The 284,541-nt window shown below is 48.6% G+C and overlaps 4 protein-coding genes across 6 annotated transcripts; 3 read left to right on the top strand and 1 right to left on the bottom strand.

The window, feature by feature from the left end:
* Positions 1-1,669: 1,669 nt before the first annotated feature.
* Positions 1,670-17,031, top strand: LOC144254455 (1-aminocyclopropane-1-carboxylate synthase-like protein 1). The gene is made up of 14 exons (XM_077797614.1): positions 1,670-1,960; positions 5,521-5,580; positions 7,350-7,420; positions 8,748-8,817; positions 9,647-9,713; positions 11,064-11,161; positions 11,661-11,738; positions 12,455-12,555; positions 13,556-13,645; positions 14,908-14,953; positions 15,064-15,205; positions 16,364-16,506; positions 16,609-16,762; positions 16,855-17,031. Exons 1-14 carry the CDS (start codon positions 1,670-1,672, stop codon positions 16,896-16,898), a joined length of 1,455 nt encoding a protein of 484 aa, XP_077653740.1. The 3' UTR covers positions 16,899-17,031.
* A 32,784-nt stretch (positions 17,032-49,815) lies between these two features.
* On the top strand, positions 49,816-65,423 carry LOC144254481 (1-aminocyclopropane-1-carboxylate synthase-like protein 1). Its single transcript, XM_077797692.1, has 14 exons — positions 49,816-50,106; positions 53,214-53,273; positions 55,044-55,114; positions 56,122-56,191; positions 57,017-57,083; positions 58,442-58,539; positions 58,994-59,071; positions 59,786-59,886; positions 60,886-60,975; positions 62,255-62,300; positions 62,411-62,552; positions 64,816-64,958; positions 65,061-65,214; positions 65,306-65,423. Exons 1-14 carry the CDS (start codon positions 49,816-49,818, stop codon positions 65,347-65,349), a joined length of 1,455 nt encoding a protein of 484 aa, XP_077653818.1. The 3' UTR covers positions 65,350-65,423.
* A 4,958-nt stretch (positions 65,424-70,381) lies between these two features.
* Ext2 (exostosin glycosyltransferase 2) lies at positions 70,382-254,847 on the top strand. 3 transcript variants are annotated; one of them, XM_077797465.1, is made up of 15 exons: positions 70,467-70,548; positions 79,838-80,403; positions 81,506-81,595; positions 86,492-86,608; positions 95,486-95,681; positions 97,360-97,499; positions 101,566-101,659; positions 144,421-144,552; positions 169,367-169,556; positions 177,971-178,137; positions 207,526-207,669; positions 208,426-208,554; positions 209,780-209,862; positions 252,542-252,678; positions 254,501-254,847. In XM_077797465.1, the coding sequence occupies exons 2-14, from the start codon at positions 79,868-79,870 to the stop codon at positions 252,651-252,653; spliced, it is 2,130 nt and encodes a 709-aa protein (XP_077653591.1). In that variant the 5' UTR covers positions 70,467-70,548; positions 79,838-79,867; the 3' UTR covers positions 252,654-252,678; positions 254,501-254,847. The 3 variants fall into 3 exon arrangements, with proteins under 3 accessions (XP_026254952.1, XP_077653591.1, XP_077653590.1); XM_026399167.2 differs by lacking the exons at positions 252,542-252,678; positions 254,501-254,847 and adding an exon at positions 216,209-216,873 and having other exon boundaries at positions 70,382-70,548; XM_077797464.1 differs by lacking the exon at positions 254,501-254,847 and having other exon boundaries at positions 252,542-252,799.
* Alx4 (ALX homeobox 4) lies at positions 235,422-272,854 on the bottom strand. The gene is made up of 4 exons (XM_026399180.2): positions 272,404-272,854; positions 242,996-243,306; positions 237,605-237,733; positions 235,422-235,751 (listed from the first exon to the last, which is right to left on the bottom strand). Exons 1-4 carry the CDS (start codon positions 272,852-272,854, stop codon positions 235,422-235,424), a joined length of 1,221 nt encoding a protein of 406 aa, XP_026254965.1.
* Positions 272,855-284,541: the final 11,687 nt, after the last annotated feature.

Genomic DNA, 284,541 nt, shown 5'->3' with positions numbered 1-284,541 from the left:
GTGTCCACCTGGACCTTTTGCCAAACATACAACACAGAACCAGAACCTGCAGGCAACCTGAGTACAGAAACTTACAGATCCGCAATGCCTTTACTTACCTGCTGGGTTTTCATCACCTCTCGATCGGGGTGTCTGGGTAGGCTTATTAGGGGGATCTCGGATGAGCCCCCATATGTTATGCTCGAATTTGGGACCCCCAAAAGACCACCAGAGACCTAGATCGATGTAAGCAGCAAAGAGGTGTTTATTGCGAGCTAGCTCAGTCTTCTGCACACACACACCAACTGGTGACGCTGAGAGGCCCTGAGCCCAGGGTTTGCAGCAGTTTTATACATTCTTTGGAGAAGGCAGGGACCTCCACATACATCATAGCATGTCTTAGCAAATCATCACACACCGAGGGAAAATCAAATAACAACTCTAAATCATGATTAGCGTGTCAAGTGGCGGGAAAGAATCTGGAAAGAATTATTGGTTAGTTCAAGGAGTTGACACAGTTAAAATTGATTGGTTTAAACCCTGAGCATGTCGCAAGGGAAGAATATGCCAAGCTGCAGGGCTTCTAGTTTAGATATTGGCCACCACACCTAGGTGGGGGCCATCTGGAATTTCAGATATTTGGATATTTTGGCCTATCGTCGTGATCACCATCTGCGGCTTTCCTGAGAACTGTTTCCACAGAGCTTTTCTGGGGTCTTTTCCTTGAGCCAGGATTTGGTCTAAGATCTTGATCCCCTGACATCCTCACTGGTGTCCAGTGAGGTGGCTGCTGGTACACCCACTGTGCAGATGAAACTGGCTCAGAGAAGTGGAGGCGCTCACCTCTGCTGGCAGGAGGACCCTTTCCTGGTGCCCCTTCCTGCTTGCAGCATGAAGACCTGGACCTGGGCCTCTGCCCTTGTTGGAGACTCCTACCCCTCCTTCCCTCAGTTCCCATCACCATCTGCTCCAGACACCAAGTAATCCCACCCCACCCTTTCCACCACAGGACATCTAGACTCCCTGGCAGTGATGTGTGTGGAGAATTTTAACCTGGATTTTTAAATTTAAATTTTTATTTTTTGGGGACAAGGGATTGAACTCAGGGGCTCTTCACCGCTGAGTCACATCCCCAGCTGTTTTCATTTTTTACTTTGGGACGGGGTCTCATTCAGTTCTGAGGGCCTCACTAAGATGCTGAGGCTGATTTTGAACCTGTGATCCTCCTGCGTCAGCTTCCTGGGCCACTGGGATGACAGGACTGTGCCACTGCACCCAGCTTAACCTGGAGTTTGGCGACCCCTTAGGCTGGACAAGGAAAAACTACAAAGAAATGAAATGAGCCAAAGCGGCAATCTGTTGAAATGACTCAGATGTAGCCAGCACAGGCCCTGGCTCACTACATGTCTTAACAGATTCTGCTCCTTGGAGTGGTGGCACATATGGTTGCAGCTAGTTAGGGGCACAGCAAGTGGAGAGTGCATGAACTTAAAGGAAGGGGCAGATGGCCAGTGGGTGGAGGCAGGAGGATCACTTGGGCCCAGGAGTTTGAGGCCAGCCTGGCAACACAGGGAAACCATGTTGCAAAATAAAGTGAGGTGGGGCGGGGATGGTGACTGACTGTTTTTCTGGGTGGTGCTCCCCAGGGCCTTGAGTAGCCCTGGGCACTGAGCGTTTCTGTCTTTTGCAGATGTTCCCCCTTCCTCAGAAGGAATGCAGGGAGCCTGCCACCTGTCTGGGCTCGGCCTCCCCACAGGACATGGGCCATTACTGTCGGGGTGACATGGAAGGAGAATGCTCCAGAAGAGCAGAGCTGAAGCTGCCGGAGCTCTGTGGAGTTGGTGATCCCATCGCCATGTTCTCCTCTGCCAGCTCCTGCCTGTCCTCCAGAGGCAGAGTCATCAAATGGTTCTGGGACTCGGCTGAGGATGACTATTGGACCTACCACAGGGATGAGTATGATGAGGACAAGAACCCCAATGTGAGCAAAGCCCCTTCCCGGCCCAAGAGGGAACTGCGGGGCGGGTACCTTCCTTGACCTGTAGGACAGGACCCAGCTGGCACCTGTAGGGGAAAATCACGGTCCTCTGCCTACAGGAGGGCTTCTGATGGAGCTCCTAGAGGCCCATAAGCAGGGGCCTTCTATCGTGTCCTCCTATTTATAATTAAGTGGACACGGACTTGTGAAGGAAGAGTTCAAGAGCTGTAGAGTGATCCTGTGTGGATAACCTGCCACTAGTCACCTTGATTTTGTTTTCTTTTTGTGGGGCTGGGGTTAGGATCAAGCTCTCCCTCATGCCAGGCAAGTGTTCTACCCCGGAGCTGTCCCCACCCCCAACCCTTCAACTCTGGAGCTAGGACAGAGCTGGGTTAAGTGCAAGATGGTTTTGTTTCTTTCAATCTCTGCTCGTCTCCAAAATGGGGTAATTATACCTGCTGCAGAAGAGTGGACATTAAATGGGATTTATGACGGGATTAGCTCAGGGCTTGCTCTGGGGTACAGGGAATAAATGTTGCTGCTATTATATTGATATTATCTGCCCAATTATTATGTTATTATTATTACTACTGTTAGTAATACCTTCACAGATCAGAGAGCTGCACAAATTATTCTTTAATAATCTTTATGTCTTCAGCAGCACCCAGGTACCAGCCGCTCTAGTAGGTGCTGGCATTTTTAACAGTGAGCAAGAACAAAGTTTTTCTCTTCTATGCATTTATGTTCTGGGTGGGAGACAGCGAACAGACAAAAGTATCTCTGTATAATATAAGGTTATAAGTGCTGTAGAGAAAAATAAAGCAGGTGAAGTGTCCACCATGTGGCCAGCACAATGGTTTCATTAATGAGGTTCTTGGCATAAAGTTAGCTAGATGAGATCGAAATAAAACACACAGACTCAGTTACCTTATTTCTATTGCCAGGTCCGTGATGGCTCCCCTCTCTGGTTCCCTCCTCTAACCGCCCAGCAGGGCAGCAAGGATTGTTCAGGGCTAGCAGGAGAGAGAAAGAGAGTTTGAACAGGCCTGGGAGTAGCCTTTTATTGGGGAACAAGAGATTCAGGGGAGAATTCCATCCAATGAAGGTTGAGGGGGGACCGCACTCCAAGGTCAGGGTCAGTGATTGAGCCCCCCCGGGGTCAGTGGTCAGGCACACCCCCACACGGATGGGCTCTCTCATCAGGAAAGGGCCAGGAAAGCTCCCACACAGCCAGAGCGCCTCAGACCCATAACAGGAGCCATCCAATCAAGTGTCAGAAATGGCTTCCCACAGAAGTGGATAGAGAATGGTAGTAATGTTGCTATTTTAAAAAAAGTGGTCATGGAAAGCTACTTTAATGAAGTGACATTTGGACAGAAACCAGAAAAACAAAGGGGGTGAGAGGTGGTATTAGCTATCAATTGCTGTAACAAATTCCTTCAAATCTCAATAATTCAGGTAGAAAGAGTTTCAGTTTCTGGAATCCTGGTGGGTGCCTCACAGTCAGGATCTTCTGTGGAGTTGCCCTGAATCTGGGGGCTGTGGTGACATCTCCCGGGGGAGGGACAGGGAGAGGGTGGGGAGGCGCCATTTGCAAGCTCACTCACCTGGTGACTGGAGGGCCTCATTTCCCTCCTCAGGGGCTTTCCCACCAGCCCACTTCCTACCTGGCAGCTGCTTTTCCAGGGCAAATGACCCGGGAGAATGAGGCCAGGTGTTCCCAAGATGAAGCCACAGCCTCTGTATTACCCAGTCTCAGAAGTGGCATCCCATCACGTCTGTATGTTTTATTTTGTTCATCAGAAATGAGTCGCTAGGTCCAGCCCACATTCGAGTGTTTGATTAGAGGGGGTGGGGATCCCTGGGAGCCACTGTAGAGGCTGCTCACCAAACGGGAGTGAGCCGTGTTGTACCTGGGGAAGAGCCCAGGGTGGAACCATGCTGGATGGTTCAAGGGACAGAAAAGGGACCATTGGTCTGCAATGAAGCTGTGAGGTTTGAAGGTCATGAGGTGGTGTGGTCATAGGTCCCATGGGTGTCACGGGCCACTGTGAGCCTTCTCATTTTGGATCAAGTGGGCGAGGTGTTGCAGAGAGATGCGATATGGCCTGATTTCTGTTTTTAAGAGATGCTTTGGACTGTGCATGAGGCTGGATGATAGGTGAGAGAGTGGGGAGTAGGACAGGAAGTGGAGAAGCTGGCGGGGAGATGGGGTTGGGCCAGGATCTCTGCAGTGGAGCTTGGCAGAGGGTGGACTGTGCATGTATTTGGAAGGCAGAGCTGTCAGGGTTTGCAGGTGCATTGGCTGTTTGTCCCCCAGGGAGAGATCACAGCCTCTTAGGTGTCTTCATCTCTGCTCATTCCAGGTCTATGTTGCATCTTTCCTTCTTCCTTTCCTCCCTTTCCTTCCCTTAATGCTGATATCAGTAGTCAGCTGGGGCGGGGGGAGGTGCACGGCAGGGCGGAGGGCGGCCCTGTGTCTCTGGGGACTCTAAGGGAGAGCTTGGGCTAGGCCTCCCATCATTTCTCTCGTATGAGAATAAAGGCCTTCTGGGGGGGATCAGGTGTTGTGTAAAGAACACCTGGGGGGGACACCTGGGGGGAGGCCACAAAGGACAGACACAGACACACAGGGAAGGTGCGGACAGACAGAAGGGTGGCAGACAAAGGAAGCCTACCCCCTCTGCTGTCATCTTTAGTTACCCCAAAAGTTACATATTACCCACCACCAATGACTACACTTTAGCCAGTGTTCCTTTTAATCCAAGTGCTGAGATAAGGTCCAGGTTAATGCGGACACAGAGCCTCTGTCCTCAGAGGATGTCACTGTGTAAACCAGGTGGTGCATCCGCATAAAATAGCTCAGTGGGGAATTACTGGGCATTGAGCTGAGAGGTGCTTAACCACTGAGCCACATCCCTGGCCCCTTTTGGTATTTTATTCAGAGACAGGGTCTCACTGAGTTGCTTAGGGCCTCTCTAAGTTGCTGAGGCAGGTTATGAACATGCGACCCACCTGCCTCCCATTCCCGAGGTGCTGGGATGACAGGTGTGTGCCACTGCATGTGTGGAGGGCTCATTCTTATTGACCTCCACCTGGTTTCTGATCCTGGAGAACATAGTTCTGTGTGTACATTCTTTCATCCTGTAAACATGTATGGATTCCTGCTAAGCGGCTGAGAGATACTGTAACGTCCTGGGTGTGCATCTGCCTTTAGGAGTTCGCCTGCAGCAGGGGAGTAGAGCATGGACTTCTGTCCCCATGGCCTGGAGCAAAAAGCCAGCAGTGCTCTAGAGGGTGACAGATCAAGAGCCATGGAACCCCAGAGAAGAAAAAGTCCTTCTAGGTGGGATTGGGGGGCAGGCTCCTGGAGGAGATGGCATTTGAGCAGAACTTTAGAAATGGGAAGAGAGAGCCTGAGGCCAAGGGGGGCAGGGCTGGAGTGAGACCAGGAGGGGTGGCGGGAGGGCAGGGTGGCAGAGCTCCCCGATTGCTGTCCCTGTGGGCTCCTTTCGCGGGCTCTCCTCTGCCATGCTCACGTGGCCCTGTTCCTCTGTCTCCAGGGCGTCGTTAACTTGGGCACCAGTGAGAACAAACTCTGCTGTGACCTGCTGTCCAGGCGGGTGAGTCCAGGGGAACCTTCTTTAGAATACTTCCCAAAAGAACCTGCTGTGGGCTCTTGGCCTGGCCAGGGGGTCAGGGGACCCAGGTTTCCTTGGGGACCACTTTCTGGGTGATCTAGGCCCATCTCTTCCCTGAGATCCTGATTCTTCATCAGTTCAGGCTCTGCCCCTTTGGTCCCTCCTGCTGTGTTGGGTCCCTCACTCCAGGGGACTCAGTGCCCTGCTTTTTTTTTGCTTTTTTTGTACCAGGGATGGAACCTGGGGTGCTTCACCACTGAGCCACATCCCCAGCCCTTTTTATATTTTATTTAGAGACAAGGTCTCCCTGAGTTGCTTAGGGCCTTGATGAGTTGCTGAGGCTGGCTTTGAATCTTGAGATCCTCACGCCTCAGCCTCCCGATTACAGGCATGTGCCACCATGCCTTTCTGGGGAAACCAAAGCCATATTTTGTGACTTTTCCAATTTCCATGATCAATTTCAAGCTCCTGTGTGCCATCCCAGCACAGCAGGGTTGGAAGAGAGACATGGTGGCCCAAGCTCATACATGTTCCCACCGTATGGACCATAGAAGTCACTTTGAAAGTGGGGTGGCGGCACAGTGCAGGAAAGCAGGAAGTGACAGTGTTCACATGCTCATTACCTTACTTATAGAATCCTTGACTAGGTTTTAAGCTTATATTAAATTAATTTTAAAAATGACTGATTCCAACATAGCTTACAGCATTCCTGGAAATCTGGCAAATTCCTGGATGTCATAATCCAGTTCCTTGAGCAGGGGGTCTCCAGTTGGGGCTGGGTTTGTAGAGGCAGCAATGCTTCCCCAGAGGACAGCTTTCCAAAGGAGAAAAATCCAAGCCCCAGGGTGTGGGTTGTAGGGAGGGTCTTCAAACCGGTTTTCCCTAAAGCCAGCTCTTCCTGAGACAGCTCAGCACTGAAAAAAAATTGAAGCTGAGTCACATATGTAATTTGAAATTTTCTATTAACAAGTTAAAAGAAAGCTTGGTAAAATGAATTTTAATAATTTATTTCATTTACATCGTGTAACTAAGACATGACCATTTCACCATGTAATCAATATAACGACTGTCAACATAGTCTACATACTTCCTCATAGTAAGTTTTCAAAATCCAGTGTCTCCATTTAGACTCACCACGTACCAAGAGTTCAGAAGCCACAGTGGGCCATGGGGACATGTGGGACCAGCTCTGAGGGATGCCAGGAGGAGGGAAATGGCTGGACACGTGGCTGATTCCCTTCCTCTGCTCCCACCACCCAAGGACCCTGGGTTATTAGTTCTTCTTTGACATTTGGCCTGTGATGCCCTAGAGGACTAACCCAGCACCTGGTCACAGAGGTGATGGTCCAGAAAATGCCACCTTTTCCACAGCGTGATACTAAGCCAAACCTGCCAGAGAAGAAGTGGTCTTGAGTCCTTCTAGAAGTTGGAGCCAAGACTGAGGTGACAGCACCCTGCTCCCTCTCCTGGCACTGTCTGTGCAAGCCACACATTTTTTTTTTTTTTTTGGTGGCAGTGTTGTATGAAGAGCACTCGACCAGAGTCCAGATTTCTGGGTTTGGGTCTCAGCTCTGCCACTAAATGGCTGTGGGACCTTGGCAGAGTCACCTCACTTTTTTGATCCTCAATCTCTTCATCTGCAAAATGGGCATGGGACATGCTGTCCCTCTGGAGTTTCTCTGGGACCCGCTGCTGTGTGGAAGCAGGAGGCAGTGGGTCCCTCAGCCCGTCCCTCTCCTCTTTGTCCCCAGCTGACTCAGAGTGACATGCTGCGGGTGGAGCCGCCCCTGCTGCAGTACCCTGACTGGAGGGGGCACCTGTTGTAAGTACTGCTGTGGGACAGTGGATCTCAACATGGGCGGTTTTGCTCCCCCAGGGATGTTGGGCAAGGCCTGGACACAGGTTGGAGGGTCATAACTTGGAGGTGGAGATGCTCCTGGCCTTCAGTGGGTAGAGGCCAGAGATGCTGTTAGACCTACTGTGCACAGGACAGCTTCCCCAACAAAGAATTGTCCAGCTCCAAATATCAGGGGTGGCAGGTGGAGAGAGCCTCCTGAAGGCCAAGGGCCGAGTCCTGGAGGCCTGGAGATCCTGGGGTTCCCTGCCTGTCCCCGCCTGACTCAGGAGCTCCCAGTTTGGTTTCCATGAACCTGGGTCTGACGTACTGGCAGGGCCTTTGGGTGAGGAGTCTGTTCTTCTTGTCAGTAGCTGATAGATGCCAGATCCCATGTCTCTGTGAGGTGACTCTGCCAAGGTCCCACAGCCATTCAGTGGCAGAGCTGAGACCAAACCCAGAAATGTGGACTCTGGTGGAGTGCCCTTCATACAACATTGCCACCAAAAAAAAGGGGGGCGGGTGTGTGGCTTGCATAGACAGTGCCAGGAGAGGGAGCAGAGTGCTGTCACCTCAGTCTTGATCCCATGTTGTGGGGGCTGGCTGGGCTATTCCTGGCCTTAAGAGAGGAAGTGACGGACAACACTGATGCTTGGTTCTACTGCCTGAGCAGACACCAAGGACCAGAGGAGAGGGCTTCAGTGGCCAAGGACTTGATTCTAAGACTGATTCCAAAGCTCATGTTCTTAAACAGTGATTAGGATGCTGAGCCCTACAGACAGGCCACTGGGCTTGGGCTTGTGTTCTGTACTTACCAGCAAGTGGTTTGATTTCTTCAGACCTGTTCTGCTTTGTGCTGGGGATTGAATCCAGAGACCCTTTATCATTGAGCTGCATCCCCAGTCCTTTTAGTATTTTATTCTGAGACAAGGTCTCACTAAATTTTTGAGGATCTCACTAAATTGCTGAAGCTGGCCTTGAATTTGAGATCCTCATGCCTCAGCCTCCTGAGTTTCTGGAATTACAGTGGCTAAACCTGTTTCTTTGTCTGTAAAATGGAAATATTAATAATTATAGTGTTGTGTTCTCAAAATAACATCTGGGTGTAGGATAAATGTAGAACTACAGGGAAAGAAAACTCAGCACATGTGGGAGGGCACCTGGGAGTGAGGACAGGTGCAGAGCATAATGCCCATGTGGGACATGAGGGGAGAATAATGGCAGGGGCCTGAGAATTCCCCAGAGGAGCTTTGGGGTGGCCAGTGGTTTGAGGACCTTCTGGAAAGCACAGCCTATCTGTCTGTCTGATCTCTAGCCTCCGGGAGGAAGTGGCTAAGTTCCTGTCTTACTACTGCAAGAGCCCAGCACCCCTCAAAGCAGAGAATGTGAGTAGCCCCCTCCTCTGTTCTTTCCTGCCCTTTTGCTCTGCTCCCACTCTTGGCTGGCCAAGGGCGAGGTGGGTTGGGATCAGCCTATTTTTAAAAAATATTTTTTTAGTAGTAGATGGACACAATACCTTTATATTTTTTGTTGTTTATTTATTTATTTATTTTTAGGTGGCAATGGGGATAGAACCCAGTGCCTCATTCATGCTAGGCAAGTGCTCTACCATTGAGCCCCAGCCCCAGCCCAGCTGTCAATCTTCATTTGGTTCAAAACAGAATGAGCAATGCCTGCTCCCTTCTTGACCCCTGACCCTAGATGCGTTTTAAAAATTTGTAGGTTTTGGTATTAGGGATGGAACCCATGGGTACTACATCCCCACCCTTTTTTATTTATTATTTTTATTTCGAGAAGGGATCTTGCTAAGTTGCTGAGGGTCTCACTGAATTGCTGAGGCTGGCCTCAACTTATGATCTTCCTGCCTCAGCCCCCCATGTGCTGGGATTGCAGACGTGCACCACTGCACTCAGCTGGCCCTAGATATTTAGAGTTGGGGTAGAATCTCTGCCCCACATTGTGCTGTGAGCCCTCTTGGCCTCCTCACCTTCAGGCAAGACCCTCTGAGTGACCGGCTCCTGGGTTCTTGCTCAGGTGATGAGAGCAGGGTCCCCTCAAATGACTTTGGCTGTAGGGGAGGAGGGTGTTTGTCTAGACAGAGCCCCAGGAAGCTGAGGGGGAACCTGACTCTCTTCTGTGATGAACTGGGACAGAGGTTATGGGTTTTCACTCCCTCTTGGAACTCCGTCATCCTGTCCCTCTATGTCACCCCAGGTGGTTGTTCTGAATGGCTGTGCCTCTGTCTTCTCTGCTCTGGCCACGGTGCTGTGCGAGGTGGGGGGTAAGTGAACTCAGGGTCTGCTCTGAACTGGGGTCTACACGGCAGGACCCCCAGTTGTCTGACCTCACGGGCTGCCCAATGTGCTTAGAATAGAATACAGGAGGCCACAGAGGTCTTACATCAATGGCTTGAGGAGACTCCCAGGGCGTGGCCATACCAGGGGAGGGTAGAGGAGCTGGCTCTGGGCTTTCTGCCTCCTCCTGTGACACCATGGCCCAGAGCAGGAGGAACAGGAGGAGGTTACCTGGTGCCATCTCTTTTACATCGGGGGAGGGGAGTGGGGGGAGAACTTCCCAGAAGGGTCTCCACAGAGCCCCTTTGTACTGACCTACAATGACTGAACCCATTCCCAGAGCAGTCCTGGGTCAAAGGGGAGGAGAGAGCCAAACTTAGTTTGTCCCCAACGGCTGGGGAAGGCCTGCCATCCCCTCGTGTCTTAGCAAGGAGGGACACTGGGATGGCCGTTGAGTAGGCAGCCAGCCAGGCCTGCTGCACAAGCCGTGCTCTTAAGACCTGGCCTTGGTCAGGGGTGTCTGTTGCCGGGGACAGAGGCCTGTTCACCATGGCTTAACCAATACTGGTAATGGCCGTGGGTCTATCGACCACGTTCTACATTCCAGGCCTTGGCATAAGGCTCCACACATCCATAATATCTCATTTAACCTCACAGTGTCCCAGGGAGGTTGGTTCTATGGCAAACCTATCCTATAGGAGAGGAGTCTGAGGCCCAGAGGTTAAGGAACTGTCACACAAAAAGAGTCACCAGGAAGATCCCTGGTCAGAATATAATAGGCAATTGCCAACCCTTTCTAGAATAATCAAAGAAAGGGACCTTCCCAACCAAAGTTCAGCACAGTCCCCAGCATAGTAAGTGCTCAGCAATGTTAGTCATTAATTGCAAAAGATCTTGACTTTTGGGTTTTCACCTTGACCATGGTGTGAAGGCGTGTACAGTCAGTGGGAACTGTACTTCAGATTTTGAACTGTATTCCTTGTCCTTGCTGTCGGTAAGTGCTACTATATTTTCTGCTACGCTGGGCAGTGGAGTGAGCCCAGCTCCCAGGCAGCCACGAGATCATCGACACCACCACCCATGGCTAAGCTGGGAGGTTTGGCAGGTCAGGTGGATTAAATGTACTTTTGACTTAACGATGTTTTGGACTTTCCTAGACTTATCCGAACAGAACCCTCATAAGTACAGGAGCACCTGTATTAGGAAGGGGACCAATGTCAGTGGCCTGAGCTTTAGAGTTTTGGGAATTGAGCTGGAACCTGTTCCAGATGATACTCCAGGATACCCAGGAATGTTCCAGCCAGAGGATGACAGGTCCTGCCTCTTCCTGTCCCCAGAGGCTTTCCTGATCCCCACCCCTTACTACGGAGCCATCACACAGCATATCTATCTCTATGGCAACGTCCGACTGGCCTATGTCTATCTGGACAGTGAGGTGAGAGCTCCTGGATCCCAGGTGGGCCTGGGCCTTCCCCTGGCCAGGGGTTTCCTGGGCCTGAATTCTGGGTGGGCATGGGAGGAAGTCCATGCCGAGGGCTCTGGAGCTGCTGTGGAAAGGGCTTGGAGCCCTCCATTGCCACATGGCTGCCTGTGCCTGGGTCCTGGAGGGTCCCCTGCTCTAGGCTATAAGATTCCTGGGGTCCACATAGAAGATAAGATCCAGCCACCAAAATAAGGGTGGTGGACAGGGGACAGAGACCTTCACATGGAAGCCCTGGGATCCCACCAGAGGACCCCTGCGGGTCTCTGCTGGAAACCTGAGAGCCATAAGAGGTGTCCCTGCTGGGACTTGTGGAGTGGAGGACAGGAAGAGGAAGTGGCCCCACCTGTTTTCCAGGGACTGATCTGAGGCAATGGGGGGGGTGAGGGACCTGAGAACTCAGGGTTGGGGGGTCCCTGAATTTGGCTGGAGACGTTGGTGGGTCTTCTTCCAGGTCACTGGGCAGGACACACGGCCCTTCCAGCTCACGGTGGAGAAGCTGGAGACGGCCCTGCAAGGAGCTAGATCTGAGGTCTGCAGATGGAGTCCAACCAGGGCTGGGAGTGGGTGGGTCTGGACACAGCCTGGACCCCTCTTCCCGTGGCTCATCTCCTGAGAGAGGGTTGGTGGCCATGATGGGGATACATGGTAGTGTGGTAGCACAGAACCTGGAGGTTCTGCCCATTGGAACAAGACCCTCATGCCTCTGTGCAGACAGTCAACCCGGGAGCTTCATGGAACGTGCCCCCCCTCTCCCCACTGCCTCTGACTCGGCTTCTAGGGGTCAAGTATGGAGCTGGGGGACTGTGGGTCAGTGAGTCTCCTGAGAGGTGGAGGGGGTGGTCCTGTTCACTTCGAGGGGATTGAAACGCAGAGGGCCCCTTCTCTGGTGGCTCTTTTTTGTCTGCTTTTCAACTGTCTGCCTACTTGGGTGATTTTATCTTGGACCTAAGAGTGGTCACGTGTTCACTGTAGGAGAGTTGAAAGTTGAAACCCGTGCCCTTGAGTTTTGCAACACAGGCCCTCTCCTGGCTCGTGGGCACATTCCCCTCTGTGCTCTGTGTTGGTTTTCTTTTCACAGTCAGCCCGATGCTGCAGATGTCATTCTGTGTCCCACTGTGCTTCATGTGGGTCCTGACCATGTTCCCAGGACACTCACTTCCCTGGGAGCCACCAGGGATCAGCCCCATCTAGTGGGTCTGCCTGCCTTGGGGAGGAGCTGAGGTCTCTGCCTGTGGATGGTTTCAGGGTGTCAAGGTCAAGGGCCTCATCCTCATCAACCCCCAGAATCCTCTGGGGGACATCTACTCCCTGGGAGAGCTGCAGGAGTTCCTGGGATTTGCCAAGAGGTGAGTCCCCCCCAGTAGGTCCTGGGCCCATCCAGGCTCTGAGGTGGCCTCTGCTGCAGACCCTGCACCCTCTCACCCCACCACGGGCTTCTACCTGCCTTGGCCTCTCCCTGGCAGCGTGGCAGTGACAGGGTAGGGCTTTGGTAGATGCCATTTCTCTCTGTTCCATGTTATTTCTAAAATTAAGCTCTTTGTTGTTGTGGTGGTGCTAGGGATTGAACCCAGGGCCTTACACGTGCTAGGCAAGTGCTCCACCACTGAGCTTCATTCCAGCCCTTTTCAAATCTTTATTTTGAGACAGGGTCTGGCCAAGTTCTCCAGGTGGACCTTGAACTTGCCTCTTCCTGTCTCAACCTCCTGGGTGCTGGGATTACAGGGGTTGCCCCTGCACCCAGCGTCTCTTCCATGTGATAGTAATGGCTTCCCTCACTGCACGGCCCAGCCCTTTGCTTACTGTTTCTTTTAACCTCAAAATGACCCCATAAGAAATAGACACTTGGGGCTGGGGTTGTGGCTCAGGGGTAGAGTGCTCGCCTCGCACATGAGAGACCCTGGGTTCGATCCTCAGCAGCATATAAAAATAAATAAACAAAATGAAGATATTATGTCCATGTATAAGTAAAACTGTATTAAGAAAAAAAGAAAAAGAAATAGACACTTCATGCTCCCAGCCCTGGGAGCCCTGGAGTGGACCCGTCAAGAGTCGGGCCAGATTTGAATGTGGGTCCGTCTGCCTTGAGCCTCCTCCTTAAATGTTCCTCTCCAGGGAGGACCCCGAGGTCCAGGCTCTCCCTGACAGGGCTTCAAGCTCCTCTCCCCTTTGCTTTGTAAGTGCTGCTTCCTGGTTGAGAAAATAGGCAAAAGGAGGGTGTTCCTGGAGAAAACGCATCTGGACACCCTGGGTAGGCGGGTCCCTCTGGGCTGTGACCTGCTGCTCCCTGGGAGCACATGTGGCTGTACCATGTGCCCCAGCTCTCCTCCCGCCCTCTGCTCGCGGCAGGCACTCGCTGCACGTGATCATGGATGAAATCTACATGCTGTCCGTGTTCCAGGAGTTGCTCGAGTTCCGCAGCGTCCTGAGCCTGGAGAGGTGAGGCTCCTGGGCTCCACTGACCGCCAGCCTCACTGGCCTCTCTTGGCTGGGCCCACAGGGTGTGACCTGGCCAGGGCCATGCTGCTCACACCTAGCTGACCCAAGGGGTCCACAGGCCCCAAGAAGGTGGTGCCTGGGCTGCATCCGTGGATTTGAGATTGTTCTGTGGAGACCCTGAGACCTCCAACCTGGGGCCCTCGGACTCCAGAGGGCAGATGGGTAACTGGCTGCTGGCCGTTCCTTCGTGTCCAGTGGAGCTATGGTTCCTGCCTCCATCCCTGCCTCCCTCCTTCTTCCTTCCTCTCATTCAAGGAGCAAATAAGCGCTTTGGGCTGTTTAAATTAGTGGCCTTATCCATTAGATTGCGTCTGAGCACAGAATTTATAACCAAGATACCTTGGACACACTTGGACCACATCGTCTGCGAAGTCTGTATTGTAACCCCGAGGCAGGATGACAGTTCCTGATGTTCCTACCGACTTTTCAGCCCTGCTGTGGCCTTTCTGTCACTTGTCTCTCAAAAGCTCTGTGAGGACGATGGCATGTGGAGTGTGACTCCCATTCATTTTATGCATTAGGAGAGTGAGACACAGAGAAAATAGAGACTTGCCCATGAGCCTTGGGTAGTCATGGGAACAATATCTATGGGGCATCTGCTCTGTGCCTGGCCCTGTGCTAGTGCTGGGGGACATCAGTGAACCACCAAGACCTTGGCCCTTCCCATGTCGAATCTTTGATAAACCCCAAACCCTAGCAGCACAACACCCAGGTAGTCATTTTGACCTCGGTGGTGGCAAGTGCTAAATGGAGAATTCCGGGGAGCTCTGGGATGACCTGGTGGGGTACCCCACTGGCTGGAGAGAGTCGGGAGGTCTTTGAGGAAGTGACACTAGAGCTGTATTCTAGATCATTAGTTGGCAAATTTCTCCTCTAAGGGGCCAGATGGTACATAAATTTAAGGCTTTACAGGCCTCAGGGCCTCTCCCTCAACTCTGCCATGCACATTCTGTAAGCCAGTGAGCGCAGCTCTGTTCTGATGAAATGTTATTTATGAAAACAGACCCCAGGTAGATTTTCCTGCAGGCTGTTGTTTGCTAACCCTGCTCTAAAGGATGCACAGGAATTGGTGGTTCTGAGAGATGGAAACAGGGTCAGGACCCAGGACCAGATCCGTCCATCCATCTCCTCATTTGTTCGTGGAAATGGGCCTGGGCGCCCTGGTTCTGGCTGCCTCTGTTCCCACACTGTGCCCTCTGCAGGCTGCCTGACCCCCAGAGGACCCACGTACTGTGGGGCATGAGCAAGGTGAGTGTCTGGCTGGCTGCGGGGAGTCAGAGGGATGGGAGGCAGACAGGTGGGTGGAATCAGCTCCCTCTGTGGAGAGTGGTCACGGCCTCGGCTGTCTCTTCTTGCAGGACTTCGGCATGTCCGGGCTTCGCTTTGGCACGCTGTACACAGAAAACCAGGACGTGGCCACCGCTGTGGCTTCCCTCTGTCACTATCATGGCCTCAGTGGCCTTGTCCAGTACCAGGTGGCACAGCTGCTCCGGGACCGAGGTGACTGCCTGGGTTTGGTGCCCTGAAAGGGGGAGGGGGAGGGTTATGGTCTGTCTGGGACCCACCAGGGATCAGTGGCTGTATCTTGCTTGCAGGTTCAGAAAGCCAGGTCAGATGGCAAAGGGAACTGCCATGGCCACCATTTACTGAGCCCGGCACGTGCTCTTGCTGTGTCTCATTTGTCCCTCCCCAGGATCCTAGGAAATTCAAAATCTTATATTTTCTTCATCATGAGGAAAAGACAGGCCACATACCCTACCTCCACAGTGACACCTAACATTGTGAAAAACACAGGTGACGTCACCGGCTGAGCAGGAGGCAGAGCAGCTGGAACTCTCATGCATTGCTGCTGGGGATTCAGGTGGTTCAGCCACTTTGACAGCCATTTGCCAGTTTCTCATGAAAACACTGACCACGCCACCCAGCCATCCCACCTCTAGATAGTGCACACACATGCATGCAAAAACCCACTTGGAAACTGAGCTGGAAACAATCTGGATGTTCTTCCCTGAGTGTTTAGGTACAGACACCACCACATGGACACATCCACGCCATGCAGTGCTTCTGCAGTAAGATCCCCGACAGCACAGATTTGTCCTGGAGGTATTAGGCTGGTGAAGGAAGCTAGTCTCAATGGATTACATACCATAATGTTCCACTTCCTGGGCATTTTGCAAAAGGCAACCTAGAATGATGGGAGCAGATCAGGTTGTGGGGCAGAGGCCAACGTGGCTGTAAGTGGCATGAGGGTGTTTTCTGGAGTGAGGGAACTGTTCCTAATCCTGCCTACGGTGGTAGGCACACAAATACATAGATGGGTGATCATCCATCAGTGCATGGCTGGGATCTAGCCCTTGGTCTGTGTGCCTCCAAAGCCTCACTTTGTAATCACGTACATTTTCGGTTTGCTCTGCATCTTGAGGGGCTTTGTGCTCTGGGCTCCTACTGGGCGTGTGGAGGCTGGAGCTGGAGGCCTCAGGGTTGAGGGGGGCCTTACAGGGACCCCTGAATTCCTGCCCCTCCTCATCCTCCGTCCTCCTCACCCCATCAGCCAGCCTGAGGGGCTCCATGGTCTCAGCAGCCGTGACCCTCTGCTCTTGAGTCTAGCAGGGAGAGAGGGCTGAGGGAACACCTCTCCTTGGTTGCCCTTTCACTCAGACTGGATCAACCGCGTGTACCTGCCTGAAAACCTTGCCCGGCTCAAGGCTGCCCACACCTACGTCTCAGAGGAGCTCAGGGCCCTGGGGGTCCCCTTCCTGAGTCGTGGGGCAGGTCTCTTCATCTGGGTTGACCTGAGGAAGGTGAGCTGGGGTGCAGGCTGGTGGGGCGCAAGCCTTCCTCCAGCAGGTGAGAGGCCTGGGGGGTCTCCTCTGTGTCCTGAGCCTCTACCCGCCCCTTTCCAGTACCTGCGCAAGGCCACCTTTGAGGAGGAGATGCTGCTGTGGCGCCGTTTTCTGGACAATAAGGTGCTGCTGTACTTTGGCAAGGCCTTTGGGTGTAAAGAGCCCGGCTGGTTCCGCGTGGTCTTCTCAGACAGGCCTCAGCGGCTTCGCCTGGGTGAGCAGCCGCCTCTCCCCGCCCCTCGCAAGGGTTTGCTGGTCCCCACCTGAGCAGCACCAGCGCTCACAGCCCTCACTTCTCCTTCTCAGGGATGCAGAGGGTCCGGCAGGTGCTTGAGAGCAACCCCAAGTGACAGAGGAAGCCCCTCCCTGGCAGGCCCAGGAGCCCAGGGACCAGGGCAGATGGGCTGCTCAGTGTCTGGTCAGCAGCCACTGCCTCCCACCTGGACCATCTGGATCTGGGGCTGCAAGACGGGCTGGACTTGCCCCGAGGACCTCTTTCCTGCCCGTCTGGGTGGCAGCAGGAGACTCCTTAAGCTGAGCTTCATCTTGGCCATTGCTGTCCCCTATTAAACAACCTGGGACCCCTAGACGTCTCTGTGTCTCTGTTGTGAGTCATTTGTGGAACAGGGAAGTGGAGAGGGCTCCTGGCCACCGCCCTCAGCTACAGGAGGAGGGCAGAGCCCAAAAGCCACCTGGACCTTCTTGGTGATGGCGTCTGCATGCTTCTTTGTTGCCAGGGAAACAAGCCAGAGGAGCAGGGCAAACAGAGTACGCCAAGAAGGAAAAGGAAGTGACAACCTGCTAGGGGGAAGGGGGCGAAGTCAGTCTGTTCAGATCTGAGCACATCAGGAACCTAGTAAGGTCTCAGCTGGGGACCAGAGGACAGGACCCCAAGGTGGGAGTCAGGACGGGCTTCTCTATGGGCATTAAAGTGGCCCCTCAGCATCGGAGACTCTCCTCCTACCTGGAAAGCAGCTGTCTTCTCTGACGTCCCCAAAGCAGAGTAGCCAGCAATGGCTATGGGGGAATTTTGGGACTGGAACCCAGAACCGAGGCTGCCATGGTACTGGGCTGACCAAGGATGACCTGCCTGGCTAAGTGGACCCGAGGTTGCCTGCCCCACCTGCATTTAGTTGAGAGCCTAAATGTGCTTTCTGATCCTCAAGCTGTGTGCTGAGGAGCTTCTCAGCTGCCCACACCCCTGCTTAGGAAAGCTGACTCAGCTGGGCACAGAGTGCTCCCCTGTCCTCCCTGCTACTCAGGATGCTGAGGCAGGAGGATCTCCTGAGCCATGAGTTCAAGGTCAGACTAGGAAACAATGCAAGAGGCCACTTCAAAAATAGAAAGAAGAAAACGTGGACTCTGACTCTTAACTTCTTCTTTAAGACAACAGAAGTGAAACCAGTACTTCTATTCTCTAATCCATGTTATTTTTTAGTTTGTTTTCTCTCTCTGTTTTGATCTGCCACTCATTCACTCACTCATTCTTCTCCCCTGTCTTTCACGGAATAATGAAGGTGTGTAGACCTGATGCTGGGGGAATCACATGCCTCATTTCTGACTCACACTCCTCAGGAGCTGACTCCATTGTCGTCCACTTTTACAAATGGGAGACTGAGTTAAATAGAGTGACCGATGGCTGAACTGTCCAGAGGTCCAGCCTCAGAGCCAGGTGCAGGCAGAGTTGGTTTGGTTGCACGCTGTGCTCCTTCCAGTATCAACCAACTCCCAGCATTGGTTTATTCTCTGTTCTCTCTTAGATATTTCCAGATTTTTAAATTATCTTCCTCTACTTTTTGGTAAATTATGTATCCTGTTTCTTTTCCTTCTGGTTGTTAGCCTATATACTATAACACATATGTATAACTTCTAGTCTAAAATTGGTACCTTTGCCCTTCTTCCAAAAACAAGAGCCTTAGAATACCAGTAATCTTTTGTAAAGTATGATCCCTGGATATTTTTGTTGTCTATTTTGTTTTAGTATTTTTTTTAGTTGTAGTTCGTCCATAATACCTTTATTTTATGTATTTATTTTTATGTGGTGCTGAGGATCTTACCTAGCGCCTCACATGTGCTGGGCAGTCACTCTACTGCTGAGCCACAACCCCAGTCTCTTTTGTTGTCTATTTTTAATTCTGCCTTTTAACTGAAAAATCTTGCTTTACATTGGCTTGGATTTGTCACATATTCATTTCATCCATCTAGGTCTTTTGTTTGGGGTCACTTTCCTTCTGTCTGGTGAATGACACTTGAATATCCTTTGGTGGGGCTCTTAGCTTTTGCTTCTCTGATATGTCTATACCTATTTTTTTTTTGCTTCATACTGGTAAAAGAACCAATCCAATAGGATAGAAATCATAAATATGTATGCTCTGCCAGGAGACCAGCACACTAACTTCATACTAGAGGTTCCAAACATAGAAGTTAACTAGTGGGATCAAAATAAAGACACATAAAACTCAATTTACCTTTTTCTTGCCCAGCTCAGAGACGGCTTCTCCTGGCTCCTGCCTCTAGGCACCTGGCGGTAGTGAGGTTTACACAAGAGACCAGCAGGAGAGAGGAAGAAGCACGCCAGAGAGTGGGCTTTTATTGGGAACAAAAAATTCAAGGGAAAATTCCATCCAATCAAGGGAGACAGCATTCCAAGGTCAGGGTCAGTGATTGGTTTCCAGGTCAAAGGTCAGTCACACCCCCACATGGACAAGCCCTCCCACCTGGAAAGGGTGGGGAAGGCTCTGACACAGCTGGTCTGAGCACCTCACACCCAGTCAGAGAGGTAGACCAATCACGTGCAAGAACAGCTTCCCACAATATGCCCCAAACATGGGTGTGTATAATTATATAAAAAGACACTACTCCAAAGGAAGCATCAGATAGACCTCAGTATAAAAATTTGGGTGATTACAACACATCTCTATCACCATCAGATAGACCATGCACACATAAACTCAGTAAAGACTCTTTAGACCTGAGAAATATTACAAATCAAATGGATTTCACAGACATCTATAGAATATTTCATCCAACAAGAATGGAATATACTTTATTTTCAGTGATTCATGGAACATTCTGCAATATAGACCATATTCTAGTTTACAAAAAAATAGCAAATATGAAAAAAATTCCTTGCATCTTATCATATCATAATGGAATGACATTAGAAATCAACAAAACAGCCAGATGGGATATGGCACGCCTGTAATCCCAGTGGTTAGAGCACTGAGGCAGAAGAATTGTGAGTTCAAAGCCAGCCTCAGCAAAAGAGAGTCCCTAAGCAACTCAATGAGACCCTGTCTCTAAATAAAATACAAAATAGGTAAGGCTTGGGATGTGTACCAAAAAAAAAAAAAAAAAAAAAAAAGAAAGAAAGAAATCAACAAAACAAAATCCTACGAAACTATATAAACACAATGGAGACTGAACAATATGCCTGTTGAATGATGATGGGTAATAGAATGAATGAAAGGAGAAATTTAAAAATTCTTAGACTCAAATGAGAATAATGACAGAATATATCAGAACCTTGGGGACACTATTAAGGCAATTGTAAGGGGAAAGTTCATCCTTTGAGTACCTACAGGAAAAATCAGAAAGATCCCTAATAAACAACCTAATGATGGAGCTCAAGTTCCTTGAAACAGAAGAATGAACCAATTCCAAAGCCAATTGAAGGAATGTTGCAATTAAGATCAGAGTTGAAATCAAAGAATGTAATAAAATATACAAAGGATCAATGAAACAAAGAATTGGTGTTTTGAAAGGTAAACATTATTAATAAATCCCTAGCCTAACTAAACAAAATAGAGAAGGCCCACATTTACAAAACTGTGATGTAAAAAGAGAAATCAATAAATTCTCACAGAAATCCAGCATATCATTCAGGAATATTTTGAAAACTTACACTCTTATACATTATAAAAACCTCAAACAAATTGTGACATTTCTGACAAATAAAATCTTCCAAAACTGAGTCCAGAGGACATGGAAAACAGAAAAAAAAAGACTTGTGATGCGATAGAAGGACCAATTAAAAAAGTCCTTCTAGCAAAGTTAAGAGAAGCCCTGATGGATTCTCAGTGAATTCTACATACATTTAAAGAATAACATCAATATTCCTTAAATTATTCCATGAAAGAGAAATAAGTGGAATACTTCCAAATTCATTCTATGAAACCAATATTCACATTCACACCAAAACCACATAATGATACATCAGGGAAAGAAAATTACAGAAAAATGCCCCTCATGGACTTAAAGCAAAAAATACTAATAAAATATTAGCAAATCATGTTCAACAATACTTTCCCTCATAAAGAATACTTTACCTCATAAAGAAGTTTATTTTGTTCCATAAACACAAGGATAGTTTAATATAAACCAATCAGTGAACATAATTCATCACATAAATAGACTGAAGGACTTAGTCATCTCAATAGAAGAAGAGAAGGCCTTGACAAAATTCTGCACCCATTTATGATAAAATCTAGGAAAAATTAGCAAGTGTAATAAACAAATTTAGTAAAGTAGCAAGTTCCTAAATTAACATACAAATAATGAATGGCCTTTCTGTATACCAATAACTATTCTGCTGAGAAAGAAATTAGAAAAACAATTTCGTTCACAATAGCCTCAAAAATTACTTAGAAATAAATCCAACCAAGGATGTGAACAATCTCTACAATGAAAACTATAGAACATTGAAGAAAGAAATTGAAGATGACTTCAGAAATGAAAAGACACCCCTTGTTCATGGGTAGATAGAATGAGTATCATAATTAAAGTAGGTATACTGCTAAAAGCAATATGTAGATTCAATTAAATCCTCCTTCAAAATACCTATGATATTCTTGACAGAAATAGAAAAAATAGGAAGAATAAAAGACCCAGAATAGACAAAGCAATCCAGGCCAAAAAGCAATGCTAGATGTCTTGTGATACTGGACTCAAATTATTGTATAGAGGTATAGTAATTAAAAAAAAATTGTATGGTATTGGGATAAAAACAGACACAGAGACCAGTGGTACAGAATTGTAGACACCAAGACAATCCCACACATCTACATTCATCTAATCCTTGACAAAGATACCAAAAACAGAGATTGGAGAAAAGATAGCCTTTTTAACAACTGATGCTGGGAAAAGAGTTACCCATATGTAGGAGAATGGAGTTGAGCCTTGTGTCTCACCTGGCACAGCAATCATCCTAAAATGGATTGAAAACCTGGTAGTTGGAACAGAAATTATGCAACTCCTAGAAGAAAATATAGGACTCACACTTCAGCGTACAGGCACAGAAGATGACTTTCTCAGTACATCCCTGAATCTCAAGAAATGATGCCAAGAACAAATAAATGGAATGGCATCAAATTTACAAACTTCTACACAACAAAGGAAACACTTAGGAATGTGGAAAGAGGACCTATATAATGGAGTAAAATCTTTGCTAGCTACGCTTCTGACAGAGGATTAATATCTAAAATATATAAAGAGCTCAAAAAACACCCCAAAGTCAAATAACACCATTAATGATTTGGTAGACAAATTAGATAGACACTTCTGGAAAGAAGAAATACAGATGGCCAACATAAAAAGGTAGAAAAATGTTCAACATCATTAGCAGTTAGGGAAATGCACATCCTTAGAGTCCGTCAAGATTCTCCTTTTTAATACTTGACATTGAAGCAATTAGCAAATGGTTAACTCTGTTGACTCTACCTTCAAACTCTATGGGAATCATTTTCTCCTCATTAAAGAAGTCTCTAGACCAAACCACGATCATTCTTGTTCCTGGAATAAGTTGTCTCATCCAGGCTTCTACACTGAGTTTTGGTCTCATGTATTGTTCAGTTCAGGAGGCTGAGGGGGGCTTCGAGGCCGCAAATGGGCTAGGAAAAGTTGTCCAGGATGAACGCTCAGCATGATGCCCTCACCATTTATGGCCATCTACACTTGACTCTGAAAAAGATCACCAACCACGAGCCTGTGCAGCCATCGGCCTCAGTGGCTGCCCGAGCTGGCCGCCCACTGCCCAGTGCTTCACCTATTTTTGAAAGATGGTTTCACTGAGTACAGAATCCTAGGTTGATTGTTACTTTATTTTCTTTTTTAAATTTATTTTTTTATTAAAAAAGAAATTTTTTGTTGTTGTAAATGGACAGAATGCCTTTATTTTATTCGTTCATTTTTATGTGGTGCTGAGGATTAAACCCAGTGTGCCACGAATACGCCAGGCAAGCGCTCTGCCCTTGAGCTACAGCCCCAGCCCTTAATTTATTTTTTATTCCAATTTATTCCATATGACAGCAGAATGTATTACAATTCATATTACACATGTAGAGCACAATTTTTCATATCTCTGGTTGTGTACAAAGTATACTCACACCATTCGCGTCTTCATACATGTACTTAGGGTAATGATGTCCATCTCATTTCATCATCTTTTTTTACCCCCATACCCCCTCCCTTACCCTCCTACCCCTTTGCCCTATGTAGAGTTTCTCTAACCCTCCCATGTTCCCCCTCCCAACCCCACTATGAATCAGCTTCCTTATATCAGAGAAAACACCTGGCATTTGATTTTGGGGGGATTGGCTAACTTTCCTTAGAACTATATTTTCCAACTCCATCCATTTTCTTGCAAATGCCGTGATTTTATTCTCTTTTATTGCTGAGTAATATTCCATTGTATATACATATATATATATACCACATTTTCTTTACCCATTAATCTACTGAAGGGCATCTAGGTTGGTTTCACAGTTTAGCTATTGTGAATTGTGCTGCTATAAACATTGAGGTGGCTGTATCTCTGTAGTATGTTTTTAATTTCTTTGGGTATAGCTGGAGGAGTATGGTAGCTGGGTCAAATGCTGGTTCTATTCCCAGTTTTCCAAGGATTCTCTATACGGCTTTCCAGATTGGCTGCACCAATTTGCATTCACACCAGCAATGTATGAGTGTGTCTTTTCCCCCACATCCTCACCAACACTTATTGTTGCTTGTATTCTTGATAGCTGCCATTCTGACTGGAGTGAGATGAAATCTTAGAGTAGTTTTGATTTGCATTTCTCTAATTGCTAGATGTTGAGAGCCACAGCAAAAGGGGCCCCAGCAAACTTCCAGCTGCCAGCTGATGATTGGCTCACAACGGCCCCAGCAAACTTCTAGCTGCCAGCTCATTGGCTCCTCTGTGGTGATGCTCACTGGGTTCGTTCCCCACCCTTTCAGACCACAGAGCTGCTCATTGGGGGACTTTTTTTGGCTCCGCCCACGTGACCAAGCAAATCGGCCTCAAGAGCAGGAGGAGTGGGGGGAGGGGTGTTGAGAGGCTTGTGGGAAGCCAGTGGTGGCCTTTGGGCTCTGAGGGAATTCCTGAAGACCTTGTGTGGTGTGGCGTGTGTGTTCTAAAAATAAATTTCATTTCTACTTGATAAGTGGCTCGTGAATTGTGCCCAGCCAGACTGTGGCATTTGGTGGCCCGTAAGGGGAACCACTGAGGGTAAGTGATAAGGTAAACTGCTCGCCCCTGAGGGCAGGTCGAGAGGATGGGTAGCCATTTTAAGATTCTTCTTTTGTTTTGTTTCGCTTTTGTTTTAAGTTGCCTGTCCCTGGAGATGTGTAAGATGGAAGAAAAACTGCTCACTTCTGAGGAAAAACTATTTGTGTCTAAGGAACAGATAGGGAGAAAGGATGGATGGACATTTCAGGAGGATAGAAAGGCTATTATAATGATGTTTTGTTGTTCCATTTTTGTTTTATTCTGTTTCGGTTGTGTGTGGCATCATCTTGTTGGGTTGTATTATAGTAGAAATATGAGATCAGAAATTAGTAAAAAAAACAAGCCAAAAGAGCGTTAAGTAAATTGTTAGAGGAAGGAGGCATCCCAGTAAAATCAAGAGCAGTCAGGGCATATGTTGATACAATACAAAAATGTAGCCCATGGCTTTTTAAGGAGGAGTTGTTAAATATATCATAATGGGACCATCATGGTGAATATTTAAGGGAAAAGGAAAAGAAAAACCCAGGAACTCTGTCAATTGGCTCATTGCCATTGTGGGCATTGGTATCTTGTTTTCTTAGTTCAAAGCCTTCAGTTCAGACAATGGTAAGAGGAAGGAGAAGACATATTGATTCAAGTAAAAGAGAAGGTCTCTCAAGTTAGTCAAACAGAGGAAAATATTCAAGTAAAAGAGAATGTCTCTCGAGCTAATCAGACAGAGGAAAAAATTCAAGTAAAAGAGAAGATCTCTCGAGCTAGTCAGACAGAGGAAGAAAGTTTAGAGCAGAAAAACCCATCAGGGGAAAAGTTAAAACAGGAGACTGCTACTAACACCTTTCGATCAACAGAGGGCATAAGTGTCCAACCAACAGAGCCACCTCTACAGGAGACTGCTGCTAACACCTTTCTATCACCAGAGGGCGTAAGTGTCCAACCAATAGCGCCACCTCCATATGCTGTGAGGCCCCCAACCCCCATAGTTGATAGATGGGATCCTGAAACAGGACCTCAAATATTAACATGCCCTGTATTTGAGCAGGCAGGAGGGCAGCGAATTCATCATGCTTTAGATTTCAAAACAGTGAAGCAGCTAAAAGAGGCTGTAACAACCTATGGTCCTCAAGCACCCTTCACTGTAAGCATGGTCGAATCCATTACCAACTTGAACATGACGTAAGCAGATTGGGCTAGTATGTGTAAAGCTGTGCTAAATAGAGGAAAATACCTGTTATGGAAGGTTGCCAATGAGGAATTTTGCAAGGAGATGGTTAGGCGAAATGCAGCAGCTGGTTATCCTCAGAGAAATCTAGATATGTTGTTAGGAAAGGGACCTTATGAGGATCAGCAGCAACAAATTGCATATGATCCTGGCGTATACGCACAAATTGTTGCAGATGCGGTTAGGGCATGGAAGACTTTACAAGGACATGGAGGTTTACAAGGTCAATTATCTAAGGTAATACAAAGAGCTAATGAATCTTACACTGAATTTGTAGATAGGCTTATTCAAACAGCTACCAGAGTTTTGGGGAATACAGAACAAGCAATGCCATTAATAAAACAACTGGCTTATGAATAAGCGAATCATTAGTCCAGAGAAGTCATTAGACCATGGAAACATGAAGATTTAAGAACATATATTAAATTATGTAGAGACATTAATGAACAAGGGCAAGTCGTGGCAGCTGCAGTACAACAGGTTTTAGATGCCAGGCCAAAAACATACTACAATTGTGAACAAACAGGACATTTTAAAAGGAATTGCCCCATAGAAGGAGGGTTTAACAAAAATAGGTATCAAAGGAGTAGAATACCGGGTAATTGCCCATGATGCCATAGAAGGAGACATTGGGCTACTGAATGCCATTCTCAAACCACCATAGAGGGTACTCCCTTATCAAAAAACGAACAAGGACCAGGTGTCTATCAATATCATTGAGAAAGGCATCCAGCTCCATTGCCAAAAAATGGACAGGGGGGCCCAAGACCACAAATATACGAAGCACTGGAGGAACCCAGCAACCCCATCAGGGTAGTGCCCAGGACACATTGTCCATTAAATCCCTCACTAGACAAACCAGAGGAGGTGCAGGATTGGACATCTGCGCCTCCACCAGAACAGTACTAACTCCAGAGATGAGAGTTCAAATCATTCCCACAGGGGTAAAAGGACCTCTTCCCAAAGGAACAGTAGGCTTATTATTGGAACGCAGTTCTTCTACTCTAAAAGGAGTTATGATAAGTCATGGGGTAATTGATCCCGATTATGAAGGTGAAATAAAAATTATAGCCAGTTCTCCAAAGTTTATATCAGTAATTTGACCAGGAGATACAATAGCACAGTAACTAATAATACCCAGCCTACATGATAAATGTTCCAGTCATACTGTAGAAAGAGGTTCCAAGGGATTAGGCTCCACAGGTGTAGATTGAGCTATGCTTTCTTTAAATTTAGATTCTCACCCCATGCTAAAACTAAATATTCAAGGACATGAATTTAATGGGCTACTGGATACAGGTGCAGACCTTAGCATCATCTCTCGTCAAGAATGGCCAAAACATTGGCCATTACAACAAGCCACTCAAGTGCTTCGAGGCCTAGGAGTGGTGACTAATCCCCATAGAAGTGCAATGGAATTAGATTGGAAGGATCCTGAAGGATGTGAAGGAACTATACAACCATATGTATTGGATCATCTTCCCGAAACTTTATGGGGACGAGATGTCCTAGATCAATTAGGTTTGATATTAACAAATAACATCAATCCAAATGCACCCACTATTATGGCTAGACAAGGTTTTAGGAAAGGAAAAAGATTAGAAAAACAAGAACAAGGTATAGCAGCACCAATACAAATAGATCAAGGAACAGAGAGACATGGGTTGGATTTTCAGAAGGGGCCACTGAGACAATAAAAATTACTTGGAAATCAGAAAGACCAGTATGGGTTCCTCAGTGGCCCCTGACTAAAGAAAAGATACAAGCAGCCCATGACCTGGTCAAACAACAATTAGCCGAAGGACATATACAACCTTCTGTATCTCCCCATATTACTCCCATTTTTGTCATCAAAAAGAAATCTGGTAAATGGAGATTATTGCAAGATTTAAGAGCCATTAATAATGAGATGGTTATTATGGGACCTGCTCAATTGGGGATTCCTCAATTGTCTGCTTTGCCAAAAACCTGGTATGTTTTAGTTATAGATATTAAAGATTGTTTTTTTTCAATTCCAATTCATCCTGAGGATAGTCCATGTTTTGCATTTACTATCCCTGCACTGAATCATGAAAATCCTGATCAGAGATATAAATGGAGAGTACTCCCTCAAGGGATGGCTAACAGCCCAACTATGTGTCAAATTTATGTTAACCAGGTAATCCAGCTACTTAGAAATCAAAATCCTGAACTACAAATATTTCACTATATGGATGATGTTATTATTAGCACACAAAGCTAAAAACACATTGGTAGAATGTTATGCCACACTTACAAACTTATTAAAAAATTATAATCTAGAGATAGCAATAGATAAAGTACAATTAAATTTTCCAATTAATTATTTAGGAGTTCTATTATCCTCAACCAGGGTCCATCCACCAAAAATTCTAATACGAGTAGATCAACTCAAATCACTTAACGACTTTCAAAAGTTATTAGGAGACATAATTTGGATAAGGCCTTATCTAGGTATACCAACAGGAGAGTTGGGACCTTTATTTGATATCCTAAAAAGTCCATCAGATCCAAATTCACCCCGAATGTTAAGGCCTGAAGCAAGAAAGGCATTAAAAATCATTGAAACATATATGGAAAATATGCATTTGGATAGAATTGATATAAGTTTGTCTTTATTATTTATTGTACTACCAACAAAAAATATTCCTACAGGAATATTTTGGCAAGAAGGTCCATTATTATGGATACATTTATCTTATTCTCCTAACACTATTCTTACTAGATATCCTGAGGCTGTAGGACAATTAATACTTAAAGGAATAAAAGCAGCAAAGGGAGTGTTTGGAATTTCTCCCAATAAAATTATTACTCCATATACTATGAATCAAATTGATGAGTTAGCTAATGAGTTAAATACTTGGGCAATAATCATGTGCAAATCTAATGTTTCATTTGATAACCACTTACCATCTAATCCTTTATTGTCTTTTTGGTCATTGCATCCTGTAATTTTTCCAAAAATGACAAGAAAAACACCTATCATGAATGCTCCAAATATATTCACTGATGGGTCAAATAATGGTACAGCAGCAATAGTTACACCTGATCAAACTTTTACATTTTTAGTACCCAAACAATCAGCTCAAAAGGTAGAGCTTAATGCAGTATTACAAGCTTTTGTGATGTTTAAAGATTCTGTATTTAATTTATTTTCCGATAGTCAGTGTACGGTTAATGCTATAGTATCCCTTGAAGATGCTGGTAGGATTTCCCCTTCCTCTACTGTTTTCTCTTTGCTTTCCACTATACAAAGTCTAATCTGGGACAGAAAAGATCCATTCTTTATAGGACATATCAGGGCACATACAGGATTGCCTGGAGCCCTTAGTTTGGGCAATGATTTAGCAGATAAAAGTACATAGGACATACATATTTTCTCTACATTAGAAGAAGCTACAAATTTTCATAAAAAGTTCCATGTCAATGCTAATACTTTAAAAAGGCAATTTAAAATAACTAAGGAACAAGCTAGACAAATAATAAAACAATGTCAAAATTGTGAGACCTTTTTACCACAAGTTAATCTTGGGGTCAATCCTAGAGTACTGATACCTAACCATATTTGGCAGATAGACGTCACACACTTGCCAGAATTTGGAAAATTAAAATATTTGCATGTTACAGTTGATACTTCTTCTGGATTTTTGATGGGATCCCTTCATGCCAGAGAAAAAATCTAAAGATATTATAGCTCATTGCTTACAAAAGTTTGCCACTGTGGGGCATTCCAAAACACTTAAAAACAGATAATGGTCCTGGTTATACTTCTACCTCTTTTAAACAATTTTGCTCATCATTTGGCATTACTCACATAACACGAATCCCATACATTCCACAGGGACAAGGCATAGTTGAAAGAGCTCATCAAACTATTAAAATGTACTTATTAAAGCAAAAAGAGGGAATTGGAAATGGGTATATATTCCCCAAAGATAAACTTAATATAACCCTTTTAACATTAAACTTTTTAAATTTGGATTCATCAGGGCTTAGTGCTGCAGAAAGGCATATGTGTCCAAAAAATGTACATAAGCCCAAGGTACTTTGGAAGGATATTCTAACAGGACAAGGGAAAGGTCCTGACCCAGTGATTGTCTGGAGTGGGGGGTCTGTCTGTGTGTTTCCACAGGGAGAACAGCAGCCGATTTGGATTCTAGAGAGATTAACTAAAGTGATTTCTACAGAGCAAAAAGAAGATGATTTGGCTCAAATCCATAACAGCTGATATCCAAAACTCCAGTTTGGCTATCCTTAAGTCTGCGACACAACCAGGATGCTTTTTTCAATATTTATTTTATTATTGCCCTTTCCCACATCATGAAGTTCTATTTTGTTTTTTGAGCTCATACAGACCTAGGTTAATGTTTTGCTGATCAGTTCTATTTTTTGACTATAGTGTTGTTAAACATTGCAATGGAGATTTCACCTGTAAAAAGGTATAAGGCCTTTACTATTATGTTATGTGTTGTATGTATTATATTATGTGTGCACACTTGTGTTTTGTGTTGTATGTTTGTATGTACGTATGTCCATACATCATACATGATGAGCGCTCATGAAAAAATGGATCCAAATATATTTTTTTATTCGCATGATTTAAATGGTTTAATTTAAATTGGGTAAACAGCTGTTGAGGATTGTTTTTATATGTGAACAAAAAGGGAGATTAACAGATCTGTTTGTTTACTTTCACCTTTCCTTTTCATTATATTTAATAATTCTGTTCAAGATAATGTAAATTGTTCAGAAAATTGTTTTCTTTTAGTGCCTTCTGGAATGTTACATAATTTTTTCTTTAGCCATTATTGCCAGAATTCCTATCTTCCTCCCAGTTCTGATGAAGACAAAGATAAAACCAATCTACAGCTTCTGCAATAGCCATCACTGAACTGTTTGCAGAATGTGCCTTGACTATCACTTGTATGCATTGTGAACTCACTTGTATGCATTGTGAACTATCTGTTGGTGCAGCGACTTGTGGTAATGTTGGGGTATTTATGCTGATGTTGTCATCGGTGGTACAATTTTTCCAAAAGGAGCCATCACTTAACTGCTTGCAAAACTTGCCTGGACTATGTATCACTTGTATGCATTGTGAACTCACCTGTATGCATTGTGAACTATCTGTTGGTGCAGCGACTTGTGGTAGTGTTGGGGTATTTTTGCTGATGGTGTCATCGGTGGTACAATTTTTCCAAAAGGAGTCATCAATTGGCTTGGTGTATCCTCCTCCGTTCTGCTTGTTATGGTCGTTCAGCTAAAATTTGGGGGCCAACAGAGGTGAGGCAAAGAACCTCACCCCCCCCCTTGCTGGTACAAAGACCTATCCACTAGTGTGGCTGTATGCTGGACCATGAGTCAATGACAGGTAAGATCCAATTGCAATTGTACCAACCTAAGACAGGAGGCTGACGCCTTGAGTTCAGCTCATGCAATGACAGGTAAGGACCATATGTACTATTGGACAACCTAAGGCAGGCACGGTCCCTAAGCCACATGCTTGTTGTTTAAACAGAGAGGGGGAGATGTTAAGAGCTGCAGCCGAAGGGGCCCCATCAAACTTCCAGCTGCCAGCTGATGATTGGCTCACAGCGACCCCAGCAAACTTCTAGCTGCCAGCTGATTGGCTCCTCTGTGGTGATGCTCATTGGGCTAATTTCCCCACACTTTCAGACCATGGAGCTGCTCATTGGGGGACTTTTTTTGGCTTTGCCCACACGACCAAGCCAGTCGGCCTCAAGAGCAGGAGGAGTGAGGGGGGCGTTTGAGAGGCTTGTGGGAAGCCGGTGGTGGCAGTTGGGATCTGAGGGAATTCCTGAAGAGCTCCTGTGGTGTGGCATGTGTGTTCTAAAAATAAATTTCGTTTCTGCGTGATAAGTGGCTCGTGAATTGTGCCCAGCCAGACTGAGGCAGCTAGAGATGTTGAACATTTTTTTTCACATATTTGTTGATTGCTTGCTTGTATATCATCTTCTGGGAGGTGTGTGTTCAGTTTGTTGGCCCATTTATAGATGGAGATATTAGTTTTTGGGGGGGTGTTTAACATGTGGAGTTCTTTATATACCATAGAGATCAGTGCTCTATCTGATGTGGTATTGGTAAAAATTTGCTCCCAAGATATACGCTCTCTATCACCTCACTAATTTCTTCTTTTGCTGAGAAGAAGCTTTTTAGTTTGAATCCATCCCATTTATTGATTCTTGATTTTAATTCTTGTGCTATAGGAGTCTTATTAAGGAACTTGGGGCCTAATGTGACATGATGGAGATTTGGGCCCCCTTTTTCTTCCAATAGGCACAGTGTCTCTGGTTTAATTCCTAGGTCCTTGAGTTGAGTTTTGTGCATGGTGAGACATAGGGGCTTCATCTCATTTTGTTGTATATGGATTTCCAGTTTTCCCAGCACCATTTGTCGAAGAGCCTATCTTTTCTCCAATGTATGTTTCTGGCACCTTTATCTATTATAAAAGACTGTAATTATGTGGGTTAGTATCTGTGTCCTCTATTCTGTACCACTGGTCTATCAGTCTATTTTGGTGCCAATACCATGCTGTTTTGTGACTATTGCTCTGTAGTATAGTTTAAGTTCTGATATAGTGATGCCACCTGCCTTACTCTTCTTCTAAGGAATGATTTAGCTATTCTGGGTCTCTTATTTTTCCAGATGAATTTCATGACTGCTTTTTTATTTCTATGAGGAATGTCATTGGTATTTTGATTGGAACTGTATCATATCTGCATAGTGCTTTTGGTAGTATGGTCATTTTGACAGTATTAATTCTGCCTATCCAAGAACAAGGGAGATATTTCCATCTTCTAAGATCTTCTTTAATTTCTTTCTTTAGTATTCTGTAGTTTTCATTGTAGAGGTCTTTCACCTCTTTCGTTAGGTAGATTCCCAAGTATTTTATTTGGTGGGAGGGTTATTGTAAATGGGGTAGTTCTCCTCATTCTCATTTCAGAGGAATTGTTACTGACATACATAAATTCGTTTGACTTATGGGTGTTGATTTTATATCCTGTTCCTTTGCTGAATTCATTTACTAGTTCTAGAAGTTTTCTGGTGGAATTTTTTGGGTCTTCTAGGTATAGGATCGTTTTGTCGGCAGATAGTGCTATATTGTGTTCTTCTTTTCCTATCCATATCACTTCGATTTCTTTTGTCTGTCTAGTTGCTGTGATCAGTGTTTCAAGAACTATGTTAAATAGAAATGGTGAAAGAGGGCATCCCAATCCTGTTCCAGTTTTTAGAGGGAATGCTTTCAATTTTTCTCCATTTGGAATGATGTTGGCCTGGGGCCTAGCATAGATAGCTTTTATGATGTTGGGATAGGTTCCTATTATCTCTAGTTTTTCTAGTGTTTTGAATATGAAGCAGTGCTGTATTTTTTCAAATGTTTTTTCTGCATCTATTGAGATGATCATATGATTCTTACCTTTAAGTATCTTGATGTAATGGATTATATTTATTGATCTCTGTATGCTGAACCAACCTTGCATCCATAGGATGAACCCCACTTGATCATGGTGCACTATCTTTTTGATATGTTTTTGTATTTGATATGCCAGAATTTTATGGAGAATTTTTGCATCTATGTTCATTAGAGATATTGTTCTGAAGTTTTCTTTCTTTAATGTATCTTTGCCTGGTTTGGGAATCAGGGTGATATTAGCCTTATAGAGTGAGTTTGGAAGTGTTTACTCTTTTTCTAGTTCACAAAATAATTTGAAGAGTATAGGTATTAGTTCTTCATAGGTCTTGTAGAACTCAGTTGTGTATCCATCCAGTCCTGGGCTTTTCTTGGTTAGTAGGTTTCTGATGGCATCCTCTATTTCATCACTTGAAATTAACCTGTTTAAATTGTGTATATCATTCTAATTGATTTTGGGAAAATCATATAAGTCTAAAAATTTGTGGATGCCTTCGATATTCTCTATTTTATTGGAGTACATGTTTCCAAAATAATTTCTAATTATTGTCTATATTTCTGTAGTGTCTATTGTGATATTTCCTTTTTCATCACGTATGTTAGTAATATGACTTTTCTGTCTCATTCTCTTTCTTAGCATGGCTAAGGGTCTGTCAATTTTATTTCTTTTTTCAAAGAACCAAATTTTGTTGTGTCAATTTTTTCAATTTCATTGATTTCCGCTCTGATTTTAATTATTTCCTGCCTTCTACTGCTTTTGGTGTTGATCTTTTTCTAGACTTTGCAATGTAATGTTAGGTCATTTATTTGTGGACTTTTTCTTCTTTTAAGGAATGAACTCCATGCAATGAACTTTCCTCTTAGAACTGCCCTCATAGTGTCCAAGATATTTCGATATGTTTTATCTGTGATCTCATTTGAGCCTAAGAATGTTTTAATCTTCTTGATATCTTTTGGAACCCATTATTCATTCAGTAGCATATTATTTAGTCTCCAAGTGTGGAGTAGTTTTTATTTTTTATTTTATCATTGATTTCTAATTTTATTCCATTGTGATCTGATAGAATGCAGGGTAGTATCTCTACTTTTTTGTTTTTGTTAAGTGTTGCTTTGTGGCATAATATATGGTCTATTTTAGAGAAGTATCTGAAAAAACGATGAAGGCTTGTCGTCAGAGAAAATGCCCATTTATTGAAGAACAGTTCTGCTTATTTTTAGAGCTGGGGGTGGTTTTACAGTTATGACAGTTTAACAGTTTAATGGTTTGACAGTTGGCATGGGGTGCTTTCTGTCTGGTGGGTAAAGATCATGTGAGCCAGGAGGGATAGTCTGATTGGTGGGTAAGATTCATGTGAGCCAGCAGGGCTAGTCTGATTGGTGGGTAGGATCATGTGAGCCTGCAAGGCTAGTTGGATTGGTGGGTAAGGATCATGTGAGCCAACAGGGCTCACCATTGGATGGCTCTTCTCAGGGGATGGGGAAGTTAGTCTTTGTAGCCCAGGCGACTCCCAACAGGATCCATGTGCTGCTAAGAAGAAAGTGTATTCACTCACTGAAGGATGAAATATTCTATATATGTAAGTTCAGTGTAAGTTATCAATTGTATTATTGAGTTCTATGTTTTCTCTGTTTAGCTTTTGTTTGGAAGATCAATCCAGTCCTGAAAGAGGTGTGTTAATATCACCCAGAATTATTGTGTTGTGGTCAGTTTGACTCTTGAACTTGAGAAGAGTTTTCTGATGAACATAGATGCTCCATTGTTTGGGACATATATATTTATAATTGTTATGTCTTGTGGCTGTATGGTTCCCTTAAGCAGTATGAAATGTCCTTCTTTATCTTTTTTGATTAACTTTAGCTTAAAGTCTACTTTATTTGATACGAGGATGGAAACCCTGCTTGCTTCCACAGTCCATGTGAGTGGTATAATTTTTCCCATTCTTTAACCTTTGTTCTACTTACGTCTTTTCCTATGAGATGAGTCTCTGGGAGGCAGCATAATGTTGGGTCTTTTTTTTTTTAATTCCATTCATCTAGCCTATGTCTTTTGATTGGTGAGTTTAAGCCATTAACATTTAGGGTTATTATTGACATGATTTGTATTCCCAGCCATTTTTGTTTATTTTTGTTTTCTAACTTGACTTGGTTTCTCCTTTGATTAGTTGTTCCTAAGTGTAATGCCTCTCTCTACTGATTTTCATTGTCGTTTTGTTGTAGGGACAGACAAGGCAAGGCATCAAAGATAGCAGGAAACAGTTTTATTTGGCTGCAGCCAGGTTCAGAGGGCACAGCTTTTGCTGTAATCAATCAATGCCCTGAACCCTGAGTTCAGGTAGTTTCAGAGTTTTATATCCAGCATGTAAGGGGAGGGGCTCAGAAGTTCACAGTCTGCTGAAGTCACATAAAGCAGCTTTATTCTTTCACTGTTCTGGGCAAGTTAACCCTTCAAGGACAGCACCTGAGAAGGGGAGAGCTTCTTCTCCCCATTCTTTCCTCCCCCTGACAGCTGTTACCATGGAGCTCAATTGGTAACTTCTCTTATCTTAGAAATGTAGACATCTCTGTGAAGCCCCAGCTCAAAGCCAGAAGCCTTCTATACACATTTCTACAAACTACTATACTGGATACGTGTTTGTGGAAAACTAGCAAGGGGGTGTCCAGCACCTGGAGTGATGATTTTTTTCCCACCAGTGGCCACGTAAGACAGAGCAACACGAAAATAGTGAGTTTATCTACATTGAACTCTTTTGCAGAGACTCTTTTCTTGACACTCCTAAAATCAGCCATGGTGAAGATTTCTGGAGAAGCCCATTTAAGACTTTTCTGTGGAGAAAGGGGGTGACACTATAGTTTTTCATTTCCTCTTCACAGAATTTTTCCAAGGATGTTCCATAGTGCAGGTTTTCTAGCTGTAAAGTTTTTAACTTTTGTTTATCATGAAAGGTGTTTTTCATCATCAAATCTAAAATTTAATTTTGCTGGATACAAGATTCTTGGTTGTCATCCATTTTCTTTCAAAGTTTGATATATGTTGTTCCAGAATCTTCTAGATTTCAGGGTCTGGGTTGAAAAATCTGCACATAACCTAATTGGTCTCTCCCTATATGTAATCTGATTCCTTTCTCTTGTGGCTTTTAATATTCTTTATGTATTCTGTATGTTGGACATTTTCAGTGTAATGTGCCTTGGTGTGGTTCTGTTTGCTTTTGTACATTTGGAGTCCTATAAGCCTCTTGAATTTGGTTTTCCACTTTATTCTTTATGTTTGGAAAATTTTGTGATATTGTTTCATTGAATAAGTTGTTCATTCCTTAGGTTTGGAATTCTATGACTTCCTCTCTCCCAATAACTCTTAAATTTGGTCTTTTTATGCTATCCCATATTTCTTGAATGTTCTGCTCATGGTTTCTTACCATTTTTACTGTGTGGACTATATTCTTTTCAAGGTTATATATTTTGCCTTTATTGTCTGAGATCCTGTCTTCCAAGTGGTATAATCTGTTGGTGATGGTTTCCATTGAATTATTAATTTGGTTTATTGTTTTTTCATTTTGAGGATTTCTGTTTGATTTTTCTTTAGAACCTCTATCTCCTTCTTGAAGTAATCGTTGGCTTCCTATATTTGTTTAGGTAGCTCTTTTTCAAAGTGATCTTTTGCTGCCTGCATTTGCTCTCTATTATCATCCTTTAATTCACAGACCATTTTAATTATGTTCATCCTGAACAGCATCTCTGTCATTCTATCTGTGGTGCTGGTCATGGATTCTAATAATGTTGTTTCTTGGCTTGTTTTGGGACTTTCTTCCCTGTCTGTTCATGTTGCTCATGTGTCTTCCCTTCTAGCTCTGTGGATTCAAGGCATTACCATTTTTACCCTATAGGCTTATAGTGCCCCTGTAGGGTTCCAAAGCCTCTCCTTTAAGGGGAAGGACAATGTTAACAGATCCCAATACAAACAATATGCCACCTAAAAACAAGTAGTTGGTAATAGATGTTTACAGTTTGATCACAATGTACCGAAATGGTGAATTCAATTATCTTCTATAATAAAATCAATAAGTTTGTAAAAGATTTACAGTTTCTGATGGTGGACAAAGAATCAGGGGTGAGGTGCAGGACGATATGCTGAGGAGGCAGAAGGTGAGGATATAGAGTTATTATATCTTAGGAAGTATGAAAGGGAAATCTAAGTAAGAAGGGAAGTAACAGGTGAGAGGAGAAGAAATAATTTTAGGTAGACAAGTAACTGGGAAGACAGTAGAGGACATGAAACAAACACCCATATGTATTAAGAAAAATAAATACGTGAAAATAGTAAAAATTGGAGAAAAAACAAAAAGAAAGAAAGAAAAGAAATGAATGTACAACACAACCGTAATATACTACTCAGTCATCTCAGGCCTCAGTATCCTAATCCATGCAAAGTACTTGGTTTCACATAATTTGGGGATGTGAGGGCAGAAGAATAGGGAGGGAGAAGAAAGAAAAAAAGAAAAAAAATCTCAAAGGAAGAAACAGGGATTGTTTTGGTTGGAGATGAGTATCCTTCCTGCTTCCCTTCTCATCTGGTAGGTGTGTTGCCTGTTGTTAGCTGGTGTCCTCTGCCCTCAGGATGGTGGATGGAGGTAACCAGGGAGGGAGGGTTGGTTCTGGGTGAAGGGCACCTGGAAGTGGGGTGTGGTACCCGCTGGTCCCTGATGGGAGACTGCACCTCAGGGATCTCTTTTGGCTTGCTCCTGTGATGTGAGCACCTGGTCTTATCTCCTTATCTCACCAGAAGACCTCCAGCTGTTAGTCTCTAAATGGTATGGCAGGCGACCTCTCCCTTACCTTTCTCTCCGGGGGTCTTGTGTGGCACTTTGGGCCTGCTGTGCATCTACCCTGCTGAGAGCTGTTGTGTGTTGGGCAGTCCCTGTGCCAGGTTAGCAGCTGCTGGGAGAGGGGGAGGTAGAAACTGGGTACCTGGCCAGCTGGAGTTCAGAAGGGGGAGTTGCCCCCACTAAAGATGGTGATGAAGGTGACCCAAGATGGAGGCCTTTGCTTTCAGCAATGGGTTGTTGGGTGGGGTGGGGGTACCAGGCGATGGCATTGGACGATGAGTTCAGAGTCTGGGTCTGTGGCATGCAGCCTGTGGCTGTGGCTTTCTTCAGAGCCTGTGTGAAGTTCCCCTTGCAGGCAGGAGGTGACCCAGGGAGCCCCTGTGGGTTGATGGGCGTCCACACAAGAGTGGCAGCTGGAGATCCAGTGTGTGGGTGTCTGTCGGGTGTCCTATGTGGGAGCTGCATCCAGGAGTTCTGCCTAGGTGGGTGGCCAAAAGTTCTGCACTTTTGCTGATGCTAATGGTCCTGCTTGGCCCCTGTAGTCCTGCAAGGGCGAGTAGTTGGGAGATTGACTCTGAGCTGAGTCAGAGCCCTGCATGGGCATGGTGGCCGTGATTCCTGTGCAGAAGCAGGAGTATCACTTACAGAGAAGCAGTATTGTCACTTCTTGAGTCCCAGGTCAGGGAGTGACACACAGTGCCCCCTCCCCTGGCCCACCATCCTGGATCCCATAGTTACTTTCTGATTTCTGAGATCCCTATGGGGTCTGTCAGACTGTGGCTCCTTCAAAGGCCATCTGTTCCCTGTCTCCCAGTGCCTTTAGAAAATATGCCCCATCACTGATTCTGTACAGTATCACTATTGCATGTTGAGATAGATTTATTTTGGTTTATCTTATCTGGATACCCTCGGATGCTTGCCTTTGTAGCTTTCTTGAGCTCTGCAAGCTCCCCAGCCTTTACTGTCTCACCAGATATCGCTTCTTTCCTCCTCTTCCACTTTTCTCCCTCTGGACCTGCTCTGGTACATAGGAGAGACTGGCCTGCTGCCTGTATGCCTGTTTTATTTGTTTCTTTATTTATTTTTCTTATTTTCTTCTTCCTAGCTTTGTATGCTACATTCTGGGTAACTTCTTTTGGTCTTTCTTTCTGTTATTTCAGAATACCTTTTTAGCTATACCTAACTTGCTTTGATTTATTTGAGTTTTAAATTTTAACATATATATATATCTGTTAAAATATATTTAATTATTTATTAAATATATTTATTTATTTATGGAGGTTCTAAACATTATTCTTTTTAGCACAAACTTTTTTATTTTAAGACAGAATAAATTTAATTGTTTTTTATTTTATAGAGAGCCATCTCTCTGTATCTGCAGAGACTAATTCCAGGTCCCACTGTGGATAGGAAAATCTGCAGATGCTCAAATCCCTTACAAAAATGGCAGAGCCTTTGCATATAACTTACACAGACCTCCCTCTGTACTTCAAATAGTCTCTATGTTCCTTATAAAACCCAGTGCGATGAAAATGCCACCTAAATAGTGGTTATACTGCATTGTTGGAGAATAATGCTCAGGAGATAATAATAATATCCAGGGACAAGTCTGTTCCTGTAGCTTCCAATAGCCCAGCTTCTACTCCTTCTCCCTGAGAGTCACCTGCCTGGTTTGTAGTCCTAAAATGTCGCTCTGCTGTTCTCACCTCGCTGGGTTGTAGAAGGCTTGCTGTTTCTGACTGCTTCTCCATGAGACATGCCCCTTTTTTGTGATTTTTTTTTTTTTCTTCTTGGAATGCCCTTTTCACCTCTTGACTTGGCAGAATCCTAAATGTGTCTGAGACAAGCAAAGATACCCCTTCTCACTGAAATCATTTCAGATCTTTCTAGTTGGATGCGTTCTCCTTCTGTTCAACCCTGTGGCATTGGTTTCTGTTCTTGCTGCGCCCCTCCCCTGACTCAGGCAATGGCAAGGCCCTACTGAGATGGATGGCGCAAGGCGTCCATCCTCTGGAGGAGCAAAGTATGTTTCTGGGAATGGGTTGGTTTGTTTTTGTATTCCTTTAATAAGTATAGTTGCGATTTCTCATATGACCATTAAGTATGAAGGAAAAAACATGACTTTCCCAATTAATGCAACTACTTCTAAAGAATAGATCTGTTTGCTCTAAATGCAATGATTCAGCTCTGGAGCATAAATTGTTAATGTCTGATGAAAAACTCCCTGTATTCCTGTCAGGGAAGTTTTTGAGAAATTAAATTAAAATCTAGAGAATAAAAATTAATGTTAAGAAGACAGATTCGTGCTTAGTACTGGGCAACTTGTTCTTGTTCCTGTGTACAATGGTTTGTGCTCTTAGTCTTGTTTCATTAAAATTAATAACAAGTCAACCACTTGCCGTAACCATGGCACCGGTTCCAGTCAGTAAGTCAAGAAAGAACAGTGAAGGTATAGGCCAATAGTTTGGGACATTTGTAACTATTATTAAAAGTTAACTAAGCAGAAAAGGCTCAAAGCAAAACGCAAACTGAAAGTACAAATGCTTGCTTATGCATAAGCCAAGATACATTCTTCTATTCTAATTGTAGCTATGTAATATTTTGTTTCTTTGAATAATGATTCCTGTTTTGTCACCACAAAGTACTGTGAGCCTGCCAAAATGAAAAGTATATATGATCAACTTCACAAGTAAAGTTTGGGATCAGCACCTTCACTTTGGTGTCTGTGTTGTTTCTCTACTCCCTTTTCGCTGACTCCTCACCATCCGTTCGTCTCCTGAGACCCACTGTTGGAGCTGGTCTCTAATGTTGTCTTATGCCACTTTCCACTCTCTGCTCTGAGTAATCTCCCTTGTGTGTTTGTCTCATTTCTAGTTGGCTCCTCCCAGCACCTGGCACCCTTTATTCATTCAACAAACAATGAGCACTTAATGTGTGCCAGGCATTATGCAAGTTTAGGGTTATTAAAAGCCAGTAGAACAGGCAGGGTTCCTCAGAGTGCGTGTGTAACACAGTTATTGGTCACAGCATGTTCTCCTTTAATGAAAGAACAGATGATTGATTGCAAACATGTATGTTTTGAAATACAGATAGATACAAAGAAGATCACGATGAAGAGCCCACAATCTCCCAGCCAAAATAACTAGTGTTGAACTATTATAAAAAGAAAAGCCAGTGTTCCCTGGGATAATGGGAATGTATACCACTGGTGGTGGGTACTGCTCCCCACCCTTTCAGTTCTCCCAGGGTTGTATGTGTGCTACCTTTCCTATCATGGGGGCGGGGGTGTTGGGGGTATGGATTTGGAGATCAGAGCCATCAGATGTGGGAAAGGAGGGTGTGGTGTGGGCTTCCCAGCTCTCCCATGCTGTCATTCCAGTCTCTAGATCTGTGACAAGCAGGCATTAAGTCCACACTATTCCTGAAGTCACTTCTCCATCTAGAAGCCTCAAATAGAGCTCCAGGTCTCTCAATGAATAAGAGCAAGCTGTCAGTGACAACTTCCACCAGACGGCGGTAAGGTGCAGCTGGAACCTAAGGATTTGGCTCCTGCCGCCAGAACCAGAACTCCCACCAGGCAGCAAACAGGCCCAGTGGTGCTGTTTCATGCATCTCTCAATAACATCACTCTGTGTTTTGATTTGAGGTTTTAGACTCTGTTGACTCCCTAATGACAGGTTTTACTGTGCATTTATAAGGCTGGGTCATGTGAATAATCCAGAAACAAAATGAAATCGCCTCCATTTCTGCCTCCACAGTTGCTGAAACTGCTCAGTTGGTTCTTAAATTTTTGGAAAAAAATTATTATTCCAATGTCTGTACATAAGCACCCACTTACATATTTTATCTCTGCTGCTTTTGCATATACATATTTAACGTAAAAATGATCATGCTGTTGTGTCAAAATGTATCCAGGCTGTTTCCTTACCCACATACTATCACATTATTTCATCTGATTCAAGTCCTATAGGTTATTTTGGTGGTTTCCAATATTTTGCCATTGATACTATTGAGCATAGGGTATAGGATCTTTGATATTTGCAGGATAGCGCCAAATTTCCCTCCAGGAAATTGTGCACACTCCACAGCACTGATCATACTCAAACATTTTCATCTTTGACGGTTTCACAGATGGAGCATGCTGTCTAGTTCTTTGCGTGTGCATCTTCTCCAGCTGAGAACCTGGCTCAGAGATCTCTGCACCTGTGGGGAAAAAGTCCCAGTGGTGCCCTGACTCTTCCTGTCCAGCAGAGGGCGTGGCAGACTTGAAGTGAGAAGCAGGTGAAGTTCCTTGTTCCTGAATATGACTATGTGGTACTAGGATTGAATTTGGGACCTTGTGCATGGGAGGCGAGCACTCTACCAACTGATCTATATCCCCAGCCCCTGTGATATCACTGCAGCCTCCTTTGCAGAGTTTTAAAGTGGATGCCACACTTGTATGAATAAGTCACGGCTACCTTCAGGTGTCACTGGCCATCCTGTGTATATGGTGAGTGTCCATTTTCAAAGACAGGGGCACGAGTTGCCCCATGTTAGTTTAAACTCTACCTATTTCCAAGAGCTTCTTAGGCCATTCCATATTTTCTGTTGATTCACTTGTATTCCATCCCCTCAAGCTTCAAATTTGGGTTCCTTAAAATACCCAGTTACTCCAAGTTGCACTAAGTGAGGTTTGAAAATTCTATGTAGATTCTTTTTTTGGATAATTATCCTTTATATCACTGTTAAGACTATCAGCATTTTCCAAACTCATCTATCACCATGCAAAACCAATGAATATTTAGCAGCCCTAATATTTGTGATACTTGGTACTTAAGTGTAGGGATGTTGTGTTGATGAAAACAGAGAATGCATGTAATTTTTAATGTATAAAACATAGTCAGGGCTCAATTAACATAGAGTGATTGTTATGATGCCTGGCTAAAAGTCCTGGTGTATCCTGAGCAATGCTCACAAATTAAGACTACAACTGGATGTGCCAGCTGGTCTTTGGTGATACCCTGGGAGTGCCGATGGTTTTCACATCCTTTTTCTTTTACATGGTCATTCATTTGGGGCCAGTGGATGAGGTGATGTGAATCTAGGTAAGTACAAGTTTGCTGGCCACAGCTGGCAGCCTACAGAACATCAGGCACATTCTTTTCAGGCAGGGTGGGCAAGATGCACCTCCTTTGACACCCAAGTCCTAGTAGTGTACACCAGCGGAACCAGGACACCCCTCTGGTTCTTGGGGTTCACTCTGAGTTGCTTTGATGTCTTGCTGGACAGGATATAGGGTGTCATCAGAGTCCTGGCATTCGAAATGGTGACATCTTAAACTCCCTGGTGACAGTGAGTTTCAATTCCCACAATCTTTGGGTCCTGAGCTAAGGTCCTGGCACCCACACACCTTATTTTCTAAGGTGCGTGGGTGCCAGGACCTTATTTCACCCTGATGAGGCTGAGGAAGAATCTCTCACAGGAGTCCTTTAGCCCCAAACAACATATCTATCTCAATTTGAATCCAAAGGAAACAGCTGCTGTTTCCTGTCTCTGAGTCTTTCCAGAAAACTGCTGCTCTCTGAAAGAAGCATTAGAGCTAGTGGGCAGGATCCTAAGGAGAAGGAGTGCTATGGAGTAGCTGGGAGTTTGGAGTGGGTCCAGGATTTGTGAGCACTTGCCCAGTTGCAGCCTGATATTCTGGGCCCAACTGCTTTACCCTGAACAGAGTGTGGGTTCTGTCCAAGTTCAGGACATTAGGAAGCTTTTCAGCCACTGGTGTAGCCAGTGCCAAGGGTTCCTCTCAAACTGGCATGACCCATGATAGGCAAGGCATTCAGGAAAGGAGGTAGAGTTCTCTTGCCTCCATGTTGCCAGCACATTCTAGGCATGATGGGCAGGCTAGAGAGCTGATTTCTCACAAAAAGGGAATGATATACATCAATGAAAATGAGGCCCAAGGGGTGATGAAATGAATTAAGATAAGACTGTCTTCCATAGGATTCTAGGCTTTGGGTTCTAACAGTTAAGGGTGAAGGGTTCCAAAAATGGCTGTTAAATTCTTGTACATGCCTCTCATCAAGGTGTGAGGTTCATGTCACCTGCCTGGATAGACTGGGAACCACTTCACACAATACAATAGGATGAAGCTGATACTAGGTGACCACCAAGGCTGTGGGTAACAGGCACTGGGGCCTCTGCCTTGCCCCCTGGAACCTGTGCCCTGTGAGCCACAAGCTGCCAAGTTCTATGTCCAACTCTCCTGAGGCTGCCACGCTGGGGAAGCACAGCTGCATGGAGAGGACTCATCCAGGCACCTGATTGCCAGTCCTGCTGAGCTCAGTGTGCAAGGCATCCCGGCCCAGGTGCCAGACATGTGAATGAGACACTCAGTGATTCTAGTCCCCTGCAGTCAAGCCCCCCTCATGTCTCCAGTCTTCCTAGATGAGAAATCATAGAACAAGAAACAGAGACAAGTCACCTCCCCCGTCCCCCACGGGATGCTGTCCTGTAACCATAATTCAATCAAAAATTTTTGCTACTAAGCTTTGAGGCAGTTTGTTATTGGGCAATCACATCCAAACCAGATTGTGATGGTGGTGGAAGCCCCTCCCACTCCATACCTGAAAAGCTAATGTCCTTGAGGAAAAAGCATGTCTGTTTATTCCATTTTATGCCAAATAACTGTTTAGTTTTTGAAGGATTAACACATGGCAGTGTAACACAAGGTGGCAGGTTTTATGCAGAGTGCATTTGTAGTTGGGTTCTCTGCAAAATGTGATCCAATGTGTCTCCTTTTTCTATCAGGAGAAGAAGGGTATTCCATGTACAGTGTTGAGATGGTTTAAAATAGTGGAAAATTTTAGACACAAATGTTCAGTAGATGAAAATAAGGTATTTGTATGCTCTGAGACAACAGAAATACAGAGTTGCAATTTATTACTCATATCAGGCTCTGCTCTAGACACTTTACATCCTCCCATCCATTCATCCAACCAGCCTGCCAACCACTGAGAGCAGGGCAAAGGACAGGTAGGTGAGTATCAGAAACCAGGAAATAGCAGATAGCTCCTCCCCATCAACTGGGTGCTAAGACCTCCAGAGGCTGGGAAGGACTGCGCTTTCCAACACAAGCCATCACTCCCTGGATGACTCTTCCTGCCTTTGGTTGCATCCTCCAGAGAGAAAGGAAACGTAAAATCTACAAATGGGCAAAACACCCCCGTTCAGATGGGCACTGGCTATGGGCCCCCTCCTTCCAGGGGACTCTCTCTCTCTGTTCTGTCTCTTAAATAAAATTTACTTTTTACTCTTGCCTCAGTGATCCTCGGTGTTTACTCTTCGAAACTGGGGGGCCGAGGACACATCCTAATTTTCAAGACAGGTACCAGCTGGGGGCTCAGCCGGGATCTTCAGGAAGGAAGCTCCTCTGCACCCCATATCTTCCTGGGTGCTCCTTTCATTGTGGGAGGCCATCCTCGAATGTGATTTGAGTTTCTCCCTGGCTGGGTGAGAGGCACTTAGACACAGCTGTGTCAGAGCTTTCCCAGGTCCCAGGGCTTGTCCATGCAGAGGCGTGTCTGGCCACTGCCCCTAAAACCCAATCATAGTCCCTGACTTTAGGATGCTGCCCCCCTTAATCTTCACTGAATGGGATTTTCCCTGGAATTTTTTGTTCCCCAATAAAAGCCCTCTCCCTGGCTTGTTCTCTCTCTCTAGCCTCTTCTGTAAACCTCGATTCCGCATTAGGTGGCTGGAGGCAGGAGTAGGAGAAGCCTCCTAGAGCTGGTATTAAAGGTAATGCGAGTCTTGTCTCTTTAATTTAAAACTCCCTAGCATTTACTCATGAATGGAACCTTCTAAATGAAGCCAGCACTGATCTTGTGGCAGAAGTAGCGCTGTGAAGTGAGGCTCTTGAGTTAAATTGACTAGGTTGAGTTAGGAAATGCGCTGTAGAAATACAAAATTTGTGACATTTTTAGGGTCACGGAAGTACCAGGCAGTTTTTGGAGCGAAGGAACTTTAAAAAAATTTTAATAAAGGGGAATTCAACTTCTACTGATAAAGACATGTATTTGATTATTTTAGAGACAATAATTATTCAGAAGGGAAAGCAAGTTAAAAAGACTCAGTTGCTACAATTCTTAAAGGTTGTAGGTGAATTTCGCCCTTGGTTTTGTGACCAAGATTCACCAAATTTACATACATGGGACAAATTAGGAAGGAAATTACATAAAATTTACCTTCCTAATGAATTACCTGGAAACTTTGAGAATGTTCAAAAGGTTTGCACTGCATTAGAGATCTGTCTTTTTGATTGGGGGGGGGGCATAGTCTGTGGCCCCCTGAAATCTACTGAAAGGTATTCAGAGAGCCATTAAGTCTATTCAAGTGGAAAATTGCCTGAGGCTAAGGAAACCTCTTCCTCTAAGCCAGCTAAAATAAAAAATGTTCCAGGGAAAATCCCATCCAATGAAGGTTAAGGGGGGCAGCATCCCAAGGTCAGGGACTACAATTGGGTCTTCCAGGCAGTGGCCAGACACACCTCTGCATGGACAAGCCCTAGGACCTGGAAAAGGGTGGGGAAAGCTCTGACACAGCTGTGACTAAGCACCTCTCACCCAGCCAGGGAGGAACTCAAATCACTGCGAGGATGGCCTCCCACATTTCATGCTGAGAGCCATAGCCCAGTCCGAATGAGGCATGGCATTTTTGCCAGAAGTAGTGGTTGAGAGGTGATGCCAGCGAGTTATCGCGGAGTTCCCCTTGAGTTCCAGTTGAGCTCTCCAGGGGATTCCTGAAGAGTTCCCAATGGTTGGAGAAGTGCGGGAGGAGGGATTTCCTGGAGAGGGATTCCTGATAGTTTGTTCCTGGAGGAGCCTCCTGGCGTTCTGGAGAGTTCCCTGGGAGCCTGTGTGGAGTGTGCTGGTGGAGTTCAGAAATAAAGTTTGTTCCTGCTTCAGTGGCTCCTGATTTGTGCCCAGCCAGACTATGGCAATTTCAGTCTCTTTTTTTTTTTTTTTCCCTGAAGGACAGTAATGTGCACCCATCACCTAATTCCACAGTTATTGCTAGCCACCCTTCTGCAGGACTGGGTTGAGAGGTCTCACAGCCCAGGTGTCTTAATCACCAGTCCTGCAGGTCAGGAATGTTGGGTTCTGCCCAAGCTGTTCCCACTGCCTTTTCTAGGCTGACGAAGTCACATGGTGTTAGATATCTTAGTTAAGATATATCTTAGGGACATCTGTGATATTATAAAAACTGGAAACTCTGACATTTACAAGCCAAACAGAGGCCAAGTCCTCCCAGGCTGGGGATTGTGGCTCAGGGGTTAAGTATCCCTGGCCTTATCTATCTTGTTTTCCCCCCTTCCCAAAGTGCAGCATATAGAGACATAAAGGCTTTTCCTTTGTCTTGTCACATCTCTAAAAATCCGTTTCATTTTGAGGATGCTGTGTTTTTCTTGGGTGTCTCTGTTATGTTCGAATTTGGGACCCCCAAAAGACCACCAGAGACCAAGATTGATGTAAGCAGCAAAGAGGTGTTTATTGCGAGCTAGCTCGGTCCTCTGTGCACACACAACAACTGGTGATGCTGAGAGGCCCCGAACCCAGGGTTTGCAGCAGTTTTATACATTCTTTGGAGAAGGCAGGGACCTCCACATACATCATAGCATCTCTTAGCAAATCATCCCACACCACGGGAAAAATCAAATAACAACCCTAAAACATGATTAGCATGTCAAGTGGCGGGAAAGAATCTGGAAAGAATTATTGGTTAGTTCAAGGGGTTGACACAGTTAAAATTGATTGGTTTAAACCCTGAGCATGTAGCAAGAGTCGAACATGCCAAGCTGCAGGGCTTCTAATTTAGATATTGGCCACCACACCTAGGTGGGGGCCATCTGGAATTTCAGATATTTGGATATCTTGGCCTATCTTAGGCGATCACCATCTGGGGCTTTGCCAAGAACTCTCTCCACAGAGCTTTTCTGGGGTCTTTTCCTGACCTTAGGACTGGGGTTAAGTTTCAGAGCAAAATGAGGTCCCAAGTAGAATGAGGTTGCTTAGGTCTTTCAGCTCTCACGTGTGTATGAAGTATGATGTCAGGAACTTCGGTTGTTCTCTTGTGGGACACCCTTTTCTCCTTTCTCCCGTTTCTTCCTTCTTTTCCTCCCTCTCTTCCTTTCTTTCAGCAGGAGTCTGTTCCCACTAAGGACCTATGGGGGCTGAGGAAACCCCACACAGAGGACTGGCAGAGAGGTCAGTCACAAGCAGGTGGGACTCAAGAGCAAAGGTTTTCATGATGCGCAGGCCATAGTTTGGGAAGGACCTTTCGTGGGTCACAACATTTGCCAAGAAACTTCTGTGCTGCTAAAGGACTCTGAGAACCCGGGGACTAAGCCGGATGCAGCAGGTGGCGCCCCAGTGCCATGTGGATGGGTCTGCTCCAGTGTCCCTGTCCCTATCACTGAATAGAAGTGGTGAGAGAGGTGGAGTTGGCGGCCAGGCCCTTCCTGGAGTAGGTCTTGGCTGCTGTGTCCTGAAGTGCCCCCTTCCCGTGCGGGGGAGGCCTGGGCTCCGTGATGCGCCCACCTGTGCGGTCATCACAGCGCAGGTCACACCTAGGGTTCCTCCCGCTTGCGTCACGAGTGGGCGAGCTGCGAGATGATAAAACCCCAAAGCCCTGTCCAGGCACCCTGTCTTGGTCCCAGAGTCCCGCAGCCCTCTTCCCTGCGTGGAAAGCTGGGGACGGCGTTTTCCCTGCAAAGCAAAGGGACACTGATCGCCAGTCCGCCCTGCGCCAGCGCTGGTCTGCAAGTAGGTGCCACCCGCTGCTTTGCAGAGGAGGACAAGGTGGGGCTTTGATGCACTTTTCAGCCTCAGCGCTTGGCGCTGAAGCTCTGGGCACTGGCTTCCTCTGCCTGGAAAAGCCCCGGCTGCCCCCCGCCCTGCAGGGCGCCCCACCAGCGGAATTCCCAGGGCTGATCCCTCGCGGGTGACCACAGTCTGTCCTGGGACTCGCTGGACGCAGAGAATCGGCCCTGCGCTCCAGGACTGCTGGGACAGGCCCCAGGCTGTGCAGAGGATCCAGCCTCCATCCTCCACCCACAGCCATGCCCTTCCTCAGACCTAGTTTTCTGGTCTAGGGAAGCTCCTCAGTGAGCCCCGCCAATTGGGAGAGAAGACCTCACAAAGCAAAATTAAACCACGGAGGGCACCCTGGTTTCTGGGTTGCCCACAGATCACCGTCATTTGGTGTTGGGAGGCTTATACTTTAGGACGGGAACATAGGTGAGGACTATTATATAAGGACCCATATTCTATAGAACTGTGGCCTCGAGCCAGGATTTGGTCTAAGATCTTGATCAGGTGACATCCTCACTGGTGTCCAGTGAGGTGGCTGCTGGTACACCCACTGTGCAGATGAAACTGGCTCAGAGAAGTGGAGGCGCTCACCTCTGCTGGCAGGAGGACCCTTTCCTGGTGCCCCTTCCTGCTTGCAGCATGAAGACCTGGACCTGGGCCTCTGCCCTTGTTGGAGACTCCTACCCCTCCTTCCCTCAATTCCCATCACCATCTGCTCCAGACACCAAGTAATCCCACCCTACCCTTTCCACCACAGGACATCTAGACTCCCTGGCAGTGATGTGTGTGGAGAATTTTAACCTGGATTTTTAAATTTAAATTTTTATTTTTGGGGGACGGGGGATTGAAGTCAGGGGCTCTTCACCGGTGAGTCACATCCCCAGCTCTTTTCATTTTTTACTTTGGGACAGGGTCTCATTCAGTTCTGAGGGCCTTACTAAGATGCTGAGGCTGATTTTGAACCTGTGATCCTCTTGCCTCAGCTTCCTGGGCCACTGGGATGACAGGACTGTGCCACTGCACCCAGCTTAACCTGGAGTTTGGCGACCCCTTAGGCTGGACAAGGAAAAACTACAAAGAAATGAAATGAGCCAAAGTGGCAATCTGTTGAAATGACTCAGATGTAGCCAGCACAGGCCCTGGCTCACTACATGTCTTAACAGATTCTGCTCCTTGGAGTGGTGGCACATAACAGCTAGTTAGGGACACAGAAAGTGATGAGTGCATGAACTTAAAAGAAGGGGCAGATGGCCAGGGGGTGGAGGCAGGAGGATCATTGAGGCCAGCCTGGGCAACACAGGGAAACCCTGTTGCAAAATAAAGTGCGGCGGGAGGGAAAGGGAACACTGGTGACTGACTGTATTTCTGGGTGGTGCTTCCCAGGGCCTTGAGCAGCCCTGGGCACTGACTGCTTCTGTCTTTTGCAGATGTTCCCCCTTCCTCAGAAGGAATGCAGGGAGCCTGCCACCTGTCTGGCCTCGGCCTCCACCCAGGACATGGGCCATTACTGTCGGGGTGACATGGAAGGAGAATGCTCCAGAAGAGCAGAGCTGAAGCTGCCGGAGCTCTGTGGAGTTGGTGATCCCATCGCCATGTTCTCCTCTGCCAGCTCCTGCCTGTCCTCCAGAGGCAGAGTCATCAAATGGTTCAGGGACTCGGCGGAGGAGGGCTACAGGACCTACCACATGGATGAGTATGATGAGGACAAGAACCCCAATGTGAGCAAAGCCCCTTCCCGGCCCAAGAGGGAACTGCGGGGCGGGTACCTTCCTTGACCTGTAGGACAGCACCCAGCTGGCACCTGTAGGGGAAAATCACAGTCCTCTGCCTCCAGGAGGGCTTCTGATGGAGCTCCTAGAGGCCCATAAGCAGGGGCCTTCTATAGTGTCCTCCTATTTATTTAAGGGGTATGGACTTGTGAAGGAAGAGTTCAAGAGCTGTAGAGTGATCCTGCCTGGCTAACCTGCCACTAGTCACCTTGATTTTGTTTTCTTTTTGTGGGGCTGGGGTTAGGATCAAGCTCTCCCTCATGCCAGGCAAGTGTTCAGCCCCGGAGCTGTTTCCACCCCCAACCCTTCAACTCTGGAGCTAGGACAGAGCTGGGTTCAGTGCAAGATGGTTTCATTTCTTTCAATCTCTGCTCGTCTCCAAAATGGGATAATTATACCTGCTGCAGAAGAGTGGAGACTAAATGGGATTTATGATGGGATTGGCCCAGGGCATGCTCTGGGGTACAGGGAATAAATGTTGCTGCTATTATAGTGATATTATCTGCCCAATTATTATGTTATTATTATTACTACTGTTAGTAATAGCCTCACAGATCAGAGAGCTGCACAAATTACCCTTTAATAATCTTTATTTCTTCAGCAGCACCCAGATACCAGCCGCTCTTGTAGGTGCTGGCATTTTTAACAGTGAGCAAGAACAACGTTTTTCTCTTCTATGCATTTATGTTCTGGGTGGGAGACAGCGAACAGACAAAAGCATCTCTATATAATATAAGGTTATAAGTGCTGTAGAGACAAATAAAGCAGGTGAAGTGGATAGAGAATGGTGCTAATGTTGCTATTCAATAAAAGTGGTCACAGAAAGCTATTTTAATGAGGTGACATTTGGACAGAAACCAGAAAAAAAAAAGGTGAGAGGTGGTATTAGCTATCAATTGCTATAACAAATTCCTTCAAATCTCAGAAATTCAGGTAGGAAGAGTTTCAGTTTCTGGAATCCTGGTGGGTGCCTCACAGTCAGGATCTTCTGTGGAGTTGCCCTGAATCTGGGGCTGTGGTGACATCTCCCGGGGGGGAGGGACAGGGAGAGGGTGGGGAGGCGCCATTTGCAAGCTCACTCACCTGGTGAGTGGAGGGCCTCATTTCCCTCCACAGGGGCTTTCCCACCAGCCCACTTCCTACCTGGCAGCTGCTTTTCCAGGGCAAATGACCCTGGAGAATGAGGCCAGGTGTTCCCAAGATGAAGCCACAGACTCTGTATTACCCAGTCTCAGAAGTGGCATCCCATCCCATCTGCATGTTTTCTTTTGTTCATCAGAAATGAGTGGCTAGGTCCAGCCTACATTCCAGGGTGTGAATAGCAGGAGGTAGGGATCCCTGGGAGCCACTGTAGAGGCTGCTCACCAATGGGAGTGAGCCATGTTGTACCTGGGGAAGAGCCCAGGGGGGAACCATGCTGGATGGTTCAAGGGACAGAAAAGGGACCATTGGTCTACTAAGAATCCAGACTGGAGGACTGTGAGATTTGACAGTCATTAGGTGGGTGTGGTCATAGGTCCCATGGGAGTCATGGGCCTCAGTGAGCCTTCTCATTTTGGATCAATGGGCGAGGAGGTGTTGCAGGGAGATGTGATATGGCCTGATTTCTGTTTTTAAGAGATGCCTTGGACTGTGCATGAGGCTGGACAACAGGTGAGGGAGTGGGGAGTAGGACAGGAAGTGGAGAAGCTGGTGGGGTGATGGGGTTGGGCCAGGATCTCCGCAGTGGAGCTTGGCAGAGGGTGGACTGTGCATGTATTTGGAAGGCAGAGCTGTCAGGGTTTGCAGGTGCATTGGCTGTTTGTCCCCCAGGGAGAGATCACAGCCTCTTAGGTGTCTTCATCTCTGCTCATTCCAGGTCTATGTTGCATCTTTCCTTCTTCCTTTACTCCCTTTCACTTCCCTTAATGCAGATATCAGTAGTCAGCTGGGGCGGGGGGAGGTGCACGGCAGGGCGGAGGGCGGCCCTGTGTCTCTGGGGACTCTAAGGGAGAGCTTGGGCTAGGCCTCCCATCATTTCTCTCCTATGAGAATAAAGGCCTTCTGGGGGGGGATCAGGTGTTGTGTAAAGGAACACCTGTGGGGAACACCTGGGGGGAGGCCACAAAGGACAGACACAGACACACAGGGAAGGTGCGGACAGACAGAAGGGTGGCAGACAAAGGGGTGCCTACCCTCTCTGCTGTCATCTTTAATTACCCCCAAAGTTACATATTACCCACCACCAATGACTACACTTTAGCCAGTGTTCCTTTTAATCCAAGTGCTGAGATAAGGTCCAGGTTAATGCGGACACAGAGCCTCTGTCCTCAGAGGATGTCACTGTGTAAACCTGGTGGTGCATCTGCATAAAATAGCTCAGTGGGGAATTACTGGGCTTGAGCTGAGAGGTGCTTAACCACTGAGCCACATCCCTGGCCCCTTTGGTATTTTATTCAGAGACAGGGTCTCACTGAGTTGCTTAGGGCCTCTCTAAGTTGCTGAGGCAGGTTATGAACATGCGATCCACCTGCCTCCAATTCCCGAGGTGCTGGGATGACAAGTGTGTGCCACTGCATGTGCCCAGGGCTCATTCTTATTGACCTCCACCTGGTTTCTGATCCTGGAGAACATAGTTCTGTGTGTACATTCTTTCATCCTGTAAACATGTATGGATTCCTGCTAAGCGGCTGAGAGATACTGTAACGTCCTGGGTGTGCATCTGCCTTTAGGAGTTTGCCTGCAGCAGGGGAGTAGAGCATGGACTTCTGTCCCCATGGCCTGGAGCAAAAAGCCAGCAGTGCTCTAGAGGGTGACAGATCAAGAGCCATGGAACCCCAGAGAAGAAAAAGTCCTTCTAGGTGGGATTGGGGGCAGGCTCCTGGAGGAGATGGCACTTGAGCAGAACTTTAGAAATGGGAAGAGAGAGCCTGAGGCCAAGGGGGGCAGGGCTGGAGTGAGACCAGGAGGGGTGGCGGGAGGGCAGGGTGGCAGAGCTCCCCGATTGCTGTCCCTGTGGGCTCCTTTCGCGGGCTCTCCTCTGCCATGCTCACGTGGCCCTGTTCCTCTGTCTCCAGGGAGTCGTTAACTTGGGCACCAGTGAGAACAAACTGTGCTGTGACCTGCTGTCCAGGCGGGTGAGTCCAGGGGAACCTTCTTTAGAATACTTCCCTAAAGGACCTGCTGTGGGCTCTTGGCCTGGCCAGGGGGTCAGGGGACCCGGGTTGCCTTGGGGACCACTTTCTGGGTGATCTAGGCCCATCTCTTCCCTGAGATCCTGATTCTTCATCAGTTCAGGCTCTGCCCCTTTGGTCCCTCCTGCTGTGTTGGGTCCCTCACTCCAGGGGACTCAGTGCCCTACTTTTTTTTTTCTTTTTTTGTACCAGGGATGGAACCTGGGGTGCTTCACCACTGAGCCACATCCCCAGCCCTTTTTATATTTTATTTAGAGACAAGGTCTCGCTGAGTTGCTTAGGGCCTTGATGAGTTGCTGAGGCTGGCCTTGAATCTCGAGATCCTCACGCCTCAGCCTCCCGATTACAGGCATGTGCCACCATGCCTTTCGGGGGAAACCAAAGCCCTAATTTGTGACTTTGCCAATTTCCATGATCAATTTCAAGCTCCTGTGTGCCATCCCAGCACAGGAGGGTTGGAATAGAGACATGGTGGCCCAAGCTCATACATGTTCCAACAGATGGACCATAGAAGTCACTTTGAAAGAGGGGTGGCAGCACAGTGCAGGAAAGCAGGAAGTGACAGTGTTCACATGCTCATTACCTTACTTATAGAATCCTTGACTAGGTTTTAAGCTTAAATTAAATTAATTTTAAAAAATGACTGATTCCAACATAGCTTACAGCATTCCTGGAAATCTGGAAAGTTCCTGGATGTCATAATCCAGTTCCTTGAGCAGGGGGTCTCCAGTTGGAGCTGGGTTTGTAGAGGCAGCAATGCTTCCCCAGAGGACAGCTTTCCAAAGGAGGAAAATCCAAGCCCCAGGGTGTGGGTTGTAGGGAGGGTCTTCAAACCAGTTTTCCCTAAAGCCAGCTCTTCCTGAGACAGCTCAGCACTGAAAAAAAATTGAAGCTGAGTCACATATGTAATTTGAAATTTTCTATTAACAAGTTAAAAGAAAGCTTGGTAAAATGAATTTAATAATTTATTTCATTTACATCGTGTAACTAAGTCATGACCATTTCACCATGTAGTCAATATAACAGCTGTCAACATAGTCTACACACTTCCTCATAGTAAGTTCTCAAAATCCAGTGTCTCATTTAGACTCACACGTACCAAGAGTTCAGAAGCCACAGTGGGCCATGGGGACATGTGGGACCAGCTCTGAGGGATGCCAGGAGGAGGGAAATGGCTGGACACGTGGCTGAGTCCCTTCCTCTGCTCCCACCACCCAAGGACCCTGGGTTATTAGTCCTTCTTTGACATTTGGCCTGTGATGCCCTAGAGGACTAACCCAGCACCTGGTCACAGAGGTGATGGTCCAGAAAATGCCACCTTTTCCACAGCGTGATACTAAGCCAAACCTGCCAGAGAGCAGTGGCCCCAGTCCTTCTAGAAGTTGGAGCCAAGACTGAGGTGACAGCACCCTGCTCCCTCTCCTGGCACTGTCTGTGCAAGCCACACCTTTTTTTTTTTTTTTTTTTTTTTTGGTGGCAGTGTTGTATGAAGAGCACTCGACCAGAGTCCAGATTTCTGGGTTTGGGTCTCAGCTCTGCCACTGAATGGCTGTGGGACCTTGGCAGAGTCACCTCACTTTTTTGATCCTCAGTCTCCATCTACAAAATGGGCATGGGACATGCTGTCCCTCTGGGGTTTCTCTGGGACTTGCTGCTGTGTGGAAGCAGGAGGCAGTGGGTCCTTCAGCCAGTCCCTCTCCTCTTTGTTCCCAGCTGACTCAGAGTGACATGCTGCGCGTGGAGCCGCCCCTGCTGCAGTACCCTGACTGGAGGGGGCACCTGTTGTAAGTACTGCTGTGGGACAGTGGATCTCCACATGGGCGGTTTTGCTCCCCCAGGGATGTTGGGCAAGGCCTGGACACAGGTTGGAGGGTCATAACTTGGAGGTGGAGATGCTCCTGGCCTTCAATGGGTAGAGGCCAGAGATGCTGTTAGACCTACTGTGCACAGGACTGCTTCCCCAACAAAGAATTGTCCAGCTCCAAATATCAGGGGTGGCAGGTAGAGAGAGCCTGCTGAAGGCCAAGGGCCAAGTCCTGGAGGCCTGGAGATCCTGGGGTTCCCTGCCTGTCCCCTTGCTACTCAGGAGCTTCCAGTTTGGTTTCCATGAACCTGGGTCTGATGTACAGGCAGGGCCTTTGGGTGAGGAGTCTGTTCTTCTTCTCACTGATGCTTGGCTCTACTGCCTGAGCAGACACCAGGGACCAGAGGAGAGGGGTTCAGTGGCTGAGGACTTGATCCCAAGACTGATTCCAAAGCACATGTTCTTAAACACAGTGGTTAGCATGCTGAGCCCTGGAGACAGGCTCTAGCAAATGCTGGTGATTGAACCCAGGGAACCTTTACCATTGAGCTGCATCCCCAGTCCTTTTTATGTTTTATTTTAGACAGGGTCTCACCGAATTGCTGAGGATCTCACTAAATTGCTGAAGCTGGCCTAGAATTTGAGATCCACCTGCCTCAGCCTCCTGAGTTCCTGGGATTACAGTGGCTAAACCCGTTTCTTTATCTGTAAAATGGAAATATTAATAGCAATAGTAATCACAGTGTAGCATTCTCAAAATAACATCTGTATAGGATAAATGTAGAACTACAGGGAAATAAGACTCAGTGGATGTGGAAGGGGTTAGAGGGACCTGGAAGTGGAGACACGGGCTGAGCATAATGCCCATGTGGGACATGAGGGGAGAATAATGGCAGGGGCCTGAGAATTCCCCAGAGGAGCTTTGGGGTGGCCAGTGGTTTGAGGACCTTCTGGAAAGCACGGCCTATCTGTCTGTCTGATCTCTAGCCTCCGGGAGGAAGTGGCTAAGTTCCTGTCTTACTACTGCAAGAGCCCAGCACCCCTCAAAGCAGAGAATGTGAGTAGCCCCCTCCTCTGCTCTTTCCTGCCCTTTTGCTCTGCTCCCACTTTTGGCTGGCCAAGGGCAAGGTGGGTTGGGATCAGCCTGTCAATCTTGATTTGTTTCACAGCAGAATGAGTGGGCTGGGATTGGGGCTCAGTGGTAGAACACTTGAGTAGCACGTGTGAGGTACTGGGTTTGATTATCAGCACCACATATAAGTAAATAAATGAAATAAGGTTCATCAACAGCAAAAAATGTTTAAAACAAAAAAGAGAATGAGCAATGCCTGCTCCCTTCTTGACACCTGCCCCTAGATGCATTTTTTAATTTTTATTTTTTGGTATTGGGTATTGAACCCACGGGTGTTTTATCAGAGAGCAACATCTCTAGCCTTCATTATTTATTATCTTTATTTTGAGACAGGATCTTGCAAAGTTGCTGAGGGTCTCACTGAATTGCTGAGGCTGGCCTCAACTTATGATCTTCCTGTCTCAGCCCCCCATGTGCTGGGATTGCAGACGTGCACCACTGCACTCAGCTGGCCCTAGATATTTAGAGTTGGGGTAGAATCTCTGCCCCACATTGTGCTGTGAGCCCTCTTGGCCTCCTCACCTTCAGGCAAGACCCTCTGAGTGACCGGCTCCTGGGTTCTTCCTCAGGTGATGAGAGCAGGGTCCCCTCAAATGACTTTGGCTGTAGGGGAGGAGGGTGTTTGTCTAGACAGAGCCTCAGGATGCTGAGGGGGAACCTGACTCTCTTCTGTGATGAACTGGGACAGAGGTTATGGGTTTTCACTCCCTCTTGGAACTCCGTCATCCTGTCCCTCTATGTCACCCCCAGGTGGTTGTTCTGAATGGCTGTGCCTCTGTCTTCTCTGCTCTGGCCACGGTGCTGTGCGAGGTGGGGGGTAAGTGAACTCAGGGTCTGCTCTGAACTGGGGTCTACACTGCAGGACCCCCAGTTGTCTGACCTCACGGGCTGCCCAATGTGCTTAGAATAGAATACAGGAGGCCACAGAGGTCTTACATCAATGGCTTGAGGAGACTCCCAGGGCATGGCCATACCAGGGGAGGGTAGAGGAGCTGGCTCTGGGCTTTCTGCCTCCTCCTGTGACACCATGGCCCAGAGCAGGAGGAACAGGAGGAGGTTACCTGGTGCCATCTCTTTTACATCGGGGGAGGGGAGTGGGGGGAGAACTTCCCAGAAGGGTCTCCACAGAGCCCCTTTGTACTGACCTACAATGACTGAACCCATTCCCAGAGCAGTCCTGGGGCAAAGGGGAGGAGAGAGCCAAACTTAGTTTGTCCCCGACGGCTGGGGAAGGCCTGCCATCCCCTCGTGTCTTAGCAAGGAGGGACACTGGGATGACCGTTGAGTAGGCAGCCAGCCAGGCCTGCTGCACAAGCCGTGCTCTTAAGACCTGGCCTTGGTCAGGGGTGTCTGTTGCCGGGGACAGAGGCCTGTTCACCATGGCTTAACCAATACTGGTAATGGCCGTGGGTCTATCGACCACGTTCTACATTCCAGGCCTTGGCATAAGGCTCCACACATCCATAATATCTCATTTAACCTCACAGTGTCCCAGGGAGGTTGGTTCTATGGCAAACCTATCCTATAGGAGAGGAGTCTGAGGCCCAGAGGTTAAGGAACTGTCACACAAAAAGAGTCACCAGGAAGATCCCTGGTCAGAATATAATAGGCAATTGCCAACCCTTTCTAGAATAATCAAAGAAAGGGACCTTCCCAACCAAAGTTCAGCACAGTCCCCAGCATAGTAAGTGCTCAGCAATGTTAGTCATTAATTGCAAAAGATCTTGACTTTCGGGTTTTCACCTTGACCATGGTGTGAAGGCGTGTACAGTCAGTGGGAACTGTACTTCAGATTTTGAACTGTATTCCTTGTCCTTGCTGTCGGTAAGTGCTACTATATTTTCTGCTACGCTGGGCAGTGGAGTGAGCCCAGCTCCCAGGCAGCCACGAGATCATCGACACCACCCCCCATGGCTAAGCTGGGAGGTTTGGCAGGTCAGGTGGATTAAATGTACTTTTGACTTAACGATGTTTTGGACTTACGTGGACTTATCCGAACAGAACCCCCATAAGCACAGGAGCACCTGTATTAGGAAGGGGACCAATGTCAGTGGCCTGAGCTTTAGAGTTTTGGGAATTGAGCTGGATCGTGTTCCAGATGATTCTCCAGGATGCCCAGGGGGTCAGGAGTGTTCCAGCCAGAGGATGACAGGTCCTGCCTGTTCCTGTCCCCAGAGGCTTTCCTGATCCCCACCCCTTACTATGAAGGCATCACGAGGCATGTGTATCTCTATGGCAACGTCCGACTGGCCTATGTCTATCTGGACAGTGAGGTGAGAGCTCCTGTGTCTCAGGTGGGCCTGGGCCTTCCCCTGGCCAGGGGTTCCCTGGGTCTGAATTCTGGGTGGGCACGGGAGGAAGTCCATGCCGAGGGCTCTGGAGCTGCTGTGGAAAGGGCTTGGAGCCCTCCATTGCCACATGGCTGCCTGTGCCTGGGTCCTGGAGGGTCCCCTGCTCTAGGCTCTAAGATTCCTGGGGTCCACATAGAAGATAAGATCCAGCCACCAAAATAAGGGTGGTGGACAAGGGACAGAGACCTTCACATGGAAGGTCATAAGAGTCATAAGAGGTATCCCTGCTGGGACTTGTGGAGTGGAGGACAGGAAGAGGAAGTGGCCCCACCTGTTTTCCAGGGACTGATCTGAGGCGATGGGGGGTGAGGGACCTGAGAACTCAGGGTTGGGGGTCCCTGAATTTGGCTGGAGATGTTGGTGGATCTTCTTCCAGGTCACTGGGCAGGACACACGCCCCTTCCAGCTCACGGTGGAGAAGCTGGAGACGGCCCTGCAGGGAGCTAGATCTGAGGTCTGCAGATGGAGTCCAACCAGGGCTGGGAGTGGGTGGGTCTGGACACAGCCTGGACCCCTCTTCCCGTGGCTCATCTCCTGAGAGAGGGTTGGTGGCCATGATGGGGACACATGGTAGTGTGGTAGCACAGAACCTGGAGGTTCTGCCCATTGGAACAAGACCCTCATGCCTCTGTGTAGAGTTGACCCGGGAGCTTCGTGGAACGTGCCCCCCTCTCCCCACTGCCTCTGACTCGGCTTCTAGGGGTCAAGTATGGAGCTGGGGGACTGTGGGTTAGTGAGTCTCCTGAGAGGTGGAGGGGGTGGTCCTGTTCACTTCGAGGGGATTGAAATGCAGAGGGCCCCTTCTCTGGGGGCTCCTTTTAATCTGCTTTTCAAACATCTGCCTACTTGGGTGATTTTACCTTGGACCTTAGAGCGGTCACGTGTTCACTGTAGGAAAGTTGAAAGTTGAAACCCGTGCCCTTGAGTTTTGCAACACAGGTGCTCTCCTGGCTCGTGGGCACGTTCCCCTCTGTGCTCTGTGTTGGTTTTCTTTTCACAGTCAGCCCGATGCTGCAGATGTCATTCTGTGTCCCACTATGCTTCATGTGGGTCCTGACCATGTCCCCAGGACACTCACTTCCCTGGGAGCCACCAGGGATCAGCCCCATCTAGTGGGTCTTCGTGGCCTTGGGGAGGAGCTGAGGTCTCTGCCTGTGGATGGTTTCAGGGTGTCAAGGTCAAGGGCCTCATCCTCATCAACCCCCAGAATCCTCTGGGGGACATCTACTCCCTGGGAGAGCTGCAGGAGTTCCTGGGATTTGCCAAGAGGTGAGTTCCCCCGAGTAGGTCCTGGGCCCATCCAGGCTCTGAGGTGGGCTCTGCTGCAGACCCTGCGCCCTCTCACCCCACCACGGGCTTCTACCTGCCTTGGCCTCTCCCTGGCAGCGCAGCAGAGAGAGGGTACGGCCTTTCTGGATGCCATTTCTCTCTGTTCCATGTTATTTCTAAAATTAAGCTCTTTGTTGTGGTGGTGGTGCCAGGGATTGAACCCAGGGCCTTACACGTGCTAGGCAAGTGCTGCACCACTGAGCTTCGTTCCAGCCCTTTTCAAATCTTTATTTTAAGACAGGGTCTGGCCAAGTTGCCCAGGTGGACCTTGAACTTGCCTCCTCCTGTCTCAGCCTCCTGGGTGCTGGGATTACAGGGGTTGCCCCTGCACCCAGCGTCTCTTCCACGTGATAGTAATGGCTTCCCTCACTGCACGGCCCAGCCCTTTGCTTACTGTTTCTTTTAACCTCAAAATGACCCCATAAGAAATAGACACTTGGGGCTGGGGTTGTGGCTCAGGGGTAGAGTGCTCGCCTCGCACATGAGAGACCCTGGGTTCGATCCTCAGCAGCACGTAAAAATAAATAAACAAAATAAAGATTTTGTGTCCATGTATAACTTGAAAAATATTAAAAAAAGAAAGAAAGAAATAGACACTTCATGCTCCCAGCCCTGGGAGCCCTGGAGTGGACCCGTCAAGAGTCGGGCCAGATTTGAATGTGGGTCCGTCTGCCTTGAGCCTCGTCCTTAAATGTTCCTCTCCAGGGAGGACCCCGAGGTCCAGGCTCTCCCTGACAGGGCTTCAAGCTCCTCTCCCCTTTGCTTTGTAAGTGCTGCTTCCTGGTTGAGAAAATAGGCAAAAGGAGGGTGTTCCTGGAGAAAACGCGTCTGGACACCCTGGGTAGGCGGGTCCCTCTGGGCTGTGACCTGCTGCTCCCTGGGAGCACATGTGGCTGTACCATGTGGCCCAGCTCTCCTCCCGCCCTCTGCTCGCGGCAGGCACTCGCTGCACGTGATCATGGATGAAATCTACATGCTGTCCGTGTTCCAGGAGTCGCTCGAGTTCCGCAGCGTCCTGAGCCTGGAGAGGTGAGGCTCCTGGGCTCCACTGACCGCCAGCCCCACTGGCCTCTCTGTGGCTGGGCCCACAGGGTGTGACCTGGCCAGGGCCATGCTGCTCACACCTAGCTGAACCAAGGGGTCCTCAGGCCCCAAGAAGGTGGTGGCTGGGCTGCATCCGTGGATTTGAGATTGTTCTGTGGAGACCCTGAGACCTCCAACCCGGGGCCCTCGGACTCCAGAGGGCAGATGGGAAACTGGCTGCTGGCCGTTCCTTCGTGTCCAGTGGAGCTGCGGTTCCTCCCCCCTCCCTCTTTCCCTCCTTCCCTGCCTCCCTCCTTCCTTCCTTCCTCTCATTCAAGGAGCAAATAAGCGCTTTGGGCTGTTTAAATTAGTGGCCTTATCCATTAGATTGCGTCTGAGCTCAGAATTTATAACCAAGATACCTTGGACACACTTGGACCACATCGTCTGCGAAGTCTGTATTGTGACCCCGAGGCAGGATGACAGTTCCTGATGTTCCTACCGACTTTTCAGCCCTGCTGTGGCCTTTCTGTCACTTGTCTCTCAAAAGCTCTGTGAGGACGATGGCATGTGGAGTGTGACTCCCATTCATTTTATGCATTAGGAGAGTGAGACACAGAGAAAATAGAGACTTGCCCATGAGCCTTGGGTAGTCATGGGAACAATATCTATGGGGCGTCTGCTCTGTGCCTGGCCCTGTGCTAGTGCTGGGGGACATCAGTGAACGACCAAGACCTTGGCCCTTCCCATGTCGAATCTTTGATAAACCCCAAACCCTAGCAGCACAACACCCAGGTAGTCATTTTGACCTCGGTGGTGGCAAGTGCTAAATGGAGAATTCTGGGGAGCTCTGGGATGACCTGCAGGGGTACCCCACTGGCTGGAGAGAGTTGGGAGGTCTTTGAGGAAGTGACACTTGAGCTGTATTCTAGATCAGAAGTTGGCAAATTTCTCCTCTAAGGGGCCAGATGGCACATAAATTTAAGGCTTTACAGGCCTCAGGGCCTCTCGCTCAACTCTGTCATGCACATTCTGTCAGCCAGTGAGCGCGGCTCTGTTCTGATGAAACCTTATTTATGAAAACAGACCCCAGGTAGATTTTCCTGCAGGCTGTTGTTTGCTAACCCTGCTCTAAAGGATGCACAGGAATTGGTGGTTCTGAGAGATGGAAACAGGGCCAGGACCCAGGACCAGATCCGTCCATCCATCTCCTCATTTGTTCGTGGAAATGGGCCTGGGCACCCTGGTTCTGGCTGCCTCTGTTCCCACACTGTGCCCTCTGCAGGCTGCCTGACCCCCAGAGGACCCACGTACTGTGGGGCATGAGCAAGGTGAGTGTCTGGCTGGCTGCGGGGAGTCAGAGAGATGGGAGGCAGACAGGTGGGTGGAATCAGCTCCCTCTGTGGAGGGTGGCCACTGTCTCGGCTGTCTCTTCTTGCAGGACTTCGGCATGTCCGGGCTTCGCTTTGGCACGCTGTATACAGAAAACCAGGACGTGGCCACTGCTGTGGCTTCCCTCTGTCGCTATCACGGCTTCAGTGGCCTGGTCCAGTACCAGGTGGCACAGCTGCTCCGGGACCGAGGTGACTGCCTGGGTTTGGTGCCCTGAAAGGGGATGGAGAGTTATGGTCTGTCTGGGATCAGCCCGGGATCAGGGGTGCTTTTCCAATGAGAAGATTTTAGGGTGGTGTTTAAGAGTGCCTGCTCTGGGTCTGCATTGGGCCCAGACTTTGCTCTGTCTCTTCCTGGCTGTGTGTCATATTATGTGATCTCCATGAGCCTCAGTTTCCTCATCTGTAGAGCAGGTATCATAATGGTGCCTATCTTGTAGGGTGAGTGTGGCACTTGGTCCAGGTGAACTTGTGGTGTGCACCTGTGGTCCTAGCTACTTGGGAGGCTAAGGCAGGAGGATTGCTGGAACCCTGCAGTTTGAGGCCAGGTAAATAGTGAGACTGTCTTAAGAAGAAAAAGAAAGAATGTAAAATGTGAACTCATTATTGTTAGCTCTGAGCACTTAAAAAGAGAGTGGAAACTACTAAGAAAAAGTTGTTAGTAGTGAAAATCCCTCTCCCTCTGTGGCTGTATCCTGCTTGCATGTTCAGAAAGCTAGGTCAGATGGCAAAGGGACCTGTCATGGCCACCATTTACTGAGCCCTGCAGGTGCTCTTGCTGTATCACATTTATCCCTCACCAGGACCCTAGGAAGCTCAAATTCTTATATTTTCCTCATCATTTTACAGAGGAGGAAAACAAGGACCAGATACCCCACCTCCACTGTAACATGTAACAGTTTTAAAAATGGAGGCAACGTCTCCTGCTGACCAGGGTCAGAGCAACTGGAATTCTCATGCATTGCTGCCTGGAATTCAGATTGAAGGTTCAGCCAGTTTGGAAAGCCCTTTCGCAGTTGCAGGTTGCTCATGACTAAAACACTCAGGGTCACTCATGAGAACTGGGCTAATTGGGCTGCGTGAAATAACCACACAAGAGACAGAAATACCTTTTTCTATTGGGGGTGCTGTGACGGCTCCTCTAATCTTAAGGAGAGAGAGAGAGAGAGAGAGAGAGAGAGAGAGAGAGAGAGAGATAGAGAGAGAGAGAGAACCCGAATGTGCTGACCCCTTTTATTGAGGAGAAGCTATTCAAATGAGGCAAGGGGTCAGGTTTCAGGGGCTGAGTCTAGCTTCATGATGTCCACTGTCAGCAGGTTGACTGACACCTGGGTAGCCACACCCAAGTGCAGAGTAAGAAAGGGACATACAAAGGGCGTTTCCATGGAACATTCTATCACAAACATGGCAAAGGGGTAATATCACAAAGGAACAGGTGAGCGTAGCTCGATCCATGGGGCTGTAGGAAGGCACGCCCATGCACGAAGACACATTTGCTTGACCCTGAAGATTGGGCTACCATCTATGGTTACCTAGGCAACCAGATCACAAGGTGACCCGCAATGCCTCCCCAATCAGAAGGGGAGAGAAATGCTGGTCATGTACTAGGTTGGCCTCTCACAGGCAGTTTCTCATAAAAACACTGACCAAGCCACCCAGCAATCCCACCTCTAGATAGTGCACACACATGCACGCAAAAACCCACGTGGAAATTGAGCTGGAAACAATCTGGATGTTCTTCCTGAATGAGTGGGTACAGATACCACCACATGGGCACATCCACCCATGAAGTGCTTCTGCAATAAGATCCCCGACAGCACAGATTCTTCCTGGAGGTATTAGGCTGGTGAAGGAAGCTAGTCTCAATGGATTACATACCATAACGCTCCACTTCCTGGACATTTTGCAAAAGGCAAACTGGGGTGATGGAAGCAGATCAGGGTTGTGGGGCAGAGGCCAATGAGGGTGTTCTCTGGAATTAAGGAACTATTCCTAATCCTGCCTAAGGTGGTAGGTACACAAATGCATAGATGGGTGATCATCCACAGAGCTGCACACTCCTCAAAAAGAGGTCAATAGAAATGTGAGGATCAGAGAGGTGAATTTGTCAAAGGTCCCCCCTCTTGTCATTGCCCAGATGGGATCTGGCCCTTGGTCTGTGTGGCTCCGAAGCCTCACTTTGTAACCAGGTACATCTTCGGTTTGCTCTGCATCCTGAGGGGCTTTGTGCTCTGGGCTCCTACTGGGCGTGTGGAGGCTGGAGCTGGAGGCCTCAGGGTTGAGGGGGGCCTTACAGGGACCCCTGAATTCCTGCCCCTCCTCATCCTCCGTCCTCCTCACCCCATCAGCCAGCCTGAGGGGCTCCATGGTCTCAGCAGCCGTGACCTTCTGCTCTTGAGTCTAGCAGGGAGAGAGGGCTGAGGGAAGACCTCTCTTTGGTTGCCCTTTCACTCAGACTGGATCAACCGCGTGTACCTGCCTGAAAACCTTGCCCGGCTCAAGGCTGCCCACACCTACGTCTCAGAGGAGCTCAGGGCCCTGGGGGTCCCCTTCCTGAGTCGTGGGGCAGGTCTCTTCATCTGGGTTGACCTGAGGAAGGTGAGCTGGGGTGCAGGCTGGCGGGGCTCAAGCCTCCTTCCAGCAGGTGAGAGGCCTGGGGGGTCTCCTCTGTGTCCTGAGCCTCTACCCGCCCCTTTCCAGTACCTGCGCAAGGCCACCTTTGAGGAGGAGTTGCTGCTGTGGCGCCGTTTTCTGGACAATAAGGTGCTGCTGTACTTTGGCAAGGCCTTTGGGTGTAAAGAGCCCGGCTGGTTCCGCGTGGTCTTCTCAGACAGGCCTCAGCGGCTTCGCCTGGGTGAGCAGCCGCCTGTCGCGCCCCTCGCAAGGGTTTGCTGGTCCCCACCTGAGCAGCACCAGCGCTCACAGCCCTCACTTCTCCTTCTCAGGGATGCAGAGGGTCCGGCAGGTGCTTGAGAGCAACCCCAAGTGACAGAGGAAGCCGCTCCCTGGCAGGCCCAGGAGCCCAGGGACCAGGGCAGATGGGCTGCTCAGTGTCTGGTCAGCAGCCACTGCCTCCCACCTGGACCATCTGGATCTGGGGCTGCAAGACGGGCTGGACTTGCCCCGGGGACCTCTTTCCTGCCCGTCTGGGTGGCAGCAGGAGACTCCTTAAGCTGAGCTTCATCTTGGCCATTGCTGTCCCCTATTAAAGAACCTAGGACCCCCTAGACGTCTCTGTGTCTCTGTCGTGAGTCATTTGTGGAACAGGGGAGTGGAGAGGGCTCCTGGCCACCGCCCTCAGCTCCAGGAGGAGGGCAGAGCCCACAAGCCACCTGGACCTTCTTGGTGATGGCGTCTGCATGCTTCTTTGTTGCCAGGAAAACAAGCCAGAGGAGCAGCGCACACAGAGTACGCCAAGAAGGAAAAGGAAGTGACAACCTGCTAGGGGGAAGGGGGCGAAGTCAGTCTGTTCAGATCTGAGCACATCAGGAACCTAGTAAGGTCTCAGCTGGGGACCAGAGGACAGGACCCCAAGGTGGGAGTCAGGACGGGCTTCTCTATGGGCATTGAAGTGGCCCCTCAGCATCGGAGACTCTCCTCCTACCTGGAAAGGAGCTCTCTTCTCTGATGTCCCCAAAGCAGAGTAGCCCAGCAATGGCTATGGGGGAATTTTGGGACTGGAACCCAGAACCAAGGCTGCCATGGCACTGGGCTGACCAAGGATGACCCGCCTGGCTTAGTGGACCAGAGGTTGCCTGCCCCACCTGCAGGTGTGCTTTAGTTGAGAGCCTAAATGTGCTTTCTGATCCTCAAGCTGTGTGCTGAGGAGCTTCTCAGCTGCCCACACCCCTGCTTAGGAAAGCTGACTCAGCTGGGCACAGAGTCCTCGCCTGTCCTCCCTGCTACTCAGGAGGCTGAGGCAGGAGGTTCTCCTGAGCCCATGAGTTCAAGGTCAGACTAGGAAACAATGCAAGAGGCCACTTCAAAAAGAGAAAGAAGAAAACGTGGACTCTGACTCTTAACTTCTTCTTTAAGACAACAGAAGTGAAACCAGTACTTCTATTCTCTAATCCATGTTATTTTTTAGTTTCTTTTCTCCCTCTGTTTTGATCTGCCACTCATTCACTCACTCATTCTTTTTCCTGTCTTTCATGGAATACTGAAGGTGTGCGGACCCGACACTGGGGGACGCTGGGGGAATCACATGCCTCATTTCTGACTCACAGTCCTCGGGAGCTGACCCCATTGTCCTCCATTTTCACAAATCGGAGATTGAGTTTAAAGAGAGTGACCGATGGCTGAACTGTCCAGAGGTCCAGCCTCAGAGCCAGGTGCAGGCAGAGTTGCTTTGGGTTGCACGCTGTGCTCCTTCCAGGTACCAAATCAACTCCCAGCATCAATTTTTTCTCTGTTCTCTCTTAGATATTTCCAGATTTTTAAATTATCTTCTTCTACTTTTTTTGTAAATTGTATACCCTGTTTTTTTTCCTTCTGGTTGTTATCCTATATATTATAACACATACGTATAACTCACTAGTCTAAAATTAGTCTCTTTACTTTTCTCCCAAAGATAAGAGCCTTAGGATACCAATAATCTCTTATAAACTATAATCCCTCTATTTTTGTTGTCTATTTTAATTCTGCCTTTTTTTACTGAACAATCTTGGTTTATATAGGTGATGTTTGTCACATATTCATTTCATACATGTAAGTCTTCCATCTGGGGTCACTTTCCTTCTGTCTGGAGTATAACACTTGAATGTCCTTTGGTGGGGCTCTTAGGATTTGCTTCTCTGACATGTCTATACTTTACCTCTTTTTGAGAGAGAGAGTTTTACTGGGTATAAAATCCTAGGTTGATAGTTACTTTCTGACTTCTGAGATTCCTATGGAATCTGTCAGACCGTGGCTCCTTGTTGAGGGCCACAGCCGAGTTGGGATGACGCATGGCATTTTTGCCAGAAGTAGTGGTTGAAAGGTGATGCCAGCGAGTTCTCTTGGAGTTCCCATTGAGTTCCAGTTGAGCTCTTGCGGGGATTCCCGGAGAGTTCCGATTGGTTGGGGAAGTGCCGGAGGAGGGATTTTTCAGGCTGCTTGTTCCTGGACAAGCCGCATGGCATTCCGGAGTATTCCTGGAGAGTGTGTGCGGAGTGTGCTGGTGGAGTTCAGAAATAAAGTTTGTTCCTGCTTCAGTGGCTCCTGATTTGTGCCCAGCCAGACTGCAGCAGCTCCTTCAAAGGACATCTGTCACCTGTCTCCCAGTGCCTTTAGAAGATATGCCCCATCACTGCTTCTATACAGTATCACTATTGCGTGTTGAGATGGATTTATTTTGATGTATCTTTTTTTTAAGAGAGGGAGAGAATTTTTTAATATTTATTTTTTAGTTTTCGGTGGACACAACATCTTTATTTTATTTTTATGTGGTGCTGAGGATAGAACCCAGCGCATGCCAGGCAAGCGCGCTACCACTTGAGCCACATCCCCAACTAAATGCCACCTAAATAGTAGCTACACCTTATTTTGATGTATCTTATTCTGGATACTCTCGGATGCTTGCCTTTGTAGCTTTCTGCAGCTTGCAAGCTCCCCAGCCTTTACTGTCTCACCAGATATCCCTTCTGCCCCCTCTCCCACTTTTCTCCCCCTGGACCTGCTCCTGTTCATAGGAGAGACTGGCCTGCTGCCTGCATGCCTGTTTATTTATTTATTTTTCTTCTTCCTAAGGTTCTGTGCTACATTCTGGGTAACTTCTTTTGGTCTTTCTTTCAGTTATTTCAGAATACCTTTTTAGCTATATCTAACTTGCTTTGATTTATTTGAGTTTTAAATTTTAACAGATATATAATTTTATTGAGGTTCTAAACATTATTCTATTTTTTATTTTTAAACTATTTTTTTTAATTTTAAGAAAGAATAAACATAATTGTTTTGTCTTTCATATAGAGCCATCTCTCTGTATCTGCAGAGACTAATTCCAGGTCCCACTGTGGATAGGAAAATCTGCAGATGCTCAAATCCCTTACAAAAATGGCAGAGTCTTTGCATGTAACTTACACAGACCTCCCTCTGTACTTCAAATAGTCTCTATGTTCCTTATCATACCCAATGCGATGAAGATGCCACCTAAATAGTAGCTATGCTGCATTGTTGGAGAATAATGCTCAGGAGATAATAATAATATCCAGGGATAAGTCTGTGCCTGTAGCTTCCAATATCCCAGCTTCTATTCCTTCTCCCCTCAAGTCACTTGCCTGGTTTGTGGTCCTAGAAATGTCACTCTGCTGTTCTCACCACGCTGGGCTGTAGAAGGCTTGCTGTTTCTGACTGCTTCTCCTTGAGACATGCCCCTTTTTCATGATTTTTTTTTTCTTCCTGGAATGCCCTTTTCACCTCTTGACTTGGCAGAATCCTAAATGTGTCTGAGACAAGCAAAGATACCCCTTTCTGACTGAAATCATTTCAGATCTTTCCAATTGGATGCACTCTCCTTCTGTTTTCAACCCTGTTGCATTTTGTTCTGTTCTCTTATGCCACTTTCCACTCTCTGCTCTGAGTAATCTCCCTTGTGTGTTTGTCTCATTTCTAGTTGCCTCCTCCCAGCACCTGGCACCCTTTATTCATTCAACAAACACTGAGTGCTTACTGTGTGCCAGGCATTATGCAAGTTCAGGGTTATTAAAAGCCAGTAGAACAGGCAGGGTTCCTCAGAGTGCGTGTGTAACACAGTTATTGGTCACAGCATGTTCTCCTTTAATGAAAGAACAGATGATTGATTGCAAACATGTATGTTTTGAAATACAGATAAATACAAAGAAGATCACGATGAAGAGCCCACAATCTCCCAGCCAAAATACCTAGTGTTGAACTATTATAAAAAGAAAAGCCAGTGTTCCCTGGGATAATGGGAATGTATACCACTGGTGGTGGGTACTGCTCCCCACCCTTTCAGTTCTCCTAGGGTTGTATGTGTGCTACCTTTCCTATCATGGGGGCGAGGGTGTTGGGGGTATGGATTTGGAGATCAGAGCCATCAGATGTGGGAAAGGAGGGTGTGGTGTGGGCTTCCCAGCTCTCCCATGCTGTCATTCCAGTCTCTAGATCTGCGACAAGCAGGCATTAAGTCCACACTATTCCTGAAGTCACTTCTGCAGCTGGAAGCCTCAAATAGAGCTCCAGATCTCTCAATAAGAGCAAGCTGTCAGTGACAACTTCCACCAGAGGGCGGTAAGGTGCAGCTGGAACCTAAGGTTTTGGCTTCTGCAGCTAGAACCAGAACTCCCACCAGGCAGCAAACAGGCCCAGTGGTGCTGTTTCATGCATCTCTCAATAACATCACTCTGTGTTTTGATTTGTGTTTTTAGACTCTATTGACTTCCTTGTAACAGCTTTTACTGTGCATTTATAAGGCTGGGTCATGTGAATAATTCAGAAACAAAATGAAAACGCCTGCATTTCTGCCTCCACAATTGCTGAAACTGCTCAGTTGTTTCTTAAATTCCTTGGAGAAAAAATTATTATTCAAATATCTGAACATAAGCAACTGATTACATATTTTATCTCTTCTATTTTTGCATATACATATTTAACCTAAAAATGATTATACCTGTTGTTTGGACCGTGCTGTTGTATTAAGACGTATCCTGGCTATATTTTCTTACCCACACACTATCACATTATTTCATCCAAAGCACGTCCTATTTTTGTTCCTTCCAATGTTTTGCTATTGATAAATATTGAGAATAGTGCCCAGGATATTTGATATTTGCAAGATAGTTTCCTCCAGGAAATTTTGCACACTCCACAGCACTGATTATACTCAAAGATTATCATCTTTGACGGTTTTTACAGATGGACTGTGGTGTCTAGTTCTTTGTGTGTGCATCTTCTCCAGCTGAGAATCAGGCTCAGAGATCTAGGAACCTGTGGGGAAGAAGCCCCGGCGGTGCCCTGACTCCTCCTGTCCAGCAGAGGGCGCGGCCCGGCCGCTCCCGCATGCGCAGTGAGCGGTGTGTCAGACGCCGGGGGGCCTCGCAGCCGGCGCGGTGTTCCCAGCTGGCTCGCGCAGACCTGGCCCAGGCGGCGGTCCCCACCTCCCCGCCTTTGGACCCGGGCGGCCGTGGCCCGCGCCCAGCGGCATGAGCCGGTGACCGAGCTCGAGGCCGAGCGGAAGGCAGCCGTGGCTGAGGTGAGCGCGGCGCGCAGGGGCCTGGCCCGGGGTGGGCGCGCGGGCTGCCAAGGCCCGGGGAAGGCCACCCCGAAACGACTTCCCTCAGTGGGGACGTTAGGATTCTGGCACCCGCTTCCGGGCTGCGCCTACGCCGCTGGCCTTCCCGCCGGTCCCCCTCGCGCGCTGCCCCCGCCCGGCCTCTCTTTGCTCCCGCACCCCTCGGACTCCTGGCTCCCGGCTGCCGCCCCTCCCATGCCGAGGCCTTGCGCCCCTGGGTGCGCCCGGCGCACTGCTGCGCTCCTGGGCAGGGCTCGCACCCCGCGGGGGGTGGCCAAGGGCGTGCTGGCCCTGGGCATCGCTTGGAAGCTCAGAGGCCTTTGGAGCTTTGTACCGGGGGTGGGAGCAGATCTCGGAATAGCGTGGAGACTCCAGTAGTTGCTTGGGAAAGCGCTCCTCCAGGAGGGTCCTGTGCTTGTTTGTCCTGAGATAGAAATATATCTAACTTTGCTTGTAAGTGAGTTAATTGTCTTAAATACGTCAACTGGCCTTGGTTTATATGTTTCAGAGCTCAAAGTCTATTCATGGTAATAAAATATATGATTCCATTTCTATCACTCTTCCCTTTCCCAGACGTAAGCCGCCTGGTTGCGAGCCTGTGCGGGTGGGAATGGACAGTGGGCTCTAGAGCTAGACACCTGCTGTGTTTGGAATTCTAACTTTGACATTTTCTAGTTTTGTCCTATTGGACAAGTACTTGCCTTTATGTACTTTCTCCATCTGTAAAATAAGGGCAGTATTAGTTTGTCACCCAGCAGTGTTATGAAGATTAAATAAATTAACACTAATAAAGTGCTTGAAACAGACCCTGGCGTGTAGTAAGTGCTCAGTATAGTTACTGGTTATTTAGTGGTATTCATTGTATTAATTACATTATCATTTCCACAATTAAAAGGCACAGTTCTTTTAAATTGGAAACCATTTTTAGAGGCAGTTAACCATAGTGTAATTGTAAAGAATCATCAGGCAAGGCAATGAATTGTGAATTTTCCTGCTTTTGCTCATATTTGGTTCCTTTGTTTTTTGGAGCAGATTGATTAATTTCTAGTGTGGCAGTGGTCCTGGAAGACTGTTTGGGCTTCTCTAAAAGGGTTAAAAAGACAAGAAATTGCGATTCAAAACACTGGACTCAGCTGGGTGTGGTGGTACATGGATATAATCCCAACAGCTCAGGAAGATTGCAAGTTCAAGGCCAACCTCAGCAATTTAGTGAGGCCCTAAGCAATTTAATGAGACCCTGTCTCAAAAATAAAAAAGGCTGGAGGAGGAGGGGATGTGGCTCAGTGGTAAAGTGCCCCTGGGTTAAATACCTGGTACCAAAATAAAATTAAATAAAAATAAAAATGGAGTAAAAGGATTGAATATGGTCTGAAGCACAGAAGAAATGCTATTCAGGCAAATTTTTGGAATAAATAATTCCAGGAACAGAAAATGCATCTCATCTTGACAGTAGCTTGGGGTTAAAAAACTTTTCCAGTGACTCAGTGCCCAGAAGACTCAGCTATCCAGAAGATTCCAGTGTTTTGCAGGGATGCATTTGATGTTTTTAAAGGAGGGTGAAGTTTGCAGAGCTTTGATTCGAGATTCCGTTTTTGATCCAGATTGCCGTTATATGGAACAAACATTCATTTGCAGAAGTTTCCTTTCTTTCTGTCCCCTCCTGTGACTTCTTGTTGGTTCTGAGCGTCCTCTTGGAATGGAAAGATGACAACTCATTTCCTTGGTGATGGTTTTAGAGATATCCGTCTTCCTGTACTTCAGCATGCAAAAACTCCTGTGAAAGTTGGTTCTGTATGTTATAGAGGTGCAGCTGGGATGCCCCGAGTCAGGAACATCATGGGTTCAATCTAGGCAGGAAGTTTTCCATAAGGGAGGCAGTTCAGCACAAGTTTGTGAGGGCAGGTGCAAGGAGCAGGGATGTTCTTTGGATGTGTTTATGTGTGGTGGGTAGTGGGAGAGGAGGTGTTTAGGGGTGGGTGCAGAAAATTCAGAGTCTGTGAAATAGCTAGCCTTTTTCTCCCTTTTGGAAACTTTTTCCAATTCAGCAAAGACAAAAATTAGAAGCCCTCACCATGTAATAACTCGAACCTGTGGATGCAGAACAGTGTGTGCCAATGGAACTAGGAGGAGAGATTTTTGTTCATGTAACGAGCATTTACATTCTGGACTTGTTATTAGCTGGGGGATACTGAGCAACACTCACTGCAAGAAAACCACAACCAGTAGAGGAGACAGACTTGCAAGTATGTAACTGAGGTAACACTGGAAGTGCTGTAATGGAGTGTGCAGAAGGTAGGTGGCTTCTCAGAGATGGTCTCCAGCTCCCCGGCTTCCATGTTTCACCCCCCATTTCTTTTATCACAAATGCTTACTCTGCCCCAGGTGTTTGCCATAGCCTCAGCTTTTATTCTTCAGAGGCTGATGCAGACTCTTGGGCATTTGCTTAACTGTGAAGGATACTCAGGAGCGGGGAGGAGTGTGCATCTAAGGCTGGGCTTTGGTGGGGAATGCCCTGGCTTCCAGTGCATCTGAGGTATGTTCTACTTCAATCTGCAGGGGTTCCTAGCCAGGCTCAGCTCTGTTTGCCTGGCTCAGTATGGTGACCAGCTCAGTCGGGTATCTTGAAGGCTTTCTGTTCTTCCCTGACACTCCTCCTTATTCCCTCACTCTGGCTGTCTGGATCCCCTACGTGGACAAGCCATCCAGGTCCAAGATGTTTTTCTTAGTTTGGCAGACCACAGACTAAGTCAGTGGCTCCAGAAAGCAGGCCCTGAGAAGAGTACTCTGAACCCTTCACCCTCAGGTGGCAGCAAGGACCCCTTTATCAGTGGCAGTGAGAGGCTGGAAGCCCCTGGTGCTCTCTAGTATCACAACTGTAAGACTCTCAGGATGGAAGTTGGGAGGAGATCCAGGTAGGAAGCAAAGCAGCGGCCAGCACCGTACTCTAGCACTGAGGGTGTGTGGCCAGCGGTGGTTGTGAGGATGGAGGGGTTGGCTGGCTCCTGTTGCATCCATTAGAAACCTTGGGTTAAGAGAATGCTGGGCTCAAGTCAGCCAGATGTCAACCCCGTGCAGCGTAAAAGACAGGAGTCTCTGCAGCCCTCTCTCCTGCAGCTGGAGGACAGACTGAGGTCAGGCCCAGAACTGAATTGTGATTGTGGCAGAACTGCAAAGGAGGCTGAAGGCGCAGCTCTCACTGGTCACCTCTCCTACAGCAGGGGTGTGAGAGGGGAGAAGCATCAGGATGGAGAGACTGGGTGGAGGCACTGAGATCGGTGAACTCCTGCTCTGCCTTAGACCCAGGGCCAGCAGAGCTCCTGCCCTCCGTGGCAGAGGAGAGCAGCCTCTCCTAGCTTGGCAAGGGCAGAACCCTCACTGAGGTACCCGCTTCAGGACCAATGCTTGTCCTCCTCAAGATCTCCCTCCATCTCATCTCAACGTGACCTTAACAGGGAGGCCTGCAGACCCTGGCTGGCCCTGGCTAATATGGACCAGTAGGTACCTGGGGAACATGTGGAGCAAATCTTCTACAAGTGGGGGGAGGAGAGAGAGTCTGTTACCATGGGAGCGTTGTCTCATGATCAGGGTTTAAGGACCTAGCAGGACAACTGCTTGAGGCCTGTACAAGACAGTGATGTGTACTAGTGGTTCCCACCTGGCGCGGTTTTGCCTCCTCTGGGAGGTTTGGCGGTGCCGTAATGGGCAGTGAGGCTGGACTCACAGCCTGGCAGGCTGTCTTGACCCATTGTGCTGTTAAGAGAGCATGGTGCTCCTGAGGGCAGTGTAGGTGGGCAGCCAGTTAGGGTATTGCCTGATTGTTTAGCCTGGCAGAAACAAGGGCTGACAAGTAGAAGCTCAGATAGAAAGATCACCATTCCTCACCTGGTGTTCTGCCATGAGCCAGAGCTCAGACCCATGTCCCAGGGACTAAGGGGGAGGCTAGGTCTCTCTGAAAAAGGACCTTGTAACATCCCTGCCAAGTGTAGACCAGCTCCCCCACCCTTCTGCAAGGGACAACTGTAGATGGGGGAAAGGATAATATCCAGACCTTTAGAGGGCTGTGCAGTACAGAGTCGGAGCTGATCCTAGGACCAGACAACCCCTAGCAAGAGTGGATGGGAGCTGCAGGTAAATGCTCTAGCTTCCCAGCCTCCTAAGGGCCAGCATGGAGCCCATGTGGTCGTCAGAAGGCCTTTAGCTACCTCTACCCACAGCAGTAACCAGCTACTGGCTTTCCATTGCTCCCCATCTCTCTCCTTGTTTCCTCATTCTGGCTTTCAGAGATCACTTTCCAAACAAATAACTACTTGCATGCCTTACCCTGGCTTTGTCTCTGCTGACCTTGAACTTGAGAACCTTCTGCCTCCATCTCCTGAGAAGTGCAGACTATAGGCATGCACCACATGCACCATTGTAGCCAGCTTTATTTTTTGAAAAAGCGTTTAAATAATAATAATAATAGCCGCAGTCTGGCTGGGCACAAAATCACGAGCCACTCACACCTTGTAGATTCAAACAGCAACTCTTTATTCTCGAACTGTCACCGGCACTCTACACGAGCGTTCTGGGGAAAATCCACCTCCACTCGGCTCTGTATCCCAAAATACTCTCTGAATCCCGCGAGACTCAACTGGAACTCAAGGAGCGGGCTCGCCTGAGGCAGCAGGATACACCCTATCCCCAGCAGGGTACACCTTAAACCTGAAACCGCCTTAAACCCAAGGAGCGCCCTAAACCTTGATCCGCCCCAAACCCAGATCCGCAAACCCAGATCCGCCCTGGTCCTTGAGCAAGGTCCTGGTCCTTGAGCAAGGTCACCTTTCATGCAATGTCATGCAAATGACCTGGGTCATGCCATGCGTCATTCTTATTTGGCAATGGCTTTCAGCAAATAATAATAATAATTATTATTATTATTATTATTATTATTTTGGGTTTGTTGTGATTATCTTTTTTATAGTTCATGAGAACTAGTAAAACTTGTGTGTGGATACTTTTTTTTTTTTTTTCCAGGTACCGGGGATTAGACTCATGAGCACTCAACCACTGAACCACATCCCCAGCCCTATTTTGTATTTTATTTAGAGACAGGGTCTCGCTGAGTTCCTTAGGTCCTTGCTAAGTTGCTGAGGTTGGCTTTGAACTTGCAATCTTCCTGCCTCAGCCTCCCAAGCTGCTGGGAATTTTTTTTTTCCTTTTTGGTGTTTTATTTCACAGTGAAACCAAATGATTTATTTGTGCTAAATGAATGGAAATACTTTCCTCTATTCCTCTATACTTATTTTCTTTTCCTCTAAGCAATACAGTATTTTGTGACTATTTTGCTAAGATAGTCCTATAATGTTCCTTTCAAATAGTATTTTCTAATAGTATTTTGCACTTTTAAGATACTTATTCAGGCTCTTAGGAAAGCACATTGAAAGGGAAACCACATTGGTTCTGTTACAATCCCATTGCCCCCTACAGCAAACATCAAAGAGCACATCAGCCATGGAAACCACTGGTTGGCTGGACACTTATGGGCTGGCTCATGTTAGAGGGGCCAGCTTCCGGAGATCAATATTAAGGATAAAGGAAAAGAATCACATCTTACAGGAAAGAATTATCCATCCCATGTATGTGGAGAAGATACAGCCTTCTGGTTACTTTAGGCTATCCAGTTTACAAGAGACATGGATGTGGATTCAGTTTGAAAATAGCTTATAAAAAGTGTATCTGTAGAAAGCTCTATTAAAGGATAGGATAATATCCAGACCTGTTGAGGCTGTTGAGTTAGGGTCTGAGCTGATGCTAGTACCAGGCAACCCCTAGCCAAGAGTGAATAGGAGTTGTAGGTAAATGCCCTAACTACTGTAAGGGACCGGCGAAACGTCGGAGGAAGAGACCACAAGAGACCAGCTTCATGCAACATGCATAAGGGATTTTTATTGAAGAGGATCCTAATTCAGTGCGCTGAGACTCTAGGCTCACTCAGGAAGGGAAAACAGCCCAGAGCCCAGAGCAGAGGTTGAACAATGCTTAAGTACAATTTTTGGGGAGGGCGGGGGGCTTTGCATACATCAGAACAAATCATCATGAGGCGCAGGAAAATTGAACAACTACTCTTAGTCGTGATTAGTACATTCATTGGCGGGAACAGGCTGGGCAGGGGTGATTGATCACTTCTAAGCGGGGTACACATTCAAACTGATTGGTTTTGGGGCCTGGATACCTACGTGCCGGGCTATACAGAGCCCTTAGTTATTAAACAGCCAGAGGACCAGGAGAAATATTTACTGGGCAGTTCAGGTATTGTCCTAACAGCTACAGGAATTTCAGATTTTAGAGGTAGCAGAGGAATTTAACAATACCTGGTCCTTTACTTTTTAACTCAGGCCTTGCAGCTTGGAAACTTTACAATGCCCGGTCTTTTACACTTCAATTTCTTTTACTCTTACACTACGTCTGGGGACACACACACACACACACCTGCTCTGTGTGTGGTAGACACTGATTCATCCAACTTCCTACTCTACACTGAAAGTTAGATTTTCAAAGGCCTGAGTTTTAGTGCTGAATTCTTGGTACGTTTGGTAAACAGCATTGTAATTGGAGGTAGGTTCATGGAAAAACAAAAAAGACATCCCTTTTTGTTTTATAAATCTAAAAACCAGGAAAATGAAACTCTGAGACTATCCGAAAGTTTCACACTTTTGCTGTATCACTGAGTACATACAGCGAATGCTCCAGCAGGGAACGAGTGTGCAGTAGATTCAAGGAGAACACTGATGGATGGTCATGGGGTTAGTGTGGTGAGCCACAACAGTGGCTGTGCTTCCAGCCAACATTTATAACAGGAGCTGGGAAGCCTAGATAATCTGTCAGATCCACATATGCCAGGGAAGCAAGCCTTTGGCATTGAATAGATTGGCTTTGATGGACATGATCCAGCTTGAAATTCAGACAAAGCATGTACACGAGGATCCTTTTACTGTTCCCTTAATCCAGTTTCACTATATGTAAAAATAGAATTTTTCAAACTGGGTGCTACAAGTGATCTTATATGTTAGGGCCCAGATTTATAAAAAAGCAATAGTATAGCAGAATAGGAAAGTAGAGGATTCATTGCATGTGTTTCCTGTGTGCTAGGGTTAAATGCCATTTTATGAAACTTATTACAATACACACATGTCTGTGTTGGGTGACAATATTCAATGTACTTCATGCTCCAGGTTTTAGGTAGAAAAAAAGATTGAAAACTACTGTGTTGTTGAATATTAGGAAAGGTTTCAGACATGATTGCACAAAATAAGCATCTGAGGAGTTTGCTGAGTGACTGATTGTATAACCCGATTTTAGACTATTAAGAATAAGTTCCAGTCGTGGGCCAAGGAATCTGCTTTAACATACTCCCTGTGATTCTCACCCTTGGGATGTTTGGGAGCCACTGATTGGTGTGTGAGTGGTCCTTGTGAGCTCCTTGGGAATTTTTGCATGAGGGCCAGTAGAGAGCAGCTCCTGGCATGCATTTGTCCCCACCTGTCAACACTTTCTCTAGGAGGGATACACAGAGTTGCAGGGAAGCCATATCATAGGGTAGGCCTGGAGGTGGTGGGGCCTAGGGACAGACTGGGAGTGTCCTGCTGGTTGTTAGAATGACAGATGTGAAATAGCTCTATGCTCATATTTCTATTATAGAATAAGTTAGCAAGTGGGGTGTAGTGGTGCATGCTTGTAACCCCAATGACGCTGGAGGCTCAGACAGAAGGATCACAAGTTTAAGGCCCACCTCAGCAATTTAGTGAGGCCCTAAGCAACTTTTGATACTCAACTCAAAATGAAAAATAAAAGGGGCTAGGGGTGTAGCTCAGTGATTAAGCACCTTTGGGTTCAATCCCCAGTACCCCCCTCCCCCCACTAATCAGCATATGTTGAATGGCTATTGCTTTTTCCCCAATTATGAGAATTGTTAATCTTAAAATTCATGAACACATGTACACTAGCCCATGACAAGCTAATTCCTTGATATGTTCCAAATCATGGTCTCAAGAGAGATCAAGTTGAAATCATTCATGACTTTCCAGCACCTTTTACTCAAAAAGCTAACGAGGATTACTCTCATCAAGACTGGGCTGTCCTTAGCCAGGGGCCATGAAGCAGTAGTGCTGTGTGGGCTGTGCGGGGAGAGCTCCATTTGTCCTGAGCGAAGTGAGAATCTGAGCCTCTCAGTGACTTCCTTTTACAGTCAGCTGTCTCATAGATCAGTGAGTGCAGTGGGACCCTTGTGTAGACTGGGCTTTGACACACGGAATGCCAAAGTGGCTTGTCCAAGTTAGTGGTAAGTCAGTGACATGATGTAGTCACTCTACAGGCTCTGCTCTCCACACAGCATCTAGGCATCTAGGCACCTAGGGAGTGGGCTTGGTGAGGAGCTTGGGTTGTGGTCTTCAGGGAGCTCCACATTTTCAGCTGAGGATGAAACGTCTTTCTTTATGTCTCAGCCCACGATGCTTGTTGGCTGTTCTGGTATTTACCTACTGCTGTGTAGGAAACTACCGCAAAACTTAGTGACTTAAAACATTCGCCACCAGCTCATGTCCCCTGCTTCCGCAGTCTGCACAGAGCTACCCAGCGGTGGCTGCTCTGCTCTGCAGGATTTCAGCTGGATCCTCCTGAGGGCACTTGGGAGCTCGGCTTCCTACTAGGCTTCCTCCTAGCGTGACTGCTGGAAGAGCTTAAGGGGACAGAAGCAGAGGGTGTGGGGTCTCTGAAGGCCTGGGCTCAAGTCTCAAGTGTCACTTCTGCCACCTTGTTATGCTCAGGGAAAATCATAATTAGCCCAGTTTCCGAGGGGAGGGGTGTAGGTTCTATCTTTTGATTGCAAAAGTGTCACACACATTTGTGGACAGGAGGAGTGTTCACTGTGCCTTTGGAGAGGGGTCCACTGCACTTTCCCCTCTCTCCTCCCTCTTCTTCTCCCTCCCAGGATCTTCCCTGGCCTGCTCCTTCATTCAGTCCTTCTTCCATCTAAATGTGCCCACTCTAACCTCCACTATCAAACATCAACATATATTTTGTTTAAAGACTAAAGATCTTCTCTGATACCCTTTGCGCTTTTCCAGTGCTTCCGATTGGTGTTTTCACATCTGTGTAGGAAACCACCCCAAAACTTAGTGACTTAAAACTATGTTACAGTTTTTTCCTCTTAAACAAGGACGCCATTTGCCACACTAAGTGTTTGATTTTTCTTGTTTCTCTCCCTGGTGACCAGGAGTGTGAGGAAGAGGCTGTCTGTGTCATTATGTGTGCGTCGGTCAAGTACAATATCCGGGGTCCTGCCCTCATCCCAAGAATGAAGACCAAGCACCGAATCTACTACATCACCCTCTTCTCCATTGTCCTCTTGGGCCTCATTGCCACGGGCATGTTTCAATTCTGGCCTCACTCCATCGAGTCCTCAAATGACTGGAGCGTGGAGAAGCGTAGTGTGCGTGATGTGCCAGTGGTCAGGCTGCCAGCCGAGAGTCCCATCCCTGAGCGAGGGGACCTCAGTTGCAGAATGCATACATGTTTTGATGTCTACCGCTGTGGCTTCAACCCAAAGAACAAAATCAAGGTGTATATCTACTCTCTGAAGAAGTATGTGGACGACCTTGGTGTCCCAGTCAGCAACACCATCTCTCGGGAGTATAATGAACTGCTCACGGCCATCTCAGACAGCGACTACTACACCGACGACATCAACCGGGCCTGCCTGTTTGTGCCCTCCATTGACGTGCTCAACCAGAACACACTCCGCATCAAGGAGACGGCGCAGGCACTGGCCCAGCTCTCCAGGTACCACACTTAGAGGGCCAGTGCCTGGGATAGGAGCGCTTCTCCTCCCGAGCTGGCCTCCCAGTGCTGTCTTCTCTAGGAGCGGGCAGTGGGCAGTGGGCCGGTGGCGGGAGGGTGAGGCAGTCCTCATCTCCAGGGCCACTGCCGTTGTTCCCAGCTTCGTAGAGTTTGCAAACCAAGGACGGTTCTTCTTCCCATGCTTTTCCTTAAAAAATGTAAATAAACTACCTCCGGCCTGTCCCAAGCACTGACAGAGCACACATTTATGTTAAATAGTCTGAAAATACAGATAAGCAAAAGAAGAATGTAGGATTAATTCTATAATTCTGCCTCTAAGAGGTAGTCATGATCAATATTTTGATGTTACTTTTCAGTCATTGTTTTGTATAAAAAATATACATGTGCATGTACATCTTTTAGTTTTTTTTGTCAAGATCCTATCACACAAGACATGTTTTTGTTTGCTTTATTTCCCTTAATATATCTAGTAAACATATTTCCAAATAATTTCATGTTCTTGTATTATATAATTTTAAATGTTGCATGATACTCCCTCTTATTTTTTATTTTGTTGGTATCAAGGATTGAACTCAGGGGCACTTAACCACTGAGCTACATCCCCAGCCTTTTTTAATATTTTATTTTGAGACAGTGTCTTGCTGAGTTGCTTAGGGCCTTGCAAAGTTGCTGAGGCTGGTTTTGAACTTGAGATCCTCTTGCTTCAGTCTCCCAGACCACTGGGATTACAGGCGTGCACCACCGTGCCTAGCTTACTTGTGCTAAGTGTAGATTTCCACAAATGACAATGCCAGCCTCTGACAAGTCGAGAACACAGCTGGCCTCAGGCTGTTCTCAGGCTCTTTAAATTTTAACAAAATGGTGCACGTTTTTAGTTTTTCATTGGGAGAAACGGTTCTTAAGTGGACACACTTGAAGTACACGTCCACGTGTTTTTCCTTCCACGGATTCAGACTTATGCCTTATGCACTGTTGGGACTTGTGGGAATCTGCTTTGCTCACTTGAGACATGCTGGCTCTCTGGTGGCTGCCTGTTTCTTCAGGATTGTCATGGAATTCTCTTCCACATTTCATTTCTAAACAGGTGGGATCGAGGTACAAATCACCTGTTGTTCAACATGCTGCCTGGAGGTCCCCCAGATTATAACACAGCCCTGGATGTCCCCAGAGACAGGTAGGCATGTTTGGGGCTGTCCCAGAGATGGGTTTCAAATGCAAGATCCTTTTATTCCTGTGAGATTGTGTTCCTGAGCCTGCTGGGACATTCTTTGTAATCGAAATTGTTTATTAAACTAGAAATTTATCCTATGCACTTTTCTCCTCAAGGCATAGAGGATGCTGGGGACAGCCAGTTAGAGCTCATATCTGAGCATTGCCTCTAAAAAGCTGTCTGTTCTTAGTTTGGGTCATGCTTTCTGACTGGAGCACCCCAACTCCCAAGGCAGGTTGAGGACTGAATGCGTCAGCTCTCCCTGAATTTGGCAAATGCTCCCTCCCAGCCTGGTGGGCGAGGAGGGTGTGGATGAATAAAGTGATGCTTGAGGCATGTGATGTGGGGTGATGTGGGGTCTCTGTCAGTAGATTTCTTCCCCTCTTTCCTTCCCTCCCTGCATTTATTTTCCTCTTTCTCCCCTACCACCTTCTTGTTTCCTTCTTTTCTTCCTTTCTGGTAAAACTCCCTAAACAGGCAGATGTCATGACTTAAGATTGTGACTTTGATCTCACTCATGATATTTGCCTGCCCTCTCATGCGCTGACTGAATCACTTTGGCCCGAGTTTTTTGGAAGGCTCCAGAAGGAGGTGCTGCGTACACCTTCTCCAGGGCTTTGAGGAGAGCAGCGAGCCTGGACCCCAGACGAGTGTGCTGGGCAGTGTTTGAGGTATAGATTGTTGAAGTTCACTGTCTTGTTGGGCTGATGTTGAGCAAGGCTGAGAATAGCCTGAGCCAGCCTTGTTCTTGGCTTGACAGAGGCTGACCTTGTCATTTGTGGAAATCTACATTTAGCACTACTTTGCCTCAGAAGATTGTTTTCTCTAAGTGAGTTTTTCAAGTCAGCTTTGAGTTTCTATCTGGAAATACAGATATCACTGGAAGAGACCATGCCCCAGACTCCCCCTTCACTTTGGTGTAGAAACCATTTTGGACGGCAGAGGGCAGTGTGGTCACACATAGGGCCTCCTGGTGGGCTCTGCCCAGTGAGATGCACTGGCTCCTGAGTGGATTTGGTTGTCCTGGGAAAGGGAGATAGATGCTTCTGAGGACAGAGAAGGGAAGGGAAAGAGCTGTGGGGAGTGCAGTGTCTTCCCCTCCTCCTCTGGCTTTCTTTCCTGAAGGTAAATTTCTATGTGGGACATTTCACATTTTGGTGTGCATCTGCATGGGAGGTGGATTTTATTTTTATGAAGTGCACATGTTAAATGGGGTTTCATTTCTCAGTGGAGAGTGTCAAGTAGACAGGAGAAATTTGTATTCCTGCTAGTACTAAGGTGTCAGGGATAGGGAAGGTCACGTTGTTTTCTCTGTGTGTGATTATGATTGTAGTGTAGCCAGCGACACGTCAGCATGGGGCCTGCTGTGCCCTGCAGTGGGGTATTTCATCCTGAAACTGGGGTGGCATCTGTGGGGCAAGGAATAGTAGATTTGTTTGTTAATTTTTCTTATCCTTTGTCTTTGCTCCTGGACTCAGAAGAGGCAAAAGCCATGAGTGTAGAATGGTTTTATCAGGGGCTGCATGTCAGTTGTTCATAAATTAGATGACACAGTAGATTGCTTTAAGATATACTAAAGTCTACTGTGGTGGTGTGACTTCTTAAAAGTCATTTTACTCAGGGAAATACAAGGACCGGGACTGAAGGGAAATATGTACTCAGCAAATATGTCTTTTGTGCTCTTTTTAAAAAAATATTTATTTATTTATTCTTATCAGTTTTACATGACAGCAGAATGCTCTTAGATTCACAATAGTCTCAAAAAAAAAAAAAAAAAAACAACAACCCCAAAACAAACTTGGAATCAATTTAACAAAAGAGGTGAAAGACCTCTACAAGGAAAACTACAGAACACTAAAGAAAGAAATTGAAAAGACCTTAGAAGATGGAAAGCTGTCCCATGCTCTTGGAAAGGCAGAATAAATATTGTCAGAATGGCCATACTGCCCAAAGCACTATTCAGATTCAATGCAATATCAATTATTTGGAAAAATAAAAGACCCAGAATAGCCAGAGCAATCCTTAGCAAGAAGAGTGAAACAGGAGGCATCACAATACCAGATCGTTTGTGCTTCTTAAATCTGTTTCTATTTCTCTTTTAATCTTTGAAAATCAGACACATGATACAAGTATACTTTCTCTGCACCAGAGTAGAGTGGTGTGCAGTGTATAAAGGGTAAAATATTTTCACTTTTGGAAGATACTCATTGTTAAATGTTGTGTATTTTTCTAGTCTTTTTCTATTAGACACAAATACATGCATACCCATTTTAACTTAGGTGGGACCTCCACTGATGTTAGTTTTGCTGAATACATTCTGTAATAGTGCTACTCCTTGGGTTTTTATTATCCTTTCTTTGCATGTATCCCTTACAAGTGTCTCTACTCTCATGTGGGTATATATGTATTTATTTGAACTTGTTCTGAAAACTTCCAAACCTGTACAAGAGAAGAGAGTAGGTCAGTGGACCCCACAGCCCACTGTCAGCCCCACCAGCTCTGTTGGAGGCCAGTTGCATCTGTGCTCTGCCCCTTCCTCCAGGGTATCCCAGGCAAATCCCAGACATTTCATCATTACCTCTGCAGATGTTTCTATATTAATCTATGTACGATGTGGGCTTTTAAAAAACAACTAAAATATGATTATTTTCCTATTATTAACAGTACTTCAGTATCATCAAGTAAACACCAAATATCTAGCCATTATTCAAATTCATTTGTCTCATAATATTTTTTTACAGTTTGACTCAATAAATAAATAAGAATGACCAAGGTTGGCCTTTGTGTTGCAAAACTGAAGCTTTGTATTTGAGCAGTTTGTGAGTCTGATTATGTGAGTGGCCTGAAGGCCAGCAGAGGATGACCCTGCAAGCTTGCTTTGTCGAGGTGAGGTGGACGCTCTGTAGAAGAACTATGAGGAGTTTGTGCCAGACCGCAGCTGGCCAGATGAGAGATGGAGGCTGTGGGAGAAAGGCTCAGTGACAGAGGAGATGTCCTAGAGTGGGGAGCCCAGGAAAGTGCGAAGACTCTTGGACCGACAGAGTGCTCAGCCTGCCATGAGCCTGATCATCACACTAAGACTTTTTCAACCGCAAGTCTTCTATTCGATCTCTTGTAGCTTTAGGCTGATCCAAGGCTTTTGAACTGATTTCTGATTTGGGAATCCGTAATGGGAAAACAGAAAGTGCTGCTCAGAATTCTAAGTCAATGTAAAACATGTGTTCTGTAAAGCAAGGGTGCTTACAATGTTTTCTCCATTATAACACCATGGAGAGCTCAGCGGAGGAGACTGTGTGACTTAGATCTCAGGCTTGTCAGTAGCAAGGCTGGGCAAGGCGAGTTGACTAACTACAGGCGGGCTTTCTGAGATCACAGAGATCGAATGTGTGTGATCCATGACAAAAGGCATGCTTCAGACTGCATGCTGTCCTGCTGCCACTGCATGACGCCTGCCTTATTCCCCCAGAACAGAGTAACAAGTTGGTGGTTGAGGGACAGAGTAACAGAGCTTCCTTTTCTACATGCACTCACAGCCAATTCGCCCACACACTGCCTTACCTGGGCCGCCTGGTGCCTGTCTCTCGGATCCCTGTCTGCTTCTCTGCACAGAGGCCATGGCCACGTGGAGTCTGCTTGCCATCATGGCCATGGAACCCACCCAAGTTCATGTTGGATGGATTCGAGGCTGCATGCTAATCAGGAAAAATCAGACCGTATGTTGGTACTCAGGGTAGTCATTACAGTTTAGAGAGTAGACTGGCAGCTGGAGAGGTTTTTATCCTGCACATTACCTCACTCACCAGTTCTTGGTTTCATAAAGCTTAAACAAACACAGTGGGATTTCTAGGGGTGGTTTGAAAATCTTTGAATTTAAACTGGTCATGTTAGAAGGGAATGTAGTTTGTCATCAGGGCAGGGCAGGGATTGGTAGCAATCAATATTGCAAAAAATGTGGTTTCTCGGTTCAGACATTTTGGCTTAGACGCTGTAGTATGTGCAACTGGCAAAACTGCCCCAGAAAGTGATTTCGATGGGTTTGGGGCCCCTGGGACAGAATAACAATAAAAGTTGGTGTGATATACACCTGTTTCCTTTCTCTGATGAAGTGTCATTGTACTACTTGCTGGTTTCAATTAAAAAAAATGTGGTCACTGTTTTCTAATTAAGGAGAATAATAGCTAGTGCAGGCCAACTGCAGGAGAAGCACTGAAGGCCTGATTCTGGATTCTGCTTCCTGAATGGGGAATTGGTTAATAAGACTGAGTGGCTGGAAGGGACAATGTGAGCTGGCAGAGGCTACATGATTGGCATGTGGCTCTGGAATGACAGAGGAAAGTGCTATGCAGGCCAAGGCTGGGGAGAGGCTGGGGTACATGTGATATGAGTCTTGAGACTTTCCAGCCACCTCTGCTTTCCTTGCCATTTTCTCCCATGATTCCAGGCAGAGGGGTGGGAAATGCCCCAGCCAGTCTTCCTGAGCAGACCTGCTGTTATTCCTGTTGCAGTAAATGTGTTTAAGAATAAAGTAGGACTTTGGGGAGGGAGAGGGGAGTAGGAACTGAATGAGGTGGCAGAGGGGTTATTCGTAGTGTCCCCTGGGGTATGATGTATTTTAAAAAATGGAAAGTAAGAAAGAGTTTCAGGCCTGGGGGAAGGTTGGTGATTCAGGAATAGGATGCAGCTGGAGTCCACGAGATTCGACATGAGTGTGGAACATTGAGCACAGTGTCTTAGAGAGCTGTGCCTCTGTCACTTCAGCTGCTGTTGAACATTAAGACTCAGTCATTGCTGTCCCTGTCACAGAGCTTATCGAATGAAGGCCTTCTTTCTTTCTCATTGTTCGATGAACCTTGCTTTCAGGGCGTTGTTGGCTGGCGGTGGCTTTTCTACGTGGACTTACCGGCAAGGCTATGATGTCAGCATTCCTGTCTACAGTCCCTTGTCAGCTGAGGTGGATCTTCCAGAGAAAGGACCAGGGTAAGTGCCTCACAGAGTCTGGGAGACGCTGCAGCTTAGCCTGGGGGTTTCCCAGCAATCGCGGCATTGCATTGAGGTCAAGTCTTGAGTGTGCCCTTGGCCCCAGCCACCCCAAGATTGTCCATCCTTGGTCTTTCACTATCTTGATCAACTCCCGGGCTGTCTTCCAGGTTTCCCAAACCAGGACTCTGCCACATCCCTAACTCCTTCCTTCCCTTTACTGATCCAAAATAACAACATGTCCTTTGACTTTGTATCCAAAACATGCCTCAGAGCTCTCTATCCCTCCTCCCCTCTGCCCACAGAAGGCTGCTGTCACCGCCCTGTGGGCTCCTGAATGGACCCTGTTGGGCATCCCTGACTCCAGCTTGCTGCACTGCGGCCTGGTCCTTGGCCCCACACTCCTGGAAGGACAGGGCCACCTCCCTGGCGTGTCTGTCAGGGTTCTCTGCCATCTGACCACTCCTTCTCGAGCCTTTTCTCTGAGAACATTTTTTTCCTTTTATGTTCTTAGTATGGGCTTTGCTCTCCCAAGTTTTTCTGGGCTGCAAGTACACTCAATTGCCTGGAAATCTTTTTCCTCATCAGTCTGATGTCCTGCTCGTGCTTTAGGTTTCACCTCGAAACCACTGGTCATGGGCCGGGTGGGTGCACTCTGTTCTCCTGGATGGCTCCTCTGCATTACGCCCCCATGGCAACTGGCCCTTCTCGAAGGTGCTTGGTGTGCTCTGGCATCTGACTTTCTCAAATCCTGTCTTCTCTAGACTTTGGATTGTGTCCGTGCAGTGGAACAGAGGCTGGGCCTGTGTTTCAGCTGCTGCAGGGTGCCTGGCACGTATAGCTGGCTCATACTTAATATGTGGAATCAGTGGAAGGGTCCGCAGCAGCGATGTGGCAGGCCTTTGTCTAACTTTTTAGCTGTGGTGTCTTTAAATGTTGTGTTATTGGGCTGCAGTTGTGGCTCAGCAGTAGTAGGGCACTTGCCTGCCTGGTGAGGTCCTGGGTTCGATCCTCAGCACCACATAAAAATAAATAATAAAACAAATGTTGTGTTATTGCATGATGAGAACTCCATGAGTTTTAAACAATGCTAATGAAAACTCCTTTTTAAGTGCCAACATACAAAGGTGACTGAAATTACAAACCTGAAGATATCATACCCATTCACAGAAGCTGAGTGTGATGGCACACACCTGTAATCCCAACTGTCTGAGAGGCTGAGGCAGAAGGATCATAAGTCGGAGGTCAGCTTAGTCAATTTACCGAGACCCTATCTCAGAATAAAATAAAAATGGCAGCTGGGGGGAGGTAGAGCTTAATGGTAGGTCATGTTGGGATCAACCCCCAGTACTGCAAAAAACAAACACAAAACTCATGCTTGGTGGTAGAAATGGGTCTTAAGGGAATAGTTTGCTTGGAAACCATTAGAACCATCCTCTGAGCATCCCCGGTTTCCCCTTATCAACCTTCATGGGTTGAGAAGTACAAGAAAGCTTCCCGGGAGAGAAAGTAGCTCTTCTCCATGTGTGTTTTACTGGGGGACCTGGAACCAAATTCTGAAACTTAGGGGGGGGCCAATGTTGTTATTTAGTCAGTGCACAAATCCCAGATCAGCTGGAGACCTTTTTTCCTTGTTCTTCAGCAAGTGCAAAGAGAGACTGAGTTGTTCATGAACTTGTCTCAGATCATCTTCCTGAATTTTTTTTCCTTGAAATAGACTCCTACAGTTGATGTAATTTGTTTTTATTATTTCTGAGTTGAGGTTAATTCATATAGTATAAATTCATTGTTTTAAAATTATAATTCAGTTATTTTTAATATACATACAAAGTTGTGCAACTGTTAGTACTACTATTTAATTTGAGAACATTTTCATTACTCCAGAAATAAAATAAAATAAAATCCATACCTGCTTGTAGTCACTTCTAATCCCTGCCCCAGGAATAACCATTCTTCTCTTCTGTCTCTGTGTCTGACTACCCTGGATATTTTCTTTAGATGTGATACAATATCACATGCAATATTGTCTTTTCTTCTTATCACAAAGTTTTCAGGGTTTATCCATATTGTAACATGGAATCAGCATGTCATTTCTTTTTTGGCAGAATAGTATTTCATCATTTAGATACATATACCACATTTTCTTTATCATTTGATGTATCATTTTGTATTAGTTTATGGAAATTGGAGTTATTTTCACGTTTTAGCTATTATGAGTAATGTTGCTATGAACATTTGTATATGGGTTTTTAGGTAAACCTGTTTTCAGTTCTGTCAGATATATACTTAGGAGTGGAATTGCTGGGCTTTGTGGTAACTTGACATTTTAACTTTTTGAGGAACTGCCGGACCATTTCCCATGGTGGCTGTACCATTTTACATCCAATTGACAGTGTATAAAGGTTCCAGTTTTCCACACCTGTGCCAACACTTGTTATTGTCTGCATTGATTCTAGCCATCCTACTGGATATGAAGTATTACCTCATTGTGGTTTTGATTTGCATCTACCTAATGATTAATAATGTCAAGCACCTTTTCATGTGCTTATTGGATGTTTATATAACTGCTTTGGAGAAATGTCTATTCAGATTATTTGCCATATATATCTCCTAATATATATGTATTGGTGGTACTGGGGATTGAACCCAGGGCCTCATGTGGGCTAAGCTGCATTCACATTCTACCACCAAGTACATCCAGCTCCAGTTACCAATTTTAAAATTCAGTAGTTGTCTTATAGAGCTCTGAGAGTTTTATATATTCCAGACACTAGACCCTTATCGGATCTGTGATTTGCAAATATTTTCTCCCATCCTGTAGGTTGCTTTTCACTTTGTTGATAGTGTCCTTTGAGGCACAAAAGTTCTTACTTTGATGGAGTCCCACTTATTTATTTCTCCTTTTGCTGCTCATACTTTTCGTGTAATATTAATGTTTAGGAAACTTGCCTGATCCAGGGTTGTAAAAATTTACACTTATATTTTCTTCTAAGAATTTTAATTTTTCAGCTCCTACATTTATGGTTGTGATTTCTTTCAAGTTAATTTTTGTATGTGGTGTGAGGTAGGAGCCTAACTCCATTATTTTGCATGTAAATAATCTTGTCATCTTAGCATCACTTGTTGAAAGGAGTGTTTTCTTATTGAATGGTCTTGGTATTCTTGTTGACAGTCAACTGTACGTAGATATATGCTTTATTTCTGGATTCTTGGTCTATATGTCAATTCTAATGCCAGTACCACACTGGCTTGATTACTGTAGCTTTGTATTTAGTTTTGAAATAGGTAAATGTGAGTCCTAATTTTTTTTTTTACTTTTTAAAGGTTTTTCTGGTCAAGGTCTCTTGCTTTTTAATTATTTTTGTTATACTGTAACTTGAATAAGAACAAACAAAAAATAATCTAAACTCCTTGTGCTTATACAACTATAAAACTAAGACAAAGTTACAAATTAAATATTAACATATTTACAAAACTTATAGCATTCACATTAACACAATTTAATGCAATAGATGAGTTTTTCTTTGAAATGAAGTTGCATCTTTGAAGGTGAATATGGCGTTGGCAGTGGTCTCATGGGGGTTAGCAAGCCTGTGCCATTGTATGCCGAGTGTCAGTGTACCTTTTACTGTATGCTTTTTATTTGAACCCCTAGGAAGCTTACCTTTATATAACTTATTGTTATATCTTGTGACATCATTTATCTTCATCTGATATGTGATATGTGATTCATATTTTTCACAACATTTTATTATGAACATTTTTGTGTGAACATAATGGTTACCCATCACCTAGATCCTACTATTTGCATTTGGCTATAATTGCTTTGTATGATTTACATTTTAAGTTTTTCCCTCTTCTCATTGGCTCACTAAATACAACAGTTTCTCTGTTGCTATAACTGAGTACCATACACAGAGTAGTTTATAAAGAATAAAACTTTATATGACTTATTGTTTTGATGGTTGGGAAATTCATCATTGGGCCTCTGTATCTGGTCGGGTTCTTGTTGCTCATGGGGACTGTTGAGTCCCAGGGTAGCGCAGGGCACCGCGTGGCAAGACAGAACATCCCTGCTCAGGCCTCTTCTCTACTTCTCAGGAAGCCACAGCCCCATTGGATTAGGGCCCCACCCTGGTGGCCTCAGCTAACCTAGTTACCCTCCAGAGGTCTCATCTCCAAATACCATGGTCAAATTAAGTCCCCATGCTCTTAACTCCACAGTAGGGATTAAATGTCAACATGAGTTTTGGTAGAAATATTTAAGCCATCATTAAATGTGAGCAAAAATATGCCTATTCTAAATTTTTGATTGCCATCAAAATGAAAATACTAAGATAATTCTTATGGGGAATTTATAGATTTGTAGACTAGAGAAACTGATACAGTTCAGTACTCTGTTTTGAAGCTTGATTTCTGTACATTGAGAAAGGGTGGTCTGTAGCTTTGTAGTTAGTTTTGAAATAGGTAAATGTGAGTCTTAAAACTTTTTTACTTTTTTAAGGTTTTTCTGGTCAAGGTCTCTTGCAAGTTTCTGACTTGTGCCAAGGATCTTAATTTGGCATGTTTTTATAGCACGAATATGAACAACTATTGTAAGTAGAAAGGTTACTCCTCTGATGCTTCTGTGAGCATTTACTAAATTAGTTATGTGATTAAACAACAAAAAAAATTACCCTTTTTCCCTTTTTTTCCTGGAGTTCTGGAAATTATTTAATTCAGTTCATGGCGAAGCTTTATGGAAGGCCTATTTGAACCAACTCTTGGGCTCAACAAGGTGAAGGAAGTTAGCTTGTTCCCCAGGGGACATTTGGCAGTGTATAGATAGTTTTGATTGTCACCACTGAGGAGCGTGTATGCCAAGGGACCCTGAGGCTCCCGTTTCCATGACTTGTTGGGGGACCCGGCGACTCGGTGTGTGGCTATGCCGGTGGCGTGGGTGCTCTCTGCTGCAGGGGTGGAACTCAGACCCCCAGCAGGAAGCAGGTGGTCAGCAGGAACCATCTGCTTTGCACGGTTTGCTCATCGAGAGCCTCTCACCAGTTCAGAGGATGATGGGGACCTTCCCCGAATCCAGGTTCCCAGAGGCCAGTCAAAGGGCCAGTCTTAGAAGCAAGTCTTTCAAAGGACAGAAACAAGAGCAAGTGAGTGCCAGCGTTGGTGTGGTACGGCTGAGAAACCCCGGAGAGGCAGTGGGCATGAGGATCCGTCTGTTGGGGGCTCGGCTGCCTCTGGCCTGCCTTAGGTACAGCCTTCTTGAGACCGCTTATTCTATTTGCTGCTGTAATCCAGCTCTGTTCTATTGGTTTAGGACTCTTAATTCCCTCCAGATTTAATCCAGGGAAGAAACGCTGAGAAGATTTAGTCAAAACAAAAAGGAGAACAGACCACTTGGAGCAATAAAGATCATTTTCAAATAATTAATGTCAGAGACTTAAACTGTTATATTGGTGGTATTTTCCTAGTAATTTGAACTCTAGTTTATATGTATAGATATACTGAATTTAAGATCTTTAACTAGATCACTGAAGGTTTCAGTTAGTGTGTAAAGTTCTGTGGTTCAGTCGCTGGGTAAGGAACCCGGTGCAGTGTCAGTGGAGGGCTGGGGGGGGGGGGGGCTCGTCGGCACCACCCTCCACTGTGGCCCAGGGCTGGGTCTCGGCAGCCTGGCTGGGCTCTGCTCTCTGGCCTGTGTCCAGTCTGGCAGCAGAGGCACTGCTTTCATAGAGAACCCCTGTCCCCCAAACAAAGGACAACCACAGTAGGTAAAGACACATCTTCCAGGAACCTGGGCCAGGGCAGGGTGGCTTTGCTGCCCTACGTGAGAGTTGCTTTCTGAGGGAATTCCCACACCTCCCGAGGTTACAGGAGGAGTGAGGGGAGGGAGGGCTGTTTTTGTTTTTATTTTAAATCTCTCCCAGTAGTTTTTCAATGGGAAGCCGAGGATTGTTGCTATTGATAGCTTCTTCTCACAGCTGTGTTGGCCCCAGCTGGAATTCTTGTCATTTTCCTTCTAAAAGCAACTGAATTGGGAGTTTACCTCCATTACTATTGAGGGCAACTTCAAGTTCTCAGCATGATTTTACTTAAATTTAGATATCAGGCTGCTGGGAGGAAACATGAAAGGCGTAGCTAGTAATTTTAGTCTTTGAAAGAAAAACAAATCCACCTTTAAATTTCGTTTGCTTAAAACCAAAATGAGCATACCCCCTCAAATGCCTGTCGGGTCAGGGAGGGCCAGCAGGCGGGCAGCAGGGGAACACGGTCAGCCTCTTGTTCACATTTGTATGTCCGTGTGGGAGACAGAGTCCCGTGGAGTGGGGATCCCGTGCTCCTGGTAACAGCGTCTGGAACGGAACTTTGTTTCTTAACAGTGAAATCTAACTCTGCGTCTGTCTCCTCAAGAGTTGCTTTGGGCAGTGCACACAGACATCTCTGTGTTCCGGAATCTATGTAGGTGGATCTTTGTGTCTGTGCATCTGAAAGTCGTGCATTCGTGTTGGCACCGCCAGTTCTGTCCAGCACTGCAAGGCCTTCTGGTCTTCTCTGTTTGCATATTGGTTGCTCCCTTCTCTGGCTCCCGTCATCCTCAGTGTCTTTATGGGGACTGATGGACCTTTCCATGTCTGTCTTTGCTGCCACCGCTCCATGCTGCACAAGTCCTCCTCACCTGCCCAGACTCTCTCCCATGCTGCACTTCACTGCTATCCCCCCACCCCAGTTCACCTTCCTCATGCTCCTCAGTTCTAGCTCTGGAGTGATGCTACCATTGCTGTCATCCTTCTGCCACCTGGGCACTTTTGCAGCCTGCCCAGGCTTTGGCACTGTCTGGGCTGCCCACCTGCCCTCCTAACCACAGCCCTTGCTGGCTGGCCACCACAGCTACCCCATTGCCAGTCCCCAGTGCAGAAGGCCTGCTCTCCCTTCTTGGGCTCTGATGCCCTGTGCCAGGCCATGCACTGGTCTCTAGTAAGTAGAAGCTCTTGCCTCACTCTGGCTTCAACATTCCAGGTGCACTGTCTCCTTCACCATCCCTGCCATGCAGAAAAGGGACCAGTCTGTACAACTAACATAAGCTGTCTCCCTGATGAGCCTTCCAGAGCTTTCTTCTCTCCACCTTATCCTCCAACCTCTGGATCTCAGCCCACCTAGGACAGCTCTGTCAAGTACAACTTTCTGTGAAGAAAGATGGCCTGCATTTGTGTTTTCAGTTCGCCACCAGCCACACATGGCTGTCAAGCACTGGAAATACAGCTAGAGTGCCTGAGGAACTGGATTTTAAATTTTATTTAATTTTCATTAAGCCTAATTGGCTGCCTATAGCTGATTTCTCCTAGACAGTGAAGTTCTAGCAAATCTGCTGGCCCTGTTCTGTCCTAACTGTAATGTGGGAAATGCCCTTTTGCTCTTAGTTCAGCTGAACAAAGAAATTGCCAAAAGAGAGAGTCTGAGGGGGGGTCACAGAGCTGGCTGTGGAGGATGCCATGCCCATCTCTGGGCTTATTTAGTGGCTCTGCCTGGTCGGCAGGTGTTCACCTTCCTTACCTATTGCTTGGTGCCCCCTGCCCTGGAGCTTCATGCTCTAGGAAGGAAACTGACCTCCTCAGCTGGAGAGGGTCTCTTCTTTGGCTGTGGGTTTCTATGGTAAGGCTCTCCTCAGCTGGAGGCTCCAAATAAATATAAGAAAGTAAGGGGAGAAAAGCAAGCAAGCAAAATGGAGATGAGTTTACAACCCGCAGGCTTTTGGTTCTTCCTGAAGCATGGTGTCATCCCGGCTTGCCTGATGGTGCTGCCCATGACACGCAGAGCCCTGGTATTTCTCTGGGCCTGAGCCGTTTGGACTAGATGTAAGCGATGCTGCTTGCGGGTCCCGTGGTGTTTCATTTCTTCCTGGACCTGCTGTATACGTGTCTTCTCTTTGGTGGTGATTTCTGGTAGTTCCCCTTCATGCCCTGGACTTTGGCACTGTCTGGGCTGCCCACCTACCTTCCAGGAAGTAATTACTTTCCATCTTCTCCCCAAAATCTTTCCCTTGACTTCAGACTTACTAATTTACTTTGTGTTCACTGTTATTTCTTTATTTGAGGTTCAGTCCTACCTGTTGCCCAGGCTGGCCTTGAGCTCCTGGTTTCAAGTCTCGGCCTCCTGATTAGCTGGAACAACAGTTGTGTGCCACTGTGCCTGGCTTTTATGTTCATATTTTTGTCTCTTATGGAGAACTACATAGAAATCCTTTTTGCCCTCCATTTTCTTTTAAGCATCGTTGGACACCCATGCTTTGGGAATATAGACTTTTCTGCTTCTAATTTTCAACTTCCATTACTGTCCTTGTGGCCTTGACATTGGGGATTCTTTCCTTGGAGCCTCTGCCTGGTGTAGGGATGCCGTTCCACTGTGCTGCCCATAGAGTAGAATCCCCCACCTCCCTGTTTGAAGAATGCAGCCAACTCTCAGTTTCTTTTCAGAGTCGAGAGTCAGATTTAACTAATTTTAACATTTTGATGTTCTTTCCAAATAACCAGTCAGTCAGCTTCTGTTCTCTGCACACAAATGTATTCATAGTGTGGGTTCCAGGCATGTACTCATAGGCTTGGCATATAATGAGCACTTCCTTACAGCACTGAGAACTTTCCCAAGTAAAACTTTTATGATTACATACTATTTCAGAATGTGAACAAATAATACCTTATCTTCTTCCAGTATGAAATATTTTAAATTTCAGTAATGCCACAGAGTATAATTTCCGAAAGACAAAAATCAGTGGATATCAAGACTGGTAAGCCAGCACTTGTTGCTGTGAGTTGAATATCAAAGTTTGTTTAACCTTGACTGACATACCAACTGCAGGTTTCCAGTCACCTTCTCTTCTCTTTGTAGTCCTCGGCGATACTTCCTCCTGTCCTCTCAGATGGCTGTCCATCCCGAGTACAGAGAGGACCTAGACGCTCTGCAGGCCAAACATGGAGGGTCGGTGTTGGTGCTGGATAAGTGCAGCAACCTCTCAGAGGGCGCCCTTTCTGTCCGCAAGCGCTGCCACAAGCACCAGGTCTTCGATTACCCGCAGGTGCTGCAGGTGAGTGTCGTTCATGACCTCTATTAGGCTCAGGAGAAGTCACTTCCTGGGGCTGCAGCTGATCCTAGCAAACAGAAGTTGTTTGTTTTCCACATGCAACTAGGAACATTACCCAAAGGGAGAAGAAAATGGAGTATTGCTCTTTGCCATGAACTTAGACCTCCAGGTGCCGCCGGAGTGTCTGGTGTACTGTGTTCATAGGAAGCTTGGTCTGTGACAGTTCAGGCTCCTTTCAGATACTCACTGTATTTCACCAGTGCAAATCTGGTAGATGTACAGGAAGCCACATGGACAAAGCAGGCAGGTGTGTTTGCTCTTACCTCTGTGCTCCTGGGCCATCTAGAGACATCCTTCTTTAAGGTGGCAACTTGCTTTGCCAGCCCTGCTAGCCCACAAGACTGTAGTCAGCTTTCCCTGGGAGTGCAGGGTTTTTGGGGTTGTTTTCATTTTGGTTTTGGTGTTTACTTCAATCTTGTGTACCTCCACAGACAAAGGCAAACCATCCCTTTAGGGGTGTCTTAGAGGTGAGTGTTTAGCATCCAAGGGCACAGGGGCTGGGGAAGGAGAATATGAGCCTCGTTCTTGTAAATATTCAAAATTCAGAATTGTTCAGGAGAAATATCAAGGAGCTAGTGTGATTTTTTTTTTTTTTAAATCTCCCGAGAGTGGGCCCATGCTGAGATTGTTAAAATATTTTCTCTCAAGAAACGTGGCCTCTGGAATGTCTGACTGATAACAGTGGTGATGTGAGCAGGAGTAGTTTAGTAACCCTGTCTAGACAGGAGAAGTGGTTATCACACTTGTGTCCACATGTGGGCGCCACTCGGGCGGCGAGCCTTCCACCTGCAGCTCCAGGTGCTGCGGTCTTGCTCCATCTCCCTCTCTCCTCTCTTCTTTCGTTTCTGAACTTTCCTTTTCTCTAGAGATTAGATGATGTTTTACTTTTCAACATTTTTTTTTTCTCTGAAGAGGTACAACCTGGGAGAAACTGAGTGTTCTGGAAGGAATTGTCCCTTATTCTGGTCCCCAGCTGTCTTTCCTCTGTTCCTCTCTCATTTTCCCAAGCACTCCCACATGTGGGGAGGCATTTAAGGGAGGGAGTGAAGAAGAGATTTTTTTCTGACATCTTTCTTTCGTTGGGTTCATTGTTTCTAGACAAAACGTGTCTGTCTTCATGTCTTTTCAAAGGCATTGCATTCCTAATTGAATGTCTTCTGCGTGCAGACACTGCTAGAAGCCCCGGGAGTAGGAAGATGAGTGGCGATTCCATCTCTCCCTTTAGGGGCTCCTCCAAAGGGCCCTGTGTTCCCCAGCAAGGGGGGTGTGGTAAGCGCTGTAAGCCGTGTCAGCAGTGGCCCTGGCATGCTCACGCAGTCCACCAGTGCTAAGGGAAGCTAGGCTGCAGGAGCTCATGAGGTGGCCTATGCCGAGGAAGACTCTGGTTGGCTTTGAACCCGTGCAGGACACCAGTTCAGACGTCATTTAAATGACACTGCAGAGTGGCAACATAAAGGCTCACATTAAGCTTGTAAGTGTTTGATGTGTGTGAACTATGGTCTTGGTCTTTTCTGAATCTAGGTGCCTCCGTGTCGCTTGGTTTTACGCCTTGAGGGGGCTCATGGTCCGAGGGATGGCAAGGCTGGTTGGTAATCCCTACCCTCTGCTTGTGTTCTTGCAGGAGGCTACTTTCTGTGTGGTCCTTCGTGGTGCTCGGCTGGGCCAGGCCGTGTTGAGTGACGTGCTCCAGGCTGGCTGTGTCCCCGTAGTCATTGCCGACTCCTATGTTCTGCCTTTCTCTGAAGTTCTGGACTGGAAGAGGTGGGTATTTCCGTCTCGTCAACTTTAGCTGGTAGGTCTGCAAGCAGTAGAAATCAGCAGCCCCTTGGTGACTGTAATGTGTACCTAGGCTGGAGAACGACAGGGCGAGCATCCGTAATCTGAAAATGCAAAATCAGATATGCTCCAAAATTGGAAATTTTCTGAGCACTGTCATGATGCCACCAGTGGAAAATTCCACCTCATATGATAGGTCCCGGTCAAAATGCAGGTGTACTGTGCAGTTACCTTCAGTTCACGAATGTAGGTTGTATATGAGGCCTAAATGAATTTCTTGTTCAGTCATGGGTCCTGTCCCCAAGATGTCTCATTGTGTATGCAAATATTCTAAAATCTGAAAACATTCAAAATCTTAAGTACCTGGTCTAGCTTTTTGAATAAGTGATGGCCCACCTATATTCCTTTGGTCTGTTCTGTTGTATTTTCCATCTGGAGACTTAGCACTGCCGCAGTCTGGCTGGGCACAAGATCACGAGCAACCACACACCTTGTAGATTCAAACAGCAATTCTTTATTCCGGAACTCACACCGGCCCTCTACAAACACATTCTGGGGGAATCCAAGTTCTGCCCGCCCAATTCACGTCCCAAATACTTTCTCAATTCCAAAAGAACTCAACGGGAACTCAGGCATCAGGATACGCCCTATTCCCAGCAGGAATAACCTTAAACCTGGAACTTCCCTAAATCCAGATTGTCTTAAACCGGGAACGCCCTAAACCCAAGGAGCGAGATACTTCCTAAAACCTGCAGGATACACCCTAAACCTGGATCCACCCTGGTCCTTGAGCAGGGTCACCTTTCCCAAACACACATGCAATGTCACAGCGAATTTCCAAGGCAAGTCCATTTAACATGGGGTACGCTGGCAAGGAAATTTCGATGCGTCATTCCTACTTGGCAATGGCCCTCAGCATAGCACATTGGCTTAGAGCAGTTCATGAAATTGAGGCCTCTGGCCCAAATTTGCAGGATGGCTATTTCTGTAAGTAAAATTTGATTGAAACTATTGTCATGTTACTTGAGTGATTGCACAGAGACTGTGCAGCTTACCAAACTATTTGGCCCTTTCCACAAAGCAGTTCCCAGCTCCTAGCCCAGAGCAGTAGTTTTCAGCTGATAGGGGAGTAGGCTCACCTGAGAGGAGGAGTTGTTGTTGTTGTTGTTATTTTATGGCACTGGGGGTTGAGCCCAGGACCTTATGCATGCTAAGCAGTCTCTCTTCCATGAACTACATCCTCCCTATTTGAGATAGGGTCTTGCTAAGTTGCCCAGGATGGCCTCAAACTTGTGATTCTCTAGCCTCAGCCTCCCAAGTCACTGGGATTACAGGTGTGTGCCACCACTTTTGGCCCTATCCTTGGGGATTCTGAATTTTAAAACCATCCTTAACCTGATTTGTAGCCTCCACAGACTGCCATGGCTACAGAATTTCTGTTGAATTTGTACAATGTACTGGTGGGTGTTGGAGAGCCTCTGCCTGAGGGTATACTTAGAAACATCCCCAGGGATAAGTACAACCGGGATCCTGCCTTGTGCTGTTCCTGGACTTGCCCACTGTTCTCAGCTTTATTTCCCTGAGACTTTGGTGGTTTGTGTTGCAAACTGATTCCTTAGTTGTGTCCCTCTCAGTCCTGCCCTTGCCTCAGATGCTTGACTGCTGTCTTTATCTCATGGCTTTTTTGATATTTATCCAAGTCTGATCTCCACGGGTATTTGAACAATTTAAATAGCACTATTTCATTCGTTTAGTTATTCATCCCATATTTATTGAAAGCCTATTGTGAATAACACAGTTTCTGCTTCTGAGGAGACAAGGACCTGGGGGTGGGGTGGGGTGGGAAGACAAACCATTGATTAAGGTTGAATATCCCTTGAGCATTCCTTATCCGAAATGCTGGGCCCCCAAAGTGTTTCAGGTTTTAGTACATTGGCATACACATAACAAGATATCTTGGGGAAGAGACCCAGATCTAAACATGAAATTCATTGAGTTTTTTGTTTGTTTGTTTGTTTTGGTATGGGGGATTGAGCTCAGGGGCACTTGATCACTGAGCCCCATCCCCAGCCCTATTTTGTATTTGATTTAGAGACAGGGGCTCACTGAGTTGCTTAGCGCCTTGCTTTTTTGCTTTGAACTTTCTATCCTCCTGCCTCAGCCTTCCGAGCTGCTGGGATCACAGGTGTGCTCCACTGCACCTGGCTCACTGATGTTTTATAATCTACCTTATGGCCTGAAGGAAATGTCATACATGATTTTGTGCATGAAACAGTTTCACAGTGTGGAATTTTCTACTTGTGGCATCATGTTGGCATTCCAGAGTTTTCAGATTTTGGAGCTTTTTGGATTTTGGACATTTGTATGAGGGATGCACAACCTGCCCAGCTTTCTGTGATGAATGCCATGGCAGATGTACGCACAGGGGCTGTGAAAACCCAGAAAAGGGAAGAATGTGAGGTTATTCACTATATTGTAGAGAAGCGATAAGCTACTTCTAGCATTTAACTGCCTATGAAAACATTTATTGAACACCTTTTATTTGCCAGGCATTGTTAGGAACATGGATACCAGAATGTGCAAGGTCAAACCTTTGCTCCCAGAAGCTCATGGTTTTTAGTAGTGGAAGACAAACAACTATGCCAGCAATTACCAAAACTGTGACATGACATAGCCCTGGTAGGACAGGATGCTAGAAAAGGAGGTAGCCATTGTTGGCGGTGGGTCAGTGAGGGCTTCTCAGAGCTGGTGATTTGAGCTGGGCATGAACGCCCATTTCTGTGAGAATAGACCTGTTTGGGTAGTTGTGATTATGGATAAGTGGTGGAAAGGCCCAGGTTTAAGTCAGATAACCGGCTCTGTTACTGGCTAGCATGTGACTGTGGTCAATTGTTTACTCGTTTTTGAGCCTCAGTTGTCCCATCTGTATAGTAGAAATGGTTGACCTGTTTGATAAATGCTTATCACACGGTTACTGCTAGGCAACCTGCCAGGTGCTTGGGCCATGCTGGTGAGTGGAGCAGGCAGCTTCCCTCCTCATGGACTAGCCCAGTGGGCAGAAATGGGTTAGATTTTAATTAACTTACACAAGCATAACTCTAGTCAACGTCCTGCAGGCGGTCGTAGAGTCCTCCCTTCCCCTGTCACCGTGACTCATCTGTGAGCACGGCCCTGCCCTTCTCTCACCAGCTCTCCCCTGTCCTCATACCTTGCCAGCTTCTGCAGGGGTCCTGGAGGTCTCCCTGCTCTTGAGCTTGCTTCCTGTAGTTTTTCTGACACTGTGGACCGCACAGTCCTGTGCGAGCATAATCACGCTTGCCAGGCCTTTGCTTAACACCTCCTGGTGGTTTCCATTTGACAGTACCCTGTCCTTATTTGCTTTGCTGACAGTACCCTGTCCTTATTTGCTTTGCTGTGACCTCCCTCTCGTCTCTCCTTGGCTCCTGGTGTTCTCCATCCTGTTTACTCTGCTCCAGCCATGGCGGCTTGCTTGCTTGCTTGCTGTTCTGGGAACATAACTGATGTGCTGCTTCCTGCTTAGTCCTTCCTGGAGCATTCTTCCCTTGGCATTCCCGTGGCTTGCTTACCACCTCTCCTTCCTTGACTGATTTGTCCTGTTGTGTTCCCAGTGTCCAGCACATAGTAGGTCCTCTATAAATAAATGCTGAATAAGTGAGTGGATTTTCATAGACAGCTTAAGGGGGAAGGCAATACAGTTAATGCAGGAAGCACAAAGGAGAGTGGAAAGTAGTGTGCCTGGGAGGTGGGATTCACATGCACAAGACCCGTGGTAGGGCAGAGTGTGGTGTGAAGTGACTGAGAGAATACCAGTGTGACCGGGGCCCATGGTGGGGTGGAGGGAGGAATGAGAGCTGCTGAGAGCTCCCTGGAGAAGGCTGGTCAGGAGGAGGGATGGAGAGAGGCCCTCCCTGTCCGGATGTGGCTGAAGCAGGCTCGGGTGTTGTTTCTGCTCATACGAATGAAACAAGACTCTCTGTAAGAGCTTTCCGTGGAGGGTGATGTGTGCACACTGCTTCTCTGTTGTGTCCAGAGCATCTGTGGTGGTTCCCGAAGAAAAGATGTCAGACGTGTACAGCATTCTGCAGAGCATCCCACAAAGACAGATTGAGGAAATGCAGAGACAGGTGAGAGGCCAAGGCCAACAGCCCCGTGGGGAGGAGGCAGGGTGGGGATGACATGCTGGACGCGGTTCTTGGACACAGGGACAGCAGTCAAATGCCAGAGTGGGGTTTGTCTCTTCCCTGTGTCAGCTCACCAAACCTAAATGATAGGAGAGCAGGGCTGGGCGAGTTGCGTCAAGTAAGGTTCAAAATGTTAACTGTCTGGAATGTTCAGGCTCCACTAGGGGAAGCCTGTTGTGGTTCAGGGACGCCAAGTCGAAGCCTTCGGGAAGAAGGTTCACAGTCGCAGCAGGTGATGCTGCTCATGACTGAGACAGGGAGTCTGGCCGCTCCAGGCAGTGCTTCTGCGTGCCTGTGACGTGACGGTGGTGCTGTGTACATGACCTCGATTCCTGGGTCAGCGGCCTTGGTGACAATGCTCCCTTCTGCCTGGCGGAGCATTTGCCCTTCTCCGCCTTTCGGCTCTGACTGCCTCAAGGACTCCTCTGGGCTGCCCGGTGAGTCCTCCTGGTCTTTCCTTCTCTTAGAGTAAATCTTACTGGGATTAGAAATTTAAAAGTCTATCCCCAAATTGGTAATATATTTGTTTTTTTCTGTTTACTTTTTTTTAAAAAAAAATCTAATTTTTTTGTATCTTTGTTTATTTTTATGTGGTGCTGAGGATCGAACCCAGTGCCTCACATGTGGGAGGCGGGCGCTGTACCACTGAGCTACAGCCCCAGCTCTGTTTCCTTTTTTAAAAATAGATTTTTAAAACCTTTTTATTGTTGTCACATCTCTGCAGGAGACGGGCAGGGGAAGAGCCCGGAGTGCTCTGGGCACGCATCCTTGGGTTCAGCTTGGCTCCCCCATCCCCTTGTTCAGCTCGGCTCCACTTCCTTGGGGGCCTGCAGTTACCCTGGCCAGAAAAGGGGCCTCAGGCTTCTTTCTGAGTGAGGGGGACAGTCACCTGGTGTGCCCTGAGGAGGCTCTGGATTGCGGTGCTGTTGGCAGGCTACCCTGCCCCCCTGGGCCTGGGTGTTAGTGACCACTCCTCCCTCCCTCAGCTCCCACACTTGTTGCTTTGGTCTCATCTCCCATTCTTTTACATAGGGCCACACAGCATGGAGGGAGAAGGTAGTGGAACAAATCCACTCATTTGATGGCTGGGAAGCCGGAGGTGGGGAGAGGGAGGGTGGGGGGGAAGGGACCAGGTCCCTTTATAGTACACCCAACAACCTGGAGACCTCTCACTAGGATCCGCCTCTTAAAGGTCCCACCACCCCTAGTATCACCATCTGGGAGTCGAGCCCTCTATACATGGGCCCTGGGACATTTATCCAAAGTACAGAAATACCAAACTTCCTATCACACAGTAATTAAGTCTGTAGGTTCTTAGATTGTCTGTGTTGAATGCCTGCTCTGCTGGATGCAAGCTGTGTGCCCTTGGGCAAGGATCTACCTACTCTGAGCCTCAGAAACCTCATCTGTGAAACATTTTGGCATTTTTTTTTTTTTTTTTTTTTTTTTTTTTTGTACCAAGGATTGAACTCAGAGACACTTGAGCATTGAGCCACATCCCCAGACCTATTTTGTATTTTATGTAGAGGTAGGATCTCACTGAGTTGCTTAGGGCCTTACTAAGGTGCCGAGGCTGGTGTGAACTCTCAGTCCTCCTGCCTCTGCCTCCTAAGCCTCTTGGATTACTGGTGATGCCACTGTGCGCAGCCAACATGTCGGCATGATTGGACTGGAAAACAATCCAATGATGAGCTTCCCTGCTGGCTGTGTCACAGTGTGCTCATGTTTACTTTAAGTTTGTGGGCTTCCCCCTGTTGCTTAACTACTCACCTCATTAGGATTATAAAATCACTTTTGAGATCTCTAGATTTTTATTCTGAACCTGTGGTTCTTAAAACTGATGTAGAGGAGAATACCCTTTGAAGCATCAGGGTGTTTGTACTCCTTGTGTTACGTTTTGTGGCATCTGTATTTATGAACAAAACTAATTATAGAATCACATGCTGAATCATATTCCATAAGAACAAACTGGGGAGGTAAAATTGAGCAGTTCCTATACATTCACCTCTCTTCCCCACCACCCTACCAGTCCTTCTGGTTGAGAAAGAGTCATTGATTTTCAGACCAGCTCACCGAATACAGTTGTTCTGCAGGAACTAGGGGCCTGAGGCCAGCCCCCGGTCATTTCAGTGGTGGGCTCAGAGTCATGAACTGTTGAGATGGAAAGAATGCAATCATTAAAAACAGGGTGCTGTACACTCTGTGGGTTCCAAGAGACACACTTGGAGTCAGAGGACTTGGGCTGGAGCCCTGGCTCTGTCCCTATTAATTGCATGACCATGGTAAATCACCCATGCTGCTAGGCTCTCATTTTCTTATTTATGAAATGAAGGGCTTGGCTAAATTATCCCTCATGTTCCTTGGAGCTATTTAAGAACTCCACGAAACTCCTGTCCCAGCAAGACCGTTGCTCTCCCTGAACAGCTCAGTAGTCATCTCTTCTCCCCCAAACACCTCTGTTAACAAGGGGTAGTTACTTCTCTGGTGGCGGACACCCTGCGCTATGCCATCTTACACAGGAGGGCTTCCCGGGCCCTCTTTCCTGGTGCTGCTATCTGACTGTCCACAGTTCTCCATTGGTGCCCTGTTGGTTTGCTTCCCTTTCTCTAGTATTCTGTGATCCCAGACTGACCTCTTTTCCCTTCCAACCCTACATTCCTAGACTGCACTGATAGCAGCTAGCTGTGAGATGATCTGGTTGAAGTAATTCCCAGTTAGGTATCAAGGATGACTGGGTTCAAGTGCTTCTAGATACCAACAGCATCTTCCCCTCTCCCAAGCTGTGACAGCTAAAAATGTCTCTAGACATTGCCAGAAGTCCCCCTTGGGGTGAGGGGAACAAAATTCCTTTAATTGAAAACCACTATACTATTGATAATGTGTCACCTGTAAGATCAGAGAGTGCATTAGTCAGCTTTGTGTCACTGCAGTGGAGTGCCTGAGCAATTAACTTATCAAGAGAAAGGGCTTATTTAGCTCACAGTTTGGAGGTTCAGATCCAAGATCTGGCAGCCCCCTGGTGTGGCCTCTGATGAGGGCAGTAGATGGCAATGGCAGAAGCATTTGGAGTGAGTGGTCACTCCACTAGTCAGGAAGCAGAGAAAGAGAGGATGGGTCAGGGCCTATGAGCCCCTTTGAGGGCACACTCCCAGTGATTTCCCTCCCATGAGGCTCCGCAGCATCTCCCGTGCTGCCTGCCCTGAGACCTTTCCCTGCGGACCTTTAGGGGACTACAGCAAAGAGAGTGAAGGTTCTTTTTGTTCTGTAACAAAATATGCTGTTTCTAAACTATGCTTATCATTTTGCCTTCTGTTTACCTTCCATGTGTTTAACTTGACCTTGGCAGGAGTAAGTAAAAAAATAGTCTCCACCTGATTCTGAAAAACTGCTGCATCTTAGTGAGTTCTCTTAAGGAAGGACAGATTTGGGCCGTCTTGTAAGACAGGCATGAACCTTTTGGGGCACCCGAGGCTGATAGCTTAATGCTCCTAGGTGATTGCCAGAATGAACTGAAGCCCTAAGGGAGCTGCATGGACAGCTGTCACCAGCAGAGGTCTCCATCCACTTTTAGGTGACTCATTTCAGTGTTTGAGTCTTTCCAAGAAGTCCCAAATGCCCTGAGCTGCTATTCTTCATAGGAGTGTCAACCTCTTTGCTGCTCAGTGAAGAAGAAACAGTGCTCAGCTCAGGGCTTTGTACTCCCTGGATGAGAGAGAGAATGAGTTTCTGAATTGATCCAGAATTGTGGGGTGGGATCTTGGTGAGAAAGGTATTGCAACAACAGTCTGCACCTTCAAGTTTGGGGTCAGAAAGGCTGTAGTCGCCTGGTGTATACATGGCCCAGGTCCTTACTGAGCTGGGGAGTTCAGTTGTTAAGGGAGAAGAACATTCGTCCTGACAAGGAAAAGAGTTAAATTTCCTCTTGACCTTAGCTGTGGTCGTGCAGCTCCCTGAGATTAAACGTGAGGCTGGAGCTTCGAGCTCAGCGAGTGCCATAGTTAGGTGAGCAGGTTGGAGGAAAGGGCAACATAGAAGAGTGTGTCTGGGAAACACTCCCGCAGGCCACCAGCCAGCAGTGTCCACACACAGGCACTGGACAGCCTTGGGGGGCTCACGAGGGTTTTGGGGTGAGTTAAACAGTTCCTTAAATCATTAGAGGATAGTAGTTATAACAATGTGAAGCTGACTTATTGGTTGCCCTTTATGAGCTAACTGGCTAGCCTAGCCAATTGATTTTTTGAAGGCCTAGGTGTTGTTTTCATGGGGAGTATGGGTGATGGTAAGGAATCTGTGATTCCACCCACAATGAGGACTAGTCATCTGGGGGATACGGTACGCGCTCAGAGAAGGTTGACAGGATGACATGAGCTTTCTGCAGCATGTCAGGGGCTGAAGTGGGAGGAGGAGTCAGCTAACATCAGGACAGATGGACTGGAAGTAGCATCTGAGCAGGCTTAGGATGAGGCACTTTCTTACTCTGGAAGGCAGGAGGAGGTGTGCAAATAAACATTTCTCTATAGTCAAATGGCACGTACTTATCCCAGGCCCCTTGATCTACCAGAAAAGGCAGACAAGTGAGGGTCTTGGCAGGCTGGAGGGACTCGGGCTGTATAGTTAGGAATGTCTGTGAGGTGGGAGGGAGGTGTAAGTGGATCCCCAGTTTATCTGTTGAGCAGAGTTTCCAAACATTCTTTTATTGGTCAGTGGCTCCACCAGCAGTGACCTCTCCCCTCAGCCACACTAGGAGGTGGAAGTCAGGAGCCTGCCTTGCCTTTGAACTCTTCTTTGTACTCAATTGGCTGGGAGCCTTTGAGGTGGCAGAAACATTCAGCATCTTCTCTCCTCTCCAGCCTTCACACACGGGTAAGTTAAAAGGCCAGTTTCCCTTCAGCCTGTGACCCTGCCCCATCCCGCAGACCTTCAGGTTTTCCTGCTAAGTGTACCAGCTATTTGTGCTGCAGAGATATCGTGGACTGCTTAGGAAAAAGTCAAAACACTCTTTTTAACAAAATAAATCCAGGTGTGTGGAGCCTTCCCTACCAATGCCTCTCCCAGTAGTGAGCTCTAGCTGTGATCTGGGCACCACATGCGGGTGCTTTGTTTGTAGAAGAGCCCTTACCTGGGGGCTCCCATTTTATCTTATTTACACACAATCTTAACGCATTGGATTATGATATTTGGTTTCCAGAGTCATCATAGTTTAGAAGCCACAAATCTGAAGGGGGAAAAAAGGGGGGACTACAAGCTAGGGTCTCTGCGATGCCAGTCTGGCAGCCTCCTGACGGAAGCCCAGGCAGTTTCTCAGGGTTCACTGTGTCCTGGGCGTATCGTCAGAAGATGGCAGAATCCCTGGATTCATAGGAGTGCACGTTTGTTTGGTTTTCATAGTTTGGCTTCTGACCTCCAAACAAGCCTTGACATCAATCTGAACATTGAAGTCTCTATTTATTCCTCCCACAGTTGTTGCTAATGGGCATCCTAATCTTTTAGCTAAGGTTTAATTTTGTTTAGCATATATATTTTTTGAATGTTGGATTTTATATAATGTGCTTTGTAAAATTTTCAGTATAGACTGTTGAAGTTTTTTTTTAAATTTTTTTTTCAAGTTGTCAGTGGGTCTTTATTTATACATATGTGGTGCTGAGAATCGAACCTTGTGCTTCACACATGCCAGGCAAGTGCTCTACCACTGAGCTACAACCCCAGCCCTGAAGTTTTTCTTTTTAAGAAGTGTTCTATGATTCGCTTCAAGGTATAAACCCTCCCGTGTCTGGAAACCTTGGCAGCCTAGACCCTGTATTGTCTGCCAGTTCCGGTACTGTGGGCTCAACTCTCCTGTCCCTGACAGTTACACAGCAGTCTGTGTCCATTTCTCCTTCATTCCCCTCCCCCAACACATGTGTAGTTTACAGAGCAGACTTTCAACAGAAGAGTGAGAAAGGCCGTTAGAAGAGTAATCGGAATTTTTTATGTGAAGACACTGAGGAAAAGAGACTTGAAGTAATCCTCCCAGGACCACACGCATGTGAGGACAGGCGGGAAGACACCCCGCTCTGCTGCCCACAGCTGTTTAGACTGCAGCGGAGCTGGACCTGGACTGCGGGTGAGGTTGGGCTGAACTCCCAATAATTCAAGCCGACTGCTTATTGACTAGTCTTCTCCCAAAAGCGGTTGCTTGAGACAGTTAAGGCTGGACACATCTCTGGAAATATATTCGGGGGAATGTGGGAAAGGTTTCACTTCTAATTTCTAGGATTATAATGTCTGTCATTCACCCCGCCCAGCTATGAAATCTAGAATTTTTTTTTAATATACATAAACTAGATTCTCAGGGCTTTAAAAAAATGCCAATGATTCCTTTTCCCTATGTGCCACTCTAAGCTGTGTTTCCCAGTCTCTTTCATCAGGCTGGGGTGTAGCTCAGTGGTAGCGCGTGTGCTTACCATGCCCGAGGCTGGGGTCAGCCCTGGCTTGCAAAAAAAAAAAAAAAAGAAGAGCTACTGCATTGCTTCTCCCTTAAACAGAGCTGGTGTTCTTCCTGTAAAGTGAACAGGCACTGTGGTTCCCACACAGAGCAAGGCCCTTTGGCCCCTGAGAGAGCCTAGGTGGATGGAACCATTTCTGGTGTCTCTCAGATTTCCTAAGGTTCTTTTCGGTAGCACTGAGAACTGTGTGTTTGGATTTTCCTGTGTGTATTATTTGGAACTCTTAAGGAAGAGCATTTTCACGTCTGTATGAGTTCAACTTTCTTTTTTCTAACTTTGGTATTAAGAACCTTGTTGGAAAAAGACTTTTCCCAAGTATCTGATGGGAAGCCAAGAAAAGCATTTTAATAGAACTGTCTCAAATTTATAGTGCACTGGGGCCCGTAAATAAATTTTCCTGTCTTTAAGGTTTGGACTGATTTGCAGTTGTTTTGTATAGCTTCTGAGATTTAAATCCTCACAGTCCAGATGGAGAGACCATAGAGCTGCCCTCCCTGGCAGCCTGGGTAGATCTTGTCTGTGGCAAATAGAAGGAAGTAGTGCGTGGGACTCCGTCTCTACTGGTGGCTTTTCTTGCTGTAACACCATTTTCAGTTGATCTGGTAACTTTTCCTAGAACAGCTCAACTTAAGCATTCTCTAAATTTACAAGAACAAGGATCCTTAATTTCATACTGCGAAGAAATCAAATAAATATGTTTTAAGCATCTGTTTTGTTCATAATATTGTATTGGCATATTGAGGAGATTAAAAGAAACCCAGGCGTGGATCCTGTCTTTAGAAAGGCCTGCAGGTCACAGGTGAGAGGGTGTTCGGCAGGGTGCAGATGACGAGTCCAGGAGTGCTGCGAGCTCAACTGTGCTGAGGGGTGTTAGGAGCGACCCTTGGATGAGGGGAGTTAGGAGGTTGGGGAGTCTCGAGGACTGAATAGTCTGTGGGAGGAAGGGAGGCTGATCTCTGAGGCTGCTGGCCTCCACCTGAGGACACCTCTGTGGCAGAGGTGAGTGGGTAAGAGGTGCTGGGTGGGGCAGACCTGGTATAGGGAGGACTGAGAATAACAGCAATAGGGAACTTTTAGAGAATTGGAAAGAAGTGAAGTAGCAAGTGGAGAAAAATGAAAAGATGTGTGAAGAAAGTAGGGAGGCTGTGTAATAGAAGAGATTTAGAAAAAAAGAAATCAAACCTTAGAAATTATGCAACCCATCCCTCCTTTATCACAAATGACCAGAAAGCCCTAGAGTCCCAGAGGTGTTGAGGACACATCGATCGCTAGGGCCGAGGCTGAGCTGGAACCTTGTCCTCCTGGTTCCAAGTCCAGTGGTTTTTTTGGTGGGTGAGGGGCATGGTGTACTGTCGGGTCTTCCACACTCCAGGTAATGATTCATTGATAGACCATGAGGGCGATTCAGTGCATCATGACTGGTGTTTTACTATCATGATAGGAAAACTGTCAGAAAGCAGTTTTACATAGTTAAGGGTAAATATTTCCTGAAACCTTTGTTTCAGGTTGAGTTGTCATAGAAAATGTATTTGTGTGTTTCTAACTGTGAGTCTCAGTCCAAAAAGTTGAGAAGGATGGTAGTAGAAGGCATGTGGGCCTTCGAGTTGGAGAGGCCTGAATTGGTCTCCACCGTCTGTTTGCCAGCTTTATCAGTAGGGCAAGCTTTCCCAGGCTCCATTTTTCCCATCTAAACTCATTGATTGGCCTGGTCCCTGGTCCAGGCCGGCAGGCAGGCATTTGGGAGAGCTCCCTGGGTCTGCATTTGAATTTTGGAGGAAGGCTCCTAGTAAGGAGTGTGGTCTTGAGGAACCACAGCAAGTTACCGATGTTTTATGCATTTGTTTTTGGGCTTGGAAACTTGAAACAAAATTTTGTCCTGTGAATTGGGGTGTTCTTTTTACATCTTGGCGTGGAAGGCGGTTCACCCCTATGTTTTTCTATTAGGATCAGAATGGCTTATGGGGGGGAAATCAGTGATTCCCCAGCTCGCCTTTTTGTTTCAATCCAGTGGTACCTTAGGATAAGGTATTACTACTCTTTTCCCGCTGTCCAGTGAAAAAATTTTATCCTTTGTCTTTTTTCCCTTCGTCTAATCTGTTCTTTGCCATATTATGATTTTATTCATCTTTTTTTTGAAATAAAAAATTAGAAACAAAATGAACTTGTAGAGGAAAATTTAAAAAAAAAAAAAAGAATTGATATCTGGTTGATGAACAGCTGAAGACCTAGAATCTAGTGAGCATGAACTATAAATAAGGGGACATTTTGTGGGGCTCTGAGAGGACTGCTCAGATACCTTAGAAACACAGCTGCTCACAGCCCGTTGGAAGGAGAAGGTTCTGGTGGGATTCTCAGGCTGTACTCTGTGTCTGCCCTTCTCTTCTCTTTGCTACTTCAGCTTCCCTTCCCCCAGCCTTTTCTCACCAGCTCCATCCCATATTTAAAGTCCCACCGGAGAGCAGATAGGAGCCCCAGCCCCCAGATGATTCAGGCCAGGGGCTAAAACACTCCCATAAATCTGTGGCTCATTTTAGTGCCACGTTAAAACAGTGTGAGCGGCTGGTTTCCGTGGCCCCTGCCCTCTTTCTTTATGAGCTTCTTTGGCTCTTCTCTATAAAGAGGCCCTGTGGAGTCATTTGAAAGTTCTTATCAGTTTGCTGACAGCTATATGGGCCTTTCTGCTGAGTTCAGGAGCTCAGGCGGGTGTGTGAAACTTCTGATATTAAAATTGAAGAAAAATGCCAGGCAGAAGGGACCTGGTGGTGGAGCAGCAGTCTGGAGGGGAAAGTCTAGCCAGGTAATTAACCTCTGTGGGTCCTGACCCTGCTGGCAGTGTTGGCAGGGCTGGCAGTCAGGGCTGGCCAGAGAGGGTTTCCATGGGCTTTGGTTCCCGTCCCACGATCAGAAAGTGCCACTCCCTTGTGGTCTGTGCTTCTGGGCCTCTGCGTGTGAGGTTGGCAACCCAGGGGGTTAGGGTGGCCAGGTTGGCAGTCTCATTGGCTAGATCTCTGGAGGCAGGTTCTTGCCAGCTCCGGCCTGTCTGTGTCCACAGCATCTCTCTTGTTGGATTTGAAGGGACTCATGCCGTCTGCCATGCTGCCCCTTTTAAAGCGGATTGGTAATCCTCCGCGGGTGCTTCCTGGAGACCGAGTCCCCTGCAAAGGTCATCCTGCCGTGCTGGGCCTCCTGCCTTCACCCTGCCAGGGAAGGGGCTGGAGGCCGCCCCTCCCTCTCCCCTGCCACTTTGCCTTTCTTTCTTAGCTGGAAAACTTTTGCAGCGGCAGCTGAGGGAAGGAAAAACCATTACCTGGACTGTGGCCAGCGGCTTGATGGGAGCTTCAAAATCTTTGGCATCTCCTGCCCAGAATGTTTTTCCAGGCATTTCACAAAGATCATCCTTACTCTCCACCTTCCAGCTCTCCAGCCTCGATTTCCAGAGAGAGAGGGGAGGGCGCACATGCCCTTAGAAAGTGCTTGGTGTCTTCCTGCTCCTCTTCTGACTAGCTTTAGGAAGGGGTTGGTAGTGATAAGCAAAGTCCTATGGACTTTTTTTTTTTTTAAAACTACTCCCATTCCTTTTTGGCATAAATATGTTATTTTCCCCTTTTCAAGTAGTTTTGGAAGTGAGCAATTTTCCAAGTGTGTTCAATTTAAAACAGTCGTTTAACTTGAGGTTGAGGTAAAAGCAAGGACTTTTGGTAGTATGTTAGTCAAACATAGAACTGTTAATCTAGGATTATCATTGAGCAATCAAAAAATAATTTTATTACTCACAGCAAACAATAAAAATACTGATTCATTTTATTACTCGCACAGCTCCTGTAGGGAGAGTAATTAGGCACAGAAACCAAATGAGCGGCAAAGCAAAACCAAGTGCCCCGAACTCCAAAGTGGGAGGGTTACTTTTTCATCCTTTCCTGTGATTAAATGGATACCCTGCAGTTAGTTCAGAAGTTTAATTTAGGGCCAGAGCTGGGTGTAATCACAGTATAATTTTAATGTGCTAAATAACTTAGATATGTGGGAAGTTGTCGTAAGTGGACAGCCACGGGCATTCTTCAGCACACAGCCCTCTCCAGGGGCTAGGGTGGATGGAATGGCCACCATTTCCTTCTTGGACATTGGTTAGAGAACTGTCCCTAATCAGTGGGTTAACCATGGTGGATCCCTTGTAATGACCCCCCAACATGGGGTCTGGCTTCAGGAAATGGCCTCTCTAATAAAGGTGTTAAATATTAATTTTCAGGGGCTGTGGCTGTGGCCTAGCATGTGTGAGGCACTGGGTTCGATTCTTAGCACCACATATAAATAAGTAAATAAAATTAAGATCCATCAACAACTAATTAAAATATTTTTTAAAAATGTTAATTTTCAGTCTGTATAAGAAATGTCTGGCTCTTTGGGGCTCATGTCCCACAGGGTGAGACTGTTTGCCAAGCAGTTCTGAGAAGCAGGGGTCATTGCAGGAAATGCCTCGTAGGTTTTGTATGTATCACATACCTACTTAGAAAAATATCTAGGTTTACAAATGACTTGTAAACGATCAGTGTTGATATGTTTGGTAGAGAATTCACTTTTTTCAAGCTGATTCATGAAATAATCCATTCTGTTTATTTGCATGACTTAGTACGCTGATGCTGTGACAGGCTGTGAGTATCAAAATTATTTTTGGCAGGGTGTAATTGTAGTTTGTAACAACAGAGTTCTCTCACTCTCTGCTGCTGGTCTTGGGAATGTGACAGCAGTCACATTTGTGTATTTCATTGTCTTCATTTGAGGTCTGTTAATGCTGAGTCAGGCCAGATTGCTAGAAATTAGCTCCATGTAACCATTTCTGGCAGTATAGTTCTCTCTCCTGAACACTTGGAGGCCAGTTTGTTATATTTAGATGTGTACTCACCGCCCTTTCTGATTAAGGCTTTAGTAGTAGGAAAACACTTTATCTTTCTGATTCTGTTGCTTTTTATGGGAAGGAGCAAGTGGTTTCTTTTCAAATGTTTGAAGTCTGTGTGTGTGTTGAAGGGATATTAAGTTTCAGGTTAATTTTGTCAGGCCTTCATGGTCTTAAATACGTATCACTTATACTTTAGAAAGACCTTCGAGGTTTTCCTTTTGGTTATAAGTTGCTGATGAAGGTTGGGTGCAGCAGTGTGGCACCCTGGCATTTGATGGAAATGAGAAGCCCACAGATGGTGACACACTGAAGGGGCTGAGGCACATCCTCCGGTTGCCATGCAGAGCGTGGGGGAACAGCAGCCAACCGCGCTCCCTTCAGCTTAGAATAGCCACGAATCTTCCCGACTCTGCCGCGTAACTGCAGGGGGTTTTGTAAGTGACATGGCTACAAGCACACTCTTTAGAAGGTTTTAGATTGGAAGCTATAGAAGAGGAAAATTGCCACTGTCTAATCAGCTCCTGAAGCGATTTCTGAGATGAGGGGGTGGGCTGGAGTGGGGTCGGGACCTGAGGGACCAACTCTGCTTCCCCCTCCCACTCCGCAGGGCTGCCTGTGCTGTGGTTGGGTGTGGCTCTCTGGAGGCCTGGCACAGTGGACCAGCCAGCCCTGCCAAAGGCACATGACATCTTCAGGTGGGAAGAGCAGGCATAGAAAGTGAGCAGCACGGACAGGGCTCAGCTGTCCCCATGTCTAGTCCAGGGAAGTGCTCCGCAGCCCTCAGTGAGAGCAGTCCTGGAGGACTCTCGTGCCTCTGGTCCAGTGGAGAAGTGGCACATGGCATTGGAGCCACATGAGTCTCAGATTTATTTTTTTCTGGGAGTGTATGGTGATGGCGGAAGGGCTGCCTGGCAGCCTAACTGCTGAGTTAGAATTTCATGCCAAAAAAAGAGAAGAAACTGCCAAAAGTGTCTCCTTGCCACACAGGAAGAGGAACTGAGTTGAGAACCTCGCCCGGACCTGGCTGTCACCATGGTAGCTTAGGGGACGAAGAGAGCTTTCGGGTTCTGCCCTGAGTTCCTTCTGGTGTTGGTGTGCGTCTGTTTTCGGTAGAAGGGACAGGCCTTTCAAGTGGGCCTGGTTGGAGTAAGGCTTGTTTTATATTCGCCTTTTCTAATCAAACAATCGCATGCTTGCTTTCTCCTGGTTTTAGCATAGCAAACATGGGAAGTCTCACCCCAGGCAGATTCCTTTACGGTTGGTGGACCCAAGAGGTGCTCTTATTTATTTGTTTTTGATGACACATCTTGATTAAAGGTTTCCAATCCACATTTCAGCTCTTCCATGGAAGCAGCCAGCAGAGAGAGCTGGTCATTTGCTAATCCCTTGAGAGGCTCCCTGATCTGGCCTAGGGAACAGTGGTATTTGGAGGTGGGATGACTCAGAAAACTGGGCACAGTGGAATGAGTCTCTAGTCTCTTTGCCGAGAAGGTTGGCCAAACAAATTTTATTGGTCAGTGGCTCCTGCTTTAGTAACCTTTCACCCCGTGGCTCTTGGAGGTGCGAGCAGAGGCCTCCTTGCCTTTGAACTCCTCACGGCTCCTGCCTCCTCAAAGGCTCCCAGGCAGGGGCTTGTGTTTTGCTTGGGACCTCGCCTCCCAGCAGGGTCTCAGTGGTTGGGAAAACTGATCCACCCTGAGAACACTGACATATTTGAAGGTGATACCCCTGAGACTTGCAACCTATGGCTTTCTATTTCAGGAGCTGTCTGTCACATGTCAAGAAACATGACTCAGGTTTCCCCGTTTTCCTCTCTGCCCTTTTTGTCTCCTCTAGGATGGGGGGTCACAGCACTGGGGCGTTTCCTGAGCATTCACAGTGCCCTCTTTTACCTCTCGTCCTTTCACCCTTCTTCTAACCTGCCCCAGGTGCCATTTATCTTGAAAGATTTTTTTTTAAGAGGGCAAAAGCATGCAAGTCCCGAGCCATCTTTTGTGTCTGGGAGCATAATTAATGGTGAGGATGCCCAGGGAAGGTGTTATGGGACGTCCATGTTCAGTCCCACTACCTTCAGATCAGACAGGCCTGGTGTCAGACAGCCCAGCTGCACTCTGCAGTGCCTCTGTTTCCATTCCAGTGCAGGGAAAACGGGCTCTTACAAGAGGACTTAGAAATAGCATGGATTACTCTCCCACATCTGCTGGGTTCTTGCCTGAGGAGCAGGAGCCAAAGCTCACCCAGGGACTGTGGACGTTAGATGACTTCAGCATAGCTTCTTTGGCAAGAAATCCACTTCTCATTCTGAAAACATTGACAGAAAATCCATCTTCTGCTCATGATGCCTTTAGCTTTGACAAGGAGCTAATGATCTCTATTGAGATCCTTTGCTTTTCTAGAATTCAAATATGATGCTCTTAGAGATAGCATGATCTTTGGTAGGAAGGGCTATCTAGCCGAGTCTTTTTCTGCCTCAGAGAAATGGTTAAATATGTTGCAGGTGCCCAGGTATCAAAAGAGCTAGGTCTGATTTTGCTGCTATCTTGTTCCATGTCATATTGACCTGTGTGTGGTCACGAGCTCACACCTCCCACTTAGCAGGGGCAGGGGATAATTAGTGTTTCTGTCCTCTACCCTGCAAGAACTGCAGTGGGCGCTCCCTTGGGAATCTGGTCAGGCACCTGCTGTTCTCCATCTTACAGAAGGGAAACATAACCTCAGAGGCTGAGTAGGTGGCCTGAGGGATTGGGAAAAGTTAGTGGCATGTGATTAAAAAGCATGAAGTTTATTTATGAAGCTCTATTTTTCTTTGTTTAAAGCACCTTTGAAACTATTATAATCATCTGAAATATTTATAAGATGCCTACTTTGGTAAGAGAACTACATTTTTCAGAGTTGTATGAGCTGTGGCCCTGGTTCTCAAGCAGTCTTAAAGGGGGCAAATATAATATTCGTTAATGTCTATATTTGTTTGCTAGGGCTGCTGTAAAAGAACATCACAAATACCAGAAATATATTTCTCAAGAGATGGCAGCCCAAGTCTAAGATCAAGGTGCTGGTGGGTTGGATTCTCTGAGGCTTCCTCCTGGCTCCCTGTTGGCTGCCTCCTGCTGCCTCTTCACGTGCTGTCCCTCTGAGCTCATGTACCTCTTTGTGTCTCAATTCCCTTTTCTCATAAGAACATGGATTGCACAGGGGTCACCTTAACAACCTCATTATAACTCAATCACCTCTTTAAAGGTCCTTTCTCCAATACAATCACATTTTAAGTCACTATGGGTTGAAGCTTCAACATTCAACTTTGGACACAGTCCAGCTCATGCTGATGTCTACGTCAGGTACAAGAGACAAAGCCAAAGTGGTTGATTAGTGGCACAGTTAAGAAAGGATTCATCCCTCACTTTGGAGTCTGCTCCTGAAGTGTGTTTTCCTACCCCTCCTTGGCTCCTTACTGGGGAGAAACTGTAGTAATAGTGTAAAGGCCAAAATGGGGACAGGAGCTGGGGAAGAGTCATGGTTTAAGCATCACACTGTTCATGAAAACACCAAAAACTGGCCTACTGGGCCAAAGTCAGAATTTGTGAGCCCACTCTGCCTGGATGTTACCCAGTTAGGTAGCACTTATGTCAAGGTCCCTAATCATAGCAGGATGGTGAGTCTATTATTAAAAAGTTTGTTAACTTTTACTGGTAAAAGTTCAGGTTTAGGTTTTCTTCTTTTTTTACACTATCAATGAAATGATTCTTGGAGGTAAGTTTTTTTTTTTTTTTTTTTTTTAATTAAAATTTTGGGGTTGTGGCTCAGTGGTAGAGCACTTGCCCAGCATGTGTGAGGCACTGGGTTTGATTCTCAGCACCAAATATAAATAAATCAATAAAATAAAGGCCCAACAACAACTAAAAATATATTTTAGAAAAGTTGACTATTACAGTTTATGTTCTAATTCCAGAAATGGAAGATTGGAGGCATAGTACGTATACTAGATTGAGAGTTTTAGGCCTTTTACAAATGGTTGAGAACTTAGAAAGACTTGATAACACAGAAAATCTTATAGTAGAAGTGATTCTTCATTCTTGAGTCTGTGTTGCTCAAGATGGTTGTTTGGCGGAGTGGGCAGGAGAGGAGTACCCCTATCCTGAGGAGACTGCTAATTACCCGGTGACACACTTGCCTCGCCCAGATGCATCAGCTGAATGACCCACCCCAACACATTCTTGCCCATCCCAGCCCTCGGAGTCAGCTGGTGTAGTGGTGAATTATAATAAAAAAGAAATCTTTGGGACAGTGTTATTTAATACTTTTCTTTTTTAGTGTCAGAAATCAGTGCCCCTTGGCCTAGCTAAGTCATGGCCTTTCCTGCCTCATCTGTATCTTTTTTAGAGTGTTGGATTCTACTTGGCTGATAGCCAGGGCACAGTTATTTAAAAGACTAAGGAGACAGTGGTTTCTAAGTTCCTCTTCTGTAAAACATGTAAATATCCCCTGCTGAAGTGTTGGCTGTCGACCCATTAATAAAGCTCACTAGCTGCCCTCTCTCAACAAGAAGGCATCAGATGCACTGAGTCCTGAGTTGGGGGTATCTGTTTTTTATTGACTTTTTAAAATTTCCCCTCTCATACTCTGCATTGTTTTTTCGGTAGCAAGTTTGTTGACATCATTGGGACATTTGACATTCTGGTTTTGGACCTGAGAGACAGGAGTTATCTTTAAGGAAGTAGTTTCTTTTATCTGAGTGTAACCCACTACTTTTCAGGTAATGTGGGTTCTCCCTGTCTCCCCTCCAAAGAAAGTCACTTTCAAGGGAATGACTTGTGCTTCACCAGGCTTGGAGAAGGCACGTCAGAACACCAGGGGTGGGCACGAGAGGCAGAGGGATGACAGTCAGTGTGTCTATCACCCTGTCCTCATCAAGCTTCTTAGGGTGTAACTTGGGTTCTTGGAGTAATAGGTCACTTGCCTTCAAATATCTCGATTTCATCATCTGTTTTTTTTTTTTTTTTTTTTTTGGTAAGGACTAGCTCCCACATGCACTAGAATAGCCATGGAAAAGAGACCAAGGGTGAAAGTGGATCTTATGTTGCTTAAATACTGAAGAAACTTCTTGGTTATGGTCATTCTTAGAAGTGTCCTCATTGCCACTCAAGATAGACTTACAGCAGTTCTTTCACCGTGGCGGGTCAGATGTTAAATACCTCTCTTAAATTAGCTCAGAGGACATGGGTTCAGGGCTGGAAGAGAGGCTTCTGGAGCAGCTGAGCTTGTTGGGGTGTTAGGAGTCTGGCTGTCACTGTGTGGACCCCGCGTGAGCTCTGCAGGCGTTGGCACAATATGTGCTTCAGCCCCCGAGTTAACAGGAACAGGGAACCTCCATGCACCTGTCAGTGGCTCGATTTTCTTGTCATAAAGAAGGGATAATTCCCTTGGGTTGTAAGGCTTAAATAAATTAATACAGGCGAAGCACTTAAAATAGTGCCTGCTATGTAGGAAGTGCCTCCTCTGGTCAGCAGATACTTACTGAACTCCTGCTTTATGCTCAGCACAGCTGTGAGTGCTGGGGTGTACCAGCGAACAAATGGGCAGAGATCTCTGCATGGAACATGCATTTCTTGGGGAAATACATGTAATATGCCAAAGAGCGTCACCCATATCTGGGGTCATCGATGTTGGATGCCCATCACCTGTGAGCATAGATCTGCTCTTCTACCCTTTCTCTGGGGCATTTGTCCTGACACTGAGATGTGTGTCTTGGGGATGGTTTATAGGCTGCTTGCCTGTGCCTTCTCTTTCTGTTTTCCCTCTAATTGCAATGTTAGACTGGGAGTGCCCGTGCAGCATTTGCCTCTCTGTCTCGTGTTCTAGTTCTTTCTCTGTTGAGAACTAGGGGTTTAAACTCTTCATAGGAATCAGCCATGTAATCTGCCATCTAAACTTGTAAAGAGCTTGTGAATATGTATTGATGCTTGAAAAAACACCTCGTCTCATTAAAAACTCTTGTGAACTTTGAGCACAGTTGTGCCCTTAGAAATTATTGCCCTGGGTTTCAGCATTTCGGTTTCCCTTGCATTCTGTAATTGTTAAGGAGTATGTGTCGTGGCTCTGCACTGTGGTGGAACTAGCTGCCTTTAATTCTGTAATCACTGCCCCCGCCACTCCAAGTATAAATACTGAGCCTGGAGATGAATAGAAGGAATACTTTGCTTCCAAATGGACGACATGTGCTTATATATGGACTTTTGGGGATTTTCCAGGCAGCTCTACTTGAGAATAGGATTTGAGTACTGATCCATGTACTTTATTATTTTTCTAACCTTTGAGTGACTCATAGTTTAGGATGTAAAGTAAGATCAAGAACGCCTAGAAATTAAGGTACACAGAGGGAAACCATAGTGTGCTTCATATGGGATAGGACTGCTGCTAGAGTTGAGAGTTCTTCAGGAATTCTCTGGAGAATGCTCAGGAGAAGTGGCCTGGATGACAATGTGAAACCCCTTTTATTTCAGTGCCAGGAAGATGGGATTGACCTGGGGGAGGTTAAGAGATGGTTAACAAAAATGCTAGGGGTGGAGAAATTTAATATAGTGCTGTGTAGCCAACCTAGGGCAAGGGTTGTGAGCAAGCTCTCAAGGTCCTGAGGAGGGCGAGGAGGAGAGGGTCCATTTGTATGCCAGTTTCTATTTGTTAGTGTTCATGACCTACCTACATGCCAACTGGGTAGAAGCTATTTTTAAAAAGACAGGCTGGGCGCACTTTGGCACACACCTGTAATGCCAGTGGCTCAGGAGGCTGAGGCAGGAGGATCACGAGTTCAAAGCCAGCCTCTGCAGAAGCAAGGCACTAAGCAACTCAGTGGGAACCTGTTTCTAAATAAAATACAAAACAGGTCTGAGGAAGGGGCTCAGTGGTCAAGTGTCCCTGAGTTCAGTCCTCAGTACCCCACCCCATGGGAAAAAAAAAAGACAGTAGCAGTAACCATCCACTGTGGATTCTAAATTCAAATATATTTTTAGAAGGAAATGTAGGACAGGAAAACTGAGATTAAATTCTAGGAGAAACTAATTCCTAGCAAGAACTACTGGCTGTGTATGGAACCCAGAAGAGGACCTAGCGTTCCCCAAGGTGTGCAGCCTTAGATCTCTCCCTGGGCAGTGGCTGCTTGAAAATGGTTTTCAGCTGTTCCCAGGAGCAACAGGGCTTAAAATAGAGTCTCCACTGGTTCAGCCAAGTCTAGTCCTGCTCTGCGGCTACTGGAAAAAACTAGCTGTGACATTGAGGGTGGAGTTCTGCCTCCTTAATTCATTCCAATTTTCTGAGACTCCAGGGCCTTGCTCCAGAGGAAGGTTAGGGTTCCAGTGTGAAGAAGCTGGGAGAACGTGGGAGCTGCCCCCAGCTGGGGTGTTCACGGGGATTTCTTGAATCATTGCCTGTAGGTGGGAGCTGGTAAATTTCGCTTGGTGTTATAAACCTGCGGTCAAATTTTGATCTATCTGGAAAGAAAATTTTGTTCCCCAATAAGATAGCAGTAGGACAGGGAATAGTTACTGACCGTTGTGAAAAATTGTGTCAGATGGATTAGAAGAGCCTCAGGATACTTTTAAAGGAGGAAATGAATATTGAAGTACAAATAGAGGTGTTTTTTTAAAAAAATTAATGCATTTTATTTTTTAGAGCAGCTTTAGGTTCACAACAAAATGCAACAGAAAGTAGAATGTTCCCATACAGCCCCTGGCTCTACAGGTGCACAGCCTCCCCCCAGTGACATCCCACACGCCACAGGGATACGTTTCTGACAGCTCGTGCACCAATGTTGGCAGATCATGTCCCCCAAGTCCATAAAGTTCACATCACCCTCTTGGTGCTGTGCATTCTGTGGGTTTGGACACGTACTTAGTGATGGTCTCCACCAGCACAGTACCACGTGCAGCGGTCTCTTGCTCTCAGAATCCTGTGTTCTGCCTGGTTGTCACTCTCCTGCCATCCCTGGCAGTCACTGATCTTTGTACTGTCTCCGGAGTCTGCCTTTTCCTGAAGCCTTATGGTGGAATCCCAGTGTGTGGCTTTTCCGATTGGCAGCTGTAATTTAGCAGTATGTGTTTACATTTCTTCTGGGTCTTTTCCTGGCTTCACAGCTCATTTCTTTCCAGCCCTGAGTAATGTTCTACTGCCTGCAGATACCACAGTCTACCGGTTCGCCCTCAGAAGAGCATACTGGTTGCTTCCAGGTTTGGGTTATTGTGAATAAAGCTGCTATAAACAACTGTGCACAGGTTTCTGCATGGATCTAAGTTTTTAGTGCATTTGGGTGAATAGCAAGGAGCATAGTTACTGGGTTGAGTGGTTAAGAGGTGTTTACTTTTGTAAGAACCGGCCAGGCTGTCTTCCTAGGGGTCTGTGCTGCTCTGCATTCCCTCAGGGAGTGAATGGCAGTGCTTGTTGCTCCACATCCTCACCAGCATTTGGTATTGACAGAGTCATGGATTTTGGCCATTTTAAAAATTGTGGCTTTTTTCTTTTGTTTTGTTTTTAGTTGTAGATGGACACAATACCTTTATTTTATTTATTTATATGTGATGCTAAGGATTGAACCCATTGCCTCATGCTTGTTAAGCAAGCGCTCTACCACTGAGCTACAGCCCCATCCTGGATTTTAGCCATTCTAATTGGTACATATTGTGTTGAATTTGTAATTCCTTAATCCATGTGTTTAGCATCTTTTCATATGCTAATGTCCCATCTGTATGGCTTCTTTGGTAAGTTTTCTATCCAGGTTGTTTGCTAATTTTTAAAATCTGGTGTTTCTTCATCTTATCGTTGAGTTTTATGAATTATTTCGAATAGCTGTCCTTTATCAGATATGCCTTCTGCAAATATTTTCTCCCAGTCTGTTACTTGTCTTTTTTAAAAAAATGTATCTGTACTGAACATGTATGGACTTTTTAGTTCTCGTTCCTAAACGATACAGAATAATGACTCTTCATGCAGCATTTACATTGTATTGGTATTATGAGGGACCTAGAGACGATTTGCAATGGACAAGAGGTTGTATGTAGGTTGTAAGTGAATGCTGTTCTTCCTTAGCACATCATTTTTAAAGTCATTGCCCTATAGTTTGCACTGCACATTGACAGCTAATCCAGGTCCGTTTTCAAACAGTGGTGCCCCTTCCCAGGTGCCTGTGAGGGCAGGTCGCTCCCGTCCTTCCCTCCTCTCCTGCATCAGCACAACAGTCCTATCAGTTCACAGGAGCTCAGGTATGTGGACACACGCGAGCACACGTGACCAAGAGGTGTGTGGACACACGTGAGCACATGTGTGACCAAGTGCATAGTGGCTGTGATTATCTCGAACAGCTATTAAAAATTTTAAAACTGCTTATAATTTGACCTTTGATTATTCTGTTTCTGATCTATATCATTTTCCTTCTCTTTGGAGAACTTCTTGTTGACATCTTTTGCAAGGTGAGACTGCTGGTGACAGACTCCCTCATTTTTGTTTGTTTGATATACCTTTTGCAAATATTTATTTTTCCTTTACTTTTGAAGGATAAGGATAATTTTGCAGGATAAAGAATTCTTAGATTGTTTATTATTTTCATTTCAATTTTAAATTGAATATTTTGCTCTACTTTCTTCTTGCTTACATGGTTTTAGAAAAAAGATGTAATTCTTTTTTTTTTTTTTTTCTTTTGCGGAGCTGGGGATCCACCCAGGGCCTCACATGTGCCACAGCCCAGCCCTGGCATTATTCTTGTCTTTGCTCCTCAGTAGGTAGGGTGCCTTTTTCTTTTCTGGCTTCCTTTTTTAAAATATTTTTTTAGTTGTAGATGACACAATATCTTTATTTTTGTCTATTTTATGTGGTGCTGAGGTACAAACCCAAGGGCCCCACATGTGTGAGGCAGGTGCCGCACCACGGAGCCACAACCCCAGCCCCTTTTCTGGCTTCTTTTGAGATACTACTCTTTGATTTCCTGCCGTTTGATTATGATACACTTAGGTGTAGTTTGTTTGGGGGTTTTGTTTTGTTTGCATTTTTTCTGCTTGTTCTGTGAGCTTCCTGCATCTGTGAGCTGGTGTCTGACGTTAATTTAGGGAAGTTCCCAGCCACAGTTGCTTCAGGTATTGTTGCTGTTCCCTCCGCTGCTGCTCCTTCCCACAGTGCAGCCGTTACAGGCGGGACATTCTTATTCCAGGGGCTTGGATATTCGGTTCTGTCCCCTCTCCCTACTTTTTTTCCCTCTTCCTTTTGCAGTTTTGAAATTTCTCTCGTATCTCCTCCAGCTCAGAGATGCTGTCTTAGCAGGTCTGTGAATGAGCCATTGGAGCCTTCCTCACTCTGCAGGGTCAGACCTCAGCGTCCCTTTTCCGTTCTTTCTGAGACTGTCCTGTCTCTGCTGATGTCGTCCATTTGTTTTTGCATGTTGTCCACTTTTTTTTTCTTTTTTACCAGCACCTTCAGCGTGTTACAGTTATTTTAAATTCCTGTTCTGATAATCCCAGCACCCCTCCTGTGTCTGATTTTGGGTTGGATGCTTCTTCAGTCTCTTCAAATTGTGTTGGCTTTTGAGAGGCTTTATTTTTTTGTTGCAGTCTGAACAAAGTGAGCTGGTTGTGAGGAACTCTGGTAGGCAGGCATGGGAGGGGTGTGTTCTTTGTGCCCCCGGGGCAGGTCTCAGTGTTTTGGTGAACCTGTCACCCCATCGGTGAAGTTCAGGAATGTTCCTAGTTGCCCATCCCTGGGGGGCCAGGGGCACCCATGAGTACAGGGGCCACAAATGGGTATTTCCGCAAGTAAGATAGGCTTCAAAAAAAAGCCCAGAAGGTTAGGGTTTGGTAAAACATTTCTCTTGTGGCAGGCCTTGTTGAGTACAGAATGCTCTGCAGTGTTTGAAAATGACCTTGTGCCCCACCAGCCCCTTGCCATAGCACCAGGAGTTTTTCTCTGATGGTTATTGTGAGAACCTGATTGAGTTCCTGGTTATAAAACTCACAAAGCATTGTCATCCCCCATGCCTGTGTTCCCTTGGATGTTTTTTTTTTTTTTTTTTTTTTTTTTAATTATTGGACTTGTCCATGCTGAGCCTATAGTGCTTTGTCCATCCAGGTCAGGTTTTCTGGTTCCCACAGGAGGTTTCTGCCCCAGTAAGTCATGATTCTCTGTCTTTACCATCTGTCCAGTTTGGGAGGCAGTGTGTTGCTCTGTGACCTCAGTCGTGTGAAGGGTCTGAGAAGAACTCTTATTTTTGAGGTTGTTCACCTTTTTACTTGTGTTAAAATAGTGGTGACCTTGAAACTCCTTAGATGCTGGACTGGAGACCAGTGTCCCTCAGGATTTAGTCGATGCAAGAAGGGAAGAGAGCTTTCTAGCAGAAGGGATACCATGAAGAAAGCAATGGTCACAAGTTTGGGGGTCTGTGAGCTGTGCAAAGGGACTTCCACAGACTAGCAGGAACATGGTGGAAACAGGAGGCCATAGTCGGGGCAGGCTGTGTGGAACAGATCCTGGAGGATGTTGACCGTCAGGCAGAGGAGGTGAGTCTAGGAGTACTGGGAGGTGAGTAGAGACAGCAGTTTGTCTGGAGAGTCTTTGAATTTCAGGTGTGGAAGAGTTCTTAAGGATCATGTGGTCCTATCTCAGTTTTCAGATATGGACACTGAGATTCTGAAATGCTAAGTGACTTGTCAACATTTTTATAACTAATTCATGGCAGAACCCAAATTAGGGTCAGATTAGAGTCAGATCTATCCTGTTCTTGTCCTCTTTCCACTACCATGTTAAAGGTAATGTCACAGACAAGAGTGGCAGTTGCGGTCATCTTCCAACTGATGCTCAATTACGTAGCCAACGATCCTAGTTTTCCTGGGACTCATGCTGCATCTGTACATATCGGAGCCATTTAATCATCCTTGAATAGACGGGGCCTTTCTTACTCACTTAGAACATGTGGTGTTGGTAATGATACTCCTTGATGAAGTGTTTGAGAAACATGTTCTGTGTAATTAAGGACATTCAGAGAAATCTGTGCTGGTGAAAAGCCTTAATAGGTTCACCCAGCCTGGTTATACGTCTGGATGCAATTCTGGGTTTGCTCTTCAGAGCAGTTTTTTGACAGGATCGTGATGAAAAGAACATGTACTTTAGGGTTAGACAAGATACCTGTGAGTTATGGGTCTGTCCGTTACAAGCTTTGGCCAGGAGTGAGTCACTGTTAATCTTTCAGAGCCTGGCTTTCTTATATTTAAAGTGGAGCTGTGTCAACTATAGGATCATTATGAAGGTCAAGTAAAATATGTGTATCCTGTATTTAACTGATTCTAAGACCCCATATTTTTTCACATTTAAAAATTTCAAATATCAGGATTGTGTTACAGTTGATACAGTTTTAGCATTGTGCTGTATTTTAATTGAAAACTTTTTCTTAGTATTATATAAAATAATGATGTGTCTTCTAATCAGTGGTGTCAAGCAGCTATGCCATATTAACATAGATGCAAAAGGCCTAAACAAAATAATGCAGAAGATGTAAAAAGGGACATAATATATCATTACTACATGAACCAGGAATTCAAGGCTGGTTAACATTCAGCAAATTTAATCAATGCAGATTACTTCATTAACAACATAAGGGGAAAACCCATCTTATAAATGTAGGAAAATCACTTGATAAAATTTATCAACAATTATTGAGAAAACGTCTCAGCTAAAAGAGGATTAGAAAGGAACTTCTGCAATTTACAAAACTGTTATAGCTAGCACTATACATAATGGTGAAACATTGAACACTTTTCTCAGAGATTGGGATCTTGCATTTAGTAGTGTACTAGGCAAAAGAGAGAGAGAGAGAGAGAGAGAAACCACAAAAAATTAGAAAAGAAAAAGTCAGACTTTCCATCTGAAGATGATGTGATTGTGTACTCAAAAAAGCCGAAGAAGTCTGCAAACACTACTGAACCAATATGTGAATACACATATAGCACAATTGCAGGATACAAACTGTTCAACTTTAAAGAAAATTCAGATTTTTATTTTACTCAGTGTTTTCTTGTTGTGAGATGGTTTATGGGATTTTTTGACATTCTTTAACTTAACAGAAGTGGAATATTGCTATTAATTTTATTAAGTAGATTTTTTAATCACTCACTCCCTTGATTCTAGGATTACCTTGCATATTGTTAGCTGATTCTGTGGAGTTTTCCAGTTAATCATATCACCAGCAAAATTGATTGCTTTTGTATTTCAGGAAATGAAGTCCATATTATGGTCTTCACGTATGAGGACAGTATCAGGAGGAGATTTAACTGACTATAAAAGAAATCTCTACTAGCCGTGGCTTAAGGAAATACGGGTCTATCTGTCTCACCTTGAGAGCAGCCTGGAGGTGGGTAGTCCAGGGCAGGTGTGGTGACTGATCGATGACATTAGGGAACCTGGCTTTTTCTATTTCTGCTCTGTCACCTTCATGTTGGTCCTTGTCTCAGTCACAGTGCACCTGCTTCACCTGCAGCCAGCCACATCTGCCTTCTCAGCAGACAGAAGTGAGGGCAAGGGAAAGAAGGAAGAGGCTGACTGCTTGTTTAGGAATGCTCACACATCCAGGGAGGACACCTCACTGACCAGTGTCGTATCACATTGTCACCCATCACTCAAGGAGAGCTGGGAATTTAGTATTTTAAATGGATTTTGTTAGCAAAGATAAAGGAGGTAATAGATGATTAATGGAGACCACTAATAGTCTACACCAGGACTGCAGTAGACCTGGGCCACGAGAACGAACTCTGCTGCCATCGTGTGTGTGTGTGTGTGTGTGTGTGTGTGTGTGTGTGTGTGTGCGCGCGCGTGCTTGTGCGCGTGCGTGTGTGTAAAGTCTCACTGCTTCAGCTGGGATGTAAGGGTTTTTGTTTAATTTATGTAAAACAATAATCTGTAGCTGACTACTTCCTTATTAGCTTTCATAGATTTTGATAGGTTTTTCAGCTGATTCTTTAGAGTTCTATTCATAGCCCAAAATGCTTGGATTTATTTTCATATTCCTTTTTTCTGTTTTCATATTCATTTATTACTTCTAATTTTCTTAAATTTGTTTCATTCTTTTCCATGCTATCAAATTGGATATTTACTTATATTTCTCTATGCAGATATCTGAGTAAAGTTAAAGTATGGAACTAGAAGGAATTTCAGAAGTATTTGAGGGCTCAGATTTCATCTCTGAGATTTTAAACCTAAAAAGTGGCTATAGGGCTGGTGTTATAGCTCAGTGGTTGAGCACTTGCCTAGTCTGCCTAGGCACTGTGTTCGATCCTCAGCACCACATAAAAATAAGAAGACATTGTGTCCATATACAATTAAAAATAACAACAACAACAAAGAACTCTAAAAAGTGGCTGTATATTTTTCTCTTAAACAGATGAGATCTGTTATCAGACTTCAACTTAACATTTAAGGCAAATGTCAGATTTTTTAATTTGAGCAAAGTTGTTAATAAGAAAACATTTCCATTTTTCCCCTAGCCACATTCCCTATAGAGTTAAGGATTTTAGTGGGATGCCATATTGTATGTGTATAATAAGTTAAAAATTGTAATGTTCAACGAATACAGATTCAGAATTTTTAATCCTTTCCAAGTACAATGAAAATGGTGTGCTGGATTCTTTGATACTCCTTCCTCCAGGAGGTGGAGCTTTACTACCTCCTCATCCATGTGGACTGACCACAGTGACTTGCTTCTAAGGACTAGCATGAGGCATGGGCACAAGAGTAACTTTACAGTGGCAGATCCCACCGTGACCCTTTGAGCAGGGTCAACATCACTAGTAAGTCATGTGGACAGCACGCGTCCCTGACACCACGGGAAGAGAAGGGTACATTACCTTTGACCTATACTCCGAAATCCATACCATCAATATCACAAGAGAAAACAACAGACAACCCCAAATGGAGAAACATCCCATAAAATTCCTGACCAGTGCTATGCATCAGTGTCAATCAAGGTCTTGAAGGGCAAGGAGAGGCTAAGAAACAGTCAATGACAAATAAATCACTGTGGAGTCCTGGATTCTTGGAACAGATAAAGGACCTTAGAAGAAAACTGGGGAAATCTGGAGAAGAAAAAGTAGTTACAAGAACTGTACCAGCGTTAACCTTTTACTTGCGACCCTTGCATCACGGTGATATGAGACATCAACAGTAGGGCAAGCTGGCTGAGGGGTGTTTGGGAACTCTGTACCACCGCTGCAGCCGTTCTTTCAATCTAAAACTATTGCAAAATAAAATGTTGAAAGGAAAGCAGTTACAACTTTACATGACAGAGAAAAAAAAATAGTTACACCTATCAAAAAGTTATAAGAGGAACTCTGCTACTCTTGTGTGAATCAGAGGCTGTGGCCTTGTAAATTCCAGTGAGTGTCAAACACGTGAGTTCCTAAAGTACTGTGTTAGAGGCGAAGTTGACGGGGCTGGGAAAACTGTACCAGGTGATGGAAGTGTGGAGGCTTCAGGTGAATCAAAGGCTTTAGGGAGGATGCAGGTGGAGGGAGCAGGTAAATAGCTCCAGAAATAGAAAGTGAATCAAAAGTGCTCCCACAAGACTTACTAATATAGCAAAATTAACAAAATAAATATTTTCTTAAAGAAAAAGCTGGTATTCTGATAGAGCCCAGGTACATTAATCTTTCTTGCTTCAGAAATCCCTTTTTATTTTTAGGAAGGTGAATTCTGCTTGTAGCTTGTTCTGGAGTCCCTGAGTAAAGCTGTACCCATGTCCCTGAACTCCCTTTACAGACCACCTGCAGCGGAAGTGCCTGTGAGGGGCGTTGTTGTTGTTCCCTCTATAATTTGAAGTAAGCTGTCATGTGACTCCCATGTCCATGACAATGGAGCAGCAAAAGAAGGAACAACTAAAAAGGTCTTGGTATAGTGATTCTCCACTAGAAGTGAGGATGCTGGATTATCAGTTGACCTCACCCTGGAGTTTTTCCCACTGTCAGATAAAGATTATTAGAGGCCAGCCCTGGGGCCTCTGGTCTGTTGTAAGGCTGTGGGGAAGGGAGGCAGGTGGGCTCCCTTCTCCCGTACCCTCACTTTACGATTGGTGGTGAGGAGAGAAGCAGCAAGGCCTTGGGACGCCCGGGAGGCTTGGAGCTATACAAAAGGAAGGGAGGTACGGGGCCCCTGGTACACATGTTTGGAAAGGCTTAGAAGCCTTTTGGAGGTTTTCAGGTTCACCCTTACACACAGCTTTGAAAAATAAATCCATGAAGCGTGGAAATATTTTCCAGTCCTTCACCTGAAATAAATGGTCTGTCAGGGTTGGTGTGTTAAGAGAAAGTTTCCTGTACTGCAGCTTTCTTGAATCTCCTGCTTGCTCAGAGGGAGACGGTACTTCGGCATTTTTAACAGTGCAGCATTCTGAACTTCTGGAGGGAGAGAAGAAAGCTTTATTAAATCTCTGAGGTTCTTGAATCTCTTTAATTTTGGAAAAGTCTTAGCAGCTGTCCTTTAAATATGTCTGTTGCCTTGTTTCCACCCCCCTTTCTCTTCTCTTCTGGGCTCCCAATTATAAGTATTTAGGGTGTTTGATATTCTCATACAGTCCTAGGATACTCTGTTTAGTTTTTGCCTTTAGTTTTATTTTATTTAATTGGCATATGTTAATCATGCATATGAATGTGTTTCGATACATATGATTGTGTAATGATCAAATCACATACCTGAATTATCACCTCAAACAAATGACTGAATTATCTACTGTCTCAAACATTTATCATTTCTTTATAATGAGAACATTCAAGTCCTCTCTTCTAGCTATTTTGAAATATAGAATATGTTAGCTGTGGTCTCCTTGCTTCAATGGAATACCTGAACTAACTCCTCCCAACTCTGACTTCCTACCCATTGACCCACCTCTGTCTGTGCACTCCTCCCCTCCCCCACAGTCTCTGGTGACCATTGTTCTACTCTTTTCTTCTGTGAGATCCGCTTTTTTACATTCACATATGAATGAGATCGAGTAATATTTGCCTGGCTTTTTCACTTAACATAGTGTCCTCCAGGTCATTCATATTGTCTCAAATTACAGGATTTCATTATTTTTTTTTATCTGTTTAGTATTCCCTTATATATACCATAGTTCTAAACCACATTTGTCTGTTGATGATGGACACGTAGGTTGAATGCCTGACTTCCACGACTTGGCTACTGTGAACCAGGCTGCAGTGAGCACGGGAGTTCTGGTGTCCTTTGGACATGCTGATTTCCTTTCCTCTGGATATGTACCCAGTTTTGGGATTCCATTTTTAATTTTTTGAGGATCCCTATAGTGTTGTCCGTAATGACAGTACTAATTTACAGTCCCAACAGAGTGTTAGATTTTCCCTTTTCTACATCCTTACTACCATATATTTATTTATTTGGTGGTGAGAGGAGGGTGAACTGGGGATTGAACCCAGAGGTACTTCATCACTGATCCACATCCCCAGAGGCTTTTTATTTTTTATTTTGAGACAGGATCTCACTGAGTTGCTTAGGGCCTCACCTGCTGAGACTGGCTTTGAACTTGAGATCCTCCTGCCTCAGCCTCCTGAGCTGCCAGGATTACAGGTGTGTACCTCTGTGCCAGCCATTTTTTGTCTTTTTGGTAATAGCCATTCTAACAGTGTGAGGCGATATCTCATTAGAATCTCAGTTTGCATTTCCCTGATAATTAGTGATGTTGAACTTTTTTCATAAACCTGTTGGCCATTTGTATGCACTTTCTTTTTTTCCTCCCAGTGCTGGGGATCAAATCAAACTCAGAATCTCACACACGCTATGCAAGTGCTGTAACTACCATTTGACTAGTCGAGTCTTCTGCCCATTTTTAAACTGGATTATTTGAGGTTTTTTTGCCACAGTCTTCAGTTCTTTATATAACCTGGGTATTGTCCCCTCCTTATCAGATGCATAGGTGGCAAATGTCTTCTTCCGTTCTGTGGTCATCTCTTCACTGTGTGGATGACTCCCTTCACTGTGCAGAAGTCTTTAGATTGATATAATCTCATTTGTCTGTTTTGCTTTGGTTGCCTGTGCTTTTGAAGTCTTATCCAAAAATGTCACGAAATATTTCTCCTGTGTTTTTTCCTCATAGTTGCACATCTTTTAAGTACTGCTTTAATCCATTTTTCTGTATTGTATGATGAAAGATAGGGGTCCAGTTTCCTTCTTCTGCATGAGATATCCTGTTTTCCCAGCATCATTAATTGAAGAGGCTGTCCACTTTTCATGTGTGGTATTGATATCTTTGCTGAAATCCATTGGCTCTAAATGCATGGACTCGTTTCTGGACAGTCTGGTCTGTTGCATGGACCCATATGTTGATACCAAGCTATTTTGATCACTGCAGTTTTATTTTGTTGTTGTTGTTTATTTTTTTAGTTGTAGTTGAACACAGTATCTTTATTTTATTTATTTATTTTTATGTGGTGCTGAGGATTGAACCCAGCACCTTGCATGTGCTAGGTGAGCACTCTACCGCTAAGCCACACCCCCAGCCCCATCACTACAGTTTTGTAGAGTGTTTTGAAGTAGATATTGTGTCTCCTCCACTTTTTTTTTTTTTGCTCAAGGGTGCTTTGGCTATTTTGGGTCTACTGTGATTTTATATGAATTTTAGGGTTTCCCCCCCTATTTCTGTGGTCATTAGTATTTTGAAAGATATTGCATTGAATCTGTATATCTATTTTATTTTACTCTTTTTTCCTACAAATTTCTGTTTCAGTTTGGATAATTGCCATTGTTCTGTTCAAGTTCATGCTTTCTTTCCTCTTCTGTGTTGAGGGTACTCACAAGCCTGTTGAAGTAATTCTTCATTTGTGATATTATGTTTTCACTTTTCATTTGACTACTGTGTTTCCCATCTCTTGAAAATTCTCATTTGCTTATGCAGTTTTCTGCCTTTTTCACTAGATCCTTAAACATATTAATTAGAGTCATTTTAAAGTTCCTCTAATATCCAGCATCTTGATCATTTTGGGGTCTAGTTCTGTTGGCAGCTGTATTTGATGACAGTGGGTTGCTTTCTTGCTTTTGTTTCTGATAAATTTGGTTGAATCACGGACATTGTATGAGAAAACAAAAGAGTCTAAGGTAAATATGTTCAGAAATGGGCCAACTTCTCAGGCTATTCGTGTGGAAGGTTGGCTCAGCCTACTCAGAAATACGGCAAGTGGGTTTGGGCGCTTTGCACACCACAGATGTCAGATGGATTGTGGCCAGCTGCTGCCGCCTTGTGCGTCCACACCCCTGCGTTTCCAAATGCTCACCTGGCCCTCAGCTTCCACTGCAGGTGCTATCTTTCTCCACACTCCTGCCCCCTCCGCAGTGATGGACTGAACTATTGCTTGCCCTTGGTGCTTGGCACACAGTGGGACAGTGGGATTCTTGGTTCTCTGGTCCAGCCTCTGTCCTGGGCTTTGTGCTGGAGCCTCCAGGAAGGTGCCTTCTCAATGCTCCTGCTCCTTCCTCTGGCAGCTCGTACCGCCCTTCATCTTTGGGGGGTCTTGGGCTGGGGGTTTCTTGCCCTTGCTGTGTCAGTGCAGGATCCTGACCCGGGCTGGTGTTCCTGCTCATCCCTTTTGGCAGGTGGCAATTGCTCCCCCCCACTCGACACCTGGTCTACCTTTGCCTGGCATTGCAGGGAGGGTGTCCTGCCCCTCAACCCTGAAGGTGAGTTGCCTTCTTGCAAGGCGTGTGATGGGGCGGGGGTTCCCTGATAATGCCTCCCCTGCTGCGGGGTGGAAGGCTCTACCGGACCGATGTTCACCTGCCTGCTCTTTAACTGGGTGCTGTGCTAATGCTGAATTCCGGAGTGAGCAAGTGAGTAGAGCAGAGGTATTCCTGCTCAGGTTCCCAGAGGGGACTATCCACTTCCTTGGCATCTTCGTGTCAAGCTAGAAGGCATGTGTCATTGACTGCTACACCTTCAGCGTGAAGCGCTGGCCCACCCCTCTGTGTGTGCTTGCTGTTTCTGAGTCTCGTCTGACTACTTGGGCTTCCCCACTGTCCTCAGGAATTGGGATTCATACCAGCTCCCCTCTTCCCTCCATCCTTCTCACTCTGGACATGCTGTAAGTGTTGAATGTATTGTCACGTAAGTGCGAGAGACCCCACGGCTCAGGCTGGGTGTGTTGGGAAGCTGTCGTCCGCTGGTCGCTTGTCCTGCACCAGCTGAGGAGAGGCTCTGCAGACTTCCTCAGTGAGTCTCCACCGCTCCTGAGATGCTGCGTCTCCACCCGACAGCCGCAGAGGACACCGCCAGGCTCAGGAGCATGAACTGTGCACGGTGCTCCCTCACAGGGGTCCCTTCTACCTTAGCACTGTCTCCTCTCAAATGCTTGTCACTCAAATCCCATTGGGTTTTCATTCCTGAAAATTAAGATACTAATCTCATTTAATTGATATTCAGACTGAAATCATGATTTCACTTTGGAGTGATAGTTTTAAGCCAGTCAGTCCCTGCCCTCTAGGCACTTCTCTGTGGGAAGGCGTTCTGCTGTGAGTCTGCATGTTTGAAAACCACAGTGCTGACTGTTTAACCAAGAAAGGTTAAAGGCCTTGTTCCAGGCCGTGCGCTGTGACCTGCTCATGTGTGACAAACACTTCAGCTGAGTAGCCACCTGGGCTTCCAGTGGCTGGGAAGGTGCGTAGCTGTGGAACAGCCCTCACTTACACTTTTTAGACAGATAGAAACCTGGTCGTGTTTTGGGGGACCGGGGAGCATAGTCATTTCTTTGCTCCATGAGAACAGAGGTGCTGTGGCACATTGCCAGCATAGCTGAAGACTCAACTCCTTCCTCTCAGTGGTCAAGTAGCTGACACGGGCCCTGCAGGGCCTGTGAATTATCACGCCTTTTGAGTACTTTAAGGTGTCACAGTGCTCCTGCAGAAACAATTAGGCCTGAGAAACTCACTTAGGCTCAGGCTGAAGCATTTGAGCTGTGATTGTTGGCAGCACCTGCTTCCTTTCCATGTGATTTGCCATTTGTGGACAGGGAGAGATGATTTGAGACATCTTGGATTAAAAGCTGTGTTCCACAATTGTACCTTTGGCTGGTATTCTGGGTAGATCTGCTACCAATTCTCTGTTTTCTGTTAATCCCCAAAGCTGCTCTGCAGTGGATCACCTGGGGGCATAAAGCTTTTGGGGTGTGATTTAATTGAATCCAATTTAAATTATTTTAAAAATACGATAATGGACCCAATTGAGTAGAAAGGAAGACAAGTATTCAGGATATATGTGTGTTTATGCATGGGCTCAGGCTTGTTATTAGGTTTTACACTGCTTGGAAAAGATCATTTCCTTAAATCTCCCCTGTGTTGGTACTCTTTATACTCCAGAATGGGGTGGGAAGAGGTTGGAATTGAGAGTTAGGAATCATGGGTTAGAATTTTGATTCTGCCACTTAACATCTTTGTATCTAGTTTCCTCACATATAAGATGAAGCTTGAGTCTGTCCCAAGTAAGTAACAAGATGGCTATAAAGAGTAGATGGGATCATGGGTATAAAAGTTTACGCTTTGCAGCAGGTAAACTCTAACATTTGCAAGGATATTAGTTTAAAAAAGAAAGGCCAGTTTTTATGCTCAAGGAACTCATGATCTAGCTGAAAAGAGAAGAGTGACCATCTGAAAACCAGAGAAGGCAATTTTCAAAGGAAGCCATTCTCAAGCAGCCTGTGGTAGGACCTACCTGAATGGAAAAGCTCTCAGTGCTGAGGCTTTCCTAGGAAGGAAGATGCTATTTGAGGGGACCAGTTATCTCTGTCACAGATGAGATAGGTTCTCTCAAGTCTCATGAAATGTAAACATTTTGCTTGGTTGATGGGAAAGAAGCAGCAACGTTAACTAAAGTAGGAACGCCGTTGCAGTGATAAGGGCTTCTCCAGGTGGCAGTGCCAGACAGCCAGCTGTACCCAGATGGCAGCCGCAGGACAGCAGCAGTAAGCCAGATGCTCTTGGCTCAGTCTGCACTTCAGCTTTTCCTTGGATAGGAGATCCTTGTTGTGATGCTTTGCCTCCTCCTTATTAAAAGAACAGCACTCACATAACTCAGAAGGTAGCATTGGCGCTTGACTCATGGTAGATCACTCACCAAAGAAAAAGAACTCAAACTGGCAGATTTAATTAGGAAATGTCTCTTTCTTGCACCTCTTTTGGCTGACCTTCCCGTTCCCCAGGTTAAGTTTTCATGTGTCCGTGCCCTTGCATAAGCTGCTTAGCCTCTGGTTTCAGTGGAATTAAAGACGTGACTGAAGCTGGACAGCTCATTTAGATCGGCATCCTGCTTCTGTTAGGGACTGAGATGAACCTCTGCTTGGTAAGAACTGTCTTCTTTCAGAATGCTGTATTGGTCCACAGCAGAACAGCTGATAATGGAGTAACATGCTTGTCAAAAATAGAGAATAAAGCTGTGCTTTTCAGAATAGACGAAGCACTGTTTGGAGGCACTGGAGATAGCCTGTGCAGTTGTGGGCTTGAGGGAGCCAGAGTATGGAATTACAGCAGCAGGCACCAGTGCCTTGGGGCTTAGTGGTCTCAATTAGGGGCTACCAAAGTATCTGGGATTTCAGGGACAAAAATCCAAGAGAAGACGGAACCTCAAGGGAAGAAAGCGAAATATGTGCATGCAGCCTTCCCTCCAGGTGTTTGCTACTTCCCAAGTACATATGGCCTGAGAGAGACCCAGGAGCCCTGTAGAAAGTGGCAGCTGGGAGCTAATGAGCAGTGCAGGTAATCCAGCATCCATGCAGAGCACTGTGAGATAAAGTTGGTGTTCAAGGCCTGACAAGGGAGAGGTGTCGTGGTAAATACCCTGGCCTTCAGGTGGAGGCCCAGGAGGGTCACACATTTGGAGTAAAGGAGAGCTAGAATAAGCTAACTGTGACGTGGCTGGAAACTGCCTCTGAGGGCATTAAAGGGGTCTCACTGCGTTCTCTGTGCCTGCCATGAGAATATGCCAGACTTTAGAAGGAAAATAACCCAGGTCATCCAAAACCTCTACAGTTGTTCAAGAGCATGCCTAACATCCAATAAGGAATTAAAACATGGGACTCGGGTTGTGGCTCAAGTGGTAGAGCGCTCGCCTGGCATGCATGAGGCACTGGGTTCGATCCTCAGCACCACATAAAAGAAAATAAAGATATTGTGTCCACCTAAAACTAAAAAATAAATATTAAAAAAAAAGAATTAAAAACATGCTAGAAGTTGAAATCAGATGACAAAACTGAAGAGAAAAAACAAATAGTAGAAAGAGACCAACAAGTGATTCAGATATTGAAGTTATTAGTCATTAACTGACTGTGTTCAAGAACATAGAAGAAGAAAATATGAATAAGATATAAGATCTACTTTAAAAAGGTCTGGCTTGGGGTATAACTTAATGATAGAGTATATTTGTAGATTCATGAAGCTCTGGGTTTGATCTCTGCCCCCCTCAAAAAGGTCAAGTAGAATTGAAAAATACAGGATTTGAAGTTAAGAATTCAAGATGTGGGGTTATTAGTAGGTTGGACACCAAAGAGAAGGTAAAATTTTTTTTTAATTAGAGGGAAAGTTAGAAAACACCCAGATGGAAACAAAGAGAAGAGAATAAGAGACATGTGGACACAGTAAAAACACTGTGAACTATGTTTCACACATGTGTACTTGAAGTCCCAGAAGAGGAAGAGAGAGTGAATGAAGCAGTATTTAAAGATTATTTGCAGAGAGTTTTCTAAAATCAGTGAAAAAACACTGAACCACAATTCTCAGGAAAAATTCCAAAAACCGCATCTAGGCACATCTTAGTTGAACTATATAAGCCAAAGACAGAGAAAAGCTTAATTCTAGTCAGCAGGAAGGCATATTACCTTCAAAGGTACCCTAGTCAACCTCAGTATCAGTAAAAATGTGTGTTAAGCCAGAAGACAGTGGAGTTATGTCTTGAAAGTTATATCTTAAAAGACAATGAGTGTCTAACTAGAATTCTTTACCCAACAAAAATATCCTTCCAAATTTAATTGGATTTTAAAAAGTTTTTAAACCTGTAAAAACTGAGAGAATTTGTCACCAGCTGATCTGCAGCAAAGGAAATAACAAAATAAGATCTTGTGGTAACAGGAAGGTAATTTGAGATGGAAGCTTATATGCATGAAGAAAAGAAATGGAAATATATGATAAATATGAATTTACTTTTGACAACAATAATAAGGTTTTGTAGGATTTAAAATATGTGAGTAAAAAATATTTGACATTGATACAGAAGATGGAAGAGAGTTTTTGCATTGTTTGGTAAGCTATAAAATTGCTTATTTAAGATATAATAAAAAAGTTAATCTAATTTAAGATATAATAAAATAGATTAACAATACTTTGTTAGGATAGCTACTAAAAGAATCATGAAAGACTAAATAACCAGCAAACTAATAAATAAGAAAAATATGGAGTAATTATATGTGTGTGTGTGTATTTAGTTAGTTTTAAAGGTGAGAAAAGAAAAATGAAGGAACAAAGAATAGAAGAGCAAACAAATGGAGTGATCAGACACTTAAACCCAGTTATATCAATACAGGCTATATGTAATTAGAAGCTAAAGATGATTGGAGAGGATAAAATGTTAAAAACCAATTACATGAGGACTGCCCCACCAACCACCTGACCCATGCCAGAGCTCAGGCCCTGCCCCAGGACCACCCTACCAACCAGCAGACCCATGCTGGAGCACAGGCCTAGCCCACCTCCATCCTGGGAGACTGCAGCCATCACCGTAGCCCTTCCCACGCAGTATCCTCCACCTTGGGACAATAAATGGGGCCTGGAGGAGCTACATCTCTGAACAGGCAGCCCAACCTTTCAGCCCCATCTCTGAAAGTGGTTGCATCCATCTTGGGACACCCCCACTGCTATCTTGAGTTACCTCCGCTATTGCCATTTATGGTGGGACACCAGCCAGGGTCTAGAAGCCCAACACCAAGGTGAGGTACAGGTCATCTGCAGGGACACTATAAGATAGGGTAGAAACTGAAAACCTCAGATCCTCACTGCAAGAAAGGAAGACACATATACAACATGAAAAAACAAGGGAAGAAAGTGCCCCAAACAAACCAAGATAATACAGTGTTAGAATCCATTGACAGCACAGTTGATGAAAAGTCAGAGAAGGAGTTCAGAATGTACATAATTAAAATGATCTCCGAATTAAAGAATGACACAAGTGAGCAAATACAGGCGAAAATTGATCACTCCAACAAAGAGATAAGGGAGTAATTTCAGGTAACCATTGATCACACCAACAAAGAGATAAGAGAGCAAATACAGGTAGCAAAAGATTACTTCAAGAAAGAGATAGATTCTGAAAAAAAAAAAATCAGAAATCCTTGAAATGAAGGAAACAATAAATGAAATAAAAAAACTCAATAGAAAGCATCACCAACAGACTAGATCACTTGGAATACAGAATGTTATATAATGAAGACAAAATATACAATTTGGAAAATGAAGTTGACCACACAGTGAAGATGGTAAGAAAATATGAATAGAGCATCTAAGAATTATGGGATAGCATTAAAATCTAAGTTTTATCAGGATAGAGGAAGGAGATTCAAATCAAAGGAATGCACAATCTCTTCAATGAAATAATATCAGAAAATTTCCCAAACATGAAAAATAAATTGGAAAATCAAATATAAACTTTAAAATACAGAAATCCCTCATATCATGCTCAAAAAAATTAAATTTAATTTTAAAAAAATCAAATACAAGAGACAGGATACCAAATGTACAAAATTACAATAGATATACATCAAGGCACATTATAATGAAAATGCCTAGCATACAGAATAAGGATAGAATCTTAAAGGCCACAAGAGAAATAAATTAGATCACATATAGGGGGAGACTAGTTCAGATCTCAGCAGATTTTTCAATCCAGACCCTCAAAGCCAGGAGATCCTGGACCAACATATACCAAGCTCTGAAAGAAAATGGATGCGGACCAAGAATCTTATAGCCAGCAAAATTAAGCTTCATATTTGATGACAAAGTTGAAACCTTTCATGATAAACAAAAGTTAAAAGAATTTACATTGAGAAAGCCTGAACTACAGGGCATTTTCAGCAATATATTCCCAGAGGAGGAAATGAAAAACAACAATGAAAATCAGTAAAGGGAGGAACTACACTAATGGAAAGGCGAATCCAGAGAGAAACCAAGTCAAGTTAAATACCATAAATAAACAAAAATGGCAGGGAATACAAATCATGTCTCAATAATAACCCTGAATGTTAATGGCCTAAGCTCACCAATCAAAAGACTAGCAGATTGGATCAAAAAAAAAAAAAAAGACCCAACAATATGCTGCTTCCAAGAGACTCATCTCATAGGAAAAGACATCCGCAGACCCAAGTTTAGTAAAGGGTTGGGAAAAATCATACCACTCACATGGACTATGAAGCAAGCAGGGTTTCCATCCTAATATCAAATAAAGTAGAATTCAGGCTAAAGTTAATCAAAAGGGATAAAGAAGGACATTACATACTGCTCAAGGGAACCAAACACCAACAAGACTTAACAATTATAAATATATATGCCCCAAACATTGGAGCATCTACATTCATCAAACAAACTCTTCTCAACGTCAAGAGTCAAATAGACCACAACACAATAATTCTGGGTGATTTTAACACACCTCTCTCACCACTGGATAGATCTTCCAAACAAAACTAAACAAACTATAGAACTCAATAATATAATCAATAATTTGGACTTAACAGACATATATAGACTATTCCATTCATTAACAAACGAATATACTTTCTTCTCAACAGCACATGGATCCTTCTCCAAAATAGACTATATGTTATGCCACAAAGCAACTCTTAGCAAATACAAAAAATAGAGATACTACTCTGCATTCTGACCATAAGGACTGAAATTAGAAATCATTGATAAAATAAAAAATAGAAGCTACTCCAACACCTGGAGACTAAACAATACACTGTTGAATTATGCATGGGTAACAGAAGACATCAGGAAGGAGATAAAAAAAATTCTTAGAGGTAAATCAGAACACCGATATAACTTATCAAAATCTGTGGGATATTATGAATGCAGTACTAACAGGAAAGTTCATTGCATTAAGCTCATTCATTAAAAGAAGAAAAAGTCAACAAATAAATAACCTGACATTATATCTCAAAGCCCTAGGAAAAAAAGAACAAACCAACACCAAAAGTAGTAGAAGACAGTAAATAATTAAAGTCAGGGCAGACATCAATGAAATTGGAACAAAAGAAACAATTCAAAAATTAACAAAAGAAAAAGCTTGTTCTTTGAAAAAATAAATAAAATTGACAAACCCTTAGCCACCCTAATGAAAAGAAAGAAAGAGAAAACTCAAATTAATAAAATTTATGATGAAAAAGGAAAGATCACGATAGACACTATTGAAATACAGACAACAATTAGAAACTATTTGAAAATCTATACTCCAGTAAAATAAAAAACCTCAAAGATATCGAGAAATTTCTAGAGACATATGATCAATCCAAACTCAGTCAAGAGGACAAACACAATTTAAACAGATCAATTTCAAACAAGGAAATAGAAGATGCCATCAAAAGCCTACCAACCAAGAAAAGCCCAAGACCAGATGGATTCATAGCTGAGTTCTACAAGACCTACAAAGAAGAATTAATACCTAATTCTCAAATTATTCCATGAAACAGAAAAGGAGGGAACCCTTCCAAACTCATTCTATGAAGCTAGTATCATCCGTATACCAAAACCAGGCAGACACATCAAGGAAAGAAAATTTTAGACCAATGTCCCTGATGAACATTGATGCAAAAATTCTCAATAAAATTCTGGTAAATCACATACAAAAACATATTTTAAAAGTAGTGCACCATGATCAAGTGGGGTTCATTCCAGGGATGCAAGGTTGGTTCTAAATATGGAAATTAATAAATATAATTCATCACATCAATAGACTTAAAGATAAGAATTGTATGATTATATCAATTGATACAGAGAAAGCATTTGACAAAATACAGCACCCTTTCATATTCAAAACACTGGGAAAACTAGGGATAGTAGGAACATGCTTCAATATTGTAAAAGCTAACTATGCTAAACCCAAGGCCAGTATCATTCTAAATGGAAGAAAATTGGAAGCATTCCCTGTAAAAACTGAAACAAGTCTGGGATGCTGTCGCAACCCCTTGCCCGCAAGGAAGACGCAACTCAGGAATCTTCTTTCAGCAGTTTATTCAGGCCATTATTTTGACATGTCTTTTAGCTTCTTTCTCTCTCTACTACTACTACTACTACTACTACTACTCCTACTGCCACTACTACTACTGCCACTACTACTACTCCTACTGCTACTCCTACTGCCACTACTCCTACTGCCACTACTACTACTACTCCTATTACTACTGCCACTACTCCTACTGCTCCAGCCTTAATAAAGCAGATAAAGCCCCAATGCACAACTGCCACGTGGACTTTTCCCATAGGGTGCCAAGTCACAGCATGCCAACTCATTCTGATAAGGAGTTGTTTGTCACAGACTACAGCGGAGCCAGCGCCATCTTGTAATGGCGGCCATAGTCCACAGAAACGTCTCACCACAGGATGCCCTCTTTCACCACTTCTGTTCAACACAGTCCTTGAAACTCTAGCCACAAAGTTAAAAGAAATGAAGTGTCAGAGAAGGAGTTCAGAACGTACATAATTAAAATGATCTACAAATTAAATATTGACTTAAGTAAGCAAATTCAGGTAAGAATTGATCAGCAATTAGACCAAAGAAAGCTATACAAAAGGAAAAAAAGAACTCAAACTATCATTATTTGCTGACGATGTGATTCTGTACTTAGAGGATCCAAAAAATTCCATCAGAAAACGTCTAGAATTAATAAATGAATCCAGCAAAGTAGCAGGATATAAAATCAATACCCATAAATCAAGTGTATTTCTATACATCAGTGATGAATCCTGAAAGAGAAATTTGGAAAACTACCCCATTGCCTAAAAAAAAAAAAAAAAAAAAAAAGTGAGAACCAACAAGAAAGGTGAAAGACCTCTACAATGAGAACTACAGAACACTAAAGAAAGAAATTGAAGAAAACCTTAGAAGATGAAAAGATCTCTCATGCTCCTGGATAGGCAAAATTAATATTGTCAAAATGGCCATACTACCCTAAGTGCTATACAGATTCAATGTGATTCTAATTAAAATCCCAATGTCATTCCTTACCAAAATAGAAAAAGCAATCATGAAATTTATTTGGAAAAATTAGAGACCCAGAGTAGCCAAAATAATCCTTAGTAAGAAGAGTGAAGTAGGAGGTATCACAATACCAGACCTTAAACTATACTACAAAGCTATAGTAATGAAAACGGCATGCAGTTGGCACCACAATAGACCAATGGTACAGAATGGAAGACACAGAGAAAAACCTTTTATCTCATACTAGACAAGGGTGCCAAAAACATATATTGGAGAAAACATAGCCTCTTCAACAAATGGTGCTGAGAGAACTGGAAATCCATATACAGCAAAATGAAACTAAACCCCTATCTCTCACCATGCACAAAATTCAACTCTAAGTAGATCAAGGACCTAGGAATTAGACCAGAGACCATCCACTTAATAGAGGAAAAGTAGGCTCACATCTTCATCATGTCAGATTAGGCTCAGACTTCCTTAACAAGACTCCTAATGCACAAGAAATGAAATCAAGAATTAATAAATGGGATGGACTCAAACTAAAAAGCTTCTTCTCAGCAAAAGAAACAATCAATTTGTGAAGAGAGAGCCTACATTTTGGAAGCAAATTTTTGCCACATGCATGTCAGATAAAGCATTAATCTCCAGGATATATAAAGAACTCAAAAAACTTAACACCAAAAAAACAAAGAACCCAATCAATAAATGGGTTAAGGAGCTGAACAGATACTTCTCAGAAGAAGATATATATTTGATCAACAAATATATGAGGAAATGTTCAGTATCTCTAGTAAATAGAGAAATGCAAATCAAAACTACTCTAGGATTTCATCTCATGCCAGTCAGAAAGCAGTTATCAAGAATACAGACAACAATAAATGTTGGCGAGATGTTGGGGAGGAAGGCACACTCATGCACTGCTGGTGGTACTGCAAATTGGTGCAACCAATCTGGAAAGAAAGTATGGAGATTCCTTAGAAAACTTGGAATGGAACCACCATTTGACCCAGCTATCCCACTCTTCGGTCTATACCCAAAGAACTTAAAGTCAGCATACTATAGTAACACAGCCACATCAATGTGTATAGCAGCTCAGTTCACAATAGCTAAAATGAGGAAGCAACCTAGATGCCCTTCAATAGATGAATGGATAAAGAAACTGTGGTATATATACACAATGGAATATTACTCCACATTTAAAGAGAATAAAATGATAGCATTTGCAGGTATTTGGATGGAGTTGGAGAATATCATGCTAAGCAAAATAAGCCAATCCAAAAAGTCAAAGGCTGAACATTCTTTCTAATAAGTGGATGCTGATCCATAAGGCAGGGGGCGGGGTGGTTGGGAAAAATGGAGGAACTTTGATGAGGCAAAGGGTAGGGAAGGGGGGTGGGAGCAGGCAAGATGGTGGAATGAGATGGACATCATTACCCTAGGCACATGTATGACTGCACATATGGTGCAACAGTACATCATGTACGATCAGAGAAATGAAAAGTTGTGCTGCATTTGTGTACAATGAGTCAAAATACATTCTGTCATATGTACCTAATTAAATAAATAAATGTTTTTTAAATCTGAAAAAAAAACAACAACCTTTTTACAAGATACAAGCTTGGGACAAACTTTGAGTGCACAAAATTTGAAAGTAAAATTTTGGAAAAATTATACCTATATGTGCATATACACATGGGGGGGCTCTTCTGGGGTGCTGGAATGTTCTCTTACTCGGTAGTAGTTGCAGGATTATGTACTTATGAGAAAATTCATTGGTCTGTTACATTTGAAACTTTTGCAGTTTACAGTATGTATATCTTTAAAAAAAAGACAAAATGGACTTGATATAACACATTGGTATTTTCATCAGCACAGTTTGTCTTATATCTAAATTGACTCCGGTGTGTATTGCATTCTCTTCTGACTGCATTTGGTGAACGCACCCACTGATGGAGCTGGCTTGCACAGCAGGGAGCATTTCCCTAGGCACCCCCATCTTGGGAATAAAGGAATCACCTAGACCCAGGTCCAGCACCTAGTTCCCCACTGTCTGGCTTGCTCACTTACAGCACTGCTGTTTTCTTTCTAGGCACGGTGGTTCTGGGAAGCATACTTCCAGTCGATTAAGGCCATTGCCCTGGCTACTCTCCAGATTATCAATGACCGGATCTACCCATATGCGGCTATCTCCTATGAAGAGTGGAATGACCCTCCCGCTGTGGTGAGTGCGTTCAGTGCTGTCCCACCATGTGAGACATGGTCATGCTGTCAGGGTGGGAGAAAGGAAAAGGAACTATAGTTGTAAAGGTTACTTAAATTCTGCCCTTCTAATGTCCTTCTGAGATGAGAGAGTGCTTTTTAAACGTGGGGACTGAATTAATTCTGAACTGCTGACAAAATAAGAAATGGGGAAGCAGCAGCTCCAGCTTTTTCTCAGTGTGCTTAGGAAGACAGTCTGTTTATTTATGGTCTAGATAAGTGGGGAGGCGTGAGTCTTGGAAATCAAAGACTTCCTGATGATTTTTGCAGTCCTGGTGCTAAGAACTCTTGAAAAAGTTCTGGAAGCAACTCAATAATAAGCTTGTGTTTAGAGCCTCCTCTCCCCACCGCGCTGCGTGCTCTGCGTGTGTTATTTCAGTTGACATTCCGACCCCTGGGAGGAAACCAGTGAGCGAGTGCCATGCCGATGTCGCAGCCCTTTGCGTTGCCACAGTACTTGCTGTGCCTTCCAGAGAGAGAGAGGGCACAGACAGAGGCTGTCCTTGGGGCTCCTCCTCGCCAGCGGGTCGCTAGGCACTTGTGCTGTGGGGAGTTGCCTTGCTTGTCCTGAGTTGGCCTTCAGCTAGAGCTGCAGGCTGCTGCCTGCTGTCTTAACGCAGGACCTGCTTTTCTGTTCCCTTCCCTGCCCCGTCTGTCCATCCTTCCTTCTTTCGTCCAGCCCTTTTTGAGTGGGGACTAGGTTTTAGGCACTCTACGAGGCAGTCCTGGCCTCTCTGCCATTTGGGAAGCTAGTGAGGGAAGCTCCGTGTAAGTCCTATACTGGGGTGGACCACAGGGGTACAGGGCAAGTGTCGCACCTCCTGGGACGCCCCTTAAGGGGGTGAGGACATATGCTTGTGGCAGAAATAACAGTGAGTACCTTTTGCCTGATGAGGTGGCATTTCCTTCTTCCCATCCCTTCCTTGAATCTGTTTCCAAAGGTGACCCTTCACAATGTTTCCATTCGTAATTAAGCATAATTACATATTTAAAAATGCAAATAGTATCACGCTATAATTTTTTTCTGCACCTGCCTTTTTTATATTAAGGACAGATGGTAGAGTCGCTTCCATTTCACTCTGTAGAGGTGTTTTGGGGTGTCTGTATGCCACTCTCTTGTTTGGGGTGCCTATGTGATACATCTATTATTGGCAGACATTTAGACTGTTTTCTTTTTTCTACTTTCTAATAGTAAGTATATATATATATATACAATACAAGGGACATTCTTTCTTACCTTTGCATGTGAATATGTAAATATGTCTACAAAATTAATTCCATCTGATAAATTGCTTAAAGAAAACACATTTTGAATGTTGATAGATAGTAACCAATTGCTCTTTCAAAAGCCTATAGTTTCCATAGGGAGCATTTTGGGTGTTCTGGTTCTCCATGCCTCGGTAACCCTGAATTCTTTAACTTTTGCTTATCTACTTAGGTGAAAACCAACCTTTCATGTGTGTTTTTCAAGTGGAAGGTCAATACCTTTATCAGGTTCCCCCAAATAATCCCATTTGTGTTTTGGTTGATATTGAATTTTTAGGTTGTTTTAGACAGTACTCATGGTACTTAGAAAGTGTCATGGACAAAGGAGAGAAGGAGCCATGAGCACTGTGTAAGGTCTTACTACATGGAAGATTTATCTTTCTAGTTGTATATTTAAAGGTTTTATTGATATAGGTTGTTCACAAGTCCTGATTAATTTTTTCTTTAAAAAATACATTTTTTCTTAAATTTTTAATCTTGTGTTCTGATAAAGGAAAACTTTCTGACTTGATAGTTTCTGCATGGTTACCATTTGTGTAAAGACATATTTTGGTTTTTGTATATCAATCTTGTAACTGTGCTCTTCCTGAATTCTATAGGTATTTCACTTTTTTAAGGTGATTTTCTTACATTTTTTTAGATAAATAGTTATATCTACAATTGCTAATTTTTCTTCTTTCGATATTTGCACTGTTTTTCCTTTTATCTAATCGCATCAACTAGTACTTGTAGAACAGTGGTAAACAATGATCTGAAGAGAAGGGCAGACCCTGTTCAGAGAAAGGGAGAAAGTTTGATTCCATCCAGAAGGAACCACAAACTCAAAGGTGCAGGGGAATAATGGAATGGGTGGGTTGGGTGACTTCAAGGAGCCCGCCTGGCAGGAGGCAGGATGTCCTGAGGGGGAGAGGCTGGGCTTGGAGAGGAGCAGATCGTGGGACAAAAGGTGTCTGCATGAGGGTTTGCAGTGCTTTCTGTGGACTGTGGTCACTGCAGCTTCTGAAATAGGGTGTGCCATGGTACGCATGCACAGGGACCAGCCTGTGTGTGACAGCCGTGTGGAAAGGGACCGTGCACAACAGTGGAGGCAATGTTGGAGGCAACAGACTGCTCCAGGGACCCAGGAGAGAACTGAGTGAGGACAGCTAGAGCCGGCTCTGGGTGGCTGACTGCTCTGACTGGTGAGAGAGGGAGAAGTGGAGGAAGACAGAGATATATTGTGTAGTTTATCCAGAGAGGGAATTTGGACATGGTGAGGGGACGTTGGGATCCAGGCTCCATCTAATGGCAGGGCCTCCCCAGGCTGGCCGCCGTCTTCCTCTCCAGGACTCTCTCCCTGCTCCCTTTCAGCTTCTAGATTTCTGGCAGCACAGTGCTTCCTTCCTTCTGTGGACACCCCATGCTTTCCTTCTCTGTGTCTTTGTGAGGTTGGTCCTCCATAGCACGCCTTCCTTCACCACTGACCCTACTTGTCCACATCTTAAGCGTCTCCCAGGGCCTGCTCTTACACGTCTTCCTTCTCCGCCTTCTCCTTGTAACTCTTAGAGCACATTATCTGTTTCTTTCCTGAAAGTTGTAAGCTTTTCTAGGACATTTCTAATTTACCTTGGTATTCATCATAATACCTATGATAATTTAATTCAGATTAGCCCTATGATATATAAAAGAGGGAAGGGAGGATGGAGAGAGGGAGAAAGGGAAGCAGGGATCAGGATCCCAGATATAAGCCAGCCAACACTTGTTCACAGGCCAACGTGATATCCATTATTTTATTTGACCCTCATCCTGCTGGAAAAGTAGGTAAAGTGACGCTGTTTCTCATCTGTGAAGTGGTCATGGTGAGACTGACTCACCGTGTCTGATAACTTGTCCAAGGTCACATAATTATCAGGTTGTGTAACTGAGAACCAGGTCTTCTACCTACAACTCACCCTGTGTGGCCTGTGGGGTTCTGTGGGAGCCATTAAGCCTCCTCTGGGCCGTTCCCAGCATATGTGCAAGTTTAAGCCAAAGAGTATCACATGTGTTCCTCTGCAGGAGAACTCACGGGTGGTGGTCATGACTCAGAAAGTGTGAAGTGGTGGGACTTTATCCTGGGCACCAAGAGAAGTTTAATAAGAATAAATGGTTGGAATTTTAGTTCTCTTTATAAGAACATGGACTAGGAGAAAATATGAAATTTTGTAGTTTTTAAATAGGTGTTTTAGTTGAGTACAGAATGGTTAAAGTGGGGGCTAGGGTTGTAGCTCACTGGCAGAGCACTTGCCTAGCATGTTCAAGGCCTGAGTTCTATCCTCAGTGCCTCAGAAATGGGCAGGGCCGGTGTCTAAGTGCTGAGCTCTCAACATGGGAAAAAAACATGAGCATAAAAAGCAAAAGCTTTATGTATAACTAGGAGAGCTATTATGTATATTTTTCTTTAACTCTTTCTTAAATGGTCCTTTTTAGAAGACTTTGGTGTCTGTCATGCCCCAGGAGCTTAGGTGATGAGACCTGATTTAAAGCAGTGGCCTTACATTTCTGTATCTTCAGAGAAGCAGTGAACAGGAGGCCTGAGTGCTGGTGATTTATAGTTAATTTCCCCCCCTTAGAAACATTTGACCAACTCTAGATGGGGCTACTCTGAGCCCAGTCTGCAGGGGAGTCTCTCCCTAGATTCCATGAAATTTACAGTGTCAGGCACCCAAGGTGGGAGGAGGTGTGGATCGTGGTCAATAAATCAAGGAATGGTCTGTGCTTCTCAGAGATGTGCTGTCGGAGTCTGCCCGGAGCTGAGAGTCTTCTGTTGGCCAGATGCAGCTGCCTTAACTTCATGTGAGAAAGGCCTTGGTGTGAGGATGACAAATCAGCGTGGTGTGGCCTTCAGAGGACTTCTGTCACCAAGTGCTTTGTGGTTCTTATCTGTAAAATGAGGCCGATTACATGAGCCACACTAGGCCACACCCTCAGAACATGTAGAATTGGCCGAATTCGTTCTTGACCATAGCCTGGAAGCTGTGGGTCTGTGTGGATTGGAGGCTTGGCCCTGGGTTTTGAATGGTCTCTCAGGAAGGGTTTCTCACCACTGTCGAGCTTCATCGCCACAGAAGGGTGCGTGTTTTTATTGTTGATTTTCTTGGCTCCTAACATCTAGGCTGCCTGTATTTTTTACCTTCTGTTTCTCTGTCGTCTGATCTTTCTTTCCTTTTCGCACCTATCAGCAAAGCTTGGTTATCATTCTTCACAGTCTACTCCGGCTTTGCTTCTGTGGTGCCATTTCTGGCCTTGCAGAGGCCTTGGCAGGCCTTTGTCCTTGAATCTGGAGCTAACCAGGATAGCTGGATCTTTCCTCAGTCGCCCTCCTTCACCTTACCTTTGCTCCGCCAGATACAAGGAGATAGATAGACATACACGTTAAACTGAGAATGTTCGGATTTCTGGCATGTGCCACTAAACAATATATTCTCAGTGACAATTTAAAAAAATCAAATGTAATGTAGCCTTAGATTATGTAGTGAAGTATTTCCTGTGTTATTTGTCTACAGTATGAATTTGCAGCCCATATTATCAATATTTTTATTTTCTCTACTCTTTTGATAGGACCTTGGGTTTCTTTCAAGTTTTTCATCATAAGTAATCCAAATGAAGATACACCCCATTTTTCTGTTGTGCATTTACCATACCAGACCTGAAACAGAAAGGGGAGGTTGGAAATGTCCTCATTGATGAGGAATTCAGAGAAGTGACTTGAAACAGATTACTGTACCCATCATGAGTGAGCTTCTTCCAGTGGAATCTTGACTGCCATAGTCTTGGATCAGGGCTGGGGAGTGGCGGAACCCTCACCTGGCATGTGTGGGGCACTGGGTTCCAGCCTCATCACCACATTAAAAATAAATAAATAAAGGTATTGGGTCCACAACTGAAAATATATTTTTAAAAATGCACCAGATGACAACTGCATATTCACGTGGACCTCTTCGAGCCTCAGCTCAAGTCCAGTTTTTGAAGAGGGAAAGGGCAAGGGATCGGCTAGGTGAGAGTTACACAGAACAGTTGATGGGCAAGTCCTGTCCATAATATCAGAATCAGAGTTGGGGGAAGAATGTGGGAGAGCTTTTGGGGGCTCTTGCAGCAGCTCTCAAATGTTAGTGTACATTAGACTCTCCTGAAAGACCTGTTAAGGTACAGAGCCCTGCCATTTCACCCCAAGATTCACATTGACTGTGTCCAGAGCGGAAGTCTAGAATTTGCATTTCTAGCAAGTTCCCAAGTCTTGGGTGCTGATGGTGGCTGATCTGGGAACCATATTTTGATGTGGGATGATTTATTGTCTGTATCCTAATTCACTGATGAGAGAGGGCTTGCTTTCGTTTGTTCTTTCTCTCTTTCTCTTTCCCTCTTTCCCCCTCCCTATTCCCCATCCATTTCCTCTTCTTGACCCCAGGGCACCTATGGGAAGCATCCAGAGATTAGGTTCAGGCTGCATCTATTTCAACTACTTGAAGAACTCAGGGCTGCCTGTGCTTAGACGCCCAGATAGCGGCCCTCTCTCACGAGGTTTGTGATTGTACAAACAGCTGAAAATATTACTCAGCTCTGAATACTAACAAGCAATAGATCATCTGCCAGCTGAGGAAGTGCCAGCTCAGATGTATGAAGCAGAACTCTGAAGTTGAAAAGGTACCAGGTTAACAGTCTGTTAGCTCAGCTCAGCGCCCTTGAGCTTCCAGGCTGTGGAATGTTTCTCTGGAATTCGGGAGCCTCCCGTGCCCCCCAGGAGGCCTTCTTGGCATATTCTCAGACCCTTCTTCTTCTTCTTGCTTCCTAGACATGATAAAACTATGTATGGAATTTAGGAATTTTTGCTTGAATTTTAGATAACTTTAAGCTTTTTGAAATCTTATTGTTTTTAGAGACATCATATTTATTGGATTCCATTGCACAAGTGGTCCAGGACACTACCCTAAATTCTAGACCTTTCCATGAGGGCCATTTACTCCTGTGGAAACAAGCTAGACAGCCATGGGTGATCAGCAGTCAGGGAATAAGGAAAGCTGAGCTGGGTCTGCAGTGGGAGCGTTGGCTGATTCTGGTCAAATACAAAATGGAAAAGACTGGGTCACAAGCCAGGTCTGGGTGGAGCATGTATAAGGAATATGAAAGGACAAACTTGGGGATGTCGCTACGATGATCCTGTCAGTCAAATCCTTTGTACGAGTATCTAGGCCCTTCCCAGTAGAGACAGGCTAATATGCCTGGTTAGGGTATTTGTATCTGTGTGGCCACCCAGATGCTGGATGAGTTGTCACACCTCCTGTCCTTGGATGTGGTCCTGTCTCCGCTGTTTACTTGTAGTCCACTTTTGTAGCTCTGGCTTTCCTGGATCAAACCCCTGCTTCCTTACACCCCATGGCTTGTGGATAGGCAGCAGGTGGAGTAGTTCTTAGAGCGTGTGGGAGCTTGGTCTCCCAGCAGGGTCATCGAGAACACACAGTTTTGGCAAAGGTGTCCTTCGTGCACCAGCTCTCACTTATTAGCACATCTGTTCCCTTCCTTTGGTTTCAGGAGCCACTGTGGTTCTCCCTTGAGGTCTGCTTAGGTGATTTACACACAAGCCACCAGGAAAACACAGTGGTTAAGTGTTCTAACCTTAGGATGCCTGGAGAGGAGAGGATCTCAGCCCAGGGCCATAGTACCCTGGAGGTGATGGAAGGAATGTAAGCAGGCATCAGATACTGAGCCACAGGGATTTATTTGGGAAGCAAGGAATACACACTCAAGGGGGAGCACAGGCTGTCTTAAGAGGGAGATGTGCTTTGGGGATTGGGGGCTTTAAAGGAAACTTGTGGAGGGGTGGGTATGGGAAGGTGTGTGGGGATGACATTGGTCACAGGACAGTTGGTGGTGTCTGGCCACCTCAGGATCCTTGGGGTGACGTCATCTCCTTTGTCTATCAATACATCACATTGGGTAAGTACCCATTAGGATGGGTTTCAAATTTCCCTGTGTTCAATCTAGTCTAAAAATGTGTGCATTAGGGGCCAATTTTCCTAAGTGGGTGAATTTCCAGGAACATTGAGATTGTGGATGAAGATTTGCAGATTCCCAGGATGAGGGAGCCCCAGGCCTGGCAGAGAACTAACTGGCTGAGGGGGAGAGGCCCAGGGAGCTCTGGCCTGAAGCCCCTGGAGTGAAGGTCCAGTCACCTCGGCCTTGCCGTGTATCCTTCATACCTGTTTTTATTTCTTTTAGCCTGCCTCAAGGAAATGAATCTCCAGTCCTAATATTCTATCCTTTTACATGTCTCCAGATCAGTAATATTTGAGTGTAATTTTCCAAGAAATGGGTCATTATAGCTATAGATTAGAAAAATTTCCACATTGTTTTTATTAGAGGTTGATGATTCTTGGCTTTTTTGGCTTCCTCCTTTTTTCTCAGCAATATTGCTTTTATGTTTTAAAAATTAATATGGCTTAACACATGTATTCAAACAGTCAAAGTATAGAATAAAAATTAGGGTCTGTTCCCAGGGGCAGCTGCTTTTAACGCAGCTTTCTGCTATTGATTTTTCTATTTCCCCACAGAATGTGTACATTGCAGTCTTTTCACTTTTTACTGAGTGTCACTTGGCTCCTTCCAAGTGAGCAGTTTTTCCTGTTCTCTCCCCTTCACCTGCACGATGCTTTCCTCCCATCTTGCTGTTGGCTGTATCGTCATTTTTCAGTATATGTATTGTGTGCATTATTAGGACTATATAAATATTATTTTCAACTAAACCAAGTCCTATTGATTACATTTCCTTTCATTTTTTTGCTCCAGATCAAAAACAAATTTTTATGATTATTAAAGCATATTAATTATGCAGATCAATGGACTTCATTATGACATTTCCATACATGTATATGTTGTGTTTTGGGCCTGACCCCCTCCCTCCTCTTCTCTCTGGCCCTCCTCTGTCTCCCCTCCCATTTCCCTTTTCTAATGGTCTTTCTTCTGCTTTGGGGTCACCTATTGTTGTTGTTTCCATATGTGAGAGAAAGTGTGATATTTGACTTTCTATATCCAGCTTATTTCATTTAACATGAAACTCCATTTCCATCCATTTTCCTGTAAATGACATAATTTCACTCTTATTTACTGCTGAATAATACTTCATTGTGTATGTGTACACACACATAGACACACATCAGCTTTCTTTGTCCACTCATCAGTTGATGGGACCTTGGATGATTCCATTTCTTGGCCATTGTGAATGGTGCTGCCATAAACATGGGTATGCGGGTATCTCTCTTATATGCTGATTTCATCACCAGAAGTGATGTAGCTGAATCATATGTGAGTTGGGTGTGTGGTTTTGTTTGTTTGTTTGACCTCCATTCAGCGTTCCATGGTGGCTGGTGGGAATTTACCATTTACAGTTCCACCAGCACTATGTAAGGATTCCTTTTTCTCCACGTCCTCGCCAGCATTTGTTACTTTTGTTGTTGATGATAACCATTCTGACTGGGGTGAGGTGATACTCAGTGTGATTTTTGTTTTCATATCCCGGGTGGCTGGAGATGTTGAGCATTTTTTCATATATTTATTGGCCATTTGTACTTCTTTTCAGAAGTGCCTGTTCAGGCCATTTGCCCATTTTTGATTAGATCACTTGCTGTTTTGCTGTAGGTCGTCTCTTCCCTATTGATTGTTTCCTTTGCTGTGCAGAAGCTTTTTAATTGATGCAATCCCATCTGTCAATTCTTGTTTCTGTTTCCTGAGCTGATTTTCCTATTCTGGAAGTCATCGTCTCCATTATCTTGACGTGTTTCCCTTGTGTTTTCTTCTAGGGGTTTCAAATGTTCAGGTTTTACATTAAGGTCTTTGATCTATTTTGAGTTGATTTTTGTACAGAGTAAAAGATAGGGGGTCTAATTCTAACCTTCTCACATGTGGATATCCAGTTTTCCCAGCACTGTTTGTTGAAGAGGTTATCTTTTCCTCACTGTATGTTTTTAGTACCTTTGTCAAGAAATTAGTTGGTTGTTAATACATTTATTCCTGGGTCTCGTGTCCTTTCTTGTATGATGTTTTATTTCCAGGGATTTAATAGTTGCCTTTTTTCTTTCTTTTCTATGGTCCTTTCACTAATTAATTTTTGCTAAATGCTCATATAAAATAGAAAAACAGTCCAGCACAAATAAATCACAGGTTTCTTCTTTCCTTTCCCTTCCCTTCCTTCTCCCCTGCTCAGCCCTCTGCCTTTCTTCCTGGAACCATCTCTCTTCTGGTCCTCCGGGGTCTCCTCCTCCGTTTGGTCTGGTCACTCTCCAGGTCTCTTGCACAATGTTCATCATGACCCTCAGTTTGCCCAGATTCCGGGGACCCCTTCTTTCTCTCTGCTTTATTAAATTCCTTGTTTCCAAATTCCAACAACTTTTTTTGGCTGATTTTTTTCCAGTAGTTTCCCAAGAAAGGGACTATGGGAGATAAATTTTCTGTGTCCTTACATGTCTGAAAATGTTTTTATTCTGTTTTATATTTGATTAATAGATGGACTAGTGTAGAATTCTGGTTTAGGTGGATTTAATTCTCAGTTTTAGAAATATTGCTGTAATATCTTTTTAGGGGGCCGGTGGGTACCAGGCTTTGAACTCAGGCGAACTTAACCACTGAGCCACACCCACATCCCTATTTTGTATTTTATTTAGAGACAAGATCTCACTGAGTTGTTTAGCACCTCTCTTTTGCTGAGGCTGGCTTTAAACTCGTAATCCTCCTGCTTCAGCCTCCCGAACTGCTGGGATTACAGGCATGAACCACCGTGCCTGGCTTAATGTCTTCTTAACCTTTCCATTTTATTATTGAGACATGGAATGTCAGTTCTGACTCCTGGTCTTATATTTGACCTTATTTTCCTCTTGGCAAATTGTGTTCTGAAATTTTATGATGATATATGCCCTGGGGTGAGTAGTTTTTGCCAAGAGTACTAATGTAGGCCTTTTTAAAAATGTAAATTCATGTCTTTCACTTCCAAGAAATTTTCTTCTTTTATTTCTTTATTTTCTTCTGCTGTTACACAGATGATGCATGTACTAGATTGATCCTTATTTTTCTTGTCTTATTATCTCTTGGTTTTTTTGTTCTAATTTTCCAGACCTTTTTTTCCCTTGGTGTTGTCTTTTAACCTTTCTTGAAATTTTGTTCACTTGTAACACGTAAGAGGGTTTTTGAAATTTCTAGTTAATCTCTTTATAGCTTCTATTCTTGTTTTAAGGAGACAATATTTTCTCTCTCTTTAGATATTACTGTGGTATTGTTTTTATTTTTCTTGAGCTCCTTTTGTTGTTCCCTTTAATTCCCTTTTCAATATTTTGGTTGTTACTTTTTTACTGGAAGCTTCCTTCAGATACCTGGTGATTGCTGGAGCTCTTCTTATTTGAAAGCAGGCTCTGAGGGCCTGTAGGGAGTTCAGTGCTGGGCTAGTCTTCCCCAATGGATGGCCTTTACTTAGGCTGGGAAGTTGGGGACTGGTTGTTTGTCCAAATGTTGGTGTTTTTAGGTTGTTTCTTTTGGACAAATTCCTTGATCTGGAGAATCATCTTTCTGCCCTTGGGAGGGGGAGGATGGCTAAGTCTGGGCTACGAGGATCTAGGGAGCTGGATGAGGAAGGAGACAGTTCTCATCTTTCATTTCACAGATTCTTCATCGACTGTTCGGTGTGGTGCCTCACCCAGCCTTGCATGCCTGGAGTCTGGGAGTCTGGAATTTCTCTAAGTTATTTCCCCAGAGTATAAACCTCTCTTCTTCTGCAAAGGTTGGGTCAAGAGTCGGCCTGTCAGTGCATGTCGAGTTTAAAGAGTCTTGGGGCCAACAGTACCTCCAATTCCTGAGTCTTGTTATTATCCTTGAAAGGTTTAGCTGACTTGCTTACTCTATTTATTTGTATTTGCTTTGCTATGTAGTTTATTGTTTTTCTGTCTGTATTTCACTTGTTTAAACAAAGTTTTCCTTTTATTTATTTAAGACAGGGTCTTGCTATGTTACCTACCTGTATCTCAAACTCCTGGGCTCAATTGATTCTCCTGCCTCAACCTCCTGAGTGCGGGAACTATGTGCATGTGCTCTCATGCCCAACTGAAAATCTGTTTTTTTGTTTGTTTGTTTGTTTGTTTGTTTTTTGTTTTTGGTGGTCCTGGTGATTGAACCTAGGGCCTTCGAATGGCAAATAAATGCTCTATCCCAGCCCTGTGTTTTTAATTTTAATTCTTTATTTTTACATAGTTCAGATTAAAGTTCAAAAATGGTATGGAGTGTTTCTGTACACCCCTCATCCAGATTCCTCCATTGTTAATAATTCATCACAGTTGCTTTATCCTTTTTTTTATGTGTGTGTTTCTGAACATTTTAGAAGTTGCAGGGGTAATGCACTGTCACACCTAAAACGTTCTCAATACAGAAGTATGATACAGTTATCAAAAAGCATCAGGAAGTAGTATTGAGTTGTAGCTCAGTGGTAGAGTGCTTGCCTAGCATGTGAGAGGAGGCCCTGGGTTCAACCCCTAGTAGTGCAGCGGTGGGGGGGAGGAGTTAAAAAAAAAGAGGTAAACATTGACACATAGTATTATTATTTAACTATAGACATTATTTAGATTTTGTCAGTTAGCCTAGTGATGTTCATTATAGCAAAAGAGAATCTTAACCCATGCATTACATTAAATTGTATTTTCAGCCTTCTGTAGAATAGTTTCTCAAACTTTCTTTGCCTTGCATGATATTGACATTTTTTAAAAAGAACATGTTAGTTATTTTGCAAAATGTTCCTCAGTTTGAATTTATCTGATGCTTTTGCCCAATTTGATTCAAATTATACATTGTGGGCAGGAGTATCACAAAAGTAATGAATTATTGGGGTATCATTTAGGAGGGTTGTGATGTGAATTTGTTCCAATGCTGATAATGATAACTTGAGTCACACGTTTCTTCTGGGTTTCTGCAATGTCAATGTGCCATTCCCTGTCATCAGGTATCTCGTGGGGAAGGAGTTTGAGATTGTGCCAATAACCTGTTCCTCTTTAGACCTTCATCCCCTGACTTTAGCACTTCTTGAAGACTCTTGCCTGAATTGTTACAGTGGCTGCCAGTTAGTGATTTTCTTCTTATGTTCCATCCACTTTGGAGTGATGTTTCTTCTTTAACCTGAGGATTTTACCTTTAATACGTTTGGGAAAATTCTCATTTCCTCTGTGAGTATTCATGTCTGATTCTCACTCCTCTCTTCTCTGGAATCCTATTGAATTTGTGTTAGATTCTCCCGTTCTCTCCTGGCCTTTTGTTTTGTCAGTTTCACTTTGCTGTTTCTTGGATTTTCTTCGTTTTCTTTTCCCTCTACTACTGGATGATATTTTTCACATCCATTTTCCTGTTTCCTTCAGCTGTGACTAACATGTTTTTACCCATCTGTAGTGATTTAAATTTCAGAGTTTGTAAAGTTTGTCTGGTTCTACAAATCTGTCTCCCTGGCCTTTATTCCTACTGTCTTTTTCCCCCCTTATGTTTTTGATTCCTTCTTTATATCTTTAATCATTTGGGACATTTACTTTATATTCTCTGATTATTTTCTGAGTTCCGTGTCAGATCTCATCTTGTCATTCATCTTCTGCCTGTTGCTTTCGCTGTGTTGTTTCTCGATAGGTTTTATGATTTGAGAACGTGAGTTCATCTTCCCTGAGGTTCTGTGGAGATCTTTACAGCCTAGGGTAAAGGGATATTTCCCAGAGGAATTATTTGTTCACTTTTTTTTTTTTTTTGCTTCTTCTAGGCATTCCAGAGGTACCACAGAGATAAATCACTTTCCACCATTAATTCCTCAGTTGGTGTTTTCATTCTACAGAGTTCATTAAAGCCCAGACATGTTTGAAGACTGACTTCTGTTAAAGTTACTAAGAGGAACCTTCCAGCCCCATCAGTACCCCAAGCTCAGGTTCAGAAAGGAAAGTGAGTTTTGCTGCTTCCACATACTAGTTTCAGGCCGGCCTCTGATGGCGCAGGTCTTCAAGAGGTCTAATTTATTACCCAATGGTGTAATCTCAGCAACTGTATATCTCAGCAACTCAGGAGGCTGAGACAGGAGGATCACAAGTTCAAGGCCAGCCTCAGCAACTTAACAGTACCCTAAATAACTTGATAAGACCTTGTCTCAAAAAAAAAGTAATAAAAGTGCTGGGGACTTAGTGGTAAAACCCCCATCCGCCCCCCGGGTTCAATCCCCAGTATTAAAAAGAAAAAAAAGTTCTAGCTTATGTGTAAGTCTCACCTTGCTCTTCTAGAGCTCAAAGTCCTGTCTGCCCTGCCAGCATCAGCAGGCCCAGCAGCCATGCACCCCCCACCCCATGCCTCCAGCCCACCAGTCCTACCCGGTCAGCTCATCTAGTTTTCTCTTCAGTTTTGGTCCCAGGGACTTACCTTTTTTTCATGGCCTTGGCCGTATATTCAAAAGGATTTTATTTATACTCCATCCTGCATTTCTGCATGTTCTAGAATTATCTTCTAGAACTTTTTAATGCTGGTCAGTAGTGGTGCCCTTGCCTATCTCCTTTGGCCCTGAGGGTTCATGCCTGCTTTTCAGAGAGAAGCAGGGGTGACCATGGCAGACCAAACAGGAGGCCTTGTTAGAATTCCAGGGAAATTGAGATTAAGAAACGACCACATCGTGGGGATCCTCCTTCCTACTCTGTAGCTTTAATGATGGTGGCTGTGCCCTTATCAGCTGAACACTGAACAAATACGTTGATTTTCTTGGTCATGACTGTGTTGGTGTTTTGAGTGTGGGCGCCCTAGGCTGTAATTCAATCATTCCCAAGAGTTCCTGTTTACCAAGCCCGAGAAGCCAACCCGCTGCCAACACACATTTTTACACCCGCGCCCGAGAATGAGCTCCTCTTTCAAACTGTGTTTTCAAAGCATGGGGTGGTCGGTCAGGTGAAAGTGTGAATCTGTTTACCTCTCGTGTAAAGTAGCAGTGTAAGCCGTCGTTAACACTCTTGGACACTTTGGTTCTGGATTATAGATCAGCCTTGTTTGTTTGACTCAAACAAGTTACCAGATTTTTTGTTGAGACATTTCTTTCAGATGTTTTCAGTATACTTATGAAGTAACAGATCAGGGGAAATGGCTGCCTATTTGAAGACAGTATTCTAAAAATAATCCAAATCTTTTGCACCGTCAAACAGCTGAACCATTATTTTTAATATATCAAATCGTAAACCAATAAAATCAATGGTGTGGCATCTTAGCCAATATCTTAAGTAATCATACCATAGATATATTTAGTGAAATTTATTACTTGCAGACTGATATAACTCATGAATTATTAAAAGGATCAACATATGGAGCTCTCTCTTTCCTCATTCCAAATTCTTTTAATATGGCTTATGTTGAGCCATTTAACTGGCTTCTGTCCATCCCACTGATGGAGGCCATAGCCAGATGAGGCTCTTATAAATGTCTGGCTTCCTTTCCAAGCAAGAGGAGGATGAAATGTCAACTTTTTCCTCTACTACCTGAAAAGCAATCAGTGGCCACCCTTCCTGCTCTTCTTGACAGCAGTTTGGCATTAGAGAAGAAGGGTGGGCATTTAGCCAAATGCGAATTTCAGTGCTATATAAAGAAAAAATTGAAGTAGCTAAAACTTGCATAATAACAGGAATTTTCGGGAGGCACTCAGATGGGTTTAACCTGGAGCCTGCAGCAAGCTGACTACAGCCCAGACACTTCTGAACTGCAGGTTTTAGGCCCCTCTTTCCTGGCGATGATCTGAGTGACTCGAGGTCTCTCACTGCCTCAGAGGTGCAACAGTTTGCCCATCTGTCGCGCTGGGTTTAGGGCTGACGATAGTAGCCCTAGTAGAATAGCGTAACAGTTGGTGACCAATGACCGACTGGGGTCAAGGGCACTGAGTAGGACATTTTGGAATAAAACCTGAGTTCAAAAGCATTTATTAGTTTGACCTTGTGAGGTTTTTTTCCCCTAATATTTATTTTTTAGTTGTAGTTAGACACAATACCTTTATTTTATTTATTTTTATGTGGTGCTGAGGATCGAACCCAGGTCCTTACACGAGCTAGGTGAGCTCTCCACCACTGAGCCACAGCCATAGCCCCTTGAAGGTGCAGGGTTTTTTATCTTTATGAAATCCATTATCCTTGCCTATAAAATGGGAATAATGTTTATTTCATAGAACTCTTATGAAAAATTAATGATATAGTCTATGGGGAAGAATCTTAAAAAGTAAAGTGTTGTTAATGATAAGGCCACTAATACACCGGTCCTTTGGTGTGTATGTGAGGTTGGACCCAGGACCCTCATGGATACTAACACCCACTTACACTCAGGTTCCTTGTATAAAATGGCATGGTGTTTGCACATAACCTGTGCATACACTCCATGTACTTTAAATCACCTCTAGATTACTCCTAACCCTCATCCCACCTCAGCACTGTGTGAATGGTTGTTATACTGGGATTGTTTAGGAAATGATGGCAAGGAAAAAATGTCTGTATGTGTTCATACAGATGCAATTTTTAAAAAATATTTTTAAACCATAGTTGGTTGAATCTTTGGATGCGGAACCCTCCGGTACGGAGGGCTAACTAGGAATGCTTAGTCATATGGAAACGTAAACTTAGAATTGGACAGGCTCCTGGAGAGGAAAATTTAGAGATTTGCAGCAGGGTGTTGTTTGTACCCAGATCAGCGCTCTTACACCCTTTCTGTTGTCTTATCCTCGTGGCCCCAACAGCAGCATTCTGTGAACCCCATGCTTAGAGATTAAGGAAGTGAGCCATATTTATTTCAAGACCCACCTTATCCCCTCATTTTTTAGGTTAGGAAATGGAGGTCTGAAGCAGTGTGGCAGCTTATCTGATGTGCACATTCTCTGCCCACCCTTTCATCTATTTTAATGTACTCCTGAATTTCCATGACAGTTGTGTTTATCGTATGTATAAACTTGGCTCCCAAATTAAATAGGAAAGACAGTGGCACATAATTAGATTTACAGAGTAAATATAGGAAGACGTCTGACCAGGCTTTATGATGGACTAGATAGACTAAGTGGCCCTCCCAGGTGGACAGCTGAGTTGCTGAAGGAAGTGCTGTGAGGTGGCTTTCCCTGTTGTGACCTGGCTTGAGAGTGAGCTGAGTGCTGGCCCCTGAAACAAGGTGGGGCTGGCCACCCCGGGGAGTGGGAGCCACAGCCACTTTCACTGTGGAAATCTTTGCAGCTCTGGGTGATGTGCGGCTTTGCCCCGTCGCTGGGTCAGGTTGGGGATGGGGAGTGGGATTGGTCACTTGGGACCTGCCCAGTCTGGGAAGTCCCACAAGAGCTTCCTGGACAAAGCCAGGACTCAGAAGCTCTGTGCCTTCAGTGAGAGGATAAAGCACACCTGTCTGGAGAACTGCAGCCCCAGCCAACCGTGGTCACCAGTTCACACCACAGGTGTGGTCTCAGCAGGGAGTTTGGTGGAGCATGGCCCTGTGTTGCTGGGAACTGGCAGAAGCAGACACAGACCCTGCCTTGAGGAACCCACTTTCAGTCCATGAAGGTCCAGGGAAAACAAGTAGCCCATGTCAAAACCACAAAGCCAGGAAGAAATAAGGCAACATCCTACGTGAGAACCACTGGAGTCACAGGCCTGGAAGGACTTCCATTTGTTAGATATTCGATTCAGTTATTAGAACAAAGAAATAATAGATGGAAAATGTGGAGAAGGAAAGTGACCTGGAGGTCAGAGGGATAAGGTCCCACATTGTCTAATCAGAGTTACAGAAGGAAAAGAAGAAGCATTTCTGAAAGAAGAACAGCTGAGAATTTTTCAGTATTGTTAGTAACACCAAGCCATGGACCCAGGAAGATCAACAAACTCAGCAGAATAAGCAAAGTGAAGGCACAGCCCGGTGGCCATGGTGAACTGCAGCACAACAGTGGACACACAGAGCTTAAGAGCATGTGAAGGAAAAGGGATGAGAGTAGGGACGTCTGACCCACTCTGATGACCCCAAAGTCCATCTTTATGGTTCAGTATCTTTGCATATCAGAGTCAATGCCTGTCACTCCAGTGCACCCAAATGTCCACCGCACCTCATAGAAAGCTCATTTGTGAACAGCTAACTGTAAACAGGTTGCAGAAATTGAGAGTTGATGACCTGCTGTCTTTCTTGGTTGTCTGAAACCTAAGAGGACTTCTAGCCTTTGCTTTTCTTCATCTTCCATGTGTCTTTTTCGTGTGTAAGCTGGGAGTTTGGTATGATTTAGTATGATTCCTATTTTTCAGAACAACCATTATTGTTGGGGAGTGAACTGAATTAAAGACATGAGGCAGCAGGTAGACCTCACTCTTGATCTTTTCTCTTGAGCTAAGAGATTCTTGTTGAAGACATCCTGAGGTCTGTGACTCTCTGGTTTCCCCACTCAGCCCACACCCGGGAGAGTCCCATGGGTAATTGGGGCTGTGGAGGCTTAATGGTTAAGTCAGCACCGGCCACATTACTGATTGCCCCTTTCAAATCTCCCAGTAGCCATTAACATAAATATCATCTCACCACTTGGACAAGGGACACCACCCTTAAGCGTCAGTGATACGGTGCTGGTGATTAACCCCCTCGTGGCTGTTTGCTCCAGAGGCCTTAGGTATATCCACTGATGGGAAGTCTCTTTGAACTTAGAGGAGAAACGAAGGGGTTAACTCCTTTTGGTTTTGCCCTTTGACCACTTCAGGATGAGAGGCATGATGAAATACTTTTCAAAGTCTTCAGTGGAAACACATCATGCATAATTGGAGCAAAAAAGAATAAATCAAAGCTTTTCCCCCTTTTAGTCTGGTAATTCATAATTGAAACCACATTGAGGTAAGGGTTGGTAACTTCAAAACAGCCAAGAAAAGTACCCTTTCTATCAAGGTAGGAATAGGTAAGGCTGCTCATTACCAGGCTCAAAGCTTCTGTGCAGCAGGCCCCTTCTCTCTCTCTCCCTTTCTTCTCTGACTTCTCGTTCTTTCAGGCAAAATACCTCCATTCAAATCAAATATGGGTTGACTCAGATGTCTGCCGAAAGCTGCTAGTTTCACAGGAAGCTGTGTACAATCAACCGCCCCCCACCAACAGTGACCAGTGGTAGTGAGATGCTGAACCACCTGTGTTTTACTTGGTGCCTCCTGTGCTAGAGCTTGGCTGGGGTTGGCTGAGCGCATCTGTCCTAGGCAGGACAGGTAGTTGTCCTCACTCGTGACTCTGCAGTCCTCACCTAGCTCTAGCAAGAGATTCAGAAGCTAGCACAAGCCATTCCTGTGCACTGTGCTTCCTGTTTTCTGTAGCCAGGATGGCTGTGGTCAGGCTCAGGTAGGGCTGCTGGGACCTTTTCAGCTGTGAGAAGGTGAAACAAGACCGCAGTGGGGCCGAGAGCTGCTTCTGGGTTGGATTGCTGGAGGTACAGCTGATTGCCAAGAGTTTGGGTCTCTTTCTGAAGGGGAAACTCTTCTCCTGAGGGTTGACTTCTAAGCTTAGTCTCCTAAGGACTTTCTTTCAAGACATCCTGAAACCTGAGCCACCAACTCCCTCTTGCTGGTTTGGAAAGCACCAGAGCTTTCCAGAAAGTGAAGGAAAGAACTTCCCGACTGTAGCCTTGTGACCTGATCCTTGTTGAGGCTGTGAGGGTTACTTTGATGTGACTGCAATTTAGCAATGCAGGATTTCTTATTGGAGCTTCTATAATTAATATGCATTGTCTGCCTGAGAAGTGGAGGTGGGAGGGTGGGCCAAAGATGAACAAGGCAGAGGCCCGCGCACGGTCACGTAACACAACCACTGCTTCAGTTTTCTCCTTCCATCCTTGAGCAGCTCCCTGGAGTCTGTGTGGAAATTGCATTGAAGCAGGACTCCGAGATGCTGCTCTGGTGGCCGGGCCTTGCCTCTTCCCAGGCCTCTGTTGCCAGGTGCCTGTTTCTGTGCCCCTCTGGCCACAGTGGAGGTTTAATCAGGCATCAGTTAATTGCCAGCATTGTTTGCCTTTTCCCTGGCAGAAGTCAGAGTCTTGAGTAAATTACGGAGGTTTAAATTTGCCTGGTTTCCTGCAGAAAGTGAGGTCAAGAGGTCCCAGACTGTAGACACTCTCTGTGGCCAGCCAGCAGGGGGTCAGTTCTGAAGGGTATTTTGGAGGTGACTAAATGTCGTTTTTTAAATGTCCCTCTCCAGTAGGATTTTCTCTGGGGGTTGGTTTGTTGACCTTCCCCAGTGGAGCAGAGCCTCTGTGAAGGCGTGCACCCCAATTAAAGCAGCCTTTCTCCACTGAGTTCCTAGGGCAAATGGGATTATGTCTGAGGAGGGGAAAAGCAATTGGCACCGAAGCCTCATCATGGATGGGCATTTCCTACTTACGACCTTTTGAATTAGAACATGAAGGTAGCTGTGCTAATTTATCAGTAAAATGATACTTAGAAAAGTTTCAAAAGAAAGAATAAAGCTGATTGTGTGACTTTTTAAAAGTTTCTGCCACACAGGGCTCCTCACGGTATGTCTTCAGCTGCCTGAGTCCCCTCGTCTCAGCTCCCCTGCTCGTTGGGACTGACCCTGTTGGACCTGTGGCTTCCTGCGTGTCTCTTTGAGCACCCTGTTCAGTGCGCCAGCATCTTGGGCCAGTCTGCTCCTGCAGCTCCTGCAGATGCTCAGGGCTGCCTGTCTCCCGCGGTAGCTGGAGGTTGTACGGGCCTCTGTGCTTCCGTCTGAGGATGCCCCGTACCTTGTGCTTAGAATTCTGCACTGTGATTTGCCTTTTCACCTATCTGTCTTCCCCACCCGATTATGAGTATTTTGAGAGGAAGAAATTAGTTCATCTTTTCATTTTAACGTCATCCCAGGCTTAAACTCTACGGTCAGGGAGAGGCAACTAAATGAATGAACATGGGGAGTGCTGATGCCCGTGTGCTAGCAGGCAGGCAGGCAGGAGGAGTCCACGTTGGGATGAGCAGGGAGAGGGTTGGGTTTGGTTTCAGCTGCACTCACGGCCTCTGTGCTGAGCTCTTTGCTAGGTATTTGGGTGCGTAGTCTCATTTAGTCATCGTTACTTAGGGATGTAGGTACTGGGGTCCCGTTTTACAGATAAGGTACTGATGCTGCTCACAGAAGTAACTTCACAAAAAGAGTAAATGGAAAGAAAGGCCCAGGTGAAAGCCCTCATCAAACATCCCTATAAAATTCCATACTTTAGGGGCTGGGGTTGTGGCTCAGCAGTAGAACACTCGCCTAGCATGTGCAAGGCCCTGAGTTTGATCCTCAGCACCACGTAAAAATAAATAAAATAAAGTAATTGTGTCCAACTACAACTAAAAATAAATAATTTTTTAAAAAATTCTATGCTTCAGCTTCTTGGTAAATGCAATAAAATGAACCAAGTTGGGGAACATTTCAAAGCATCCCTCATTTGAGTGTGGGCCCCTGATCCTATATATACTTGAGGAGCAGATAGAACGTAACCTGTACCCTCTGGGACCTACTAATTTTTTTTCAGCAAAGTTTTGAGTAGCGGTAGGTACTGTGCTCGGTACTGTGTGTTATGGCTCTTGCTTTCATAAAGCTGAAACAGAGAGTAAAGAAAAAGAGAAAGTGCTGGAAATAAAGACTATATTTGAGAGGAATAAGTAGAGGTAGGATCTAGATAAAGCAGGCCTTTAAAGCATGTGAAGTAACAACCGAGGAGGAATGATTTCCTCTAGAACTCTGATGCTGAAGGGCTCTCGGGTGGCTTAGGTGAGGCATGCAGAGAGCAAAGCCCGGAGAGAGGGTTACTCACGTGTGATCAGCGCTGGCTGCTGTTTTTCCGCTGTTGTATGTGTGGGGTGTGTTATGTGTACCGCGTCGTCTCGCCTAGGAGGTGGTGGTGGTAGAGTTTTATAGGCAGAAAATCTGAGGCACAGGAGAGCCATGTGCTTTGCTGGGTCATGGCTGGTGAGTGGAAGAACCTGACTGGGACCACTGATCCCCGCGTTGCCCCAGACACAAAGGCTCCCTTTGGAGCTGTTTGCATTTATGCTGGCCGTGTGTCCCCCAGCTGAGCACCAGGCAGCTCTCCATGGCTCCTCTGCTGCCTGCTGCCCCCCCCAACCGTGTCCATGTCATTCTGTGTTCATGGGACATCGTGGGTGGGATGTCAGTGCTGTCGTGTCCCTGTGCTATCTCCCTGACATGCTGCTTTCTCCAGTTCTCAAGCCCTACCTGGGGGGCAGGTGGGTGGTGTGGAAAAGTTAGACACCAGGAAAAGCCACTGTCCACTTCCCTGCCCGGCATCCCTTCCTGTCCTCCCCCTTCCCTAACAACCCACTTCCCAAATGGAGCCGGCAGATTCACCACGAGACCAGACCCATTGTCTTCTGGAGGCACTGGGCAGAACTGGGACGTCTTTCCAGGGACTCCTCGGTTTCTATTCTGGGGCATTCCTTTTCAGAAACCAAACTCCACCCCGCTCAGGGAACTTTCTTTTCTCTGAGTGTCACGATGGTTTTTAGGTGTGTTGGTTTCTCCTCCCTTCTCCCCTAGAACAGACCGCATTTTGTTGGAGCTGTAATAGTTTTTCCCTCTGTATCAGTGGTGTATTTACCTTTCTAAATGTATGTGCTTGCTTTGTCAGAGTGTCATATATTTGGAGTGTTTATGTACTCTCGGAAGTAGTATTTGGGTGGGTTCTTGCTTGTTGGTCCATTTGATAACAGGATTCAGAATTTTCAGGAGTTTTGTCCAGAGAGGAGCTAGGAGAGGTGGAGCTGGCGTTCCCCACACTTCCCCTTCTGAAGTCTGTGCGGTAGCAGCGCGATCTCTGTATTCTGCGGGTTGGTAAAGGAGTACGGGTGGGGAGTGCAGGGAGGGCCACCCAGCTGGTGTTTTGGAGTCAGGTGGCTTGGGCTGTTGTCCTCGTTCCATGACTTCCAGGTCACACAGCCTTGACTACTCTCCACTATTCTTACTCCTACAGTTCCATCACCTGTAAAAGGAAGCTACCACCATAACTGTCTTGAGCTTGTTGTGGGTCTTAGTTGAGCTAATACATGTCAAGCATAGTGCCTCACACTTAGTAAATGCTCAGTAAATCTTGACTGTTTCAGTATCACACATTAGATTATCTTATGCACATCTTTAAAAATCCTTTTAGTCTCTTTTCCGTTTAAAATGGTATCCATCAAGTGTAGAGCAGGGAGTATCGTATCAGGAAGGCCAGGGGTGGGTTGAGGATGGTAATGGCAGGTAGACATGAACCATCCTTTGGGAATTAATTGCAGCCTAAACGTGGAGCTACTTACTGAATTCAGTTTCCATAAAAGTCGGGAAGATATGAAGAATAAGACTCAGGTCGAAAACTGAAAAGGGTTCCTAGAAATGTAGTCAGATGCTAGGGCATAAATACAAAAATCTGGGGTCTCCCTGAGACATTACCAGTGCGTAACATCATGGGAACAAGGTTGCACTGGAGAGATAACCTTTCTATTGGGTCTCTTGGTTGTGAGAGTCAATTATGGCATCCTGTGGGCATTTCAGCCTTAATGTGCTGATTACATCAGGACTCCAGGAATCCCCCCCTCCTGCAGTCCCTCCCATGTGCAGCCCATGTGCTTGTGTACATCTCCTGCCCCGCGCTGCTCTGTCTGGCAAGCAGCTGTAGTCAGAGACTGGGGATGGGTGTCCGTTCGTGGTATGGATGCATGGATAGGGGACATGGGGAATCCAGAGTGTGGAGAGGGAGTTGGTCCTGAGCTTTAAACATGCTAACCTGATCATGAGCATAATCAGTGCTATTGCGTTATATACTTACAAATGTTTAAAATGGAAAATCAAATTGTGTGTATTACCAGTTTCAAAAAACCAATAGGCCAAAACCCTTATAGTCTTTAAATAGGTGGATTATATAGTTTATGAACTATATCCCAATAAAGCTGTCAAAAAGTATAAGAACATTTTAATAAGCTTTTCCTGTTTAGTATTAGTACAAAGGTTTTTTTTTTTTTGCTTACATTGCTATGTTTAGATAATTTAATGTTTTATTGGTAGGAGAGAGATTGGATTTCTTTTATTCCTTTTTAAATTTTATTTTGAACAAATTTCAGACTTAGAAGTTTGAGAACTGTTCAGTGAACTCATGCCCGCCACCAAGAGCCACACACTGTGAGCAGCGCCTCAGTCCCCTGTGCAGCAGTGCGTGCCCTGAGGTGCCCTGAGGTGGTGATGGTTCTGGGTGCTGTGTCTGCCTCTGTCCCTTTTGTTGGCCCCACTGTGCTCTCTGTCCTCTGAAGTCCTCGCCTCTTCCGTCTTGCGCACTGACACTACTCCGTTTCTTTGGTAGAGCCGTTTCCTCCCTCCCCGGTGTGTTCTTTTCCTGGAGTCTCCTATTAAGTGGATGCTGGACCTCCTGGATTTTCTCCCCTGCTCTCTCGTATTCCTCAGCTGTCTTCCTGGTCCCTGGAATGCAGTAAATTGTCTTCATCTCAGAATCCTGCCCATTTAAAGAAACTTTAAACTATCATGTTTTTCATGTCCAAGAGTTCTTTCCATCTTTGATAGATCCTTTTAAATAAAAATAGCAATTTATTCTTTCTCATAGATTAAAAAATATTTATCTCCCCAAAGATATAACTTGCTGTTGGTTGATTTTAATTTCCTTCTGCTGCCTCGGGTCTGTTTGCTCTGAGTGCCTTTTTTCTTTGCTCCTTTGGTTTCTGTCACTCCCACCGAAGATGCTCTTGAGATATCTGTGATGCTAGAATCTGTTCATGATGAAGAGGGGGACACTAAAAGCTGAGAGGAGTACTCTGTGTGGCCCACTCATGGCTGGAGGGTGTCGCCGGCAGACGGTGTGCCAGGCTGGCTGCATGGCTTCAGGGCTTGGGAACGGAAGGGGAGGAAGGCTGCAGGCTCCCCACTCGTCGGGTGGGCTGTGATGTGTGTGCCTCAGCTGTGCCTGTGTTCCAAGTCTGAAGCGTCAGTCTCCTCAGGGAACATAGCTGGGCTGTGGCAAAGAGTGACACTCTGGCTGCATCTGGTAAGGGCAGGCTTGTGGTTCTGGGTCTCCAGCTGCTTCTGGTAGAGGTTTCTGAGCAGTCCTCGGTCACCTTGCCACTCCTCCACCTCACAAGGCACCGGGCGACCTGGCGAGCTTACCTCCTGAGCCTCTCAGGGCACCCCTTCCCAGGTCCCCTCCGGCCCTTGGGCCCTTCTCCAGCCCTCTGTGTGCATCAGCTGCCATGCTGCTGATTTGGGGCGGAAGGAGGCAGGTGTGTGTTGTGACCTGTCATGTCTAACTCAGTCTCTTCTCTGCTCCCTTTTCACTGGTCTAGAGCCCAGGTTAATCCAGGGGACCCCATGCAGGCTGTGCGGGGGGAAGACTGAACGGCCACGAGGCTCTTGCCATGATGGTGGTGAAAGCAGTCAGCTGCACGGCTGGGTTTGCCGGTGGCTGGGGTCAGCCTCCTGCTGCAGCGCCTTCCCTAACCTTCTGACCTGTCCTTTTGCAGAAGTGGGGCAGTGTGAGCAACCCGCTCTTCCTCCCGCTGATCCCGCCACAGTCGCAGGGGTTCACCGCCATTGTCCTCACCTACGACCGGGTCGAGAGCCTCTTCCGCGTCATCACCGAGGTGTCCAAGGTGCCCAGTCTGTCCAAGCTGCTGGTCGTCTGGAATAATCAGAATAAAAACCCCCCAGAAGGTAAGAAGAGTGAGGAAGATGCATTTAGGAGGCCCTACCTCAGGCGTTGGCCAACTCTCTGCTGAATGGACTGTGGATGGCCAAGTGATGCCAGTTAGTTTGAAATGAATCTTCCCTTTGCCAGTAACAATGTCATCTGTGAGGCAGCATGACCCCGCTTCTCTCTTCCCCATCGTCTCGTTCCTTTCTAAGGTGGCCTGTTTAACTCCAAGCCCTGGCACGCTCTGTAGCCACACGTGTTTGAGGGCTGAGGGGCGATAGGATCAAAGGCGACCAGCCCTGGGAAACAGATCTCAGCCCCCGGCCATCCCAGCTGATTTGTTTACATGGAAACTCAGTTTAAGAGGCATCAGTCTTCTCCTTCCTTATCTCAGCTCTGATGCCGTGCTGTCCTTCAAAACCCACTGAGCAGGATGGCCTCCCTTCCACAGGGAAGGCGGGCGGGCAGTGGAGGCCGGGACTCAGCTCTTGAAGGGAGCTCGAACTGCACGCTGCCACCGCGTCCTCCTTAGTCACTCTGGCCCTCACCTGGGCCACCCATGTAATCTGCTGGCTGGCAGCTAGGATCGCAGACTGTTTGATTAATTGGATTTGTTTTTAATTCGGGACGCATAGAGAACGTTCCACCTGCATTTGGTTTCTCATTCGGTCTGTCTATTACTGATCCTAATCCCAGGGACTTCAAAGCTCCTGCCATTTATAGCCTATTAAAGCCAGGAAGTTTCTGATGGATTAGAGCAAGGAATGAGTTTGAAGTTTGTAATGTGCACCACTGTCACCGATAAGGTCTAGTTTATTGCCTGACAGTAGTATCTGTGCTTTTTATGGCTAGTCCTTTTAATTGGTTATACTGAAGTCAGGAGAGTTGACCCTAGAAACTTCCAGTAGTAGATCTGTAGTCTAGGCCGGAATGAGACCATATTTCTGTCTCTGTTAGGCAAATCAGAATTTGCTCAATAAAATTCTTTAGTGTGTCCTGAGACGTTTGAAAAATTGTACTTCATGAGATTTTTGTTTTCTGAAAGAATCATCTGCTCTCTTTAGGTTCACAGAGTGCCAGGATGAGTGAATCAAATGCCTATTCTGGCAAGAATCCTATAATGTAGCTGAAGCATAGCTGCTTTTATCATTACTATTATTGCTGACCAGTTTTCTGGTCCGGGGTTTTTTCTTTGCCACCTCACTGCAGCACGGTCAGTTTTCTGGGTTTTGCTGTGTTTGGCTTCTAATAAAGGAGAAGGAGAGGGAGAGGTGGAAAGGAAGGCGCTGGCGTCACCTAAGGAGGGAGGAAGAGCCAGCGGGGCAGAGATGGAGGAGCCCCAGAGGATCTGTGTGGTGGGCAGGGTGGGCAGGGCCCTGCACAGGCGGCCTTTCCCAGGGAGGTGGGTCGGACCTCTGCTTTGCTTGTCGGGCCCTTGATGGGTCGTGTGCACTGTGGAGGGAATGTCCCTGTCACTGTGTTCATTCTCATGTATTTGCGCCTCCAGCTTAGCCCACAGCCCTCCTGCAGGGAAGGTGGAGTGGCAGGATCTGGAGCAGAGGCCAGGGACACACTGGTGACCGCCCATTCCAGAACACCTGTGTGTTCTCAAACACCGCCGAGTGCTCTGTAACACATGCAGTTATCACTTGCCAATCAGAAATAAAACAAAACTAAAAAAATGCCAAGGAGCCTTCTTATACCCCTGCTTATCAGCCTCTTTGGGCATAAAGTGAACTCAGCATTGTGAGTTGGAGTCACTCTTCGGGGCAGGTGTGGGAAAGGAGGAATCTTTTTCTTATGTCTCAGCCCAGGCTTGTGCGCTGGCATGGCTAAAGGCAGAGTGTGGGCCAGCTTTGGAGCTGGGTGTTCAGTTTTAATTTTTGGTAGACCCTACTAAAGAGTAGTGGTTAATTTTATGACTGAGAGTTTAGTTTATTTTTTAAATATTTTGGCTCTAGGGAAGAAAGAGAACCCTTAACTGATGAGGCCCTCATTTTGACACGTGTTTATGGACTGGCTTTTTTCTGACGGTGGTTTTCAGGTTGGGGCTCTGGCTCTCGCAGTGCAGCTGTTGGGGGAACACGAACCACGCTGATCTTCTGTGGGCGTGTTCAGTTGGTCAAGGGGCCGTCAGCTCTGGTCCTCCTGCCAGCAAACGCATCTGATGTTCCAAGTGTAGCATTAAAAAAAAAAAAGGCTTTGAAATTTTAGAGGTGAAAGTGATGTTTTTCACTTTCTCTACATTTACTAAAATAAATATTGTGGTTCACGCGTCTACTGTTGGGAGGGCTGGTGCAGGCGGCAGTCTGCGCCCTCCCACTTTTTTTCCTGGATCCAACCAAGTACTTTTTTCTTTTGGTTACAGTTAACTCTAAATGGCTAGGTTTGAAGTTTAAGTAAATATTGAAGAGTAGGCAATAGAACTCTCTAGTGAGCTTTCATCACAGCAGTTTTGAGCTCTGTCAATATAAAGACAGGCTCCTGCTTTTCCCTCCTAGCTCCTCAGTTGCCGAGCCTGGTAAAGGTTGAGTTCGTCTGCATGGGCCCAGCCTTTGCCTGGAGGAAGCTGTAGCACTGTACACTTCAGAAAGGGGAACTCAGCCTGTAGCCTTAATTAATCCAGGTATAGGTGTGAATTGACATTAAGGGACCCCCAGCTTCAGATGTTTCCCTCACAGTCCTTAGTGGGCAGGGTGGGCGCTGTCAGGACGGTCAACCCAACAGGGCAGCAGGAGCCAAAGCAGCAGCTACCTTCCGTTGAGCTGCATTCAGGGTCCTGGGCACCAACTTTACACTGAGCAACTTGGGGACTTCTGAAGCAGGCTAAAGAGTTTTTGTGTGGAGATAATCTAATATTTTACTTTGTGTATATGACAGTGATTGGCAGGATAGGCTTGGGGTCATCTTCAGCCAACCTGAATGTACTGTAGTACTTTTGTCAAGTTACAGAGAATTCCTCTCTCACATCTCTCTCAGCATCCAACATGGAGAAAACTATTAATTAATATACTTTTAAAAAGACCTGTGTCTGCCAAGTGTGATGGCACACACCTGTAACCCCAGCTGCTGGGGAGGCTGGGGCAGGAGGACTGCAAGTTCAAGGCCGCTTCAGCAACTTACGGAGACCCTGTCTCTAAATAAAAATATAAAAAGAGCTGGGGTATAGCTCAGTGGTTAAAGCACCCCTAGGTTCAATCCCTGGTACAAAAAAAAAAAAAAAAAAAAAGGGTCCTTGACACAAGGAGTTCTTTTTCTCCCAGGAGCTGGGCCAAAGCTCATACTGTGAAACTAACAGGTCACCTGTCTCAGCTGTTTATCTTTCAGAAATTCAGCAGTGCCTTTGAAGAACCATTTTTTAAGTTACTTTATGTGAATAAAAGGTGACACTTGTAAAGTTTTGCCTGCTGTAGTTCCACAGGATGAGATATGAGATGCAAGGGCATGCTGTTGCATTTGGAGTTTGAAGGAGTTAGGCCTCATCTAGGCTCTGCAACAGAGCAGAGCCTGGGGATTTCCAGCCTTGACACTGTTTCCTTCTGTGTCCTGTCTGGACCTCTTTAAGGTATCAGCAGAGAAGTGGAGTTCCTAGGGCTTCCCAGCCTCCCCCTCTGCAGATGGTGATGGAGCAGTGTTGTGGCTGGTCAGTGCACGCTGCTCTACCCAGGAAGGAGGCCGCGCTGGGATGAGGAGTGGAGAAGACTTTGTACGTGTTACCTCCAGTCCTTATGACAAGCCTGTGAGGAAGCTGTCATTATCCCCATTTTATATAAATAAGAAAGTGAAACTCAGTCAGTGATCTGCCTGAATCAAAAGCAGCAAGGGGCAGAGACAGAAGTTAGCACGGGTCTCTCTCAGTCGGAAGCTCCTGCCAACTGCATCCTTTTAGATGACCGTTTCAGTGCAGGAAAACCCTGGCTCTCGTCTGTCTCCTCTCTGATTTGGGATCATATAGAGGAACTAGCTTCTTGTTAGGGCTCACAGAGAGACAGAGGATCATTCTATTCAGTACTAATGGGGAGAGAAGTCTCTTCCCTTTTCACAAATCTGCCTTGCAGTTCTCTTCACCCTCTGTAGTCCCAGTCCTAATTTTTTTAAAAAAGGTAAACTTTCCAGAATTAAAATTTCCTGTCAGGGTCATAGTATTAAGGGCATGGCTGCCCACTTGTCCCTGACCTCCATAGGGGGACACTGAAGCCTTCCCTGTCATGGAAGTCGAGCTCATTTGAAAAAGGAAAGAGTCCAGGAAGCTGGGAGTTCCCTTTAGAACCTGTTAGATGGTGGTCCTTGGACACTTGGCCACTGAAATGGAGGCTCCTTCTGTGGAAGCTGCCCGCTCCACAGACCTAGCCTACGAGGGAGGAGGCGTCACGTTTCTAACACAGCCGTGATTCATTCTGCATTTCCATCTGTGCCCCATATCATCCCCCTGGCTTTCATCACTCTCTAAAACTTCCCATCAAAGACTTCACAGGAGCAAGTCAGCTCCCTGGGGACGTTGTCTCAAGTAATTCTTTGGATACATGTAGCTGGAGAGCGTGGAAGTGCCTATCGGGCCAACATGCCATCCACGCCCTGGGCGAGAGCCCACCGTCCATCATGGGGGCTTGTTTCTGCTCCCCCAGAGCAGCAGACCTGTTCTCTACCCATGGGGGAAAGGAGCTGTTAGTTACCCTGGGGAAGTGACACGGCAGAGATTCCGTGTCACTTAGTTTTGTGAGCACATGAGACGCTCTGAGTTCTGGGGCAGGGGTTCATCTAAACATGGACATGGGTAGCATGAGCTTGGCCACCACTACGCCAGGCTCGAGAAACCCTCTGGTTCTGGCAGCAGACACAGACTTTCAAGGGAAACATAGCTGACCTCGGGCGGGTATCTGCCATGCGCTGCCAGGAGCTGTGCAGCTGAGCACCTGCGGTCCCGCTCAGTTGGTCATACAAAGGGGGTCGCCAGTCCTGCCCCACAGTCGAAGAAGCAGGCTCAACGTGGTAGACCTGTCTGGGTTGTCCAGCTGGCTAACAGGAGGCCTAGGCTGTTGCACGACTGTGTTCTTGCTGTGTTTGCTGCTGTTCTCTGGAGTCCTGGGCCCACAGAGCTATTTTCTTTAGTCCTTCAATCTGACCAAAGTTCACAAATTTCAGGCAAAAGGATGTCTTGTGTTGCTGAAGTCATTTCAGTCCATCTGAAGATAGTTTGCAACATCAGGAAACTCTTGCCCCGTAACTCACCTAGTGAAAGTTAGGGTTCATAACTGGAGACCATGGGGAAAATTCCCTTTCATCTGCACTACAGTCAAGGTTCCGTTAGAAGACAGAAACCACACGGTGATTTGAATAGGAAAATTTTAATATAAATAGTGATAAACATACAACAGGATTTGTCTATTAACCTGATAAAGAGAACTTTAAGATCATAGGAAGCTACATACACATATGGTTACACTACTGGAGGGACTACACCAGGGGCAGCCAGAGGAATGAGGAGTTATGCTGCATTTGTGGACAATATGTAAAAACGCAATCTACTGTCATGAACAACTAATTAGAACAAATTTAAAAATTTTTAAAAAGAGACTATAGGAAGTGACCCTGGGAGCCCAGTCACCCACTGGGCCTGAGGTTCCACTGTGTTGGGAAGAGCAGAGCGGGGGCCCAATGCCTGGGGAAGCTTGCTCAGTGCCGCAGACCAAGACTGAAAGCAGGAAACCAGCCCTGCTCAGACTCCCACGGAACCCCATGGCAGCAGCCTGGGGTGGGACAGGGCTTGCTGGAAACTGGCAAGGGCTGCAGTGGAACCCACCCAGAGATGCCCAGAACCCACCCAAACTGTCTTCAGATGGACTGAAATGATTTCAGCAACTCAAGGCAGCTCAGACGTGGAAAAGGTGCAGCAGGACCGCAGAAAAGCCCCTTCCTCCTGCGTGTGAAGTGCTTTGAGCTTCTCGGTCACTTTGAAGGGCATGAAGGAATTCTGAATCCAAAACGTTTGAGTACCAGTGGTCTAGAATGTAGGGCTGTCACCTTCAGCTGGAGAGTATAAGTCATGGTTTAAAGGATCTGGGAATAGTAGCTGTGTGTCGGGGATTTTATTTATCTGAGGTAAGAAGTGAGATGCAGGGAAGGAGGATGCCTGCTGGTGAGGGTGGTTGGACCTTCTGAGTTCTGCTCCAGATGGGGGGAAGCAGGGAGCTGCGCTGGCCTCATTGTTCATTAGCTGTGTATTGCCAGACAAGTTCCTTAACCTCTCTGAGTCATATAAATACTACATTATAAATAATTTCTGCCTCTTAGGATTGTCAGGAGGGTTGAATGACAGTAAAGGATCTGGCACGTATCACTTAAGTAATCAAGGTCCCCATCTCTGCTTATTTAATTATATGAGAAGAAGGGACTTGCTTGAGATGCATAGTTGATGCAGAACGCACGTCTGGGTCTCTCATTTATCCCAGAGATACTTACTGATGATGTGCCGGGAATGAAGCTAGAAGTGGCTGCTGTCATAGTAAGTGGCCGTAATCCATTGCCCTGTTTCTTTGGTCTCATGTTCAGCCCTTTCCCAAACATACTTTTTTGGAATTGACCACTTTTTTAGGTTCTTTGCTGTAGGCTTTTTTGAAATTCAGCTGATCTTCCTTGACCCCAGGGCCTGCCCCTTCACAGCCCCCTCAGGACCGTAGCAGGGCCGCAGCAGTGCCCTGGACAGCTGGGCTGCCTCTTCCCCTGGCCTTCTCTGTCTCCTTCAGTGTGGTGACTTGGGAGTGGACACAGGCACCTTGGGGCCTCATGACCCACAAAAATTAGATATTCCCCTTGATTACATAATGCGTTTTTTGAAATTAGTGTGCCACTGGGCCTTCCTGTTCTTGACAGATGTTATGTGAACAATGAACTGCCTCCCCGAGGAACCCCAGGTCTGTGGACATTGCTACTGTAACAGAGAAAGACTAACTTCATGTTCTGCTAAATGCCGCATTCAAAAGCAAAAACCTATGATTGAATTGCTCCAGTCATTTCAAAGAAGAATGGGAAAAAAATGAGAGGCAAGACATGGGTTGGTATTTCTTCATTATACAAAAAAATCCCATATAGCTGGACCTGGAAATTGGATATTTACCCTGTGAATTGATTGTGCTGAGAAACCAAACCTAGTGAGTCGGGGAGGAAGGAATGAAGTGCTAGGCCTTGGTCAAGTGCTATGTGCTCTTGGGCCGGAGGGTCTGGCTGGTCTGTGACCAGCTGGTCTGGGACCAGCCTGGAGGGCTCTGGGAGCCCAGTGTGCTAGCTGAAGGCACGGGGCTTCCTGGCATAGCTTCAGGCAGGTTCTGAGCGGGGCATGGGGTCAAGGAGGTGTGTTGCAGAGTCTTTGCCCGAGGTGGTGGAGTTCTGATACTAAAGTGAGGTCCTGAGCCCCTCTCCTCCTGTCTTCATGACCTGGGTCGAGTAGTTTCACTTCTCTGCCTCTCAGTTGTGAGCCGGAGCCAATGAACTTATCATGGTTAAGGCAGTGTTATAGTTAGTAGTGTTGTAAGGATGCGGAGAGGGTAGAAATACATGCATGTACAATTCACAATAGCAAGACTGTGGAAGCAACCTAGATGCCCTTCAATAGACGAATGGATAAAAAAAAAATGTGGCATTTATACACAATGGAGTATTACTCTGCATTAAAAAATGACAAAAATCATAGAATTTGGAGGGAAATGGATGGCATTAGAGCAGATTATGCTAAGTGAAGCTAGCCAATCCCTAAAAAACAAATGCCAAATGTCTTCTTTGATATAAGGAGAGTAACTAAGAACAGAGTAGGGAAGAAGAGCATGAGAAGAAGATTAACATTAAACAGGGATGAGAGGTGGGAGGGAAAGGGAGAGAGAAGGGAAATTGCATGGAAATGGAAGGAGACCCTCAGGGTATTACATACAAGAGGAAGTGAGGGGAAAGGGAAAAATAATACAAGGGGGAGAAATGAATTAGAGTAGAGGGGGTAGAGAGAGAAGAGGGGAGGGGAGGGGAGGGGAGGGGGGAGAGTAGAGGATAGGAAAGGCAGCAGAATACAACAGACACGAGTATGGCAATATGTAAATCAATGGAAGTATAACTGATGTGATTCTGCAATCTGTATACGGGATAAAAATGGGAGTTCATAACCCACTTGAATCAAAGTGTGAAATATGATATATCAAGAACTATGTAATGTTTTGAACAACCAACAATTTAAAAAAAGAAAAAAAAAAGAAATACGTGCATGTGTGTCTGTTTCCCACTATGACAAGGACACACGTGTGAGACACCCCCTCCCGAGCCCTCGTGCCTTTGCTCATGGCGGGGGGGCTAGAGATGTCAGCAGTTTCTTCCAAGTGCTGACGCCCTTGCCGCCTTATCTCCTCATTAAAGGCTAGACAGTAGTCAAGACCTTGTTTTATTTTTCTTCTAGATTCTCTCTGGCCGAAAATCCGGGTTCCATTAAAAGTCGTGAGGACCGCCGAGAACAAGCTGAGTAACCGCTTCTTCCCTTACGATGAGATCGAGACCGAGGCTGTGCTGGCCATTGACGACGACATCATCATGCTGACCTCTGATGAGCTGCAGTTTGGTTATGAGGTGAGCAGCTTTTAAACAAGATGGGAACAGGCTTTCTATTTACAGCTGTTCCCTTGTCTTTCCAGAAAAAAGCATTATATTTCATTTTCCAGGGTCATGATTTCTAAAATCTCCCAGTGGAGTTTAAACACCAGCCATGAGAATGTGGATAGGAAACTGATCTTTAAAACCTCAGGGAAAACTCAATTCCAAAATGACAACTGGGCCCTCCTCTGATTGGGAACTCCCAGGGAGAGTCCCAGGGGACATTTTCAAAGAGCGTCCATAGCATTTAACAAGCACCTAATTGATGTCTCCTCCAACAGCATTTCCCTTGACTGGGCAGCTGGGCACCACAACAGTAAAAGGAACTCAGTTAGCTAAGACGCCATGACGCTGACAAACAGAAAACAGACCCTGCTGGTGGCTGGCGCTCTGAGCTCTCAGTAGAGGGGCCGGCCGCCTGTCTTCAGGGAGAAACACTCCCCATCCCTGCGTACTCCTGCGGCTGATGGATTACGCTGGGTTCAGGGGTTAAGTATGGAGACCAGCAAAGGTCTCCCCAGGGGAAAGTGCCAGAGCCCAGGCCTGGCGAGAAGCAATCCAGTTGACGAGACCTGTCAGGGAAGATGTGTGCAGCCTGACGGCGACAGAGGCCTGCGCGGCAGGGGCAACCGCAGTGTCAGCGCCAGCACAGTGGAGAGTAAAATCAATGAGGTCCAGCTGGCACAGGGGAAAGTGCTGAGATCTGCCCTCCGGGATCACCCTGTCTTTGGGAGAGAGGAGCCATCTTCTTTAGTTTACTCAGGATTTGTTGAATTTGGAGTTCTCAAGTATTCATGAAATTGTGTTACACAAAACCATATTTACTACATATGTTTAATATAGAAATTTATTTTAAAATCTTTAAATCAAAGGTGGGTTTTATGAGTAAGAATAAGGAATCCCACCACTACCAAAATTAAAAATTAAAAACTTAAGTTTTCCCAGATTTTTTTTTTAAATATAGCACCATCTGAGTGTTAAAAAAAAAAAATAGATGTGTAGTACTGTGAGCACTGCAGAATTGACTAGGGAAAGGCGTGAAGAGTAGAATAGCCATTAAAACATCTTTTTGGATTTATTTTCATTCATAGGAGATGACCTGTACATCATTACATCTAGAGTATTGGTGTACTGTGGTTCCCATTTTTTTAATTTATTCTGATTTGTTATACATGATGGCAGAATGCAATTCATTTCATATTATACATATAGAGCACAGTTTTTCAAGACACTCATTGTACACAAAGTAATTTCACACCATTCGTGACTTATACATGTATTTAAGGTAATGATGTCTAACTCATTCCACCATCACTCCTACCCCCTTGCCCCTTCCTTTTCCCTCCTTCCCCTTTGCTCTATCTAAAGTTCCTCCATTCCTCCCATGCCCGCCCCCAATCGCCATTATGAGTCAGCATCCTCATATCAAAGAAAACATTTAGCCTTTGGTTTTTTGGGATTGGCTTGCTTCATTTAGCATTATATTCTCCAACTTCATCCATTTACCTTAAAATGCCATGATTTTATTCTCTTTAATGCTGAGTAATATTCCATTGTGTATATATACCAAAGTTTCCCTATATATTCATTACTGAAGGACATTTGGATTGGTTCCACAATTTAGCTACTGTGAATTGTGCTGCTATAAACATTGATGTAGCTGTATCCCAGAAGTATGCTGTTTTTAAATCCTATGGGTATGAAGCAAGGAGTGGGATAGCTGGGTCAAATGGTGGTCCCATTCCAAATTTTCTAAGGAATCTCCATACTGCTTTCCAGATTGGCTGCACCAATTTGCAGTCCCATCAGCAATGTATGAGTTTGTCTTTTTTCCCACATCCTCGCCAACACTTATTGTTGTTTGTACTCTTGATAGCTGCCATTCTGACTGGAGTGAGTTGAAATCTTAGAGTGGTTTTGATTTGCATTTCTCTTATTGCTAGAGATGATGAACATTTTTTCATATGTTTGCTGATTGATTGTATACCATCTTCCAAGAAGTGTCTATTCAGTTCCTTAGCCCATTTATTGATTTATTTGTTCTTTTGGTATTAAAGTTTTTGAATGCTTTATATACCCTAGAGATTAGTGCTCAATCTGATGTGCTTGTGGTAAAGATTTGCTCCCATTCTGTAGGCTCTCTATTCACCTCACTGATTGTTTCTTTTGCTGAGAAGAAGCTTTGTAGTTTGAATCCATCCCATTTATTGATTCTTGGTTTTAATTCTTGTGCTACAGGAATCTTATAAAGTAAGTTGGGGCCTAATCTGACATGATGGAGATTTGGGCCTACTTTTTCTTCCATTAACTTGTCTACTTATTTTCTCTAGTCGACTCATGGGAAAAAAGACTAATTTTTTTTCTGCCAGTATTCTCTCTCTTTGTTGCATGTAATGGCTTCAGACAGTGGCAAAAGTGAGGTGGAAAAGGAACGTTCAGAAAGATGTAGCCAAGATGGACAGAGTGCTGCCTGTTTGGTATTTCCAGTTGGTCTAATAAAGAAAGATGGGTGAAATGCATTCCTGAGGTTTCTTTCAACCTTGAGTTGAAACCTTGAGATCTCAGGAATATTGACACCTGGGACCTTTTTCAACCGTGAGCTTGTTCGTGCAAGAAAAGGTTGGATGAGAGGAGTCTCACCACTGTCCTCTGATGCCTGGGTGGATTCCACATCACCTCTGAGGAGTTAGCATATCCTAGAGGAGTGAGATCAGGAAGCTGCCTCATCTCCTCCGTGGGCCTTCTTCAGATGCTGGGGAAGAAGCACTCTCATAGCTACCTTCTGCATACACGACTTCCTGTATTCCTATCACTTAGTGTCCTTAGCTTACCCACACTGCCTTCATTCTTTCTGCAAATGAAAAATACAAAGAAGGTGTGTTTTTCTCATTCTGTGATCGGACTAAACAAGGGCACAATGGTGTACACCGTGATCCCAGTAACTCAGGAGGCTAAGACAGGAGGATCACAAGTTTAAGGCCAGCCTCAGCAACTTAGGCCCCAAGCAACTTAGTGAAATGCTATCTCAAGAAATAAAAAGGACAGGGGATATAACTTAGTGCTAAAGTCCCCTCGGTTCAATCCCTAGTACCAAAACAAAACAAAAGAAAATAAAAAATATTAGATATTTTGCCTGAAATTTTATAGCCAGTAAGCGGAAGAGTTATAATTTAAATCAAAGTTTAAACCAATCTGAATTGAAGTTTGACTGGAGTTTGTGCTATCGATTGTCTTCAAATGTTTACCCTGAACAACATCTGCCAGAGACCACTGGTTCTCCAAGGTAGCACTTAGAGCCCCCAGCAGGTTGCTGTCTATCACTAAATGATTCTGAAGTTAAGGCAAACAGATTTCAGACACCCCTGCCATTGATGCTTTTTAGGGTCATTATCCTAGTACTTCTGTGTAGTAAGTAATGTTATGGCTACCTTAGGATACCCCTTGACCAAATTTCTTCCTCGTTGCTGTGCAGTTTATGACCATGGTCAAGTTATTTAATCTCTGTGTTTTAGTTTATTCTTACATAAAACGGCAGTGACAGCAGCTACTTGCAAGGTTATCCTGTGCATCAGTTAAGGTGACATAGGGCCTACCTACCACGTGGAAAACACTCCACAAGTACCTGGGGAACAGAAGGTGGCGTGCCAGACAGCTGCCTTCTGCCTGCCACCACCGTTCCCTTCCTGACGCTCTGACTTTCATTACTCTGTTCATGAATCTGCTGTGATTCATGAGAGAGACTGCTGTTTTCATTATTTAGAAGAGGGTTCTTCTCATAAGATGACAGACTCCTAAGTCCTCTTTTTTACTGCCAAAGTTTGGGATTGATTTTCATCTAGGAATTGGGAGCAGGCCCCCCTGAGTAAGTAGATCAATCCATCAATCAATCACTTAATAACAATTTGCATCCTAGGGGAGTTACATTAGAACCCACACCACTCCTTTATGGCACTTACCAAATAGATGCAGTCTCTTAGGATTGTGTGTGTTGTTAAGTTCTGCTCATTATTCCACCCTCAGTTTGGAGGCTCTCATCCCAGAGATGCTTTCAGAGTCCCCACTCTACATTAGGTTCCTAGCACTCTATACCTCCTTCTAAGGAAAGCATTAATTGTGAACTATGTTATTTAGTGTCTGCTTTTTCTTCTGGAGCGAAAGTGCCATTGGACAGGATCCATGGTTGTCTTGTTCATGACTGTATCCTCCATGCCTGACTCAGTTCCTTGCATTCCACCGTTACTCCGTAATATTTGATGAATGAATAATCTCCCATTATCAGCATGAATGTAAAAGATGTGAAACAAATGACCTGCATGACCTTCTTTTTATGGTGATTCATAATCTAGACAAAACCATTTTGAAAAACAGCTTAAAGTTTAAAATTTTAAATATCTTTATTAGTCTATTTTTATTGCTATAATAAAAATCCCTGAGGCTGGACACCTCTATTTTTAAAAAGATGTTTATTTTACAGTTTCAGGAGACTCAAGGGCAAGGCAGCAGCATTGGCTTGTCTGGCGAGAACCTCAAGGCAGATGATGTCACAATGGCAGGAGAGTATGTGGAAGAAAGATCACATCTCAAAATAGAAAGCCAGAGAGCAATTCAGGGGTCAGCCTCTCTCTTATAATAGCTCATGCTCAGGAGAGCACAGGGGACCCATGAGAGCTACCTTAATCACCCTTCTAACAGCAGCACTCACAATGACATGAGAACCTTCCTCTGGGCCCCATCTGTTAGAGGCTGTGCATCACCAAACTGAGGATCATCCTGTCACACACGAACCCTCTGGGAAAAACCGTATCTAGAGCATAGCAGCATCTACCATCTGACCCAGCCATTCTTCCTACGGGGTTTTCCCTAGAGGAAGAAGAACATACCTCTACACACAAATACTTGTACTCTAATATTCATAGCAGCTTTTATTTGTGATGTCCAAAAACTGGAAGAAGAAAATCCCCGGTGTCTGTCAGTAGTTCAGTGGGTAAATAAAAAGTGATACAGCTATCCATGCAGTAGAATACAGCTCAGCAGTAAATCGGAATGAGCTGTTAAAACACACATCATGAATATTTTTCAAAATAATTATTCTGAGTTAATGAAGCAAGATGAAAAAGAGAATGAACTTGGTGATTCCATATATTTATGTAATGGTAGAAATTCAACATGGTGACAGAAAGAAAGTGGTTGCCTAGAGAAAGAATGGAGACGGTCAGAATATAAAGAGTAGGTGGAAAAATAACAAAGGGGCCTAAGGAGAGGAAGTAAATATGTTAATTTTCTTAATTGGGGTGATGGCTTTACTGACATGTTAAAATATCAGATTATACACTTGTAATGTTCATTTATCATATGTCAACTATATTACCAAAAGTCTGTAACAGAAAAAAAATCACTTACAGTCTTGCAGTGAAAAAAAAATTAAATACTTAAAAATTTTAACAAGACATATGTCAGATAAGTCTAGTGAGACTCAGATGGTGCCGAAAGAAGCTGCAGAACAGGCTCACGATGGGAGGATGTGCTGTGCCAGGGATCCTGGGCTTACTGTCACCAAGAGGCAGCTCTTCACACCTCGTTCTGAAGGTTCAGAGCAGTCCCCACCAGAGCCCCCAAAAGCTTTGAAAAGCTTTGGTTACTGTCGTGAGATTGGCAAGCTAGCTCTGCAAGGGAAAAAGACAACGCTGCAGGACTTCTGCCTAATGTGAAGCCTTTCTCTAAGCTACAGAGGTCAAGACACTGTGGTGTCCGTATGACTTCAGACACAGGTCAGTGAAAGAGAAATAGACCACACACACACACATACACGCACACGCACACCATCAGTTCACGTTCAGCAAAGAAGCCGACTCAGGTCAGTGTTGAGAAGACAATCTTTTCATTGAATGAATGGTGCTGCAACAATTTAACAGTCATATGTTTAAAAAAATTTTGAGAGCTGGGTATGTAGCTTAGTGATAGAATGTTTGCCTAGCGTGTGTGAGGCCCTGGGTTCCATCTCCAACACCACCACGCCCCCCAAAAAATTTTTGACCCTTCCCTCTTACCATATTGCAGAAATTTAACACAAAATAGGTATTGGATCCTAGTTCCAAATGCAAGAACTAATATAAAACTAATTAAAGCCTGTCACAGTGGCACAGACCTGTAAAGCCAAGGACTTGCAGGGGATGAGGCAGGAGGATCTCAAGTTCAAGGCCAGCTTGAACAACTCAGTGAGTCCCTGTCTCAAAAAAAAAAGGACTGGGATGTAGCTCAATGGTAGAATGCCCCTGGGTTCCAGTACTACAATAAATAAATTAATAAGTTAATTGCAGAAAACAGGAGAAATTTTTAGTGTACTAATGCAGTGATTCTTAAATCAGAGACAAGTTATGACATAAAAAAGGTTAAGTTGAATTTAATAAAAATTAATACCACTTGGAAAAAAAGACTTCTAAGAAAATAAAAGAACAAGTCATAGACTGAGAAAAGTATTTAAATATATAAAGAGCTCTCAAAACTCAAGAAAAGAAGATGAAAAGTAACAAAAGCAAAAATAGATGATGAATTGCATCAAATTAAAAAGCTTCTTTATAGTAAAGGAGTCAGTGAGCAGAGTGAAAGACAACATTATTCATCATAATAGCCAAGATATGAAATCATCCAAAGTGTCTATCAACTGATGAATAAAGAAAGTGGACATATATATATACAATGGTGTACTATTGGGCCTTAATAAATAAAAATCTGTCAATTGCAGTAACATGGATGAATCTAGAGGATGGTTATACTGTGTGAAATAAGCATGGTAACTAAACTATGTTCTAGAACTGTGCCACGCAGCTGAAACAGTGCTCAGGAAAGAAATTAATAGCATTAAATACTTGTGTTAGAAAAAAAACAAAGGTGTATAATCAGTGGCCAAAAGTTCATTCTATCTTTAGGAAACTAAGGGAAAAAATTATAAACTAAACTCAAAACAAGTAGAAGAAAAGAAATCATAAAGGTAAGTGCTAGTATCAGTGAAGTAGAATACAGACCAACGGAGAAGATTAACAGGTCCACAGATTGGCTCTTGGAAAAGATGAACAAAATGGATCAACTGGCTGGACCCTTAAAAAGAGAAAGATAAGCCAAGTGCTCATTATGAGGAATACAGAGGAATTAAAGGAGTATTGTCATTACAGTCTCACAGGAATTAAAACAGTACTATGAAAATTTATATGCTTTGGAAGACTTCTTTGTAAATTGCAATTTGCACAAAACTCAACAGAACATATGGGTAATCTTTTGTTAAAGAATTTGGGTTGTTAGAAATTTCCCACTCAGAAAATTCTAGGCCCAGATGGCTTTACTGGTGATTTCTTGAGGAAAGTATAAAGGTTCAGCAGGAAGAAAAACATGGGGATGATTAGCTTGCTGAGTTTTACTTAGGGATAAGGCCACCCACAAGCTACTTGGAGCTCACAAGTGACTTGTCAAACACATATCACCCATTCAGTGAGTGGCACTAGTATGGTCAGAACTCCTTTCCTGCTGTTCTCATTATGCCATGCCACCTAAGAAGACTTCATATAAACTGTTCTGGTCCTTACCTCTGTGCCATTCAGAATCATTTGTTAATATTTCTCCTTGATAACGATAAAAACATCTGAGCACTTTCTTTCAGATTCTTACAGTCACAAATAAGAATTCTGTATTTCAGGAAAACAGAATCCATATTAGCTGTTTCAACTGAATAAATTTAATATATGAAGTTCTCTGATATACAGATGTCAGAGCTAAAAGAACAAAAAGATGAAAGTATATAGAGTTGATGACTCCAAGAAACATCTGTGGCCCACAGGACTGGAGTAACAGGAGATGCTGGGTCATTAGGACCTAGAATCTTGGAGTAGGTGTGCCCAGGGCTGAGATCTAGACTCCTGGGGGGGGGCGGGCACTGGCTGGCTCTTGCCAGTACTTTTGAGGGGGCAAGAAGAGGTTGATTCTGGGAGTGTTGAGAGGGAGGTCAGAACCACCTGCAGCTGCGGGGTGAATGATACACTGTCAGAAAAAAGTGAGAAAAACAGAAAGAAGGTCTGTTTATTTCCCTGGTTTCCTATCTCTCACTACTGCCTCCTATGACAGAATCTAACAGGAAACCACCTAGTAAAGGTAAAATGTAATGTGTACAGTCTCAGCCTCAGCATCACAAAGCAGAATTTAGAAAGCGGGGAAGGAGAGGTGGGCTTCAGGACAACAGATCAACAACTAGCACAGTCTGCCTCTTCCACTATTGAGCATCTTCACCCATCCTTCTGCACTCTTTAAATATGAGGTATCCCCAAAAGCTCCTGTGTTAATGCAGGAGGGGAAAAGATTAGATTAGGAGATCTGTAACCTACTCAGTGGAGTGATCCATTTGTTGAATAATAATTCAAAAGGACTTCTGTACTGGGTGATGACTGGAGGCAGAGGGGACATGGCGGAAGAAAGTTAAGTCCAGGGGGACATATCCTTGGGGGTTATATCTTATTCCCCTGACTCCTCCCTCACTCTGTTTCCTGGCCACCATGAGCTTCAAGCCCTTCTGCCATAATGTTCTATCACACCTTGTACCTGCAGCTACAGAGTAGACCAACCATAGACTTAAACCTTCTGAAACCATGACCCTGAAATGAACTTTTGCTCCTTTAATCTGTAGTTTCCAGGTATTTTGGTGACAGCAATAAAAATCTAACTAACACAGAAATTGGTACCAGAAGTGGGGTCATTATTGTGCCTAACCTGACTATGTGGTTTAGAAGCCTTTGGAACTAACTGGTGTATGGGAAGATTCCGGAAAATGTTGGAGATGCAGGCTGGAGAAATCTCAGAATATTATTCCAATATTATTCCAATATTCTGAGGTTTCTCCAGCCTACATTTCCTTTATTTTCCCAAATCTTCCCATACACCAGTTCCAAAGGCTTCTAAACCACACAGTCAGGTTAGGCACAATAATGACCCCACTTTAATGGGCAATTCTGGTGGGATCTCAGAGGAGCAGAATGTTGATGGGAATGTGGAGAGTAAAGGCGGTGCTCATGAGGTTTCAGTGGGGAATAAGGCCTCTATTTGAGGCCTCATTCGTGTTACATTCTGACGAAGAAGTTGTCTCTGTTTTGTTCATGTTACGTTCTGGTAAAGGAGTTGTTTCCATTTTGTCCATTTAAAGGTGGTGAAGTAATTAATCTGTGGAGGAAGTTCAGGGGAGCACAACATTGAGGTGGTTGCGCGGTACTGCTGACAGCATTTACCGAGGTTTACTCTGAGAATTGGGATTAAAAAAAATAAAGCAGAGCATTTTTGAAACTTGCAGTTTGGTCAGAAAAGTGCACATAATTTGGGAACAAGGAAAGTATGGCTGCTGAAGAGATTACTACCACTAAAGAGAAACTAAGTACTTTGCACAGAGACAGTAGGGGAAAATGCTTTTAGAGCATCTCAGTAATCAGCAAGACCACACCCATGGCAGGCTCAAGGGTGCCGATGTGAAAGTTCATTTGAGACCTTGGGTGCGTCTTCTTCCACAGGGGTAACTAGAAAGCTATTCTTCCAGCACTCAGAGGCCACTGTAGCCATGGTCCCTGGGGTCTCAACTGCTGCTCAGGCTGGTGGTAGACCCTGACGTCATCATGTGGTGCTGATTCTGCAAGAATGTTGGATGCTAGAGTCAGGGCGTCACAGAGACTTCCACCAAGAGTTCAGAGGCAGGTCTGGGTGGCTGAGCAGAATGTAATAGGATTGGAGTTCCTGTGGGCAGGTCCTGAGAGGATGATGCACGGAGATGTGAGAAGGAAGCCAAGACTGTAGTGGGACCTGCGAGATTAAGAGATATCAGTGATGTGCCTCATCTGCTGAAGAAAGCTGCTGCCAATGGGCAGAGCCAGGCTGAGAGAGGCCATGTGGCTGCAACCAGCAAGGCCATGGCAGGGGGTGGCTGCTCAAGCCCTTGGGAGCTTACATCCTGCCAACATGTACCCTGGATGCTTGATGTGGAGTCACAGAACCTCATGTTTGTACAAGTGGGTTTCAGTCTTACTTTGGTCCTGTCCCTTTCTGTGCCCCTGTTTCTCCTTTTTGGAATGGGAATGTACACTCTACGCCTGTACATTGGATGTATGTAACTTGCTTTTGGTTTTAACCAAGAGTTTGCCTTCAGTCTCAGAAGGGACTTTGGACTTAGATTTTGGGGCATTCTTGGAACTGTTATGATGATGAGCTGGGTACGGTGGTGCACGCCTGTAATCTTAGTGACTTGGGGAATTGAGGCAGGAAGATATGGAGTTCAAAGCCAGCCTCAGCAAAAAAACGAGGCACTAAGTAACTCAGCGAAGCCTTATTTCTAATAAAATTCAAAAATTGGGCTGGGGATGTGGCTAAGTGGTTGAGTGCCCCTGAATTTAATCCCTGGTACTCCCCCCTCAAAAAAAAAAAAAAAGATTATGAGAAATTTTGGAGATGGACTAAATTCATTTGCATTATGAGATGGACATGGATTTTTAGAGGACAAGGGCAGAATGTTCTGGTTTGGGTGTTAGGTGTCCCCCCAAAAGCTTCTGTTTTATTGCAGGAGTTGAAAGGATTAGATTATGAGAGCTGTAAACTATTCAGTGGATTAATCCATTTGATGGGTTAATAATTTGGAAGCCCTACTCTACTGGCTGACGGTAGGCAGGTGAGGTATGGCTGGAGGAAATAGGTCACTGGGTGTGTACCCTAGGGAAAATGTCTTGTCGCTCCTTCCTGGCTGCAGTGGATAGACAGCACTCCCTTGCCATGCCCTTCCTCCACCATGTACTGCCTCACTCTAGGCCCAGAGCAATAGAGCTGGCTGACTCTGGCTGAAACCGTAAGCCCAAATTGAACTTTTTCCTCCTCTACTTTGTGTTTGGTCATAGCAACGAAAATCTAGCACAAACTCAAGAGCTTTCATAACAGTGACATTAAAGAGTCTGTCCACCATTCATGGCCTGCACCAAGCATGGAAGGCAAGTGGCAGCACTCCCCTTTCACACCTAGAGTGGCAGGAAGATCATGGAAAGGAGAAGGTGGAAGTGGGATTCATCAATTTGTGAAGTCCGGGGCGAGCTTCAGGAAACTGACTAGAGTCAACACAGGAAAACCTGTAAGAAGTAAGCTACGGTGCCTCGGCTCCCTGTTTGCCTCTAGACAGCGTATAGGTTGGGCAGGACAGAAGAGAACGGCTTTCAGTCTGCAGCCCACAAAAGTGAGCCTGAACTGTCTGTGAAATAGAAAAACAAGAACCAACAACTCCTAGCAGTGCTCAGAACATTCCATAGTTTCTTATCTTTCTAGGACCAGGAAAATTGCAATTTCAGTGAGATAAGATAATTCACAAATGCCAATACCAGATGAGGCAGATGTTGGAATTTTGATTTTAAAGTAGCCATCATAAAAATGCTCTAATGAGCAACTGTGAACACTGTTGAAACAAAGGCTCAGCAAAGAAACAAAGCATATAAAGAACTGAAAATTATAGTGCCCCAGATTGACACTGTCTGGATGGGCTCAACAGGAGAATGGATGTAACAGGAAAAACAAAAAACAAACTTGAGATAAATCAATAGAACTGTCCAGTATGGACAACAGAAATAAAATAAGTTAAAATAAATGGATAGAGCCTTGGGACCTATGGAACAGTCAAGAAGTACATAATATTAGTGTCATTTAAGTTTCAGAAGAAGAGAAAGAATGTGGGGCTAAAAAAATATTTGAAGACATAATGGTTGAAAACTTCCACAGTTTAGCAAAAGACATAGACTCAAGACACAAACTCAAGAGCTTTCATAACAGCAACTTTATGCTTCCATTTGTTTTAAAAAGGTCTCTGTAAGAGCCAGGTGTGGTGGCTCACACCTGTAGTCCCAGGGAGAAAATTTTTGTAAGCAAAACCACAAACAGCCACAGAATAAGTTGTATACATCTATATAAATTATATAAGAAAAGGCATCAGTGTGGCAGTACTTTTTTGTTTTTTTGTTTGTTTGTTTGTTTGTTTTTGAGAAAACAGAAAAATTTTATTGCTTTGTTAGCAAAGGAGAAACAAAGGGGACTCCTGTCCCAAAGGCTATGATTCTGCCCATCAGCAGGAATAGGGGACTTTTAAAGAGGTGATTCAAAGGCCACATTCCACATTCTCTGTTGAGTTGTAATTCATTTGTTAATTTGGGAGGTAGTCATTTCTGAGCACTTCTGTGGCAGTACTTCTTATTTCAAATAGTAATCAATCGGAGGGCTGGGCTGTGGCTCAGTGGGGGGAGAGCTTGCCTAGCATGTGGGAGGCACTGGGTTCGATCCTCAGCACCACATATAAATAAATGAAAAAATGAGGGTCCATCAACAATTTTTAAAATATTTTTATTTAAAAAAAATAGTAATTGGAAAGGAAGAGGAGAGGGAGAATCCCTTATATATGTGGATATAAAGGCATAAGGAGGAAGGAGGTCTGGCCATGGAGACCTTCTTGGCGTCTTTAGCGTGGCACAGATCTTGACTGCTATTTAGAACTGTCTTCTCCCACCACCCACCGCCGCTTCTGCCCTCCCTTCTCAGCCAGCACTTCGCAGCCTTCCTGCTGACTGTCTCCTAAATACCTCCAGTACCCTTCAGATCATTTCTTACTTTGTCATTTTTGATAGATTGTGTTTTCCAGGAATCTGTTCATTTTATGCGAATTGAAGATGTATTTGGAGAAAATTTTTGTAATATTATGTTATTGTTTAGGATTTGGAATGATGTGCTTTTTTTTTTTTTTATCATTCCCAACATTGGTAATTTTTGTTTTTTTTTTTCTTTTTCTTGGTGAGTCTTGTTAGAGGTTTATCAATGTTACAGTCTTTTTGAGGAAGCAACTTTTGATTTTGTTGGTTTTCCTCTTGTATATTTGTGTTTGTATTTAATTACTAGTTTTTGCTTGACTGATTTCATTCTCTACTTTGATAACTTTAGTTGCTGTTACTTTTCTAGCTTTTTGACTTGATAGCTTAAACATTATTTTAATATTTATTTTTCTAAAACATACATTTAAATTTCTCTTTAATTGCTAATTTAGGTAAAAATCTCAAATTTCCATGTGTCATGTTTCTGTTATCCTTAAGTTCAAGGTATTTGTTATTTTCATTCTATTATCTTCTTTGACCCATGACTTTTGTCAAATTTTTAAGTTATATTTTTCTTATTGGTTTCTGGTTTGATTCTTGTGATCAGAAAATATACTCTCTATTAGTTTATTATTTTGAAGTTTGTTGAGACTTTCTTACCCAGTAAAGGTCTGTTTTGGTAAAAGGTCTATATGGTAAATCTACATGTACCTAAACAGAGGGCTCCTTCCACACTTGGGGATGTGATGTTCTTCCCAGGTCAACTGGGTAAGGAAGGCACCCCAACACTTTTAATTTGAACATAACCAAAACACCCGCTTCTTGTTCTTCCATGAAACAAGCACCCACATTTCTTCTGTGTTTTCTGTAACCTGTATCATATTTGTAATTGTTAAATTAATTATCTTAGTTTGTTAAAAAATGCTTAAGTACAGTATTTGCTATGTAAGAATCAAAGAAAACATGCAGCAACCCTTTCCTACTGAAGCTCCAGAGAAAATTTAGAGAAACGCAGAGAGATAGAGGAATCTCCCCTTAGGGCCTTTTTGATAAAGGAAAAGACAGCCATCCTCTGACATCTAGAGTAGTTTTACTAGTTGTGCCTGGAGACAGAAGAACAGAGCAAGTGAGTTCCTGAGATCCCTTCAGTGGTCATTCTGAAAGATCAGAAGTACTGGCAAGATGCAGGAGGTGCAATTCCATGCGGAAAGGCCCCAGCCTGCTACAAACAGAGCGTCAAATTCCTCCTCTTTCCTGTGAAGCGTACAGATTGCATGTGTAGGACCCGCAGCATATTAGAAGGGAGGGCTGGGGTGGATATTGGTGGTAGAGCGCTCATCTGACACACACAGGCCCTGGGTTCACCACCCAGCAAGAACTGCAGTAAAACAGCACAACAAACAAAGTTGGAGAGAGATGCAGGAGTCGCCTTAATGGAAGAGACCAGAGCAAATTAGGGTGAGCCAGGGCCTATTTTGCTCAAGATTCTGACGATGCCTCTACTGAGGCATGATAGAAACTCAGGCTGAGAGTTTTACATTTTTCACAAATGTGAGGGGATTCTGAGGCAGTGCTTGCAAAGGGTTGGAAGGACTGATTTACAGAGTCTATTTTGTTTTATTTTTTTGTTACTAGGGATTAAACCCAGGGGTGCTTAACCCCTGTGCCATATCCCCAGCCCTTTTTATGTTTTATTTTGAGACTTGAGCTTAGGATCTCACTAAGTTGCCGAGGCTGGCTTCAAACTTGGCAACCTCCTGCCTCAGCCTCCCAAGTTGCTGGGACTACAGGTGTGAGCCACCACACCTGGCTCTTACAGAAACCTTTTAAAACAACAGGCTCCATGACGTGTTTAAGGGACACAGAGCAGAGTTACAGGCCAGCTCACAGATCCCACCCTTAAAGCTGCACGGAAGAAATTTAAGCCTAATGAAGAGGTAAGAGATGCAAGAAAAATGATGGGGACAGTCTTAACTGGAATACCAGCTGGAAGTTGATAGTCAACTCCAGCATTCCTTTCCAGAGGTTGTTAAGCCACACAGTGCTTCCTGCCTTTGTCACACCTTAACACAAATAGGTGAGGTTGGTACTGCACCCAGGGGAGCAGACGAGGCTGCTTGTACTAGGTGACTACCCTCGCCTCATTACAGATTGAATGAGAGGATCAGTTCTGTAGGCCACCTGGCTGATACCTGTTCATAGAACCCCAATTGGAAAGCTCTGTTTAAAAGAAACACAGGGTCAGAATGTGAAGGACCTTAGAGGTCAACCTGTCTTCATCTGCATTGCTGAGGACACAGGTGCAAAGAGGCTAAGTTAGTTACTTAAGAGGTTAATGTTCACTGAGTCCAACCCTAAGGCACGCCATAGCACTTGGGAGTGAAGGGCCAGACCACTTTTTCCTTCCAGTGTCTATGACCTGAGCACACAGGCATTTGGACCAGGGCTGGGTATCATTATTTATTTACTTGGAAGAAAACTCAGGAGTTATTTGCCTGTTTAGATGGGGTCATGTTCCCTGTTGGAAGGCAGAAGACCTTGGGAATTATCCTATCCCCTCTCCAACCCTGAAGTCAGGAGCTCGGAATGATCTTCCCTGGCCCCGTGTGTTTCTGACTTGTTTGACAAGCTCTAGTGAGCTACCAGATGTGGAAATTCTTTTCAGCCTGGGATAATTTATTTATCTGTTTATGTACTTTACCAGGAAAGTATCTATTGAGTTCTTGATACTCATTTTCGAGGGACTCCTAAGGGAACAGTAGCAGTGTATAATGTTACTCGAATGTTTGATTTTTTTTTTCCAAGTCTGTCTGCTTTTATTTCAGACCTAAAGAGCTGGGAAATAAAAAGCAACTTATTTCTACTCCCCTCCCCCGCCTCTGAGAGACAGTTTAAAACATGTGGTAGAAAATGAGCCATGGAGACTTGGCTGAATGCATGAACCTGTGAATTTATTTTTCCTTTCATACTTTGATCCACATTTCCAACCATAAAAAATTATTAGTAGCACTTAAGTGTTGGACATTTTTCACCTGAGAGATGTGAAAAGCTCTTGGCTAGTAATACTGGTTATAAAGTCAGGACTCGTATGGGAGCGGGAGTCCACAGGAACAGCTGTGTGTGTTGTTAGGCACGGACACAGAGGCTCTTCTCTTTATAGCCTGGCATCCCGTAGGTGGTAGAGGTTGGTGAAACCTCTTGGGTGCTAGTAAATTGTGAGAATTTGTATTATTTTATTCACAACTGCCCAAGGTAATGGCAATTATATTCTCTCAAAGGATCATGGGAAGCAGCAAAATAGCTGGAATACCCCATTATTTTCACGAGGATATGAAACCACCTTTGAGTGGCTTTCCTGATGTTGGAAAGTGTGAATGAGCTTGGCCATCGGATGTGACTGTTGTGACTAGGAAGGGTGTTTGGGTTGACAAGGGAGGCTAGTTGGTGAGGCAGTAGAGGTAGGCTCTGAAGCCAGATGCAAAGTCTGCGGGGGTGCATGAACGGGATGAGGCCACAGGACAAATTCACAATGACCGAGACCAGTTAGAAGGAGTGGGAAACCTGGATAGAGACTTGGTGTTAAAGCGGATCCAGGGGACTGAGAGGAGCCGCCTCCCCAGACCGTCGGCGTGGCTGACGGGAGCGCTCCAGAGCTGACTCTGCAGCATTTACATGGTCAGCACAGTCAGTGTGTGTCCAGGGAGGGGGGCAAGAGGACATTGTGTGGTTCCAAATATATTCTCCCCCTTTTTTCTTCTTATGAGAAGGCTGGAAGATGGAAACAACCTAAACTAGAACATGATTTTGTAAGAACTTTCAGAGGGAGCAGAGAGCTTTCAAAAAGAGCAAGCTCTCTGTGTTGGTCTATGGGTCCGTCCTGAGCCTTCTGCCAAGGAGGGTGCCACAGTTACCAGGTCTGGGAACAAATAAATGTGAAACAAGTCTTGAACTCATTTCCCACAGGCTCCTGGCCATGGTCCTTCTGTTAGGGAATTAACTGCTCAACCCCCGACATTCACACCCCAAGTCCTACATCTGGAAAGGTGCCCAGGCTTCTAGGAGTCAGGAGGGTCTCTGCAAAGAGGGTCCCTGTGTTTGTGATGGCCCCGCCCATCTCGCCCTGCAAGGCCTCTGGCGCAGGCTCACCAGTGCATCTGAGACCCCGAGGAACCACACACAGGGAGCTGGAGCAGGGTAGCGACACCCAGGGCAGTGGTCCTCAGGGAAGAGCTACTCGCCTTTGCCCAGGCTCCTGCGTCACATAGTGAAACTGATGAAAAGGGGCCCTATACCCAAGAACAGGGCCTGTGCCTGCAGAGGCTGGACGCCCTGGTCATCGGGAGCACTTCAGGCTTCAGGGAGAAGCAGCGCCACCCCAGCCAGCTCAGCTGGTTGAGCCCTCTCGGGCCTGGCCTGGGAGTGAGGGGGCAGGTTGGAGCTCAGGGCCTTCCTTCTCTTCCTGGGTGATGGGCTGTTGCTGCAAGAGCCAGCAGCACCACATGCCTCCCAGGGCCAGGTTGGTTCTGCACATGTCGTCAGACCTTGCTGCAGCTGTCCCCATCAGCCCTGTGCGGGGTTTGACTCTAGAGTTTTACAGTGCAGATGGATCCATTTTACCAAAGTGAGCTTTTATAAAACTAAAAATACTCGGGCGTCGTGGTTTGCCCTCTTTGTTAAGTATCTGAAGTTGACGGCTGTGAGCTCTCTCAGCCCGAAGATCTGTTTGAGTGAATGGCGGTTCCCCGAGTCCCCTTCCTGAGTCTGGACATGACATCGTACAGTACTGAAAAGGGCATCTGTCTGTCTCTTACCTCTGATTTCGATTTTCTAAAGTACCCAGAGAGTTGCCATTACAGAGACTCTTGTCCTCAGAAGAGACAGTGCCCAGGGGCTCATTTCTGCAAGTGTCCCCACCTGTGAGACAGGGAGCACTTCCTGAAGAAGACGCAGGAAGTGTGGGCAAAGGCAAGTCGCTCTTCCCTGGAGAACCACTGCCCTCGCGTTGCCACACCACTCCCGCTCCCCGGGTGCAGCTTGTGGAGCCGAATGACCTGTGCTGGCTGTCGCATCTTCAGCTCGCTTTGATTTACACCCTGAGACCCACGGCCGGGAGGGGCAGCCGCGCGTGTGCCCTGCCGCGGCAGGAGTGCTGCTGACAGAAGATCCCGAGTCGGGCCAGAAGCCTCAGAGGTGCTGAGAGAAGCTGCAGTGAGTTTGACCTCTTGGAGCCATTCGAAAGCACCCCGGCCACCGGAGAGCAAGTCAAACAAATATTAAGGGAAGGAAATGGAATATGTATGCTGAACACTGAAATAACATCTGACCGTTTCAGAAAGCACCCAGTTGGGAATTGCAGTGAGTGGCACTTTTTTCTTCCCCACTGAGCAAATTAAAACAGCAAGTTCAGAATTTGTTGACATAGCCATTAATGAAACATCACACGTGAAACTGGCGGACCCTTGTCCCAAAGAGGAGGGCATGCACGTCAGCTCTGGTCCTCATCTAAGGCGCCTCCTCACAGACTCCCAGCCGAGCCAGGCGGGTTGGCCATAGCGGGTTTCCCGTGGGAGCCAGCACTGTGCCAGCGGGGCTGCAACAAGGAGCTCTCAACTGCTGCACCCCGACCCTCTGTGGCCACCCCTGGCCTCACCACCTTCCTGTCCCCCACACCATCAGGGCCCCGTGGCTTTTGTGCCTCAAGAAGCAATGATCAGGTTATTTGAAAGAGGCGTCAGTTCCCTGGATGGTTATATGTGTGCTTTCCCTCTTCTTGCCAAAAAGGAGATGTCTGCAGAGATATTCCAACCCTGAAAGGATCCATATGTTTGAGAGTTATTGTTCCAGAGCTGCCTGTTGTCTCTTTGGGATTGATTACCAAGAACTTCGGCTGTTACAGAATTTGGCCTGTGGTTTCAGGGCATGGGGGATTTATCTTCGTGGACTACTTATCTGCCCTGATTGTGATAGAGATGCTTAACGGAGGTGCGTGGGCAGGACGCGGGAGAAGGACAGGGGAGACGAAAGCCACAGTAGCTCCGGGGCCCTGAACTGCCCAGCTCCCTCAGGAGGGCAGTGCCTATAGCCTTGAGAGGACAGCCGTGTCATCCATTGCAAGATGGCACCACTGCTGCAACCACCTGAGCTGGCAGCAGTTGGTGATTGCCGTCGCTCTGTATGGAGTGAGTCTGCACTGGGGAAGAATAAGAAGGAAGAAAACTTCTAAAGACCCAGAGCAGACCCTGACCTTAGAGATGTCACAACTGTGAAATGAGTCTCTAGAAAGCAAGATGAACTGGCCAGTGTGATATTTATGCTCACCTCTCAGATCATATTTATTTCTTGGTGCTTGAAATTGGTGCCTGGGGTTCACATCAATCATGAGTGCAGTGTACTGCGCTGTCCGTTGGCTGGTTTAGATCAGGACTTGGCAGCCTTTACAAGTAGTATTTCTAGGTTCCCAACTGGTCTTTGGGTTGAGCTGAAGATTTGAGGGTTAGGTGGAGGTCACAATCATATGTTGACACCCTGCTCTGGAGAAGGAAGGAAGAGGCCACCTTCTCACAGCCAGGGACACCAGTCACGTCCATAGCAGAGAACTGGGCTTGACTGAAAAGCTCAGCTTTAGTCTGGTCCTTGCAACAGGGATGGTGCCTGCCTCATTTGCTGCTCTGAGCCTGAAGCTGGTTGGCACATAGCAGAGGTACTGTGAGCACTGAGTGAGTGAGTTCAAGGTGTGGACTTGGAATTTATTTGTCAATATACTGTGAGTAAATTACAAGGAATTGCTCAAAGTTCAATGACCCCATATTCTGTAGTCATGGAAGTCTGGTCTTCTACTCCTAGCTAACCAGACAGCAAAGGGTAATCTTGTTCTGATCACTCACCTGGTTGGGAGCAGTGAGGATCTCAGTCCTAACTTGTATCTGAACTTTCTTTTTCTTTCTTCCTATAAAACCCATGTAGCTCTCTTCCCGTTGCTGCTGCCCACCCGGCCCTTCCTGCCCTCTGCCTCCACTTGGCCTTTCCCCTGACCCTCACTTTCTGTTCTTTCCTTGTTTCCTATGCCACTGGCTTTTCTAAATTGCTAGCCCCTGGTAACAAGACACATGCTTTAATGTTTTACCCACTCCCTGAACCACAAGACACTTATTTTAAGATAACTGTGAATTCACATGCAATTATAAGAAACAGTACAGCAGCCCTATGCAGCTCAAGACACTTTTAGGGCTTTTGTGTCCTAAACGTAATTGGGAAAGCTGGTTTTAAATGAAAGGTACAAATGCAGTTCAATGGAGGAAGGATAGCCTTCTCAGCAAATGTGCTAGAAAATTGGAAATGCATATGCAAAAGTTTGACCTAAACCTTACACCCTGTACAAAAATTAGCTGAAAGGAAGTCAGTCTTAAATGTAGAACAGAAAACCATAAAGCCTTTAGAAAAAAAAAAAAAAAAGATAAAATCTTCAAGGTCTGGGAGTAGGTGGAGAGTTCTTAAAGCATGATCCATAAAAGGAGAAATTGATAAATTGGACCTCTTTTGCAAAAGACCTTCAAAGAGGATGAAAAAAAAAAACCTGCAGACTGGGAGAAAATATTTGCAAACCACATATCCAACAAGGGACTAAATATCTAGAATATGTAAGGAACTCTCTGAACAGTCCAGTTGGAAGATGGGCCAAGCACATGAACAGACTTGTCACTGAAGAGGATATACAGATGGCAGATAAGCCCATGAAAGATGTTGAGTGCTTTAAGCCAGCAGGAAAATACAAAATCAAACCGCAGTGAGATCACCACACACCTATCACGATGGCTAAAATAAAAAATAATGACAACAGCAAATGTTGGTGAGGACACAGAGAAACCAGAGCCCTCCCTCCTGCATTGCTGCAGAGCATGTGAAGTGGTCCAGCCACTCGAGAAGTCAGTTGGGTGGTTTCTTGTACAACTGAGCATACAGCTACCTCAGGACCCAGCAGTTGCACACTTGGGCATTATCCCAGAGGAATAGAAATTTATGCTCACACAAAAACTTACATGTGAATGTTTGTACCAGCTTTGTTTGTAACCACCAAAACCATTTCTCAGCTCAGATGTCCTTGAGCGGTGGAGTGGTTAAACAAACTGTGGTGAGTGCATACCATTGAACACTACTTACAGTGAAGGGACATAGACATCAGATACATAACACAGCTTGGCTGCATCTCCAGAGAACTGTGCTGAGTGGAAAAAAGCCATTCCCAAAAGGTGACATACTCCATGGTTCTCTTTCCAACCCTCATGAAATGACACGATTGTTGACATGAGGGGTTGCAGGGGTTGGGGTGGTAGTTGTGTCCTAAAAGATCAGCAGAGGGCTGGTTGTAGTGACACACACTTATAATCCCTACAACTTGGGAGGCTGAGGCAGGAGGATCGCAACTTTAGGGCCAGCCTCAGCAACTTAGCAAGGCCCTAAGCAACTTGACAAGACCCTGTCTGAAAATAAAAAATGAAAAAAAAAGACTGGGGCTCAATAAAAGTGCCCGAGATCAATTCCCAGTACCAAGAGAATGGCTTGATAGGGGGACCTCTGTGCTGGTGGAGAGACCTTTGTACTTGGGTTGACTCCAGTTTGATAGCATCCTAGAATTCTGTGAGTTGTTACCCCTGGGGAGACTGGGTAAAAGAGACATAGGACTGCTGCATTATTCCTTAGAACTGCATGTTATCTCAAAATAAGATGTTTCATTAAAAGAATAATAGGAGCTCAATAAGCATCTGCATAAATGAATTAATAAAATAGTAATACTCAAGTCTCTTCATACCTAAACAGTGACTTTAGCTGGCTATTGGATTGTCTTTCTAGAACTTGTTATTAGCTTTAATTTTGGGGCCAGGATACCAGGGATTGAACTCAGGGGCACTCACCCACTGAGCCACATCCCCAGCCCTATTTTGTGTTTTATTTAGAGACAAGGTCTCAACCGAGTTGCCTAGTGCCTCACCATTGCTGAGGCTGGCTTTGAACTGTCAATTCTCCTGCCTCAGCCTCCAGAGCCAGTGGGATGACAGGCGTGCACCATTGTGCCCAGCCAGGCTTAATGTTTTGAAGACGGGGGAATATCTCTGGATTTTTTTTTTTTTTTAATGCTATGGAGAATATCAGTTGTGACAGTTCAGGCTTTATTCTAGCTTTGCAGGTTTCACAAGCTACCCAAAGTCATCATTTGGAAATAGGTGGAATATGAATTAGTAATTTGAAAGCATCTTTCTGCTGCTTGGTCCTCCACCAAGAGGTTCTGAGGTGTAGTAAGCACACAGGTTGGGCACCAGGACACACGGCCTCGTGAACTGTTTCGGAACCTCTGTCGTCTCGGGACTGCAGTGTTTGTGGTCAGTGTTCTTCTTGTCTCGGAACCCAAGGAACCCGAGGGCCCTGGCCAGTTTAGGGTAGCATCCCTGACACAGTGACAAGTTGCTGGGGCAGCTGCTTAGAATCAACTTCCTCCTTGCCAGACACAAACTGGTACCTTCATCTCTGTCATTTAAACTGAACCTCAACAAAATCAACTGGAAATTTCAAAGCAGTTTCTGCTCTCTGATCAGGACTTAGGAGAAAAGCGACTTAGCTTCCTGTCGCTGTTTCTCCTTTAACTTCACCAAACAGTCTCCTGAGAGCGGACTTCGAAATAGCACCACCCACCCTGGAGCTGAGGTTATGGAAATAAAAATGATGTGGCATGTAGGGGGCCTTAAGGAGCACCAAATCAGCAAAACCTTGACCTGCGCCTGACCCTTCTCTTCTCCTCCTGCCCCGTCATGCACACCTCCTCCTGTTGTCTCCTGAGAGATTCATAGCCTCCTGAAGAAGAGTGGTTGGGTTTCATCTTTCGCTCAGCTGCTGTGGGCTTGCTTTTCCTTCCCTGCCCCAGAGCCTCCCAGATTCCAAGGGTCCAGAAGACTCCAGGCCACACAGCTGATGGGAGTTGCTTCTCTTAATAGTATGAGCATGTGGCTTCTTTTGCTAAATGGGAACCCTGTTCACAAGGAGCCTTCAGCTTTAGAGCATGGGGCTTTAGAGCAGGGGACACAGGGTTTATCATTCAGCCTTTTCTTTGGAGCCCAGGGCCTTACATATGCTAACGCCCTCTCCCACTGAGCCACTTCCTCAGCCAGGCAGAGGGTCTTGTCTTGTCCTTGGGCCTTTCTCGCTGCTCCCACGGTTTCTCAACCTGGTTTTTCGGGGGCAGTGTGACTCCTACACCGAATCTGCCACTGGCACCACAGAGCGGAAGCCCCTGGCGTTGAACATGCGGTACCTTGCTCTAACCTCTTCCTTTTACAGGTGAGAGACCAGACTCCAGGAGGTGAGATCCTCTTGGAGTCAAGGTGGGGTGGAGTCAGGTCTTTGTGGGCAGGACTGGACAGGGTTAGGTCTAGTTCAGTCCAACCTGGCGGCCTACCTAGCACGCATCTCCCCTCCAGGCCTCAGTCTTTGCATCTCTGCAGGGAGGAACCGGACTGAGTGATCTCTGGCTCCGAGAGGGCCTGGGCAGGGCCGGCAGCTCACCCTGCACGCGTGTGCCTTCTGTTGCTGTCCACAGAGGGCCATGGTCAGACCACCTGGCGAGCTGGTGCAGCTACAAGGACAAGGCAAGTGTCTCAAGGCCAGCTCTCCAGGAGTGTCTTCCCAACAGTGGTGGCCCCTGGAAGATGTCCTCACGCACGTTCCTCTGTCAAGTGGCCCAGCCCAGTCTGCCCTTTGGGCCTTGTTGTTGCCTCTGACCTCAAGAAAGAACTTGAAAGGACTGGACATCGTGCGCCCAGCACCAGGCTTTCCCTGCAGCTGCGCTGAGCCAGCGGGGCCGCTGTCAGGCCCCAGAAGCCTCCCTGTGTTACTGGATTTCCTGTTTGGCTTATTCGAAGCAGAACCCTGCTCCGAGTCAAGAAAGCCTCACAGACAGACTGAAGCGCCCCACAGGTAGATCTCAAAACAGTACAGTTCGCACATGTATTTATCAAAATTAGGGAACTCGGGGTGACAGCTCCTGGGCTCCCCTGCTCTAGTGTCTCACATCAGCATTTATTAATTGGGTCCCAGTGTGAACCAAGGCTCTCGAACTTTCTGCAGAGCACCCCTTGATGAAAGCCTCCACCTTCCAGTGTACTACTGAGCATGCGCTGAGAACGAAGCCAGTCAGCCCCCATCCACTGCCTTTTCAGGAAATTCCAAGTGTGAAAGGTGAGCTTTGTTCCCAGAGGGCTGAGAGCAAATCCTATAACCGACTCGGCTGTGGAAACCAGCTTGGAATTGGAAGCCAGCCAGCCACCTTCCCCATCTGGGCAGCTCGAGGGAAGAGGCTGCTCGTGCAGAGCTATGTGGACGCTTTGGGTTCCTTGGGCCTCTGCCTTGGTGGACCCACGCATGTGACCCCGGGGGCTGAGCCACACGGATGGTCAGGGGCTGACAAAACAACACCCCTGCCGGGGGCACACCTTGGGTCCGGTGGCCCATTTCCCCTGCCACTCCTCAGCCCATCTCTTGGCTCTCGAGTCCTGACCCTTTGCCATCCCTCCCACCTGGCAGAGTCTCCCTGAGGGACAGTACCTTTGAAAGTGTGATGACTGCAGGGGCCGCTGCAGAGGGGCTGTCTCCCTGGTGCTGACCCGTGGTTTCATGACTGCACGTCCCAGATGGACACCACCTGCTGCTGCGCCTTCCCCTCCCCAGCCTACGTCTGGAGCTCACTGTGGTCTGCACACACCCCGTTTAAAATGCAGCTCCAGGTGGCCCCGTGAGGACCGTGTGTCATGTACCCTCATGTGCACGGCAGTTGACAAGGTCAGTGATGCAGGCCAGGTGACCTAGAGACCCACGGCTTGAAACACATAGGTGATGGCCTGGCTCTGCAGGAACAGGTCATCAGGAGGAAAAGGAGGACTCTAGCACTAAAAGCACAGTAGTGGCCTCTTAACCCAGCCCCTAGTGTCACAGGTGGCAGGATGAAGGCAGGCACCTTGACGAGACCAGCACACAGCTCGTCCCTGGCAGAGTGCGTCCTGGGCTGCTTTCCCATGTCCCCTGTGCGTTTTCCATAGGATGTGAGGGTCAGCTGGGGCGGCCTCCTGAGGGCTTTCAACTGGGAGAAGATCTTGGCTTGATCCTGTAGTAGTGGGAAGCCACAGAAGACTTCAGGGGTTGGGGGCAGGGTGTTTTATTTGTTGTAAAAGAACTTCAAAAAGGCCAAGTAAGCACAGCTGGAAGTCTAGAAAGGTGAAAATTCCCTAATCAGATAAGAAGTGTTTGGGGCCAAGATTATAAAAGTTAGAATGGAAAGAACAAGTGGCGAGTGGTGTTCCCTGATTATGATCTGCTTCTGAACAGAGGTGTGGGACAGCCCCAAAGGTGAGGTCTGTCCAAATTACCGCTGCGCCCCTACGTGAGGCCTAGAATCTGCCCTAACAGGTGGCGTCTGGCTTCCAGGGCATATGTGACTAAACACGGCAAGGACATTGCGGCTGGAGGACTGAGAGGTCCAGCTGGCGAGTCCCTGAGGGCCGTGATGTGAACTGTGGTGGAAACACGCTGCCAGCACTGCAGGGACACACGCAGCTCTCCAGGGCCCGCGCGCCCCAGAGCATCCCCGGGTAGGAGGAAAGGAAGGCAGGCGGGCGGGCGTGGAGCGGGGCCTGCCCTCCGCCTGGGAGGAGCTCTCCTGGGCACATGACCCGAGCTGCACTAGGCTGGCCGGCACAGAGGGCCCTTCCCCTCTGCTTCCCTCCATTGTGATCCTGGAGTCAGCAGCAGGGTTATGGATGAGGTGACGAGGATGGTGTCCTGATTGGATCCAGCTGCCTGGAGTGAGCCAAGGGCAGAGGCCCTCCGGAGGAACCACGCAGGCTCCTGAGGAATCTGAACCTCAGGACACCTCTGATGCCGCCATGAGTGCTGGAGTGTGGCACTCTGTAACCCAGCGTGGCCACATTAAGTCCCTCTGCAGAGAAGTCAGCCAACAGTGAGAGTCCCTCACTGCAATCTGACTGCATGTGACCCTAAGGCTGAGCAGTGGTGACGATGGTGGTGAGGCATAAGGATGGTAGCGGCACCCGGGGGCGAGGGTAAAGAGGAGGCCTCACGGAGATGACCTGAGCTTCTTGTGCGTGGAGCGTAGGCTGTGCTGCCTTCAGGAAGCAGAACCTGACCGGTGTGCCACCCGCGCCCCCACCCTGCCCTCCCAGGGTCAGTCACGTGACCTAGGCCCTCGGAGGCGCCATGGTGAGCGTGGCATGGTGTGCGTGGAGTACCAGGCGTGCAGGGCCTTCAGGGGAGTCCCCGGCCCAGCAGCGGTCACGGCTCGCATAACTCTGCTGCTGCTCTGGGCTCTATAAAACTGTAGCAGTATCATATTATTTTAATCTGCTGAAATACAAACCCGGAGTGGAGGGAAGGCGGCAGTACACACATCTGAGGAAATGTCTGACAAGGGTTCATTTGTCTGCAGCTATTAGGACGATGCCTGTGGTCGATTAACTCTGCTGGTTACCACCCGGCGTTAATGAGGCTGTGGCGGAGAGCCCAGAGGTGAGCTGCTTTCTCACCAGCCTGACCACGCCCAAGACCCCGGTCAGACAGCTCGTAAACAGGGACAGGGTCAGCAGGGGGACTGGGCAGAGACAGTGTAATGACTCAGCAAGTGTCCCTCACACTCCTGGAAGAGCGCTCAGAGACGCACAGCCACCTGAGGACTGCTGTGCTCCTCACACCCCACCATGAGAACCGCCGCAGGGTCCTGAGCTAGGAGAGCTGAAGAGGGGAGGGTGCCTTCTCTGCTCTGGGCTCCTTACCTGCTCACCTGCTGCGTGCTCAGCAGGTGTGCTGAGCATGGTCACCACAGGGCAGTTCTTTGTGCTTGGAATACTTCAGCAAATAAAGACAGTCTGTCCAGGTCCAGTGTGGCTCCTACCCGAGGAAAGTGGGTGGAAGGCCTGTGCTTCATGAATATGGAAGTAACTGCAAAGAATGAAAGTTCGGTAAAGCAAAGCAAGGGCTTGAAAACAGAGGGTGTGGCGGGCGTTTGGTTGTGGGTGGTTTGGGCCTTGGATGCGAAAGCCCAAGCCCCTTGGGTAGTTGGCAGTGGTGATCTGACCGATGAGAGGGAGCCAGCCTTTTTCTTTTTCCTTCGATACTGGGGATTGAACCCAGGAGCGCTGTACCACTGAGCCACATCCCCAGCCCCTTTTTTATTTTGAGACAGTGTCTCACTAAATTGCTGAGGCTGGCCACAAATTTGTGATCCTCCTGCTTCGGCCTCCAGAGTAGCCTGGAATACTGGTGTGCACCACTGTGCCTGGCTAGAAACCAGGCTTTAGAAAAGCAGGGAGAGCCTTCCAGACAGAAGAAGTAGCCAGTGCAGAGGGCTTGGGGTCTAGTCATGATGGCAGAGCAGAGAGACCTGGTGTGTGGGAGAACATGGAGAGAGAGGCAGGAAGGGTACAGTAGCAAGGCATTTCTTGTCTTCCTTTGAGGGTGGGACATTTCTTAAAGATTTTCAGAGATATGTTGAATTGTGTCCCTTTCACTTCAGAATGTGACTGTATTTGAAAATAGTGACTTCTCAGATGTCACCAAGTTACAATGAATTCACCAGGGCAGGCCCCAACCTAGTGTGCCTGGTGTCACTGGGGAAGCTGGCTGCATGGTAACAGGGCTGGAGTGATGTGGCTGCAAGCCTGTGGTGCCAGGGCGGCAGGGCAGGCTCCCCTGCGGGCTCCGCAGGAACCTGGCTCTTCGGGCACCTGGAGTTTAGCTTCTCTTCTCCTGGTGTTCCAAGCCCCGCCGGTGTGCTTCTTTGCTACCACAGCCCCAGGAGGCTAAGAAAAAGGAAGTGAGGTACCACGCACTGGCTTTCCCTCCAGAGTGGCAGTCGGGAAGCCACCAGTTACTCTGGCTTGAGACCCTGTGGCTTCCATAAATATATATGTAAATATACAATGAAAATAATTATAAAAAATAAAATAGAGACCACTGGTCGGATTGCTCTGTGCTGAGCACCTTAACGTTCGCTTAGACGTGGGTGGTCTTTCTAGAGGTGTGTGCACGCCAGGGTCTGGAAGGGCGGGAGTGGCAACCAGGGGACAAGGTAGAAAGAAAGCTGTCACAGGGTCCTAGGGAGAAATGGTGGTGGTTGGAGCTCCAGGGTGTGGTGGGGGATGGTAAGAGGTAGTCAGAGTAGAGCAGCAGGACTTGCCTATGGCCTGGGAGGGAGGCTGGGAGGGCAGAGGCCGATGCCAGCACCTGGGCTGGAGCAGTGGGCTGGACCGTTGACTGTGGTAGCGACATGGGGGTGACCGGTCGGGGACGTGAGATTCAGAGTGTATTTTAGATGTGATAGTGAGGGGGTGCTGTTTGTCCAGGCAGAGGTGCTCATTAGGGGTTGTTTAGCTCAGGAGTGTCCTGGCTAGGCATAAAGTTAGAGGTCGTCAGATTAGAGTTGGCATTTAAGGAGATGAAAACTAGACACAATTCCTTAAAGAGAGAGAACTTGGAGAAGAAAACAGGGCCTGGGCTTGGACCCTCAGGAGCCTCATTACTTAGAATTCTGCTCCAGGTTGAGAAACCAGCAGAGGAGAATGAAAAGAGGCACAGGACGGCCAGCTAATGTCAAGGCTCACTCACGAATGGCCCTTCTCTCTCTTAAAGGTTAAACTATTGTACATAATCACACGCGGGGGGGGGGGGGGGGGTGGTGGCAGTGCCTCATCCCCAGTGTGTGAAGTTGTGTGTGAGCCAACAAGACGGCTCCCAGGCCCTCCCCCAATGGAGAAGCCACGGTGTGTTCTCAGTGGGCTACGGAGTATGAAGTCAGACAAATCCTGTACACTTTAGGCTTCTAGTAGGACGTAAGAATGGAGGTGTGCTCAGGAAAAATAGATGTTTTTTAAAAGAAGACTTTGGAACTTTTCATAATCACCAATTTAACACGAATCAGGGCAGTTGAGTTTCAGAGTTCCATTTATTCTTCATTTGTGTATTCATTAAAAATGGCCACATGTGGTGGCACACACCTATAATCCCAGTGACTTGGGAGGCTGAGGCAGGAGGATCACAAGTTCAAGACCAACCTCAGCAACTTAAAGAGGCCCTTTCTCACAATAAAAAGGGAAAGAATCCAGGCGTGGTGGCTCACACCTGTAATCCTAGCAGTTTGGGAGGCAGAGGTAAGAGGATTGCAAGTTCAAACCAGCCTCAGCAAAAGCGAGGTGCTAAGCAATTCAGTGAGGCCCTGCCTCTAAATAAAATACAAAATAGGGCTGGGGAGGTGGCTCAGTGGTTGAGTATCCCCAGGTTCAATCCCTGGTACCCCCCAACAAAGAAAGGAAAAGAAGTGGGATGTAACTTAGAGGTAGAGCTCTGGAGAAGCTCTGGATTCAATCCCTAGTACCACCAAAAAATATATATATGTATTTCATTATTCACGTGTTGGCTAAACTCAGTAAGCTCTTCTTTCACATCACTTGAAATTTCCAAGCATATCAAGAAGTTTGGAGGAAATCAGAATCAACCGCTATCTTTGAAATTTGGTAGAAGGACGGGCCCCTGTTAAGACTGACTGCCTTCCAAAGCCCACTCTGCCCTTCTTAGTGGTGAAGACTCAGCCCTCGGGAGGCTGCTGCTACCCCCTGGGTAACTGCACTGAGCGAGCGGCTTTCTCCTGAAGGGGAGTTGATGTGACGTGATGCGCTTCCATCCCTAGGTCTGGCGGGAATTTCCTGACCGGCTGGTGGGCTACCCGGGTCGTCTGCATCTCTGGGACCATGAGATGAATAAATGGAAGTACGAGTCAGAGTGGACGAACGAGGTCTCCATGGTGCTCACTGGGGCAGCTTTTTATCACAAGGTGAGCGGGCGCAGGCTGGGGCCACTAGGTCCCCTCTGACAAAACTGAGGAATGACACCTGTTGTATTTGGCCCAATGGATTTTTTCATACCTGCTGCTGGGTTTAGGGAAAGTGTCCTACTGAGAGGGCTTAGAAAAGCCATGTTGTGTGATACTCCTTTTAAAATAAGTTTGTTATTTTTTAACTATACAAACAATACATGCTCCTAGTACAAAGTACAAAGATTTGTAACACTAAAATGAGTAACAGTCACCCTAATTATGTCACCTAGAGAGCCGCATCTTGTCACTGGGTGTGTTTCAGCTTGCCTTTTATTTACTTATCCACACACTGCATTAGCTTCCATCACTGAGACAAAATGCCTGAGAAAAACAACCCTGAGAAGGAAAGATGGATGTGGCCCATGGTTTAGAGGTTTTAATCCACATGGGCTAGCTCCATTGCTCAGACTTTGGGCCTGAGGCATGGCAGAAGGGTGAGGTGGAGGAAAGCAGCTAGCTGGTGGCAGCCAGGAAATGGAGAGAGGGAGGGAGAGGGTGGACAAGATGGTCCCTTCAGGGCACACCCCAGCCTGCTCCTCCAGACGGGCCCCCTCCTCCTGCAGTTTTCACCACCTCCCAATAATGCCTTAGTGGGCTAATCCACTGATGGGCTCAGAGCTCTCAGGATCCTGTCACCCCCAGAGCTTCCCCTCCAAACACTGCTGCCTGGGAACAGGCTTCAGCATGCCTTCTTCTTTTCTTCCCACCTGACAGTATTTTAATTACCTGTATACCTACAAAATGCCTGGGGACATCAAGAACTGGGTTGATGCGCACATGAACTGTGAAGATATAGCCATGAACTTCCTGGTGGCGAATGTCACGGGGAAGGCTGTCATCAAGGTAAGAGGTCCTGCACCCACTGCTGTGTTTTCTTGGGCAAGTCGCCACCACCAAGCCTGAGAGGTGCTTGTAGCTATAAGACTGTGGCCCCGGGGCACAGATGCTTGCACAGTGACCAGGCTGTAGTGGTCCTAACATTCCCAGCTTTTGAAAGCATGTTGCCGGCATTAAAAACTGAGAATATATGAAGATTCTCTGAGGGAGTCTTGTACATGACAAAATGACTATTTATGCCTAAAACTCAGACTTGGCTCAAAGCAGAACCTAGATATGTAGAGGAAGCCCCCTTCTCTGTGTGGGTGGGATCATCGTGACCTTTCTTCTTCCTGGATTATACCAGAAGTGGGCAGCGCAGACTCCCCTCAGAGTCTGCCTGGAGAGCCCAGATTCCACAGGAGCTCACGCTGGAATCTTGGAGTGGCATTTCCATCGATTGCACACGATTAAACCAGGAGCCTGTGAAAGAGGACAAGTCGCCATCTTCCCCCAGGGCCTCCATGTCCCCCAGCTCTCTAAGTGACTCAGTGAACAGCTAACTGCAAGAGAAATTAAAGAAAGTGAATTCCACCCCGAACTTTGTTTTCCATGCTGTTGGCTGTGGCTGCTAGCTCTGGACAGGTGTCTTGCCCCTTAGCCTCGCCCTGGCTAGCTGGCCTTCTTGCGCTCCTATCCTTCCCTAAGTTTGATGGAAGCGTAAGGTTTGGGAAGCTGGAGGGGCAGTCAGGGAAAAGGATTCAGAGGGGAGGGACAATTGGAATTTTTTTTGTGACTAAAGGGAACTGCAAAAATAAGCTGTATCTTCCAGAGTACAGTGCTGCTTCTAGCATCTGCCATTAGCTGAGAGAAGGAGAAAGAGTGCCTGTTGGAACTGAGGTTATGGTGAAAGTTATGGGAAGCTGTATTTCATCGCCCGTGTGGCTGCAAGAACAAACGGTGTTTATACAAGGACCTTGGCAGTGAGAAAACAGTCATTAAACAGGAATTAAGGAGCTTGTCATCACCACTTCTTCCCAGTTACAGAAGGCAAAAGCCCTCCAAGCCTCTTTTATTGGGCCCTTGTGAGTTCTGTTGGCTGAGCCAGCCCGAGCTGAGCGGAGGAAGGGTGAGGTGTGCATGTGCGTGCGCAGCATCTCCGCTTACAGCCGGAAGCGTGCAGAGTGGGTCTCAGCTTGACTTTTAGAGTCCGTGGCGCTGAAGCCAGGTATGTTTTATGCTCCTCTGTCAGGTGACCCCACGAAAGAAATTCAAGTGTCCTGAGTGCACAGCCATTGACGGGCTTTCTCTAGACCAGACACACATGGTGGAGAGGTGAGTGAGCCTCAAGCAAGTCTGCCCCAGCCCTGATCCCCATTTCCTGCCCTGGGCCTGTTTATGGGCCTTTGTTGGAGATATAAGGACAGCAGCTGGTAGCCATAGTCACCTCCTTGGCACGGTGGGAATTGGGTTAGTTCAAACCCAGGTCACCCAAAGAATTAATTTGGAATGCTACTCACTCAATTTGTAATGGCTGGAAGGGCCTTAAAAATATAGCTGGCCTTAAGCTCCAGAAGCCAGATTCTCCATGTGGCCTAAGCAGTTAACTGTCTACAATCACTGAGTGGAAGCTAGTTAATTCCAAGGAAATACTGGATTGTTTCTCAGGGTAGCATCTCCATGTAATAGTAAAAGCTTGACTAGAAAGAATTAAGCCAAGCCCACCAGAGACAGATTACCTTTGCTGATGTTACCAAAACACCTGCCAAGAGCAGGATCCAGAGCCAGGACAGCTGTGAAGGAGTCCCTTTGTTTCTGTTCCTCCCATTACTCTACAAGCACACGCCTGTGTGGGACGTGATCCTAGATGTGAAGACACCAGCAGTGGGAAATGTGTCTTTCCTTCAGACCTCAGAACCTTACACTAGACCTGACAGTTCCCACTGTGCCCCTAAAGTCCCCAAGCTTCACAGTGCCTGAATCAGATCTCAGTCTTCCCAAAGGCAGCTCCTTACTCGTGGCAGCTGGCTTTGCCGTGTTAGTGGCACTATTGTCAAGGGACCAAAATGCACTCAGAGAATGTTCTAGTGACCTTTTGGAATGAGATACCTGGCTTGAATTCCCACAGATCTTACTCGGATCTGCTCGCAGAATTGCATATTTCTGAAAACCATGAGCCACAATAGATCCCTCAAGCTGGAGGATTTTTTGGTACAGGTTTTCCCTTGGCCTTTGATGTTTTTATAATGCTTTACTCGTTCTGATTTTCCAAATAATCTCCTTATCCTATCATCTGTGACTTACCTAGATGAAATTACCCTTACCAATTGTTGGCGTGAAATAGTACATTATTGTGTTTTGGGATTATCGTCACTGGTAATCATAAGTGTCACAGGTAAGGGTCATGACATTAACAGCCAGCCGTAGCCCAGTTGGAAAAGGCCCCATTAGTGGTTCCTCTGGACACATGAAGTTGCTCTGGAAACCATCTATTCTCTGTTTGAGGAGATTCAGCACGTTAAGCCCAGTGGTGATTGGGTTAGATGGTGGGGACACAAGGGAAGGAAGTGACAGGAGGAGGGTTGACCTGACGATGGCTTTGAAGCTCACGCTGAGGCTCCTCAGCTCTTCTCTGCACCCCTGAGGCCACAACAAATGCCAAGAGGCTTAAAAGACAAAGTGAGAAAGGCACCGAGAGCAAGTCCAGTTCAGTGCGCGCTCAGGACCCTGAGCAGAGGAACAGCCGGTGAGGCCTGCTCTCTAGAAGAGACCTGGGAAAGCAGAGGCCTATCCAGACACACAGGCGGACATGACCCCAGATGACCTGTGATAAGTGCCCTGAGGGAGGCTCAGAGGGTTAGCTCCTTACTGGGTTAATGATTCAGAGTAGCTTTGTAAAGGAGGTGACACCTGATGGAGACCTTCAAAAATCTCTAGGATCCCAATTAATGAAACTGGGCAAGGAGAAGGAGAGGGGCCAAGGATGCCTGATCCACAAGTTCAAGTTTATTTGGCGGGCATTGTGAAGTTCCATTTGGCCAGAGCCAGAATTCTGGCCTCTTGTGTGTCAGAGTGCAAGGCCCTTTGAACCTTCACTCAAGGAGCTCAGAATTTTCCTTCAGGCTCTGGTAACTCTGAGTCACCCAGGGCTTGTTGGGGGTTTTTGTTTGTTTGTTTGTTTTACTCAGAGATTGAATTCAGGAGTACTTAACCCCTGAGCCATATCTCCAGCCCATTTTATTTTTTATTTTGAGACAAGGTCTCACTAAGTTGATCAGGGCCTCCTAAATTGCTGAGGCTGGCCTTGAACCAGCTTATCCTGCTGCCTTAGACTCCTGAGTTGCTGAGATTGCCACTATGCCTGGCTTTTTTTTCACCCAGGGTTTTTGATCTGTTGACTAACTTGATCAAAGAATTGCTTTGAAGTTGGGCATGGTGGCACACACCTATAATCCCAGCAACTCGGGAGGCTCAAGAAGAAAGAACTCAAGTTCAAGGCCAGCCTGGGTAACTTAGCAAGACCTGTCTCAAAATAAAAAGAGCTGGGGGTGTGGCTCAGTGGAAAAAGACTTCCTGGATTCAATGCCTAGTACCATTAAAAAAAAAAATGCTTTGAGATTAATTTGTAAGTAGTGTCTAAAATGGGATGAAAAATGATAAGATTGTAGAAAGAAGACCAGTTGTTAGAAACCTTGAACTAATCTGAATGTGGAAAGAAAGTTAACAAATTAACTCTCAAGAAAAGGAAGAGGTGCCGGAATGTGGTTTCCAAATGGACAGGTATGAAGAGGTACAGACAAGGAGTCAGCAGATTACTTAGATTTGGAGTCAAAAAAAAGTCAAAGTACCTTTAACAGTGTGCACAGTGTAGTGGAAGGAAGGGGCACTGTTAGGGCACACTAGAGGGTTAGCCTGGGTGAAATTGGAGAATAAGGTGGGCGATTCTGAGGCCTTGCCCTCTGTGTGGAGATCTAGAACAGTGACCAGGCAGTTAGAAACATGGAAACAGACTGCAGAAAGGTGTTTGAACTGAGTCTGTCTTCTGCCCAGGAACCACAGCCGACTAAAGAAAAGCCAAAGCAGACTCTGGGATATCCTCACATTTAGGAGACCGAAGGCATAACTGGAAACAAGCAGCAGCTGTCGGAGAGGCCTGCAGGCAGGCGGTGCCAAACAAGGAGGGAGCAAGGGTCACGCAGAGCAGGTCTTGGCACGGGGTGGTTATTGGTGACCTTAAAAAATACTGTCAGAGAGTGACGCAGATGAGGCTCAGAGCCTGAGCCGGTAAGAGAGGAGTTAGGCAGGAAAGCGATGCTTTTGAGAGATTTAATAGGGAGTAGACAAATAAATCAGCAAAATGTTTTGGGGTTACAGATTGAGGCGCTGGGCCAGTCTGGTGGTGCACACCTGTAATCCCAGCAACTCTGGAGGCTGAGGCAGGAGGATTCCAAGTTCAAGGACAGCCTCAGTAATTTATTGAGCTGTCTCATAGTAAAAAATAAAAAGGGCTGGGGATGTAATTCAGTGGTAAAGTGTCCCTGGGCTCAAAAATCCAGCACCCCTCAAAAAATAGATCGAGGCACTGGATTATTAATAAGGTACTGAGGACTGCAGTATAGCTCAGTGGTAGTGTTGCCTGCCTAGGATGCTTGAGCCCCTGGGTTCAATATCCAGCACCAAAAAAAAAAAAAAAAAAAAAAAAAGCATTCATATTGGGAGGGAGGAAAACATGATTTAAGCCATCTTGGGTAGCCTAGGAGAGAGAGTTACAACTGCAGAATTGTTCACTTGTTTTAGTTTTAATATTTCCCTTTGCAGAATACACATTTACACAAACCAGCAGAAGTGGTAGCCACTTACCAGCCTCTGACCTTGTATTTGGGCGCCTGGATCTGAAATCTCAGTTGTGTAGGAGAGTAGTTTTTTACTACCCAGCATCTATTTCCAGAATCAACTATCTCTTCAAGAATCAGAAGAATTTATAGTGGTTCATTTGCCCAGTAACTTTACCAGAGCAGGTTTACTCGGCAGACAGAAAGCATTCATTTAAGAAAACATAATATTTTGATTCAGATCAATCTTTGTTCAGAGTGTGAGCTTGTCACTCATTAGATTGGCTTACCTTATCTGAATTTCAATCTCTTTGTCTACTGAGATGGGATGTTAATATGTACCAAATCCCAGGGCCCATTCCCAGGTTCAGCAAATATTTATGAGCATCTTAGTACCCAGCAGTATGTCAGGCGCTGGGATACAACTCCTTTAGCCCGGGGCCTGGCAGTGTGAGTTTCCACCCCAGTTTCCCTGCACTAGTCCTGAAGGCTCCTGGTCACTCTAGGTGATGGGATGTGCTTTAGAGAAATACAAAGCCCGTGGGCCTTTCCTCCCGGACACTGCAGCACCGCCCAGCCGGAGACTGGCAGTTCTGAGCGAGCACACTTGATGCGAAAGCAGCAGGAAACTAGGGTAGTCCAACCTCCCCACCCCAGTCACCCAGCCAGGCTCTCCTGCCTGCTGTTCCCTGCCCCAGACTTCCTGGATGGAAAGCAGCCGGCTGGGGAAGGGCCTACACCCGCCCCCCTGTGCCAGGCTGTGTTCGAGGAGGAAGCGCCTTCAGAGCGGGGTTAGCCAGGGTTTCTGGCAGCGGTTCAGGCTGGCCTGAGCCCCAGGGCATATCGCCATGGCCCATGCCCTGCTGGAAGATCTGGTTACAGAGGAGACCTTGCCGTTAATACTCTCCCTGGGCCATAAAGTGCCACCCTCAGCCAAGAGCCAGGGGTATCCATGCTGGGCGCGGCCCGGCTGGGCTGGCCAGAGCCTGTGTGCGCAGCACCTGGAAACTGGAAGAATCTTTCCTGTTTACAGACAGAAGCACTGTCAGAAAGTAAAACCTGTAGAGATTTGACTTGGTTGGCCGCTGTTTTGACCCTGTGGTTTGAAGAGAGGGAAGCTGTTGTCCAGCGCTTGAATCATATCACCTAGAGTCTTCACTCTCCCCGAAATTCTTCCCTGGGTCTGGATGCTGCCTGCCCCCCACCTCCAAGTCTCAGGAAGGAAACTCAGATACTAGCAAGTTATGGTGGAGTCTGATGCCAAGAGCCAGGTTCTGCCCAGTTCTACCACTTTCTAGCTCTGGGTCCTTGGGCAAGTTACTTAGCCTTATTTTCTTAATCCATCACCTTAGGATAATATAAACCCAGTCCCTGGGCAAGGGAGAGGGATGGGGAGGGATATTTAAGGAATCTAGAGATATCTATGTATAGCTGGCCAGGAGTAGACTCTCAACTGACTCTAACTTCCAGCTCCTCCCTTTGGACCCTGGAATTACACTAGTAGTTACATTTGTATGAGATCATAATTAAGACTTTAGCCTGGGTTTGGCTCATGGCTCTTCTAGGTTTTTGGACCTGTCGACGTGTTACTTAGCTTCTCCATGTCTCAGTCTCCCCCAGGGAAAATGGGAACGAGAGGCCATCACACCTGTTAGGAGGAGAACTGGAAGCACTGCTAGCCTGGCAAGTTACTTAACAGTGCAGATGATGAAGCCAGCTACTTGTGGTGTCAGTGGGTATGAGGGCACGTTAGCTGAAAACTCCAAGTGAAATGGTTCAGATGTTTCAGAAACATAATGACAAGGGGAAAAACAGTAATAGCAATCTTCTTTATTAATGGTTTCTTCCTGGAGCCAAGCTCATCCATGCAAACTTGTTGATTAAAATAACTGGAAGCCAGGCTTTCGGTTGTACCTCTGAGGACAAAGAGATTGTGCCGAGTCCGCCTGGTGGGCAGCTGGCCAGTTCCTGCTGCAGCTCTCCAGAGCTGAGGACCTGCCATCTGATGCCATCCCTGAGGTCCCCTGACTGCAGACACAGCTTCCCCAGGCCTGGCTCCACTCCAGTCCAGTGCTGACCTTTCTTCTTGCCCAGCTGCCACACTCAGTTGGCCTGATTGACCTGCATCGTCCCTAAAATACGCCTGGCCCACTCCTCTTCGAGGGTTGCTGACCAGCTCCAGGCGGGGTTGAGCCAGGAGACGCCTCTCCTCCAGCACCTCCAGCAGGAGCTGTTGTCCCAAGTCGGCAAGGGTGACTAAAATCACACAGATTAGGCAAGCAGACCCGTGTGAGCTCCGCCTGTCAGAGGAGCTTGTGCAGGCGCCTGGTCCTTCCTGGAGATGGCCACGTGCAGGCCCTGCATGAGTGCTGCTCAATGAACCAAGTGTTCGTTGTTTGAAATTGAGGTTCACTGCCCATCTTCCCTTGCTGCCCATTGCCACGTGGGTAAGACCCTTCTCCTGCCCTTTAAACTTCACTAAGCTGAACTCAGATCCAAGTCGCTTTCCTTCCCACCCTCCGTAGCTGGCAGAGATGGGGTTAAGGTCTGTTGGCAGCTAATCCACCTGGGTCTGAGGCCTGCCAGTGCTGAGCTGGAAGAATGACTGGAATTTGAGGGGGAGGGGGAGAGATCCTGACCTGTAGACCAGCCTCCAACCGCATCATTCACTTTCTCCCCCGAACTGAGCCCGGACCCCCAGCTCCTCCTTGATCCCTACCTCTCCATCTTCCCCGGAGCCTGGCAGCAGGCTGAGTTTCTCTTGTTGATGGGAACACGATGTATTTTGCTGTCACCTCTCAGCCTCTCAAACATTTACCTTCCCCACCCGCTTTGCACCGCTCCCACAGGTCCGAGTGCATCAACAAGTTTGCTTCTGTCTTTGGAACGATGCCCCTCAAGGTGGTGGAGCACCGGGCTGACCCCGTGCTATACAAGGATGACTTTCCTGAGAAGCTGAAGAGCTTCCCCAACATCGGCAGCCTGTGAGGTGTGCCGCTGGGGCCGGGCAGAGCTGCTCCCAGCCGTACTGTGGGGCAGAGGGGTGGGGTGACAGACTGGGCTCCGCGCACCCACTCCCACCTTCTCAAGATCAGAAGCCAGAGGCTCCCGAGCTCGGAGCCCTGCAGCCACACCTGGGTCTTCCTGGCCTCCAGGGTTCTCTTCACAACAAGTGGGAAGGAGCCTTGGTGGCACTGGACTTGGCTCCAGCACGTTCAGTTCCAGGTGAGCAGTCTGCCGACGGGCCATGGGACTGCACAGTGGAGGAGCTGGCCAGCCCTGAGACCGTGTCAGAGGTGCCCCTCACTTCAGTCATTGTCCACCAGCGAGTCGTGGAGGAACAGCCAAGCCCTGGATTTGGTGCCAACCCAGACTTCTTCATGGGTTTGGTCTGGGCCTGGGCCCTGGGGCTCCAGGCGCAGGCAGGGGAAGAACGCTGACTGGGGTCCTGTCAGTTCCATGAACTACTCTTTGGTGCAGATTTTATATGATTAAAATTATTTTTTACTCCTTTTTTTTATGTCTTAAGTGCTCATTCTTGGTGATCTGGGACCCAGTCTGGGAGGACGCACCAAGAGGGGCTCTAGTGCCAAGTGCATCAGGCATGAGAAGGCCCCGGTCATGGGCGACCTAAGAGCAGGGGCTCAGAGGCCTCCACAGGCCCCTCACTCCCGGTCAGCGGCCGTCCATACCGCCTCAGCATGCTGGGCCACCAAGAGTACCCTCTCGCTGCTGTGGAGTACCATGTGGTAAAAGCTGAAGGGGTGTGACCCCCACCTCAAGGGGATGCCAGAATTTCCCTCTTCTCTTGGTGTAAACGTGACATTAGCCAGGGAGGCTCTGGCCAACGTTAAATGCTGCTGTAACAACCACTTTGCAACAGTTGCTGGTACATTTAAATCATTAAATTTCAGCATTTAGTAATACTGCACATGTGTGAATTATACCTCTTTAAGCCCAGTTGATGAACAAATCTACTCTGGCAAATGTTAAATGTTATGGATTCGAAACAGATTTATCTGGCTCTAATATTAAGATTAGCCACAGTTTGGGCTTCAGCCATAACATATGTCCCCAGAACACAGAATACATAACAATTTGCTTAGAATGTGGATATAATTACAGAAAGCCAGCCAGTGGTGTGCCAGTCGGAGCCCCTCTCACACCACCCATTGTTCTGTTGAGTGACAAGAAGGTGAGCAGGGACAACCCTGTAGTCTAAGGGTCACTTCACCTGTCACCAACAGCCTGGGAGCCAGAGGATAGTTTCAGAAGAGCAGAACCCAAAGTGGAAAGCCCAAGAGCCCTCCCGCTGGTGTTCAGGAGAGGGACCCTGGAGCTGCTGCCAGGAGGGCGAGCGTGCTCTGTCCCTCGGTGCATTTTGCAGATGTGGATGTGGGACCTTGGTTTGCTCAGCGTCTTAGAGCTGCAGACGCGGGTCCCTGATGAGCTTTGTCTAGGACGATGTGCACCAGTTGTAGGGACGTGGGAAGGCCTCTCACTCTCGTTTTCAAAATCCTGGGGCTGGTGTGATACAAAGCCAGAGAAAGGGATTTCTGTTGTCACCAGGTCCCATAGCTGGCAGTCGGTGAGCCCCTCTAACTTTCTAGGGGGCTGCTAGCTTGTCCCAAGACGTGGGGCATGTGTGGGGAGCCTCCATTGAAATCCCCACTGAAAGCCGAGAGCTATGCTCATGGTGGGTGGGTGTGACTTTGCCCTTAGCTGAAGGTCCAGAAAGTTCTGTCCTTTTGCTCCTCACTTAATGAACTACCTTGGTGGTTGGTGTCTTACCCAGTCCTTTTTACCATAGGTTCATGGGTTTGGGGTATTTTTCAGCCCTTCTTGGCCCTTTGATTTTGAAATAGGAACTCTTTCATCTGGGTTGATTGGGTGCCTCGGGAGCTGTGTGACTTTATCACCTTTGTGGGACCATTGGACTCCAAGGACATCAGTCACTTAGCTGGGCACAGTGATGCATGTCTGCAATCCCAGCCACTCAGGAGGCTGACGCAGGAGGATCATAGTTCAAAACCAGCCTCCACAAATTAGAGAGGCCCTAAGGAACTCAGTGAGATTCTTTCTCAAAATAAAAATGGCTGGGGATGTGGCTTGGTGGTAAAGTACCCCACTATTTCCAGAAGTATTGGGGTTAGATCTTGCAACAGAGCAATTTCTACCACATCTTGGGCTCTCAAAGCAAACCTCCAACATTCTACCTACTAACGGACCGAGAGCAGAATCCCGTAGAAATGCAGGACAGGGCTCCAGCAAGCGGTCAGCATTAGAGGTTCCAACGGCCATGGGCCTGCATGCCCTCGTGAGTGTGCTCCTGAGCTGCCAACCAGCAGGCCTCACCCGAAGCTTAGGTCGGGACATCTGCCCCTCGGATGCCACGGAGCCTGCTTCAGAAGCAGAACAATATGCTAATTAAAATGTCATGTTCTGGCCTACAGCAGACAACAGCTGGTTTTAGATTAAGAAATCTTTTTTAAAGAAGTTGTGTCCTCCTGGCCTATAGAGACAGCAAACTGGCCCTGACCCAAGTGTGTGCACTGGGCCATTGCCTTGGGCCCTGGGGACCTCATGGGAGGGGCCCGCTTGGAACTCCAGGGCTGGAAATACCATCTATTTTTTCTGATTAACATTAGACAGTTGTTAATGTTTTTATCTCATGTATTTCACCATGTCTCACATGTGTTTAAGCCAAAACCTCCTTCTCTGTGAAAGTTAAAGTGGGAAATAGCAGCTTTGTTCTCTGAATCTCTGGTTCCTTCCTGCCAGTGACGCTCTCCTGTCCTCTCTCTGCTCACCGCCACCAAGTTCAGAAGTAACCACTTGCCTTCTCGGCCTTGTCTACTTCAACTGGGCTTTGAACCCATGGGTCTCAAGGCCTGGCTCCTCTGCTGCCCACGCAAAGGTGACCCTCCAAGATCCCCTTTTGTGATCATTGACTGAAGGAGTCACCAATAACCCTCCATTCCCAGCTTCCACCGCCATGATGGCCTCTGAGTGGCGTCACACAGCAAAGAGGCGGGAGTGTCCTCGTCACGGGAAGAGCGGGCTCCATGTGAAGGTGATTCGGGGTTAGAATCCAAGAACCCCTGATGGTTTCCTACGCAGAAGGAAGAAGAGGACGAAGCAGAGATGGGGGGTGGGTGGCTGGGTTCTGGTGAGGCTCCCCTGGCTCTGCAGGCAGGAGCCTGGGCCTGGGGGCGAGACTCTGGCCAGAGAGGTCCCGCCAGCACCCACCCTGGGCCCAGCGAAGGCAGTGTTTTGGGGGGTGCCCCTTTTCCTTCCCCTTGGCCCAGGCAGTCTTCTGTTGCAGTAAGAGAAGCCACAACAGGCTGCTCCCAGGCGTCCCTGGCACAGAGAGGCAGGGACAGAGAGTGCCAGGCTGGCCCCAGGCCTCTCCCCCAGCTCTTGAGAGGAAGCTCTGGCAGGCGCGCCCTCGGGAAGACTCTGGAAGCTGCTCAGCTCTCCCTGCAGGGCCTAGAGACACTGCAGGCCCGTCCCTGCCCAGGCCCTGGGGCTCCTGCCCTAGGCCGCTGTTTGCTCTCACCCAGGTCCTACTTCTCAGTCACAGCAGGGGCAGCGAGGGCCTGTGTGCTGACCACGCGTGCTCTGAGGAGCTAAGAACAGGCGACCCGAGCTACTGGCTGAGCAGAGGCAGGCAGGCAGGGTCCCCTCTAAATACCAGACTGTCCCTCTCTTCAGGATGGCAGCTAGGAGACCATCTGTAGAAGGCACAGACCTTCTCGGCCTCCTCCACCTCCATTAAATGGGCTCCCGGGGATCCCAGCTGTGGCAGTTTGGCTCTGGGGTCCCCGGGAAGGTGTGTGGGTCTAAACAGGTGGCCCGTGTTGTGGCCTTTCCAATCCAGGCTCACCGTGGCTGGCAGCAGGGGAGACGCTGAGGGGGAGCATGGCCCCTCTCCCTGCCCCAGGCCTCCTTCCCTCTCGAGACACAGCGAAGACACCGGCGTCCTTCCATGTCTGCCTTTCTGCTTCCCAGATGGGCCACATTTCGAGGGTCTAGCTTCTTCCTTCTGCTCTAGACTGGCTGGACCCCTGGGAGCAGCCCTTTTGCCCCCTCAGGGCAGCGCGTCTGCTGCAGGCTCGCTCAGGCCGGAGCCGTCTTGTCTGCACCTCTCAGGAACTGCAGAACCTGCGTCTCCCACCAAAGCACTCAGCCAGGTCTCGCCACCAAGGAGAGGGAGCCTTCCCGCTTACCCACAGCTGCAAATCCTGTCACCAGCTGCCACACCCGAGGACAACTCCAGAGGCTGTGGCGTTCACGGCTGAGGCCCGACCAGGAGAGGCAGCAGAGTGGTTCTTCAGTCGCCCTGTGTGCTGGCCCCAAGGCACAGAGCTGAGACACCGCCCTGCCCTCAAGGCCGCGGTGGCCGCAGGTGTTCATGCACTCAGTGCTGCAGCCCATCTGTGGGCCAGGCCTCGGGCACAGGTGTGTCTGCCCTAACTGTAGACGAGGACTCCCGACCCCCTTCTCCAGTCTCTGGAGGATGCGGGGTGGAGGCTTCTCCTCGTACCTTCCCTTGAGTTGTATCCAGGCCCGTCCTGCATTTGAGGGAACCCACTCCTGTGCCTCAGTTTCCCCAACCAGATATTAGAAATAGCAGGAGCCCTGAGACCCGGCTGGTGAGAGCGGACCTGTCTCCGGTCTGTTCCCCTCACACCAGGCCTTCCACCAGGCGTACCTGGGGATGCTGGAGCCAGCCCTCTCTGGCCACTGTTTCTGCTTCCCCTGTTGCCAGAGAGCCTGGGGTCTGGATCCTGTCTGGCCCCGTCAGGGTGGATTACCAAATGAGTGGTTCTTGTGCCCCAGTCCCTTTCCTGTGCTATAAATAAGCCCATGTTTATTTTCTTGTGTTATTGAAATGAGCACTTGTGATTTGGGCCTCTTTTGACGAGTCGAGAGAGCGTCCATCCGGTGCCTGGTGAGGGCCCTGCATGGCTGGCTGCTGTCTGAAGCTATTTGGAGTCCTCTCCCTGTGTTTTGGATGTGGCTTAATTTCAATAGAGAGGGCTGCATGCAGCCCTGTATCTGCTGATTTTCAGGTTTCAGCTTTCTGCCAGCCTCACTGCCTGCTTAGAAGTCAAGCTGTGTTTCTCATTAAGGGGATAACAGCCACAATTGAGGTAATTAGCGAAAATTGTGCATTGGTGGCAGCAGCTCCTACAGGATTTCCAATGGTCTTTCTCTGGTAGATCCTGCGGGGCTCACCTTCATCTCCTCCCCCTGCCGACCCTGAGCCAAGTACCCTGTCCCAGTTTTCTGGATGGAGTCCCAGTAATTTCTCTCCTAACAAACAGCCTTGTTCTTGTCACCAGTTTGGTTAGGCATCTTGACAACATGGCCGAGTGAGGATTCCGTTAACTCCATCTTCCCCGGTGCGTGGAGGATTCCAGGGATCGTCTCTCTTTTTCATAGTGTTGTACCCTTGTCCTTCTTTGGGAGTTACAAGGATGAATCCATTAATGTTAATCCATCGTTGCTCCGTTCGCACCCTGTCGTCTGTATCATCTCAGTGGAGAAGACCTGGGACAGTGCGGGGACAGACAGGAAATGGCTGGGGACTAGGAGATGTTCTAAGTGAGGACCTCCACAGGCGACTTTGGCTTCTTCGGGCTTTAGCAATACACCAGAAGCATCCCAGGGGACCGTGAGGAGGACACAGCCTTGTTTAGGTGGAACTTGAGCTAAAGACCATTATCTACTTCTCAGGACAGATTAGCCTGGAAAATCACTCAAAGATAAACTTTCACAGACACACCCTGAACCCACAGTGTACTAATGAAGGAATTGCATCTAACAATACGATTTGATTAACTTTTAGAGAAGGGACCAGGAGAAAGTAAATTTTTACTCACATAAAAATTTCTAAGCCATTCATTGCTAAAGATTAAAAAGGAAAAGCTGATATGATGGGTTCATGCAATCAATAAATATTTATTAAGCATTTGTTATGTGTGAGATGGTTCATGAGGGTGCTGCATTGAACAAGGCAGAGTACTACTGTCATCAAGCTTGTGTTCTAAGAAGACAAACAAGAGAAGGAAGTGAGCCAGGTGTGGTGGTTTACACCTGTAATCCCAACTACTCAGGAGGCTGAGGCAGGAGGATCACAAGTTGGAGGCCAGCCTCAGCAATTTAGCAAGATCCTGTCTTAAAAGAAGTGACGAGAAGTTATTTGGGAGGAGGGTCTGTTAGATAATTGATGGACATAAATGAAAACAGTAGAGGGCTCACAGATAACTCCTAGATTGTCCTGAGGACGCCAGGCTCACCGTCACTGGAACATGGCAGACTGACAGGAGGAGGGAAGGGAAGCACTGGGAGACTCACAAACTCTACCTCACCATGTTGGTGTCGGACGTTGGAGGAGCAGTCATTCAAACAGGAGGGAAATTAGGACTGAAAATACAGAGGGATCTGGAACCTTAGGACTAGAGATTACCCGGGGTCAGGTAAAGAAAAGGACTGTGACCCGAGCATGAGGGCCACTAAACCTCTTATAGGTAGAGAAGAAAGGGAAGAACTATAAGGGAGACAATGGAGTGGCCAGTGAAGTGGGAAGGAAAATAGGAAGGTGTCTGTGACACAGAATGTGACAAATTAAAAATGCATATTGTAAACACCAGATCAACCACCAAAAATATTTTTAAGATGTGTAGTTTTTAAGGCAATAATGGAGATGGAATACCAAAAACATGCTCGATTTAAAAGAAGTCAGGAGCCAGGTATGGTGACTCAGACCTGTAATCTCAGCAGCTCAGGAGGCTGAGGCAGGAGGATCAAAATTTCAAAGCTAGGCTCCACAACTTAGCAAGGCCCTAAAGGACCTAAGCAACTTAGCAAGAACCTGTCTTAAAATAAAAAAATAAAAGGGTTGGGGATGTGACTCAGTGGTTAAGTGCCCCTGATCCCAATCCTTGGTACCAAAACAGAAAAAAAGAAAGATGAAAGAGTAAACAAAGAGCAAATGGGACTAATAGAAACAAGTAACAAGATAATAGACTTAACGCATTAAATGTAAATGGCCTAACACTGTAATTAAAGGACAGAGATTATCACTGTGCTGTGGTTTGAATGTGTTCCTCAGAGGTTTGTAGACTAAAACCTCAATTTCCAGTGCAGTGGTGTTGGGATTTGGGGCTTACCAGGAGGCGTTTAGGTCATGAGGGTCCACACTCATGAATGGATTGTGCTATTCTCGTGGGAGTGAGTTCTCACAAGAATGGGTTGCTTAAAAAGCCAACTTTGGCTTCCTTGGCTCGCTTGCACTCTTCCATGTCATAGAGCAGTAAGATGGTCCTCACCAGAAGCCAAGCAGAGCCAGCACCATGCTCTTCGATTTCCTAGCCTCCAGAACCACGAGCTATATAAAATCCTATTCTTTATGAATTACTAAGTCAGTGGTAGCAAACAAAACTAAGACTCAATTGAACAGAAAAGCATTTATGCACTGTATCAAGAAAATAAGACACATTTAAGTTAAAAAATAAAAGGGTAGAAAAAGGTATACTATGCAAAACTTAATCACAAGAAAGTGGGGCTGATTATATTTCCAGAGAGAAAATGAAACATTTTATAGTGATAAAGGGGAATATTCATCAAGAACACAGAACAAGAGACAGTTCATTAATGCATCAATATATTGAATAACAATGCTTCAAAATATATAAAGCAAAAACAACTAAAAGAAAAATAGGAAAATCTATAATTATATATAGATATCTCAAATTTCTTGGTAGAACAAGTTGAAAGAAAAACTCAGAAAAATATAGATGGTCTGAATAATGTTATCCACCACCCTGGCCTAATTGACAGTTATGGAACATTTTGTCCACCATTAGCCTTCTTCTCAAAGGCACTTGCAACATTCATCATAAATGTGTTGCTTCAAAAGTGAATCTCAATAATTTTATCAGAATTGACAACATAAAAAAATCCTCTGACAGTGGAATTAAATCAGAAATCCCTAATAGTTGGAAATTAAGTAACATTTCCAAAAATATTATGTAGTAGGTCTATGGATGTAGCTTAGTGGTAGAGTACCTGCCTAGTGTACACTAGACCCTGGATGTGATCCCCAGAGCAAAAAAAAAAAAAAAAAAAAGTTTAAAAAAATTTTAAAATGCATGGATTAGGGGCTGGGGTCGTGGCTGTGGCTCAGCGGTAGAGTGCTCGCCTAGCATGTGGGAGGTGCTGGGGTCTATCCTCAGCACCACCTAAAATAAATAAAATAAAGGCATTGTGTCCAATTACAACTTTCAAAAAATATTTGAAAGATGCATGGATTAATGAAGACACAAAGGAAATTAGAAAAATAGTCTGAACTGGGTGAAAATTCAAAGTATCAAAATGTGTGGGTAGAGGACTAAGATGGGGACTTGCAGCTTGAAGAGCTGAAATCAAAGAAAAGTCTAAAATGACCTAAGCTTCTACCTTAATAACCCAGAAAAAGAAGAGCAAATTAACCAAAGTAAGTAAAATGAAAGAATAAAAAGCAGAATTAAGGAGACAGAAAGTGGGAAAATAATAAAGAAAAATCAATTAACCCAAAATGGGTTCTTAGAAAAAGTCAGTCGGTGCTCAAGGCCATTCAAGGAAATCCAGTAAGATACAAATCACCAGTATCAAGAACCACAGAGCAGAGGGGAGCACGTCACTGTGGTCCGAATGTTTGTGTTCCCCCAAAGTTTGTATGTTGAAACTTAATCCCCAGTGCAGTGGTGTGGCAGGTGGGGTACCCGGGAGGGGACTGAGTCATAGGATCAGTGCCTTTATAAAGAGGCCCTGGACAGCTCATTTGTCCCTTGCACCAGTGAGGACCCATGAAGGTGCTGTTCATAAGGAACTGGCCCTCACCAGACACCCATCTGCTGGCATCTTGACCTCGGACTTCCCAACATACAGAAACGTGAGAGTAAACTCCTATTGTTTATAAATTACCTCGTCTAAGGTGTTTGTCATAACAGCCCACGCAAACCAACAAATAAGGATAACTTCATATGAATAAATTCTGCAACATGGACACAACCCATGAAAGATATAAGTTGACCTAACCGCATGAGTGAGAAAGAGAAAATCAGAACAGCCCTGTATCTGTCAAAGAAATCCCCATTTCAAACACCCTGAGGAAAACTTCCAAGTCCACATAGCTTTACTGGAAAATTCTACCAGACGATTGAGGAAGATATAATATCAATCTTAGGCAAGCTGTCTTCAGAAACTGGAAAGGGAGGAAATAGGTACTGACTCATTTTAAATGGCATTATCGCCCTAATACCAAAGGCAGACAAGAACATTACTAGAAAACTACAGAACAATGGCCACACACACACACAATCCTTACCAAAATATTAGCAGATTGAATCCAGCCACATAAGAAAAGACACAACATGACTAAAGAATACAAAGTTGCTCTAAGACTTAAAATTCAATATAATCCACAATAGAATAAAAGATGATGAACTTGACAGAGGAAGAAAAAGCATTTGACAGAAATCCACACCCATTTGTCATTTAAAAATACACACAGAGAGAAAACGCACATCTGCACGAGGACTCGACACAGAGGCTCCCAGCAGCTTTACTCTTAAGAGCCCAAAACTGGAAGTAAATGTTGAAGGACAGATGAATGGGTAACAAATCTCGAAACAATGGATACAAGCTAGCAATAAAAATAATGAACTACTGAGACACAAAACATGGATGAGTTTCCTAAATAGTGAAGCAGAAACAGCATGCATGTGTGAAGTTCTAGAACATTCCAAACCCATCTAGCGGGACCGGGCGGATCAGCGGTTGCAGGGCTGGAGACTGGCTGGGAACAGGCACAGGGAGCATCCTGGGGTGAAGGGAGTGCTCTGTATTCTGACCATGGTAACTGGGCACATGCATCGATGTTGTTCAGATTCTTCCGATTCTTTAAAACTCGAGTGTTTTATGGGACATAAATTATACCTTGATAAAGTTGGTCAAAAGAAAGCTGATCCTGAAAAACTGTCATCTTCCACAGTCCCTTGGATTTGTGGTGGACGTTATCCCTTCCCTCCTTGCCCTGCAAGTCTGTGAAGGACCTGGGTGCTCTGATGGCAAGACGTCTCCCTGGTGTCTCCTGTAGTGCCCTCCCTGCGGGACACACGGTGCCAGCTCCCCAGCTGACAGTGGTCAAGGGCTCGCCCTGGGAGAGACACTGCCCAGTGCTGCAGATCAGTGGTGAGGAGGACCGTGTCTGCCTTTGCAGAACGTGGGATCCATGCACACGGGGGAACTAATCACTTATGTCTGCCACGTAGCGTGGGGTGTGAGGAGGGGGTCACATGTTCCCTGCTGGGGAAGGAGGAGGGCTCCATCTGACTCCACGTTCACAGTGGGTCCTGGAGTTAGAGGGAGGAGATGGACGGAGTGGACACGGGTGTGCGGGAAGCCTGGGGCAGGCATTTGGACCAGAGGAGTCGAAAGAAGGTAAGATAGGAGAGTGTCCGGGGTTGCGGGAGCACCGAGTCCAGGCTGGGGACTAGGCAGGAGGAGGCTGGATAGGGTTGAGGCTGAAGCAGGGTTCTCCATTCAGACAGAACCAATAGGAGACCCACAGCTAAGTGAGAGGGTGCTGTGGTTTGGAGGTGAGGTGTCCCCCAAAAGCTCACAGTAGACTGCCAGAGGGTTCATAGGGGACATGATGGGGCTGAGACAGCCTTAACCTGTGAACTCATCCCAGATGGGTTAGCTGAGGGGTAACTGAAGGCAGGTGGGGTGTGGCGGGAGGAGTGGGGCACCGGGGCGTGGCTTTGAGGTATATATTTGTACCTGGCAAGAGGAGCTCTCTCTCTGACCTGGTCGTCATGTGAGCCTCTTCCCTGCACACACTCTTCCGCCGTGTCCTGCCTCACCTGGAGCTCTGAGGAATGGAGCCAGCTGTCTATGGACTGAGTCCTCTGAAGCCCTGAGCCCTCAAATAAACTTTCTTCCTCTACAGTTGTTCTGGTCGGGTCCTGTTAGTCACAACAGGAAAAAGCTGACTAAAGCAGAGGGGGTTGTCAGGGGGATTAGCTCATGGGATGATGGGGGCCGAGAAGCCCCCTGTGGGGTGCCTGTGGCGTGACGGTCCCAATCCCAAACCCCAGAAGCAGGGAAGCCGATCCTGTCGTGTTCTGAGGTCCAAGGCCTGAGAGCCCTGGGGAGTGGGAGGGCTAGAGAGAGCCAGTCTCAAGGCCAGGGAGTATCAAGTTCTACGTCCAAGGCCAGGAGGAGGAGCACGTCCAGGAGAGAGAGCCGAAATCCTCTGGCCTCCCTCTCCAGGCCTCCAGCAGACTGGAGGGTGTCCACCCACACGAGGGCTGGCCCTCTGCACTCAGCACCGAGTCACACCCTGTCTCCTCCAGAAACACCCTCAGACTCACCCGGAAGCCATGCTTTCTCAGTTCTCTAGGTACCCCAGAATACGGACAAGTGGACACCCAGGATTACCATCACGGGGGCGAAGTTAAAGAGGTGGGAACCCGGCCCCAGGCAGAGTGGGCTTCTCAGGTGAAGGTTCTGTGAGCAATGTGGGCAGAGCCGGCCTTGCGTCAGGACTGGTGGTGGGGTGGAGCCAGGAGAGACTGGGAGAGGGATGTAACCTAGAGCAGCAGCCTAGAAAGTGACACGGCAGAGCGGTCGCCAGGCCGATCTGGGAAGTTGGTGGGACGGTTTGAGAACCTTTGGGATACAGAGACGGGAAGAGCAGCCACTTGTCCACTTCTGTTCCCTTCCCTCATCCCCGTAGCACACACCAGCCACTCACAGACTGAAGCCTTACCCCTCAGTGTTACGGTGTTTGGAGGTGATAAAAGTTAGTGAGGTTACAAGGGTCATCCTTAATTTGGTAGGACTGGTGTCCTGAGAAGAGGAGGGGACACCGAAGCCATGTCTCTCCATGTGCATGCCCAGAGAAAGGGCCACATGAGGACACAGAGAGAAGGACCTACACACACCTACAAGCCAGAAGAGAGGCCTCACCAGAAACCAATCTTCCAGCTCGTGATCACGGACCTCCAGCCTCCAGAACTGTGAGAACATAAGGCTCTGTTTTTCAAGCCACACAGTGTGTGGTGCTTTGTTACCGCAGCCCACAGAGACTAATACACGGCTCAGCAGCCCCTCGCCACCCTGCCTACCACCCAGCCAGTCCCACAGACATGGTGTCAGGGTTCCCCGAGCTTCATGGAATGTGACACGCCTTGTGAGACCGTCAGCCTTGGACACCCAGCCCTCAGCCACCTGCAGGGACATCAGCCCCACCGCCCTTCCCCACCCATGGGGTGCATTTTTGCCTCCTTAAATATTCCAACTCTCAGACTTCATAACTGCCTTGTGAGATGAACAGGAAACTGTCGTCTTCACCTTACAGCAGAAAATTGTCACTGAAAGCCTTTTAGTGGCTTGCATGAGACAGCAGAGCTACAAGTGGCAGTCAGTTCTTTTAAACAGTCCCCGTCCCTCATCTCCAAGCAGGCTCCTGGCCCGTGCATCGCCAACTTTTAACCTGACCAGTGAGTCTCCATTTCCACCCAAACCCACCCAGAGAGGAGGGGTGGGCTGCCTCCGTGTCCCTCAGGTTCTTATCCTGGTCCCTGGTCCTCCCGACTCCGTTCTCATTCCCCCATAACGCAGCCTGACCCCACGGTCAGAGCACAGAGCCCTCCTTGAAGAGCCTGGAAATTGCAGAGGTGCATTGTGGGTGGAGGAGAGGAGGGATGGAGGGGGCCTGTGATGCAAACAAAAAAGACACCCAGCAGCTGTGGCAAGAAGTGTGTCCCCACGGGCTTGGGGCGAGCCCAGGCAGACCCGTCAGGGCAACACCTTAACACATGGCGCGCACATGGCCATAAACCGAAGCGCCTTGCGGGAGTTCGCCCTTCCTCGAGCCTGTTGGTCTGCAATGAGCTAGGAAAAAAAAAAGAAAGAAAAAAGAATCTGGAATCACACAGAATTCCTGGGAAAATTTCAAGTCTCACACTGCATTGTCTCTGGCACCGGCCTGTATCTTCCCGCTTGCCGTTAGCGCTATTTTGGGAAGCTGGCTATTTGTGGGGCCTATTGTTCCCTAGCTGCTGAGCAGGCAAGTGTGGACCAGGAAGGAGAAGCGCTCCACTCCCTGCTGGCCAGGGGGATTCTGCTGTCCCGCGACCAGCCACCTCCCAGCGCCCAGAGGTTGGCGACGTCTCTTAGATCAAGGCTGGGGGTGCCCGCAGCGGTGGCCACCGGCAGGTTCTTCTGGGGAGGAGTTCTCTGCAGGCTGCCTTGAGGCCCAGGCTGAGCGTGCAGGAGGTAGGACTCACGGATGGCCCGGGGGACTGGGAGAACTCAGACTTGAGCCACAGATCAAGTGGAGATCGGCTCTAAGAGGAGTACCATCTTGGGGGGCTGGCCTGTGCTGGCCCAAGGAACACTCAATACAGAGGCCAGGCTGCCAGCCAAGGCCGTGGCTCATCACGAGAGCGCGTGAACCCTGGAGGAGCACAGTCCGGTGGAGCCGAGTCCTCTCCAGGCCCATCCCGGGGCTCGTCTCCTCCAGCCCTCGCTGAGCCTCCCCTGCGCTCCCCTTCCCCCTCAGTCACAGCCCAGCACCTCGAGGTTTCTCTCATTCAGTCAGGACTTCTCGGAGGCCCTCCCCTGTGGACCCAGGAGGCACAGGGGGAGTGGGCAGGTCACAGGTAACACCTGCATCCTGTCCCGAGGCCATTACAGATGGCTCTGGGCAAGCTGGGCGGGAGCCTCGGGGGCTGCTGTCAGTTGAAGGTACCCCACAGGGTCTGCAGCAGCCTGCCATTTAGGAGGGCCACACGGCTCCGGAACCATGAGCTGCGCTGGGTGGCCACACCGCGAGGGGCTGAGCCTGGGTCAACAGTCAGAGGGGCCAGCGGCCGTGTCCTCCCGAGGCTGCAGTCACCCTCCACCTCTGGTTCCACAGCCACAGACTCAACCAACTGAGGGGCGGAGAAACCTGAGCCCTCCTGAGCATGGGCGGCTTTGGTTCTTGTGATTCCCTGACAACGTGGCAGTTACTTCCGCTTCCATGTGCCTGGCCACCGAGCTCCTCCAGAGATGGTCTCAAGTGCTTGTGGGAGGGCCGTGTGGGTGTGGGCACCATTTTGTCATAAGGGCCTGGTGTCCTTGCATGTGGGTGTCCACAGGGGTTCTGGACCCCGTCCCTCATGGATGCCAGGGAAGCAGTGGTTTTGTGAGTGTCCAAGTGGAACCTGACCCTGAGCCCTCATCTTCATAAACAAGTCTCCAGGCCCACCTGAAACCCAGCGGCTGCAGTGAATCTGAATGTACTCCCCATAGGAACCAAATCTAAGATGCAGCTCCAAGAAGGACAAGGAGAGGAAGGAGAGGCTGAGGAGGGGTTTCCTGTGGCACTCACAGCTGGGAAGTCATGGTCCTTCTGTCACCATGCCACATCAACTTACAAAAGACCATGCACGTAGATGAGCCACTAAACCCGCTCAAGTTGGGGAACAAGACAGGGGCAGGACCATTCCACCTTCGGGTGGGGGAACTGAGAGTTGGCTAGTTTGGTTTAAAAAAAAGAAACCGGCTCCCTGCCTCTCACACAGAGGCCAACCGCCCCTCCCGAGTCACTTGGTGCAAGAGCCGCAGCAGGAACTGGGTCCTCCTCCGCTTCATCTTTTTTCTTTAGAGCCTGATTTTAAAAACTCCATTCCTACAGGAAAGTCCCCTCTGCCACAAAGTGGCAGGGCCCTGCTGTGGCCTGCCTCTCCGGGAGGCCTGTCCTGTCCTCTTGGTGCCAAGCAGCAGGACCTCCAAGCCCTGGCTCCTCTCCTGCTTCCAGAACAACCGTGGAAACAGTGGCACCGTGTCATCCGGGACACAGAGTGCTGCTCAGGAGACCTTCCAGGCATGGTCTGCACCCAGACGCCCCGGAGGGGGGTCAGAAGCTGCCGCCAAGACCCCTTCCACTGCCTGAGAGGTGCCCCTGCCCCCTCAAGCTGTGCAAGGGACGAGGGGGGGTCACAGACCCTCGCGGGCCACGCACCCCTTTGTGCAGGAGCATCGGCCGCCACCTGTTGTTAATCTAGCCTGGTAATCCATTCTGCACTGTGTCAGCAGTTCAAAAGGGCACTGTTAGTATTTTTTGCCGACTTCAATTAATGTGAGATTTCAGAGGCTCCTCTGATCACATTTCATCTGTCACAAGTCAGGAACAAAACACAGATTCCAGTTGAGAGGAGGAAGGAGAAGGAGTTTATTGCAAACAACAACATCCAAACAGTCTGGGCTGTGCCCAACCAGGGGGTGCTGGGCGCATCCGGCTGTCCCCGCTCTGTGGTGCCCCTCGCCTCAGCCCCTAAGTCCCCTTCTCGCCCAGTTCCTCCCCTCCCCAGAAGATGTAAGTGCAATAACTTACTTTAAAAGGCAAGAACGTTTCTTTTAATATTTGCTATAATGTAGTTACATGGTGGTATAGGCAGTGAAACTTTATGGAACGGACCTCATTTTTTTTACATTTTTCTGAATTTTTAATGTATTTTTAATATATATTCTTAATATTCCACCCCAGGCCATTAAGCTACAGGAAAAGTTGCATTTATACGGGGTTAAAATATCTTACAATGAGAACAGTAAGTACTGGTTGAGGCTCTGGTTCTTTTAGCACTCGGCTCTCCCCAACCACGGCAAACAGATCAGACGCTGAAAACCGTCCTTCAAAATCAGTAGTATCAAGACCTAGCTCTGTGTGAGAGTGGGGGGCACAGACAGGACGGGGAGGGCAGGAAAGTCGGGTTCAATGCCGTCGATATTGTCCAGTGGGGGCCCCTTTCCTCCCTGCAGCATCCCTAATCCGTGAAGCAGGGTCAATGTGACTTTTGGAAGTGGGCCTTTTGTCCTCTTCTTTCAATTGTACCATCGTGGTTTATTATCCTGGGGGCCAGTTTGCCACCATCCTCCCCCAGCCGGGCCTGTCTGCCTCTGCGCCTGGCGGTCAGGGCCCTCCAACAGACCGGGGGCCACTGATGTCTCTCAGAGATGGTCTCCCCAGGTGCAGCCCGAGTGAGCGCGCGACGCAGGACACATGGTGGTTCTCGTGGAAGTGTTCCTTGTCTATCCGGCCAAATTGGGGGAGTGGGGCACTGGAGCTGGGTCCAGCGTGGCCACAGAGGCGTGTGCGGGGGACGCCCTCAGCTCTTGTGCTCCTGCCCCCAGCAGTGTCTTTGAACTAACCCAGCCGCCATGCTTCCCAAAGCTGGAGCATGGTTGAGAGAGCAGAGAGTCAAGTACAGTTAAAAGAACTCAAGGGGAGGTTTGAAAGCCCACGTCCTGGAAGTGCCACTTCACGCTGAAGTCACCCCTCTCGGCACCCCCAGCTCTCTGGCCCAGGCCCTGGAGGAGGGGCCCGGGGTGGTAGCAGCACCTCAGGAGGAGCCTTGGAGGCCGAGCCACGCGCCCTGCTGGGGAGGCTGCCCGTGCAGCTGCCACCTACCTGTGACTTCATCTGTCACAAGTGGCCGTCTCTATGGAGACGTTGGGCAATAGCCAAAGGACATCCTCCCCTCTCCCAGCGGAGTGGCTTAGCAGCGAGCCCTGGAGCAGGTAGAGCTCCCCTGGCCCTCCCGCGGGAGAGAGACGTGGCTCCTGAGGAAGCCAGGTGCACAGTCTGCCAACCGGCTTGGCACCTCGGGCCACTGTGGGGACCCAGCTGGGAAGGGGCCAGTCCCCGCAGTTCTTTCCTGGAGAACTCGGCTGCCCGGAAGATGCAACGGGGCATCAGGGCGCTCCACATGGCGCTGGCCACCTGGCTCCAGGGCCCTCTCTTTCAGGCCCCAGTTACTTCTCCACTTAGGCCCGGGTCACTCTTCTCTGGGTGCGAGGACTATGGTGACGGAGGGTGTCTGGACTTCCTCTCCACCCAGAGGCTGTGGGGTCTTAGAGTGGTTAGAGGGACCCTGGAGGGCTGGGACAGGCTCACGGGACAGGCCTGGGGGAGATGCACAGGGCCACTTCCCACCCGCATGTCTAGTCATCGACACTTCCTGGCTGCGCCGGAGGGCAGGCGGCCATAGCCACAGAGCCTCTTCCTAATAGGGGCTTTTTCTTCTTTGGGGTTGAAGTTTGCCTGGCTCGGATCTAGCTTGGCCAAAAAGCAGACACAAGAGGACTGAATGCCAGAGGCCCTTTCTGGAAGAATCCACCAAGAGTCCTCCTTCCCTCCCTCTTCTGGGACTGTCCTGCTCCCCTGCTCTTGGTACCGATTCTCTCCAGGGGAGAAGACAGCTGTGGTGAAAGGTACTCCCATGGCCCTCCCCAGCCACCAGAGCATAAGAAGGAGCAGGGGACCACCCCAGCCATGAGCTGTCCTCTCCTGAGCTAGATTCTGGGGAGAAGGGGTTATTTCCATGGACCTCAGATCGGAGTCACTCCAAGACCCCCAACACTTGAAACCCTGAAAGCCAAGGCTCGGGAACATTTCATGCACTGTCCAAGACCCTTGTCACCTCTCTAAGGTGAAGAGACAGCTGTGGTTTAGAGTGCTCTGACTCATTCCAGGGGAAGCCCAAGCCAGATCCTCCTCTTGGGTCTGGAGCAGGCGAGGACACAGGGAAGAGACTGCCACCCTCCCTGCACCTCAGAGAAGTGGCAGCCCTAGGGCTCTTGCTCCTCAGGCCACTCTCCCGCAGCCCCACCGGGGCTCATTCTGTGTCCAACCCTGAGCCTGGTGGCCCGGCCCTCCTTGTGGACAGGTAGCAAGCACAAAAGACACAGGCTTTTCCCAGGGAGGGTGTGACTGCCCCAGGGACCTGCCTCAGGGACGGCTACTGTGACACGAGCTCAGGAGGACTGCCACCAAGCCCTGGCTGTGGGGGGCAGGTCAGGCAGACAAGGAGCCCCCTTCCTGCAGGCAGGAAGCCTGGCTTCAGGAGGGCGTCCCGCCACGTGAATGCCACCTGCCGGGAAGGTTCTGGACAGGTGCGCTCCTGCAGCAGAGGGCATGGTTAGTCTGAGGATGGAAGGGTCACCTGCCTGGAGGTCCAGCAGAGAGAGCCACCGTGGGCCTAAACCTAGCTTACTGTTCCGGGTTGTAGGTCCTTCCTCTCCAGGACACTGCTGAGCAGCCCCGTGAGTGACCAGGGCAAGGTGAGGAAAGGACGAGCACCAGATCCTCCCGCGGGGCCCTAGGGAGGGGCAGCACTGACCGGGTGGAGAGTGGAACAGCCCAGGACCCTCACTGTGATGATGGCCATCCGGCAGCACAGAGGAAGGGCTGCAGAGGCCCTGCCCCACCCGGCGCTTCCCCGTGCCCTACCTTCCTCCCTCCAGCACCATGGGGACCCTTGGGGTCTACTCCTCAGCCCCCCAGACCCGACTCTCCCCTGCAGTGTCCACCAGAGGCAGCATGTCCCTTGCGGAGGCTGGCATGCGTCTCCCCTGGCCAGGCCAGGCCACCCCCTGGCTGCCGGTGATGCGGGATGGCAGCACGGTCCTTCCATCCCCTTCCCATCCCCAGGGGTGGCCAGCGCGGGCGGATCCTGGGTCCTGAAGTGGGGTTCCGTGTGCTTTCAGGGAGGGGAAGGGCCAGCAGGTGGGGGCAGGAGCCAACTCTGCAGGGTGGCCTCAAATGCACAACCATCGGCCTGGTGACCAGTGGACCCCACAGGAAAGGGAAGAGTGGACGAGCCCCGGCCGACGCTCTGGGTCTGGAGGGGACTTAGTTGGACTCCAGGTCACACTGGGCAGGGAGCAGGAGGAGAGGGCCTTCTGTTTACAATGGATGCCAAGCTGCAAGACGTGGCCCCCCGGCTTCCTCGCTGCCTTGGTGGGGCGCAGAGGGCCACCTCAGGGCCGGGCGGCTGGCCTGCTGCCCCTCCCTCCCAGCAGTCCTCAGGGCCCCAGACTCGGGGTGGCTGAAAGTGCTGAGGGTCAGGCCCCTGGGCAGGCCAGGTTCCTAGGTGGGAGGCTGGGGGCCTGGGAAGCCTGGGCGGAGCCAGGGCCCCGAGGTGGGGGAGGGCACGGGGCCGGACGGGAGGGGCCCTGTCATGTGGCCCAGGAGATGGCCGCACTGTGCTCCTTGGCCTTCATGCGCAGCGCCGCGATGCTCGAGGTCTTGCGGTCCGGCTCGCCATTGAGCTCATAGCCGTTGAGGCCCGGGCTGAGGCCAGCCGCTCCGAACAGGCTGCCCATGTGCGTCTGGCCCACGTGGCTGCCAGCCCCAGAGACACTCAGGAAGTCGGTGACACCGCTGGCCCCAGAGCCAGGGGGGTGGGCGTGAGGGGACATGCAGGCAGGCACTGGGTCACAGGGGACCACACAGGCCGGCACCGGCGAGGCAGCCCCATTGTTGCTGATCCAGGACGGGTTCTGAATCTGGAGAGAGCGCAGGAGAGGGGTCAGGGCTGCTGAAGGGTCCCTCCAACCACCTCTCCTCCTCCTGGTCCGTGGTCACAAAGGACCAGGCTGGAGCGTCTGACCTTGAGGGACACCAGCTGCCCTGTGGGGTGGGATGTATGCTCTAAGGTGGTCAGTCACCTCTGACCCTCCCGCAGGCCTAGGAGGTGAGCTGACCTCGGCTCACAGTGCCTGGTGTCGGGGACGCAGGCTCCCCAGCCGTGGTGGAAGCAGAGGCCTAAGCCAACCCAGGCTGGGAGGGGCCGCCTCAGGTGTGGACAGACAGGGCCACGGCTGGACGCCTCATCTCCCATCAGCACAACGGTGATCCCCCCAGTCCCACTCTGCATGTCCACCTTCCTCTGGCCTCTAAGCGTTTTCCAGGAAGCAGATCTGGGGTGCAGAGGACCAGCTTTGAGGAGCAGGCTGTGCGCCTCAGCCACACGCTTGGATTCTTGCTGGCCTCGGCAGGCTTCTACTGGCCTGCCCTCTCCCTCGTGTGGACACACTGCGGGGAGCTGGACCCGGATCCCACCGGGTGTTCTAAGGACATCAAGGAGTGCCTGCAGAGTAGCCTTGCTGCCCTCCCTGTGTGCCCAGGAAGTGGGCTGCTTGGTCCCCGTCGGAGAAGCAATCTGGGCCTAGGGCTTGGGGGCTGCAGGTGAGAGATGAGCAGCGCCCGGTGTGGGCTTCCCCCTCCAGCCCCGAGCGCAGATGGCAGCCATCAAGCCCAACAGCCAGGGCTGAGCTTCCTCCTCCCAGGACAGTGGGAGGCTGGGTTAGGGCGGGAGGGCCGTGAGAGGGAGAAGAAAGAATGCAGAGGGGCCCGGGCAGGTGGTGCCCACGGGAGACACCGCATTCCTCAGCCTCACTCCAGGCCTGACCCCTGCCCCCGCCCCATGAATCCTGGGCTGGTGGCAGGAGGTGTGGAGCTGGTCCAGGTGGGGAGCCGGGGATCAGCGGCCCGCAGAGCACAGGGAGGAGGAAAGGGTCTTAGGGGCACCTGTGCCGCGGCTGCCAGGGAGATGGGGCAAGACCTGGGGCTGAGCTGGAGGCCATGCAGGGGGGAAGGGCCTCTGCCAGACAGGTGGAGGGTGTCAGGAGTGGACTCGGCCAAAACTACATCGGGGCAAGTGTCCTGGGTGCCTGGCTTCACTCGCAATGCTTCTGGTCCCTTGTCACCTCATTGAGGACTCTGGGACCCTGGCTCAGGTCTGGCTCACAGAAGACGGCTTGGGAGTGTCATGGGCCTGGAGGGCCAAGTCCCTGCCCAGCAAGCTCCTCTGGGAAGCTGTGACCCCGAGGTGCCTTTGCATCATCCAGGTTTGACCCGTGGAAGCCTGACAAGGGGACTGAGGCAGAGTCTTTCATCTTGCCCCATTTACAGGGAAGAAGCTGAGGCTGGAGAGCTGGGGACCTCAAGAAATGGGCAGGACGTGGGCCTGGGAAGGACTGTGGTCCTGGCGCTCAGAGTCCCATGTGCGTCCCAGCCTGGCCCTAAGCCCTCCAGATCTTAGAAGCCCCTTTGCTAGGGACACTCTGAATTCAGCTGAGGCCTGGAGGGCCCTGGCCTTCCGCTTGCCTTAGTCCCTCTGCCCATAGAAAGAGTGGCCAGTGAAGCAGAGAAGGCCACTCTCGCCCCCACCTCCCCTCCCCGAAGCCCAGCCACTCGTGATGACACCAGGCAGAAACCGCTTTGGCGCCACACAGCAGAGACAAGTTGGCATACACCTGGGAGGGGACTGAGGCAAGCTAGAGCCCGAGTGCCACCTCAGGGCCCCCGGCTCTTCCCAAGGACACTCTCCTCACCAGGGCCTGGGTGTTGGCCTCACCTGTGCGTAGTTCTCAGCCCGGGTGAGCAGGGGCAGCTCGTAGGCCGTGGAGAAGTGGGTCCGCACCTGCTGCATCTGCCCGAAGCGCTCCCTCTTCCTCCACTTGGCCCTCCGGTTCTGGAACCAGACCTGCAGGACAGGAGTGCCACAGCGTCAGGCCCACCCGGAGCCCTGGTCCCAGGGCAGTGTTCCCCAAGCCGCACCTGTCGCAGGGCATGTGTTGGGGTCACAGAACCTCAGATGAACTGCCTCCGTCTGTCTCCAGAGCTCATGATCTAGAATCGTCTTCACTGAGCCAGGAACCCCATTTGTCTAAGCTCTAGAGCAGGCCAATGTCACACACAGGAAACAAGTCCCGGTCATCTTAGCAGTCACCTAACCAGCCCCTAGAAGGTGCCGCCCGCTCTGCGGTGGGCCAGGCTTCCTGGGAGAACAGCTAAAGGCCTCACTCACCCCTCTAGAAATCCCTTCTAGAAACGCAGAGTTTGGGTGAAGCTCTCCACAAAGCCCACGGCTCCTCAGGCCCCCATGGCCCAGATCCAGCTCCCGCCTCCCTGCAGCCTCGGGGCTGGGAACGGTCTCCCAGCTCAGAAGTTGCCCGTGTTACTATAGGTGAGGCCCTAGGGGTACGGGGGTCCCGTGGGAAGCTGTCTGGAGGCCCCTGGGAGATAGCACTGGGCCTGGAAGGAGGGAAGCCCTGACCTGAGCTGAGGACAGTGAGACATGTCCAGGAGGCCTGAGGAGGCCACTCTGGGGGACATGGTGGAAGGGGAGACGCAGAGCTAGAGTCGCATTGTGGGGGCCTCAATGCCAAGGGAGGGCTCTGTCCTCCATGCTATCCACAGTGGCCATGGCAAAATCTGTGCCGAGGGGCCTGGCGTACACCTGGCTGGGAGGAGAGGCCCTGGCTAGGTGCATGGGCTGGTGCTGGGACCGAGTGGCCGGTCCTGTTCCGTGACGGGAGCCTTTCTGGCAGGCCGAGCGCCTTCTCCAGGCTCATGGCCAAGGGCTCACCTTGGGGCTGGCCACCTCTGGCCTTGACTGTGATGGAGGAGTGGGGGGGCAGAGGAGGGAGAGGGAGCAAGGGGAGGACTCGGCTTCTGGCCAGGTGGCTTCAGCCCTGGGCGCTCCCCCAAGGGAGCTGTCTGCCAGCCTGCTGCGCCCTGCCAGCCTGCTGCGCCCTGCCAGCGGGCACTTCACAGGCTCAGATGCAAGAGGGCGTGCCCCGCGGCGCACTGCCAGAGGGACGGGAGCACCGCCTCTTCAAGCTCTCCCAGCCCTGGCCTCCCAGGACCTGGCTTTCCTGAGGGACCAGGTGGACGCCCTCCCCACCCACTGGGATGGCTGCGGCCCTAGGGACGGGGAGCTGCCTCTCCAACCCTCTGCTGGGAGCCCCGGAGCTTCCCAGGAGCCACTGAGGGGTCCCGCAGTGCTGCCTGGCTGTCCAGGGTCTAACGTGGTGGCACCCAGCAGGGCCTGCGTGGCCACCGGCTCGGCTCCTCCCTCTGTGGAGCAGGATCTGTCAGTGTGACCAGGACAGGGCCCACAGGAGCCTGCAGGCGAGCCCTAGCGGGTTCCTGGCCCTCCTTGCTGCCCTCCTGGCTGCCTCCTGCTCCTGGGGGGAGGTCACTGAGGGGGGATGTGTGTCTTGGTTCGTGGGGGCAGGGCAGGGCGCAGGATGGCGCTTCCTGCTCCAGAGCACTTCCCCTTCCTAATCCCACGTCCACATGTATGCTCCCGAGAGCGCACGCGCGTGCGCGCGCGCGCACACACACACACACACACACACACACACACACACAGCACCCTTCCTGTGACCTCCCCGAAGACCAGCCCCCTCCTGGGCTTGGGGTCTCAGGCCCTGCCCTGGAGCCCCCGGGGGGCCTCTCTTCCTCCTGGAGCCTGGGTCCAGGCCCAGGCCGCCCACTGGGAGCCAGGGGCACGCGGGTCTGCTCTCAGCGATGCTGAAACGGGATCCCCTTTATCAGTGGCCGGGTGGGGGCGGGGCAGGATGGGAGAATGAATCAGAGGAGCTTGTTTTCATTTCATGTTTAATTTCCTGCAGGCTGAGCTCAGCCTTTCCGCTTCTTCCTCAGCCTCCCAGGGCTTTCTGGGGAGAGCTGGGGGAGGGGACCCTCGGGAGCATGGAGATCTGTGGCTCTTTCTTTCCACGGGGAGGGGGGGCAGAGGCAGGGGCCCTTTGTGGCAGTGCCTCTCCTGGTGTCTCTGGGCTCAGGTCCCCTGGGCCTTGGGAATGTGGAGGAGGGCGGGTCACCGCGGCCCTGGAATGGAGGAACCCTAGGTGGGTGTGGAGGGAAGAGGGTGTCTGGTGTCTGGCCCAGGGGTCTACAGTCAGCCCCGGGTGGAGTGTGGGGCCTTGAGGGGCACAGAGCCGGGAGGGGGTGGGGCGAGGCCCAGGGTTTTTCTGAGGACCAAGGCAGGGCTGGTGCCAGGGGGTGTTGTGTGGGGGCAGGGCCCAGGAGCAGGCCTGCCCCCTCCTCAGTGTTCCTTTGACCCCAGGTGAGGCCAGATCAAGGCTCCCCCCGGTTGGCATGGCGGGCTCCACGTCCTACCATGCCCTGGACGGTGAGGGGCCTCTGGCCTCGGTGCTCGCCTTCCTCCCTGGCCTGCAGCGGGGCCTCTGCGCTCACAGGCCTGTCCCCTCTGAGCAGCCCAGACAGGAGGAGAGCCCACCGTGCTCCCCGTCAGTCTCCCATCCTGAACGTCGCGCCCAGGACCACCCCGCTCCTGGCCCACCCGGGGCTGGGCCCACTCAGCACGGGCCTCTCCCAGGACCAGGCTATGCAGGGACCCACTGTCTTGGCGGAGGCCTCGTAACCGCAGCCCATCTGGGGCCAGGGCGGGTGGCTCAGGGCGGGAGGCTCCTCTTATTGTCTTCAGACACACCAGCTGCGGAGACTGGAATCCCAGACAGCAGAGAGGCCCTCCGGCCCCCTGGAGCAGGGCCAGGCCCGGCTTCTTCCCAGGAAAAGTCCATCCTGGGACCCGGAGGCCCTCGTCCCACCCCCACGCCACGCCAGGCCCCAGGCTCACCACCAGCTGAGAGGGGCTGCAGAGGAGGCCTGGGGGTCCACCACGGCCCCAGGGCCCTCCAGGCTCAGAGTGCAGCCCAGAGGTCTGACGCACATGGCGATCCCACCCACCTTGCTGCCTGTGCACAAAGAGCTCAGAACAATCTGGCTTGTGTCCTGGGACAGCGAAGTCAAGGAACCCAGGACAAGAAGGCGGGAGTGCCACTGGGTCACTCTTCACTTTAGACCGTCTCTTCCCGCCTCTGCGTCTTCTTTCTCTATCAAATCAGAAGGTCAAGGGATCCTTTCCAGAACCACCATTCCGTGTCCCATCATCTTCCCGTTAGAGGGTAAGCTAGGCGACATCAGACTTTCTCTTTCTGCTTTGGCTGCCAGGAAGCTCACAATTCTTGCTTAATGCCAACTGTGAGCCTCAGCCAAGGTATTTGAGATAATTACCTCCCGTTTCACGACACCATTCTTTATCTTAGATCAAAGTGAGAAATCTTTAACTGTTCGACTCTGTTCTGGAAGGAGGCCTATGTATGTGTACGCAGGAAGAATATTCCATCTGCAGTGTACGGCGGTGGCTAAAACATGCTCTGTGAGCCCAGGCTGTCTCTGTGCCTCCTGGGGAATGGGCTGTCCTTCTTTAGGAAGCCTGGGTGCAACACACACACACACACACACACACGCACATGCACCGCACATGCACACTCAGGCACACGCGTGCTGAAGTGAAGGAGAGCCGGCTGAACCCACCCACACAGCACCTGCGGGGTCTCCTGACAGGGGCGTCCCCTCACCTATCAGGCAGCTGTCCCCAGTCCATCAGCTGCAGCTGAGGTCGGGTGCTGGGTGGGGCTCCGGCCACAGCCGTGCAGGTGAGCCTCTGAGAGGCAGTGAAGCCCAGGCCACCTGCCCCCATTCACATAGGCTCGACCACGAGACACCAGAGTCGCTCCGAGTGGCCGCAGCCTGGAGAGCGCAGGTCCATCGGTACCTGCTGGACGTTGTGTATGGAAAGTCTCTGGACTGGATTTTCGATGCCTTCCTGGGCCTGATCCTCCAGCACGTGGCTGGCGTCGGGAGCTCTCACGTGCCTTAGAGCCACTGCTAAAGATTCTCCCGTGACCCAGCCCCAGCGCCTGGGGCCTGTGGAGGGGCACGGGGGTCTCGGGGGTCCATACAGCTGGGTGGCACTGTGCTGCGCTGATTAAAGAGAAAAATCCTCTTTGCACTCGGGCTGCTGATTTTTCTGGCCCCCTGGAGGGGAAAACTGCCATGTGACAATTCTGCCTGCCATAGCTAAAGGGGTGCAGGGATGGAATTCAGGGTGCTCTACCACTGAGCCGCAGCCCAGCCCTTTTGATTTTATTTATTTATTCATTTGTTTGTTTTATTTTGGGTCTTGCTAAGCTGCTTAGGGTCTCACTAAATTGCTGAGGCTGGCCTCAAACTTGTGATCCTCCCGCCTCAGCCTCCTGAATTGCTGGGATTACAGATGCGTGCCACCGCACCAGGCCTGCGTTTTCTAACATGCTCTGGGCTGGGGAAACAGCCTGCGTGTGAGATTTATCTTGTGTTACACCAAAGCTCGAACTTTAGCCTGTGATTTTTGCCACTTGTTTGAGGCTATTGAGAGCGCTTCACTTTTAGGTCTTTCTTTGCTATGACCTCACGCGGGGAAGGGGACACGTCTCTTCTCAGAGGTCGATGGCTCTGCAGATGTCTGTGTCTTGCCTTCGTGGCTCTGAGTTCAACCTTGCCCGGTTGGTGGGGACACAGATGACCAATTAAGGGATTCAGGTTCTGGGGGAGGAGGTGAAGTCGTTTAAGCTGCTCCTCAGTTCTATAAAGATCAAGTGGGCCGTGTGGCCGTGTGTGAGGCCGAGGTGGCTGGGTGTGGAACGTGTTGGTCTGAGTCCTGTGGCGGAGTTGTGTTGTGAGGGCTGGTGGGGACTTTGGAGTTGGGCGGTGGCGGGGCCTACTGCGTAGCACGAGGGCCGGGACACTCCTCAGAGAGGTGTGTGGCCTTGGGACCTGTCAGAGGCAGGAGGAGGCAGCCACCCAGGCGTGGGGAAGACCTGGGCTGTTCTCTGCTTTTGCCGTGGGTGGCCGTGGACGCCTGTGTCTCCCAGGCCTCCCAGAGCTGGGGCGGCCACCCTGCTCCTTCTCATAGGGATCTGGTCCAGGCAGCGGGCTCCTACCCCTCCGCTGCGGCCCTGCTTCTTTTGCCCCCTCCACAGCACAGGGGCCTGTACTGACGTGGCTGGGCACACGGTGCTGGGGAGCCCCAGCCTCTGAGGGGTGGCCTCTGGGCACAGAGGCCATGGCCCCAGCCCCTGCTCCCACTGACCTGCACGCGGGCCTCGGTGAGGTCGGTCCTCATGGCCAGCTGCTCGCGCGCGTACACGTCGGGGTAGTGCGTCTTCTGGAAGACCTTCTCCAGCTCCTCCAGCTGGTAGCTGGTGAAGGTGGTGCGGTTCCGCCGCTTCTTGCCCTTGTTGCTCTCCGAGTCGGCCTTCTCCAGGGGGCTGGGGAGGTCGGAGCCGGCCCGGTCCTGGGGCCCCTTGACCCCAGCCTCCTTCACACTGAGGTAGCTGCTGTCCATGCCCACGGCGTCAGGGTCGGGGGGCAGCTCCGGCTCCCCCAGGGAGCTCTCTTTGGCTGAGGGAGAGGAAACGAGGTCAGACAGTGGCCGGGTCAAGCCGGAGGGGAGAGGAGCTGGCCCCGCCGTCCCCCTCTCGGAGGAGACGCGGGTTCTAACCCCCGCTCACCATGAACGGGCCCTGAGGCCTGAGCAGGCCCCCTCCCTCCTGAACCCCGGTGTCACCTGGCTCTGAGCTGGCCCGTCTGACCTGTGACGTGACTCCCCCTCCTCCTCTAGAGGACGCCCTGGGCAGGACACCTCTGGGCATGGAGGGTCAGGCTGGGGGAGTGGAGAACTCAGCAGCCATGTCTGGCCCCTGGGCTTTGCGGGCACCAGGAGAGGCGTCACCAGGGCAGCCTGGTCTCATCCGAGGTTCAAAGACATCATGGAGCCTCTGTCCCCGGACGTCAGTGCTGGAGTCACCACCTGCCACAGGGCCTTTCTTCCTTGGGAGTGGACACAACTGAGACATGGGCCTCACTTCCTTTCCCAAGCCATGTCCTGCCCACTGTGACTGAGGCTGTCCAGCACCATCCACCAGAGGCCAACATCTGGGCCTGGGGACTGAACACAGCTGGGAGCCTCCGCCTGGTGACCCAGGGGGTCTCCTGTGGCCAATCCCCAGAAGCTCAGGGCCGTGTGGAGCTGGGGCAAGCCCTGCAGGTCAAGGATGAGGAGACGGAGGCCGGGCTGGGGCAGGGGGCAGTGGGGGAGTGCAGAGAGCAGCTGTCCACATCCAGGGGGCCTGGTCACGTCCCGAGGGAGCACAGTTGCCTCGTGGCAGGGTGCAGGGTGTGGGCCCTGGGGCCAGGGTTCGAATCCCACACCTGCAACTCCAGCCCTGTGCTCCGACAACCTCCATGCCTCAGCCTCCCCCTCTGGAAATGGGGGTGCAGACACCCGTCGGTCTTCCCCACGGAGAACGGAGGGGCTCGAAGCATAGGGCTGGCCACGCGGGCTCTCGCCATGGTTGATGCCCGTTGCTGGTCTGGACTTGCAAGCCCCCTGTCCCAGTGGGCGCCAGAGGACCCCAGCCCTGTGACGTCCTTGGAGGGGCAGACCCAGGGCACAGCGGCCTGCACAAATGCCCCGGGGGGCAGAGATGGGGCGTCTGGGCAGGTGGGTGAGAGGCCTGCTCTAGCCACAGTCCCCTGTCTTGGGGCCAAGGAACCCGGCTGAGTGCAGCAATGCGCACAGCTGATCAGACCAGCAGGGCGCATTTGAAGCTCCACGTGCGCCTGCTCAGATGATTGGCACACGCACGCGCCGTGGGGATGAGCAGCGCCCTTCGACCCTCAAGTCAAGCTCTTCTTCCGCAATGGGCCTCGGAGGCCAGGATGCGTCCTCAGCCCAGGTGGACTCCAGCCCCACCCCCGAGGCTGAGGTGTCACTCCCGGTCCTGGCTCTGGGTGCAGCGGGGCAGCCGATAGGGACACTTTACCTCTGTCCCCCGCTGTCTCCATGGCATTGAGGAAAATCGGGCAGAGGTGACTGCCCAGAGTAGGTCTGGGGACAGCTTCGGAGGCCACGCCTGGTCCCCATAGAGAAGCCACGGGATGGTGAGGGCCCAGAGCATCACACACGACACCCACGTGAGCCCAGGCACACCAGCTGACCACGGATCGGTGACAGCATCATGTAAACTGCAGCTGGCAGCGGGGCTGGGAGCTTTCAGCACAGATATCTATCTTCTTGGCAGACAAATAAATTTTGTTTTGGGTTTTTTTTTAAGGAAAGAAATCCCACCCAGCCTCACCCAAAATAAACATCTCCGTTATGCAACTTCCTGAGGCCAGACGGGGGGTGGACCCTGTCCCCCCTGCCCTCCTGCTGCTCCCAGGCCCCAGCCTGTAACCCCAGGGACCCCCACAGTCTTCTCTGGCTCAACCTGGGACGGCGACCACCCCACACAGTGGGGGCTGTGGCCAGGGCAGCTCTGTCTCAGAGAAGCCAGGGCTGGGGGACCAACCCCAACCCCCCGTTTAACCTGAGGGAGACCCAGGCTGGGGAGAAGGTGGGACCTGCCCGGGCATCCGCAGCACCCCTCTCAGCGCAGGACACCTGCTTTCTACCCTGTGGGCCCCGTTCCCAGGGAGGCCGGGAGAGGAGAAGGAATGCAGGGCCTCAGGGATGCTGGGGTCCTGCTCTGGCCGTCCTGGGGGATGAGGGAATGGCACAGCCTGAGAAGCCCAGGGGAGCTGCTCTTGATGCAGAAGCTCCACCTCCACAGTGAGGAACCAGGGCCCAGCTTTGCCCGTCTCGGACCCCACGGAGGCCAGGTGAGTGGGAGAGGGGGCCACGCACGAAGACCCCCAGCCCAGGGCCATCCTGCCTGTGACTTCAGAGGGTGCCTTCGGCTCTGGGGGTCTCATCTTTACATCAGCGGGCAGACCCCACGCGGAGGGCGAAGGACCAGCAGGGGTGGCTGGCCCTGCTTTGTTCACCGTGGAGGGGGAGGGGGAGGGGGAGGGGGAGGGCAGGGGCCTGGGCGGAGGGACAGGAGGATTCCTGGAGGCTGAGGCTTCTGGCTTCTGGAGGAAGATGGAAGAAATCCCTCCAAACTGGAGCGTCTTGAGTACTAGTCACTGGCTTTAAATCCTGAGGCTGAGTCTCCAGTTTACACGATAAAGAAAAGCTCCTCCACATTCTGCAGCCCCCACCACCTCCCGGTGCGGGGCCTCAGATCCCAGGCTTGGGCTTCCGCCTCGGCCTCCGCCACCGCAGCACCTCCACAGGTGCTGTCCCTCAGCTCAGGTGCCGGGGGCTGTCTGACCCCAGGAGGTGGACCTTGTGCCCTCAGAGCCGCCCGGCTCCGTGGCCTGCAGACTGCTCGATGCTCCTGGTCCTTCCCAACAGCCACGTGGATGTGGTGGCCCCTCCGCAGGGTGCCCTCCTCCGGGCTCCTGCTTTTCATGTGGCTCATTTGAGACAGGTGCATGATGGGGATGAGGTGGGCAGCATGCTGGGCCCCAACGGGAAGCCAGCAGGTTCCTCTCAAAGAAATAATCTGGAGGGTCTGGCTGGACAACCAGCCTGGGCCTGGTGCTGCTCAGAATCCAGCCAGCCTCGCTGCCCTCGGGATGGCCACTGAGAACAGAGATCCTGCCACTCAGGCCCGGTTACTCCTGACCAGAGACCACTGGCCTCTTGGCCCCCCATAACCCCTGCCTGGAACACCCCTCTTTTCCAGTTGAACTCCAACATCCAATGATGCCTCCACTCCTCCTCCAGAAAGCCCTCCCGGGATGCACAGCCCCTGTCCCCCGCTCACCTCTCCAGTGACTGCCTATGCTTGCCGACTAGTGTCTAACCCAGCCTCACTGTCCAGGGCTGCCTACAGAATAACAGCTCCCTGAGGAACAGCCATCTAGTCACGTGTCCCTTCTCTGCCCAGGGCTTTAGCGTAGGGTGGGGCAGCAGCAGAGTTGCAGTGAGAGGCTGCCTAAGAATCAATGAACAATTTCTAACAAGAAACCTTACCGGGCTCTTGCTCTGCCCAGCTGTCTTTGTGCACCCACTGTGTGCTGGCCCCCTACAGCACACGCGCAGAAAGTATTAACCTCACAAATGAAGGAACCAGTTCATCCTGCTACATGGAGAGAATAAAGCAGACCAGACGTGTTAAAAAGAGGCATGTAGAAATGCATGTCACTATCCAGGGTTCACAGCCTGTGGCAGATGACTGAGGGACAGCGGGAAGAAGAAGGACCAACACAGACCTCGAGGGACACAAGCAGGAAAGGAGAAGGGCCAGGGAGGAAGGAGAAGCAGGAGGTGGAGTCCCAGCAAGGTGTGGTGGTGCACGCCTAGAATCCCAGCAGCCTGGGAGGCTGAGGCAGGAGGATCACAGGTTCAAAGCCAGCCTCCGCAACTTAATGAGGTGCTAAGCACTCAGTGAGACCCCACCTCTAAATAAAATATTAAAAAGGGCTGGGGATGTGGCTCAGTGGTGGACTGCTCCTGTTCAATCTCAGATACCAGAGAGAGAGAGAGAGAGAGAGAGAGAGAGAGAGAGAGAGAGAGTGTGTGTGTGTGTGTGTGTGTGTGTGTGTGTCTGGAGTCCCAGGGAAGGCAGCACCCTGCAGTGGAGGGAAGCACCCAGGGCACTCGCTGCCAGGGAGCCTTCTCCAGGCCCAGGCCCAGCACTGGAGCAGGCTAAACAGTACCAGGGCCTGCCTGGGTCCAAGGCACCATCCATGGGCTGCCTTCTTGGGACCCAAGGCAGCAGCCTCACATGGACCCCAGACCTGCTGGCCACTGTGCCCAGAGCAGGGAGGGGCCTGGTGGGGCTCTTCCCAGGGCCAAGGTGGTGGGGCTGGGGCAATGTAACCCCAGTGGGCAGCTTCCTCAGTGTGAGTCCGGAAAAAGCCCCTGACTGCTGAGAGGAATCAAGTCAGGGCGCATGGGTGACCCCAAATGCCAGGCCTGCCCCGAGGCAGGCACACCCCCGGTGGCCTCATGTTAACTCGGTGGACCCCTCTGATGAGCATTCGGCCCAAGCTCTCACGGTTCCCCAGGATCCATAGGCGGGGGCCCCCTCCTCGCCGGCTCCTCTGGGAACACCCAGGCCCACACCAGGGATCCCCCTGTTTCCAGGCCACCCGGCCCTGGCTGGGGGGGGGTTTCAGCTCGATGGCGGAGCGTCCTCCTCCCCTTAGCCACACCGGCTCGCCTTTGTTCAACCCAACATCATTCAATCTAGGGAGCCCTTGTGTTAGGGTGCGTTTCTACAGTCGTTTGGCTAGTTGGGGTGCTGGGAGTTCTATTGGCATTTTCCCTGGATGTGCACCCCAGGTCGTGAGGTGCAGGAAAGGAGAAGGGAAGGGCCAGGGAGGAAGGAGAAGCAGGAGGTGGAGTCTGCTGTCGGAGTGGGTGTGGGGACACACGTGCACCGCTCGCTAGCAGATGCGTCTGTGGAATGTGCATGGGGCCGTGGTCTAGCCTGCACACAGGAGTGGTGCCTTGCGCATGCGCAGTTGTGTGTGGGCGTGGTCAAGGGCTACCCCTACACATGCCTGGGGGGGCAGGGGGAGGAGGGGGGCAGGGGGAGGAGGGGGCCATGGTGTGTGCGGCTGCGCACTGGCCGTGCCCGGGAGCCCAGGGTTACAGGGTCTGAGTCATTTTATCCCCCTTGGTTTTGATCACATCTATTTTCCCTCCAAACTCCTGCCTTGTGGGGGACACGCCGCTCCCCGCTGTTGTGGGCGAGCCGGCCCCACGCCCGTGGCCGTTGCGCAGTGGCCACGGAACCTCCTTAAACCCCAGAGCCCGCGGGGCCTGGCGCTACCCAAGGGCACTGGCCGAACCCACCTGTCAGACAGCCCTGTGGGGGCGGGGAGGGGACCACTGGCCTCTGTCCGGAGCTCCGGGGTCCCCTGTTTTACCTCCAAGGGGAGGGACAGCAGGAACCGGGGACATCTCAGCCAGCGCATGGGACACGTCTGTGCGCAAGGGGCTGCCACTCTGCAGGAGTGCGGCCGGAAGCCCCATGCCCAGGCCAGCCGCTCGGAAGGTGACGCCACACCTGTCACCAACACCCACCCAACAAAGCCCCAAGACACTTCTCTAAACAAGGAAAGTCACGGACCAGAGGAGGCTGCGGGGATACAAGGACCAAAGGGAAGGAGGTGTCCCAGCGCGAGGACACCAGGGAAACGAGGAACGGAGCGTGGAGTCTAATTAGGACGCATTTTTTAACATATTAATAAATAAAGGTGGGAAAACTATTTGAATCACCAGAGAAGACACACAGGTGGCGAGCCAGCGAGGAAACGGAGTCGCCGTCGTTATCCCCTGTGGAAAGCACAGGGAGCCCCCTGCCGCCCTGGACCATGGAATAGGGAAACCTGTGCCCTAAGTCAGAGACTGCGGCCACCTGGGACCTCAGACCCGCAGGGGGAAACCAGTCTGCAGAACTCAGCCGATGACACTCGGGTCACAACCCCGAAGTCCCACTCCCCCGCCTCCATCCTAGAGTAATGAAGCCCCAGCGCAGCTTTGTTCATGGTCACCCCAAACTGAAACGCACAAGTGCCACCATGGGGATCTGGAATGGCCCCGCGAAACCTTGTGTGACAGTTTGGTCCATAGCTTGGTACTTTTGGAAAGTGGTAGAGCCTTTAAAAAAAAAAATTCCATGTTTTTATTGGTGCATCATAGTTGTACATGGTGGGGTCTGTTGTTACGTGTCACACACGCACACAGCATCACCTATAACTTGGCCAGTGTCGTTCCCAGTGTTTCCCCCTTTCCTCCTCTCCTCCCTCTTCCTTGTCTCCTTCCTCTACTCCACGGATCCCCCTCCATATTCATGGGACCCCCCACCACATATCTTTTTCCTCTCTAGCTTCCACAAGAGGGGGCACATACGACCCTTGACTTTCTGAGTTTGGCTTATTTCATTTAACATAATGGTCTCAGGTTCCATCCATTTTCCTGCACATGACACAATTTCTTTCTCTTTATGGTTGAGTAGAACACCACTGTGTTTCTACGCCACATTTTCTTTATCCCCTCATCTGTTGGTGGACCTCGGCTGGTTTCATAGTTTGGCGATTGTGAGTCGTGCTGCTGTAAACATGGGTATGCGTATGTCACTGTGGCACGATGACCTTAATTCTTGAGAATAAATACCAAGGAGTGGTATAGCTGAGTCACATGGTGGTTCTGTGCCCAGTCTTTTGAGGAAACGCCGTGCTGACTTCCATAGTTGTACCCATTTACAGTCCCACCAACAGGGCACAGTGTTCCTTTTTCGCCACACCCTCTCCAGCATTTATTATTGTGTTCTTCATGACTGCCATTCTGACTGGTGTGAGATGAAATCTTAGTGTAGTCTTGATTTGCACTGGAAAGTGGTAGGATCTTTAAGAGGTGGGGGATAGTGGAGGTCATAGGTCACTGGTGTCATGCCCTTGAATGGGATTGTGGGATGCCAGTTTCCTCTTGCTCTTTGCTTTCCAGCTGCCATGAAGTGAGAATGTCCTTCCGCTTCATGCTCCTGCCATGATGCTCAGCCTCACCATGGGCCCAGGGCAACAGGTGGCCAACTGATCATAGACTGAAACCTTTAAAACTGTGAGCCAAAATTAACTTTTCCTCTTTTTAGGTTGATAATCTCAGGTATTTTGTTATAGTAACAGAAAGCTGACTGATACACCAAGCATCCTTAAGCAGGTGAATGGATAAGCAAGCTGTGGAACATCCACATGGTGGAATAATACTCAGCAAGAAAATGAACCAACTATTGACACAAAGACACAGATGAACCTCAGAAGCAGCATTCTGGTTTATAAAAGTCCCAGTTTCAAAGTTTACATAACATATGGCTCCACTGAGTTACATAACATTCTAGTAAAAGCAGAATTACAGGTACAGAAAGCAGATCACTGGTGGCCAAGGGTCAGGACTGAAGGCTGGTCTCCCCAGGGGTCCCACTGAGGTGATGGGACTATTCTGGACCTATGATGTTCTATATCTTGATTGTGGTGGTGAGCACATAAATCTACCAACGTTATTGTATGGTTTTTAAAAACGCAACTAAAAGTATGAAATTATGTTCAAATATATGAAGGAAAAAACTAAATAAAATATTTATATGCCTTCACCAGAAATCCCACATCTAGGAATTTATCCTGAAGAACTCATTCATTCTGGGCCTAAAGAATTAACAGAGAAATTTCATCGTGGTGTCCTTTTAGTCTATAAAAACCTGACGTCAGCTGAAGTAGGCAGCAGTAGGAACGGCTAAATAAAGCAGGACTGTCCCGTAAGTGGAAGACCTTTCCCGATAGTCTCTGTTCTGCACGTTTCTTTCTGGGTATTAACGTGAGTCACTGTGCATTTCCTTGGGCTCTTGGTCTGTTCTCCCTCCCTCCCATGACGGGGGCGTCTGGGTGGATGTGCCTTCCTTTCCCTCTGTCTGATCTCCACGGAGCTGACCTTATGCAACGGCACTGAAGTGCTGGAGAGATGCTTGTCTCCCGTTAAGTGAATCTCATTTTGACAAGAGAGTGGGGAGGATGTGGAGTAGCTGTCGTCCTTAGAAAATGCCAGAAGTTTCCAGAAATAGGAATATGGGTTGACTTTGCCCCCACCCCCGCCTTTATTCCTGGTCTGAATTTGTCTTCTGCTTGTTCTTCTGAGAACAGGTTTGGCCACGACCTGAAGGCGCCACCAGAGTCCCTGCGCTGGGGCCTGTGCTGATGGGTGCTGGGCTCTGTGACGAGGGACCAGTGGGTGGAGGGAGGTCGGGGCAGCTGTGAGAGAGGCCCCTTTTGGGGTGGGGTGGCCACTGTCCTCACAGAGTGGGCACTGGTGGCTCTGGGCTCGGGTTCAAGTTCAGACAACCCGCCTCCTCCTTCAGGCTCAGCACAGCCAGGGGAGGCTGCCACCTCCTGATCTTGCCGCCTCCCGCGGGGAGGCCCTCATTAGGAGGCCAAGGACAATACAATTCCAAACAGACAGCGAACACTTTATTTTTTTTAAACATAAGAATATGCCCAAGATTGCATGGAAAACACTTTAAAAATGATTTATTCTGCATGTGACACTCAGTCACTGGAGCTTCCTGGGTTTACTGTCATTTGTTTGCTTTTTCCTAAAATTGTCAGCCCTACAAATCAGGCGGCATCCAGGGCCCTGCAGGGGAGACTGGCCCCCTGCCTCCGCCCAGCTCCCCTCCCCCTGCCTCCCCCCAGCTCCCCCCCCTCCGCCCCCCTACACTGCAGGGAGCCTCAGGCCTCCAGGGATCTGTAGCCCCCTACCCCCTGCCAGGTACGTCCTTCTCCCCTTGTGTGTGACTAGCTACTGTCCTTCTCCTTCACTCTCACTTTCGTGGCTTTAATTTACGTTTCCACTACAAGTAGCAATCTGTGCTCTACAAGAAAGTTTCAAAAAATCAAGACAAGCCAAGAGAGGCCAGGCACAACGGCGCACACCTGTGATCCCAGCTGCTAGGGAGGCCGAGGCAGGAGGATCATAAGTTTGAGGCCAGCCACAGCAATTTAGCAAGACCCTGCCCCAAAACAAAACATAAAAAGGAATAGGGATGTAGCTCGGGGGTAAAATGCCCCTAGATTTGGTCCCTAGTAGCGCACACATATACACACAGGCAAGCCAAGAAAAGAAAACTCTCTCTCTCTCTCTCTCTCTCTCTCTCTCTCACACACACACACACACACACACACACACACACCACATTTTAGTGAAAGTTCTTTGTAAGCTAACCCTGTTCCCCGTACATCTCTCCAGCCGCATGGGCTCCACCATAGGAGCTGGTCCTCTTCTGACCGCGAGAAATCAGAACAAGCCTGTGACGGACGTCCGTGGGGTCGATCTCTGTTCAGTCCTGGACATCGCCTGAGAAGCAGCTCTAAGAACCAGAACTCGTGAGTTGAGCCATGGGCCCATCCTCAGGCCCACTACCCTCCAGAGGTGCGCCCACGTCCTCAGCTGCCCACACTGTGTCCCCCTCTTCGGGGCCAATACCAGGCCTTACAGTGTTTTCTAAATGTTTGCAACTGTGAGATCTTACCTTAGTCTGGGCTGATTTATTATTAATATGGCGAGAGCTTTTAGTTTTGTATCTCCTCTCCTGTGCCAAGGGTCACCCTGCTTCTTCCCTGACCCCAAGGCCAGGCTCACCTCCAGACACTGAACTCCCTGCTCTCTGGTGCTGGCTGGGGGCCTGGGCCTGGTGTGAGCAGGTGCTGGGGACACCTCCAGAGAATTAGGGTAAATGACGGTGCACGCCTGCCTGGGAGGACAGTCCCTGGGTCCCCTTCTGCCCTTGGTAGCACGGGGCCAGCTCTCGTGCCCTGCTGAAGGGGGCAAGGGCACCTACAGGAGAGGACCCTGGGCCCCAGGGCTGACATTGACACGGGATGATGTTCTCCTCTCAGAGCCTCTGGCTGCCCAACTGACCCAGGAGGGCCTCGGTCTGCAGCCCGTGCCTTTGTGGGGGGCTGCTGCATGGGAGTGGGGAAAGAGGACCCGAACCACCAGCCACAGGCAGGACATGAAGGCCTGGAGGTGACCCTGGGCACACCTCTTGGCCTGTTTCCTCCTCAGTTCAACAGTAGGGGGTGAGAAAGGGCTAGGGAGGGGCACAAGCTGCAGGAAGCCAGAACTGGGGAGGAGCACTGTCCTGGCTGCCACCCACAGGGCTGGTTCCCTGGCCCCTGCATTAGGGTTCTAGGACCCAAGTCCCCACCAGGCCAGATAGAGCTGCAGTGGCTCACAGTGGCCACCAGGAGGCACTGCAGTTCTAATAAAGTGTTGGGGGGGGTGCCTGGGCCTGTTCCCAGGTGAGGGTCCTAGAGGTCTGGTTGGGGACCCAGGTCCCACCTGGAAGGATGTGCCAGCCAGAAGCTCTTCAGCCCTCTACACCTCTGGACCCAGAGAGAGGAGGCAGGTCCCTGATGGTCCTCTCCAGGTCCCTGCCTCCCTGGTTCTCAGGGCTCCTTTCCACACCCTCACACTTCCCTCAGGGTGGGTGGCCGCGTTGTTCAGGTGAGTGTCAATGTCAGCTGAGTGACTGGCCTGAGACGACCGCTTCCTGGAGGCCCTGGGGACTTCTGGGCCTCCAGCGGCCCTGGCGCACAGTAGGTGTTCAGGCAATGCAAACACTCCCTGAGACACCCCCCTTGTGGTGGCCCGTGGCTTTCCTTGTGGCCCCAGGGTTCTGCTGAGACACCTCAGTAGAGGCAGGTGCCACCGCCCCTCGTCTGGCGCCCCTCCCTCAGACGGAAGTTCCGGGGGTTCCTCCTACATGGGGGGGGGGGGTTCCTCCTGGTCCAGAGAGTGGAGGGGCCTTCCCAGAGACCCAGAAGTTGAGCCTTTGCTTCCAAGGTCCCAGGGTGTCCACCAGGTCACGGTGTCCATCACCTACTGCTGTGTCCGTCACCCGTGTAAGACACTCCCATTTCACAGCCCCGGAGACTGAGCCCAGAGGAGGTCAGTGGCCAGTCCAGGAATGAGCTCTTGGTCGGAGGCAGAGCTGAGATTCGAACCTCGGCCTGGAGCACTCCCCTTGGAGCCTCCTGGGTGGGCGCCCTGATGGCCCTGGGTCAGGCAGACAGGGACAGGGGCCAGGAGGAAGGGAGGAGAGTCAGGAGGAACCTCTCAGCTCCTCTCGGCTCCCTCTGGATGGGCCCCACCTGTCCCATCTTCACGGTGGCCCTGGTGTGAGACCCATGTCCTTGACCACAGGACCCCAGCCCACAGCCGTGTCCTGTTGTAGGACCAACACCCTCAGGCGACAGACTGCACCTTTGAGCTCTTGGCCATGGTGTGTCTGCCACTGAGTCTTCAGCCGTTCAGAAAAACAGCTCCTCCCCGGGTGCAGACACACTCGTCCACACACGCGAACATTCGCCCCCAGAGAGGCCGCGAGGTGGAGGGAGCGCAAACGCGGAGAGACGTCACCACGTGGGGAATCGGCTGGAGGGGCTCCTGGGGCTTGTTGGACTCAACTTATGACTTTTCCCAAAGTGAAATCAGATCAAAGTAGAGAGTTTTTAAACAGCCTTTGTGAGCCTTTGTGAGCCAGGCCTTGTGCTCAAGGGCTGGCTGGGCCACCGCGCACAGGGCCACGTCGCACAGGGCCACACGTGCAGGGCCACCCCTTGCAGGCGGAACCCCAACCCTGAGGCCTGCTCTGGGCACACCTGCGCCCCTGGCCCTCGCAAAGCCCTCGCTTGCAAGCGTCCCCTCCGTGGGGCTCAGACCTGGCGACCGCAGCGGCTTGTTAGCCAGGGCCAAGCGGCTGGCGGAACTTAAAAGTAAAAATGTCCTTTGATTTTTGAGTCCCCTGTCATTTCAGTTCTTCTGACTTGTCAGAACGAGGCAAGTGTCCTCGTACCCCATCAAGTGCTGGAGCGGGGCCTCGGGGCTCAGCCTGCCCAGGCGCCCACGGCCTGCTCCGTCCTCATCGTGCCCAGAATTCCTCTCCCACCCTGGGCCCTGCTTCATTTAGTCACTCTCCAAGGTCCCCCTAGGAGCCGTGGCCTGGTGGAGGACACAGAGGTGTAACCAGCACTGTCAAGTGCTTGGGGTCCCAGGGGCAGGAGCGCAGTGCCCCCCTGGACCCAGGGCACAGGATGCGCAGGTGGCCGATTCTGGTGGAAAACGTCAGAAGAGGCTCTTGTCCTCAGTGTCAAAACCAAGGAGGACCCCTGCACGGTGGCCCACGCCCCTCAATCCAGCAGCTCAGGAGGTGGCGGCTGGAGGATGGTGAGTTCAAAGCCAGCCTCAGCAACTCAGCGAGACTCTGTCTCCAAATAAAATACAAACGGGGTTGGGGATGGGGCTCAGTGACCAGGTGCCCCTGAGCTCAAAGCTGGAACCCAAACAAAGCCACCGAGGAGACCTGGCAAGGCTTGTGGCTTTTGCTGGTAAAAGAATACACCACGCCCAGCCCCAGACGGTGCAGTCCAGGGTGACCAGTGAGGCCACGGCTGGGCTGGGGAGGGGCCTTCCCTCCAGCCAGAGCCGGTGACAATAACAATGTCGTCCTGGGAACGTGTGCCCATCCTCCCTCCGTATTATTTGGCCCCCACAGGCCCATGAGGCCAGTAGGGTTCACCCCCAATCCTCAATGGAGAACCCACGGCCGTGCTCCAGAGCGACTCTCCCTGCAGGGGCTGGGATCTGAACCTGTTCTGCCCCCGGCTCTCCAGGGGTGGAGTGACCTCTTTCACAGCCCTTGGAGGGACCAAGGGAGACTCCCCCCTGTCCCAGGGGACACAGTGGAGCCACAGGAACAATGTCCCTCTCAGGGAATGGATGCTGACTGAGCTCCAGGGTCCCCAGGAGAAGCCCCAAGGACAGACGCGGAGGTCACCTTCCGGAGCTGTGGGTGGGCAGGTCTGGTCCCCGCAGGGGACTGTCCACCCTGCTAGCTGCTGTTCTGGGACAGTGGGACCTTTCCCAGCTCCCCATGGCTCAGGGTGGCCCTGGTCTTGAGACACGAGCTCTGTCTCCAGCTTGTGTGGCTGGACAAGGACCCGGCACCTACAGGGAGGGACGCTGGCCGGGCCACCACCCAAGAAGCCAAGAAAGCCTCCCGCACTGTCCTGTCACCCCAACGGTCAGCCCCGCCCCTAAGCTTAGGGACACCCTGGGCCACCTCCTCCCCCTCCAGGCAGGACAGGACCCCACGGTCCCACAGCCTGGCAGGGGCAGGACTGGGACTGAACCCCCGTGTCCCCCTCCAGCCTTACGGCCTGCGTGTCCATGGTCCCCTCCCCTGCCACCCGACTGGGGACCCAGAGCAGGGCCCTGAGCATCCCTCCCCTAATCCGACCCGAGTTGCCCCTGACAGGAAAAGAGCCTGCATCCCGGCACCTCTTGGGGACACTGGGATGTCACTTTCCGTCCCAGGTCAGGTGGGACAGAGGGCCTGGCGTCCTGGTCAAGGTGAGCTGAAGGCTGGGCAGCGTGGGGAGCGGGAGGGCCTGGGTGGGCCTGGCTCTGCCCCTGGCTGGCTCCTGTCCTTCCCCTGTCACTCCCACACCACAGGCGGGCAGCCAGGCGGTGGGGACAGAGCTCAGGGACACGGCACTCCCTTCAACACCGGCCTCGGTCAGCAGACAGTGGCTGGACGCAGCGGGCAGAGCAGAGCAGGGAGCCAGGCCCAGCCTCGGGCTGGGGGCTGTGTTCCCCAGGATGTCCCCAGGTGGGGAGGCCGCTGTGGGGGGCGCCGTCCCCGCTCTGCTCAGTCTGCGCTTCACACAGGACCGGGAGCTGGGAGACCCCCCATCGAGGAGGTGGGCAGACCAGGGAGATGACTCGGGCTGCTCCCACGCCACCATGTGGCTCTGCCACCACGGGGCGTCCTGCGGCAGGTGACCACCTGAGGAGTGAGGCTGGGAACTTCCCGGGTGGCCACGGGGTGAGTGAAGCAGAGGGCCTGGACGCCCACCCCCGGTCAGCTTCCCGTCAAGAGGCGCCTCAGGGACCTGTGTGACTGTCATCTGGGGACAAGTTGGGCTGGCAGGAAGAGTGAAGGCAGAGTCACCTGCCCGCCGGGTCCCCCACCCTGGGCCCCTCCCCACACAGCCGCTCTTCAGTTCCAGTTTCTCCAGCTCCATCAACCTCTGTCCAAAATAGATCCCGGGGTCCCCTCCAAATCAGGGGACTTCGTCTACATGACAAAGGCTGCAAACCACCGTCAGAGTCGGATGCCAAATGTCAGTTTCTTCTGTCATCTAGGCTTTAATAACTTTTTTTGGGGGGACAATACTGAGGATTGAACCCAGAGATGCTCTACCCCTGAGCTATATCCCAGCTCCCCTCCCTTTTTTTGAAACAGTGTCTCACGGAATTGCTGAGGCTGGCCTCAGGCTTGTGATCCTCCTGCCTCAGCCTCCCAAGTAGCTGGGATTGCAGGAGTGCCCCACTCTCCTGCATACTTCAGTAACTTTTCAACAGTGGAATCCTGGCAGCCTCCACCATTGGACAGCACCCTAACCAAAGGCAGGAAAGCTCTGTACCCCTCACCTTGCCCAGAGTCTAGCTCCCAGCCTCCCCCGGCTGAGCTGTGTGCGTCTCAGGTTCCTGGATTTCTCAGGCTGCAGGAGTTCCATGTCTTCCTGGAAGGGACTTGTCTGTCTCACCGACACCCAGGGTTTTCTGTCTCAAACATGTTCCTTCTAAGCTAAAGAACCATTTGCAGCCTGGGACAGAAGGAGGATTTTTTCCCCCTTGGACAAAAAGCAGGAAGGTAAGCTGAGTTGGTTTCAAGGCTCCACCTGCTGAAGCTGATAAGGTAAGGGCAGAAAAGGCCATTCATTTTTGCTTTCAAAGAAATCCCACATTGATAATTATGAAATGGTCAGGAATCCAAAGCTCCCAAAGGCTGACTACACCTAAGCTTTTGGCTAGCGTTTCTGTGTACACAGCTGGACTTGGAGCAGGTGGGTGCCGAGGGTTCTGCCCATCACGTAGAGGAAGTATATGCCGTGGTTGGGATGGTCCATATCCCGCAGGCCCGTGTGTTAAAGGCCTTGTCCCCAGGGTGGCGCTACTGGGAGGTGGTGGAACCTTCAGGAAGTGGGACCTAGTTGGGGGGTCCTTAGACACTGGAGGTGTGCTCTCTAAGGGAATTGTAGGACCCGTGTCCCTTCCTCTGTCTGGTTGCTGGCTTGCAATGGAAGTGGTTTTGCTGTACCATGTACTCCTGCCCTGAGGTGCTGCCCTACCCCAGGCCCAAAACAATGGTGCTAATCAATCATGGACTGAGACCTCCCAAACTTCGAGCCCAAATAGACCTCTTGTCTCTGTACGTTAATTATCTCAGGTATTTTGTTATAGGTATGGAAAGCTGGTTAACATACTTTCACTGACGTCTGCTCTCTCAGGTTACAAAATCATCCCCATCGGTCTCTGTTTAAATTGCATCAGGGGTGGCTTCTACCATGAGTTCCCTCCACAGTGGATGTGAGAAAAGTCCGTTCTTTTCAGCCTGTTGGGCTTCTCTGGGAGTGAATCTGAAGCAGTAAAAATGCACTTGGTGTAGCATAGGTTCTGAAGGGCTGCATCCTGTGGGACTTGGATGAAGCAAGGATCAGGCAGGTGTCAGGTAAAGTTTCTCTAACCAGCTCTCATCCCCGGCCTAGGGGCGGATGCCAAGCAACCCCTAGGCCACGCCAGCTTCCTCTAGTCTAGAAAGCAGACATCCGGGCAGCTCCTCCTTCCTCACCCCGGCAGCCTCCTCTCCCTGGGCTGGGCTGGCCAGCTTCTGAGTACGGCTCTGCAGGGATGCGGGAGCTCAGGTCGGGCAGAGGGACACGTGGCCATGGCTCAGGGGTCGATGGAAGTGCTGTGGCCCACTGCTGGGCTGCACTGCAGACCCTTCCCAAGGGGCAGAGGCAGGGAGAGGGCAGAGCCCCTTTGGCTCCAGCGGATCTGAGTTCACGTCACAGCAGGACACTTGGGGAGTTCTGCCCACGCTGAGCCTCGTCTCCTTCATCTGTAAACTGGGGGTACAATGTCTCCCAAGACCTCTGAGTGGAGGGTCCCATGCGGGTCTGGCCCATGGGGGCAGCTCCGTCAGGACAAGTGGGGAAGCCGGGCCCCAGGGGCTGCAGGAGCTCCTGACTTGGCTGATTCTCCTGCAGAGACGAGCACCACCTGGGGACCTGGAGGTCTGAAGCTCTGAATCCAAGGGACCCAGAGCACAGACATTCCCAAGGGAGGGGGGAAAGGAAAGCCCAGCTCAGGGTGCACGGGCACAGGGTGCAGCAAGCCAGGGAGATGTGAGCTGAGGGGCGGGAGGGGCCCGGGGGACCCGCGTCCTCTCCCCAGTCCTGCCTGTCCCTGGGCTCAGCAGACAGCAGGCTCCACCGGACATCGCTCATTTGTATTTCAAAAGACTTTGCCAGGCGTTCGTGTAGGTTCAGTAATGCTATGTTCCCTTTCTCACCCTTGGCATCTGAGTCAGTGAGAACTGCCCACCAAGGTTTCTGGCCAGCCTGCGGGTTCCAGAAAAGTCTTATCCAAAAGAACAGTGGACGGTCCTGGGGTCACCACTCTGAGCCAGGCCCTGTCCTAAGTTCTGCACCCATTTCGCCTATTCAAGCCCCACAATGTTCCTAAAGGTCGATATGATTTTAATCCCCACTTCACAGATAAGAAAACTGAGGCAAAGAGGTCAACTCCCTGTTTGCCAAGGCCACTCGGCTATTCAGGCTGAAATCTGCTTCCAGGGCCTTAGCTGCAAGGGCTTCCCAGAGAGGAAGCCTCAAAGCTGCAGACGGCCATGCAGAACAGGACTTCTGTGATTTCCCAGAACACTGGAAATTGTGCCTGTGGGGTCCCTGGCTGGGAGGCCAGGCTCCAACAGGGCCCTGTTTAATTACCTGGGCTGGGGGACCCTAAGGTGGAGGAGCATGTGACAGCTGCTTCTCTGCAGTCCCCTCCCCTGTGGCCCACCTGCTCGGACCCTGGAGTCCTCGACCCTGCTGCTCTCTGGATGACCAGGACAGGGAAGCTGGAGAGCCACATGTGGAAGAACGCAGCTGGATCCTTATCTTCTGCCATGTGCAAAAATCAACTCAAATGGATCAAAGACGCCTGAGCCTTAAAACTGCAAAGCTATCGGGAGAGGACGCGCGGGGAATCTTCACAACGTGGACATGACCAGCGGTTCCTTGGCCGTGACAGCAGGAGTACAGGAAACCAAGGGAGGACATCGAGACACTGGGCTTTACCCAAATTTAAAACTTCTGTATAAATCAAAGGACACAATTCAGAGAGGGGAAAGCCTACCCAGAAAAGAAGCCTACCCCAAAAGATAAAATGTTCACAAACCTCATATCTGATAAGGGATTACTACCCAGAATATACAAAGAATTCCTACAACTCAACCAAAAAAAAAAAAATCAAACAATCAATTTCAAAAATGGGCGAAGGTCTTGATCAGACATTTCTTCAGTTAAGTCACACAAATGACCAGTAAGAGATGCAGTGGCCAGGTACCAAGGACGACTGCTGGATGATTCCGCTTCAAGGAGGTAGCGCTGAAGGAGCTCATCAGAGACAGAAAGCAGGGCCGAGGTCACCAGGGGCTGCAGAGCAGGAGGGGACAGTGGACACCGTTGAGTGGACACAGTTTTGGTTGGGGATGATGAAAAAATTCTGGAAACAGAGATGACGGTTACATGACATTGTCTCTGTGTCCTCAATGCCCCTGAATTGTGTGTTTAAAATGTTAAAATGGCAGAGCATGAAGACAGAGAGAAAAAAAGGCACTTGCAGGTAAATGGATGGAGCTGGAGAACATTATGCTAAGTGACACAAGCCAGTCCCCAAAACCAGATACGGAATGTTTTCTCTGATACGAGGATGCTGATCCATCATGGGTACGGGTCGGGGGACCGTGGGAGGAAGCTTCGGATAGAACCAAGGGGAGGGAGGGGAGGGGGGCGGGGTGGGAAAGACGGTGGAACGAGACGGACGCCTTCACCCTAAGTACAGTATGAAGACCCGAATGGCGGCACTCTACTTTGTGAACAACCAGAGACATGAAAACGGTGCTCTCTAGGTGTACCATGAACTGACGCATTCTGCTGTCCTATAGAACAAATTAGAATGAATAAATGGATTTTTAAAATGTGTTAAAATGGCAAATTTTATGTCATGAATGTCTGACCACAGTTGTTTTTTTTTTTTTTTTAATCATCCCTAATGAAGATATTTTAAATCTGTTTCTCAAGGCCATTCTGAGCAGCAGTGACCAGGCACCGGGCAGGGCCTTGCCTCTCCTGCCCTCTCAGTTCCTGCACAGGCTGACCCCCTCAGCAGGTGTGCCAAGCCCTGGCCACTCCTCCAGTCCCGGCCAGCTGGTGGCTGCGTTGCTGGCCTACTCTGCACGCTTGGTCCCTGTTCCTTCCTTCCTTTGCTTGGTGTTCTGTCCAGAGGGCCATTTCTGGCTCCTTAAACTGATGACCTCCCAGGCCCACTCTGAGTGGCTTTGCTCAGGACGCTGCAGGCCACTGGCTGCCCTCCGCGGAGTCCCACCCACCAGGCTCATGGCGACCGAGCACGGGGCTGCGGGCCTGTGGGCAGACGGAGGCCTCTCCCAGGTGCCTCCCACAGCCCTGCTGGTGCCAACCGCTCACTGGTGAGGAGGTGGCAGCCACCTCTGTCTCTGTGCACGCCATCCCCCAGGGCCTGCTCACCGTGACAGTGGCTGCCACCCCGAGGGCTGACCGCATGCTGGCTCAGGTCTCAAGGTGTCAGTGGCTTCCTCTGGTGTCACCCTCCCTCAGCCCTGCAGGGGACAGCCCCATCGCTCTCCATCTGCAGTGAGGGGCCTGTCACTGAGAGGGCCAGAAACCCGGCCAAGGTCAAGGTCCTGCAGTTTCAAGTGCTGGGTGGGGTGTCACGCCCAGGGAGCCCGCAGGGAGCCCCTCCTGGACGTGTGCCCCGTATCAGCTCCTCTGAGCCTCGGCTGGGTCTGCGGAAGGGGACGCAGTTCCCATGGCAGGTCCTGCTGGGAACTCAAGGGACCCCTGGTGCTCAGGTGCCCACAGCTGCCAGTGCTGGGGCGGGGGTGGGGAGAGAGGGAGGGTGCTAGGGAGGGCCCCCTGGAGCAGGGGGGCCCAGCTAGGAACGGGTGGGGCGGGGGCTGTGGCTGCAGAGCACCTGGTGGCATTCCTTATGGGGAGTCTCAGAATCCCAGGGCGGGGGCAAGAGCAGAGGGGGACTCAGCACTTCTCAGATGGCCCTGCAGACTACAGCAGGAGGCAACAGGGGCTCTGGATGGGCTGCCGCCAGGAAGGAGCTGAAACTGGCCACAGGCAAGACATGAAGACACGGGGCCAGTGCATCTGGGGGAGAGCCCACCTGGCCGCAGCTGGCCCGGGGGGTTGTGGTCACTGGGTACCAGGCCTGTGGCTTCCGAGGTGAGACGAGGGGAGTCCAGGGAAGGAGGTGCTCTCCCAGTGCCAGGGTGGGAAAGCACCAAGGCCTGGGCAACACAGGGCCGCCCCAGACCTCCTGTCCCCACGCCACAGGGTCCCCATGGGAATTCATCATTCTCCACCAGGTACAAGAGGACTGACTGCAAGTCGGTTGTCACCAGATCTCCACTTAAAGAAAGGGGGAGGGAAGATCCACAGTGATCCCCGACGCTCAGTCCGTCCGTCCATCCACCACCACTCAGCATGGCTTGAGCCCACAGGCCCTGCTCCAGCCCTGGGGAAAGGGTCGGAACATGACGGACACAGCCCCCCAGCCGCTGCTCTCCGGTTTCCCCACAGCCGTTCCTCAGGGTCACCGACCCCGACCAGAGGTTCATGCGGAAGCCCTCATGCTGGCCCTGTGCCGAGTCCGGCACCCGCTCTCACCTGGCACAGGTGAAGCAGCCACCCCAGGTCAGAACCAAGTCGAGAGCTACAACCTCCTGCGTGTCGGGTCTGCCCTTGAGCCGCATCCCCAGAGTGTCCCCCAGGTGTGATGGGGGTCAGGTTTGAAAGACCCCCATCTTTCATCTTCAGATCATCTGGGATAGGATTGGGGTGACCTCCAAGTCTAATTAGGATCATCCTAAAAAAATGGTCCTTTTAGGCTTCTGGAATCTTTGGACACGAGAACTTGCCGCTTCCTTCCTACCTGGGCCACCCTGGGAAAGCTACTCGTCCTGTCTCAGTTTTCATCTGTGAAATCAGATGATGACGTGATCCATCCTGTGGGGTCGTGATGGGAGCAAAAGCACACGGGAACCCTGACACACGGGCGGGTGCACTCAGGGGACTGGGGCCACCACAAGGTCAAGCAGCAGCAGAAGTTCCGTCCCAGCAGCCCGAATCCCTCTGACCCCATGATTGTCCCTGCCCTGCAGATGGCAAACCAAGGCACGGAGCCAGGTGAGATGGGGTGCTGAAGCACCGAGCCACGTCCCAACCCTTTGTAATATTTTATTTAGAGACAGGGTCTCGCTGAGTTGCTTAGGACCTCGCTAAGTCGTGAGGATGGCCTTGAACTCACGATCCTCCTGCCTCAGCCTCCTGAGCAGCTGGGATTCCAGGCCTGGGCCACAGGCCTTACCCTCCTGCAGGTTGGCCCAGCCACTTCTTTATCCTGGCACAGTGACTTGGGCAGAGTGAGGGGTCCTCCTCTGGAGGATCTTGGGGACCCATCCATCCACCTCCCTTAGCTCCTTGGGCTCAGGCCTGGAATGTCACAGAAACCCCAGGCCTCAGAGGCCATCGGTGGTCATTCAGGGGTACCATGGAAGGGGAGGTTGAGTCCCTGGGACCTGTGCAGCAGACACGGGTGCATGTGTCTGCCCTGGCCAAGGGTCAGCTCCCTTCCTGAGCTGGGATATGAACCAGATGTGAAGGCACACAGGGGCCCAAACCAGGGCCAGGGGGAGCCCTGGACCTCAGGAAGGCTCACACACCTGGAGGGCCCCAGGGTCCCCACCCTCACTGTAACCTGATCAGGGGCTGGGGCGTGGCTCAGTGGTACAGCACTTGCCTAGCACAGGAAGGCCCTGCATGGGATCCCCGGCGCAAGCACGCGCACACACACACACACAAATAAAATAAATAGATAAAACCTGACCAGAAGCCCCCACCGCCATTTGCAATACCCAACACCCTCAAAGGGAGCACATGGGTGGGGAGCAGAGAGCTTGGCCGGCAGGGTGTTCCCCACCTCTGGGCACACGGGAGACCTCACCCCGTGCTCACGCCCTCTCACACTCCTCCCTCATAGGCAGGACAGGCTCAAACAATCCCCCAGGCAAATGAGGACACTGTGTGTCCCTAGAGAGGTAAGCAGTGGCTGTGCTAAAGGCAGGCGGCTATTGCTCGGAAAAATCAAGACTTGCACCCAGATCTGCAGAGGAAGGGTGGGGAGAGGAGAGGAGAGGAGGGGGACAGGGCTCTGGGCGACCGCCCAGCTTCCTTTCACTCCAGAGCCCTCTCCTACTGGGGGACGGTCCCCTACCTGAAAATCTGGGCTAGGGGGTGGGAGGTGGTTTCTAATGAGCCGGAAAACCCTGGCCCCTGGCCTGCCCTGTGCTGCACGGCGGGGGCCGACCCCCGCTGCTGGACTGCGCTGGGGGCTTCCTCCATCCCACGCCCCACCCCTGGGCAGGGGGTGTGAGGTCACTTGTCTGTCTCTGCCCTTGGACCTTGAGCACAGGCCGTGTCCAGCGCTTCTCAGAATCCCCCACAAGGCTTGGCACAGGGACAGGCCAAGTTGGGTGAGCCATGAGTAAGTGGAATCAGGCTTCTTGGTCCCCGGCCTGTGAAACAGGACGTTCTGGCCAGCACAGGACCCTTGTCTCTTCCAACATTGAGTGGGAGTCCCCCAGCATGACACCGGGGCTATCGTGTGAGCAGGTTGGGGTGCCGGGTTCCTGGGTGCCACCGAGATCCCCAGCAGCAGGCAGACAGCTTCGGGGAAAGGAGGAAGCCAGTCCACCGCCTCAGGCACCCCCTGCTCTGCGTCCAGGCTCTCAGAGGAAAGCAGACCAAGGGCAGAGAGCGGCGGTCCCAGGTCCCACGGTGGCAGGCTGGCACGTGGGATGGTCCCTGCAAACCCACCAGGAACCCCCGGGGCCTCTCTCTCCCATGGCTCCCCTATTCCCCAGGAGCTGGCCCTGTGTCTGACTCACTTCTGAGAGTGTGGCCCTTCTGGAGGCTGCAGTGAGGAAAGGGACCAGATGTCCCCAACCCCTCCAGCCTCCCCACCCACCAGCAGGAGGAGAACTTGGCAGGGACTCCACTAACCTGGCTGTGGGGCTCCCTATCTCCTTGGGCCTCAGTTTGCTCATCCACTAAATGGGGTCTGCAGTGGTGTTTCTTCCAATGAACCACAAAGGACAGTTGGCACCCACCAGAGTGGGGAGGTGGTGGCAGCCTCTCTGCAGGGCAGGTGGCTGGATGGACCATAGCTGTGGGCCTTAGGAGGACACTGGTCTTGCTGGGGACAGGCCGTTCACTGAGTCAGCTGCCCCTCTGAGCCACAACCAGCTCCTAGTGTCACCGGCTCCCTGGGAGCAACTTTGGAGGTGGGCTGTGTCACATTGGCACTGGGAGGCCTTTAGGGCCACACACAGGTGCTCACCAGGTATGAAGCTCATGTCCTGGAGCACACAGACTAGGGACAGGGCACTGGGGACACAGTACCTCTTTCACACAGGAGTGCCCATGAATTAGTGTGTCCACTCATAGACTCCAAATGAAACCCCAGGTCTTCATTCATCCTTTCAGCCATTGAGCATTTGATAAGCTCTACTGTATACACCAAGGAGGACACCAGCTCTAGCACAGGGGACAGCCTTCTGTTTGTTCATGGAAGAGAAGGTCTGCCTATAGTAGGTGCTCAGTGAACATGAAGATAGGGAAGGTACAGAAAGGAAGATAGGAAGCAGGTCTCTGCCCTGAGAGCCAGGACCAGAGCCCCGGCTTGAGTCATGTGAGCATGAGAACACAGGTGCCTCACGCCTCTCCACGCTTACACTCCAGTCCTGAGGGTGAGCCTGCCCTCAACACCATCCGCCAGGACTTCCAGTCCCACTCTGGGTCCTGGGACCCCTGCCCACTTGGACCCCTTCTGCTTCTAGAGAAGACTCTTCTGCCACCCCCAGAATTCCAGAATTCCCTAGAGCTAAAACTCAGAGCGGGAAGCCCAGCGGACTTCTCCAAGGCCGTGCAGGACACAGGGACCGGGAGAGCTGAGACCCACAACTCTCACAGCTGAGGCACTGTGCTCCTGCTCCGCCCTGGTGGCAAGTGGAACTTCAGCCCAAACCCTCCACCGCCCTGTTCACCCTGACCTGAGGTCCGAGGTCCAATTCTCTAGGAAGTGCTTGTGGTGACACCCACGCTCTGAGGCCACCCACCAGCTCAGGGGGAGAATCTTCTCCAAGAGAATGCGCTTTACGGGTCCACGGACCACAGGCTCCTCTCTCTCTCAAGCTGGCACCCTGGTGCCCGGCACAGGCAGCCTTTCGGTACCAAGGTTGGTACCAAGGTTGGTACCAGCGTGGTTTCAGCAGAGGCAGGTACCTTGTCAGGCAGTGGCGCCTCTTATCCAGATGAGACCCTATCTCCCAGAGAACTCCCCATCAGCAGCTTACCCCAGGCGCCACGGAGCTGGGCGGTGACCCTGCCAGCTGTCCCTGGAATCAGAAACTGCAGCCGCGGTCACCCAGCACAGCCGTCCCCCCTCCCACAAGCCACCCTTTCCCCAGAGCCTCTCTGGGCGGGATTCTTTCCCTCTGAGCCCAGCCCCAGCTCCTCTGCCACTCTCGTCCTTGGTGCTGGCTGGAGGGGGGTGGGGTGGAGAGGATGGTCCTTGCTAAGGTGACAGAATGCACTGGAAACAGGGAGGATGAATCGGAAGTGACTGGGGTCCCTCAACACCTTCCTGCACACCATGAAGGTTTCTATAGCACCACTGAATTGTTGTTAGCCTATCTAGGGATGCCACAGCTGTCCCCAAGCAAGTCCACCCCTCTACTGGGTGAACGGAGCATCTCAAATGGGGCTGAGAGGTGCCCCGGGTCGCATCTCTGGAAGGGAGACCCCCGAGGCCAGGAGTATCTCTCATCTCAAAGAAGAAACCTCAGATATGGGGGCTTGCAGCTGGGGTGGGGTGTCTCCTCCTTTCCCCTCAAAGGGCCCTGTTTGGAAAAGTACCTTTTACTTGTCTAGCGGGGCCTTGGCGATGGCCCACAGCGCCTAAGCAAGGGGGCACCACTGGCCTCCGCTCTGGATTCCCAGGACCGTATCTTCACTTAGTTGGGTGCCAGCGGCTGTGATTTCCTAATCTGATGACCCTCTTTCTCTGCTCAATGTGGGGAGCGCAAAGTTACCTAGAGGTGTCTGGAGAACCCCGCTGCTGCAGGCGCACGTGGCCAGGTGGCGCCGGGCAGGCGACGTCCGGACCCGACGTCCAGACCCGGGCTGGCGCTCTCACCGCCCCACCCAAAACGGAGTCCGGGCCTCTGTTCGCCTTCCGGAGCCAGGGCTTTTCGGGGGACACTGAAGCTGGGAGGCAGAGGGCTCTGTCCTTGCAAGCGCTCGGTCTTCTCTCAGCGCTCGCGCCTCGGTTCTCGCCTAGCGGAGCGGAGAGAGGCTCACGGCTAGAGCGCGGCCTCCGGTCTCCGGGTCCCCTCCCCGCGGAGCAGCGGCGGCTTCAGGCAGCTCTACCCTCCTCTCCCTGCCGGCTGCCTCGGGGCGAAGAAGCCAGAACCTCGGACAAACGCGGCATCCCGCAGCCGCAGATGCGTTTCCATTTCGTATCAACTTGCCAACGAAACAAAGGCGCGCGCGCAAAGCTCGGAGAGGAAAGGGGCTGAGGCCGGGTAAAGGTGAGTGCGCCCGGCTGCCCCTCCAAAGCGAAGTCCTTGGGGACCTCGGCCAGATTTTACGTGTGACGTTATAACTTGTTTTCCCACCGCGGCTCGAGCTGCAACGGCGATTGCCGGCTCGGGGTTCGGGACAGCCGGGCAGCCCCGCCGGGGTCCTGGAGAAGGACGGAAGTTCGCCGTTGTAACCTCGAATTGGACTCAACTGCGCAAACGACCCGGCGTACCAGGTCACCCTACTCCAGGAACACTGTCACAAGGAACAAGATCAGCTCCCGACGCTCCGAAGAACCTCCGGAGTTCTTCTTAACCTGCGTTTTGTGCACGTATCTAACACTCAATGCTTCTCATCTGGATCCACGTGGTAGTGACACGGATGTCCATGTCCCTGAGAATTCTTCAGACTTTCCAGGCAAGCGCTTGTGCTTCGCTAAACGTAAATTATAATAAAGAAGAAATTGTGCAGGTCGATGATTTAAAAGGATGCTAGACTTTTAATCCCAGCCTTCCGTCTGCCTGGTTAAAAGCCCGTGTGTTGAGGCGGGGTTGTTTGTGCAGGCTGGTGGCTATGGAAATTAACAAAGTAAAAATTAAAAGCATCTTCCTTCCCCTCCTTCTCCCTAAAAGCCGCCCGGGGGTCGCTGCCCTCGGGATCAGTTTTCTCCAGCGCTTTGCACAATCACGGGCCGCTCCTTTTGCTTTTTGCCCTCCTGGTTTCTCCCAGTAGCTTTTGGATTTCTCAGATACAAAAAAAATCCCGGTTCTTGGCTAAATTCAGTACGACCCCATCGGAGTTCACACATTTCGTGGTGCGTGGATCGTATCATCCATACTCCCCGCATCTAAACGCATTTAAACACTGCATCTAATTCGAAAACTCAGGACGCGCCCCTCGGCGGCGCCCCAGGGCTCGGCCCGGCCGCTGCCTCCCCGCACCTCGGCGCTGAGGGCTCTGTCTTCGGGGACCGGTGGGTGTGGAGGGAGCAATTTGCTCGCAACGAAAACCTGCGTGCACCGAACCGAAAGCGAAAGAGAAGGAGGTGGCACGGCAGCTCCCCGCGTCCCGGACGCACCGGCAAGGCCTGCCACGCCGGCGGAGGCTCCGCGAGTCCAGCCAAGGGTTTGGGAACCAGGCGCCCCGAGGTCCCGTCCCGGGGACAAGGAGGCTCTCCACGCAGCGGAGAATCGTCTCATCTCTACTCTGGCCCGTCTCCCGGGGCTCACGCAGCCCCCCCCCAGAGTGGGACCGGACTCGGCGAGGCCGAAGCGCCATCAGGGCGCCTGACGAGGTCGGCGGTGCCGCACGCGAGGACGCTGGGGCTCTTTCGTAAAAACGCGAATGTCCTGCACTCGGAGCAAAGTGCAGAGCCCCCTTGATCATGGCCCTTTTAGAACTGACGGAGAAACCGAGGTTGAAGACGGCGTAGGGACCCTGATATCGGCAGGGCTTCTGTCACCTCCTCGGTAGACCACTCCGAGCAGCCCGGGCCGGCCACGGAGACTTCCGGGCCCTGCACTCTCTCGCCTGCGCCCGGGTGCAGCTTCCAGGCCCCGGCGCCCTCGCGGAGTGCCCTGAATGCGGGCAACTGTACCTGAAGCGGAGGTTTCGGAGTCTCCCCTTTAACTGGAACTGCTCTGGAGACCGACCCCCAGAACCGGGAGAGCTTGGGGTTCTCAGCAGTCCGTGCTGGGGAACCGGATCAGCAGGACCAGGCCTAATGCCAAGGCTGTTTCCAGGCCCTTTCCCAAGCTCCTGGGAACATCTCAGGATTTTTTTTTCCCTTGAACTTCATTCCCCGCTTTTGAGAACACTTTCATAACCGTGATAGAGGACGGGTGTCCATGTGTGCCTCCGTTTCCCTGCGTGGTGGCAGATTGGAGACCCTTCTCCTTGCTACCTCTGTGAAGGGCAGAGCTCTGCCGTTAACACCTCAGTTTCCCCTCCTTCCACACAACGTGCCTAATCCCTTTCCTACAAAAGATGAGAAACCTCCTGGTCAGAGAAACTCAGTTGTTAAGTGGGGTGTTGGGGGTGGGGGGACAGAGTTGGCTGGGTGGCCTGCACTGTGCCTCCATCTTAGGTAGCAGGGGCCTGGGGGCCTACAGGGGTTGGTGCTGTCTTTCCTTCCAATCTGTAGTTTACTACTTTGCTAGAGCAGTCGGCGGGGGCTTGCTCTCTCCTCAGAACTGGGCACTCCAAATAGCACAGAGACCCCGGGGAATGCAGGAGGGGGCTCCCAGAGGGACCGCTTGTGACCCAGGAAGCCTTTTCTATTACTGCCCCATGGTACTGACAAGGAAAGGGGGGTTTGGTGGAGTTACTTGCTCTCAGGTCACACTGTGGTCAGGGGCAGTCCCAGGGCAAATGGCGGGCCCTTTCCCTCAGCCCCCATGCCTAATGCAGGTAGAAGGGCCAGCCTGGCAAGGGGGACCCAGAAGGTCACCGAGAGGCACAGAGCCCTCTCCCCTTTCTTTCTAGAACCTCTGGTACCTTCTCACCGGGAGTTTGGGAGTTGCTGAGCTCTTCTCTTGCCCAATATCTTGGCCCCCTCAGAGGTCTCCTTGGTGAGTTTCTTTCAAATATGGAAAAGCAAGTGCCCAGAGAGGAGCCCTGTGAGTCCCCTGGCTCTGCACAGTGAGCCTCCACGGATCCCCTCTGGGACCTGCTTCACTTAACGGTTCCGCTGACAGGACCTGGGCCCCTGGGGCAGGCAGGCAGGTGCCTGTTGGACAAGGCCAGGAGTGCCCTTGGCCTGTGGGTGGCTGGGAGCTCAGTGCCTGATCTCAGAGGTGGAAAGGAAAGGCAGAGGAAGTGGGGAAAGGCTACCAGATCTTTCTAAATCTGCTTAGTCCTGCCCTGTGGGTTTGGGAGTGTGTGGTTTGTTTGAGGCCACATGAGTGTGAGGACCCATAAAGAAGTGTGTGTGTGTGTGTGTGTGTGTGTGTGTGTGTGTAGAATGCCAGTGTAGACCTGTGTATGACTATGGGAACATCTGTGTGTCCATGCCCACCTGGGAGCTTGTTCTCAGCCTGGGAGATAGCAAGTTTGCATATGAGAAAGTGTTGGCCTTGGGCTGTTTTCCTAAGGTTATTCTGGTCACCAAGGCCTCCCTGTCCCACCTCTGTCCCCAGGCCTAGTGCCTCTACAACCCGCCTGGACTAGGGCAGCCAAATTCATTGCCCAGTCAAGGATCAGCTCCTCTACACAGGGGCCTGCTGAAAGGCCAAGGCCAGGCCGGTGGTGGTGGAGGTGGTGGTGTACTCTGAAGAAGGCACCTCCTCCCTTCAGTTTCTCTTCCTTCTAGTTTGGGGGTCCCCCATCCCTATTCTGCGGAGGAAGACAAGGCCCAGGCTCTCGGACTGTTCTGGTTTCCAAGCCCCTGAACGGCTCTCTCCCGGGCCCTGGTGGCTGTGCTCTGGGGGCCCAGGCCTGCCTCCTGACGCGGCTGTTCAAGGGGGCTTAGAGGTCATTTAGGCCAGCTCCCCGGGGGTTCCTTGCGGGCCTACACCAGGACCTAGATTCTTCCCTCTTCCCACAGTCCTACACCATCTGGGGCTCCGTGGCTTCCTGCCTTCCCGCCGGGTCCATCCTAAACCATTGTTTCGAGCCCAGCCGCCTCCAAAGATCGCCGAGGGAGAAGCGCCCAAGAACTCTTGCCCACCGCCGTCCTCGCTGCGAGCAGCGCTCCCGACCCGGGCTCGGGTTTTCTGGGATCCCACAGTCTCTGGATCCGCTCTCACGTGGCGATGCTGTGCGGCGGCTTCCAGTGCGCCCTCGGCCGACGGCGCTCCGGCTCCCCGCAGGCCCCCCGCACCTGCCACTCTCTTACCTGCGGCGCCGCGCGAGGAGCCCCGAGCTGGCGAGGAGCGGGACCTCCGCAGCCCAGGAGCCCCGGACCCGAGCGCTGCGCCGCGATTCCTTCCAGCCGCGCGCCTTGGGCCAGGACGAAGCAATCCGCTTCCGATCCGGCCCCGCCGGCAGCGCACCACGAGCGGTTTGGGAACCGGCGGAGAGACCGGGAAAAACCAACCCCCGGGCGAGTTTAATAATAATCAAAGCGCTGCGCGACCTAGGCCGGGGGTACCCAGGAGGCAGAACCGATCCCGCGGCCCCCTCGATGCGGTCGATCCTCATTTTCCAACCCAGAATCACCCACCTCTCGCCCGCGCCCGCGCCTCCGCGGCCCGCAAACTTCTGCCTTCCGCAAGCTACGTGGATTTCGGGGGTGGCGAAGCAAGGACCCCCGGGCCCCAGCCCCAGGTGACCGGCGTGTGCACTCACCGTAGCAGGGGACCTGCAAGGCCGCGTTGTGGCCGCTGCTGCCTTCCTGAAGTTTGAGGCTGCCGTCCGGGGGTGTCTTGCAGGCGCCTCGCTGCAAATAAAGATGCGGCTGCTGCGCGGGCGGCTGCGGCTGGGGCGGCTGCGCGGGCGGCTGGGGCTGCGGGGTCGGAGGCTGAGGCTGGAACTTGTTAAAGGAGCCCCGCGCCCCGGCGCCACTCTCCAGGGGTGCCGCCAGGTCCTGCTGCCCGGCGCCGTAGCGGGCCCGGTTCTTGGCGTCCCCAAATCCCTGCCCTTTAGCAGCGGCCGACAGGAAAGTTGTGCCGAACTTATCGCCGCCGGGGAATCCCCTAAAAGGCGACGAGCCCTCCCGGTTCTGCGACACCGGGCTGTAGTAGGCGTCCATGGCAGCGGCCGGCGACTCGCAGTAAGAGACGCAAGTCTCAGCATTCATGCCTGGCTTGCGCGGGCGACGGGCGGGGGCGCCGGCGAGGGCGCGAGGACGCCACCGCGCGCCTTGGCCGGGAGTTTGGAGAGGCGAGGAGGCGGTGGCTGTGCACTCCGCGCCCGGCCTGCTCGCTGTCTCCCTCCTCCCCCTCCACGCCTCTCTCTCTCTCTCTCTCTCTCTCTCTCTCTCTCTCCTTTCTCCCTCACCACAGCTGGCCCAGGGAAAGAACGGAGAGCTGTAAAAAGATTCAGATGTTTCGGAAAGTTGACCAGATCTCCCAAACCCTCTTAAGGTTTTTGAGGCAGAAAAAAAAAAGTGATTTTTTTTTCCTGACTTGCTCCTTCCTGCTCCCCTCCTTCTTCCCCTCCTCCTCGCTCCCTATTCTCCTACCACCCGCTCGGCCCCCTTCGTTCCTCTTTTGTGAAGATGCTGCTAATTCTCTAGTGGGAACCAAGCCGGAGGCGCCCTAGGGCTTTCGGATTTTAGGCTGGGATGGGAGGACAAGGTGCCAATTCGCAGTTCATCATGGGAGCCCTGGGGATCCGTTACCTTCCCGTCTCTGCCAAGAATGGGGGAATGCAAATTTTGGTGACAGGTTTTAAAAAAAAACTAATGAATTTTGACATTCACAATCAGAGGGGCAGCCGCTGGCCTGCGAGTGAGTGCAAGAGTGGTTTGGACCCTTGGCTCCAACTTGGCACACAGCTGCCAACAGGCTGCTGGTACCTCTTCCTAGGTTTCCATCCTGCCTCCACACTCTGGTTTCCCTACAAGGTTGACACACTCCTGGGCACCCTGCACTCGCTCCTAACCATTCTCCTGCCTTGTGAAGGCGCTGGCGGGTGCTGCAGGGTCTGTGCTCAATCAACCACTGGAGGGACCCTCGGCCTGGCCTGCTTCAGAAGCTTTAGCGCCGCGCTCTCCTCTTCCTTCCCTGGGGCCATCACCTCTGTGGGTGCCCAGCCGAGGTTTCTGGCGGTCTGAGTTGATGATAATAAGGATTCTGGAGACCTGCTGGCTTTGCCCAACTGTTGTCCCATCACTGGGGCTGAGGGGCAGGTGGTCTCTTCATCCTCCGTTGTGAAGCTTCGGGCTTGGATTTGGTGGGTTGTGGTTTTCCTACCAGCTCGTCCCAGAGCCTGCACACACCCAGGGAAAAGAACTCGCAGAGACCCTTCCTTCCATGTGGCTCATCATGGATCGCACCTCACCACAAATGTGAGTGATAGAGCCTGGGGTCCCCGGTTTTCCAATAGGCCAGCTGAGGTTCAGAGAGGTCACCAGCAAGGGTCACACAGTGAGAAGTAGCAGCACCTATCTTGAAACCGATGCAGAAGTTAGTCCTGCCCCCTATGCTGACAGCCGAGCCCCAAAGAGATGAACAGAACTCCCGTTCAAATGGAAGGAAACCAGGGGTTCCTAAACTGCAAGGGAGATCCCTGGATGGGAGAGGGACCTCAAGAGAGGGGTGGGGGAGGGGCAGGTGATAGGACAGAGGGCCTGATACTCGAGACCCCAGCAGGTGGGGGGGGTCAGCATCTACATGCAACCTCATCTGGGCTAATTCTCACCTCACCCCAACCTTTGGTACCTCTGGTTCTTGCTCACGGGATCTCACATCTGGTTTCCATTGCCAGTCTACCTTGAAGCACTTGTTATTGAAGATATTCCTCAAACCAAGCCAGGGGTGCCCAGGCCTGAACTCTTCCCCTGCAGCTGTCAGGAACCTGTCTCTGGCCAGCAGGCCCAAGCCATACAAGGACCTTGTATTATTTAGGCATCTATTTTGCCAGAAATCACTTGGATTAGGCCACACAGGGGTCACATACCCATTTTGCGTATGGGTAGACTGAGTTTTAAAGACACCAAATCATCTTCCAATCTGAGATAGTAAAAAAAAGTGGGCAAACCTACCATGATTCCAAATACTCCTGTCCAATCAAAGTTTCTTTCAGTTCCTAGAAGCTGGTTCCCTGGACTTGGAATGATCCACACCAACCCTGTGCTTTTTGTTTGACTTGGGGTTTGGAGTTCCTCTCCGTTGGTGTTGATGCTAACCTTTGCCTCCTCTCCATTTCAGACCTGTGGTTTTCCAGTTGCCTGAACATGCGCACATCCCCATCCTGTCAGTCAGTGGTTCCTTCAGGGCAGCCCTTTTAGGTGTCTGGGGCCCACAAATATCTGCAGAATCAAATGTTAATGCTGGGCTTGCGCAACCCTCACCCCTCGGTTTCTCCCAATCTTCCAGCGCGGTTCCAAGAGCCTTGGGTTTCCTCTAGCCAAAGACAATGAGTTGCCATTCACCTCCTCTTCCAAAATCAACTGTCAAAAAGTCATAGCGTGCGGGCCCCTCCTGGGCCTGTGCCCCAGTGGAGAACAGCGAGTTCTTTCCAAGCGGGAGCCAGGGCTGCCTTGTCCCTGGCAGGGCTTGGCACCACGCAGGTGCTCATCAAATGTGTGTTGAATGAATGAATGAAAACGTCTGAGGTTCCTAGAAGCTTAGAGACTTATTTTTTTTGTCAAGGAGTTGCAGTCCTGCAGGCCATCCCAGGCTCCGGAGCCCAGGAGCCAACTGCAGGCAAGGGGCGGGGGATGGGGGGTGGGTGGGGGCCTCCCTTCCCCTTTCTCACCCCGTTTTATTCTAGAAATGAAGCAGAGGAGTGCAGAGCCAGGCACAGCTGCCATTATGCAATATTCCCAGTCGCCTCTGGGCCAAGTGCACTCAAGCCAAGAATCTCCTGCATCCCAGGAAGTTTCTGGGCTGCTTCTTACATCTCCCCAGCCTGGGCTCTAATGGCCTGTTTACTGCTGCTCGTTATTCAAGTGTTTCTGGCCACTGCAGGATTCCATCCCTGGGCACTCTGGCACTCATTCAATGCCTGCCCTCAGCCTCTCCCGTTGAGCCAGGGCCCTTTAACCTTGGGGTGATCATCTTGCACCCTCCATATTGTTCCTTACAGATGGCCTGAGAAGGAATGAGCATGTCCCTGCCTACAGGTGAGGAAGGGCTGCAGGTTTGCTGTGTCTGTGTGATGACATTCCAGGTGGCTCCTTTAAAACCTTCACACACACTTCCACTGTCCCCCCCTCCTGGCTCCCTTCCCACGCGCCTTCCTGGGAGAGAGCTAGGCGTCCTGTCTGTGTTCAATCACCAGTGCATCCTCCACGCAGCCAGCGTACCTCTTGCCCTGGCTGAATGCCTAGCCACTGCTACCCAGTCCCTCAGCAAGGTGCAGGGCACACCTTCTGGCTGGTGGACAGCACCAAAGCTTGGCTCTGGCCTGCCCTCTGCTCCCCAGGTGTGGTATTTCTCCCGCAGCTAAGGCCCCCTCCCTCCGGCATGCCACCTGCCTCCCATGAGGTCCCGTGACGCACCATCTGCATGCCCTTCCTTCTCAGCATCAGAATTCAGAGTCGTGGGGGCTGTGGAGCCTCTGCTGGAGGTCCTGCCCCACCGTCACCTGGCAGTGGATCCCTAGCTGCCCTCTTCTCCCTGTCACTCTCCCCGTCAGCCCTAAGGAAGTCGTTTCTTCCTCCCCCAGGACGGGGACTGCAGATATGGGAGGGAGTGGCAAACAAAACCTTGTGGCTCCTCAGTCCCGGGCTTTCCTCCACCACCCTTGCCTCGGTCACTTTGGCCCACTCCTCCCAAGCATCTATTGTCGTCTGACATTAGATCCTGCCTTCGTGGATTTATTTGCTTTATGGTCTCTTTTTTGCAAGGGTGCAAGAACATGGCTGCTCTGTCTTGGTGCTGGGTGCCGCACTTGGCATGTGGCACTGCTCAGAAAATCACTGCTGAGAGGGAGTCTGAACAAAGGAGAGGAGGGAAGCACTCCCAGGTCGGGAGAATACCCTCATCTCCTGGGTCCAGGGCTCCGGCTTTTGAGGCAGAACCTAGGGAGGGCGACTGAGATGGATGGAGGATCCCCGTGGGGAGCAGCCCTCATTCCCTTCAGAGGGAAGGACACTTCAAAGCCACCCCCCAGGTAGGACCCAGCCCCCCAATTCCTAGGGCACTCCTGTTAGAATATGGTAGAACTTTGGAGAAGCACTCTAGCCCTGCCTGGCCACCCCTGAACTTGTAGGTGACTGTCCCACACCTCCTGGACTTCTACGGGGAGCAGTGGAAGTTGGCAAGTGACAGGAAGCCAAAAGACTGGGCAGACGTTTGGGGTGGCTGAAATACTTTAGACACTGGGTGGGGGGTGGGGAGTTGAGATAAAGCCCTGAGCAGGGATCTTACAATTCCTTCCTTCCCTCCCTCCTTCCTTCCTTCCTTCCTTCCTTCCTTCCTTCCTTCCTTCCTTCCTTCCTTCCTTCCTTCCTTCCTTCCTTCCTGAACTAGTCTGTCTGCAGACGCCTGTACGCTCTGGAAATCACAGCATAACAGCGGCCTCAGGCCAGCTCTTCCACACCGAGACCTTTGCAGTCCCCCCCCCCCCGTAGCCTTGTGGTGGTACTATTATTCCCATTTTACAAGATTAAAAAACGGAGCACTGAAAAATGGAAATCGCAATTACCATGGACTTGGAATTTGAACTTGGGGTTGGAGCACAGGCCATCTGACCTGGGAGCCCAGGCTCCTGGCCACTGCGCGTTCTCCAATCTCCAAAGTCAAACCCTGCGAGGGGACAGGAGGGTGGAAAGGTTCCTCGCCCTCCCCGGCTGTGGGGAGGAGGAGACCCACAGTGACCCTGGGAGAGACGCGAGAGAAGGGAGTCCGCCGGGACTTGGAGCGCTCGCCAGCCCCGCGGCCAGCTCGGACCGTCAAGCCCTCCCAGGCGCGTAGGTGGAGGTTTGTGCCGAGTTGTCCCCAGACCCTGGCCGAGGGGCGCAGCACCTTCCAGCTCTCAACTCCCTCAGGCGCCTGCCCTGGTCGCTGGGTCGCTGCCGAGGGAGGCCGGGAGGGAGACGGGGCCCCAGGGGCCGAGGTCGCTGAGGCGCTTTGAGAGAGGACTGGCCCGGGGCTGGCCTGCTCGGCGGCCCTTCCCACTGGGACCGCACCCTGCGGTTCTCTGGAACCCTGGCTGGCGAAGGCTGGGGACTCAGCGCAGAGAGGTCTTAGCATCCCTCTCCCCGCCGTCGCATTTTGGCACCCAGGGGCACAGGAAGCCGGCACTCACGGGCACAACTGCATAGCACGAATGTTCCAGAGATTTCCAGCTGCACGAAAGCTGTTCGGTTTGGAGAGTTTAGGAAACCCCAGACAGGAGCCAGGGTTTCACAAAACGGCCAACCTCAGCTCAGCGGCTCCACATCCCTGAGACCCACAACTTTGCTCCCCTAGAATTGCTTTGGGGATCTGCCTTCCGCCTTGGGGCCGCAGCGCACCTGGCCCCTTTCCTAGTAGCTGGGGTTCCAATCTGAAGATGGCAGCCCAGGTGCCCAGGAGAGCCCAGAAGTCCTTCCCGCTCCCTGCCTCCTGCCTCCTCCCTGCATGGGCAAGACCAGGCCAGCAGGGCAGGGACTGGGGCTCTGGGGCCTGAGCAGGGGGAACTGGGGTCCGGGAATCCCCCCAAACCAGGCGGGAAAGCTTGAGAGATGAGTTCTCTGCTCTTCTCTACGGACACCTTCATTCTTGCTGACGCTCACAGGAAAGTTGGAGGACTCATGTGGGCTGTGGGGTCCCAGTCTGTGCAGCCCAGTTAGAATGTGAAGACGTCAGATAATTTAAATATGCAAACAATCCCCCCAAGTCATTGGCCAACCCCACCACGGGGGTGTAGACTGGAGCCCTCCTGGGGCTCCCAGGTTCCTCTCTCTTGGAAGGGGGTCCGCTAAGGCTTTTAAAAAGTGTGCAAAAGATGGGGGTGGGGTGGCACATAGCCAGAGTTGAACCTCCACTAGGTAAAGGGTGGGATCTCTGGGCAAAAAAGAGGTCTCAGTGTCCTGTGACACTCGCCTTGGCTCAGACTTAGGCCCAGGGAAGAGATAGGAGCCTCTTTTTAGCAGGGTTGGGGGGAGAGGAGACCCGAGTAATGCAGGGGAAGGAGTATCATCGTCCTGTTGGTGTGTGCCTGTCTCTGTGGGAGGGGTCAGGACTTCGCAGTCACTGGGGCTCTCTTCTGAGCCCCGTGGCACTGCTTTCTGGTAAGGGTGACCCTAAGATCTCACAACCAGAAAAACCAAGGGGGAGCTGAGGAGAGGCAGAGGTTTCCAGGGTTGGATTTTTCTGGCTAAGGGTCTTTGAGCTCTGCCCTGGTTTATCCCCCCCCCCACATCCCCACTTTTTTCTGCCCTCCAATCCCAAAGCATGGGTTGTGCCACCTTGTGGGGCTAAGGACCTCACTGGGCTCCCCTTCCAGAGAAGGCATGGTCCTTAATTCCCTTTGCCTCCTCCCCACACCAGGGCCCTCAGCCTGAGTCCTTCACCGCTAAGGTACCATTTATCAATCTGCTCGCGCCTGTCCCCTGAACCAAGACATGGCGGGTGGCCGCAGCATGGACTCCAGCTCCAAACCTCATCCTGCCCCACTGTGATCCTCATGGTGCTGAGGGGGAGCTTCTAGGACCATGCTCGGCTGGGGGGTCTGGGACAATGGGGAGACCTCTGGTGCTCGGAAGGTTGGGGGAGGGAAGCACTCAGTGCTCTGACAGCCATGCATTGCACTAGTGGCAAAGAGCCCAGCCCTGGGTCATGCTGCTTACAGGCCCCACTATCTAATGTCAGCAGAGAGGCTGCTCCTTGGGCCTCAGTTTCCTCCCCTGTATAATGGGCATAATAATAGAACTCGCCTCCTAGGATAGCTGCAAGTATAAAATAGGATCATCCTCAAGATAATTTTTTACCAAGAGCAACAAGCCCATCCTTTACCTAGTGGAGGTTCTGCTATTTTAGATATTAGGGCCCAACCTCAAAATGATCAGCTGGGGCTCCTGCCTCTCCAGTGCTGGAAAAACGGGTTGTATTCACCCTCCTCTGCTGCCCACAGTTCCATCCTGGGTCAAAGTCCTTTCAAAGCAAAGAGGGGTGAAGAGGCCAGAGAAATGAATGGCCCCACAGACCTGCCCTTCCCGCCGGCTGGTGCACAGGGAGGTAGACATGCATGTTGGCGTGGGGGGGGGCACAGCTGTCCTCCACTTTACCCCGTCCTACACTCTAAGAGGCGCCTTCACATCCGTTGGTTCTTTGTAAGCTCATTACTGCCTCGTGGAAGAGTCTGTGTCTCACAGCTGGGGAAACCAGTCCAGAAAGGCACCGCCCCTAGCAAGAAGTCACCCTGCAGGCAAGAGGTCAGATTGACCCTCAAGCTCAGGGCGCTAGGCTCCCAGACTTGGTGTGGTTGTCCCAGCAGCCACAACGCAGGGCCTCAGGGGAGGGGGCGGGCTGTGGCTCAGCACCCCACGGCCTGCAGCCCTTCCTCCACAGCCCGCCTTCCCAGGCCGGGGTCCCGCCCCAGCACCTGTCATAGAAGGCAGCCTAGCACACAATCTGATCTCCCTAATCCTGAGGCTTGTGACTGGCAGGGAGGAGGGCTGGGGTTGGGGAGGGCACCGCCCAAGTGGAATGCTCAGGAGAAGTACTTGGGTACCCCAAGCACTGGAAACGGGAGATCTGCAACCACCAACAGCTCCTGGCGCACAATGCTTGGCACATAATAGATGCTTAGGAAGCGGTGGGGATGATCATATTCCTAATGCCTTCTGCTCCCACTAGCTGACCCCGTGCACAGCCGATTCCTTCCATCCAACCAGGAGTAACTGAGGATCCCGAGGCCTCAGTTCCACTCTCTCCCACCCAGCCTGCGGGCTTTCTCTCCCTAGGGCGCACGGCGGGCGGATCGATCCGCATTCTCCCAGCAGGACCGGAAGGGGCCCAGAGCACGCAGCTGGGAGCAAACTGAGGACACTTTCTCTTTTCGTGGACCCGTTTGTCCAGCGCTGGGGAGGGGCGGGGGAAGGCAAAGCCTCAGACTGTAGATCTAAGGACAGAAGCGCAACGCAGCGGAGCGGTCACCATCCTATACCGCTCCAGGCTGCGCTCCCACACGGCTCGGCTCCGAAAGCCGGCTCGAACCGAAACGCCTGGCAAAACCCAAAAGATCGTTGATGAGATAAAAGAAAGCCAAATCTACAGTCTCACATTTTGCTAGGGCCACTCCCGGGGACAGAGGCAAGGCCCGAGGGGCGCCAGGTTGCAGAGGTCCCAGGGGAGGTGGAACCTTTGCTGAGTTTGATGATTCGCCCACCAGACCAGCCCGCGCACCCACCGACCCGCAGCGCGCTCTCCCGGGTTCTCAGAATCCTGGAAACTGAAGGAGGCAGGGCCAGGCCACTGGAGGGCCGCTGCCCGACAACACCCGGGAAATGCAGCCCCTGGGAGGAGGAAGGAGCTGCGGCTGGAACGCGGCTGCATCTGCGCAGTGACTCGCGTGGGGCCTGGGGACAGCCGATTTCCCGCAGCTGCTCGGCCATCCTGGGGTAGGGGGAGGGTACGGGAAGCTTCTCGCTGCTTTCTCTAAATTGATTTAGTTTCGGGTCTGGGTCGGGGTTTTCGAGGTGTAGTAGGAAAAGCGCGCGGGCTGAGGGCCAAGCAGAGCGCTCTCCTACGCGCCACGTCGGGGGCGCCACGGGAAGAGTCACTTCGCTGTGTGCCTGGTTTCCTCATCTGAGGAATGGAGGTATTATTCCTATCCCCTCTGAAGGTTGTGAGGATCGCTGTTCTTAATCTCGTTTGGAAAGGTGGCAGAGGGCGGGCTGGGGGCAGCACTTGGCTCTGGCAGCCACACTGAGTTCCAGTGGCCTTCATAGTAAGTGGTGGCCAGGTTTCCTGGTTCCTCTTCCTGGGGGTCCAGCGGGCTGTGCGATGTGATCTTGATGGCTCCTCAGCCCCAAATGTGGCCAACTGAGCCTTTTCAGGATTTTTGTCTTAAAATAGTTTGAAGATCCCGTCCTTTCCCTTGTCAAGCTAGGGGACAGCTTTCAGTTTACTGGGAATGAAAAGGGGAGCAAGGTGAGGTTTGCTGCACCAGGGGGACAATCTAGCCTCCCTCACCACCTTTTAATGTAGATGAAACTCACAGAACACCAACAGACCGGACTGTGCTAAAGCCAACAATTCAGCACCGCACAGTACCTTCTCAGTAGGGTGCAGCCACCACCTAAGTCTCCAAGCATTTTTGTCACCTCAGAGGCCCCACTTCCCTCTTTAAGGGCTGCTCCCTCTGGCGCTGGGCAGTCAGCCTGGACCCTGGGCTTCATGCCCATCCAAGGGGCTATCGATGCCTTTGAGAGCTGTTTGCCAAGTTGACCTCAGAGGACACAGAGAGGGAGTCTAGGAGGTGAAGTGGGGCTTACCCAGGTCCCACAGAGTAAGTGCCAGGGACAAAGGGCAGGAAGCAGGAGGAAATACAGAGAGGGACCTGAGGATTTGGGTGACACAGCCCTCCAAGGTACAGGTCCCTCCCTCCTGCTGGATTGAGGATAGTAAATATTTTCTCATGGGTGCCTCTTAGATTCCCCCCGGGAACCATTTCTGTGATTATTGGATGAACCTTCTTTTAGGAAAGATGCAGATAGATGCTGCAAGAGAGTTTTCTTAGCAAATGACCACACACTGAGGGGCTTACAGGAGCCAGAATTTATCCCATCACAGTTCTCGAGGCCAGAGAGACCTGGACTTGAGGCATCAGTGGGGACACCCCCCCCCAGGGGCCCCTTCCTTGCATTGTCCAGTGCCTGGTGACACCGGGGCTTTCCTGTGGCTCCTGCCTTCATCTTCACATGGCCTTCTCTGGGTGTCCCCTTTTCAGTCTCTGGTAAGGACACTTGTCATTGGATTTAGGGCCCCACTCAGTTAATTTCATTTTGAGATCCTTCATTTAATCAAGCTTCAGATACCGTTTTTTTTTTTTTCTAAATGATATTACAGATGCGGGGCTGGGGCTAGGACGCGGATGGGGGTAGGATCTTTTGATGGGGGACCTCCATCCAGTGCAGGACAGGTGCGTGCTCCCGATTTCCCGTACAGTTGTAAGGGCCCTCGGACTGGACTGGACTCTCTGTTTTAATGCACCATGGAATCGTTGAAATCACTGTTTGAACGTGGAGAGAAACATCCCCATGGTTCTTCTCTTTTAGGAAGGACACGTGGCTAAAAGCAGAAAACGAGAAGCCACCGTGATACCATCCACCATTTGGAGAAAGGGCATTTCAGAACAGAAGGCTTGAGACAGAAACTGGTTGCTTTTTTTTTTTTTTTTCCAAAGAAGCTGTTGAAAAATGCAGCATCAGCCAGAATCTAAATGGACCGACAGGAAATGTCACCCCACCTCAGACAAACTTCATAAGGGCGCTGTGGGGGCTTTACTGCTCAGAGGACCTTTTAAGAAAATTGCGACTTTTTGCCAGACCCCGAGGGTATCGGGAAGTCACACAAAGATGGTCCCATCCCTTTGTGGCTTCTTCTCAGGGCGGTGAGGGAGAATCCAATCTCCCCCACCCCCCAGGGAAGGGGCGAGGTGTGGAGGAGGGGAGGGACTGGGACAGGGAGACGCAACTTCTTCCAGAGCCAAGGAACAGGGACCGCTCCAAAGATAGAAGTGACAGCTTCCTCAGTTGAGTCCCCGGGTCGCCACCTGTGTCCTTCCTGCGGATCGGATTTATAGAGTGTAACATTTTAATAAAAAACACACACACCTTCCCATTTTGGTGCATTAAGAGATTTTTTAACAAAACACTGTAATGTTGCTATAAATTTTTCTCCCAGCACCCTCACAAGTAATAACTCAGCTTTGGCATTTAGCATTTAATGTTTATTTTGATGGCTGCATTCCAGCCAGAGTGGGGGCTCCGGGTGGGGAGGAGCAGGGAGGAAAAGAAGGGGACTGTGCCTCCTCCTTCCGAGCCATTAACTGTGTGTTTTTAATAAAATCCCCACAAATTGGGGAGCCAAGGCTTGGAAAGGAAGGAGGGAAATGGTGGCACCTTATCAGGAGGCGGCAGCGGCCCCCGCCCTGGGAAGTGGCCGGGGTGAGGCACCCACGAGGTCCTGCAGATACGGGTCCCCAGAGGGCTCCTGGAATGTCTCCCCTGCCCACGCTGCGCAGTCCGCCTCCCCTGCCGGCCTCTCCCGGCTCCAGCCGCATCTTCTAGCAGCTTTCCCACACCCAACTCCTCTGCAGTGAGGTGGCCCTGCCCCGATGGCATTTATTCTCCCCTCTCATCACCTCTCAGTGCTGAGCTGCGGTGGGCGCAGCTGGGAATGTTGAGTGAATGCACCAAGGAGGGAAGGAAGAGGCAGAACTGTCTAGAAGGTTCCATTTCCCTCTGCAGGAGCAGCTATTTTGTTAGTGCTTAGTGTCCTCTTTGAAAAAGGATTAGAATCGTTCAAAATCAGACAGAAACCGGCTTCACCACGCCTGCCCCTGACGGGTGCCATAGTCTTAAGAGAGGTCATTGAGGTCACCCGATCCATTCCCCTGCCTCCGGTAGGATGGAAAGGCGGGATCCACTCCCAGCTGCCAACGCTGTGAGCACCACTTTCTGGAAGGTTTGGCTGAGGGCCCTGAGCCTTGATGGTTGGCCAAGCCTCAGTTTCCCCTTCCCTTAGCAGAGACCCCCAGCACCCAGCCACCACCAGCCCCCCTTCCTGGGGACTGCCAGCCCTGCATGTCTCCCGGGGCCACTGATCCAAGCCTGGTTTCTGGGGATGCCCTCTCCCCAAGGCTTGCTCCAATTATGAGCGGAGA

This window comes from Urocitellus parryii, chromosome 4, assembly GCF_045843805.1.
Source record: "Urocitellus parryii isolate mUroPar1 chromosome 4, mUroPar1.hap1, whole genome shotgun sequence".
Lineage (NCBI taxonomy): Eukaryota > Metazoa > Chordata > Mammalia > Rodentia > Sciuridae > Urocitellus > Urocitellus parryii.
Note: the sequence above shows the minus strand (reverse complement) of the source record. Positions and strands in the feature narration are given on the sequence as shown.

Excerpts from the sequence above, each read along its gene's own strand:
- LOC144254481 (XM_077797692.1), top strand. The coding sequence starts at position 49,816 with ATGTTCCCCCTTCCTCAGAAGGAATGCAGGGAGCCTGCCACCTGTCTG. Across the intron at positions 57,084-58,441 it reads GGTGCTGTGCGAGGTGGGGG|AGGCTTTCCTGATCCCCACC; the intron begins GTAAGTGAACTC and ends TCCTGTCCCCAG. Across the intron at positions 65,215-65,305 it reads GCCTCAGCGGCTTCGCCTGG|GGATGCAGAGGGTCCGGCAG; the intron begins GTGAGCAGCCGC and ends TCTCCTTCTCAG.
- Ext2 (XM_026399167.2), top strand. The coding sequence starts at position 79,868 with ATGTGTGCGTCGGTCAAGTACAATATCCGGGGTCCTGCCCTCATCCCA. Across the intron at positions 81,596-86,491 it reads CTGGATGTCCCCAGAGACAG|GGCGTTGTTGGCTGGCGGTG; the intron begins GTAGGCATGTTT and ends CCTTGCTTTCAG. Across the intron at positions 208,555-209,779 it reads CGGGGAAGGCTGTCATCAAG|GTGACCCCACGAAAGAAATT; the intron begins GTAAGAGGTCCT and ends CTCCTCTGTCAG.
- LOC144254455 (XM_077797614.1), top strand. The coding sequence starts at position 1,670 with ATGTTCCCCCTTCCTCAGAAGGAATGCAGGGAGCCTGCCACCTGTCTG. Across the intron at positions 1,961-5,520 it reads ATGAGGACAAGAACCCCAAT|GGCGTCGTTAACTTGGGCAC; the intron begins GTGAGCAAAGCC and ends CTCTGTCTCCAG. Across the intron at positions 11,739-12,454 it reads TGCAAGGAGCTAGATCTGAG|GGTGTCAAGGTCAAGGGCCT; the intron begins GTCTGCAGATGG and ends GGATGGTTTCAG.
- Alx4 (XM_026399180.2), bottom strand. The coding sequence starts at position 272,854 with ATGAATGCTGAGACTTGCGTCTCTTACTGCGAGTCGCCGGCCGCTGCC. Across the intron at positions 243,307-272,403 it reads CTTGCAGGTCCCCTGCTACG|CCAAAGAGAGCTCCCTGGGG; the intron begins GTGAGTGCACAC and ends CCTCTCCCTCAG. Across the intron at positions 235,752-237,604 it reads GGGCTGAGAACTACGCACAG|ATTCAGAACCCGTCCTGGAT; the intron begins GTGAGGCCAACA and ends CGCTCTCTCCAG.